Below are 288,358 nucleotides of genomic sequence, written 5' to 3' on the forward strand. Positions count from 1 at the left end.
GGCTGTGGGAGGCTCCCCAAGTGCGCTTTTGGCCAGTGGGAAATGTGGGCAGCGCGGGAGGGCGAGATTCTCTCCCCATCCCTTACCCAGGAGGTCATGTGTCAGGCAGGCAGGTGGAGTAACTTATGAAGGCAAGTTCTGGAGACAGCATCTGATGAAAGCTTTTTCAAAAGCATGTATATTGTTAAGAAAAGATTAGCTTCATAGGGGTCCGTGCAGTTAGACTGGAGAAAAATCCACACAAACACTAAGCACACATACACTCTCACTTTTAAGAATAATGATCAATTTAAAAGGTTAGGAACAAAAGATTTTACACTCAGAATTGAAAAAGAAAGTGATGAATCTAGAATACAGTTTTTTTCAACTCACTGTGATTTACAGAACATGGGAACTAGGGTAAAAAGGCAAGTGTAATGCACAATTGTCACCAGGACTTGACTGTCATCCACCCAGCAGTTCAAGCATTTTTGAGCTGGAAAGGGAACACAGGCGTTCTTTCATCCATCACCCTAATTTTCATATGACGTTTGATGAAGTATCTCTTAAATTTGGTCAAACTGACTTTTATAAAAGGGTATTTGTAATTCAACAGAATTAAATTTTAGTGGAATGAATGCTGAGTCATTTATCAGGGGGAAAGGTAGATTGGGTAATAAATGACTTACTATGACAAAAAATCTGGTGATTGTTAACATGAATTGTAAAACCAAACAATATAGGATTTTTTAAAAAGTAAGCATCGTGTTGTGAATGTCTTCTCCAAGTGGTCATCACTGATAATTTCCTGCAGGAATTCATTCAGGGACCTGTACAGAACTTGAAGAACTCTCAGAAAAGTGCTAAGAAAATGATTAGAAGAAGGAAAAGATGACTTTTAAAGCAAGTTAAAAGAACTGAAGTTGTTACAGGTTTTAGAAAAATATGTTAAGTAACTTCAGTACCTTCAAATATTTCTCACTTTTAAACACACTCCCTATTGACCTTAAAACAATTGTTTTGTTATATATTAATATTTTAATTAAAAAATTAATGAAAGTTTTACTGTTTTTTTAAAATAATCACTACCCGAGGACATGTTTACATAGATTTTAGAGAAAGAGGAAAGGGGAGAAGGAGAAACAAATCAATATGAAAGAGAAACATCAGTTGGTTGCCTCCCACAATCTAGGCATGTGCCCTGACTGGGAATTGAACCTCCAACCCTTAGGTACACAGAAGGTTGCTCCAACCAGCTGAGCCATACAGCCAGGGCTATACTTTTTATTTTTATTTTTAAAAAATCTATTCAAGCCTGCTACTAATTTTTATAAAGAATTCAGAAACTTGTAGAGTCCTTGTTCATAGGACACTGTTTCCAGTGTTAAGCTATAATTCAAAAGAAAGCCAGCACTGAATATGTGGTTTCACATTAAATGCAACATTTTAATCATAAATGACTTAACCAACCAAGAATATATCTTCCTCCTACTTTTGAAGATTCTTGTACATAAATGAATTCAATACTAAGGGCAATCACCTCTTGTCTTCCTTCTTTACTGGACCTACCATAATGAAGCAGCTTTTAAAGAGTTTCTGTAGGAAGAAGACTAACAAGAAATCATCACTACAGCTAGTTAGAAATAGGTTAGTTTCTCCTTCTTATGTTATGGTTTAACTTGGAGGAATGTCAAATTTTCCTTGCATCCCTAAGACAAAAATATTTTTAAAATGTGACCCAAAGGGGAATATGAATTTGCTTAATGTTCTCTTAGCCAAAGGAATTTGGTATTCTGAAATTGAGGAAGAAAGAGGCTACGAAATGGAAGAATTATCTACAAACTCTCTCTGACTGCACTTTGGGGATATTTGGGGTTTTTTTTTGCATCTTTACCTGCCAATTTTGGGGTATCCCATTTGGGTCCAAGAACATCCCCTCAGAAATTAGACCTGAAAATCATCCAACCGTATTAGTATGTGAGTTAAATTATGTTGGATTTTTGGACTCTAAAGAGGATTTATAAAAATATTCATTATTGATGCCATGCTCTGATATTAAGTATTGATATTTACAAATTAAAGCTATAAATTTAAGAAGAATTAAAAACACAAAAGGATTTTATATTGATTTTTTTATTGAGTCTTTCAGCATTGGAGTTGCTTTTGTTCAAGTTAGAGCCCTTCTCATTGAGAGCAACAGAAATCCAGTTCAAATTAGCTTAAACAGAAAAGGATTTATTGGCTCACATGAGGGAAAAATCTAGAAACAGGTTTAATTTCAGTAATGGCTGGATATAGATACTCAAAAGGTATCAGTGCATTGTTTATCTTTCTATAGTTTTGCTTTTGTCTGTATTGGCTTCATTCTCAGCCAGGGTCTCTCCTTGGAAGATCTAGGCCTACACGGTCCTTGGAGTTCAAAATTTAGGGAACCCCCCCAAAACAAAACCCCCTCTTTCCTTCCCTCCCAAAGTCCTAGAGAAACCTCTAGCTCATTTTGGGTCACGTACCATCCTGAAGCCAGTCCACCTGGGTCATGCCCTCTGTGGTCTGAGTGATCCAGTGATGCTACAGGAGCTAGAACCTGAAAAATCATGGGCCTCTGGGCTCTGACATTTCTAGAAACACTAACTACCTCAACATCTGTAGTTCAGTAGTGATAACATGAGGTGTTTACCAATTATTTCTAGGGTAGGATTATTATAAGCCATAACTTCTTGATTAGAATACAATTGCTGAACATCAGGACTTATCCATCAAACTGGAGGTGTATATGCAATCCAAGGATGTAGGTGTTGGAAGCAGCAGAAAGTGGCCTCTATAGTTGGTTCCAAAAAAGTCCTCAGGAAATGGCATAGTTTTTCCCCCTGAGGTGGCTATTTTGTTTTGCCCACCCAGCACTCATGTCTCTGTTTTATGGTACCAGCATCCTGATTGCTTATGAGAATTTCTTCTTCCTCACTGCAGGGCAATTTTAGCAGCCAGTACAACTAGATGCCTTCTTCCATCCTAATGAAAGGGATTTGTAGGTGACCCAAGCTAAGCCAGTAAAACTCACTATCCTTATACATTGTAGATTAATACACGAATAGGAAAATAATAGCTCAGTTCTATTGCTGGTGGCATCCTTTTAAGAATGCCAAGTCACTCCTGCTACCTCTACAGCTTTACCTGGTTCCTCTTTTCCTAAATGTGGCTTTCCAGCCCTTCTGTGTGTTACTTATGTATTTCCAAGGGATCTATTTTTTGTGTACATTAGAAACAGTTTCTGCACTTGCAGCCAAGGAGCTCTAATTGATATAGAAATGAAGGCCAGAAGTAGGATGCTCCCTGTCACAGAGACTAATGTGCAAAATAATCTAGGTGAGGGAGGATGGAGGACGGAAAAGATGCATCTGTCCAGGGCTGAGAAGTCCAACATCATTATGATACGATAGGAGAAAATCTTGTTAATCTCTAGCCTGCAGTTACTTTGGGACTCAGACCCTATGAGTCTTTCAGAGACTTAGGAAAATAACTGTGAAGGTGTTAACCTTTTTAAAGTACATTTTATGGATTATGCTATTACAGTTGCCCCATTTTTTTCTGCCCTTTATTCCCCTCGACCTTGCAACCCCCCTCCCAGCAGCACTCCCCTCCTTAGTTCATGTCCATGGGTCATACATATAAGTTCTTTGGCTTCTACATTTCCTATACTATTCTTAACCTTCCCCTGTGTATTTTGTACCTACCATTTATGCTATTCATTTCCTGTACCTTTTCCCCCATTCTCCCTCCTTCCCTTCCCCATTGATAACTCTCCATGTGATCTCCATTTCTGTGATGCTGTTCCTGTTCTAGTTGTTTGCTTAGTTTGTTTTTGTTTTTGATTTTTAGGTTCAGTTGTTGGTAATTCTGAGTATATTGTCATTTTACTGTTCATATTTTTGATCATCTTCTTTTTCTTGGATAAATGCCTTTATTATTTCATATAATAAGGGCTGGGTGATTATGAATTCCTTTAATTTGACCTTCTCTGGGAAGCACTTTATCTGCCCTTCCATTCTAAATGATAGCTTTGCTGGACAGAGTCATCTTGGTTGTAGGTCCTTCCTTTCATGACTTTGAATACTTCTTTCTGGCCTCTTCTTGCCTGTAAGGTGTCTTTTGAGAAATTAGCTGATGGTCATATGGGAACTCCTTTGTAAGTAACTGTCTCCTTTTCTCTTGCTGCTTTTAAGATTCTCTCTTTATCTTTAATCTTGGGAAGTGTAATTATGATGTGCCTTGGTGTGTGCTCCATTGGGTCTGACTTTATGGGACTGTCTGAGCTTCCTGGACTTTCTGGAAGTCTATTTCCTTTGCCACATTGGGGAAGTTCTCCTGTATTATTTGATCAAATAAGTTTTCCATTTCTTGGTCTTCTTCTTCTCCTTCTGGCACCCCTATGATTCAGATTTTGGAATGTTTGAACATTCCAAAACAAACATCCAACTTTAAACTTTAAAGTTGTCCCAGAGGTTTCTCAGTCTCTCCTCATTTTTTTGAATTTCTGTCTCTTCATTTTCTCTGGGTGACTGTTTATTTCTTCCTTCTTTTCCAAATTGTTGATTTGAGTCTTTGTTTCCCTCCTTTCACTGTTGGTTTTCTATATATTTTTCTTTATTTCACTTTGCATAGCCTTCACTTCTTCCTCTATTTTGCTTCTGTACTCAATGATTTTTGTGAGCATCCTGATTACCAATGTTTTGAACTCTGCATCTGATGGGCTGACTATATTCTCATTGCTTAGTTCTTTATGGGGGTTTTGATCTGTTCTTTCATTTGGGCAATATTTCTTTGTGTTGGTGCAGCTGTTATGTTGTAAGGGGTGAAGCCTTAGGTATTTGCCAGGGTGGGAAATACATCGCCACATAGCTGCGTTGTGGTGCTGTATGTGAGGGAGGGGTCAGAGAGGGAACAGTTCTGCTTCCTGGGCTCTCTGCTGGCTTTCAGTGACTTCCCCTGCTACCCACAGGAAAATGTGGCCTTTCTGGTGCTGATTCCTGGGTGGTTAGTTTTGTATACATTCTAGGAACCTGTGGGTCTCCCCAATAAACTCTCCTGTGAGGCTGGGAGTTTCTCCCACTACTACAACCTCCACAGGTTTTTATAGCCAGAGGTTTTGAGGCTTTATTTCCCTTTGCTGGAACCCTGGGCTGCCTGGTCTGTCTTGCTCCCTGGTTGTTCTTCCTGGTTTATCTGTGCACAAATGTGGAACTGCCTGGTACCCCACCCGGCCTGCCCCATTCTCTAGCCACCAGTCACCAGCCATGGCCTTGCCATGCAGCCTCTCTCCACTCTGGATGCCCCTCCTACCAGTCTGGATGGATGTTTCTTCTTTAACTCCTTGATTGTTAGACTTCCATACAGTTCAATTTTCTGGCAGTTCTCATTGTTTTTTATTAAAATTTGTTGTCCTTCTTTTGGTTGTAAGAGGAAGCAAAGCATATCTGCCTACATCTCCATTTTGGCCAGAAGTTCTGAAGGTGTTAACATTTTTTTGCCTACATCTTGCAATCTTTAGTAATAGCCTATAAGACATTGATACAATTAAACAGAAACTCATTTTGATAACAGTGATTTTTTTAATGGCTTTTCTTGGGATACTGATTGGAACCTACAAATAGGATGGCTTAAAGCATGATTCTCCAGAGCCTTGGAAAGTTGGAAAAGCTGACTTTTCTGCCTAGTGATAAAGTTAATGTGATCAGAGGTAGGAAGGTAGGAACCACAGAAAGAAATAAGGTTGCCTTAAGGTGAAGGTGAATCCCTAGAACCCTTGCATGGAGCTCTTATTATCGGGCATCTGATTGTCAAAGCAGATAATGACACTCACTGCAGAGATGCAATTGGACTATAGTTTGGAGACAAAAGTCAGACTGGGAAAGACACTTTCCACCCCATGTCCCTGTTTATAATTGCTCTAGACAGAGGCTAAGGAGATGGGCAGAACACTGAATTTGCTTCCAAGAAAGCAGAATCCTCAGATAGATGTTTAGATTCTGGAGTTGACCAGAAGCCTCAAAGAGATTAAAGGTCTTCTCACATAGACTCAACACTGGCAAAAACGTCCTGTGATCAATGGTCAAAGGTTAACACCCTGGTATACAGATCAGGATACTCACTTTTTCAGGGAACAGTCATGGCTATTTCTTTTTAGCAGGGTATACTATGGACAATGGTGGTGGGATAATCTGGATTTTTTCTACCCTTTTCCAAGTAGAGGGCTTTCACTGTAGTAAAGTAAAGTAACTATTTACTTGTTCTCTCTCCATTGTTGACATTGGTTAATTTGGTAATATAGTCATGGGTTGCGGGGCCATCTAAACCTGACCAAGAAAAATGCACATCTTGGATTTGATGCTGAATATAGTAATCTGATGAGGTTTTTGGCTGTGCTTTCCTGGGAAAAGACTGCATTTGGAAGCTGGACAGCAAAGGTGTAGACTTCGGTGAACATTGGTAACTTTTCGATATCCCCACCTCTCGGGTCTGTTTCCTCTTTTTTAACCTAACGGAGCCCTAACTGTTTGAAGAAATACCAGCTCACTCTGCCAGTCTGTGGGGTCTGGATGCAGCTCCACTCCTGGCTCTAAGGATGGAGCATGTGATCCAAGCTTCTTTGGTCAGCACTCTGGATATGCCTCCCATGGGAACCGCTTCAAAGTCAGCCCCCTGGTCAAGCAACTTCCTCATGACTTTGGGAACTACTTAATTCTACTCTGTCTTTGAACTAAAACGATTGGGCCAGGCTGACTTCATTTTCAGATTGATTAGATAATACCCAGTTTCTGATTGTCACCCGGTGTCCTACGTTCAGATATTTTCTGGCCATCAGCTTTGGGGCTGTCAGACCTGCCCTCCCCTAGCTAGGACAGTGGGTATGCACCCAAGCCAGGACAACTGGACTCTCTCTCTTTGGACTTGATTCTTGGGTGGCGTGCTGCAGAGGCAGGAGAGACAGATGTGATCCCTGCACTAAGCTGTGGTGCCTTTACCAGACTGTCGAGCAGTATCTGCTGCATGGACCCTGGCCGGACTGTCTTTGTCCAAGCCTGGTTCTCTAGCCTTCCTATCAGTTCTGTGGCCACTGTCATTCCAATATGTTCCTTTGCTGCTAAATTCATCCAGAGTTGGTTTCTGTGGTTTATAACCACAAGACCACCAGGTCATTTGCCCTGGGTTTTTCCAGGTAACTGCTCATTCCCTTTACATATGCCCTTGATTTAAATCTTAGTTATATTTCATTTACATAGCACTACTGGATGAAAGGGTGAGAACATAAAATTTGGGGTGGGTGACCCTGTCTGCAATCCTAGAGAGAGCATTTGAGAACTGCCTGACTTTGTGAACGGTACATTATTTTAGGGTGGTGGTAGCTATTTATGAGGGAGGGCAGGGACTTGTTTTGTTCACAGCTTTGTCCCCAAAGTCTAGCTTAGTGTCTGGAATATATCAGTGTGTTCAGTATATATACATTGGTGTTATTCTCTCTTTGTCTTGTCACAGTGGGTTCATTCATTCATTTAATAAATGTCTATCATTCCCATTAGAATGTATGGTGAGCAGTACAAATATACCACTTACTCTCAGTGGTACTGACTTTGATTGCTGCTGTTCAGCTCAGGTGTGGTAGCTTGATTAAAATGCTTTAATTGTTGAGATTTGATACTTAAAATGTAATAATATAGCAATAATATAGGCTTTTTCTTCTGGAGAAGAGGAAAAATTATTACGCTGAGTGGAAGAAATAAACCTTATAAACCAGAGTAGAAGGTATTTCTAATGGAGCAATGTATCAGTTACAGGCCATTTTTTTCTAACAGCTCCTTCAATTCAGTAGCACAGTTTTGGAGGATTGTTTTGGTGTCTTTGCACTAATTCTTGAGTCTATGACTCAGATCTCTGGGCTGATAAGGAAGAGGCAATATTGTAGATTTGGATGCAATCATGTTCTAAAGCAAAAATTGAGAAATTTTACTTTCTAAGCATATGTTTCCCCTAACATTAAAATTTAAACATTTACATGAAATTTTACTTAAATAAATAAAATTTTAATAAATATTAAATCTACCAAATCAGTAATTAAACAATTAATAATCAAATAAAATTCAACAATAAGTATGTTAAAGAATATAATACATAATACTGATTGCATATTTAAAATATATTATATTCATTAAAATGAATAGCTCAGGAAACTCAGAAATTCTAGAAGAGCTAGACTTAAGTTCACTGTGCTAATTTTTTCATTGTTGCGTGACAAATTACCACCAACTTCTCAGTTTAAAACAGTGTAAATGGATTCCTTCATGGAAGGAATTCCTTCATAGAACTGTTTCTGTAGGAAGGAAATGTGGGTGTGGAGAGTCTGAGGTGGCAGAAATTCAGCGTGGATGGTGTTTAGAGAACCAGGGGGGCCCCCTGACTGGTGTAGCTCAGTGGATTGAGTGCAGGCTGTGAACCAAAGGGTCGCTGGTTCCATTCCAAGTCAGGGCACAGGCCTGCACTGTGGGCCAGGTCCCCAGTGGGGGCCGTATGAGAGGCAACCACACACTGATGTTTCTCTTCCTCTCTTTCTCCTTCCCTTCCCCTCCCTCTAAAAATAGAGAACGAGGGGGTATGGAGGTGGGGAGGAGTGGCACGTTACCTTGTGGACAAGGCGACAACAGCTGTGGAGGTGTGCTGAAGAGCTCAGAGCTTATTTGAAGAGTATTAGAAAGTCGTGTTGGTGTTTTAATCAGGAAAGAATCAGATTTACTTTGGAGTGGAGACTACGCCAAAATCCCATCTTCCGTAACTGGATAAATGCTGGTGACTTTGGGAAAGTTAGGAAATACAAAGAGGAGGAGCAGGGTTTTTTGGGGGAGAGGGCAGAATGGTCATAGACTCAGGTTTGACTATATTTTATTTGAAGTATCTGACATTCATACAAATGGAGATGTCCAGTGAACAGTTGCGGTACTGGCTGAAGTTTGGGGGAGAGATCTAGGTTAGAGATGTGGACATGCAGGTGGATGAAGGGCTCTTAACTGTTTTTGTGGGTGGGATAATGGTCAGAAGGTCATGCTTTGATAATCTAAAAGAATATTAAAATACTTCTCCTCAAAAAAAAATACACACACACACAAAGAATACTGGATGAAAATGCTAGGGTCAACATATTCCCAGATGACTCAACATGAATTCCAGGTTAAGAACCCCAACTATCAAAGAAGCTATGGAAATAGATAGTGTTGCTTAAGGAAAGTTCACTGGGAGAACAGAAACTTAGGGCTGAGTACCTTGAGATAGAAGAGGAGCCTGTAGCAGAGAAAATTGGCAGGTGAAAAGTTCATAAAGACAGGGAGGAAAATATTTGAAGATGGCTAGAGTAGGGACCAAGTTGGTTGAAAACTAAGAGATTCAGAAAGAATAGGTAGCCTTTGCAACATTCTTAACAAAAAGTGGGTGCTGTAATGACCTAGCAGGGAGCTTCTGCAAACTACAGATCTCTAGGTCCCTGTTACCACACTTCTGAACCAGAATCTGATAAAGTACCACTAGTCCATTGAATATTGGAGATTGTTAGCAAGCTTGGCTGGAGCAGTTTCAGGAAGTGTTAAGAAGACCAGTATGTAATTATTTGGGAGATGTGATTATATAGGAGCTGGGAGTAAGTTCAAATGAGCTGTTAGTTTAATGATGCAAGAGAAGATGGAACCATCAGTGGGGTGGTTTCTAAGGAGACAGAAAGAGGTAGGACATAAGAAAAAGTGGGGGATCCCTTTTCTATTTTAATAGATGCAAAGATAGATGAAACAATAGGGTGTAGATTTTATTTTGGCAGGCATCTGTTTCCTCTGCAAAGTAGAAGAGACCATTTGCTGAGAATTTGGAATGTATTCTCTTCATTAATAAAAGTATTATTTGGAAATTAGTATCCATATCTTTATATAAAAAATTAACTTTTACATTTTCATTGATATGACCCATGAAGACTTTTATTTGCATGGCAATGGGCTATATATAACACAAATGTATGAATGAATGAAATGCAGCAAATGATTATCATTCCAGGATATTTGTATATGGCCTTGAATTCAGTAGGATGGAGATACTGAGGAAGGCATTCTTTGTCAAGATTCTCTGGGAGATATCAATTCACACATCTATTCAGTCGATATTTATTAAGCACCTACTATATTCCAGCTATTGCTTTAGATGCAGATGATAAAGCTGGGTATAAGACCAGTTTTCTGTCCTCATAGAGCTTACCTGGGGATGGAAGCAAAACAAAAAAGCAACAAACAAATGATAAAATTTCAAAGCAAAACAGCAAAAAATAATAAAATCCCCCCCCCCAATAGGGTCAGGGAATGGGCATGATTGTGTGGGTTTCAGATGGGGCGGGTTGTGCAGGAAGGACTCCCTGGAAGTGACATTTGAGACTTGAATGAAGAGAAGCTGGCAATCACAGTAAGGTCCGGAAGGGAGCTTTGGAAGAGGAGACGTAGCAAGTGAGAGGAGAGAACACACATGTGTGTATGAGAAAGGGCCACAGGCCATATTGTGGGGAAGGAGGGGGAGAAGTGGGGAGAGTGACAGGTGAGAGCATTCTGGGGGCCCAGAAAACAGTGGCATCTTGAGCACATGAATGTTAAAGTACTTCTGACTGCTCTGTGAAGAAGAGACTTAAAAGGGCAGAGCACTACTCTACTTTATTGTCATAAGGCAAGACTTTCTTGCATCTCGTAAATCCTCAAAAGGCCGCCTATCTGTTGTGAACTCTTCTCAGATTTTCCGGCAGCTATTATCTTAGCTTAAAGGCAGGTTCATCAGTCAATTTGTTGTTGGGTGGACTAGGGTGCCAGACCCGGCAGCCAGGGGGACCCTTCTCACAGGCCAAGGGAGGAAGGCCTCCTTTGGTGAGTGCAGGTAGTGCTCCCAGGTCCTTGCCTCCCTAGTGCTTGTCCTTTCATAGGTGCTGAGTCGCTCCTATGTTTCCTGCTTCCTGGTAGCCCCTCATCCTGCCTCTTCCCAGGGGTGCAATTTTCTGGTCCCCGCAGGATTCGAAATGAGCATATTTTCATCAGCGTTCCACTAGCAGCTGGCACTTGGAGATCCAGGTCCAAAACCCACCCTCTGGCCTTCGCCCCGGAAAGGGGGCGGGTGGGAGCGCCAACCTTATCTCCCAGGCTCCGCCTCCAGAGAGCCGAGAGCCAGTTCCAGAGCCGCGGCGCTGTGCTCCGGCCGGAGCGGGAGACAGGGCTCAGGACTGAGGGCAGCGAACCTGCTTCAGCCCAGTTTTTGTCCGGGTTGGGGCTGGTCACCGCCTGGGACACCCTGTACCCCTGGTGGAGAAGGCAGCTGGCTGCGACTGCAACCCCGACACTGGACGCAGTGCCAGGTAAGGTGACACCTATTTCTCCCCTCTCTCGGCCAGAATGACAAATAGGGGGCTTCAGGGCTGACCCTTCTGGGGCTACAATTTGGCATTTGAGGGTGCAGTTTTCTCCCCGCGCTGCCATGCTTGGTGACCCGGGAGGTAGATTCCGCGTCCAGGGTTTGTCTTGCAAAGTTACTTGGGTGTTAATGAATCTAGAGGTTCGCTAGGCACTGATTTCTGCTCAGAGTGTTTGGCCTGTGAGAAAGAATAACATTCAGGGATTTGCTTCCCTAAGCTCATCTTCTATCTCTTCGGAGGAGGCTGTGGCATCCTCAGGTGGTGCGCCCAGGAGCGGCAAGCAGGTCGAGTAGGGCGGGGGACTGTGAGAGGTGAACCAGAGGTTCTTTAAGCTTGCTGCACAGTAGGCTCACTAGGGAGCTTTAAAAAACATTGAGTGCTTGAGCAGCATCCCAGACCAATGAAATCACAATCCCTGGCAGTGGGACTTTGGACATCTACATTTAAAAAACTGTTCTCAGGTGATTGATTCTCAGGTGCGGTAGTTTGGAAACCAGTGAGAACAGGGGTTTTCAGAGTGCTCTCTGGCCTGCATCACCTGGGAAGTTTTAGAAATGCACAATCGAGGGTGGGGCTGAAACTCTGGGACTAGGGCCTAGCTCTCTGTTTTGCTGAGCCCTCCAGGTGATGCTAGAGCTTGCTCACTTTGAGAACTTGGGTTGGATCTGGGAGAAGGTAGGGGTGAACACCTGCAAATGCCTCTCTGCAGAGGGGCCAGGAAACAGACCATGTTTGGAAAATCTAATGTATACCGTGGACTTTGGAGGATTCTGTGAAGGACAGAGGCTTAAACATCATCTTCAGTAATTTTTACGTTGTAGAATTGACATATTTGCTTTAGGAAAAATTAGGAGTTTTCTTTTTTTCAGTGTTGAGCAAAGCCAAAGAAGAAATATGCACACAAGTGTCTTCTAGCTGTAACAGGAACCTTTGGCCCCTGATGACATGATCCCTGATCATCTCTGTCATCAGTGCACATTACAGGACTCGTATGCAGTATTTTTTTTTAAAGCAATTGGAGGTTTAAGGGATTCGTGCCAATTCTCTCGAGTGAAAGGGAATTCAGCATTACATGTCTCTGGAATGTCCAAAGTGGCTCTTTTTTTTTTTTCTTATGATAGAGATCTGAGATTTCAAACTTTTGGCAAAAAGAAAATCCAGCTCTTTTTAAGTCATTAGTACAGAAATAAAATGACTTTGCAAATAAGCTTAAGTAGATTAGAGAATCTAGCAGTGGACAGAATAAAGCTGGAACAGGCGTGACTCCAGTTCCAGCACATGTGTGCTGCAGTGAATACCGTGCTGACTGTGAGAAGACTTTCTGTAGGGAATGTTTATTTTCCAGGCTGCAGTTCGTGCCAATTTATGACTGAGGTATATAAACTTGTTAAGGGACAGGTACTAAGCTTGTGTTTAGAAAACTGGGGGAAATGCAGATGGTGATTGGAAACAGGAGCCTTGGTCTCAAGCTTCATGTTCAACACCTGTTCTTTGCTTCTTCATTTTTCCAGATGGTGGCTAAATTTTCCAAGCCTTGCTTTTCTCATCTGTTAAATGGGGACTATCGTAGTACAGTGCATACTTCATAATTCTAATATTGTTGCCTGAGGTAAATGAAATAATGCTTTTACAGTGTCTAGCATAGTAAGTTAAATATTTGTAAACATACCACACATACTGAAAATAAAACAGAAGTCTAATTCCCACACTCCTGGAAATGAAAAACACAGTAATATGGATAATATGGTCAAATTTTACATTTATTTGCATGCCAACCTCACCCTTAGAATTTAAAGTTTTTGCTTCTTACCTAAATTTGAATATATGGTTATCCTCAATTTGTCTTCATAACTTTATTGAATGTTGTATATGGAACCTTCTCAAATAGAAATTTTAAAGAAGCTTAGTTTCAAATTAACAACCTGATTTTTATCTACTCACTGTCCATGGCGAAGGACTTCACCATGTTGTGGAGTTTATAATCTATTAACATTCACATTTAAATAGTCTTAAACTCTAGCTCTCCTTGTCATTCCCTATAAAAGAAATTTGTATGGTAAGAGAGCATCTAAAAGAGGCATGCTGTGGCCTCCAAGAGAAGCAGTTGAGAAGTACTATCTGGAGTTTCTTAGGTTCTTTAGATAGAAAATAAAATGAAACCTTAACCAGTTATATCAAGATTTTCACATGACAATATAAGACACAGCAAAATGGTGACACACAGCAAGGACAGGCCTAAATTGGCAAAGATGTAGGGGAGGTCATTTAAGAGTCCTTTTCCTCCGTAACTGCAGTAATTTCAAAATGCTTCAGATCACATATACAAAAAGCAATTTCTTTCACATTATCTGATTGGAACTGGTCCAGATGATCCTCTTAGGACCAAATGGTTCTACTGAAAAAAAATATTTATGATATTAATTCCAAAAAGGATGTCAAGTGATTTCGTATTTTGAAATTAGTTTTGAGTTTCCTTTAATTTCAGTGATGTATTAAATATCACATTTTTAACCAATGCCTTTTTATGATTCATCTTGTGTCATCTTTTAAATTTACTGGGGAGATGTTGGCTAATAAAATTATATAGGTGTCAAAATTCTACAATATAATCTATAACATTCTATAATCTATCATTGTGTATTAAATTGTGTGTTTTTGAGCCAAAGTCAAATCCCCTTGTCACCATATATTTGACCCCCTTTACCCTTTACTCCCACTCCCAACCCCCTTCTCTCTGGTAACCACTATATTGCTGTCTGTGTCTGTGAGCTTTTGTTCGTTTGTCCTGTTTCTTTGTTCATTTCAGTTTTATATTCCATCTATGAGTGAAATATATGGTTTTTGACTTTTTTCATTTGACATATTTTGCTTAGCATGATATCCTCAAGATCCATCCATGTTGCCCCAAATGCCAGTATTTCATCTTTATCATGAGTAATATTCTAATATTATTCATGATTGAGTAATATTCCACCGTGTGTATGTACCACATCTTGATTCAACCATCTATTAAAGGATGCCAGTCTTTTTGTTTTAAGATGATTTATTTATTTTAAACAGAGGGGAAGGGGAGGAGAAAGAGGCAGAGAAACATTAATGTGTGGCTGCCTCCCATGTTCCCCTACTGGGGAACTTGCCCAGGAACGCAGGTTGTGTACCCTGATTGGGAATGAACCTGAGACACTTTGGTACTCAGGCGGCACTCAGTCCATTGAGCCACACCATCCTGGGCTGTTTCCATTTCTTGACCACCATGAATAATCCTGCAGTACACATAGGTGTGTATATATCTTTGCAAAAAAATGTTTTCAGATTTTTTTGGTAGATATCCAGAAGAAGGGTTGCTGGGTCATATGGTAACTCTATTAAGTTTTTGAGGAACTGTCAGACTGTTTTCCACAGTGGCCGCACCAGTCTGCATTCCCACCAGCAGTGCATGAGGGTTCCTTTTACTGTACAACCTCTCTGATTGCTTGTTATTACTTGTCTTGTTGATAATAGCCATTCTGACAGGTGTGAGGTAGTATCTTGTTGTAGTTTTGATTTGCATTTCAAATACAAGAAGTTATACCTGACTGTTACCAATCTTGTGTAACTTTTAGAACACTAAACATAGGCCATGTTCCAGCATATAAGCATCTCCATGACTCCTACATTCAGGAAATCATGTCTTTACTAGGATACTTTTAAAATTACAACAATGTTATTAAATTGAATAGAATTAGTATTTAATGTTATTAAGTTAAGTGTAATTAGTTTAATGTTAGCAGAGTTTTTGTTTGGCTCCCTGTGTATGAGATGAGTATCAGTGGGATGAAAGGAAAGATCAGAGGCACATGTCTTCATGGGAGAAATGAAGGCATGTGGAAGCAAATTCAAACTCTCAGCACTCAAATTAGTGTTCTGGATAATCTAACTGCAGAGCTCAGAGAGTCTCTGATGTCGCAATGCAGTGACAGGATGTGGCCAATTAGGAACAATCAATACTGTAATGCTTCACAGTAATTTTATAATTCTCTGCTTACAGGCATAAAGCCTGGAGCAGAGACGGTCATAAAGCAGTTTGATTAATTGCACTTGATTTACATAACCTGGCTCACTTAACAGGTTCTGATGAGCATTACCTGGCACTCATTTAGGTTCATTTTGATGGCCCTATTTACTTCAAAGTGGATTGTTTTACTATTAAGTCCAATTTTGAAAGTCTTATGAGTAAACACATCACAGAAAATGGATACATGTTTTTATTTTGTATTTATTATGTTTAGATTATACTGCTGAGAATGCAATAATAATTCTTTAGCTTGATTCATTATCATTCTTGTGAAAACAAAGTTGAAATGTTTATTTCTGGCAGGTAGTCCAGTCTCACTCAAAGAGAATTAGCCATGGAGGCCAAGTTCCTCGACTTTCTCCAGTTCATGATTAAAAGGATGCACACTCTTCAGCCAGACTGCCTAGCCTTGACCCTAACTCTGTGCCTTGGTAGTTGAAGTAGGACAAGTTACATAACCTTTTTTTGCTTCTGTTTCCTAATTAGTAAAAATGGGGTCACGGTGCTACTGCAACAGGATCGTTGTAGGGAGAGAATGTGTGTTTGTGTGTGTATATACATATAGTCCAGTACAAATAACGCCCCTTTTTTATTACATAAAAATATTTTATGATAAAATCATAAACATATAATTCTGTAACATAACGATATCACACTTATGTACGCCATATGACATTTTAGGTGAAATGTTCAAGTTGTTGTCTATCTCATGCCAGACATTTGCATACCCTACCCACACTCAGTGGCGTTACTTCTGCCTGACCCTGTATATACAAATAGTGCTGGCTCATAGTAAACATAAGAGTTCACTATTATTGCCCTGGCCAGTGGGGTTCAATTGGTTGGAGCATCATTCCGTGTACAGCAAGGTTGTGGGTTCGATTTCTGGTCAGGCCACACACCTACGTGGCAGATTTAATCCTCAGTTGGGGCACATATGGGGGCAACCAGTCAGTGTTTCTCTCTAAAATCAATAAGCATGCTCTCAGCTGAGGGTTAAAAGAGAGAGAATTTGCTATTATTTTACCTTGGACATTAATGAATGGTTTAAGCTGAAGCTTTCTTTTCTTTTTTTTTTAAAAGATTTTATTTATTTATCTGTAGAGGGGAAGGAAAGGAGAGAGGGAAAGAAACATCAATGTATGGTTGCCTCTCGTGCGTCCCCTGCTGGGAACTGGCCTGTAGGGAACCCGCCTGCAACCAAGGCATGTGCCCTGACTGGGAATTGAACCACGATTGTCTGGTTTGCAGGCCCGTGCTCAATCCACTGAGCTACACCAGCCAGGGCTGAAGCTTTCTTTTCTATTTTCACCTCTGAAAACTGGATCCTAAAAAATAAGTAGTAATTTACGTTATGTTTATTTGATGCTTTTCTCTTTTAGCTAGTCAGGGAATTTGTTTTAGAATATGCGAAGTACTTCAAGTTTCTCAGAAAATAATATAACATTTGGAACATTTAAAATTTTTTTATGTATTTATTTTTAGAAAGAGGGGAAGGGAAGGAGAGAGGGGGAGAAATAGCAGTGTACGGTTGCCTCTTGTGCATCCCCTGCTGGAAGCTGGCCTGCACCCCAGGCATGTGCCCTGACTGGGAAGTGAACTGGTGACCCCTTTGGTTCATAGGCTGACACTCAGTCCACTGAACCACACCAGCCAGGGCCATTTGGAACATTTAAAAAAATTCTCAGATACCATTGCTGCTGGCCAGACACCTCATGTTAAGAATCACTGATTTATGCCACTGGTCTCCAAACCTGACTGCACATTGGAATCACTTGAGAAAGTTTTTTAGAATGTGGACACCCAAGCCAATTAAAAAATTAATCAGTTTGGCTCATTTATTGTGAAAATGCATAAAGTAATTATGCCCTTTATATAAAGAGGTTTATTAACTGTATCCATAGGATTTCCATGTACTCATAGACTTTTTAGAACAGTAAGCGAAATTACGATTTGTCTAATAAAAGTGAGGAGACAGGCTGGGAGACATCATATCTTGACTAAGGGCTCATGAATAGCCAGTGGTAGCCTTGGAGAACAACTCAGCTCTCCTGTCTTCTACTCTGCATTTTTCATTCAACTGCTTTGTCTTTTGAAGAACCAGTGTGGCAGACGCACATGATCCAGGAGATGGAGCTTTTGGTATACTGTAGGTTTTCTTGCCCCATTTCACCCAATTTAATTTCAGGGTTATTTATTCAAAAGATTTCCTAAATAAAAACCAATGAGAATACCATGTCAACAATGACAAAAAAAATAATCCATAGGTATCAGTTGTGAGAAGGAGAGTCTTTTCCAGTAGGTTTGTCTTCTCTAAGCATTTAATTTAGGTTTTTTTCCTCTTTGTTGTTTTTTTGACATTTTGGTTTTCACTAGTGGAAACCTCTAGAAGGTACCTTTGAAAATTTCAGGAAATGTTGACAGTTTTCTCAAGTCCAAGTTTGGTGACCTTCTGGGAATCCTGCCAGTTGCTTGTGCTCGATGCAGTGTTTAGTTTTTGTTTTGACTCGTCTTGTTTTGATTTAGGTCAATTTAGTCATGATTACAGTGTTATGTTTCCCCTTAACTATTTGTTTTTACAGTGATCGGTGTTAAAAAAAAGATTAAGGAGCAAGAAAATTTCCTTTTTTAAAATTTAAAGTAAAAAGACATTCCAGTGAAGTTAAAACTTTATAGAAAGTTCTACTAAAATATTTTTTGGAAATGGTTTGTACATTTTTTATTATGTAACAGTAGTTAATAAAAACAAACATTCAGAAAATATGTATTATATTTCCATGGTAGCTTTCAAATCCATAGTAGATTCAATGATTGAAACAACTTATTGAAATATATGCTTTAAATAGTTCTAAAGCTTTGGTATATGAATTTTGCTACTTTTTTAGGAAGAGAGAGTTTGATTCTACCTCATGGGGTTTGTCTTGGCATGCGTTTCTGGAAATACCCTGAATAGATGTAATATTAAAGATAAGACAAGGAGGAACATTCTTTGTAAGACTTCGGCCATTCATTAAATAGCAATTAAGTGCCTACCAGATGCCTGACTATCCTAGGATGATTCAGAGAAGTTGCTAAGTTCAGTTTATTAATAGCTAATTGGAAAAAAAATGAATGGAAAAACTCCCTTTAATTTACTATATAAAAAGATAACATTTTATAAATATCTTTAAGTGAAAAATGTACAGGGCAAAATAATTCTCATTGAATTTAGAAAAATCTACAAGCATGGCATGATGTATCACTTAGTTTCTTCTCAAACTATTTTTGATTCTCTCTTGACATAATTCCATGTGTCAGTCTGTAGAAAGGGTTGAACGTGGCTTGAAGGTATATCTTGGCAAGATGTGGAGAGGTTATTCCAGAGAGAGGCACAGTGGAGAAGGTAAACATCCAAGGTCCTGAGAATGTAGTCAGTTTCGTTACTGCCCTGTAAACCCCTCTTCTGCAGTCTGACTTTTCATCATTTTATAGTGCCTTTACTTTTTTCACCATGACCAAATTACTAGTTACCTAGAACCCCTGGACTAAGGTTTGAAATGAGAGTGAAATAAAAGCTGCGAGAAGCAGGGATGGCATGGTAACTGGCTTAACTAGAATGGTATAGGCAGAGTCCCTGCTGGGGTCCCCTTGGAATGAGGAGAGGACAGGGATGACAAGAGCCAGTGGGATTCAGAGCTCTTGATGGCAAGTGGAGGCACCAGGAGCCTCATGTAAATTTCTGTGCATTTAGTGAAAGCAGACTTTCAAGTGTTTAGTGTGAGAAGGTAGGTACCTACAGTTCAAGTTATATGTGATTTCTATACCACCATTTAAATAATAGTAATAATATTTATATGTCAAGTGCTAAATAAATATATTGCTCTCATTATTTCCAAGAAGCTTCTGGACCAGGAACTGGGAAACCTGGTATCCCATCCCAGCCTGCCACAACTTACCAAAAAGTTGGTAGCTTTGCAAAGCATGCGGTAAGGAGAGCTGTGCAGGTGTACTTATAAAGTCTTCTTTTGTCTTGCTGTTTGCATATTTTTCTTTTTCTTGGTTAAAAGCACCCTTTCAAAGCCATCATGGAACATGTAAAGAATTGCAGTTTGGGGAATCTGTATATAGAGTTAGTTGTGGAGTGGCATCCTTGGGGAAATTAGTGTATTGAGAAATAGAAAATGCATCCCTAAAATTTCTATTAACATACTTCTTGAATGTGCACAAAAGATGGATGTTACTGTGAATGAGGAGTAATGAAATAACAGATCTTTTTATTTCCAGAAAATGTTAATGATGCCTAAATGAACTTTTCTTTGGCCTCCATGTAGGAATTATATAAATAACGTCCATCGGTCTTTTGAACACTTGAAAAAACATTTTTCTGATTCTGAATTATGGGTTTGGTGAGGGAAATCGTGTTTATATGAGCAATCAAATTATATTTTTGAGCTCAGAATTACATGTTTCTCAAAATGTTAACAGTTGTGTTTGGGTGGGAGAATGCTAGGTATTTTTCCCCCACTTTTGTTTATTTTTTAATATACATGTGTTCCTTTTATAATACAAAATTAATGCATAACTGCATACTTTGTAGGTAGAAACATTTGAAATTATAATTTTGAATTTTCATACAAATGAGAGATAATGATGTTACAGTGTGATTAATTTGTGTTCCTGTAATTCATAAAGTACATATTTTGTGAGATGTACTTTCAAAATCAGATACACTAAGTACAGATAGTAAAATCTGGTTAAAATGACACAGGAAACTTTTTAAAGCAGAAAAATTACTTTATTACTCCTTGAATGCTAAAAGAATATTATGTACTCTACTACATTGAGACCATAAAAGGCAATAGCTAAATTCATGGGTGTCGTGCAGCTGTGGCCCTGACCCTCACCACCTGTGTGACCTTGTGCCTGGTATTAAACCTCGTAAAGCTTAATTTGTTCATCCATTAATTGAGGATCATAGGACCTGTTTGGTAGAATGATCAGGAAAGTTAAATGAGATAATGCAAATAAACGCTTGAGTTTAGAGCTTGGCAGATAAAAAGTACTAGAATAGAATATTGTATCGTAAATAACAATATTCTCCCTATTTCTAGGCTTTTACACATTTGCGATTTGACCATCTATCTTTTGAAAAGCATGTTACTTCTTTGGATGAGAATATTGTCCGTACAACCTGAGTCATGGAGAAGAGGCAGTTCCAGGTTTCTGCCGTTATCCACATTGTGCTGGGGAGAGGAGGTTGCAGTGCAGGGGAGGAGTTTCCTGAAGCTGGCAAGGCAGTGGTAGCAATAACAGTGGCTTTGGAGAGCAACTCCTTGTGACTCTTGGTGTTGATTCTTGAGTCCGAGGGGCTGTTATCCTTTGCCACATGGCACAGTCCCAGAAGGTCACTGTGGTTGTTGAGTAGGATTGACAATATCCTTAATTCTTTTTTTAAAAAAAATATTTATTTATTTATTTATCTTTAGAGGAGAAGGAGAGAGGGAGAGAAACATCAATGTATGGTTGCCTCTAGTGTGTCCCCTGCTGGGAACTGGCCTTTAGGGAACTGGCTTGCAACCCAGGCATGTACCCTGACTGGGAATTGAACCGCGATCCTCTGGTTCGCAGGCCTGGACAATATCCTTAATTCTTGCTTGTAGATGCAGTTGGCTTATCATAGACTCCAGGGTTTGGCAATTGTAGAGATCTTTTTGGTGAGGGCCATAGAAGCTAATATCAGGGCTTCGTGAAAATCAGAAGACAGCTTTTCTCAGGGCAGATGCCTCCCCGGGTTTCAGTATCCCTTTGCCTGTTTTGCTGCTGCAGCCCAGACTAGTGTGTATCTGTATAGGGTATGCATTAATTCATTCAGCAAATATTTTCAGCTCTTTCTGTGGTTAAAATAGATCCTAGGGATGCAGCAATAAGAAGACATGATCCCTGTCTTCAAGGACTAACTATCTCTTAGCAAATTTGTCCATGGATGCTCTGTGTGTCAGGGTGAGTTGTCATGCCCCAAAGCTCCTAACCCTATTCCATTGCTGTTTAAAGTAGAATGCCTTCAGGAGGTTGTTGTGGTTCTTGCTATGTTAATTGTCGCTTACCCCCTGGTCTGAAGGTTTATTATTAGGGCCGTGCCTAGATCTATGTTCTACTCAGAACTGTGATGATTTCAATGCATATAATATACATCAGTAAGTTTCTACAAAGTGTTTAGGTTAAGCATGTCTTTTATGAAGCACACAACAAAACAAAACACCATGATGAACTGAACTGCCTGAGGCTTGACAGAAGGAAGTTATGGAGTCTTTGGGAAAATAAAAATCAAATATTTTTAGACTACAGATGTTAGAACCCTGGAAAAAAGTGTGAATAGTTTTGATTTCCTGCTCATTCTGCAGGGCCCAGCAGAAATAACACCTGCTTGAGTGTGGTTGGTAGGGTAATAATATCGGTGTAATAATTTATCATTTTAATTTGAACATTTCACCTAAAATGCCATATGGTGAGCTTGAATGTAATGTTGTTATGTTACAGAATTACATGCTTATGATTTTGTAATAAAAGGTCATTGTTTGTGCCAGACCCCATAAATGAGTTAATTAAATGAATGTTTGGAGAGTTACCAATGATAGAGTCACTTGTGCATATGTATTTTCATGACTGTGCCTCTAAATATGTTTAACTTTTAGGTGGATAGTATAATTTCAGATTGGACATTATTTGGGCAGACTTATTAAACTATTAAATGCTAAATGTGAGTAATGCAATGAGTTTGTGCATTTTACATGTTTCTACATCATCTTGGATGTGGCTGTCAAATTAAATTCTAAATTTCTAATACACCACGTGTTTGAGTTTTGGGCCTAAAGCAGCCTACAGAAGTCTAGAAAAGCAATTATAATTTCACATTTTCAAACTCGATTTGAATATCAATGACTTAAATTTTAAACAAGTGTCTGCATGTTTATTCCCTCCTTCAGTTCTTCCCCAAACATGAGCATTTATCATAATGTTAGCAGGAGGTGCTTTTTTTTTCTTTCTTTTATTGCTTTAGGATTGCCAATCCTTAGACAAGGCCAGTCTATTTTATCCAAAGCTGTAGTTTCAAGGAATCCACTTACATGGAGCTGCGATCTTTTCAAACTGCACTGAAGAGGCAATGCAGCCTCGTGTCTTTGGAGTGCAAGTTTGCCGCTCTTACCCTACACTGTCGAGAATTTCAGATTTCGGCCTTTAGTCCTTCATGATATTTCTTCTCCTGGCATTTCTGTTTTCTCAATGCCATCTATTGATAGGTTCTAAGGTAAAAAGGGAAAGGAAGAAGGCCTATTTTATTGTCTGCAAATGTTGCAAGAATAGGTTTCCATTTCTGTAACCATTATTCTCATTAGGAAGTTGGAAAGTTTTAAATAGAAAAATACAGGGATTTTGATATATCAGGGGGGTAAGTGGCACACAGAAACTCCTGAGGAAGCCATTAATGTGAAAGCCATCTCTTTCACCACAAGGATATATTGGCAATTGGGAAAACATGAAATATGTGCTATATGGAAAAAAAACCCAAAACAAAAATGAGAAGTGATGAGCCAGCGTGTTTAATTTCACTGGCTATCAGGGTGCCTAGTAGATTGAAGTTCCATCATTTCAGGTTGCTTATGATATAGTTAGGAGATGGACTGTTTCAAATGTATTTTTAGGAAGCAAAACAAGACTGTAGTTGTGCTTCAAATGGTCTAATACAGGAGGTAGGCACGATGAAAGGGGCAGCCTGTTTTTGTCATGATTTGTTTCATAGAGGAGGTAGGGCCTGAGCCTGCTTCTTGAAGTGTGGTTCAGTGTGACCAAGTGGTTTAGTTTAGATGTACACTCTGTTCAACATAAATCATAGGACTGGAAATTATGACAAAGAATAGTTTGCAATACAAGTGTTGTTTATACCAACAACACTTGATGCTGAACCTCTCTCTCTCTAGCATAGCTAATAAGCAAATTATCCAATGCCAGATGCATCTAATGATGGGTCACTCAGTTTTAGGGAATCCCCATTTATTAAAAACTTTTTCCTTGAATTAAACTGAAAACTTGCTCCCGGGAGCTTCTAGGCATTGATCCTATTTCTGTGCTCTGGGAGTGACAGGAAGGAGTTAATTTCTTACAGCGATCTCGCCAGTATTTGAAGACCAGTGAAAATCATACTCTAAAACTGCTTCTCTTTTGCAATGGTTTGGAGTTACATCTCCAGTCTGGTCAGCCTTTCATGGTCCCATTAGATTTTGATTTTCTCTGACTATTGGTCACTGAAGAGAAAGGGAACAGCCCTGTTCTTTTTCTTGCTTGTAGCCTAAGACCAAATGAATTGCTGACAGCCAGTTCCCACTAATGACTTCGGTTTACCATTAACTAAGCCCTTTCAGTCTGCTCAGACCTCCTAGGATGTTCTAGTGTTTCGTTTGAATTTTGCCTTTTTGCAGTTGGTCCACTATTTATCCAGTTAAGATCTTTCAAATGCAAAGTCTTTCATTTAGTTAGAAATCTTTCTTAGCTTAGCTTTGTCTGGAAATCGATTTGCAGGTCTTCATTGCTTTCACTCAAATTACAAATAACTAATTAAATGGGTAGGGTAAATGGCAGAATTCTTAAACATATCACTAGAAACTCCCCACCAGGTTGGCATGAGGTGTTACCACTGGGGAGTCATTTAATTAGTTTTATATTAAGCTTACATTTATCTGTTTTCATCTTTAAAATATCATGAGCATGATATTCTAATGTCAGCCTACTTCTTCCATTGAAAAATACGGTCAGTTTGATGTGATTTATTCTTGGCATTTCACAAGTGTTTTAGGTGGGTTTCTTCTTTGAAGCAGCATATAGGTGGCCTTCACAAAAAACTCAAATCTGTTCTTTTTGGATTCTAAGCAGCAAACTTAATCCTTTAAATGTTGTTATGGTTGATAATATATTTGGATTCCTTTTTTTACGTTTTACTTGGGTTTCTGTTTGTATCATGCCTTCTTGTTCTTTGTTACAACTATTACTATTAGTTTTTTTGGTTGAAATTAAGTGTGCTTCATTTCCTTCTCCTACCAGTTATCCCTGGAAATTATAGTAAACAGTTGAGTTCTTTAATGTTGAAATGATAGAAATGTTCATAAATGAATGTTTTTTTGCTTGGGTCCATATTTTCCTATAGAACTTTGAATACTTTGATGCACTGTTTTGTAGGTATTTTCCCTATCCATATTTTCCTATAGAACTTTGAATACTTTGATGCACTGTTTCTTTTTAGGTATTTTCCCTATCCTCCTCCCATCTCCCACAGAAACTCTTGGGATTTTTTTTCATCCTTTGAATTATGATTTCTGGCCAATATGTGTAAAAAGGAGGTCTTTTCCCCCCACATGCACTCAGTTGACACTTATAAGACCTTTTCAATCTGAAGATTCAAATCTTTCCTTAGCCCCTATAAGCTTTTCATTACTTCTTCATATGTCTCTATTTTTTCCTTCTAAAATATTTTTAAATATTTTTTGAAAATTTGTATCCTTTTGCATTATAATCTGGTACAGTTATTCAACTTGATTTTCCATGTAGCTACTTTTCTCTTCAACTATTCTCACATATATCTCTGAATATATTAATTACGTTTAACTTAGTTGTCTTTTCATTGTTATTAACTCTGTTTCTGTGGGTGTTTGTTATGTTTTTTGAGTTTGTGATCTTCCATGATGCTGGTTTTCTTTGAATACTTGAATTTCATGTTAACTATTACATGGTTTTTTTTTCTGTTTACTGGAGCTGGCTCCTAACGATTGTGCAGTTGGACAATGTACCAGTTAGTGTCTTATCTTCTGGATATGGCTTCTTCCTGTTCCTCTTCAGTTTTGCTAGTGGGGAACCTACCCAAAACCTGCTTCTCCAAACCAGTCTAAGAGCTAACACTCAGGGCTTCCCATTAATACAAATGGAAGAGCTGCACAGTGTCCAAGAAGGCACTGTTCTTTCTCATTCACACAAATCGCTTCCTGTTCAACCTAAGAGGCATCTTCCTCTGTTAGGGTACTTTTCTTTTTCTTGTTTTGAGAATCCTTTTTCTTCTATCTCTGAGTAATATTGTTCCCCTGACCTTCCCAGCAATGTAGGCCTTGAAGTTGAGAAGGGACTGTGCTCAGTGTTAATCTGACAATGTTCTAAAGCAACTATAATCATAGGAAGGAATGAAAGGGATCTTGGCACCAGCTTTATTACTTCTGTTATGAAGTGAACGTTTTTGGACCAAGTCGTATGCAGACAGTCATAGATGACCCTTTGGGCTGTTGGGTACTGTGGCTTTAAGGGGTTTCTTCATAATTTTCTGGACACAAATGGATGATGTAGAGAAATAAGAGCATCTTCTTTTGGATGAAGTCTGACATGTTGTAATTCTGAGAGTGCACTTGGCACTTCCTAGAGAAATGTCAGTTTTCCAGCAGGAATGAAGTGCATCCAGTGCAGCTGTTTCTGGTTTAGACCCTTGGATTTGAAGAGCTGTGTAAGAGAATGTAACCATCAAACTTGGGAGAGAGCAGTGAGGCAGGATACTCGGGAGTGAGCAGTGAGGCACCTCATGAGTTTCTACATTGCAGATGTTAGACTATCTTAAGTTTGTGTATCGTGATCCCCTGTAGGGTTCCTTTCTGAAGGATTTTAACAATCATTTAATAACAATGTAGCCTCCTATAATTCAGTCTTTTTAATATGTTAGTCTCACAGAGCAGTGATTTAAAAATATCTTCTTAAGCATCACACACTGCTCTCATTTGCCAAGGTGTGAACTAAAATATATACAAACCAAAATGTTTTCTAGTTCTTTTGGGTTGGTTTTTCCTTGGAAAGTTTCATTTACTCAGTTTGAATTGCCAGTTTCCAACATGCAAGGCATAGTTTTATTCAAGTGTAAGAATAAAACACTTTCCAATGCCCAACTGTGCGTTCTTCTCCACCAGTCTTGGTGACTTAAAAATATCTGCACAAGTTCTCTCTTGCTGTCCCAGTTGACAGATAATCAAAACTTGACTGTGGTATTGATTTGCTAACTTTTTATGTGTGTTTTGGGGAGAACAATATAAATAGTTTGAAAAACCCCTCCATTTTACATTCAGAATTATACTACAAGCATTCAGTTGAATTTGTGTAGCGCTTGGCATTTGTTTAGAAGAGGAACAGTTTCAAGCAATCATTTTTTTTTATCAGATAGCTTAGTGATAAAAAAAGAGACACTATCATGAAAAGAGAATGATCAGAATATATTGTACATGTCTTTGGAACTCATTGAATGCAATAGCAATGTTAATGGTATGATAATTTTGATTACACCATTTTAATTTATACAAAATTCATAATGCCTTAGATCTAGTAGATCCAGTTTGGAAAATAGAAAGCAATGGCCTTTTTTGTGTGTCTGTTTTAAGAGGCTACTTATTAGCCTTATATTTAATAAAATAAATAATGAGATAGGTTATTTATGAGACTGGAACTGTAGCCAATTTGAAATGGAAGAGATCCTCCAACTCACTCATCTCCTCACCCACTGGTTTTATAGGGGGGATACTGAAGTCCAGCCAGGCTCGCCTTCTTGCCCAGATTTCTACATTGTCTTAGTAGTGGTCTTGCTGGGTCAGGGACAGAGATGGTCCAGTTGCCGGTCCAAACCTCTTGTCCCCACACCTAGCTGAGTAAGGCCAGGAAGGAACTGAATATTGTGACTCATCACTTTTAAACAAGTTACTATTCCTGAGCTGAATATAATGCTTTCTTAATTAACAAATGCAGGATATTCGTTTTTCCATACCAGAGCTTCCTCTTGGATGGTGGAAAGTTGCACGCTAGTTTATTTTTGAGGATGGTCTTTTTATTTTCCATTCTTTTCGACAGTTAGTCATGTTTCATTTGGTTCCCTTGAATGCCAGGATGGTAGGTTGCATTAGATCACAGTGACTCTTGTTTTCCTCAGGAAACCTCTCTGGCATACCTCGTATGTGGCAGTGGACATGCGGGAGGCAACAGAACATTGTACCACGTGGAGCAGTTTGTTTTCCTTGGATACGTAGCTAGCATTTTCCTGGTAGGAACAAAAGCAACTGTCAATGCTCTGAAGGGTAGGAAGGGAAAACCATGGCAGCGCGTTTCATGGAAGGGTAGAAAACATTGAAACTGGTTAAAACTCTTACATTTAGGTAAGCATTTGCAAACATTTAACAGAAGTGTAGAAAAGTAAGAGTTAAGGTGAATTCATTTGAAACTAAATTGTTAATGTCACACTTTTCTCATAAACAAGTATATAGAATGTGCATATTTCATATTTGTATTTTCTTAGTTGAAGATAAAAAGGAGAACATTGGAAATTGGAAATATTAAGTCTATGTCAAGGAGTTATATGATAGGTATTTTGCAGTTTTGAAATATGCATTTTTTTCCTTAAACATCAAAGCATTCAGTAAGCAAGATAAAAATTATCCATGACAGTGTTTTATAAGTTAACAGGAATACGAAGTAAAAAAAAATAGTACCATTTATCTTGGTCAAGGATGCCATTTTAAATTAATATGAGTTGTATATATTTCTAAGTAATAAAATGAAGCTCCATAGAACTGAGGAAAAGCTTCTGAAGTTAAAAATTTTGTATTTTAGGAGAAATAAAAGGTGAAATCAGTACTTACAAGATGCCATAAGTGCGAGTCACTCCATAATATTTCAAATAGATTTATTATTAAGAAAACATTATATTAGATGAAGAGTTCTTTGAGTGGCGCCACAGAGGCAGACCATGTTTTCCTGAATCTGACATGGCGGTCGTAGAACATTGGATAAGAAGAGCCAGCATGAAAATTGTTTCTGTACATCTGACGAAATTGGGGCTCTCATAGAACAATGGCTTTCAACTGTATTTTACGGAATCCATAGGAAGGTAGTTCACACTGTGACACCTCTGTATTTATTTGATAGATGTATATCAAATACTGTCTCATGGTCAATATTTACCTTTTCCACATTCTGTTCTGACATCTCCCCTTCCATTCCATTCTATTGAAAAACACTGGTCATGACCCACTAAACTGATTTTACAATCAACTTATGGGTCATGGTTTGTGGTTTAAATGACATGGATGAATTTGTATTGTTAGCTTTGTTTGCCAAAAATATTTCAGGTACACAATGGATTTATGTCTCCTGATCCTGCTATGGTTCTGGCCAATAAGTTTAGTGGAAATTGGCATATGTTTTTGGACTGGAGTATTTAGTTTTTATTGGAGACCTTCCAAAGCTCTTGACCTCTGCCACGGGGAGTGGCCGTGCTCCTCAGAATGGGCCCTGAATAGAGGAATGTGGAGCAGAGCCCCTAAGCAGCCCATAGAAGACATAGAGTATGAATAAAAAAAAATAAAACTGTTTTTATAAGGCACTACAATTTTTTAATTTGCTACTTAGCATACCATAATTTCTCCTGATTGGTAGAGGGTAGTTCATTTATGTATTCTGCTGGTAGTGGGGAGAGAGTCTTGTTCTGGAGTATTAACTTTGCCTGAAAACATCTATAAGTTTAAAAATAAGTTTATTATTTCTGGTGATAAAACAATATGTGTTCTTTGTAGAAAATTTTGGAAAATATGAGAAAGCATAATGAAAAAATTATATATTTGTAACACTACTATTTGGCAGTTACAATTTTTGACATTGCTATGAAAAATATATTTTACTCAATTACTTTATAGTTTTGTGTCTTGCTTTATATCTTACTATTTTTTAATGTCATTAAATATCCCTGGAACATATGAATTTCATGCCTCTCTGGTATTTTATTATATAGAGGAACCAGCATTTATTTAGCTATTCTTGGAATATTAGACATTTGTGTTGTTCAATACAAAGAGTTTTAATGGTCTAAAATCATAGCCCTTGGCACTCAACAGCGAATAGTAAACCAGGGAGGATCCACATGCATTCACTGTGCTTAGCATCAGCTGACTCTCCCCATGGCCCGTTCCTGGCACAGGGAGAGCCCACATATTCTGCTGCCAAGTAAACAATTTCATATGGGCAGATACCTCATGGAAAGTTTATACTCAATTTTCTAACAACTAAGAAGCTTTTTTATTTCCTCTTCCCCATGGCCCCAGCAAACAGATTTGGATTTTCTTCTGAGTTCTTTCTTTCAGGAAAGGTCATTGCCATCTACTAGATGCCTAAGCCAGAGGGCCAGGGTCATTCTCATCTCTGTCCTTCACACAGACATAATCAGTCATACTTGGCTTGTTTTAACTCCTGAATCTCTCTCAACTCTATTTCCACTCCCCCATTGTCCCTCAGGCCCACACTGCGTCTTATTGTCTTTCGTGCACATTCTTCCCTTGCTGTCATAGTGAGCTTTCTAAGCCAAGGGCCAGAATGCCATTCCCTGTTTACAGTCCCTCTAAAATCCTAGGGTGAGCTTTAAAGATTAAGTCCATTCCTCTTCACTCGATTTAAAAGACCCTTTATGATTTGTTTCCTGAGTACCCTCTTAGTCGTTGTCATTTTTTCCCCTGAATGCCTGCTGAATTGTGTTCAAGTCCTAACTTGTTAAAGCCCTATAAGGAGATAATTAGGGTTAAATGAGAGCATAGGGAGGGTGGGGCTCTGATACCATTGAATGATAGGGTTAGAGTTTTTTTTTTAAATACATTTTATTGATTATGCTATTACAGTTGTCCCACTTTTTTCTCCCCTTTATTCCCTTCTGCCCTGTACCCGCCTCCCACCAGCATTCCCCCACCTTAGATCATGTCCATGGTTTGGACATGTAAGTTCTTTGGCTTCTCCATTTCCCATACTATTTGTAACCTCCCTATGTATTTTGTATCTCCCATTTATGCTTCTTATTCCCTGTAATTTTTACCCCATTCTCCCCTTAACCCCTCCCCACTGATAACTCTCCCTGTGATCTCCATTTCTGTGATTCTGTTCCTGTTATAGTTGTTTGCTTAGTTTTTTTAGTTCAGTTGTTGGTAATTCTGAGTTTGTTGTCATTTTACTGTTCATAGTTTTGATCATCTTCTTTTTCTTAAACAAATCTTTTTAATATTTTATATAATATAAGCTGGGTGATGATGAATTCCTTTAACTTGACTTTCTCTGGGAAACATGTTATCTGCCCTTCCATTCTAAATGATAGCTTTGCTGGACAGAGTCATCTTAGATGTATGTCCTTCCTTTCATGATCTTGAATACTTCTTTCTAGCCTCTTCTTGCCTGTAAGGTTTCTTTTGAGAAATTAGCTGATAGTCATATGGGAACTCCCTTATAAGTAACTGTCTCCTTTTCTCTTGCTGCTTTTAAGATTCTCTCCTTATCTTTAATCTTGGGAAATGTAATTATGATGTGCCTTGGTGTGTGCTCCATTGGGTCTGACTTTATGGGACTCTCTGAGCTTCCTGGACTTCCTGAAAGTCTATTTCCTTTGCCACATCGGGGAAGTTCTCCTTCATTACTTGTTCAAATAAGTTTTACATTTTTAAATGATTTTATTTATTTATATTTTTTAAAGTTTTTCGAATAAGTTTTTTACATTTTTTAAAAGATTTTATTTATTTATTTTTAGAGGGGAAGGGAAGGAGACAGAGGGAGAAATAGCAGTGTATGGTTGCCTCTTGTGCATCCCCTGCTGGGAACTGGCCTGCAACCCAGGCATGTGCCCTGACTGGGAAGTGAACTGGTAACCCTTTGGTTCATAGGCTGATGCTCAATCCACTGAGCTACACAAGCCGGGGCTAAGTTTTCCATTTCTTGGTCTCCTCCTTGTCCTTCTGGCACCCTACGATTCGGATGTTGGAATGTTTAAAGTTGTCCCAGAGGTTCCTCAGTCTCTCCTCATTTTTTTGAATTCCTGTTTCTTCATTCTGTTTTGGGTGAATGTTTATTTCTTCCTTCTGTTCCAAATAGTTGATTTGAGTCCTGGTTTCACTCCCTTCACTGTTGTTTCCATGTACATTTTCCTGTATTTCACTTTGCATAGCCTTTACTTCTTCCTCTATTTTGTGTCTGTACACAATGATTTCTGTGAGCATCCTGATTACTAGTGTTTTGAACTCTGCATCTGATAGGTTGGCTATCTCTTTATTGCTTATATCTACTTTTGGAGCTTTGATCTGTTCTTTTATTTGGGCCATATATTTTTTTTGTCTCAGTGCACCTGTTACATTATAACAGGCAGAGCCTTAGGTGTTTTCCATGGCAAGGCAACCCACATAGCTGTGTTGTGGTGCTGTATGTGGGGGAGGGGTCTGAGAGGGAACAGTGCTGCTTGCTCAGCTCTCGGCCAGCTTTCAGTCACTGCCTCTGCTTACCTACAAGCAAATTGGGCCCATCTGGTGCTGATTCCTAGGTGGGTGGACTTGTGTATGTTCTAGGAACGTGTGGGTCTCTCCAGTGAACTCTCCTGTGAGGCTGGGAGTTTCTCCCACTAGTGCAACCTCCACAGGTTTTTATAGCCAGAGGTTTTGAGGCTTTATTTTCTTTTTCTGGAACTGTGGGTTGTATGGTCTGTCTTGCTCCCCAGTTGTTCCTCCTGGTTTATCCTCATGCAAATATGAGACCGCCCACTCAGCTAGCTGCCTTCTTACCCTCCTGGTCCTCCAGCTGCTGCCTTGCTATGAGTCCTCTTCACCCCAGCTGCCCATCTCTGCCCCTCCCACTGGTCTGCATGAATGTTTCTTATTTAACTTTTTGGTTGTTGGACTTCTATATAATTTGTTTTTTTGGCAGTTGTGCTTATTTTTGTTTTTAAATTGTTGTCCTTCTTTTAGTTGTGCATCGAGGCAAAATATATCTTCCTCTGCCTCTATCTTGGCCTAAAGTCAAATTAGAGGTTCTTATGAGACATCAGGGTACTCTCCCTGTCACCCCAACACACACACACACACACACACACACACACACACACACACACGGCCTAGTGAGGAAACAGCCAACAATAGGGTGGCCCACCTACAGAAAGGTTTCACCAGAAATGTACCATGCTGGCACCCTAATCTTGGAGTTCTCAGCTCCCAGGAGTGTGAGAAAATGTCTGTTGTTTAAGCTCCTCAATCAATCTATGGTATTTTGTTATAGTAGCTCAACCTGAGTAAGATGCTACCCATCACTCCCCACAGATACTTCATTCCAGAAATCTTTACTTCAGAAATGCTGTTTCACTGAGGACACCTTGCTCTTTAATGTCTCCAGGCAAAATCAGGTACTATCTTCCTGTCCTCAGGTTACCTACAAATCCCTGGTTTTCCTTCAAGTCACAGCTGAAAATTTACCTCCTCTTGACTTGCATATTCATTTCTCTGAGTTCAACTTACACCTTGCACACACCTCCATTAAATATTCTTTTGTGGTCACTGTGGATTTCACAGCTTTCTACTGAACCCCACATTTCTTAAGGCCATGAAGTAGTTTTTTCATCTTGTAGCCCCACTGCTTAGCACAGTGACTGAAAAATAATAGGTGGTCATAAATATTTTTGAACAAATAGACAAATAATAGTGGTTAAGTACTTATTTATGTATTAACTTTTATCTGTGGAAAATCTTTTTCTACTCTCTTACAATCCAAAAAAGCCAAGCTTCATGTATTCTTATCAAAACCAGCTGTAAAGACAGGATTTGAAATTCATTAATTCTGAAGTATAAATAACTGATAACTGTTTATGTCTTCCAAGGGCATTTCAATTTTAACAGTGATACAATTCTTAATCTAAAGAAAGAAAGGGTTCTTGGTGGAATTTCAGGCTTAACCAGCATATGGGATTGGTTTTAATTGAGGGTAGAGGAAGGGTTAAGGAGTTTTCTTTGCTCAAAATTTGTGCCCTGTAGGCTCTGCCTAAACATGAGGGCAGGTCTGTCACCTGCTGGCTCACAGAGTGAACTGGTATGTCCAATTACACAGCAAATTCATTTTCGTTTCTCTTGTACAGCACAGATTATAGGAACTTCACATCTGGTAAACGTTTGCATGTAAAATCTGCATCTGCCAAAAACTGTGGTTTCCTGGTACATCCCAGTAACTCCGAGTCAATGTCACACCACCAGCATTGCAGAGCTTTGGTGATTCGGAACTGCATTCCACTTTTAATTACTGAGAAAGCTGCTTTCTAGCTCCTTTGATAACCTCCTGTGTCACCATTATAGCCTTGGAACCACACTCTAGTGATTCAAAGCCCATTTACCTGTTTGTGAGCTCCTCCTATGGAAATCCTCCGACAGGGATGAGACTCTTGGAATTCAAAAGAAAAATATCCACACCAGTGTTCCCCAGTTTTTCCTCAATGACCCCTTTCTATGTCTGATGGTTCATCAAAAGTTTCATTCTCACACTCACTTAAAATCCTGCCTAATTTGGTTTTGTTACCTTATTCTGCTCTTGATGGAGGTGAGGAACATCTGATTTTTATATAAACTGCAATAGTACTAAAGAAACCCAGCAGTAAATTCTCCCATAACAGCTAAGCAAACCAAAGAACACTATCACAAATAAATTCAAGTTGGATTAAGTTAGAAAAATAGTTTTTTCTGAATACAGTGTGACTTAAGACCCACCTGTTAGTTAGACTAGAAGTCTGAGATTTGGATATGTTGTTTCTATTTTCAATATTTCCAATGAATTCTGTCCTGAAATTTAGGTCACATTAATATAATTGAGGAACTAGTTTATGTTATATGGTTTTAATTTGGAAGCAGTTAAAACATTTCATGATAGTTATCTTTTTCTTTGAGGGTTATGGAGAGGGACAATATTTATCTCCTGAAACGTGGAATCATTTAGAAGAGTGACATTTGGTAAAAAGTTACCTTTTAGTTTCTAGAAAGGAATGATGTGGTCTTCTTATTGTAGCTGAGGAGATCAAAGCGATTTATCTTGGTATACAATTGATTGTAAAAGCTAACTGATTGGGAATTTAGCTATGCTCAACAGTTGCAGTATTTTCCTAGTAGTGAATAAATTAGCCACTAGTTACATTTCTGATGTTGGGTTTAAAAAGTAAAATGTGAGTCCTGGCCAGTGTGGTTCACTTGGTTGGAGTGTCCATCCTGTAAACCAAAAGGTTGCAGATTCCATTCCGGGTCCTGACACTTACCTAGGTTGCAGGTTCTGTCCCCAGAAGGGGCACTTACAGGAGGCAACTGATCTATATTTCTTTCTCTCTCTCTCTTACCCTCCCTTCCCCTCTCTCTAAAATCAATAAGCATGTCCTCAGATGAGGATTAAAAGAAATAAAAAACACACAAGATAAAAAGTAAAGTCTGATACATATGGATTCTTTAAACAGTTCTGTTTAGTATTTGTGGATTCTTAGGAAGAGTATTTGAAAATAAGGTGCAAAAAGGAGACCACAAAAGAACCGGAAAAATACTGATTGTAACCTCTATAAGTATACACACCTTAAGGAGATAATATGCTGTGTTAAATGATTAGTTTTTTAAAAATTAAAGGTTATGAATATCTTTTAAAATTTCAAAATTCTACTTGTGGTTTATGTCAGTGACATATCCTTGTGATTTGAAGTTTTTTTTTTAAGTGATCTTTTTGTGCCAAAGTCCTCACCAGACTTTTAAATGATGTATATTATTTTATTTTTATCGAGTACCTGAAAATGCCACCTCATGGGCCAGGGACAAGTTGAAAACTCACCAAAGTGGCAAAATTTAGGCAGCTAACTGCCAGGTGACTGCTGTTGGAGAAGTTTTCAGTTGCTGTCATTCAAGCAAGTACCATTCATTTCCTGTGCACTTGAGCAGAGAACTTGGCAATTTAAAGCTTTTAAGTTTCTTTACTGATAAACCAGTAGCAATCACTAAAAGGGAAATTCTGCAAAGTGTTTCACAAATTTGGAGTCATTGCCTCATTCACTATTAGGTGTTCTGAATCAATGGCAATCAGTTCATCTCATGCAGTGACTTTCAACATTTCATCTCATGGCACACATAAACTAGTTACTAAAATTCTGTGACACACCAAAATATACAGTTTTTTTGCTGATCTGACAAAAGGATAGCTATAATTTTGATTTACTCACACAGACGGCTATTGTTGTATTGGTTGTTGTCATTTTTTTATGTGACAATCTATGGGAAAAGAGGTCAGTACCTTTTACTAAATAGTCAGGTATTGCATGTTTTAAAAATTCTTGTGGCACCCTGGTTGAAAATTGCCAATCTAGTGGTTAGGTAGTTTCTGAGTAGCTCGGGTCTCAAAATGATTTAATGAAATGGCTATTTAGTACAGAGAAAAATGTTTGTTTTAAAGGAAGCCTTATTGTGACTTGCATGACGTTAAAGGAAAATGGAATATTTTAAGGGTTCTGTGGGGAGAAAATTTAAATTGTGGCTTTGAAAGAGTCAGTGATGTTTAAACTAAGTTAGTGGTTAGAGTGATCATTTTTAGAATTTTGAGAAAAGGGAAATCTCTGATTTTTTTCCCTGGAGGGTTAGGACTTTGTCTTTTTTCCCTATTTATTGACTTAAGTATTTGTTTAATGTTGAAATTTATATTACATGGTATCTTACATAAGAGTCTTGCTCTTCTTCACTATTGTCAATTTTGAAAGAGGAAAAATGGCTGGTGTGATTTGGTTCACTAGTTGTGATAATTAAGCAGTACTTTTCATTAAATATATTTGAATAATAAAGTTTCATAGAATGATATACTATACTGTTTATAATAATTCAGCATGGCTATCCAAATGAAATCTGCATTATTTTCATCAAATCATTTATGAGTATGTATTTTTTTTTCCAATAGGGGACTTGATAAAATATAGCAATGTCAGGAAAACAACAGCCTATAGGGTTATAACTATTTTATCTTTTGATTCAGTCATATCTGCTGATTTTAAGACATATTCTTTTTTTGGAGGAGGGAATATTAATATGATTTTTCTTTGTCTACTATGTTCCAAAGAGATTGAGACCAGTTTGGTGGCAGTCACTTATTGAAATAAGGCATGTGGACATCAGAATGGAAAGTATTAAAATAATATTTTTGTTTTAATTTTGTCTAATGCAAAGTATAGCCTGGAACATACTTTTGCTAATGAAGGTTGTAAATCTACATGACATGCAAATAATGGAATTCTTTTATAAATAGTGACTTGACCTTTTCACTTAACATCTGCACTTATGGTGTATCTAATTTGTTTATGTCAAGAACTTGGAAGGTCTGAGAGTTTTACCTTACTTGCAACCTGACAAGCTGACAGTGTTAGGCTAGCAGATAGGAAAACCCTGGGTCAGAAACAAAGGACTAGAGTCACAGTGAAGCAGACAGCATTGGCTTCAGGTTGTAGTGGTTCCTCTTATCCGCCAAAGCCCAGGAGGCTGATGTGGAGGGTGCTAGCAAACATGTCCAGTGTTTTTACTGGAGGACGAAATCTGTATTATACTAGTCAGGAAACAAATCTGCCATTGTCCCAAGAGGGAGGCACTATCTACTGTCTATATCCCAAGGCTGTTTGGGAGATCTAATGTCCTTGGAAATAGTCTGGAACAAAAGCTATCCAGGAGGCAAAGAAATGTGATACAAAATTGTCTTCCTGCACTTTACAGTTGAAAAGCCAATTAAAAATGGAAAAATTTTAATATATATTGCATAGTGGCTAATGTAGTTTTTTTAGGTAGAAACATTTTTGGTGATTGTCAAGAGGAACCACAGTGCATTTTGTTATTCTGGCAATAGTGAATGATATCACGTTCTTGAGCATCTTTGATTTAATTCCTGAGCATCTTTGATTTAAAGGTAGTGTCCCACGACTGCATCATGCCGGTGTGGTTTTTCACTAATTAAAATTTTTTATATGCTTTTTGGTATTAGGGTTATTACTTTACATGTGAAAAACAATTGTAATAACTGTACTTATCATCAGAAACCATTTACTGGTGGCCTCCAGAAAATTTTAATACACTTTGCGTATATAAATATATACATACATACATATGTGTATATATGTATATATACATGTGTATATATATATATATAGAGAGAGAGAGAGAGAGAGAATGACATAAACCTAGTACCCAAATTATTAGAAGAATTTCATATATTTTTTTATTTTTAAAATGTAATGATGTCATTTGAAGAAGCAAATAAATTGGTATTTCTGTGAGGCATGTTATAGAATGAAAAATATTACTCATGGCATCCAAATAAAGCATGAGTAGAAATATGAAATAAGAAAGTAACCTTTCTTTATACTGCCTTCATGGAGGGCATTTTTACCCTTCAGTGGAAAGGAAAAGATAAATTTAAGACAATAAGTGCCTTGGTCCGATAACTCAGTTGGTTAGAGCATTGTCCTGACATGGCAAGGTTGCGGGTTTGATCTGGGTCAAGGCACATACAAGAATCAACCAATGAATGCATACATAAGTAGAAACACAAATCAGTCTCTCTCTCTCTTCCTCTCTCTCCCTCCCCCCCGCCTCCCCTTTACTCTGCTCCCTCTCTTTCCCCTTCCTTCTCGTCCTCTCCCATCCTCTCTCTCTCCCTAAAACCAATTTTAAAAAGATAGTAAGTGATTAAACAAAGGATATAGAAAAAATATTACTAATCTTCCCTCTACTGATATCACCATCACTATCAGCCTTTCTTCCAATAAACACAAATGATATATAGACTGATTTTCTTGGAAAGTAGTATTGGTAGGACTATGGTTTATCCCACAAGACACTTACCCAATCATAGCTTGACCAGGGACTGCAAAGGTTTTTTTTTTTTCTGAACAGCCCAAGGTTATCTCTTTAAGCCTCAATATATACTTTCTCAGAAGCATTTATTAAACAAATATATGAACCACTTACATGAGATCTCTTATCTCTTTGGTATAAAAGAAAAAAGATAAAGAGTGGAAAAAGTGATGGACATAGATTCAGTCCACACTTGCCATTGCCAAAATCATGTATTTAGGCTTAGTTTTTTTTGAGTTTCGGGGTTCTGATCCAGAGCCACTTTGAAACTCTCCCAGCACCTCCCCGGGAGTCCCTTCTTTCTGAAAACTGTGAGCTTAAACTGGATGAAACTATATCCAATTGATAATCACATGCAAATCCTCTAGGCTGAAAGCCACAGGATCTTTCTGTACATGATTTTTTTTCTGAACCTTAAACATAACCAGATGAATTTTCTTTTAAGATTATCCTACTCGAGTGAATTAAATGAATGATTTGTCTTCTAATGGAAAACCTGCACTTTATCACAGAGATAGATTATAGGCCTTAAACTTTATTCCCTAGGGAAGCAGTACCCTTTTTGTATTATATTCTTTCAGTCTATTAAAACTTAAGACTGTATAACAATTTTATTATAGGCATGAGATTTTAGAGTTTTGCAGATGGATTGAGGCACATGACAGGTTAACCAACACCATGTGAAGGAATGAAGCATAATAAAAATCCTCACAAGCAACAATATTATAATGTTTTACAACTAATTGTCTGTGAAACCAGACTAAAATAAAAGGAAAGCACTTTCAATTTTAAAAGGATTCTGTTGCTCATAATCAAAGAATAAATACCAAATATAAGCCATGTAATTGAGTGTGGTAGGTTTTTTTACTTGCTTTTAGGTTTGTTTTGAATGACCTGATGTATTTCAAGAACACTTCATTATGAAATAGAAGCAAAATCCCAGAAATACAGATAGTGAAAGAACAGAGTTTATGTCAAGTCTGAAACAGGCTAACCAACAAATTCAAGTCTATTTACTATATTAAATAAACTTATGCTTTTTACTTTATTGCCTTATTTTTGAGCCAAGGACTATGAACATGGTTGTCGATTATTACTATGAAATCTAAGACAAAGTTCTAATGCAGTTTCATTCATTGAGGCCTTTTAATTACCAATGCTTGAGACAACCTACGTTGATTAAACTGATGATTTTCAACGGAGTTGGTACAGTTTCCTGACTGTGCCTAGAAACATTGTTTTGTTTTCATAAGTGGAAGAATATACAACTGGCATCCAGTGGGTAGAGGCCAGAGGTGCTATAGGCATTCTGAATTCACAGGAAGACCCCATGATAAGTATGTATCTGGCCCCAAGTGGCTATAGTTGAGAAAACTGGAAGTAAATACACTACTTCCAGTTGAGAAACTGGAAGTAGTGCATTTAAAACATAAAGGAGAACTATAGAATATCAATTAATAAGAGGTGGATTTTGTCCTCAAGGGCACTATTGAATTGTGTAGTAGAAAGCAGGGTTCATATGGCCTCAGAGGGACTTTGCTAAAATTTCTGGCTCTGCTTTTATAACTAACTTCCTTTAACTCTCTTAGAGCCTCACTGTGCTCTGGGAAAAATAGAACTAATAGTATAGTTGCTACTTCAAGGGCTTGTAGGACTAAATGAAATAATGTATGTGATTGCTTAATTCATTGCGTGGTTCACATAGGATTTCAATAAAAGTTAGGTATCATTCAGAGTACTATAAGGAAGAACCTGGTAGCAATTAGAACTGTCTCAAGATTGATGTTTTTTTAGGAGGTAGTTAAGTTTCCTATTCTTCAATAAGTTGAAGCAGAGTATTGAACAACATCTTTTCAATTCTGTGTTTATTTAAATGGCATACCATTTTTCTTAGTTATACAAAATCATTCCTAAATAAAACATACAATGGCTGATGGCTTTTCTTGAGTCTTTAGTAGCTACAAAATTTTAGGTGAAGTTGACATCAAGTAAGCATGGATAGCACCAGTACATTCAGTAATATTAAGACATCTGTACTAACACATCGACTCTAACTTTTTTGCATGCGTATTCCCTAAGTTCTCTCTGCTAAGCAGTGTTAGTTATTTGCTTGGATTCCCTGGGGCTGTTTCCTGTGTCTGTATATATGTTATCAAACTCAGGGGTGTTCTGTTCAAGAAGAGTAGTGGTTGTCTTTAGGTAGTTTGATTTTTTTTTTTGCATCAAGTAAAGCAGACAGAGTATTCACATACAAAGCTCTGTCTCCTGGAAGGGAGGCTTAGCTATTGCTTATATACACTATTTGGTTAATTACATGTTGATCTCTTCTTTGCATTTAGCTCAATATATTCAGTTGGGTTCTGATCAAGCTCATCTGGTTACAGCTATGTCTGCAAAATACTTGCTACATTTTAACATTTAGCAAGAAAAGTGGAACCTAATCAATAGAACAAACCAGCAAGCAAAATATAACCAGAGACATTGAAATAAAGTACAAACTGACAATAACCAGAGGGGAGGAAGAGGGGAATAACGGGAAAGAAGGAGAAGGATCTTCAAGTAAAATGTATAAAGGACCCATGGACAAAGCCAAAGGGGGTTAGAACTGAGGGTGGGAGGTGGGGGTAAGTGGGGTGGGGGAAAGTGGTGGTGGGAGAGTGGTTCAAGACAACTCTATTTGAACGACGCTGAAAAAAATTAGCATTTGGTAGTACTTGCCCAGACCTTGAGACACTTGTCCTATCCAGCACATCCGTGTGTGCCTGTTGCCTAATACAGGTCATGACTGGCTAGCTATTTATTTCTCCATCTAACAGGTGCTTTTTGAATACTCTCCATGTGCCAGGTGCCATGCACTGTGATGTTCATGTATTATATCATTTGGCAGGTAGGCAGTAAATGTTTATAAATGTTTTGTTGCAATTTTTGCTAATTAAATTTTTGTAAATTTGTTTTGGAGCCCACAGTTGAGCCAGACTTCTGTTTTAACCTGGTTTTGCATGAACAGAGATAAAGTTGTTTGGCTTCAAATGAGCCCGTAGCGGGACCTCCACCAAGTGGAGGTCCACTCTTCATTGAATGGTCCCATTGTCCAGAAAGAGGACACCATGCTGTGAAATTCATATTGTGTTCATACATAGAAACCTTATTTTAATTAAAGCTAACATTATACTTTCATCACATTTGAAAGGATTATTCTTCAACACTACTTCTTTTTATTTTGAAACGTACTAGTATTTTATAATTAGCACTCTTCACCTTAAAATATGTAAGAAATATGGGCTGGCCCTATTTTTATAAGAACTCTCACAATTAAAGAGTATGTATACTACTGAATATGGTATGTTTGCTTAATATAGGAAATACTTGTAATTTGCTTTAGAATATGTAATTACTACTCACCTTCTAAATATACAAATTTTCTCATATAGTTAATTTTCAGAAAGAAATGACTGTAATTTATTTTTGAAATTTGAAAGATGTTCAGGCAAAAGTTCTCATAATTTTTTTTTTATTGTTTAAAAACGTAAACAGGTGTGGGAAAACCTAGCTTAGCCCTCACATGTTAAGAAGTTCTGGCTTGAGTCGTAAGACACATGCCAAGAAAACACAGCTCCCTGCAGGTGCTTAGGGGTGGGAATTGAATGGGAGTCTTCTGTAGTCAGAGACAGTGCATAGTGCTGACCTAGCACTGGCCTTGGACAGTCACGGAGCCTCACATCTGTGTGAGGTTGACTGTAATCAGGAGGCTCTGCTGATGATTCCAATGGGAATTATTTGGAGAATGGAGAACAGTAGAAAAAGAGAGGATGGGATTTAGAACTTTGAATCATCCTAGTGTGCATTAAGCTTTAAAAGACATCTTTTGCCAAAAAGGAAATTCATGTCTGTGTAAGCAGGGAAAGGATATCTTTTGTTGTTTTTATGTTTGGTTGTGCCACCTTTTGGCTCTACTTGGGTCAATATTTCAAAGCTAAAATATGATATTTCTAAAAATAAACTCTTCTCCAAAAATAATAATGTTGGTCTTCTGTGGAGTTGGATGGTATCTGGGCTGGCTTGGTTGGCTGGCTGGAACTAGGCCACTAGTGTGGCAATAGGTCTCCTGTGCCAGTTGAATTTATAGCATTCCACAGCCGTGTTCTGTCCTCTGTGATCATTCCACTTATGTGTGACTCCAAAAGAAGTCATCTCAGAAAGTGCTGATGGATTAGCGTAAATCTATCACCACTGTGGAAACTTTTAAGTATCTTACCAGTGGTGAGTGTGCCATCAAAATATTTAACAGATTGCCTGTGGCAGGTAAAGCATATTGGGGCTTAGAGAAATAGTGGCTTTAAATCCTGCCCACCAGGAACTCAGCGGGTCAGGCAACGGGGAGGGAGGTATACACATACACGAATGTGTTTTATCTTTCAGGAAAGGGATAAATGCCTGCTTAAAATTTGAAGATAATGTAATGTGGATATTCAGGAAAGGGTGATTCTTTTCAACTATAGCAATCAGTTGTTTTCATATTTCTGCAAATTCTGGTGTTAAAAATTTAAAAAGGGAAGAAAAATATTATTCGTTGATTTTTATGATGGGAAGAGGACTTATAAAGTACTTTAATGCCATTTCATTTAGCAACCCTTTAAGGTAGATCGGGTAGACTTATTCTTGATTGTAGAGAGAAGGAATGTAAGATTCAGAGAGATTAAGAAACTTGTTTTAAGTCCCACAGTAAGTGGTAGATTATAATTTAAATCTGTTTTAACTGAAAGCTTATACTATCTCAACTATGCCATGGATTTTAGAATTATGTGTAGGAAAATACAGAAGTATCTGGCCGGGGAAAATCTCCAAAAATTTTTTCATTTTGATTTGTAGGTAATTGCACTGCCGGGTGAGGGTGGTGGATGCTTCTGTAGGTACAGGGTCTGGAATGGGGTGCGGGGAGCAAAGAGAGTACAGGTATAGTGTCGGTGGAAGCACTAGTTTTTGAAAACTAGAAATCTAGAACTACATAAGTGAGCATAAAGGAGGAGCTGTGGGCCACCCAAACTCTCAGAGTACCTACCACAGGCTTGCACAAGGGTTTATGCCCAGTGCTTTATGGGTAAAAAACCTCTGTTTGAGAATTGAAAGGTGGTGGGAAACAAGGCCGACATTCAGCAATGGATGTCTGCATATGTATTCAGCTGTCCCCCGTTTATTGCATTTCTGATAAAGGAAAGCCCTATGAAATACACTGGGAAGGAGAGAATATTCGGATAATATCCCTGTCCTCAGACACCAAAACTCACATTTTGGTGGGGAATGATGGACTTGTGTACAGGCAATTGTGATATCAGAGGTCCTCTGGGGTTTTGATATGAGACGGAGTCATAATTCTCTCTGAGTGAGGAAGTACCATGGAATTACCACAAGGCTCATGGTGTTCAGCAGGAGTGGACAGTGACAGTTCTTAAATGGTAGGCGGGGATCATGTCACAAAAAGGCTTGTTTGAAAGTGACCTAGAGCTGTGTCCAGGCAATAGGACATCACTAAAGGATTTACATTTAAAAATTTTAATTAGAGAATATTTTAAACAATAGAAAAGCAATGCAGACACCAATAAATACACCACCTATAGTTATTTCCTTCAGATGGTTCTTTTAAAAAGTAATCAAGTTGCAGGTAAACAACTAAATGTCTACCCCATGCCTTCGTTTATCTCTTCAGACCCAGAAAATGTCACACTGAAGGCTACTATGCATTATTCCAATGTATACATCTGTACTTTTACCAAATATATATGTACTTCCAAACAGCATATGTTATTTTGTAAATTTTAAAACTAGATGGCATCATACTGTTTATTTCTTCCTGGAACATACTGTCTTCACTAACATGTTAGTCACACAGTTGTAGAATATTCATTTGTACTGTTTTGAAATAGCTAGGGTTTATATTTTTGATGGGCGGTTAGGTTGTTTCCCTTTTTCTTCTTGTTACACATAATGCTGCAGTGAAATTTGTGTCCTTGATGTCTCCCGTGTACATAGGTGTATTTTTCGGAGTGAGCTCCTTGAAATAGAATAATGAGATTATAGCATATGCTTTTTCTCATCCTTACTGCACATTGTAAATTGTTCTTCAAAGTGGCTACGCCAGTGTATTCTCTTTAGGAGCATGAATTTCTATTTTCCTATATCCTCTTTAACTTTTTTTGTTATCTTATTTTTATGGCTATGTTTTAATTTACTCTTGTTTTAGTATGTATTTTAGTATGTATTTTACATATTTAGTATGTATTGTCAATATCCTCATATTTTCATATTGGATATTTGGGATTCCCACTATTTGATGTTTTTTGTTTGTGTTTTTCTTTTTTCCTTCATTTTCTTTCTTTTGTTTATAATTTCTTGTTCATAATCTTTACCTGTTGTCCTATAGGATTATTTATATTTTTCTTATTGAATATAGATAGGGTTTCTTCACATATCCAATGTACCAATTTTGGTTAGAAATGTCCATGGCAAATATTTTATTCCAGGTTAGGTTTGTCTCTTTTTTAAAAAACTTATTTAAAAATAGAAGGGAAAGGAAGAAGAAAGAGAGGGAGAGGAACACTGATGGGAGCAAGAAACATTGATTGGTGGCCTCTCTTAGGTGTTGGGACCTGAGACCAAACCATAACCCAGGCATGTACCCTACTGGGCGATGCCCAACCCATTGAGCCACACCCATTAGAGCAAGTTTGTCTTTTAACTTGATTATGTCTTTTGTCAGAAAAATACAAATATCTTTCTTCCCCAATCTTAAAAAGATTTTCTGTATATTCTTCTCAGAGTTTTAATGTTCTGCTTTACACATTTAGGATTTTAATTCATTTTTGGCATAGTGTGTGAATAAGGGTACAACTTTATCTATATATTCCTTCCCATATAGTAAGCATTTACCACAACACATGCATTCAATAGTTCATCTGTGCAAGTCATTTATAATTCTACTTCTCTCTTACAACCAGTTCCTGTATGTAGGTGGTTTTGTTTCTAGGATTTTTATTTAGACTTACTGTTCTAGTCTAAACTTTGTCAATACTAAATCTTTATCATTATTAAAGTTTTAAAATAAAATTTGATATTTGGTAGTACAAATCTACTTCTAATTTTTCTTCCTCAAAGTTGTCTTGGATGCTTTTTGGCCTGTTTTTCTTTCACTTGAAATTTTTCATCAGTGTGTCAAGTCCCACGCCCGTACTCCAACACAACACCTGGGTTCTGATGAGAACTGCATTGAATGTATGGATTCCCTGAGGAAAAATCTTTGGCCTTTATGATACTGAGTTTTGTTATATAAGCCCATTTGTTTTTCCATGTACTTACATTTTTTTCCTTCAATTATAATTTGGTCTCATTTACCCTATGCACACCATTATTTTTTTATGGCCACCATGAAGAATATCTTTAAAAATACATTAAAAGTATTCTTGCTTCTAGAATAAGGAATGTTATTTGATGTTTAAAAGCTTCATTTTGCATGCAACAACTTTGCTGAATGTTATTTTTATGTAGATTTTAAAATTTAGGTAATTGTTCCTAACAATGATTTTTAAAATTCGTTTCTCAATCTTATACCTTATTCTTGTTGTCTTATTTTTCTTAGAGTGTCTATTATAGTGCTAAATAGAAATGGTGATTGCAGGCAGTTTTGTATTACCCTGGATTTATTCCTAGAGAATCCTAACATTTCACCATTACTTACTATGTTTTCTAAAGGTTTTGGGGTTTAATATTTTTTAAAACCTCCTCTTTTTATTTTGAAATAATGAATGGCTGTTGCATATTTCAAAATAATGAGTGTTTAAATTATCAAATGTTCCTTCTACATCTGTATCAGTACTACAGGTGGGCACGAGGTGGTAAAGTCAGAGCCCATGATAGTAGCAGTGAATAAAGCACAAATAGAATCTTGAGGATTTTGCTATTAGTTGTGAGAGAAGATAGAGAAAAAATAGCTTTCGGAAGATTCCAATTTAGGATACCTGGGTAAATGGTGGACTCACTACTGGAATAGGGAATAGAAAAAGAGTAACAATTTTTAGGGGTAGATTTCAAGCTCACTAAGATCTGTTGCAACTGAGATATGTTGGCTATTTAAAAGTTTATGTTCAGCTGACTTTTGGATACAATTATTTAAAAATTAATTCTTGAATGAAAGAGTAAAGTGTGTCCTGGAGTTTTAAAAAATTGTGATTTGGCAGTATCAAAGCAACGTAGAGCAAAGAGAGTTTGCAGAATAAGGAAAGTAGAGACTCTGGCTCTTTCCCAGGAACTTGTACCAATGCAGGACAGTAGGAGGGACTCTCACTGGAGTCTGGAAATAAATTGCTCACAGGGAGAGTGGTGTCAAGGAAGCCCTGGAGAAAATGTTTCAACTGAGAAAAAAGCCATCTACATGAACCAAATGCAGGGAAGCTAAGATACAGGGCCAGAAAGAGTTGACTTCATTTGGCACTTGGAAAATCTCGGCTGCCTTTCACAGGGGCAGCTGCAGTAGGGTGCTGAAGGCAGACACCGGATCTCAGAGAGATGGAGCGTTAGCAGGAGGTGAGGAAATGCAGAAGGCAAGTGAAGACCTCTCTCTCTCATGCAGCTTGACCATGAAGGGAAGGAGAGAATGGAACACGCAAGTAAAAGAGTCAAGGGAAGAATGATCCTTTCAGAAATCATTGTAAGTTTCCCAGTTTTGGAATTACAGGAGTAAAGCCTGGGAGGTTAAACTTCAGTTAAATGCGATTGTGAGGTAGTTCCTGGATGTGGTGAAAAGCTGATCAAAGTTTTATGGCTGGAGAGTTTTAATTGAGTCATTGTTCAGGGATATTATTTGCTTGCCCTTTGGTGCTTCTTACTTGTGTCTACAGGCATGGGGTTACACAAAAGAATTTCATATAAAGCCAATTCAAAGTCTGGTGCCAATCCCTGTGTAACAAGGAGGTCCTTAAACAAGGGTAAAACCTTTAATAAATGTAACACAGCACAAAACATTTTTAAAATCATTACTATAAAACATAAACATTTTTGTGCCTTATTGCTGCCTAACAACCATATGCCAGGGATCAATGAATCTCTAAGATGGAAAAAATACATAAATTGAAACAAAATAGCCTGGCCTGTTCAGGAAAGGATGTTGAATCTATTTTGGTTATCATGATTCAGTAACAGCTATTAAACCCACAGGCTCTGTTAGTCTGTAACAGAGGAAGTCCTTGTCCCTGTTCTTGCTCCAACATTAGAATCAGAGGACAACCATATTCTAGATTTTATTTATCCTGGCACAGCTTAGTTCGTTGGATTTGTTTCCAATTTAAATGATATCTTTGCCAGGTGAAGTTGGTAATGATTACAGAAATGTAAAAATATGTCTATAATCCAGTAATACGCTATCTGTGTATTTAGCTATTATATAAAAATTACACTTGTGATGGAATGGGCAAATTTTTCAAGTTGCCAAATTTAATTTTATAGTTGAAATTAACCAAAATTGCCAACTTAAGTTGGGTTGCAACAAACCAGTTCAGGGTTTCCATGGAAACATGATTTCATCCCATCTATGAAAACCCATTTTGTTTTTTTCTCCTTTATCAGGGAACTTGAATCTCTGCAATGTTTTTCCTGTGATCCTTGCTCCAAGAAAAAGAACACAGGTTTCAAATTAGAAAAATGTCCACATTCGACCCATTAAAGTTTAACTCCATGGGACATGGTCATTTAGGCAGATAAACAATGGCTGTAATCTAAAACCATTCCTATTTAGGTATAACTATGCATTTTTGTCATTTTTAGCTTTGTATCTTTAAATACTTTGGCAACATCCAGTAACAATTATTTCAAGTTATGTTAAAATTAGTTCATACTTCTATTATTCTTATTATCTGGTGTCTAGCTGATTTAGAAATATTCAGTGAAAGAGTTGTAAGTTTCTTCTTCATTTTTATTTTTTCCCCATGCCTATCCAAAGCCTGACACAAGTTGGTTCTCAGTAAATAGTTATTGAGTCAGTGGTACAACAAATATTTTAGTGCCTTCTGTGGGCTTAGCATCATTAAAGACCCAGCAGAATGCAAAATACACAGATGAGATGCTTTCTCCTTTGTTGTTAGGGATCTGGGGAAGGTAAAGAATGAAATGTAAATAATTGCTACTAACTATTTTACCTCACATAAACCAGAGCTTTACTATCTCGTTTAATCTCTGGAACACTCCTGGAAATGCTATGGTATTACTCTGATTTTTCAGATGAAGAAACTATGGCTAGGCAAGGTTTGAGAGCTTGCCCAGGCTAATGATTGGTGGACCAGGGTTTGATGACCAGACCTACATTGGCAAGTACACTTACTAGTTGGGGAGACATTTCTTCTATACGTAAAGCAGTTGGTAAAATAGTAAATGTTATTGGTTGTGATGAGTTCAGAAAAGGAAAGGTTATGTGAATGGGAGTAATCATGTATAATGTAAATGTGCCATTTACTAAGTGATGAACTCTGTAAAGTATATTCTAATCAGTGCTACATATTTGCATTTTTATCCACTGGAATATAACATCTTGCCTCTTAGAATAGTTTCTTAAATGTCTACTATTTGTTTTTTTTTAAAAAGCAGGCTATACTGTGATGTAATCATTTTGGGCAAAAACCCAAAATACATGTGAATTGCTTTTGCTAATTATCATAGATTTGCAGAATGTCAGATTGGTCAACCTCTCTCTTTTTATAGAAAAGAAAAACAATTCTCAGAGAGTAGTCCCAGCTGATTTTTTTTTCTTTTTTGCATAAATTCATATGATATCAGAATTAGGCTAAATACATTCTTCCAACACTCTGCCTATTGTTCTTTAAGCCCCATAATGTTTTCACTCATATATTTGTAGCAGATAGGTATACATCATTAAGTTATAATTTCAGAAAGACAATTGTGATCATTATTTTACTTAAAGAAGTCTTTATCAATGTGTCACTACTCTAATAAACCTAGACTCTCTCCTGTAAACCTAGACTACCTTAGAGTAGGAGTAGTTATTGTACTTGTAGCAAAATTATGCTATAAAATTATGACTTACTAAGTGGTTTATATTCACTATAGGAATATTATTTTGGGAGGGGCTCTGTTTCCGATAAATAATTAACATTAAATAATGTATCAGTGGGTATGTCTTGAGCAATCATAGAGTCATGATAATTCAAAATAGAAAAATAATGATCCAAAACTTTAAAAATAAACCTAAATACATAGCACATATCAATTATATGAGGCCCTAAGTTACCATGAAACATTTGCAAGAAACCCTCTGGTGTATCATAGATATGGTTTGCATATAAGAAATGTCAATGAATTGCTTATCACTAATTTTATTGGTCCTTTTAGAATTAAGAATTATTTAGGAGTGAATTAGTCAGGTTCGACCAAGTCTCTTAAACCAGTTAGGAAAGTTGAATTGCTGCCATCTTTTTCTCCAGTGTTCACTTGACAATTTCACAATTTTTGAAACTTATCAAACTTGGTTAGAAAAATATCAGAGAAATAACTACTTATACAACACCATGCTTAGAACTGCTTTTATTGGCGTGACCATTCATTAAGTTTTAATCTAAGTGGACAAATTGAGGTATTTTATTAATTACATGGCTTTGAGAGCAGACTGATGGCTCTGGGAGGAGGTTTGGGGTGGAGAAATCAAGCAAAAATGATAAAGAACTCATGGACAGGGACAAGTGTGGTGATTGGGGGGGTGGGCCTGGGGTGGGAAAGGGTATAAAGGGAATAAATAAGAATGGGAAATACAATAAAAAATAAACTATTAAAAATGTAAATTAGAGAGGGTGTTTGGGGGACTGAGTGAAAATGTGAAGTGATTAAGAAGTACAAATTGGTAGTTACAAAATAGTCATGGGTATGTAAAGTATGGCATAGGGAATATAGTCAATAATATTGTAATAACTGTATATGGTGCATTACAAACCTTGTAATGCACCATATACAGTTATTACAAACCTCGTTCCGCACTTTATTTATATATAAGGGGGTACTTAAAATATGGGCAGGACCACTTCGTAAAGTATAGGATTGTCTAACCATTATGCTGTACAGTTGACACTAATACAAAACAATATTGAATGTAAAGTGTAATCAAAAAAATTTTGAGTAAATTAATGAAATGAACCCTTGAAATCAGTTTAGTTTAATTTGAAACTAGAAACTGCAAGAGGGAGCAACTTAATGGAGAAAAATATGTAGTTTTTAGAGAATGGCCTAGTGAGTAACATTTGTTAAGAAAAGGTTGAGGAGAGTTGCACTAATTATTATATATACCACACATACATTTAAGCTACAGTTAGTTAATTAGTCTAGAATAGAAACACTGTAAACCAAATGGAATTTTTTAATGGAGATAGATAATTTAATACAGTGCTTTCTTCCTTGAAATGGCTGTTTATATTACTATCACACATGCTCTTTGAATGCATTGCTGCTATTAGCTATACCTAAGAATTTCATTTCTGACATAATTATTAGTAAATCTTGGTCATTAAGAAGGGTTAAAGTAAGAAAAACACAAGCAAAACAAACTGGTTTACTATTTATCTTAGAAAAATAGAATAGAAAATTTGTGTTCTGTATACAAATTCTTTGTTGATCATATGTGTTAAAAATATTTTTAACCACTGTGTGGCTTGTTCTTTTATTATTTTATGCCTTTTTTCTTTGAATACTTAAGAAGCTAGAGCAAACACAACCATCATGCTAAGTGGTGAATAGCATCTAATGTCCAGTCCATGTTCAGTTTTCTCTGATTGTCTAAAAAATATCTATGTACAGTTTATTATTTAAATCATGTTCTCAACAGAGTCCACAACTGTGTTTAGTTGGTATGTCACTTAAGTCCCCTTTTGTTTTCATGTCATTTAATTATTGTACAAGTTTTCATCTTCTAGATTTTGCTAATTTTATCCTCTTGGTGTCATTTAATATATCCCCCATTTTTATAATTGGGTAGATATGGAGACTTGTAAAGATTCGTGTTTTACTTTTTATTGGCCCAAAAGAATTTGCAGATGGGAATGAAGTCCTTCCAATTGTGTCATGTCAGGAGGAATGTCTCATTCTACTTTAATGATGTTAAAGTAGCTGAGTGGGTTCAAGGGCAGTCAAGTCTAGTGCATCTGTCCTGAGAATATTTGCAGCATTCATAAGCCTTACCTAAATTCATTATTTTATTAGTGATTGAACAATATCATTTTCTAATTCTATTATTCTCCTGGCATATAGTAACTGTTTTATTATCCTGGAATATCACCCACATAGGGTAAGTAGGGTGAATGCTTGATTCTCTTTTGTGTCCTCTAGTGATCTCTGAAGGTGACCCATGATGTATTTTTATTGTATTTATAAAATTATGAACTCATAGATTTAGTACATTGTTATATTTAAATCCATCAGAGTTAATATTTTTAATGATCAGGTTATTTTCTCTTTAGCCAATAGGAGCCCCTCAATTTAGCTCTTGGGTCCTTCTGGTCTAATCCCAGTAATTTTTAGGACTTTCCTTGCTTTCAGAATGATTAGATTTCTCTGTCTCATATATCATGTGCCCTAGATCTGTAATCTGCTCTTTCCCCCCAAACCCTGGTTCCTTTTAATGGGAAATGATATTTAGAAACCACAGTTGGGGTGCAAGAGTTGTCAATGATTTCATTCATATCACTTGAGTATAAATTGCTCATTTCCTCCTATTTGCTGTTTTGTCTATGGTACTTGGTTTTTTGTGTGTGTAGTTTCCTGTATTGCTATTTAAGTTTGCACATAATTATATTTTATTTTCTAAGTAGGCAAACAAGGTGCGTTTAAGGCTGGAGCTCACATCTCATGATTTGTTATCTGCATTCTTTCTATGTACCATGGATGAATTGGAAGATTCGTTCGTTGGAGAACAATGTGAGCTGAGTTAGAGGTTAAAATTTTAATAGCTTTCCTTTGGCGAATTTACTTTCCTGACACATTATTATCAAAATTAGAGATGAAAAAGAAGTAGGCTAATATATATTAATCTAAGAGGAATTTAGGGATGAAAAAGAGGCTACATTATAAGTGCAGCTTAAAACTACCAACAGAATCCCATGACCTGATTTCTGTGTATTTGCTGGCACAAATAGTAGACACTGCACTCCATGTACCTTGGCTATCTTTTATTGGTCTCATTTTGAGTGATTGAACAGATATGTGTATTCTTTGGTTGCTTGACTATTTAGAAGCTGCTTTGGCCAGATGGGATTTTAAATCACTAAACTGCAGACAACCAAGTTACTGCAGTTCACTTTGACTTGCATGGCTTCAACGGATGCAGGGTGATGTACTCCACAAAGGACTCAGAAAAGCAGTCATCCAACTCTGCAGTATGACAGCTAACTCTGCAATGTGTAAAATAACAGCTTCTTTGAGTCTGACAGCCTATTGTAAAATGGTGATTTACAATGACCTCTCTGCCTACCACGCCAGATTTTTGTTTGGAGGAATACGGTAATAAATATCAATTGTTTAGTTAACCATCAGTTGTTATACACAATCAAGGTGACATTATTTACATATTTTGGGGGGACATGATTTGACCTATGAAATTCTAAAAGCTATAAATATAGGTGTATTGTTTTAATGATATCTAAACTAACCAAATTCTACATAGTACATATGTACATGAATTAATTCTTAATTCTTTTACCAGTTTGCCAGGGTTTGCCCTTCTCAATTCTATCTGTCCAACTGATGCTTCCTTCTACTAGTACAACTATCTTGATATCAGAAATATGGAACACAGTAAATGTGTGTGAGTGAGCATGTGTGCGTAAAAGGGTGGTGACAAGAACTTTCGTTTTCCCACCTTTTCCTGTTTCACAATTTATTTCAAAGAGACAGACTATAAATAAGCACGAGTGTTATTGTGTCATGAGGAGACTATTTTTAGTCTTCGATTACATTTGAGGATTTCATAGCCAAGCAAACAATTAAACTTTGAGATGACATCTTTTCTTGAAAGTCCCTCATTTTAAACACTTTTGTTACATTTGTGGTGCCTCCTTGTGGAATTCCCTTGCCTTTCTTGTGGACCCACTGGGAGGTACATTTTCCACTGTTCTCACAAGTACTTATTTTGATTTTTATAATGTATCAGAGATTGGGGTAGTAGGGTGTGATAAACATGTAAGGAAATGGAAGAGATATGAAAATAAAAGGAATATAATTGATCAATTTATTTTTCTTCTGCTTTTATTGAGAATCAAATTCTTAAATTTTATATAGCTCTTTGATTTTGAAAGTGAAATGATCTACTTAATGTGAAAACCTGACCATGCTGCACACATGCTTACAACCCTCCTTTGGATTTCATTTGCATTTAGGGAAAAATTCCTAAAGTCCTTGCTATACTTTAGGCCCTTCCACTCTTCCTCTCACTCCCACACTTGTTCTTTCCTGACCGTAGTTCTGATCCTAGAACAGATCGAACTTACTGCATCTCCACAAGACAAATTTTGTCCTCAGCTCCTGGCCAAGATAGCTTTTTCATGGCTTTTTCAAGGATCAGCTCAAATAGAACCTTGTCAGAGTCCTTCTCTAACCTCCAAATCTAAACCAGTCCTTTCTTTCCCCTGGCAAGACTGACCCGCCTCTTTGGTCTACAGTCTCCCCCTGCACCATTTTGACTTCTATGGTGCATAAGCCTGCCTTCCCCTAGTGCCACCCCACCGTGGGTTTAACTGACTACAAGGGAGGAGGAAAGGCTTTTTCTCTATCCAGTTATATTGTTAGATTTTCATGCACTGGGGCCTATCCATTGATAATTCTAGTTTTCTAAACGCTCAGTATAAGAATCCCCAACCTCCACCACCTCAGCCAACAGTGGGGATGATTTGTGCTCCAGACAGACCATCTAATGTTACAGCACTATATAGATTCACTTAAAAGAAACTATTAACCTTGTGTTTTGTACTAAGCTAAATTTACTTATTCTGCTAATGTTTTTGTAGTTTCAGAAGCTTTTCTTTGCAGATAGACAGTCATCTTTTATGTCTTTCTATTTTTACTTTTCATTTTGTATATAGCACTGACCAGGACTCCCTCTACATTTTTTTTAAGTGGTGTGAAAGTATATTTTAACTTACTGATTTGGTGGGGAATGCATTTAGTCTCTTATCATTCAATATGTTAGCTGTAGATTTTTTATAGATGGTGTTTGTTAGGTTGAAGAGGTTCCCTTCTACTTCTTAGTTCAGAGTTTTATCATCAACGGGTGTTAAATTTTGTTAAATGCCTTTGCTGTATAAATTGAGATGTTCATGGGATTTTTAAAAAGTCTCTTAGTATAGTAAGTTATTATATATCAATGGAGTTTTGAATGTTAAACCAATCTTGTGTTTCTGGAATAAACCTCACTTTACACACACACACACACACACACACACACACATTTCTAGATTTGATTTGCTATTCTTTTGTTATAGATGTTTACATCCATATTCATGAAATATAATCAACTATAGCTTTATCTTAATGATTTTTTAAAGTTTTCTATTAGGGTTATGTTGGCCTCCTATTAAAAGTTGGGGAGAGTTCACTCTCCACTTTTATATACTGTATTTTTTGGAATATAAGATGCACTTCCCTCCCAAAATGGGAGTGCTTCTTATAGTTCGAATGTAGCTTACCTGGCTCACTGTGGGCAGGGGGCGGGGGGGGGGGAGGGGAGGGGTGGTTAATTTCTTTTCATGAAAGAATTTTTAGTGTTATTTTTTTCCCTTAAATGTTTGGTCAAAATTATTAGGGAACCAATCTGGACCTGAAGTTTCTTTGTGAGAAAATTTTTGATAAAAATTTAACTTATTTTTAAATAATTTCAATTTAGAGCTGTTAAAATAAGTAGAGTGTTCTAAGAATTAGTCCATTTCATCTGCCAACTTTTTATCCTGTTAATATCTGTAGGGTTTGTAGTGACAGTTCCCTGCTTCAGTATTGACTCAGGTAACTTATGTTTTTAAGTCTTATTTGTTCACTATTCTTGCAAATATTTAGCACTATATTCATTTGTTGAAAGAATTAACTTTATTTCTTAATTTTCTATTTCACTGATCATTTTCTTTATTTTACTTGTTGTGTTTAATTTGTTGTACTTTGTCTAGCTTTGTACTTTGTTTAAGCTTCTTATGATAGAAGCTTAAATATTGATTTTTAATTTTTCTTTTTTCAATAAATGTTTTTTATTTTCTTAATTTTAAAAATATATTTTATTGATTATACTATTACAGTTGTCCTATTTTCTCCCCTTTCTTCCCCTATGCTCTGCACACTCCCTCGTACCCACATTCCCCCCTTTAGTTCATGTCCATAGGTCATACATATAAGTTCTTTGGCTTCTATATTTCCCATACTGTTCTTAGCCTCCCCCTGTCTATTTTGTACCTACCATCTATGTTACTTATTCTCTGTACCTTTTCCCCCTCTCTCCCCCTCCCCCTCTAATAACCCTTCATGTGATCTCCATTTCTGTGATTCTGTTCCTGTTCTAGTTGTTTGCTTTGTTCATTTTTGTTTTTGTTTTAGGTTCAGTTGTTAATAACCGTGAGATTCTTGTCATTTTACTGTTCATATTTTTTATTATCTTTATCTTAGATGAAGTCCCTTCAACATTTCATATAATAAGGGCTGGGTGATGATGAATTCCTTTAACTTGACCTTCTCTGGGAAGCACTTTATTTGCCCTTCCATTCTAAATGAAAGCTTTTCTGGATAGAGTAATGTTGGATGTAGGTCCTTGCTTTTCATGACTTTGATTACTTCTTTCCAGCCCCTTCTTGCCTGTAAGGTTTCTTTTGAGAAATAAGTTGACAGTCTTATTGGAACTCCTTTGCACGTAACTTGTCTCCTTCTTCCTTGCTGCTTTTAAGATTCTTTCCTTATCTTTAATCTTGGGTAATGTAATTATCATGTATCTTGGTGTGTTCCTCTTTTGGTTCAAATTTTTTGAGATTCTGAGCTTTCTGGACATCCTGAGAGTCTATTTCCTTTGCCATATTGGGGAAGTTCTCCTTCATTACTTGGTCAAATAAGTTTTCAATTTTTTGGTCTTTATCTTCTCTTTCCGGCACCCCTATTATTTGGATATTGGAACATTTAAAGATGTCCTGGAGGTTCCTAAGTTCTCCTCATTTTTTTTGAATTCTTATTTCTTAGTTCCATTCTTGTTGAATGTTTCTTTCTTCCTCCTGCTCCAGAACTTTGATTTGAGTCTTGGTTTCCTTCTCTTCACTGTTGGTTCCCTGTAGATTTTTCTTTATTTCACATAATGCAACTTTCATTGCTACCTGGGTCTTTTTTATGCTATTGAAGTGCCTATCGAGTTCTTGGAGCATCCTGATTACCAGTGTTTTGAACTGTGTACTTGATATACCTGATAAGTTGGTTATCTCTTCATCACTTAGTTGTATTTTTTCTGGAGCTTTGAACTGTTCTTTCGTTTGGGCCTTTTTTTTTTTTTGTCATGGTGCAACTGTTGTGTAGTAAGGGGCAGAGTCTTAGGTGTTCACCAGGGTGGGGCAATCCACATTACTGCATTGAGATGCTGTATGTGGGGCAGGAGTCCAAGAGGGAACAATGCCGGTTGCTCTGTTCTCTGCCACTTCCCCTGCTACCCACAATCAAATGGGGCCCTTCTGGTGTTGATTCCTGGGTGGGTGGGTTTGTGTACATTCTAGGACCCTGTGGGTCTCTCCAACAAACTCTCCTGTGAGGCTGCGAGTTTCTCCCGCTGCCACCTCAACCCCCACAGGTGTTCTCAGTCAGAGGTTTGAGGCTTTATTTCTCCATGATGGAACCTTGGATTGTGTGGTCTGCCTCGCTCCCCCGTTGTTCCTCCCTGTTTATCTGCATGTGAATGTGGAATCACCCAGTCCACCAGCTGCTGCCTTACTGAGAGTCCTCTCTGCCCAGCTGCTTGTCTCTGCCCCTCCTAACAGTCTGGATAAATATTTCTACTTTAACTCCTTGGTTGTCAGACTTCCATACAGTTCAATTTTTTGTCAGTTCTGGTTGGTTTTTGTTTTTAGATTTGTTGTTGTTCTACTAATGTCTTTAAGGTAAATCCTCTCTCTAAGCAGTTCTTAGCTGCATCATAAAATTTGACTTAAAAAATTACTGGTCAGTTTGAAATATTTTTTAATATCTCCTCTGATTTTTTAATTAGAGTTGACATACAATATTATATTATTTTCAGGTGTATAACATGGTGATTCAAGACTTATATACTTTACAATGTGATCAACATGATAAGTTTAGTAACAACCCGTCACTGTACAAAGTTATTGTAATATTGTGGGCTATGTTCCCTGTGCTGTATGTTAGTTCTCCATTACTTATGTATTTTATAAGTAGAAGTTTGTACCTCTTATTCCCCTTCACATTTTCCATGTATCCTCCCCACTACCCAAAACATCAGTTTGTATTCTGTATCCACGAGTCTGTCTATTTTGTTTATTTTATTTTACTATATTTCCTGTATAAATGAAATACTATAGTATTTGTGTTTCTCCATTTGATCTATTTCACTTAATACTCTTTAGGTCCATCCATACATCACAAATGGCAAGATTTTATTTTTTATTATTGCTGAGTAATATTCCATTCGGTATATATCCCAGATTGTCTCTATTCACTCAGCTGTTGATGGACACTTGGGTTGCTTTTATATCTTGGCTACTGTAAATAATGCTGCAGTGAACATTGGGCTGCATATATTTCTTTGAATTACTATTTTCATTTTCTCTGGATATATACCCAGAAGTGGAATTGCAAGGCCATATGGTAGTTTTATTTTTTTATATTTTGAGGAACTTCCATCCATGCCAGTACTTGTCATTTGTTAATAATAGCCATTCTAACAAGTGTGAGGCAATATCTCATTGTGGTTGTGATTTGCATTTTCCTGATGACTAGTGATTGTTGAACATCTTTTCATATGTCTGTTGGCCATCTGTATATTTTCTTTGAAGAAATGCCTATGAAAGTCTTCTGCCCATGTTTTTTAATTAGAATGTTTGGGTTTTTTTGATGTTGAGATGTATGAATTCTTTATATATTTTAGATATTACGCCCCATTGGATATATTATTTGCAAATATCTTCTCTCAGTAGGTTGTTCTTTTGTTTTATTCATGGTTTCTTTTGCTGTACAAAACCTTTTTAGTTTGACATAATTCCATTTGTTTATTTTTGCTTTCTTTGCTATTTCCTAGAGGAACATATCCAGAAAAATACTACTAAGATCAGTGTCAAAGAGTTTATTGCCTATGTTTTTTTCCCCTAGGAGTTTTATGATTTTAGATTCTATATTTAAATCTCTAATCTATTTTGAGTTTATTTTTTGCATATGGTGTAAGAATGTCATCCAGATTAATTTTTTTGCATAAATCTGTTCAGTTTTCCTAACACCATTTATTGGAGAATCTGTCATTTCTTACATTGTATATGCTTGCCCCATTATCAAAATTAATTGACCATATGTATGGGTTTATTTGTGGACTCTCTTTTTTGTTCCATGGTCTATGTCTGTTTTTGTGCCACTACCATACTGGTTTAATTATTAAAGACTCCACCAAAAAACTTCTAGAACTAGTAAATGAGTTTAGTAAAGTGTAGATTACAAAATTAATATAGAATAGTTGATACAGAAATCTGTTGCATTTCTATATACTATTAAACTATCAGAAAGCAAAATTGTGGGGGCTCCATCCACAGCCCCCCCCCCAGTCACCATGGATGAGAATGAGTCTACCAAGACATGATCTGCTTGGGGAGGAAAGGTGGCCAATCTCTCAAATGAGAAGGGCACAGAGCCTTTTCCTCAATGGGCTTTTACTGGGTTCATTTTGCACAGGAGTACAGGTAAAGCTCATTAATCATTGTTAGGCAGTAAGGATCAAATAATAGATAATATACAAATAGCTACGAGAGCTTATTCTGAGTCAGGGTCTATTAGCTAAAGGGCTACAAAACTCTGGGGGAAATAAACTCATTTCCTGCTTGGACCCTTATTATTTAATTGAGGACATTCTTAGTAAAGCAGGTTTCACAGAATTTTATGTATTTTCCCTTAGGTCTGATTACCCCAGGGAACCTGCCCTTTTAAGCACAGGGCCATACCTCTATCATTGTTTCAGGCATAAGTCTGGCAGGGGCAGTAAGGCAGCCAAGAGATTAGGAGACTTCCTACAGGCAGAAAGGGGACTCAGGCTGTGTCGGAGCTGAGGGGCAAGGGTCCTTCACCCCCCTTTGCTATATCCCCCACAAGTCCTTCCCTGGGGCTCCCCCACAATTGTGCCTGTCTTAGGTTATCCCTGTGAGGAATCTTACCTGTGATTGGCTAACTGACCATTCACTGGGGGCCCAGCAGGGTGAAGTAAAAGGAGCAGAGGCAGCGCCCCTACCAGGGAGATGAGCTTTGTCTCCTTAGTGGCTTATGGTCCGAAGGTCTCTCACTTAGCCTTAGCCATGCGGAGGTTGCAGCTTCTGAAACCAGGCAGAACAGTTCCCAATACAAAATTAAGAAAATTCTATTTAAAATTGCATCAAAAAGAATAAAATACCCAGGAAATGAAAGACCTGTACTCTGAAAACTGTAAGACATTGATGAAAGAAACTGAAAATAACACAAATGAATAGAAGGATTTACCATTTTCATGGATTAGAAGGATTAATATAGTTACAGAACAGACCCAGGGTGGTGGTGAACAATATACTGTTACTGAATGGACCACCCCCCTTGTGCTCTGGGATTCCCCCCAGTACTAGATTCACCTTGCCCACTGCCAGGAAAAGACATCTTTCAATGCCAGAGATTGGTGAAAAGAAAATAAATTATTCAAAAAGTTACATAGATTGAGTAATGACTTAGTGCCTTTATTAAAATACTAAAGTCCTTTAGAGTACCCACAAATACACAGTCCTTCCTTCTCCCTCTGCCCAGTCTGGGTTACCATGTCTCAGGAAAAGAAGTAGAAATTTGTGGCTCAGGCAGCCCCTTGCTTCTGGTACAATCAGCTGTGTTCCCGCCACAATCGCCAGTTAATCTAAAACCATGTGGCACCTTCCCATGGCCCACCAGCAAGAGTCCTTTCACCCCTTTTGTCTCATCAAGGTTTCTCCTGCTTCCTAAGCCACATGGCAAAAGGGAGCACCCCAAAGCCGTGTGGTCCCCACTTACTCTAAAGTTGTGTGGGCCTCAGCTTTCCTTCTATTCTCTCACGCAGGCACTGTAACCAGGGGTAGTTGCCTCCCAGTTCCATCCTGATTTGAACTCACTCCCATCTCCCTGGCTGAAAGCATGGCCACAGCTATTTAACATATCCATGAAACCAGTTAAAAGTTTTAGATATGTTAAATGACCAGGCTGGAAGTTAGCCACAAAACTGTTGCTATGCAAAACAGCTCTCAATGGCCCTGCTCCATGTGTCCCATTTCTCAGTTCAGGCTTGTGGGGATGAGGACATCCTATATTTTAATATTTTTTGGACACTGTGAGTTCTAGACCCCATTACAAATCCCCATTTGGGCCCCTCCTTGGCTACACCCTGTTACAGTATCATTAAAGTGTCCATAGTACCCAAAGCAATCTACAGATTCAGTGCAATCCCTGTCAAAATACCAATGACATTTTGTACAGAATACAAGAAATTATCCTAAAATTGATAACGGAGCCACAAGAGACCCCAAATAGCTAAAACAATATTGAGAAAGAAGAACACAGCTGGAGGTATACACTCCCTGATTTCAAATTACACTACAAAACTTTAGTAATCTTTTTTTCTTTTTAACTTATGGATTTTAGAAGTATATTGATAAATTTTCAAGTATTTTAGGACATTGTTCCTTTTCTTTTTAATTTAATATCATTTTGGTCAAAGAACATAAACCGTGTAATCTCAGTTGTTTGGAATTCGAGGCTGCTTTTTCTCCAGCATAGAATCTATTTTGGTGACTATTTTATATGTATTACAAAAGAATGTATATTCTGCTGTTGTTAGGTGCAGTGTTCTTTGTATGTGAACTAGGTGGGAAGTAGCTGTTTTTCAAAATATTTGTACTATTACTGATTTTTTATGTCTAATTCAATAGTTGCTGAAAAGGTGTTGAAATCTCACATTATGACTTGAATTTGTCTTTTCCTTTTTTAGCTTAAATTTTTTTCTTCATAATTCAGAAGCCTTATTATAATATATTTACATATTTAAGATTTTTATGTCTTCCTGATATGTTGCCAATTTTGTTACTATGAAGTTTCTATCTAAAATTCTTATTATTGTTCCTCTGTAATGTGTCTTTTTTCTTTGACTACTTTAAAGATTTTTCTCTTTTATTCTTACTTTCAACTAAATATGACATACCTAAGTGTGACTTACTTTATATCTCATTGGACTTTGTTGAACTTTTTGATCTGATTGTTTGTAATCTTTGCCAATTTGGAAAAATTTTGGCCATTGTATTTTCAAATATCTCTTCATTCACTTTCTGCTTTCCATCTCAAAAGCTAATTACTTGACCGCTAAATCAAGATTACTTGATATTTTCCCATATACTTCAGACGCTTGCTCCTTTTATTACCATCCTCTCCCTTGCTCTGGGTTTCATTTGTAATAATTTCCATTATTGACTTAATCTTTGAGTTTACTGATTTTCTCCTTACATGTAGTTGGTTAAGCTCATTGCCTAAATTTTTTTCGATATATATATTTTTTATTGTAAGCTTTTCAGTTTGTATCTTTTTTTAGTTTCCATTTCTTTCTAAAATTTTTCATATTCTTGCACATTGTTGTCTATCTTCTTTATTAGATCTTTTAACAAATTTATTATAGCTCTTTTATAAACCTTGTTTGATATGTCCGACATTTAGATCATCTCTGGATCTACTTATACTGAGTATTTTCTCCTGATCAGTAATCAGATTTTGTTGCTGCTTCTTATATTTTGTGATACCCTTGGGAGATTTCTTTCAGTTTTTCAGTATGGCTTTCAGGTTTGTTTTTTTTTAAGATTTAAAAAAATCTTATTTATCTTTAGAGGGGAAGGGAAGGAGAGAGGGAGAGAAATATGAAGGTATGGTTGCCTCTCATGAGTCCTCTGCTGGCAACTGGCCCGCAACCCAGGCACATGCCCTGACTGGGAATTGAACCGTGGTTGTTTGATTCGCAGGCCAAGCTCAATCCACTGAGCTACACCAGCCAGGGTGGCTTTCAGCTTTTTGTGTTTCTAAATACTGTTTTTCTCTTGTTCTGCTCTTCATGATCTCTCTCTCGACTGTGGTAAAGGACTAGAGTGCCTCGGAGGGACTTCTCTCAGTTCTGTTGCTTCTCTCTCAGCCTTCCAGAATTCAAGGATTTGTATTTGAGATAGACCCTGGGTATCTGCATAGTGTGTGTATGGGGAGGCCATGAGGGGATCTCTCTAGGCTGTTTAAATTGTTCTCATCTTTCTTTGTATTACTTGTCTCCTCTGTGAATTCAAAATTCATGGGGAAGAATTACTGGGTGGGACATACTTGTTCTGTGGCTGGGGCCCCTCAGGATTCTAATTTGTCTCCCCAGCTTTGATTTGTTACCTTAATGCTTTGGCAAATTCCTCTTCCTGAGGAGGCTTCTCTTTCTGCTAGGGATAACAGCAGCTCTGAATATCTTCTACCTTAAAAAGGATTAGTAACTACTAGAATTTGGCTTATTTATGTTTCTTTAAATCCTGTCTTGTTTCTGGGTTTAAAAACACTATCGTTTTATAATTAATCTGGCATGTTATTATTGTTGGGAGTGAAAGTCGTGCAACTTTCAACATTGTAACCAGAAGTGAAGTCCTTGGACTTACTTAAAAGATGTATTAAAGTTATTAACACAGTGTTTATAAATCAAATGAAATATGTCTTAAAGTTTATAATTATATTCCAATAAAAAATTAAACTCTATCACTCAGCTTTATCATATAAATATTTTTTACCAGATATCCTTTGAGTGTTTTAAAAGTGCAAATCTACATTTAAAAGAAGAATGTTTGCTACCATTGAGATAATAATAAAAATGTGATAATGCTTTAGAGAAGATAGTGAAAGGAATTCTAGTAAGTATTTTGGACAGAGCTCAAAGTTTTACAGAAGTTTATAATTTTTCAAGATAATTATGAATTAAAAGACTTTTCATGGTATTCTTCAGCTCCTACTCATTGTTTTCTTGCATAATATATTTATAATGTGGCTATTTGAGATACACAAATTAATTTTAGTAACAATTAACTGTACTGAAACGATATGGAAATTTTAAAATTAAACTTATAATAGATAGGCATTTGTCTATATTTTTCTAATATATTTGACTCTCCTTTTTCATGTCTTTTTCAGGAATCCTAAAACCAAAGTATTAGAAGGAAAACAGAAACATGGCTCACCATGTTACATTCCGTTGGATAGTTTTGGTCCTGCTTCTTCAGAATTCTGTATCAGCTGAGGATGGGGAAATAAGATCAAGTAAGAACTGTCAGCATTGCCCCTTTTTGTTATCAACCCATTGATTGTAGAAAACAAGTATGGAGAGCTTATTAAGCATCCATTCTTAGTGTCTTTGATGATGTAATTTCCTAAAATGAATGAATTGCTTTGTTACTCATTAACTGAGAAGAAAAGCTTTTCTCTGAGGTAATTTTGAGACAATTTAATGGAAATTGTTTATTCCATTAACCCATCAGGCTTTGGAATAAATAGTCTGGTACCGAGGTCAGCCATTTAGGAGCTTCCTGATAAGAAGACAGAGAAAAAGTATCTACCTCCTGGGGTGATTATCAGGACCATCCCAGGAGGTAATCTAATAGAGGTAATGAGATACGCAGGCAATGTGAGTGAGGTAATGCATGTAAATGGGTTAGCACAGTGACATCTCAGTAAATGGTGACTATTCTGACTGCCTGTAGGAAGACTTTCATTAGAGAAGGAAGGATAAATTAATGTAGTTCTGCTACCCAGGCCACCAGTTACAAATATAATACTTCTTTTTAAGAGTTTGTTTATTTTCATATTTTAAAACTTACAAGGGCCCTACTACAAATTAATTTTAGTTTCTATAACAGTTAAATCAGGTGGTTTGACACATTGATTTAACTTGACTTAACATTTATTAAAACAGTATCTGCATAACTCTTTTATAGTTTAATCCCCCCAATATGAAAAGGTAGACTCTTTTCTCTGTGTTTTGAGTGGGAAAAGAGATTCACAAAATTTAAGAGGCATACCTAGTATCATACAGCTTGTTAGAGCTATAACTAATATTTAAACTATGCTTTTGATCTTTAGTCCATTCCTTTTCTATGACATCAGTGATTCATTTCCCTAAGGAGCAGGTCTCTTGGAGTGGTACTTGGTCTGGTGTTTATTAACAGCAATATTTGCTTTTGTACCCATGGTCTTGACTAAACTTACAGGTATGAAATATGTGCTCCATGGCTCTGGAAAGGGGTAGGAAGGGCCAAAAATAAGCCCGTAATAGGTAACCACAGAATCAAGTATCAAACAAACACTAGCAGGTCCGGACAATAGCAAGTCTCACAGTATTTAGGAAGAGCAACATTGAAGAGCTCTGCAAACACAACCTTCTTATTCTTTCAAAAACTCCAAAAAAAAAACCAACCATAACCCCAGACCAGTGTCCAAAAATAACAGAAGAACTGCATTCCCTTGGGTTAGAAAAGTTGCTTTTGGGCCAAATTCCATTCTGGTGTCCCTGCCCTGAACTTTGGCAGTGGTCACCATGGCAGAGGTTGTTGGAGTAGCGCCCTTCTGCACTGCACTAGCACCTGCCACAGAGCACCATAACAGTAACATCTTAATCACGCTTACATTTTTGAGATAAATCCAATCTGTGTTTTGACAGAGATTTTTTTCTTCTAGTAACAGATTGACTGTTGTACATGTTCACCTGACAATAGGTGACATGTTCACCTGAACATGTACATGTACATGTACACCTGACAACATGTACATGTTCACCAACAATATTTTTGTTGGTTACCGTGATGGGTACTTTGAGGTAACCGTAAAATTGAAGACTCTTCATGTGAGCCTTGTCATTATCATCTCAGATATGTAAGTAGGCAAAGATAAGAAGCTGGATAAAAAGAAAAGGATAGAGAGAAGAGTGAGGAAGTGGAAGACAGGGAAAGAGAGAGACTGATTAATGATTTACTCCGAAGGAGGTACGAATATTCTAATACTGCTTGCCCTAAATAATTTTTTTCTAATACCATTCCTTGCAATTATGATCTTATTTAAATTATATACAGAATATAAATCACCCTTATTATAACTTTAAATTGGGCATTTAATCACAACTTAAGGGAGACCACTTAATATGGGTAAAACACAGGACTTAAAATTTTCTACATATTACCTTGGCTCATCTCATTTTCTTCCAACTCATCAAATTCAGGGGTATGTGATCCTTATCAGATGGGTGACGAATAGTATTTTTGGTGTTTTGAGTTCCTTTCTCTGCACTCTGTTGGCCATTTCAACTATTGGAGTTATCCAAACAAATTAGTTTGTCTTTTTGGCTGTGTTTGTCTCTCATCGCTGGACCTTTGCACTGTTCCCTCTGATTAAAATGTCCCTCTCTTCACCTGGCCAAAGCTGTCCTTTCAGATTTCAGGTTGCCTGTTGGCTTTCTCACACAACTATGCTTGACTTTCCACAGGTAGGTTACTAATGCCTCCTAAATGTTTTCATAATGGTTAGTACTTCCCCTAACCAGCCAGTTATCTGTCTTACTAGACTATGACCTTTTTGAGTTATCTTATGTATCTTTGAGGCCAGTATCTAGCATGATATCAGACATAGAGTAGATATTCAATACACACACACACACACACACACACACACACACATACACACACGGAAAAAAGAAAAAGAAAGAAAGAAGTAGAGTTAGGGACATGTTGTGTGCTGTGGAAAAGAGCGTGAAGTTTTTTTATTTTTCTTTGTATAAGTGCTTAGAACTTGTCTAGGTATAATTTGCACTAGAGTTAGTCTTTTACCCAATAGAACTACAAGATGTGCTGATCACACCGTTTCCTGATATCTTGAAACAAGAATCTTTATGGATAAACAAATACCTTTATGCCCTTGAATTCACATAGCACAAGCTAATGTTTGACCGCATTATTCACTGAAGATGAGAGTTCAGACATTTAAAAACTTGCTTTGCATGTAGTGCAAGAGTGATGGCTTTGGTGATCTTGGTTCATTTCACTTTTATCAACTATATTAAAGAATATGAATTTTTAGTGGCAGCTTGAATCCTGAAGTTGGCAGAATGTTTATTTTCATTTCTTTCTCCCTGTTAATTGGCTTATATGTATTTGTACATATTTCAGATAGTATCAAATAAAACATATTTCATTGATAGCTTAAAACAGTGGTATTAATATATAGCTGAAAATCATGCATTTTTATATTTATTTTTATTTATTCCATGGGGAAATAGAATAAAATGCTGCTTTATGGTAAGTAATACTTGTACCTACCAAGAAATGTCTAGCTTTTATGTTCAACATAAATATTTTATTCTCTACTTTTTAAGCTGAATCATTAATTTTAAAAATAAGATAATTAACAAACTCAATTAACAAGCAAAACAGAGACAGACTCATAGATGGAGAGCAGATGACAGCTGAGGGGTAGGGGAGGTCGGAGATGGAGGGACTGAGCAAAATGGAAACAGGATTCATGAACATGGACAACAGTGTGGTAGTTGTCAGGGTGGGGGGTATAAGGAGACTAAATGATAATGGAAAAATACAATAAAGATTAAATAAAAATAAGATAATTAAAAATATCAACAAAAATAATAGCCCTCATTTACAAAGAATTTTCATGAGCTAAACAATGTATCTTACTTAATAAAGCTCCTATAAATAATTACATGATCTTTTAAAAAAATTCACCTTTATTGGGGTATAATTGACATGTAAATTATATGATATTTAAAGTATACATTGTAGTGATTTGGTATACTAAGGTACTGTGAAAGAATTTGGTCCATCTGGTTAATTAGAAAATCATGCATTTAAAACTTTCTACTTTTTGCTTTTTATGTAACATGTTTTCTGATGATATTTTCTTTCACTTAGGTTGTCGAACTGCTCCAACAGATTTAGTTTTCATCTTAGATGGTTCATACAGTGTTGGCCCAGAAAACTTCGAAATAGTAAAAAAGTGGCTTGTCAATATCACAAAAAACTTTGACATAGGACCAAAGTTTATTCAGGTGGGAGTGGTGCAGTACAGCGACTATCCTGTACTGGAGATTCCACTTGGAAGCCATGATTCCGGAGAGAAGCTGATGGCAGCGATGGACTCCATACACTACTTAGGAGGAAACACACGGACTGGCAAGGCTATCCAGTTTGCACTCGATTACCTTTTTGCCAAGTCCTCACGATTTCTCACTAAGATAGCAGTAGTACTTACGGATGGTAAATCCCAAGACGAAGTCAAAGATGCAGCAGAGGCTGCAAGAGAGAATAAAATAATATTATTTGCCATCGGCGTTGGTTCAGAAACAGAAGATGCAGAACTCCGAGCTATTGCCAACAAGCCTTCATCTACTTATGTGTTTTATGTGGAAGACTACATTGTGATATCCAGAATAAGGGAGGTGATGAAGCAGAAACTGTGTGAAGGTAAGCCTTAGTATAATTTGTATACAATAATTATACTTTCTTACATTTTAGCATAACCTGTTGTTTCACACTGGTATAGAGAGTTATATTTAATGTCAGATAACTTAGCATGTTAGAATTGAAGTGAACATAGGTTTTGTGTTATATTTATTCTGGATATGTTTTGTTTCTAGAAACAATTACTTATAAAATTTATAGTTGGAAAATACAATATTTTGTTATACTAATTGTTTTAGTTTTCAGGTACAACATGCCTACTGTGAGATGGTAGAAAATGAAGATATATAAAGAATAAAAACATATGCAAATAATATATGATATAATTTCTATTGATGAGTTTTTCACCTTTTTTATTTCAGTCCTTTTTTTTCAGTTCAGATTGTCTGAGAGTTTATTCATGTGTATAAGTAAGGATAATGTTATACATATAATTTAATACTCAATTTTATATTATTATATAACATATTATGTGTATAATTTTCAAACTATTAACATGCTTACATTCAGGTTACTTGGAGGGGAGAGTAATTTGCGAATCTTTTATTTTTAGCATCACGAGCATTTAAGGTATCACATACCTAGAAAAATAATATTCATATAAAATAGAAAAACTTTCTTTCCAGTTTACCATCAGAAACTCCAAAAGGTGATTTTGGTTTACATTTGATAGAAAAATTTATAAATGATTGTGGCTTAGAAAAAGTTAATTCCTCTATTTTTAAAAGTACTTGTTTAGGAGATATGGTAAACATATTTTGAAGTTTTTAAGATTATTTGTTTAAGAAATTAAGCATTTTCTTTAACCAAACTTTTAAAAAGGTCCTATAACAAGTATAAATAGTCATCACAGTTGTTCTTTTTATGAGTCTCTAACTGTAAAACCACGTTGACTTTTGTTATCTTGAACAGGCAAGAGAGATTTAGATTTTTGATGTTTTGTCAATAAAATCTTTGGTTTTGAGGATACATGCAAGATGTTTTCCCAGTAAATAAAATATCCAGCCATGTTTTATAAAAAAATAGAGACATTTATTGAAGAAGATACAAGATACAAGAAATATTGTATATAGGACAGTGATGCCATAGCCTACTTTACAGAGGCACCTTGGGACCTCACACAGTTCTCCCAATTGCCATCTGCTGCCCCCTTCCATTTTCCTGAATTTCATTGACAATCTGAAATCTCTTCCATTTCAAATGTGATTTTAGTTTGGGAAAAAGCCAGAAGTTGCTGGGCACCAAATCTGGGCTGTAGGGGGGCTGAGTTACCTGGGTGATTTGATATTTTGTTAAAAATCTGTGCATGAGACATGATGCATGAGCAGATGTGTTGTGGTGAAGCTGCAGTCACCAGTTGCCTGTAGCTCTGGACTTCTGAATCATCTGAATAGTTTCTGCAGAGGAACATTCAAGTTGCACACAAAGTTTGATGGAGATTCGTCGCTCTACTCACTCAGTCATTTTGAATGTATAGCCACACAGCACGCACACACACTCAAAGGCATCTACCACCCCCACTGACTAGTACAGTGAAGTCGTCATTGTTAGTGCACACATGTTCCAGTTATTATTCTTGGCTGCCAGGCTACATAGATGTAGCTCAAACTGTTCTCATTATATTAATAATGGCTGGACTTTTTCTGGACAGATTTGTATATTTCATTATTAAAATAGACTTTTCATGATGAGATTTCACTTAACATCCATTTTTATCCTAAAGTATAAATTTGATTAAATATGTCTGTTCAGTATTTGCTTCATAGATTTTTTTTCTGTAGACAGATGTTATGGGAAATTCATTCTATTTAAAAAATTCTAACTACACGTAAAGAGTAGCTGTGCTTAAAGGCAGTGTAAGTTTTTATAGCTAAATATACAATCTGTAAAAAAAAAGTACCAAATTTGAAATCCTACCAAATTGTTCTTCATCATATTAAAAAAGAATGCAATGTCTTTGTCTATTTAGTTTACATATATATATTTACAATAGCCATCTTTTAACATGTAGTTTTTGAAACCATACTTATGGAATATATAGACATTTTGTACTTGACTTTTTATACCATATTGGGTTGATTAATTGACTAATGTATTGCTATATTGCAGCAACCTCAAGCCATGTAATTTATGTTTGAATCATTTGATAATTTCAGTTTTTAAATCCTTACCTGAGGACATTTTTTCATTGCTTTCACAGAGAGAGGAAGGGAGAGAGTAATGGGGAGAGAGAAACACCAATGTGAGATAGAAGTATGGATTGCTTGCCTTCCATAAGCACCTGGACTAGGGACCAAACCCTCAACTTTTCGGTTATGGGATGATTCTCACACTGGCCAGGGCAGTAATTTTATTTTATTTTTTAAAGATTTTATTTAATTAGAAGGAAAGGGAGAGGAGAAGGGAGGGAGTAAGAGAGGGAGAGAAACATCATTGTGTGAGAGAAACATTGATTGGTTGCCTCTTGTATGCCCCCCAACTGGGGACTTGGCCCATGACCCAGACATGTGCCCTGACTGAGAATCAAACTGGTGACCCTTTGGTTTGCAGGCTGGCGCTCACCCACTGAGCCATTGAGCCACACCACCCAGGGCAACAGTTTCATTTTTTTGACAAATAGTTAACTTCTATGTTGAGGTTCTCAGCATATAAAATTACCATTTTGTAATGCTGTTTCCTTTTGTGCTCTGGCATGGTTGATCCAGAGCAAACAAAATATTATTTACATCCTTGTTCCCATGTGGATTATTTCATCTTCACTGACCTACCATTTCCGTGGAGGGGTACTCTGCATAATGTTATTTCAGGTCCACTTTTTGTTGATGAGCAATGGTTTCTTCATCTAAGAGTATTTTTTCTTCTTTTGTTTACTATTATTTTTTATTTAAAAAAATTTTAAATTACAGTATTCAATATTATTTTAATAATATTGAATTACAGTATTCAATATTATTTTAATAATATTGAATTACGGTATTCAATAATGTATTCAATATTATTTTTTATTAGTTTCAGGTATACAACATAGTGGTTACATAATCATATACTTTACCAAGTGATTTCTCCCAATATTGCCTATGCAGTATTTTACATCCCATGACTGTTTTGTAACTATCAATTTGTATTTCTTAATCCTTTTACCTTTGTCACCTTGTCCCCTAACCCCCTCCCTTCTGGAAACCATCAGTCTGTTCTCTGTATGAGTGTTTTTCAGTTTTGTTTGTTCATTAATTTTGTTCTTTAGATTCCACATATAAGTGAAATCATACTGTGTTTGTCTTTGTCTGACTGACTTATTTCACTGAACATAATATACTCTGGTTCCATCTATGATGTCACAAATGGTAATACTTCATTCTTGTTTATGGCTGAGTAGTAGTTAATTGTATGTATGTACCATGACTTTTTTATCCATTTGTCTATTGGTGGACAGTTGTTTTTTTTCCATTCTTGGTTATTGTAAATAATGCTATAATGAGCACAGAAGTGCATATATTCTTTCCCATTAGTGTTTTGGGTTTCTTCTGACACACATCCACAAATAGAATTGATGAGTCATAAGGGCAGTTCCATTTTTAATGTTTTTGAGGAAGCTTCATACTGTTTTCCATGATGGCTGTACCAATAAGCATTCCCACCAACAGTGCTCAAGGGTTCTCTCCTCTCCACATTCTCTAAGGAACCAACACTTGTACTTTGTTTACTTACTGATGACAGCTATTCTGACAGGCATGAGGTGGTATCTTACTGTGGTTTTCATTTGCATTTCTCTGACAATTAGTGACATTGAGCATCTTGTTTGCTATTTTGTTATTTTGGTAAAAAACACAGTGTGAGGTATACCCTCCTAAAGTACTTTAAGTGCACAGGACAGTACTGCTAATTATATGCCCAGTGTTGTACGGTAGATAGCTAGGGCTTTTTCGTGTTGCGTGACTGCAGCTCTATGCACATTGAACAGCAAGCCCTCCCCCGTTTCTTTCTCCCCACAACTGACAACCACCAGTTTATTTTCTGTTTCTATGAGTTTGACCACTTTAGTTAGTTCTTAAAGGTGGAATTATGCAGCATTTGTCCTTTTGTGATTAGTCATTGGGATTTTGACAGGGATCGCACTGAATCTGTATATCACTTTGTGTGTTACGGACATTTTTAAAATAGGAAGTTTCCTAATCCATGAACATGATATGTCTTTTCATTTTTAATTTTCTTTCAGCAGTGTTTTGTTGTTTTAAAAATGTAAGTCCTTTGCTTATTTGGTTAAGTTTATTTCATAGTATTTTATTGTTTTTTATGCTCTGGCTGGTATTTCTAATACTATGTTGAATAAAAGTGTTAGAAATGTATCTTCTTATCTTGTTCCTGACCTTAGAGGATGAACTTTCAATTTCTCACCATTGAGTGACTTGTATGTTTGCTAGCTGTGGCTTTTCATATATGGCTTTTATTATGTTGAGGTAAATTATTTCTATACTTATTTTGGTGTTTTTTTAATCACAAAAGGATGTTGGATTTTAACAAATGCATTGTCTGCATCTGTTGAGACAATTATGTGACTTTCATACCTTGTCTGTTATGATGGTGAATCATATACATTGATTTAAATAGGTCGAATCATCTGCATCCCAAGGAAAAATTCCACTTGGTCATGGTGTAGGATACTTTTTGATCCTTTTGATATGCTTTTGAATTCAATTGGATAATATTTTGTGGAGGATTTTTACACCTGTATTCGTTAGGAATATTGGCCTGTAGTTTTCTTTTCTTATAGTGTCTTTTTTTGGCTTTGATATCTGGGTGATGCTGGCCTCATAAAAATAGTTTGGAACTATTTCCTTTCAGTTTTTGGAAGAGTTTGAGAAGGACTGGCATAATTCTTCTTTAAATGTTTAGTAGAATTTACCAGTGCAGACATCTGGTTCTGGACTCTCCTTTGCTGGGAGGTTTCAGATGACTGATTCAGTCTTTTTACTAGTTACAGGTAGGTTCAGATCTTTTATTTCCTCATGAGTCACTGTTAGTAGGTTGTATATTTTAGGAAATTACCCATTTATTTTAGGTTATCAAATATGTTGCTATATAATTATTACAGTTTCTTATGACCCTTTATATTTCTTTGGTATCAGTTTCAATATCTCCTCTTTCACTCCTGTTTTTTTTTTTTAATTTGAATCTTCTCTTTTTTTTTCAGTTAATCTAGCTAAAGGATTTTTCAGTTTTGTTGATCTCTTAAAAAAACAGCTCTTAGTTTTGTTGAATTTTTTATTGTTTTAGTATTATCTATTTTATTTATTTCCATTCTAATCTTATTTTCATCCTTCTGCTAACTTTTAGCTTAGTTTATTCTTTTTATAGTTCCTTGACATGAAAAGTTAGGTTTATTTGAGAACTTTATTTTTTGATATAGATTTTTATTGCCATAAATTTCTTTGTACTCCTACTTTTACTGCATCTCATAAGTTTTGATATGTTGTGTTTTAGTTTTTGTTTTTTTCAAGATACCTTCTAATTTCTCTTTTGATTTATTTATTTATTTTAGTGTAGACATTTAATTAATTAATTTATTTAAATATATTTTATTGATTACGCCATTATAGTTCTATTCCCCCCTTCATTCCCCTCCACCCTGCACACCCCTCCCCCACCATTCCCCCTTTAGTTTATGACCACGTGTCTCAAGTTCTTTAGATTCTGTATTTCCCATACGATTCTTGCCCTCCCCGCATCTATTTTCTACCTACCATCTATGCTACTTATTTTCTGTACCTTCTCCTTCCTTCTCCTTCTCCCACTCCCCTGTTGCGAACCCTCCATGTGATCTTCATTTCTATGGTTCTGCTCCTGATCTAGCTGTCCTCTTAGTTTGCTTTTGTTTTAGGTGTGGTTCTTAATAACTGTGAGTTTGCTGTCCTTTCACTGTTCATGTTTCTTTAACTTCTTTTTCTTAGATAAGTCCCTTTAACATTTCATATAATAAGGGTTTGGTGATGATGAACTCCTCGAATTTGGTCTTATCTGAGAAGCACTTTATCTGCCCTTCCATTCTAAATGAAAGCTTTGCTGGATAGATCAATCTTGGATGTAGGTCTTTGGATTTCATGACTTGGAACACTTCTTTCCAGCCCCTTCTTGCCTGTAAGGTCTCTTTTGAGAAATCCGCTGACAGTCTGATGGGAACTCCTTTGTAGCTGACTGTCCCCTTATCTCTTGCTGCTTCTAGAATTCTCTCCTTCATTTTAATCTTGGCTAATGTAATTATGATGTGCCTTGGTGTGTTCCTTCTTGGGTCCAACTTCTTTGGGACTCTCTGAGCTTTCTGGATTTCCTGGAAGTCTATTTTCTTTGCCAGATTGGGGAAGTTCTCCTTTATTATAAGGTTTCCACTCATCACTGTTCCTTTTCCCTTCTGGTAACCCTATAATTCGGATGTTGGAGCATTTAAGGATGTCCTGGAGGTTCCTAAGCCTCTCCTCATTTTTTTGAATTCTTGTTTCTTCGTTCTTTTCTGTTTGGTCATTTTTTTCTTCCTTCTGGTCCAGTCCCTTGATTTGAGTCCCAGTTTCCTTTCCATTATTATTGGTTTCCTGTGCATTTCCCTTCATTTCAATTAGTTTCACCTTCATATGTTCCTCTAATTTGTGACTAAAATCAACCAGTTCTGTGAGCATCCTGATCACCAGTGTTTTGAACTGTGCATCTGAAAGTTTGGCTATTTCTTCATTGCTTAGATTTATCGGCCCTGAGTTGTTCTTGAGCCATGTTTTGATCTGTTCCTGTCTGTTACATATGAGGAGCAGAGCCTTAGTTGTTCACCAGGGTGGGGCCACCCATGTCACTGGTTTGTGACGCTGTGTGTGGGGGCGGGGGCAGAGAGGTATAATGGCGGTTCCCTCTGCTGCTTCCTGCCACTGGGTCCTGTGCAGTCCATCTCACTGCTTGCTCTCCCCGGTTTATTTGCCCAGTAATGTGTGACCTCGATCAGCCCTCAGTGGGTCCACTGCCTTGCACCCTCTGTGGGTCCACCTGCTTCTCCACACCTGGGACTCGCCCACAGCTGCCGTTGCACCTGGGTCGGTCTGGTGGATCTTTCCTGCCCTACTCCACTCTGCTGCTGGCTCTGCCCCTTTTACCGGTTTGGCTGAAGGGTTCGTTGTTGTCAGACTTCCATATAGTTCAATTTTCTGTGGTTTGGCTGCATTTTTGTTGCTAAAACTTTGTTGTTTTTAAACTTGGTTGTGTGAGAAGGCACAGGGTTTCCACCTACGCCTCCATCTTGGCGGAAGTCCCTCTTTTGATTTATTTTTTGACTCAGTGATTATTCAAGAAAGTGGTTTAGTTTCTTTTTTTCCCCACATATTTTTGAATTTTCTAACTTTCCTTCTACCAATAATTTCTAGTTTCATTCTATTGTGGCTGGAAAATAGACATAGTATAATTTCAATGTTCTTGAATGTGTTGAGATTTGTTTTTTGACCTAACATGTCTTTTTCCTGGAGAATGTTTTGCTTGTGCTTGAGAATATGCATTGTGCAGCTGTGTGATAGAATGTTCTGCATACATCTGTTAGATTCATTTAATCTATAGTGTTGTTCAAATCCTTTGTTTCCTCTTTGATCTTCTATCTGAATGTACTATCTATTATTAAAAGTGAAGTATTGAAATCCCTTACTATTATTGTGTTACTGTATATTTCTCCCTTCAGTTCTGTCAGTGTTCACATTATATATTTGACTGCTGTCATGTCAGGTGTATATATTTATATATATAGTTGTTATGTTTTGCTGCTGAGTTGACCTTGTTATCATTATAATGTCCTTCATCTCTTTGGACAGTTTTTGAATTAAAGCCTATTTTATCTGACCAAGTATTACTACTACTTTTGTCCCCTTTTGGTTATCATTTTCATGGAGTATCTTTTTTCATCACTTTACTTTTAGCTTGTGTGTGTCCCTAATTATAAAATACCTGTCTTATAAATAATATATAGTTGAATTTTGTGTTTTTTTAAAATCCATTTAGCCCCTCTATGTCTTCTTATTAGGGAATTTAATGCATTTACATCTGGACAATTACTGACAGGGAAGGACTTAATATTGTCATTTTGTTCATTGTTTTCTGTCATACAGACTTTTTGTTCTTCTTTCCTCTCTTGTGGTCTTCCTTTGTGTTTCACTGTTTTTTCTAGTGACATTTTTTGATTTGTTTCTCATTTTCATTTGTCTGTCTTACATAGCTATTTTCTTTGTGGTTGCCATGGGTTTTACATTAAACATTATATTGTTATAAAAAATGATTTTAAGAGGACTTCCGCCAAGATGGAGGTTTAGGTGGATGTGCCGTGCCTCCTCACACAACCAAGTTTAGGGACAACTAAATATTAGCATCAGAAAACACAACCAGAACACGGAAAACTGAACCTTTCAGAAGTCCGCTAACAACAAATTCTTCAGCCCGACCGGTAAGGGGCGAAACCGGCGTCGGGTGAGGAGCTGCAAGGGAGGGCTCGGTCGGACCCGGGCGCGGAATCCAGACGTGCGAATCCAGACGCACGGGTTCCAAACCCAGGATTGGACCTAGTGAGCGACCGAACAACCCACCGGGTGAGCGACTGCAGAGGAGACAGTGGGGAGGCGGTGCAGCGAGTTGACTGCGGTTGCCTAATTGCGCACGAGCGAGGGAGTGGGCGGTTGGACCGGCCGCCGCGGCGATACAGGGCGCCACCATTTCCCTGCTCTGACCACGCCCCCACATACAGCGTCACAACCCAGCGACCTGGGAGTCCAAGGCGCAGTTTCTCACATTTAAAGGGCCAGAACAGACCAAAAATGTCGCAGGGAGACCTCAAAGCCCCAGAGATAAATCTAAGCGACGAAGAAATAGCAAAACTCTCAGACGCACAGTTTAAAACACTGGTCATCAGCTTCCTCACAGATCTGGTTGATTATAGCCACAAATTAGAGAAACATATGAAGGCTAAATTAAGGGAAATGAATGGAATTCCACAGGAAACCCATAGAGATGAAAAGGAAACTGGGACTCAAATCAATGGAGTGGACCAGAAGAAAGCAAATAATGGCCAAACAGAAAAGAGTCAAGGAGCAAGAATTCAAAGAAATGAGGAGAGTCTTAGGAACCTCCAGGACATCTTTAAACGCTCTAATATCCGAATTATAGGGGTACCAGAAGGGGGAAAGACACAACCACCAGTGGAAAAACTATTTGAACAAATAATAAAAGAAAATTTCCCCAATCTGGCAAAGGAAATAGACTTCCAAGAAATCCAAGAAGCCCAGAGAGTACCAAAAAAGTTGGACTCAAGAAGAAACACAGCAAGGCATATCATAATTACATTAGCCAAAATTAAAATGAAGGAGAGAATCCTAGAAGCAGCAAGAGTTAAGGGGACAATCACCTACAAAGGAGTCCCCATCAGACTGTCAGCAGATTTCTCAAAAGAGACCTTACAGGCAAGAAGGGGCTGGAAAGAAATATTCCAAATCATGAAATCTAAAGACCTACAACCAAGATTGCTCTATCCAGCAAAACTTTCATTTAGAATGGAAGGACAGATAAGGTGCTTCTCAGATAAGACCAAATTCAAGGAGTTCATTATCACCAAGCCCTTATTATATGAAATGTTAAAGGGACTTATCTAAGAAAAAGAAGTTAAAGAAACATGAACAGTGAAAGAACAACAAACTCACAGTTATCAACAACCACACCTAAAACAAAAGCAAACTAAAAGGACAGCTAGATCAGGAGTGGAAACATAGAAATGAAGATCTCAAGGAGGGTTAGCAACAGGGGAGTGGGAAGAGGAGAAGGGAGGAGAAGGTACAGAAAATAAGTAGCATAGACAGTAGATAGAAAATAGATGGGGGTGGGCAAGAATAGCATGGGAAATATAGAACCTAAAGGACTTGAGACACATGGACATAAACTAAAGGGGGGTAATGGTGGGGTTGGGGGGGCAGGGTGGAGGGGAATGAAGGGGGGAATAGAACAACTGTAACAGCATAATCAATTTAAAAAAATAAATTAATTTAAAAAAAATGATTTTAAGCTGATAATATTTTAACTTCAGTCACATACAAATACTCTATATTTTTGCATTTCCCTTCTCCCTTACACTTTATTATTGACGTCATAAGTTACATCATCTCATATTGTATATCCATTAACATATTTTTACATACTTTATTTTTATACTTTTATCTATTAACTTTTATATCAAAATTGAAAATTATATATGCATCCCCATTATAGTATTTTAATGTTTCAAATTTGTCTATACAAGGTCTGTCCAGAAAAAGTCCAGCCATTGTTAATATAACAAGAACTGTTTGTGTGACTTCAATGTAATCTAGTAGCCAAGGACAGTGGACTGGAATGTCCATGCATGAACAGTGATGTTTTTCTCCCTTTCTTTCTCCCTCCCTTCCCCTCTCTCTAAAAATAAATAAGTAAAATCTTAAAAAATATTATATATACTTTGTACTACTCTTTGCTTGGAGATTGCAGGATGATTTGATTATCTAATTCAAGCCCTATAATACTTTGTAATAATGGCCTGGTATAGTACCCTACCTTTGTATTTTTTAATAATATTTTTAATTTTATTTTTTCCATTACCATTCAGTCCTCCTATACCCCACCCCCCGTAATCACCACACTGTTGTCCATGTCTATGAGTCCTTTTACCTGTTTGCTCAAGCCCTCCACCCCCTAGTTTTCCCCACCCTACCTGTCATCCTGTTCTCCATTTATGATTCCGTTCCCATTTTCCTTGTTAGTTCCATTTGTCCATTAGATTTCACATATGCGTGAAGTCATATGGTATTTGCCATGCTCAGACTGGCTTATTTTACTCAGCATAATACCCTCTAGGTCCATCCATACTGTCCCAAAGGGTGAAACTTTTTCTTTTTTTATGACTGAATAGTATTACACTGTGTAAATGTCCCATTTATTCATTCATCTGTTGATGGACTCTTGAGCTGCATCCATAACTTGGCAATTGTAAATAATGCTGCAGTGAACACAGTGGTGCTTATGTTCCTTCAAATTAGTGTTTTTGTCTCTTTCAGACATATTCAGTGGGTCAAAAGGCAGATCTATTGTTAATTTTTTTGAGGTATCTCTATAGTGCTTTCCACAGTGGCTGTACCAGGCTGCATTCTCACCAATAGTGCAGAAGATTCCACTTTCTCCATATCTTGCCAGCATTTGTTTGTTGATTTATTGGTGATAGCCATCCTGACAGGTGTGAGATGGTATCTCATTGTGGTGATGATTAGTGATGTTGGGCATCTCATTATATATCTAATTGGCCATCTGTATGTTGTCTTTGGAGGAGTGTCTATTCAGGTCCTTTGCCCATATTCTGATTGGGCTGTCTGTTTTTTTGGTGTTGAATTTTATAAGTTCTTTATAAATTTTGGATACTAACCCTTTATCAGATGTATTGGTGAATATGTTCTCCTTTTCTGCAGTTGTCTTTTCATTTTGTTGATGTTTCCCTTTGCTGTGCAAAAACTTTTTAGTTTGATGTACTCCCATTTGTTTATTTTTTCTCTTGTTTCTCTTGCATGGGGAGATATACCCAATAAAATATTGCTATGAGCTATATTCAAGATTTTTCTGCATATGTTTTCTTCTATAATTTTTATGGTTTGGGGTCTAATATTTTAAGTCTTTGTTCCATTTTAATCTTGTTGTTGAATGTGGTGTAAGAAGGTGGTCCAGTTTCATTTTTCTGCACTTATCTGACCAATTTTCCCCATAACCATTTATTAAATAAACTACCTTTAGCCAATTGTATAAGCTGGGTTCCTCTGTCAAAATTAATGGATTATAAAGATGTGGATTTATTTCTGGGCTCTCTATTCTGTTCCATTGATCTATGTCTGTTTTTATGCTAGTACCATGCTGTTTTGATCACTATGGCTTTATAGTATAGTTTAATATTAAATAGTATCATTCCTCCAACTTTGTTTTTCTTTCTCAAGATTGCTGTTGCTATGTGGTACCTTTGGAACCTATGTGGTTCCAAAAAAAATTTGAAATAGTTCTAGTTCTGTGAAATACATAATTGGAATCTTGATAGGAATTGCATTGAATCTATAATTGCATTAATCTATTGCTTTGTGTCGAATAGACATTTTAATGATATTAATTCTTCCTACCTGTGAACGTGGCATGTGCTTCTATTTCCTTATATCTTTAATTTCTCTCTTCAATGTCTTTTATTTAGGGGAATAACTTTGTATTAGACCTATAGATTAAAATAATTTGAACCTAATCTGTATTAAAGGCAAGTTACACTTTCAGAGCTTGTAGTATATCCAAAAATATGAATTTTCCATTCATCTAATTAGATAGCTTAGACCTATGTTTCAAGAAAATTAACATAATATGTTTATATTTTATGTGAAAAGTGATGTTTGGGTAGTCATTGGAAATAGTGGAATGACTATGGTGGGATTCAGAACATACACAAAATAAATGATTAGTGTTTATGATCAGATTTAGATATAGCTGTATAAATTAGTTAATTCTAGGAAAGGAATAAACAAGAAAACATTCAGAATAATTTGCAATAGGAATGTTTAAAGCTTGTGTTAATGACCAATTCTCCCCATCTTTTTCTTACCCTAAGATTTTTTTGTATAATATTTGTCACCTAATTACATATTTTATTTTCATAATAGCCCCATGTTTTGTAAATGGCAACAAGCATGCTAAAAGGAGTAAAAATTGATGCAACCACTTTGAAAATGTTTTTTTGGCATTATCTGCTAGGGTAAAGCATGCACGTACCCTATGAAACAGCAATTCAACTCCTAAATATTTAACCACAACAACAGACAAAACCAACCAATTACTGGTTATAGAAATCATAACAGTGGTCTCTAGTGGTGGTGCTTATCATCTGTAAAGGAAATTGAGGTAGGTTGCTAAGGTGTTAGACATACTTTATCTTTTGTGGTGCAAGTAATATGTGTGTATACACATGTGCCAATCGAGCTGTCTACTTGAGATTAAGATATTTTACTGGATGTAGAATGTACCTTAATTAAAAGTTTTTAAAATTTCAGTAAGCATGATGTCTGTTAAAGTAAAGCACTATCTTCTCATAGTTTTATTAATAAACCTGAGGTCATTGATTGATTATATAGTTATCCAGCCCTCTCTCTGGAGTCAGGCCCAGATCTGGGTTTGATTCCTGACTTGTCCACCTTTGTTTCTTAAGGTGTGATATTGGGCTAAGTGACTGACTCCAACCTTAGTGATAACCACACTTTCTGAAGGTTAATGTCAGTGTTCTGGAGAAGTAGTGGAACCTGTTAAGATGCCTGGATGCCTGGTTAAAAAAATAGAGTGCATATGTTAAAATGATATATAATTCTAATATCTGACAAAAGCTCAGTGTATTTAAATTAAAAATGAAAAAGAAAAGGAGTAGAGAATAAGGCATAAGAACTGGACACATACTATATTCTGTATACATGTAAAAGCAAAACATATTATCAGTTCTCCATCTATAGCATTCAGAGGAAAGAATAACTTTAAAAATTTATTATATAAAATAAAGGCTTTTAAAGTGAAAAATGGCAAAATCAAATGATTTATTTTTATCATTGTGTAAGCCTTTAAAACTATATTCTTAATTATTTTTCAAAGCCATGTATAATCAACAAAAGAAAAAAGCAAGCAAAATATAACCAGAGACATTGAAATTAAGAACAATCTGACAACAACCAGAGGGGAGATAGAAGGGGATAATGTAGGGGGAAGGGTTTTCAGGAACTACTGTAAAAGACACATGAACAAAACCAAGGGGGAGGGTGGAAGCAAGGGAGGGAGGTAGGTTTGGGTGGGGTTGGGGTGGAAAGGTGGGGGGAAAATGCAGACAACTGTAATTGAATAATAATAAAATAACTTAAAAATGGAAAAAAGGCCACATATAGATTTCCATTTTTCAATATTTTTTTTCTTATTGTCTAAAGCATATTCCATGATCACAGAGGGTACTTGTGCAAAATATTTTGACTGTTCTGGTTTGTGCACAAGTGGTTGGAGTCTACTGTTCCCACTGACTTATCACTGAAAGCAATCTTATAAGAATCTGTGATTATGTTCCACTGTCTGTAAGCCATACATCTGGCAGACATCTTCCCCAGATAAAGTGCTGTTGACTCTAACCTAAATTTCAAGACAGTTGAAACTTGCTCCCTGGTAAAGGGTGATGAGATTATTCAACCTGTAATAAGAAAAGAAATTATGTTAAGTTGAGGCTGCCTTCTTTGTTATTTAACTAATTTTTGGTATGAGGATCTCTACTTGGATAATTTATTTGTGTTTTGCTATTGTTATTCTATCTCCAATATGATACAATAAAATCTATGTTATCACAATCTTAGTGCTTAATTGAAACAATGGTAACGGTGATGAACTTGTGCATGATGTTAAAGTACATGATATAATGGATGTTAGGAAGGCAAATGTATGAAATTGCCACCGATCACCATTGAGGGGTGTGTATCGGTGTCACATAACTCATGTTGGCCTTACATTAAAACCAAGTTCAGTCAGCAAAGTTTCAAGAAATTGGCTGGTACACATCTGAGCCCCACTGTAGGCACCAGAGATGACTCTCTTTTATTGGACATCAGGTCTAGATTGGTAAAATTACTTGGTCTTTCACCACAGATCTTCTTCATAGAACTCCCAGTTCTCAACACAATTGTAACTTTAGGAATGGGGTGACAGACAGACAACCTGGCAGCATAAAATGGATTGAATATGCTTATAAACTAGATGAGATGTGTTCTGGAATAATGCATTTATCAGTGGCCCTGTGATTCTTATAACTAGAAAGGGGTAGCTGGACACATTTTATTGCTGTGGTTAGACTCAAGATATATATATAGTTTTTGTGTTCCTGTTCATGAGACAATTTTAAATAAGGTATTTTTATGATCTTGATAAGACTAACTTATGAGTATACTACTAAACCCTGAGATTTAATAGAGAAGCATATATTATTGGACCCCAGCATTTAAGGTAAATGGAGTAATCTGTGCTCATCTCAGAAAGCATTTCTATTCCAAATATTCCCTGACCATGAAATTATAACTTTATAGGCTGTGTAGGAAACCATTTGTGAACTTTGGTCTCACCTTGTTTATCTAGGTTATTCTACCTGCCTGTTGTAGGTGTTACAGCAAGTTACCAACTTAGCATTTGGTTTTTCTCGTAGTTAAAATGATAACTTTCAAAGTTTAATTTTAATTTTTATTTCTATTCCCCTTTCTGGATGTGGTTGTATAGTTATAAGTTTATTTCTTTTCTTCTACACAATGGTAATATTAGTTATTTACCTGTTTTCTTTTCCTTCAAGTTTGTATAAAAATTGTTGCTTGGTAATCAAAGTAATAGAGATCTGATCAGATCACTGGGCTGTAGCAGGAGGTCACCCGAAACAATAGTACACAGTCTAGGACAGGACTGGCTGAGAAGCTGAATGCTTCAGAGTGCATGGAATTGTGGTCCAGAATACTTAAAATAAAAAAAGGGCAGAGATTGGCTCTTGGGCCCTCCAGGATGCTGGATGATCCTGCTGCAGCTTCCTATGTTTCCCAATGGATGGATTTTGGGTAGAAAGAACTCTGGGCACAGCCTAGGATCAGCTGGCCTGGCAGAGGGTAGCAGGGATATTTTTCTTTGGGTGTTCCAGAGGGGTTGGGCTCTGAGGCAGAAGCCTGCTATACTTCCAGAATTGTGTAGCTTTGCATCTTACGTTGTTTTACTTTGTAAACTAATCCTATAGAAATAAGATAACTAAAAACTAACCGGAATGCTAGGAGAGCTCTGGTATTCAAGATTTTCACCTTAATCAATAGGCTTAAGTGATTAAAGCTGCAGGTGACTAATGCATGTGGAAAGCTGTTATTCTAAAATTTCGAGGCTTTTGAATAGACTTCTTTCCTCCATCACTAAACCTTTGCCTCCAGAATTTTGCTCACGGGATGGCATTGGGCAGCAGGACCTCACTTGCTGTCCAGTAACAAAAGTAGCCTTTTAATAGGAACCTTTTTTTTTAACTGTCTTCTATCTCTGGGCATATGCAAACATACAAACTGTATTTGAGCATTTTAACCACATTTTTCTTTTCATTTCCCATGTGTGAGGATATTTAATTTTTCTCCTTGTAGGTAAGCAAATTGGGAAGAAGGTTATTCCAACAAGAATATATAATTATTTAGATACATTTTTCCTAAAGAGATGTGCCTAGGTATACATGTGAAAACATGGCTATATTGTTACTATTGATTTACATTCCTGATTTCATAAACTGTCACACTGCTTTCTATAAAGTTTGAGGAATTAGAATAAAGTATAAAGGATTTTATTAGAGAAAAGGAAAGACACAGTACATGCTTTATCCCTTGCACTTGCGTGCGATTTTTGAATGACAGAGCCTTTCACATACGTTATCATATTTGATAAACAAACCCTATGAAGATGATTATTCTCACTTCACAGATAAGCATCCAAAGGCTCTTGAGAGGTTATGAGACAGAGGCTTAGGTCTAAACCTAAAGTTCTTGTCTAGGTGTGAACTCCTCGCCCAGCATCTTATAACTTCTTTGTAAAACAAATCAGAGGAGCAGTTGAAATCTGATTATTCCTGTGTAATGTTTAACACATTTTCTTTTCGGTTGAATTTCTTTCTTTTGCAGTTTTAAATCAAATCCATTTGAAATGAGGCTTCATAGATTGTTCTATATAACACCTCCCCCAAATACTGCCTCATAATGACAGGAAAGACTTAACTTTTTATTCATTGATTTATTAGTTAAACTGTGTAATGGAGTGTTATCGGGAATAATTATTTATTCTGTTTTCATGTGGAGGGATTAGCTAGACTATTTTGATCTTTCTCCCCACTGTCTTTCACTCCTTATCCCTGAATGAGAAAAAAAGTTTTCAGGTTAGTGAGTCTGATAAAAGTAGCTGATAGACCACGTGTGATTTTTAGCAGGGCCTGCTGCTGAGATGGGTGGAAATAAATCAGCCCTGCATCACTGGGAAGGTGTGGTTAAGAATGGTGTACCTAATGGAGCTCACTGGATCACACATCTAATGAATACTTCTGTTTGCCTGATTTCCCTATCCTCTCATAGTTAGCCTCAGCTTACTAGAGGGAGAAGGATGTGATTAATTGAGTTGGGTCCCTTCAAAACTCAACATCTTAAGACCTGAAGAGAAAAATATCTTTCTCTTCCCAGAAATATATCCAGTTTTATTTATATCAAACCTTCATTATATTTCAAATATTCTATGGTGCAAGTTAGGACTGTACATTTTTGGCTAATAAATTCATGTCATTATTTTTTATTGCATTATAAATATATATTTTCCTTCCTCAATGTTATATAAGAGAGTGATTATCTTAAGGTATGTTTAGTGGAGTTTGTTCTTGTTTTCTTTTGTTAGCTGCTTTATAAAATATAAGCATTCATGCTCAATGTGTATGTTATACGAGGGCCTTGGAAAAATCTGAAAATATCACAAGATTTCTACAGTATAACAGCTTAATAGCATTTCAAGCATATAAAAATTTCCATATAATTTGAAACACTAGTTTCCCAGAGAAGTAAAAGGCATATCATATTTTAATAATTTATATAGATTACTATATAATGCAAATTTTTTAATTTTCTTAAGGAAATAGTCTTTACTTATAAATATGATTACTTAGTATATAATATAATTAATAATAGATGAGAAAATAGGTCAATTTTTAGAACTTCCATGAACAGAAAAGACCCACAAGTAATGTTTTTCCCAGAGTGACAGAACCAATGATATTTAAACTGTAGAATTATAAATTACAGATCTGGAAAGAATATTAAGAACAACACATTTTTTTTACCCCTCAAATGCTGGGAATGCAAGAAAGGAATCTTAGGGTTGATCTAGATACAAGAAATTTAGAAGTTATCCAAAGTCATGTGACTAATTAATAGAAAATCCTGGATGAGAATAATGAATCCTGCCCCAGTGTTCTCCCACCCTCCAATGCCCAGCTGTTAGATCACCTCATATTCAAAATACACAGCAACTTACAAACTTTAGTGTAGTGTTTAAGACAATCCATTACCAGTGTTCCTCTTACATTTCTGTTTTATGTTTATTCCCTTTTAGGGGGAGAAAAGACAATTGAGACTTCATTCTCCAATGCTAAAAAATCCCCATGTTTTCTCAGAAAATACATTTCCATAATATATGTGTGCATATACAGATTTTATAATTCTTACATTCTCCAAGATCCCTCCCTTGATATTCTTTTCTTGTTGAAGTAATAAATGGTCAATCAATTTTTGTTGCTTTTGCTTTATAGAATCTGTCTGTCCTACACGAATTCCAGTGGCAGCTCGAGATGAAAAGGGGTTTGATATTCTTTTAGGCTTGGGTGTAAAGAAAAAGGTTAAGAAAAGAATCCAGCTTTTACCAACAAAGATAAAAGGATATGAAGTAACATCAAAAGTTGACTTATCCGAATTCACAAGGTAAATGTTATGTGTCAATGCAATTGTTTTTGGTGTATCAGTAGGTATGCTGAGAATTCTTTAAGCCTTATTCATGTTCTTCTTTTCCTAGCAATGTTTTCCCAGAAGGTCTTCCTCCATCATATGTATTTGTCTCTACTCAAAGATTTAAGGTCAAGAAAATGTGGGATTTGTGGAGAATTTTAACCATTGATGGAAGGCCACAGATAGCAGTTACCTTAAATGGTGTGGATAAAACTTTACTATTTACCACAACCAGTGTGATTAATGGCTCACAAGTGGTCACCTTTGCTGACCCTCGAGTTAAGGTAAAGATGTCTGGGTATGATTATGGTATTTACGAAGAAACACTGTTGGGTTTATGTGTATTGGGAGAAGAGAGCTATCATTTTACATTACTGAAAAGATGTCAACTTCATAGTTTAATGTTGCTGTAACAAAGGAAGAGAAATCATTTCTTAACCCATAGGCAATTTAGGGGTGGGGGGAACTAACGTTTTTTGAATGTCTACTACTAGTTGCCAGGCACATTTAATTTTAATAACCACTCAAGGAAGAATCTGTTGTTCCCATTTTGCAGACAAAGAAACCAAAGTTCAGAGTTATTAAGTTTCTGCTCAAAGTAATAGAGCTAGTAGGTGGTGACTAGAGAAATTAAATTTTGGTCTGGTCATTTTCAAAGTTTATATTGGTCTGTTTTAGATTGCTATATCTTCTAAGATACTGAAATAAAGACATTTGTTAAAATATTAAGTATGGGCGGATAATGGATACATGAGCTTCTGATATTAATTGGAAGTATACCATGTTAGCAGAGTTTGGAGGGAAAAGTGGATTCTCATACAAAATATCTGGAAGTACTTATAAGTGAAATTGTTTTTGGACTGACCCTCAAGGATTTCGATGTAGCAAGAAAAGGACACATTAAGTCAGTGGTTCAGTACTGAGTAGTCATGTGTAGTACAGTTCAGGGTTTTTATTTAGAGAATGGAAATTTGTATCCCCTGTGTGTGGAGTGTAGGATACATAAAAGAAGAGGCTAGCAAGGTATGAGCTCAAATTGTTGGGAGCTTGAAAGCCATACAAAGGACTGTGGACTTCATTTGGTAGATGACAAGATTCCCTTTAAAGGTCTTGACCATAGATGTGCATTAGTCAAAGCAGTGCTCTCCTCTCTTTTTCTTTTTTCTTTCATGAACAATACTTTCAACTCTGTCTTGGAATTGTATTAGGTCCTGGGAATACAGAAATTAAGATGGGCCATATTCTCTGACAAAACTCTAGTGAGATAGCTTAGTGGAAGCAGGAAGGACAGCATGGAGAGAGGAGGGTTAGAGATAGAGATATGTTTGAAAATTATTCAAATAAAGCAAGATACTCATGGACCTAAATTATGGCAGTGAGAGTGGACATAATGTGAATTTCAATCATGTTTAGGAGATATTTTTGATTGAAAATCACATCTGGTTGTTATTGCCACTGAGGGAAAAATGAGAGGTAAATAAACTTGTTTTGGTTTAGAATCTGAATATACTATGATATAAGGGAAATAGGGATAAGAAGAAAGTTTGAGGGATAGTTCAATTTTGTAACATATTCTGTCAGACTACTTGTGAGACATCCTGGCAAAAATTATTCTAGCCAGTATTAGAATTATAGGCATCATATGCTGATGTCAATATGGAAATTTTTCCATGGAAGTAGTAATTGACCCACAGGAATGGATGAGATAGTCAAAAGAGCAGAATAGAAAATGTCAAGGACAGCCCTGTGGGGAATGCCTCATTAAAAGGGGAGGTTGAGGAAGAGGCGTCCTCAAAGAGAAATAGTGTGAGCAAATGGAGAAGAAATGTAGATAATCAAGATGGTTTGAATCATGAAAGTTGAGAGAGAATATCAAAGAGGAGGGACTAGTTATAGAGTCCGAAGTTGCCATGAAATAAAAAGGATAAGGAATGAAAAACCACTTGGATTAAAAGATAAGAAACTCACTTGTGACCTTGAGGGAATTGTTCGACACAACTATTTTGGGATTTGTAATAGAAAATCTAGAGTTTAATAAAAAAAAAAATGGTGTGTGGCATTTGAAGCTCAGCTTGGGTCAGAGTGAATTTGATTACAATACAGCTGATTTATGTAGTATAGATTTATGGTTTGCAGCAAAGGAATAAAAATTAAGAAATAAAGGTAGGTTAGGAATTTTATTTATGGCTCTTTTATACTTTCTACAGACATTGTTTGATGAAGGCTGGCATCAAATTCGTCTCTTAGTAACAGAAGAAGATATAACTCTGTATATCGATGATCAACAAATTGAAATCAAACCCTTACATCCAGTTTTAGGGATCTTTATCAGTGGGCAGACCCAAATTGGAAAATACTCTGGGAAAGAGGAAACTGTTCAGGTGATTAATAATGATTTTCTTTTTCTTGAATTATATAACATGGAGCCTTTGCTGCCCTTTCTGTATTTAACTTAATTGTGAATTCCTTTAAGATACTTAATTAAAATGTGGTCAGGTCATTAGTGAAATTGTGCGTTTGTGTGTAAGTATAAAAATGTAAAATTAGATTTAGTGTATTTTATAATAATAATACTTAGCAAGATGCTCCCCTTGGTTCAGGGTAGAATTTTATATTCTGATGAAATGATTTCATATCTCCCAGGAGAGGCATAGATTAAATAATGAATTCGAAAAAGGAAATGTGATTAGAGCTTTAAGTGGTGTTACAAACATTTCTTTGCAGCTATGAAGATAAAATTAGATTAATGCATGTCAGGGTTCTTCATTAACAAAACCGACTTTTTCAATATCTCTTTAAAGTGTAGTATGTACGTGTAGGTTGACAAGTGTGTGTGTAAGAGCCATTTCTTGTAAAGTTCTTTATTGGAAAGACATGTCTTTCCTACTCTGTTTTTATTAAGGGAAGACTCACATTTAAGTGTGTGATTGCACACATGGTCTCTATATGTTAATGTTACATATCCTGTTACAGTAAGTGTTTAAATAGTAACAGATGCTGGGCCTGCTACAGCGTTCTGTGCCAGTAACTAAATATCTGGAACTAAAGATGGTTCCTGAGCCACCTATTCTGAGTATCCTGGGAAGTTTCCCTATACCAGCTTTTCATATCATATATTAAAAAGCTTCACTGGGTTCCCAAAGGAAACCAGAAGTTTGTTTACGGTGCTAGGGAAGTTTTCCTTAGGAGTTATGTTGCATTAGATCTTTAATACTATAGGCGAGGTATTCAAGTTTTATATTTAAGTTTTAACTAAATTCTGTGATTTAAACTTGCCATAGTTGCTAAATATAGGTGCTGTTTTTGTGTATCTGAGTTATTCTTATAAAACAATTGGGCTGTGTCCTAATTCTGACTTCACTGGGTTTCTGTTCCCAGTTTGATGTCCAAAAGTTGCGGATCTACTGTGACCCAGAGCAGAACAACCGGGAGACAGCATGTGAGATTCCTGGATTTGTAAGTAGGATGAATTATTTTTGCCAACTGGTGCTTCAGTACTGTCAAATAAATAAATAAAATGTTGATAATATGTGTTGCTTAATTTGATATATAGTTAGCTTTTTTCAATTTTCAAAGGAAATAAAGATTCATTGGTTAAAACATATTTTGCAGTTCTTAGTTGAAATAAAATTTTAATGTTTCACCTTGCAAATATGAGTGAAAGATCACAAGAAATTGTTTTTCCCACATCATCTCTGGTTGTGATTGGTTCAGTATCACTTGAAACAGGACTGGGCTTGATCTAGAAAAACAGGATTTTTTTTTTTGGTCTAAATATCTAGTGTGTAAAATACATTTAATGTACAATTAAATTATACATTTAATGTATAATTAAATTATACATTTAATGTATAATTAAATTATACATTTAATTAAATGTATAATTATTATATTACACAGCACAGTTCTGGAGTAGGAAATTACTCATTTTCCTGGTCACCAGCATGTTTTCTCAAACTATAATGAACACATAGTTTTCTTTTTGTTGTTTTTACGTAAGTAAGATTTTCTTATAGCTCTAGGATGTGAGCAATATATCTGTTTATTTAGCTATTTTCATTACTGTGTTAAGAGGGAAAAGATTATAAACTAAAATGTCATAGAATCTGGTTATATACATGAATGTATATAGTCAGTTTCTTCTCTTTTAGGCAAAATAAGGTATGTAGTATTGTCGCTAATTCAGATAAAGTGTAATGTTGTAAAAGTGTTTGATGCTGTGGATTCCCAGTGGTATTTGAGCTTTATGTGTGTGTTTTTTTTTAGTTTGTATAGTCATGCTCTCATAATCTTTTTCTTTATTAATCTGAATAATTTATGAATCCACATGTTCTGAAATCTTGAGGACATAGAGCAACATAATAAATGGATCTATAATAAACTCAAAGATGGACTTAAAAATGATTCATTACGGGTATTCTAGATAGGTAATTGTTTAAGCAGTAAAACTTTTAGATACCGGTAATTGAGAATATAAATCTCTACTAATAGTATTAATGGTACGGCATTTTGAGAGTCCATTGTACATAATTTATTTACTGAGATCTCTGCATCAATGATATAACCATTACCATTTCCCTTTTCATATAGCAAAGGCATAGCTTTATTTCATGGCAGGTTTTGAGTTCTCATGTTCAGTGTTTTGTGTTTTTATGTCTCCTTCCTTATTCTCAGCTGTGACTTTGTGAATCTTGTTCGCCTTTTGTACCTTCATTTCTACCTTTTCATTTTCTGGTGTAATTTATCATTGTTTAGAAAGATTATTAACCTATCTCAAATTGTGTGTTTTTCACTAAGAAAGAGATTGTTTCAGGAGAAGTTGTCCTAGAGTGCATAAAATTTAATTCTTGCCATTGAAAATTTAATTCAAGCCATTCTATGGCTTGGTTAGATATGTTTCGGCTTTTCTCTCTGGTTCTTAACTGATTTCCAGGAAATTCAAGACAGCATATAAATCCCACCTTGAGGTAGTTTTGTTTCTGCATGGCCATTATATTAAGGAGCTTTGGCATTTTAATTTTCTTCTTCTACTCATCATTATTGTTAATTTTCTTTCTTTATCCTATTATAAATGAACTAATAACATGTATAAATAAGTAATTTTTTAGGATAGTTGAAATAAAATATTTTAGCTCTTGCTCATTTTGATATTGCAGGCATCTCTAACCTAGACAATGAAATATCTGAAAATTGGGAAGATAATTTAGAAATTTAATTAAAAACACATTTTTTAAACACATTTGTTGTTGTTTTTCTTTCAGAATGGTGAGGTAGGCCTGGTTACTATTGTTCTCCTTAAGGTAATATTTGCACTGTGGGACTGGTAAGCTCCCTTTCATCAACTGTAAGTATTTTAGACAAATTACACCCATTTCTATGGAGTTTGAGTGTACTTTGTGTTCATAGCTTTTTGTGATTAGGAATTTGCTATTAGATTAGGCTAAATAAAATTGGAAAGTAAATATAAGTTATCTTCATCATTTCACATAGATACTTATTCATATACACATATGTGTGTCCATATATATACACATATACATATGTACCTTTCCATGTTTGTTTATTTCAGTTTTTGTCTTTGTAGTGCCTCAATGGTCCCAGTGATGTAGGTTCAACTCCAGCTCCCTGTATTTGTCCTCCGGGAAAACCGGGACTACAAGGCCCCAAAGTGAGTAATATCTAACATGCTAATTTTTGTTAAAACACGTAAACGAGCTGAGCAAATGTGCAGAATTCCCAATCACCACTGACCCTGTTGTGAAATTTTCACCTAATGTTTTAGGATAGTTCATGACTTGAGTGTTACTGATTTTTTTAAAAGTGTATTCTAATCTGTATTTGCCTCTGAACCTAAAACTGACACCCCTAACCCACTGTAGAGTGCCGAGGGAGCATTAGTAGTTAGTTTGCTTGCTGGTCTGTTTGCTTCCCCGCTGCCCCCTCCCCCGCCTCGCCCCTGCCCAACGGTGCTGTTAGATCCCAAGAATGATTCTTACAACCTGGTACAAAATGAAGAAAGAGCACTTGTTAAGATATGTTTTAAGTTCTTAAATTTCTAAATTCTTAATTTGTCAAAAAGATTTTTAGATAGAAAAACCAAGTAAAAAATTTAAAATAGATTTGAATGCTGTGTTAGATGTCTGATTCTAAAAATAGAGGCATATATATCTCACTTAATCATGTAATAATTATTTTGGGGAAGTGGGATTGCAGCCGTGAAGTGCATGCTGTTTTATAACCAGCCATTTTTTATATAACAAAATACTTTAAATATGTTTCTGTTATTAAATATGAATGTTTTTAAGCAAGTTGGTACTTACTATGGCATCTCGGACACCACCTAAGACACTGAGAAGCTAAGCTGTCTGTTCTCTGCAGATAAATCTTGTTCATTTAAAATCATTTTAAAAATCACCTAATAAAAATAACATTTAACTTCAAAGAAAGTATGACTTCCTAGCCAAAGAGAGTGTTTTGTGTATTAATCATCTATTACTTGAGGTGACCATAAAATTTTTCTTAAATATGAATTTTCTTACTGTTTCAATCACCATGACTGAAAAATTTTAGCCTCTGGACTATGGGGCTAAGAAAATTTAGTTCTTCCTATCTTTCATACATGTTTCTCCCATCCATTTTAATATGATAATTCATCACATCCTTTAAGCCCAGCTGTTAAAATCAAGAAAGAAATGAAATTTAAGAAATAAAAGTTTACATCCAATATTTCATTCAAAGTAAATCTATTTGGCTTGGAATTTGACTTCAGTACATCATAATTAATTTACTATTGTAAACTATTTTTAGATTGCATTTAGGAAAGTTAATTCAAGAGTTCCGTAGTTAAACTAACTGCATGTTGTTTTGGGTGCCTCAGTGTAAATGAGAAATACCTATAAGATGCTCTGGAGAGTATACCTTGGAAGATAGCTTGGTGTGACCTACCAGCAGACTTCTTTTTTCAAAATATATTTATATAGTATATAACAATGGAATGTTATACATACAAATGATTTGATGTGCAAGAGATACAATGTGGAAATCAGAGTCCCATGTTGCCTAACTTCTCAAAACCCAGAGTGCATTCCTTACTCTCTGTGGGATTCCAGTCACTCCCAGAGGTTCTAACAGGCTACCCATTTTTGAGGAGGTATCAGATGCTTTTGATTTTTTCTTTTTAGTCATTAGTGATTCATTAGTGGTTCATTAGTTGTCTTCTAACGTCACCAATTATTGTTCACATATGTTTCTACAGCGAGATTTTAGCACACCCTTGGTCTTATCTGACTTTCAATATTTCCGTTTCATGTGTTGCTCATTTTCATTCTTCTTTCTTAGTCACAATGTAACCCCATTGCCACCTACTACTTTAAGCGAAATTGCAGTTTTCCACCAGTCTTCAAGTTGGCATGCCTTCCTGATCTGCTTTCCATTTTCTTCAGAAAATCTGGCAGGAGGAGAGGAACACACACACACTCTCCATCGTCTTAAGGCTGTTTCTCCTGGAAGTGGTTCCTTACCCACATCAGGGACCTGTATGTGAAAAATAGAATCCCTAGCAACACTTTGAGTTTCATGCACTTCCTTTAGAGAATTTCTGTCTTAGAAAATTGATAGAGTTTTATTTAGATCAACAGAACCAGAACTAAGGAGTTGAAGCAATTTTACTGTAGATCCATCTGAGACATATTGGCCATTTTTGTTTGATGCTCTCTGGAAAGTTTTGTAGATGTTCATCAGAGTTACCTGTGAAAAACAGACCTAGTCTTTTTATTAGAAATGGAGTTCTAGGAGAAATTCTGGTGTTGATAGGCGAGTAAGTACTTAGACAAAGTCATCTGTTAAATGTTCTCTAAATTTCCAAAAAATATGACAACCCCATTAAAAAACCAGGTCAAATTAACTATGATACTACACACTTATCATGGCATTATAACTCTTCAATAAGCAAAAAAAAAAATATATATATATATATATGTATGTCACTGAATATAAGCTACCCTTATCTTACTTATTTTGTATTCTTAGTGTCAAACATAGGAAGTGATTAAATTAATGAATCTATTGGAATAATTTTTATATGCAAGTAATTCACAGAGAAGGAAAATACAAACTAAATTCTCTTTTGGACTTCTAGTGTCTAACCTAGTGTTAAGTAATATTTTTTAACATAATGAATTATGAAATCATTGAAAAAATAAGATTCACCCCTGCTCCTTACTAACTTACATGGAATGTCTTTGTTCTATGTGAATGGTCTGGGTAATATTCAATTTACAAACAACCCACTTTTAAAAGACCTTGCCATGAAAATGGCAGCTTCTTCCCCCCACTTCAGTAGCCACAGGAACATTTGTGGGGACAAACTCCCCACAGTTGATCTAACCTTAAATGTTAGATCTATTAGTTCAGAAGTGAAAATAAAACATTTTATTCTTCTTTAGAAAGGAGCAATTCTTAAGAAGTTCTTTATTTGAAATGCCCCTTTCTCTACTGCTATATATTTACCCTAATAATGCTCCGCACAGAGACTCATTTGGACCATCAAAGTATCCTGTCTAAAATACAAAAAGTCTTTGGAAAATTTCAGTGGCTATAGACATGTACATTTTTATATTAATTTTCCCAGACTAAGTAGACTCCCCCTTGCCTAAGAGAGTGCACATTTGAGTTTTAAGGGAGAGAAGAGGTTGTTTTGGAGAACGGAATAAGTCTTTGGTCAGATACTCCTGTGGAGGCCAAAACTATAATGAAGGCACAAAGATTTTGGAAAAAAGGGCTTGATAACATGGGATTTGGTCTTATGGGGAGAGTCCCAAAGACATTTGTTTTACATGAATAACTTAAAATATTAGCATGCTTTTGCAAACATGGCTATTTTTCACTTTAATTATTCGTATTTACACCACTTGAGAGGCTATACTCAGAGATGTTTGAGCTAGTCCATGACATCCCCACTCCTGTCAACAACTCAAAAATCCTGTGGCACCAATTCAGTTCAACATAAGTATTGCTTTTAAGCTGAAAACATTTTTTTTAAAATTCAAGATGTACAAAATGTTTCAACGAAGTTAGAAGTAGATTGGGAATTCAGTCACAACTGTGCAATAATAAGTCATATGTCTAATTTAATGTATTTAGAAATTTTTTCCATGTTCAGTGTGCCAGCAGTCCCCAGGCCTGTTTCTGATCATGTATGCATTTCAAAGCATGCAGGATAGTAGAGTTTAAAACATGGACTCTGGAGCTGAACTGGCTTATTTCGAATTCTACCGCCACCACTGCTGTGTGGCCTGGAGCAAGTTACCTAAACTCAGGCCATGTAAAATGGCAATAATAAAATTACCTGCTTTATGTAATTAATATGAGGATTAAGTAATTTAATGTATGTAAAGTTTTTAAAGCAGTTCCTAGTTGTAGGAGACCGTTCTGTGTGCCTTGGGCCCAGCTCCCACTTGGAGATGCACAGGACCCACACCCACGGATAGGTTCTCCTGTGGGCAATCAGGCCTGCACTGTGCCTAGTCTGCTTTGAGTCTTGCTTTTTGCTAAAACTCCCTCACCCTGAATTGCAGCAAACATTTACTGCAAAGTAACTTCTTAAAATTCATGCTAAAACTCCCCAGTATGGAGTGTAACTGGTTCAACCACTTTTCCCTTTTCGTTTGCTAATATCCTTTTTCTGTGGTGTGATATTAGCCACATTGGCTCCTTTGTTTTCTGTAAAAGGTAATCACCTAAAGCGAGCCTGTGCATAGTAAATGAGACCATCATGTAATGTGAGGAGAGACCCAATAAAGGCCAGCCACTGCAAAGGCCTTGGCTTTTGCTCCCCTTGAGAGAAAGCCACGCCTGTCCTTTTCCTCCACCGAACTCAGTAGTCTGTGTGAATATCTCATTTTATCCATAATGACTCGGACACTGAGGGCCAGTGTCTGCATCAGGTAGCAGACAAGAATCAATCAATAAAGGTTGGGTGTCAGTTTTTATGATGGTAAAAACTAAATTTTTACTCAAATTGGCCTTCTTTCCAAATTTAATTGGGGTTTTATTTTATTTTTCCAATTTTATGGAAGCAACACCAAACCTACCTGAGTTTTTTTTCAAATAAATCAGTAGAACAGTAGTCAAAATAACCAGTAAAATCTATCAGCAATAATAAAACCTGTGAAACAGATTACTTTTCCCTGATGGGGCTGCTGACCAGTGAAGTGTATGGTCGTTATAAACTCACACTGGATTTATTTTGTGGGTGATTTTTTTCCCCTTGCAAACTTGGTTTTGATTAATTTAAAATGTTATTCTTAAGTGTGTCTTGTGTTTCTATGCACCATAAAAATAAATTTCATTTCTTCATGTGCCAAAGTTTTATTTCATCTTCATCATAGTAGAGGTTACACCCTCTCAGATACTTTTGATATCCTAGCTTTTGCAGATAATTAATTTTGCAAGCGAAAGGATCGTTAACAGGGAATTTGATTTGATTCGAAATAAGTCAGTAAATAGTTATTGAATTTCTACTTGATTCACAGAATTATTAAAAAAAAGCCACACACACACACACACACACACACACACACACACACAACATAGAAAATATGGACCATGTTTTCAAGGAGTCTAAATCCAAACGATAAATACAGACTTATCAAGGAAGGACTTTGAGGAAACTTTAGTTATGAATGAGTAATCAGTGATATAGGCACTACTGTGGCATTCAGTCAGTCACATCAGGGAAAAGTGGACTAATGAGGCCGGTGCAGTGTTCGAAAATTTTGCGATATTGACTTGTACATGGAAAAGGAAGAAAATCCTATTCCCAGGAGAAAAGAACAATGGAATTTGTTGAAAGGCAGTGAGTCCAATCTGAAAATAAATAAAGAAGGATGACAGGAGAGCTAGAGATTAATGTGGATCCTCTGAAAACAAGAAGACAAAAATTCTAATACTTCAGAGAGCCAGAATGTTGCTCCCTCATGTCCAGCTAACACCGGAAGTCCTTGGATTAGAATGACAAATTATACTCTTTTAGCAAGACATTAAATGTTTCAGCATTACAATTCTCCCTAGATTTACAACCAGCCATTCTTTGTCCCTTTTAAAAATGACATTTTCCCTTTTCTCAGCCTTTCTTTATGCTAAGCTTGCTCCTGTGTGAAAAGCCCACTCTTTCTTCATGGTCTCCATGGAGATCACATAGTTCTTTCCATTTTTCCCATTGAATTTCAGGAACAAATCTCTGGCCAGTAGCCTGTAGTAGTATTTCAGACCAGCAAATTTGGCTCAGTGGAAGTACCCTTAGCTAATATATAATCACTGGTATTCTGTGTGCATGATCTTTTGAGGAAAATAGTGACAAATTATTGAGTTGAAAATCAGTTGCCTCTAGGCAGGGATTTATTGATACTGATGGCCAAGACTTTGTGTTTTTTGGCAAGATGCCCCATGTGGACCTCATGGACTCAGTAATAGATGACATAGTATTAAATTATGAAACACTTTCACCTCACAGAAAATGTTGCCTTCATTGTTTTTTATAAAGGGTTGTGACCATCTGTGTGGTCAGTACTGACGGTTGTGCCACAGTCTAGAGTTCCATCAGTGTGCCTGGGCTGACTGTTCTTTGAAGATCTCTGGTTTGTGAGGGCAAAGGTCATTTCTTCGGTGTTGCATGTGCTAAAAGACTGTCAGAGTTGGGCAGAATTATTTGGCTGGGGCCTCATTCTCATAAAAGTATTCATGTTATAGAATCTTAGCATGTTCGAATGAGATTATAAATATAGGCAAAGAGACACCTCAGACTGGATTGAAAGAAATGACTGTTCTGCAGCTTTAAACTTGAGTCCCACATGTAAGATCACATAGCTTGTGGACTGTTTTTTTAAATAAATAATTTTGAATTGAATTGCTTCATAGGCCATTGATATCCACAGTATAACATTTAGAACAGAATTAAATTTGTAGTCTTATGAGTGAAATATTGCTATCATTTAAAATGTGTTTGCTGTGGCACCTCACCATTTTTTAGAATTCTAAAGATGTACCCTGTTATAACTATTAACACTATATCAGTGAGATTTACTTTACCTGTTATACCCATTCTCATACAAATAAATCATTGTACGTTTGACAGGCCAAAAACACCTTTATTTGTTAAGGTGGGCCTTTAAAATTTGGCATCATTTTTCTAACTTGCGTTTTAGGACTTCTGTTTGTTTGTTTGTAATATACAAAAATCTGCAAATAATAGAATTGACTTTGGACCCTGATGGGTTCTGACTGTGCCAATATGGTTGGTTTGTATTTAGAAGTTTCGTTCCTCCCTAGGGTGACCCTGGACAGCCTGGGAACCCTGGCTACCCTGGACAGCCTGGTCAAGATGGTAAGCCTGTGAGTACTGAAAGCTTAGTCATCTCCAGTACTGGGATTATAGTGCCAAACTTAAAGTTTCACTGGGAGAAATTAAACAGGTAATGAAGACTCTCTTTAAGGCTGTTACCATAGGGGAGGAGATTGCGGTCCACTTAGCTGAAACAAAAGGAAGGTGGGTTCTTTTTTGAGAATGGGGTGGCTAGTGGAAAAGTGCTGGAAAACTTTATAGGGGAGGCTGATCATTGACATGGAGCAAATTAAGTTATTCTGAGCTTGCTAAAGTTTTCTTCTGAGAGTAAGCCATCTGTGTTGCCAGGTGGCACCCATGGAAGTTGGGGTTCTACCCTCCCGCAGAGACTGGGAGGTCTGGGCACTTCCCTTTTTTGAAGACTGCATTTCAAAAGGATGATTCCCAGGTCCTTGAGAAAGACTTTTATTGCTAGTTGCAAAGCTGGTGAGGTTCTTCAAAAGATTTACAACTCAGAGGGGGGAAAGAGAATTTACCATGACAAAGTTTGTAAAGTAAATGTTCTCAGAGAAGGGAGATCAGAGCTTAGTCAGGAAGAAGCCCGTCTAAAGTTTAGTCAAACTGAGGGGAGCATTAAGGCTGGTTTGGTCTATGGAATTAGCATTCTAGTCAGTTTTTAGGTATTTTACTTCAAAACTGTGAATATCTTTGCTATGTTTAAAAAATTGTCCACTTAATTCTTAGTATCAACAAATAGCTGTTTAGAAAATCTTTTTATATTTTCTCTTCACATGTATGGAAATGTTCAAGTGTTGACCTAAATGAAGAGATAAATTGTGTCATGCTCGAGATTGTAAGAAACATGTGTTTATTTGGGGATAGCAGAGGAATTGCAATTCGGGGCACATAGACCATACTAAGCTACAGGTGACTCTATCTAGGGTTTGGTGTAGGCTGGATTTGGGGAAAGGGAATGTAAAGAGGAGAGAGTTCGGTTTGAGTCTGTTAAAATCATGAGCTAACAAGCTAGCTTTGAAAATACCCCAAGTAGACAAAACAAGTTCAGGTACACAAGCAAAACTCAATCTAGCCTATTTTTGTTCTTGCCTCTGGGAATCATAAGCAAAAGCTCCCAAGGTTGATACTAGGCAACCCCTGACCAATTCCCTATCATTTAAGAAAGTGCTGACATCCTCAATTTTCTGTAAATCAGGGAAATTGGTTTCTGAATCCTTTAAATTTTGTTTTTCTGAGGGCACATGAGTGAGATTTTCTACTTTATATTCTCCAGTTTCATTTTAGAGTGAAATTCTTTTATATAAATTAAAACTCTCCTTAAATGTTATATTATTTTCCTAAGAATGCATGCACTGGTGTGCACTTATATCTGCCTAAAAAATAATATTCTCTAAGGTTCAAGAGAACCTAAGGGGCATTTGTTAATTAAACATAAAGCAGCTCTACTTTAAAGCATTTCTGGCAAATTTTACAGGTAAGTTCCTATCTGAATGTTTATAGCAGTATATAAACATTAGGAATTAGCTTTGAATGTTAAACAATTGTCACCAAAAAAACCTCCTAAGAGACTTTCTTTATCATTCAACATTAACCATTGCCATGAAGGATGGGAAGGTTTGTATTTTGAGTCATTCATGTTTGAGCAGTTAAAGAACACAGGTGTAATGGTAAACCATCCTCCCTTGGGAAGGAAGAGGAGCTTGCTACGCCCTGAGAGAGGTGCTGACAAATTTAATATAAAAAGTAAAGCCAAGTTTTAAAGAGTAGTGATATTTCGGGTCTGTTCATACCAATGTTGGGTCAGTCTCCAGAGGGAGATTGTCAAAGCAGGGGGCCAACTGGTGCTGCAGCAAGCTAAGGAACTGGTGATTGGGGCTGAGGAGCGGGGTGGTCAGGGCAGTGAGGCTCAACTAACCCAGCAGAGTTCATTCTAAATATAATGGCGATCTATCTGGGGATTTTAAGAAGGAAAGTGATTTGATCTGCCTTACTTTTCAGAAAGAGAAATACACAGGGTTGGGAAAAAGTAGGTTTCTAGCTTGTGTGGAAAATAATACAATAATTAATAAATAAAAATACAAGAATAAACTCTGTGTTCTGTGTACTCACAATGAAGTGGCCTGCCCAGGAGGGGAGCTAACCGTTGAATCAATAGGATGAATGTAATGGCTAATAGCCTGCCCAGGAGGGGGCTCGCAGCTGAGTCAACAGGATCAGGGAGAGCAAGTTAACTAAGTAATGGGAGGAGTAAGAACAAAGAAACTCATATTAACTCTTATCAAATGTTCTGCTTTCTTGCTTTCGCAGCAGAAGCAATGGTCCGAGTGGCAGACCGCCCCTCACCCTAGATAGACAATTGTTCCCCACTGATCGGGGCCCAGAATTGGGAGAATGACTCCTCTGGGTCTGCGCGCGTGAAATAAAGTTCCACTCCGTACACCCGAAAGCGGCTGCGTTGTTTTCTGTAACAACAACTGTAAACCTACTTTGACCTGCCCTGTAAATATTGTGTGGAGAGTATATATGGGTCAAGAGTGGAAGTAGGAGACCATGTAGGAGGTTATTTCAGGGTTTTGAGAATTAAGAGTGGCTTGGAGTAGGGCAATATGATGGCAAGGGAAAGAGGTGCTCATAATCTGGATTATTTTTAATGTGAAATTGATCACAATTTCTGTTAAATTAGATATGAAGCATGAAAAAAAGGGGTCAAGAGAGACTTAGAGGAGCTTAGCTCAAGCATCTGGATGAATCGTGGTACCATTTATTGATCTGGACAGTACTGGGGGAGATGTCAGTTTTGTGGAGGAAATCAAGAATTTGTTTTTGTACCTGCTGAAGGTTGTCTCCTAGAAAACCACAGATAGGAATGTTGAATTCAGGGATATGTTTGAGAATGAAAATACACAGTTAGGACTGTTTAGCATGTAGACATATCTAAAGCCACCAAAGTGGATGAGATTATTTAGAGAACAAGTACAAATAACTGGAGAAGAGAAGGTGACAGTGGGCAGAGCTTAGGGCTCTCTTACAGAGGATAAAGAGAGGACACAACCAAGGAAATTAGGAAAGAATGATCAGTGAAGTTAGAGGAATACCCAGAGAGTGTGGTATCCCAGGAGACAATTGAAGAAAGCATTTCAAGAAGGGAGTGATCAGTTGTGTCATTGTTGTTAACAAGTTCAGAAAAATGAGATCTAGGCCTAGACCAATGGATTTGCTGTGTAAATGTAATTGAGGACTTGATAAATGGGATTTCAGGGACGGGCAGGACAAAAGCTGGATTGAAATGGGTTTGAGAGAGAGTTGACAATGAGGCAATAAAATGGTGACAGTGAATATAGATGCTTATTTGGAGGGACATAATGAGGAGCAGGGAAATGGAGTAATAGCATGGGGGAGGATGTGGGAAAAAAGAATTTTAAAAAGATGGGAGATGTTATTGCATTTTCTATGATGAAGAAAATGAAGAAGAAGGGGGAAATTTATGATTTGGAATATTTGAGATATTTTCAGAAAGAAAATCCTTTTTAGTTGGGAAAGCATTGGTTCCAGCTGCAAGAAGAGAGTTTGTCCTGACTAAGAATGGGGGTAGTTAAACGTTTATGGGCTAGAGTGCCATGCCAAAAAGTAGAGAAATTGTCAGGTGATATATTTCAGGATATAGGGTGATACATTTATTGTCAGACTGCTTCAATTTTGAATTGAATGAAATGAACCTCTCCCCTTTGCCTTTTACTTAACTCCAGTAATCTCCCAACGCTAGCCTTGTAGTTTCTCTAATAACCCATCCCTTGCTCACTAATTTAAAGGGTCATGTAAATTTGTTACATTCCCTAACTGCAACTCCTAATCCCATCAAAGATAAGCCTGAGGTCCTACATGATTTCTGACCTAATCACTAACTGAGATGCGTTTTATAAATATGAGTCTTCCTTTGCCTGAGACCCCTTCCCAGGGACATATTCTTTCTATTCCTGACAGCTTCATGCTGTCCTGAGTCCATGCTGAAGTGTCACCTGCTGGCACCTCACAGTGACACAGAGCTTCCTTGACAGTGCTACTAAGTTATTTAGGCTTTTGTTTTTCAGTGGCTTAAAGTCCTGGGCAATATTTGGAAGTGAGTGTCAAACAGCCTTTCCACAGACCATGAGTGCTCGTTTGCTTCATGCTTTTCCTTTCTTAATAACTTGCCATGAATGAAGTACTAGAAATTTGTTTTAATTAGCCTGATACAACTAATCACAGATATTACTCTGACTGTCAATGAAGCTACAATAGACTTATTGTCTTATCTCCTTTAGTACATATATATGTATATATACATTTGTGTTTGTATATATGATTTTATATATTGATATAGCTATGTAGACATGTAGACAATTTGACATGAGATGTCAGAAAATATTAGATGTTAGATGGTATTAAATGATATCTGATGTTAAAGAACAAACCAACTGTGGTAGCTAGAAAACCTTTCATGGCAAAAGAGACTTTGCACACATGATTAAGGACCCTGAGGTGCAGGGATTATTCTGGTTTAGCTGAATAGCCCAGTACAATCGCAAGAGTCCTTATAAAAGGGAAGCAGGAATATCAGAATCAGAGAAGGAGAAGTGATGATTGAAGCAGTGATCAAAGCGAGGCAGCCTCCAAAAGTTGGAAGAGGGAAGGAACAGATTCTCCCCTAGACACTCTAAAAGGAACACATCCCCCCTGACACTCTGGGTTTAGCTCCCTAAGACCCACTTTTGGGCTCATATCTGCAGAACTGTAAGTTACGTTTCTATGCTTGGGGTAATTGGCTACAGCAGCAATAGAAAACTGATACACTAAACCAAACCCGATTAACCCAGAGATATGACTTTTTTCCTTAACTATCTTCCTGTCCCCCCCTGTTTCTTTCTCTCTGCAGGAGATAGGAGATTGGGTGGCCAGGCAGGAAGAGAAAGGGAGCCTGGGAGCCAGAACAGCTGAGGGTCATTAGTGTGTGTCCAGGGCCAGTGCACAGCGGGAGTGGGAAGGTGTGGGTGGAGCCTCTGGCTGGCAATTGAAGCCATCTGGACCAAGGAAACTTGGATGGAACAATTCGAAGGGAATTCTGCTTTGTTTGGAGTTAGTTCTGTGCAACCCCCCTCAATAAGCAATTTGAGTCTCTTTCTCATTATAACCAGGCCAAGTCAACCAGAGCTTTAAATAGTAAATTATTCCACTCTGGAGAAATACTAATTTTCATAAGGAAAATGCCTTCAGCCAAAATTAAAAAACTACTTAAAAGTCCTTCTATTCCTTTCTTGTTTCTCTATCAGTTCAATAACTTCTATCAACACAGTGGCTGAATGTATTACTATTTTATTCTCTTATCATTATTAAAAGAGAGGCAGGGAAGTATTTCTATGTCCTGGTAGGTAATCAGAGTAGAACGGTTAAAGACCTTGTACTGATATGACATTGATTTTAGAAGAAGGCCATGGGTGGAAACATGTACTAGGACTATTTATGATTTTGTAGAAGTTTATATTTTTATAGTGCTCATTTCTGTTTTCCATCATTATGAATTCTTTTCATAAAGTGACGCACTTTACTGAAACCAAAGCCTTAGCTGGTTGGCAGAGAGATCTGCAGCTATTTTGCCCTCTGCTTTCCTTTAACCAAACTATAGAAATGATCCTCGAAAGTCTTTCCACTTTGCTTTTATTTTTTTATTTTTATTTTACTTATTATTTTTTAAATTAAATTTTATTTAGTTACTTTTCAAGTACATTATTTTTATCTATTTCTCCCATCCCACCCCACCCCCCCGCCCGGTCTCCCTCCTCCCTCCCATTCCCCCCCCCCCCCCCCCCAGTCCTCATCCCTGTGTCTTTCATACTTGTTCCTCAAAATCCCTCCCCCTTTTTCCCCTTAAATTCCCTTCCCTCTCCCCTCTGGTCGCTGCCCACTTGTTCTCTATTTCAGTGTCTTTGTTTTTTTTATTCTGTTTGCTTGTTTGTTTTATTCTTTAGCTTCCTGTCAAAGGTGAGATCATATGGTATTTGTCCTTCAATGCCTGGCCTATTTCACTCAGCATAATGCTTTCCTCCACTTTGCTTTTAAAAGTTGCTCTGCTCCTAAGGCCCCCTGTTTCTTAATCTGGAACATGATGCTAGATGAGGCCCAGGTTCTCTCCAGTAATGATTTTCTGAGATTCCATGAAGGCCATCATATTTGCTAAGCATGGTAGGCTAGATTAAGCTACAAAATTCTGGAGATGATTGTTCATATCATTGACCTTAAGAAGCAATAGACAGAATACTGCTACCAATAGACTTAAAAATGGGTCCCACTCGGTGATGCAGCCATACTCCACCATGTCCCCACCTTCCTCAGTGGGCCCCTCAGTGGTCTACAGTTGCTGGAAACTGGCCAGCTTACTACAGAGGGTTAAACCTTACAGGAGTGCAGTTAGCACAGATGGAGAATTTCAGAGTTACATGTCTTTATTAACCCATGAATAAAGAGAGGGTAGGGGCAGGCTAGTAGGAGATGAACTTATTAATGTAGGAGGGAGAGAGGAGAGGAGATGAAGTACAGTTCTTTAAGCCATTGTGATGGCTTTGGCTGTCAGTTGGTGTGCACTCAGGTGCCATGGTAGGGTCTTGAGTAAAGGAATGAAGTGATATAACTTTTTAAAAAAGAATTACTATGACTGTTGGGTTGAGAATAGATTTTAGCATGATGGAAATAAAGGCAGCGAGAGGAGTCAGGAGGCTCAAGACATCCCAGGAGCGAGATGAGGGGGGCCAGCTAGCCTCAGGATAGCAGAAATGAGGTGAAGAGGACTGCTACCTGTATTCTGGGGATAATCTGAAGTTAGAGCTGACAGGATTTGCTGATGTATTGCATGTAAATTTGAGAAGCCAAAGGAAGGATGGCATTGGGCAAGAGAAATCTGGAGTTTAGTTTGGGATAAATTAACTTTTTTGTTTATTGCGTGTTTTCATATTGTGTGTACATGGATATGGATATATATATATGTGTGTGTGTGTATATATGTGTGTATATATATGTGTGTGTGTATATATGTATATGTATATATAAGAAAAATTTTCTTAATTTTTCTTGACATTATTATAGATGATCCCATTTCCCTTCCTTTGCCCACTTCTTTGCAGACCCCACCCTTCACTGGCCTTACCATGCTGTTGTCTGTGTCTATGAGTTATACATGTATGTTCTTTGGCTAATCCTTTCCTCTTCTTTCATCTAATCTCTCCCACTTCTCCCTTCTGACAGCTGTCAGTCTGTTCCATGTGTCTATGCCTCTGTTTCTATTTTGTTTGTCAGTCTATTGAATATGTTCACTTTTAAAAATTATTTTATTGTTGTTCAATTACAGTTGTTTGCATTTCCCCCACTCTCTTCCCCACCCCAGCCAAACCCACCTTCCTCCCTTGCTTCCACCTGCCCCCTTGGTTTTGTCTTTGTGTCCTTTATAGTAGTTCTTGAGAACCCTTCCCCCCATTATTCCCTCCCACTTCCCCTCTGGTTACTGTCAGATTGTTCTTAATTTCAATGTTTCTGATTATATTTTGCTTGCTTTTTTCTTTTGTTGATTATGTTCCAGTTAAAGGTGAGATCATATGGTATTTGTCCCTCACCACCTGGCTTATTTCACTTAGCATAATGCTCCCCAGTTCCACCCGTGTTGTCCCAAAGGGTAGGAGCTCCTTCTTTCTCTCTGCTGCATAGTATACCATTGTGTAAAAGTACCATAGTTTTTTGATCCACTCGTTACTGATGGGCACTTAGGTTGCTTTCAGCACTTGACTATTGGAAGTTGTGCTGCTATGAACATTGGGGTGCACAGGTGCTTTTGGATTGGTGTTTCAGGGTTCTTAGGATATAATCCCAGCAGTGAAATTGCTGGGTCAAAAGGCAGTTCCATTTTTAGTTTTCTGAGCAAATTCCATACTTTCCACAGTGTCTGCACCAGTCTGCATTCATACCAACAGTGCACTAGGGTTCCCTGTTCTCCACATCCTCTCCAACACTTGTTTGTTGATTTGTTTATGATGGCCATTCTGATGGGTGTGAAGTGGTATCTCATTGTGGTTTTAATTTGCATCTCTCTGATAGCTAGTGTTGCTGAGCATCTTTTCATATGTCTCTGGGCCCTCCTTCTTGGAGAAGTGCCTGTTCAAGACTTTTGCGCACTTATTAATTGGGTAGTTTTCTTCCTGGAGTGGAGTCAAGTGAGTTTTTTATATATTTTGGAGATCAAATCCTCACCTGAGGTACCATTGGCAAATATATTTTTCCATATAGTAGGTTCTTTTTTATTCTAATACTGTTTTCTTTAGCCATGCAGAAGCTTTTTAATTTCATGAGGTCCCATTTGTTTATTCTTTTCTTTATGTCCTTTGCTCTAGGGGACATATCAGTGAAGATGTTGCTACATGGAATGTCTGAGATTTTCCTGCTGATGTTTTCCTCTAGGACTCATGGTGTCACGACTCATATTTAAGTCTTTTATTTATTTTTGTGTATGTTGTAAGTTGGTGCTTGAGTTTATTTTTTGGCACGTATTCTTTGGCACAGCACAATAGCTGTCCAGATCTCTCACACCATTTGTTGAAGAGGCTATTTTTACTCCATTTTATGCTTCTTTCCCCTTTGTCAAATATTAATTGTCCATAGACTTGGATTTATTTCTGGGCTCTCAGTTCTGTTCCATTCATTTATGTGTCTGTTCTTATGCCAGTACCAGGCTGTTTTACAGTGGCCTTGTAATACAGTTTGATATCAGGTATTTATGCTCCCTCCTACTTTGTTCTTCTTTCTCAAAATTGCTGCAGCTATTCGGAGTCATTTCTGGTTCCATATAAATTTCTGAAATATTTGTTCTATGTCTGTGAAATATGCCATTGGTACTTTAATATATATTGCATTGAATCCGTAAATTGCTTTGGGTAGTATGGATGTTTTGATAATGTTAATTCTTCCAATCCATGAACAAGGTATATGTTTCCATTTGCTTTTGTCTTCCTTGATTTCTTTCTTCAGTGTTGTGTAGTTTCTTCATACAGGTCTTTTATGTCCTTGGTTAGGTTTATTCCTAGGTACTTTATTTTTCTTGTGGCTATATAAAATGGAATTTTTTTTCTGATTTCTGTTTCTGATATTTCATTGTTGGCGTACAAAAATGCCTTTGATTTCTGAATATTGATGTCGTATCCCTCTGTTTTGACAAATTTCCTTATTAGGTCCAGTTGTTTTTGGTGTAGTCTATAGGATTTTTTATTTATACTATCATGTCATCTGCAAACAATGACAGTTTTGCTTCCTCCTTTCCAATTGGATGTTTTTTATTTTTTGTCTGATTTCTGTGGCTAGGACTTGCAATACTATGTTGAATAGGAGTGGTGAAAGTGGGCATTCTTGTCTTGTTCCTGATCTTGGTGAGAAAGCTCTAAGTTTTTGCCCTATTAATATGATGTTGTTTGTAGGTCTCTCATATATGGTTTTTATTATGTTGAAGAATGCTCCTTCTATTTCCCACTTTGCTGAGTGTTTTTATCATAAATGGGTGCTGTACCTTACCAAATGCTTTTTCCACATCTATTAATATAATCATGTGATTTTTTTCTTTCATTTTGTTTATGTGATGTATTACATATATTGATTTGTGAATATTGTACCATCCTTGCATTCCTGGGATGAATACCACTTGGTCATGGTGCATGATCTTTTTAATACATTGTTGGATGCAGTTTGCCAATGTTTTGTTGAGGATTTTAGAGTCTATATTTATTAGCGATATTAGCCTGAAGTTTTCTTTCTTTGTTATGTCTTTATCTGGTTTTGGGATTAGGATGATGCTGGCTTCGTAAAAAGATTTTGGGAGTCTTCCATCTTCTTGAATTTTTTGGGAATAATCTGTGAAAGATAGGAGCTAGCTCATCCTTAAATGCTTTGTAAAACTCTCCTGTGAAACCATTTGGTCCAGGGCTTTTGTGTATTGGGAGCTTTTTTAATTACTGCTTCAATTTTGTCAGCTGTTATTGGTCTGTTCAGGCTTTCTGTTTCTTCATTGAGTTTTGGAAGATTGTATTTTTCTAGAAATGTGTCCATTTCCCCTAGGTTTTCAAATTTCTTCGGCATACAGTTCTTCATAGTAATTTCTTACAATCCCTTCTATTTCTGTGGTATCAGTTGTAATCTCTCCATTTTCATTTCTGATGTGTTTATTTGGGTACTCACTCTTTTTCTTGATGAGCCTACTTAAAGGCTTGTCTATTTTGTTTATCTTTTCAAAGAACCAGCTCCTGGATTTATTGATCTTTAGAATTGTGCTTTTAGTCTCTATGTCATTTAATTCTGCTCTGATCTTGGTTATTTCTTTCCTTCTACTTTCTCTGGCCTGTTTCTATTGTTGTTCCTCAAGTTCTTGTAGGTGTATGGTTAGGTTGTTTGAAATGTTTCCATCTTTTTTAGGTAGGCCTGTATCACTATGAACTTCCTTCTCAGGACTGCCTTTGCTGTGTCCCATAAGTTTTGGGTTATTGTATGTTCATTTTCATTTGTTTCCAGAAACTTTTTGATTTCTTCCTTGATCTCATTTTTAACCCATTCATTGTTTAATAGCATGCTATTCAATCTCCATGAGTTTGATGTTTTTTGTTTTGTTTTGTTTTTTTTCATTGAGGTTGGTTTCCAATTTCAGTCCCTTGTGGTCAGAGAAAATGCTTGGTATGATTTCAATTTTCTTGAATTTGTCGAGGCCTGTTTTGTGTCCTATCATGTGGTCTATCTTTGAAAATGTCCCATGTGCATTTGAAAAGTATATGTATTTTGCCTTTTGGGATGAAAGGCTCTATAAATAACAGTTAAGTCCATTTGATGTAGGTCACTGTTCAATGCCAGAATATCTTTGTTGATACTTTGTTTGGAAGATCTACCCATTTTTGACAGTGGGGTGTTGAAATCCCCTACTATAATTGTGTTGCTGTCAATATCTTCCTTGAAGTCCTCCAAGATTTTCTTCATGTATTTGGGTGCTCCTATGCTAGGTGTATATTTATTTACAATGTTTATGTCTTCTTGGTGGATTTTTCTCGTGAGTACTATGAAGTGACCTTCTGGGTCTCTTTTTTTTTATGGCTTTTCTTTTTTGAAGTCTATTTGTCTGATATGCGTATTGCTACCCTGGTTTTTTTTTTCTTGTCTATTTGCTTGGAATATTTGTTTCCAGCCCTTCACTTGCAGTCTGTGTAGGTCTTTTGTCCTGAGGTGGGTCTCTTGTAGGCAGCATATGTGTGGGTCATGCTTTCTTCTCCATTGGGCTACTCTATGTTTTTTGATTGGAGCATTTAATCCATTTACATTTAAGGCTATTATTGATAGGTCCTTATTCATTGCCATTTTTCATACCTGTGTTCCTCTCTCTCACTGTTTTTCTTCCTGTTCTTAAAGTGACCCTTTAGCATCTCTTGCAGAGCTGGTTTGGAGGTGTATTCTTTGAAGCTTCTTTTGTCTGGGAATCTCCTTATTTGGTCTTCCAATTTAATCGAGAGCCTTGATGGATAAAGTAGTCTTGGTTGCAGGCCTCTGGTTTTCATTACTTGGAATATTCCTTGCCATTCCCTTCTGGCTTGGAGCATTTTCATTGAGAAGTCAGCTGCTAGCCTTATTGGGGCTCCCTTGTGTGTTACTTCCTGTTTCTCTCTTGCTACCTTTAAGATTCTCTCTTGTCTTCGAATTTTGCCATTTTAATTATGGTGTGTCTTGAAGGGGGCCTCTTTGGGTTCCTCTTAATTGGGACTCTATGTGTTTCCTGGATTTATATGACTTTTTTTTCCTTATCAAATTAGGGAAGTTTTCCATCTTTCCTTTTTCCAAACAGGTTTTCTATCCCTTGCTCTTCTTCTTCTCCTTCTGATATCTCTATTATACAGGTATTATTACATTTCATGTTGTCCTGCATTTTCCTTAACCCCACTTTGTTTTTTCTGAGTCTCTTTTCTTTTTTTGCTCTTTCTGGTTGTTTTTTCTACCTATCCTCCAGCTTGCTGATCTTGTTCTCTGCTTCATCTAGCCTGCTTTTGATTCCTTCAGAAGTTGTATTCTTCATTTCCTCTTGGCCCTTGTTGATAGATTCTATTTCCTTTTTCATGTTGATATAGTTTGCAGTGAGTTCATTGTAGTTTCCATGTAGTTTTTGGTAATTCTCTGTGACCTCACTGAGCTTCCTGATAACCATTGCTTTGAACTCAGTATCTTATAGCTGACTTACCTCTCTTTTCATTTAGCATTCTTTCTGAGGCTTCCTCCTTTCCTTTCATTTGGGAATTGTTTCTTTGTCTCCCCATTGTTTGTGAGACTCTTCTTGTTAGCCTCAGCTTCTTAAATTGATCTCTTTTGACTGCCTGGGTTTATGGTGTGAACTTCTATGGTAGAAGACCTGTGAGATTCAGTTGCATAATCTCCTTGATCTCCTGAGCTTGTTGGTCTCGGGCTGTCATTTATGTTGGCTCTCTGTAAGTCTTTGGGTTTTTATTGTTGTGGGGTCTTTCTTTGGTGGGTTCTTCCACCCAGCTGGTTAACTGAGGATCACTCAATCCACCATGTCTTGTATTCTGTTGTGCAGGTGTGGACAGGTTGTGTTGAAGCTGGTTCTTCTGTCTGTACGAGGTTTTGAGGATTCTCTCTTGCTGTCATTCAGTTGTTTGTTCTGGGTAATTTCTCCACCATTTAGTTGTATTTCAAGATCTGTCCTGGTTGGAGGTTAGTGTGGCTTCCACTCTCTCCTTCACCTTCTTCCCTTGTTATCTGTTGGTGGTTTTTTTGTTTGTGGATTTCCTCTTCCTGTAGGTATACTTGTGTTCACAGCTCCTACCTACTCTTTTTTGTGATTTAAGATCTACAGTCCTGGACTTCTGGTCAAGATAGCAGGATAAGCAGGCATGGCTCAGCTCTTGACCTAACCATATCAAAATTACAGCTACTCAGACTCACTCCCTCTGAGCTCTAGCATTGGGTAGCAGCTTGAAAGGCACCAGTGGTATACAGGGAGAAACTGAAGTGGATATATTCAATTTTTATGTTAGATGTTCAAGTAGAAATTTTCACTGAGTAGTTGAATATAGAAATCTAACAGACGAGGTCAGTTCCCATGGGTGATAGCATTTTCCATATCAGTTAATAAGAGCTTCTTATACATGGAGAGAACTCATCCTTTTCTCTACCTATCTATCTATGTATTGTAAATCCTTTATGTATTTATTTGGTTATTTGGTTTATAATATTGTTTTTAGTTTTTAGAAATGTAAAAATTTCCCATAATTAAATATTTTTCTTGTAGTTTCTTCTAGTGTTTTTGTTTTTTGAGTGTGAGATACTCAATATTCATTTTCTTTTTTAAGAATTTTACATCCTTGGTTTCATTTTTGGAATTTATTTTGGTGTTTTGGGTGACATGAAAATCCCAAAAAAATTGGCAGACTTGGAGAATGGCTATATGAACATAGCAAAGTTCAACTGGAGTAAACATATGGCTTTTATTTGTCTGGAAGAAGTCATTTAAATTTGACCTTGGTGAAAAGGGATCAACATATGTGATGGGAATGCCTGAAGGAATGATGCAATTTTTTGGCATCATTAGGAAACATATAATGTCTATATTAAGAAAGATGACAGTCCTGCTTTTGGATTCAGTTTAGGAATCCCAAAAGCAGGGATACTGCACAGTAGGGATGTGCAGGATCTGGACTTCATTCAGAAGAGAGTAACGGCGAGAGATTAGAAGTCAGCCTGCAGGGAGGATTTACTGTACTTCAGGTTCAATCTAAACAAGAGGTACTGTTTTAAAATACAAAGAATGATGGTAGAGAATAAGAGGAGAGGAGGTGGGGAAAACCAGAACTGATGCTTGTAGAGTACACTTGATAGGGGTTGAATAATCAGTAGTAGAACAATAGGACCCAGGAGACAAGCTTTTTATATTTTTCTTTTTTTCAGACTTGCAACTAAATAAGTGCCAATTGTGGATTCTACAGTTTAAGAGCTGTGGGAAGTTTAGGGCTGAGAGCCATGAAGATTAAAGACCTGGGAGATGGAATACATTAGGATAAAAGCCAAAGAAATAGCTATTATTTGGCATAGAAAGAGAATTACCAGAGGAAGCTTAATTATGAAGTGTATAAAAGACATCCTTCTAGAGAGAACGGTTTCTATCTGAACTCTCACTTCACCTCAATTTCCTTAGCAAAAGGGTTTATTGTCTCACCACTTCCCACTCTTGTAACACACACATAGACACCCATCCCCCTTATGAGAGTCTCACTGAATAAACTAAAATATGGACCGTTTGCCTTGAATGAGCTTTCTGCACTTGGGCAGTTTGTCTTCTTTTCTGTAATAAAATATTGTGTACCTCTTCCATAAAGGTTTCCTAGACAATGCTTAGTTACTAGCTAAATCATTTTTTCCAACACTCCCCTCATATAAATCTCCTACATGAATCTTTTTGGATTCATCTGATGTATCTCTTAAATAGATTACTTACATTTTATATATTATATACAATAATGATGTGTGTATAAAATTATGTTTGTGCTAATGTCATTTGTATATTTAATTAAGTTATTTAAGAAATTGTTTACATATTTAGCATTTGTGATTTTAAAGGTAGATTCATGCTCATATTGTATCTTCTTTTGAATATGATTATTTTTTAGAGCCTTCAGTATTAGTGACCAGTTAGACTCAGTAAACACAGGGGTGGTTGGGCAAAAATAGGTAGACAGTTGTGAATATGTAAAACAGAATTTTTATTGCATTATTTATTCATATTACAACTGTCAACCTGCTTTTGCCCACACTTATTTCTATATATGTTTTCTTATTTATTCATTATTTCATCAATCTGGTCTTATACATGATATTTATCATGTATTTACTGTGTTCCTGCCACTGTTTAGGCTAAGGAAATATATCAATGAACAAAATAGATAGAAATTATGGCTGTATTAAAGGTCACATTCTATTGGGGAGAGATAGGTAGTGAATCCACAGTAATAATTTTAAAATAAGTAAATAATATCAGATGATGGTAAGTATTACTGAAAAATATCACAGAACAGCAGGAGAGGACATGGGGTTAACTATTGGTCACCTCCCTTTGAATGTAAAGCATAATTACTAGAGATTTAGGTTCAGAGTAAAATAAGCCAGGCTGTAAAAGACAAATACCATATGATCTCACCTATAAGTGGAACCTAATCAACAAAACAAGCAAGCAAAATATAACCAGAGACATTGAAATTAAGAACAAACTGACAGTAACCAGAGGGGAGTTGAGTGGGGATAATGGGGGAAAACGCAGGAAGGTTCATCAAGGAACATGTATAAAGGACATACAGACAAAAACTAAAGGGGGTTAGGATTGAGGGTGTGAGGTGGGGATGGTGGGGGTTGGGGGAGTGGTGGAGGGAAACGGAGACAACTGTACTTAAACAACAATAAAAAATTATCAATGAATACTAAAATCAAGAGGAAAAACATTGATGGAAAAATTTACAATATAAGAATCTAGCCATGACCCATCATTCAAGAGGATTTTGAAATTAAATGTATTGGGGTGACATTGGTCAATAAAATTACTTAGTTTCAAGTGTAAAAAAATGATGCCACATACAAGAAAAAAAAGTGGTGCATTCTCATTTTGAAACAACTGGTGCATTCTCATTACTATAACTTTTAAGTGTAAACTCACTTGGAAAATGAGGTGATTTACCTAAACTTAATTAAATTCTTTGAATCTAAGAACTGGAGTCTATCTGCAGAGATTATTTGCCAAAGGTATACAGTGGTTTTTTTTTTTTATATGCTTAGCTCAAGGCTGATTATTAATGAAAAGCAGATGATGTTACTTTGTATTTATCACCCATCCACCCTTATCTAAGGGAGGAAGGATTAGATTTAGATTAAATTTCATTTATAGTAAATGTAGTTTGCTTTCATTTGAAGTGGCAATTCTGTTTTTTTCCCCACAGAAGTATATAGTTTCTTATTGTCAAATATAAATCATAGATCTTAGCCCATACAAATATTATTTAAAAATTTGTACTACTTCGTATTTTGCAATCAATGAAACTATATTTTCCTCCAGAGTCCCTCCCTCAGTCAATGATATTGTCAGCCACCCTTCTGCCCAAGCCAGAATCCTGAGCATCATTCACGACTCCAAATTCCTCACGTCCTATAACTTATCCTCAGATTAGACTAAATACAATTAGCTTGGACTCAGATTCTACCTACCATTATCTCTTCCCTGTAGGAACGTCCATATGGTCTACATGCTTTTTCTTGCCCCATTTAATCTATCCTCCAGCTTTTTAAAGCTCAAGTCTGATTGTGTGACCCCGTAGTTTAGTGGCTTGCATGAAGTTCAGAGTCCTTCATAAAACTCACAAGCTGTACATGTAACTTCCAGTCTATCATTCCAGCGTTGCATGTGGCACTCACACATGCATCTCTTCTTTCATCTCCAGGGCTATGGCTCATCCTCTCATGCTGCATGGCACATTGAAGGCCTTCCTCTTATGAAGGCTGCACCCCCAAATCCCAGAATTATCTTCTAGAGGGCAAGTCCCTTGTAGTACAGGCTTCTCCCACTAGGTGGGTGTTCTAGGAACCCATCTGTATCTGTGCCAGCTGGTGTTGTGAGAGGCTGTGTGCTACAGGCTTCAGTGAATGTTTTTTGATGACTCAGTGCATTTGTCCATTTCATAATGGGTGATTTATGAATGCACCTGTCCACACCGTGCTGAGTGTCCAGCAGTTTTTGATAAAAAATAGCAAGACTCCCATGTCCCACCCTCCCTATTCACTCACTCTCACCCCCAAATACTTTTTTTCCTTGAATGGAGAAAGTCCTCAAAGGGAATTGTTTTGCCCATGTGGAAGAGGTGAAATAAAAAAATGGAAGAAGCACTAAAAGGCATCAAAATCCACAAGTTCCAAAACTGTTTCCAGCAATGGAAAAATGTCTTGTTAGGTGTATTGCATTAAATAGAGAGTACTTTGAAGGTGACTGAAGTTTAAACAGGTAAGAAGAAATACACACTTTTTATGAATAAGTTCCATTTTGGGGGTTCCCCCTTGTGTGTATTGTGCTTTCGTCAGTGTTCCTTTGTGCTTATGTCTTCAGAAAGCTTCCCTCCCCTGTCTATTATTCTTTACCTCCCACAGCATCACAGTTCTTTATTAGAACTTAGGTGTGATTTTATACATTAATGTGCTCTGTTAGTCAACTAATCTGAACAGTCAGTTCAATCATTTAAAGTACTTGGGTTAGATGGCAAACTAGTTTCTGTATTAGTTATATATATTGAAAAAGATTCATGAATATTCTTGAAATTTCATTGTATAGTGCTATAAAGTCTGCCAAATGACTAGAAGAATCCATAGTGAATATTAAAAAATATACACTTGATTTTGGTTACCTAGTTACCCTGGCTGTGTACCTAAGAATATCTGTTGGAATTTTGGAAAACTTGGAAGAAAATTATATCATAGAATAAATTTTAAATCACATTCATACATTAAAAAAAATAAGAGTGGTATCTCAAATAATTTCTTTGGACTTTATTCTTATTTTTAAGTTCAGAGTATTTAAAAGAGACCACTACTCTGTTCTTCTCACTACTTAAAAAATCTATATATTTGTACTGGCAGACTACTTTATAGTTTGATTACGATGGGGGTCCGAAGACATTGTGACCCTTGCACATTTGATGATTTTATTACCAATTTCCACTTTAAAACTATATATCTTTCCTGGAGCATTGTAGCTATGAATCATGGAAGAAAAGTAAATTGACTCTGTATTCTTCAACCCTACAATCTGGCAGTGAGAATATTTTTTTCCTATAAAATGACTCATTTACAAAGAAAATTTTTTGAACATAGGAAAATGTTAAATACTGTCAGAAGTTTTGCAGATGGGGGAAGTGTGGATATTTGGACCTGCTAATAATTGCAATATGGTAAAATTAGTGTTGACAAGTATTAAACAGTCAAAGATCATGAGAAGGTTGTAATTGTGCCAAGAAACCCACAGAAACTTATATATTTAGAAGAGTAAAAACTCAGTACTCTATAAGAAAACCTTATCATTTTTCTTCTTTTAGTGAGCCCAGCTATGAGTCAACCAACATTTTATTTCTTGCTTCTCTTGGAAATTTTTCTGTTGTAATATTCCTCCCTGTTAACCTTTATTTTCCTTGTTTTATGTCCAAAATTTATTTTTCTGATTTCACCCAATTTGTTCTGGTAATTTGCCCTGGGGTTTCCCACCTTGGATATGGTTTTTGTCTTTTATTTTATTATAAATCATGCTTCCTCTAGCTTCTAAAATAATCTTTAAATTACTTTGTACAACTAAGTTTTCAATACCTCATCTCACTGTAAGTTAAGTAAAAAGCAATAATAGCTTGGTTCTAGTATTGTGGGAAGCATTGATTATTCCTGTATTGCAGTTCTTCAAAATCAAAACCAACAGAGCCATTATAAAGTACACGGAAGCCTTGGCCCTGGATGGGTAGCTCAGTTGGTTGAAGTGTTGTCCTGATACACCAAGGTTGTGGGTTCGATTCCCAGTCAGGGCACATACAGGAATCAACCAATAAATGCATGAATACATGAAACAACAAATCTTTCTCTCTTTGAAACCCATAAAAAAATAATACACCAAAACCTTGTTCACATGTTCAGGATTAGATATATATGAATATTGAAAAATGGTTCAATAGTGATGATGATGACTGAAGCTATCATTCTTCATGCATTAAATGTAGCTGTTAAGGCTACAGACTAACATTCTGCAGAAATGTTCTAATAGTTTTGTGCAATAGTCACTGGTCTGAAGAAAAGAAAGAAACTTACGTTTATTGAGATCCTAACATCTGCCAGGCATTTTCACCTATGACACCATTTGTTTCTTTTTTGAAGTAAAGTGTGTCTTATCGTGGTTAAAAAAAAAAAAGGATATCTAGGCAAAGTGACCTAGCTAATATTCCATAGAAAGAGAGGAGCAAAAATTCATCTGAAGGTTTTTTTCAATTTCCAAATTCATTGTGTTGTATCAGGATTTGGGGATTCTGAGTAGTTCTTTGAGCACTCAGAATCCTAACCAACAAAACAGTAGTCTGGTTCAATGGATTTCTTTGACTCCGATTACTCATTCTAGGATCTGATCTGACATGAAGCGTTTTCTGATTGAGGGTGCGCCCACTGACTCTGTCAGCTGCCTATCTATGCAACTCAGGGCAAGCTACTTAACCTCTGTGCTCCAGTGCCCTCATTTTAAAATGGGGGTAAGATAGAACCTATGCTAAAGGGTGGTTGTGAAGGTTAAATGACTTAATTAGTCTGGAACATGAGAAGTATATAAATCATTGCCATTATTATTTTTCCAATTATAAGATCCTATTTATCGTGTATCGTGTTGGATTCTCCAGAGAGTGTATGCAAGGTTTTGAGGAACTGAAAGGACATTTTAGATGGTAGCATTTGTAAGTAATCCAGCTCTGTTTGGGCATGTGAAATTCAGCTCCTGGCGTATCTGATTCCAAAGTGGTGGGGGAAGCAGATTTGGTGATAACTAAAGTGGTACAGATATAAAGCTGAGCAAATCCTGTGCAGATTGACTTTTTTCTTTTTTCTGACTGATCTCGAAGATGTGAATCACATGGTATTACTAAATGTTTCAGTTTGCTAATGGAAAGAGCATAAACATAACAAGGTTCCTTGGGCAAAGAGATATTTCGCTCTTATGTGCCATGTGGATGACTTGAAGGTAATTTCTTCCAGTGTGTGATTAACAGAAAATGTGCCAAGTGCTGTGTTCAATGCTGGAGGTACCAAAATGAAATCAACTTGGTTCCTCATCTCAAGGGGGCGCGTAATCCAGTGACACCCAGACAGTGCCAGCCCAGAGAGCACATGGCCGTTTTGAAAATTAATGATGGTTTTGTATGGATCAAGGAAAGGTCGGTTATGAAACTCATTTACTGGTGGAGTAAAATGTTTAAGGACTGGGCAAAGAAACTCAAGAGGAAAATTTGAGTTGGAGAAATCCTGAATAAAGTGTAATGATACAGTCTGTGAATACTGAATGGGGTATAAAAGAAACGACAGTGGTTGGTAATGGAAGTTATGTACTCTTCATCATTCTGGGAGTAATGGAGAGTGTTTTGCAAAATAAGAAATGCAAGTTCTTTGGCTTCTACATTTCCTATATTATTCTTAACCTCCCCCTGTCTATTTTCTACCTACCATTTATGCTACTTATTCTCTACCTTTTCCCCTCTCCCACTCCCCTGTTGCTAACCCTCCACGTGATCTTCATTTCTGTGATTCTATTCCTGTTCTAGTTGTTTGTTTACTTTGCTTTTGTTTTTGTTTTAGGTGTGGTTGTTAATATCTGTGAGTTTGCTGTCACTTTACTGTTCAGGTTGAGGGGAATAAAGGGGGACAAAGGGGACAACTGTAATAGCATAATCAATAAATATATTTATAAAAAATAAATTCAAGTGCATGTGAAATTAGAAAAACTATAATCTGTGACTGATCTTTTTGAGATGGCCACTATACCGTTACTGTTGTTATTATTGGAGTTAGCAAAGAGTAGTAAAAGAGATAGTTGAAAATGGGACTGGAGAAGCATGGAATTATGATGTCTCTAAAACTACAGCTAAATGGGTACTGACGAATGATTGGGTAAGTACAAAGAGCACTGAGTAGCCACGTGGAAATGAAGCTTTTGGATTCAAGAATATGCTTTTGGATTTAAGTGACAATGTAATTGAAACATTAATGAGATCTGTGTTAATACTATTGACAAACAGAAAGCTATATCCAAACAGATCTGAGAAAGATGGAATCTGAATAAGAAAGGTAAATGTGTTTGTTTGCAGGTTTCAGGTGGTCCAAGTCAACCTAACACTGACCCTGAGAGACCTAGATAAATGTCAGGGCCTTCAAGTGTGTTTTTGAGTTCAGTTGTCATGTGCTGAGTGATGAATAAATAGTTTCCTCCTGTCTGAAAAAGGGATGTGTGAGAAGCAGTGGAGATGAAAGTGAGCATGGCCTCCACAGACAGCTCATCCTTGGGAGCTGGAGGGACACGTCACAGCCATGTGCTTGGGGTTAGCATCAATAGCTTTCTAAAATGAGCAATCCAGAGGCTGTTATAGACTTACTCTGAAGGATAACATTCATCAGGGTTTCATTTATTCTAGGGATTAACTTGGATGGTCATTAATCAGGTAGTTTAAAAATGTATTGCATTTGTTAAGCCTGCAGTTTTAGGTGTTTTTCTCCTGAATATGTTGAATATGTTCTAATGTGCAGTACATTTCTTTAGGAGCTGTGAACATTGGCTTTATATTTTGATCCCAGAACCATCCTTTTACTTGAAACATTTCTGGATGTTTTTATTAATCTAGAGATATTTAAGACATTTTTTTCCTAAAGGCTGAAGGGTATGAATTTCTTATTAAGCATTTAATACTTTGTTAGTTTGGTTTCTTAAACTAAGTGAAGCCTGTGGGCAAGAAACTTGAGACAGGAGTGAATCCTAAAATTCAGGGCTGCTTTTTGTGAGTGTGATGTCCTACTAACTGTTTCTTGTTTACTTTTCTTTAGGGATATCAGGGAATCCCTGGGTCACCCGGAATTCCAGGATCCCCAGGAATACAAGTATGTGATCTGTTTATGCACATTTTAAAACAGCATTTCTAGTGAACCAAAAAACCCATAAATAACAGAATTTTGTTTTGTGGCTAATTTAGGGAGCACGAGGACTACCAGGTTACAAAGGAGAACCAGGGAGAGATGGTGAAAAGGTAAACACACACATACACACACACACACACACACACACAGAAATGTGTCCAGTTGTTTCAGTCACTCAAAGGCAAGGATTTTACCTATGATGACTCCCATTCAATAGTGTTCACCTTGGTGAATTCCAAGATTTGTGGGCTCAGAAATCTGTCAGTGGCCATTGTCTAATAAAGGTGTTATTTTTTTTAGATTACTTGATGACAACTATCAAATGGCATTGGTACTGGCATTATCTATGTGCCATATTCTCTCCCGTGGTTAAGCTCTGGGAGCTGGTGGGGGAGTGACCTTCTTAGAAGGGAGAAAATTTTATGAGAGGCATGTGTCCCCTGTTAGCCACAGATAGCCCGATATCCCTGTGACCATAATAGATTCTTATCAACAGATGGCCTGTTGGCTTAGCTTTACTGAACTTCTCCCCAGAGCTCCAGTGGATACAGATAACATTTCAAATGTTGACTTTCTGATTTTTTTTACAACTTTGAAATTTGCCAACTTCCTATTGAAGTACATGTTCTTTAAATATGTTTAATAAGTTAGTTCTTCCTCATGGATTCAGTCAAGGCCTATTGGCCCTGGAAGCTGGTCCACATCTAGGGTGCCCATTTTTATTTGCTCAGATCCTCGTATTGATTTGTTAGCTTAATTCCTAAAGCACAATTTTATTTCTAAGTTTTTTCTTTGTTCCTGGTAAGAACCTGCACTAATTTTCTAACTACAACCCTCACAAAATTATTCTCTTTTAAAAATAATTTGTATAGCACCTACATGTGAGAAATACTGATGTAGACTATACGCATTTTATGTTTAAAAATATTAAAGCCATTAGTGACATAGGAGGGAGAAGTAGTTAGAATTGGCATAGCAGAGTTGCCACTTTTTCTATGGCTTTCTCAAAAATAGAAAGTAGTCTATGCGTGTAGCATTCTGAAGGCACCACAGCCTAAACAGTGGTATGTGGGGGAAAGTAGAGGGAGAAGCATAAAACAGCTACAGGTTCTAGACTGAGCCCTGAATTCGGCCTACTTAAACACCCAGTCAGTAGCCAAAGGATGACCCATCCCAAACCAACTAGACAGCTGCCTTTAGAGCCCCACTTCTCTTTCTTACCACAGTAGAGGCTTGCCTTTACTCACTCTGCACTTTCTCGCTTCCCTTTATCTCTTTAACCCAAGTCAGTAGGATTTCTATCCCAACCTTCCTCTGCATATTGAGATCACTAATGTGATACCATCTTCAAAGTCTAGTAGTCCCTGTTTTCCAGTAATCTCTGCTATCTTATTTGATGTCTCAGCAGAATTGGACACAATTGACTATTTCCTCCTTCTTGGAATGATTTCTTCTCTTGGTTCTGAGATATTACATGTTCCTGTATTTTCTCTCGCCTTAATTGGCTACTTTTTCAGTTTAGGTATTATCTACTTCCTCTTTCCATTCTCTAAATGTGGGCGTGTTCAGTCCTGTGCCCTTCCTTGTAAGAGTCTATTATTTTAATATTATTAAATGTAACTTATAAGAATATCAGTTATGTAGAAAATATATAAACATATTGGTGATGAGTATAGTAGTGACTAACATGTTAATATAGCTGATGTTATAATTAATATAATAAATAATTAAAATATTAAATAAATAAATGTACATATACACACTATTTATAAAATATTTTGCTTTATTGGAATCTGAAGACTCTATGGAATTGTTGTTATACCAGGGATTTTCTGAAAAAATGTTTTCTACTATTTATGAAAATAAATAGAATGTTACCATGTTTTTCTTCTTTTCTACATCCTTTCCTCAGATGCTTTTTTCCAAAGCAGCACTAGCTGTGACCTCCCTAAACATTCTCAAAAGTCAGGGTTGAGTGTCCCTCCACCGCATATGGTGCTGCCCTATGTGGACTCAGGATTTCAGTACTTCTCTGGATATTTTTGCAAAGTCTGGATGGTTTCCTAATCTTTGGACCTCTTTAATTTTAAGGATTTGTAATGGATTCAGCATCTCAGTTTATTATGAAGAATGGATGATTCCATGTCCTGCCTCATTTATTGGGCGCTATGCCTCTTTTTGTCCTGTTTCAGTTTCCTCTACTGGCATCATTGGGAAACTTACAACTTTTACTGAATTTTTATAGAGTGCTTGATACTTTCTTGGTTCTAAACTTGACTTCTCACCTTCACTTTGGGTATACTCTGTTCTATAGTAAATAGTAAGCTATAGTAGGAGCTTTGGCATCTACTTTTTTCCTCGGCCTGCGTAGTCCAGTGGTGATCCCCAAATCCCAGGGAAATGCCCATCCTTGTGTTAGAAAGAGAGGGAGCATTTTGGAGAATTCCCAATAAGTCACTATTGTCTGAGCCTAAGTAAGACTTAGCATTTGTTTTTTACTTAAAGGAGAAATGAACAACCAAAATGTGTAAGGCTTGTGATGTATTGGGCGCTTGGAGACTTTTACTGCTATGTGTGCATTTTTGTTTTATTTTTAGACACATTTTGCATTGGTATTATACATATTGTTATCATTTGAAATCCTTACAAAAGGCATATGTGGTTAGTTGAATAAGTCATGCTATGTCTATTTTTACTTGTTAAGTGAGCCATTCCTCTTTCACAGTTTGGAAAACTGAAGAGTGAAAAACTTAAATCATTTGTCTGAAGTTACTCAAACATCAGGGAGTTGATATCAGATGTCTTGATCTCAACGTGGCTTTCTTTTCTCCATATTTTCCTGCTTTGTCCAGAATAGTTTGTAGCAGTGAGATTTGTTCTACTTTGGCATTGTTGCCTGCATTGTGAGAAAAAGTCCTGAATGCCTACCAAGTACATAGTAGGAGGAGGAGGGGGCTGGATGAATGAGTTTAGGTTGCAGTGATTGTGCCATGAACAAAATTAATGGTCTGTATCTCTCTTAAGGTAGGTGTGATAGTTCCCTCTAGATGACAGGTCACCAAACTTTAAATTGCAGATTCTTTGCAGTAAAAGACTTTTGGACATGTGGTCTCATATATGCATAATTATATGCCTATGCTACTGTACAAAGCATATATTCTTTGAAAACATACATATATTGAAAAACTTTAAAAGAATGTTTTAAAAATATTAGTTTTCATATTCTTTTATTGCTGATTTAAGAAATCTGGACCTGATTCTAAAACTATGATTCTAAATCAACTTATGAGATGGATAACCTTCAAAGGTATGTGCACCAGTCAAAAAAGTTTTGCAGGCAAGCTACACAAATGGAACTATCTTCTTGTAAATCTTGGTTTCTCTTTGATTCTAATCTCTTATAAACATGGATGCAACCAATAATGGCTCCTCAAAATACTTGTTTTTTGTAAAATTGTTATTCTATTACAGTTCCAATTTTCCCCCCTTTGCACTCCTTCGCCTAGCCTACCCCTTACTCCCACCATCAATCCCCACACCATTGTCCAAGGGTCATTCATACATGTTTGAATGTATGAATTCAATGTCAGTCTGTTCCTTGTTTCCATGCCTCCGGTTCTATTTTGCTCATTAGTTTATTTTGTTCATTACATTCCTCTTGTGGGAACATATATTTGTCTTTCACCAATTGGCTTATTTTGCTTAGTATAATATTCTCCAGTTCTATACATGCTGTTGCAAAAGGTAGGAGTTCCTTTTTACTTTCTGCTGCATAGTATTCCATTGCGTAAATGGATCACAGCTTTTTGATCCACTCTCTGATAGGCACTTAGGCTGTTTCTGGCACTTGGCTATTGTAAAGAGTGTTCTTATGAGCATAGAGATGCACAAGTTCTTTTGAATTGGTGTTTCAGGATTCTTAGGGTATATTGTCAGCAGTGGAATCTCTGGGTCAAAAGGCAGTCACATTTTTAGTTTTTTAAAGGAAATCCCATCTTGTTTTCCATAGTAGATGCACCAGTCTGCATTTCCACCAACAGTGCACAAGGGTTCCCTTTTCTCCACATCCTTGGCAGCACTTGTTGTTCGTTGATTTATTAATGATGGCCATTCTGACTGGTGTGAAGTGGTATGTCATTGTGGTTTTTAATTTGCATCTCTTGGATGGCTAGCAATGTTGAGTGTCTTTTCATATGCCTATGGGCCCTCTGTATGTCGTCCTTGGAGAAGTGTCTGTTCAGAACCTTTGCCCATTTTTTAATTGGATTGTTTGTCTTCCTGGTGTTGAGTTGTATGAGTTCTTTATATGTTTTGGAGATTAAACCCTTGTCCAGTGTATCATTGGCAAATATATTCTCCCATACAGTCAGTTCCCTTTACATTTTGATGATGGTTTATTTAGCTGAGCAGATGCTTTTTAATTTGATATTGTCCCATTTGTTTATTTTTTCCTTTATTTCCCTTGCCCTAAGAGATATATCAGCAAAAATATTGCTATATGTAATATCTGAGATTTTTCTGCCTATGTTCTTCTCTAGGACTTTATGGTATCATGACTTCTATTTAAGTCTTTTATCCACTTTGAGTTTATTCTGGTGTATGGTGAATTGGTGGTCTAGTTTCATTTTTTATTTTTTATATGTACCAGTCCCGTTCTCCCAACACCATTTATTGAAGATACCATTTTTACTCCATTGTATGCTCATGCCTCTTTTGTCAAATATTAATTGACCATAGAGACGTGGGTTTATTTCTGGGCTCTCTATTCTGTTCCATTGATCTGTATGTCTGTTCTTATGCCAGTACCAGGCTGTTTTGATTATTGTGGCCTTGTAGTATAGTTTTATATTGGGATTGTGAGCCTTCCTACTTTATTCTCCTTTATCAAGATTGCTGAGGCTATTTGAGGTCTTTTTGGTTCCATAAGAATTTTTGAAATATTTGTTCTAAATCAGTAACATATACCATTGGTATTTTAATAGGAATTGCATTGAATCTATAGTTGCTTTAGGTAGTATGAACATGTTATATGCCTTTGTTTGTTTGTATCTTCCTCAATTACTTTCTTCAGTATTCTATAGTTTCCCGACTACAGGTCTTTTACCTTCTTGGTTAAATTTATTCCTTTATCTTTCTTGTTGAATGGGAATTTTTCCTAATTTCTCTTTCTGAGAATTCATTGTTGTTATACAAGAATTCCATCGATTTATGAATATTGACTTGTATCCTGCTACTTTGCCAAGGTCACTTATTTGGTTGAGTAGTTTTTTAGTGGAGACTATAGGCTTTTCTATGCACACTACCATGTCATTTGCACAGTTTCACTTCTTTCCAATTTGGGGTGGCTTTCATTTCTTTTTCTTGTTTGATCTCTGTGACTAGAACTTCCAGTACTATGTTGAATAAGAGTTATGAAAACAGACATACTTGTCTTGTTCCTGGTCATGTGGAAAAGCTTTTAGTTTTTGCCCATTGAGTATGATGTTGGTTGTAGGTTTCTTGTATATGAACTTATTATGTTGAAGTATGCTTTTGCTGAGTGTTTTTGTCATAAATGGGTAATGGATTTTATCAAATGCTTTTCAGCATCTGTTAATATGATCATGTGGTTTTTGTCTTTAAGTTTGTTTATGTGGTATATTACATTTATTGATTTGCAAATATTGCACCATCCTTGCATCCCTGAAATAAATCCCACTTGATCATGCTGTATGATTTTTTTAATGTATTGCTGGATCCAGATTGCTGATATTTTGCTGAAGATTTTAGTATGTGTGTTCATCAGAGATATTGGCCTATAATTTTTTTTCTTGTGTCTTTACCTGGTTGTGGATTTAGGATAATACTGGCCTCATAAAAAGAGTTTGAGAGTCTTCTCTTTTCTTGAATTTTCCAGAATAGTTTGAGAAGGATAGGAGTTAGTTCTTCTTTGAATGTTTCATAAGATTAGCCTGTGAAGCCATCCAGTCCAGGGCTTTTGTGTGTGTCAAGGTTTTTGATTACTGCTTCGATTTCACTGACATATCTGCACCTTCCCTTGCTATGTTTCCACCTAACAGTAGATTGGTCTCTCATGTGCTGAGCTTGCTTATTTACCACTGCTTCAGCCAACCTCTTCTTATGTGCCCCCCCACCTGACTCCTCTCCAGTTATCTGATCAGATCTCTATCAGACTGCTGTGAACCTACCTCTGTAGTAGGCAAGATGCCCTGGATGTTGAATATCAATAAGTCACAGAGGCTTCTGGATGAGAAGAAGGGTCAAACAAACACATTAACTTTATCCTCTATCTTAAACTCTTATTAAAGCAGTAATCAAGGGAATCATAACAATTTTTAATAATTAAACCTGAGGTTGACAGGGGAACTCAAGAGTTAAAGATTTTAGTTAGTAATAGTTGATAGGATTAAGGGATTAATACACCTGAAAAAGATATTGTTCCAGGAACTGAAATACAGGACCTATGTGACTTCAGGAGGCCCACAAGCAATTCAGCCTTTATGCTGTAGAGGATCTGCAGGGGATGGAGATGGTGTCTGAACCATTGTGTTCCAGGGAGGGAATGTCTGAGATGCAGATAAACAATTGTTAATCCGAGGGTATAAAAATACTAGAAAAAATGATACCAGACTGAAACTTTTATCTGATTAACCTTTTCCCAAACTCGTTACCTACCCTTTTCTTTTCCTTATAAAAAGATTGGCTGAAGTAAGTAGTTAAGATGGATTTTAAGGTACATAACCCACCATTTTCTCAGCTTGCTGGCATCTGAGTAAAACACCCATAAAGATTCAATCCTTTTTTCTGCGTATTACTCCTGGTACTGACAGGCAGCAAGAACACTGACTTTTCCAGATTTATTATGACAGAGAGAGTAAAAGAAGAAATAACAAACAGATCCACATTTTTGGAAGCTGAAAAGATCCAAGGAAGCCAAATCCTAAAACTAGAAGTCACATGATTCATATGAGAGAGATGAGACTTCCTTTATATATACATATGTGTGTGTGTGTACACACACACACAGCCACATTCATACACACATGCTCACAGGCATCCCAAAGACTCAGGAAAGCGTAATACCAAATATTTCTAAAATTGGTGGTAAACTTCAAGTAGAACCCAAAATGGGATGGTTGGGTGTCCCTTTAATAACAATGAAGTCCCACTATTTTTTCCTCAACTCTGTATAGCCAAGTAAATTCCCTTCTTCCACCCTGGCAGAAATATAAAATTTAATACATGAAAAAGTTAAAACTGAGGGTCTTTAGACTGGGAAGAAAAAGTAGAATTATACTAAAACAATCTGATTTAGAGATCATTTAACCATGCTGGCTTCCCCTACCCAGCTTCCAGACTGCTGTCAGCCAGTCGTGTTTGCCAAAGCTGTAGAAGATCCAACTGTGAGGAATCCGCTGATGTACAGTGCTGTCCAATGAAATGACCCAAACAGATCATATTGTAATGAGGCTCAGTCCATGAACAGTATGCACAGAGAGCTTACCTTCAGCTTCCATATTAGCTGACAACCAGGAACCACAAAATATCTTAAGAAAGCTCAAGATTGACAAAAAATCTTAGAAGAAACTGACATGAGACATGGAGAAGAAGACTGGCAAAATTTGTGTCATTTGTGTTCTCAGAAAGACGGAAGCCCTGATAGGCTCTTGCTTCAGCTGTGTTCCTTAATGTTGAGCGATGGGTCATCAGGGCAAACCTGTACATGACCCTCTTTGTAGACCACATTCCAGATCCTTGAGATTGGCAGTCTCTGGGAAATGACCCCAGTCCCATTCCCAGGGTCTGCAAACTTCTTCCTGTTGGTCCTACCAAAGGCCTTCTAACACAATTCTTTCTATCCATGTACTTAGAGGCAGCTGAGGGAAGGTTGTTGATATGAAGTGTGGATGGAGCTTGAGTGAGTGGTTAGAGTTGCTGATGAGACTGCCCTAAGCCCCCAAATGCTTTCCTTCTCTGAATATAAATAAAACCTTGATAAATGAACATCTCATAGAAATAGGGTTTTAATATAGGTATGCACTTAACTGTTCACAGATATATTTTCAATAGGTTTTGAAAAGGGTAAGGTTGAAAAATATATGATGAATTTTTTAGGCTGAAATGTGTGTTCTTTAATTAATTTCAGTTTTATTTTCAGGGTGACCGTGGACTTCCTGGTTTTCCTGGGCTTCATGGAATGCCAGGATTAAAGGTTAAAGAAATTGGTCTTTTTATATTCAGCAATGCCATATAGTATTTCAAATTCTAAACTTTATATTGCAAATGTGTTATAAATAAATGCTAAATATAAAGTATGTTAAAGTAAATGATAAGTTTAAGATTGATATCATAGCTCACATAAAGCTTCATCAATTTCTTTAAAATTTCCAGTCATAAAATTAAAGTATTTAAAAATTGATGAGTAAGTTTCATTATATAGAAATTCTCTTAACTATAAGTCTTATACTATAGACCATGTAATAGTACCAACTGTCATTTTTTTTGTTTGTTTTTCTTTATAAAGCCTGGAAAATAGGACTTTTGTAAACAAAGTTTAAATTATTTTATTTCTATTTTATTTTGATGTTGGCGTATTAAACTCTTGTTTATAAGTGATATTTTGTCTTCTAGGGTGAAATGGGTCCCAAAGGAGACAAAGGATCCCCTGGATTTTATGGCAAAAAGGGAAGTCTGGATCGCAGAATGAAGTATTTGTATTGAACATTCGGTGTAATAGAAATAGAAAACTTCAAGTTTAGTCCCAGCCCATCATTATAGTAATTTGTTTTATTCACATTTCTCAAGAGTTTATTTTTTTTATTTATTTTTTTAAAGATTTTATTTATTAATCTTTAGAGGGGAAGGGAAGGAGAGAGGGAGAGAAACATCAATGTATGGTTGCCTTTCATGCGTCCCCTGCTGGGAACTGGCCTGCAGGGAACCTGCCTGCAACCCTGGCATGTGCCCCGACCGGGAATCGAACCGCGTTTGTCTGGTTCACAGGCCCGTGCTCAATCCACTGAGCTACACCAGCCAGGGCCTTCTCAAGGGTTTATTAAAAAATGAAAAGATAACTGATGATTCTTATACATGGTAATCTATAAGAATATGTTCTGTTGTTGATCATTTTGAACTTTTAAAATAATTAAAGTGAGTGATAGCTGCTTAATGGTGTCTGTTGAGAATGTTATGGGCCTTCCTATTTCTTCATAGTGAAGGAAGGTTATATTCTCTGTATATTTACAGTACTCATTGCCTTTTAAATTTTCCCAGTGTGCGGCTTTCCTATTTTATTTTGTATATATTTTTATTGTTGTTCAAGTACAGTTGTCTCCATTTTTCCTTCACCACTCCCCCCACCCCAATCATCTCCACCTCCCACCCTTGACCCTTAGATGCTTGTAATAATTCTGTATCCATCAATATTTTCAATGCCTTATATTTTGTCCATTGTCCTGGTAAAATAATACTCTGTCAACAAGATGCAAAGCCAACACAAGCTGTAGTTCCATGAATTCTGTCATTACATAATGAGGTTAACCTACTTTCCTACCTAAGTTTGAGTTGGAAGTTTAAAAGGTAATTGAAAGGATTGTTTAAGTTTTTTTATTTTTATTTTTTAAATGCAGGGTGCAAAAGGTGAAAAGGGGAGTGCTGGTTTTCCTGGCCATCCTGGACGTGCTGTGAGTTCAATAGAAAATGTTCTTGCATATTTTGCCTTAAATAAAAATTATCTTATAGTATCTTTCTTTAAAAATATTGCAAAATATATTAAAATAATTATATTTATTTTTCAGGGAGAACCAGGACGCCATGGAAAGGATGGATTAATGGGTATTCCTGGTTATAAGGTATTTATAAAAAGAACAAAAAAGGTTTCTGAATTTATTAATATTAGAAAAACGTACCACTACCAGACTTCCTTCCATATGGTGTAAAATTAATGGGCTAAAACTTGTTGTACTGTAATTTAAAAGATACTAAATATCTTTTGAATCTATTGTCAATCCTTATTGTCCTAGAAACAAATTCCTAGCATATTAAAAGGTTGACTTCTTTGAAAAGCCATTCAGATGAGTTTGTTTAGTTGGTTAGCAGCAGAAGTTCTTAGCTCTGCCTTTTGAAGTTTCAGTACGATTGAGTGGGTTTTAGTATATTTACCAAGTTATGCATTCATCACTAGAATCAAATTTTAAAAGAAACCTTATACTTATTAGCAGTCAATCCCTATTTCTACCCAAGCCATTATTCCTTCATTTCCAGCTTATGCAAGCTCTAATCTACTTTCTGCCTCTCTGGATTTGCCCACTCTGAACATTTCACATAAAAGGAATCATACTATATATGGTCTTTCATGCCTAATCTCTTTTATTTACCATGATGTTTTCCAGGTTCATGTGTATCTTGGCCCGTATTAGTACTTTGTTCCTTTTTATTGGTGATAATGTTTCATTGTATGACTATGTCCCATTATATTTATTCATTCATCAGTTGATAGACATTGGGCCTATTTATATTATTTGGTTATTATACATAGTGCTGTTAGGACTATTTTTGTATGAGGTTTTGTGAGGATATATGTTTTCATTTCTATTGGGTATATTCCTAGGAGTAGAATCACTGGAACATATAACTATATTTAACATTTTGAGGTCAATTTACTCTTGGTATTTGCTTTCCTGATAGATTCATGCCACCTTTCATATTTAACTTTGGTTATGGCTCTCATTTTCTAAGTGTGAATCTCCCAAAAGCAATTAAGTTTATTCTTTCTCATTTGTTTATAATTTTTTATTGGAATAATTTGTGATTTAAAAAATGCTTATTTTTTAAACTTTATTTTCTTAGAGCAGTTCCCAATACATCCCTCTTCCCCACTATCAACTTCTCACACCTGAGTGGTACATTTGGTACTATTGATGAACCTACTCTGACAAATAATTATTACTCAGAGTCCACAGTTTACAGTAGAGTTCACTTTTGATATCCTACAGTATCATATATAATACTTTCACTACCATGAAAATTTTCTGTGCTCTGCCTGTTCATCCTTCCCTCTTTTCAACTTCTGGTGACCACTGACTGGTCTTTTTCTGTCTCCACAGTTGTGCCCTTCCAGAATGGCAGTAGTTGGGAGTTGTATAGATTGTAGCCTTTCAGATTGGCTTCTTTCACTTAGTAACAGTCATTTAACTGCCCTCCATGTCTTTCCATTGCTTGCTAACTCATTTCTTGTTACCACTGAGTCACATTAATTTGTCTGAATATTCTACAGTTGATTTTTTTGGGAATCTTTGAATATTGAATCATACCTAATTTTTCTCTGACCTTTTTAAAACCTATTATCTTTAACCCCCCAATTTCTATTTTGAAAAATTTCCTACAGATAGTTGAATTATATAAATATATGAATATTCATTTCTATTATACATTTTAACCACTGAGGAGTAAATTGTAGACACACTGCATTACTCTCCTAAATACTTAACCCTTTATCTTCTAAGAATTTTTTAAATTCCATTATGATACCAAAAGATCTAATATCAATACAATAATATTTTCTAATATTGACACCATATTCAATTTTTTCCAATTGTCCCCAAAATGTTCTAAATAGCTATTTTCTTTATACCTTGTATACACCTAAGACTTGTATATTTTATTTAGCAATTTTTAGTTGGGGTTTTCCAGAGAAACAAGCCAACAGGTTGTGTGATGTGTATGTGTATTTTGCATATGTATACATGTATATAGATAGATAGAGAAAAAGACAGAGAAACAGAGAGGGGGTTGATTGTTTCATTTTAAGGAATTGGCCCACACAGCTATGGAGGCTTGTAAGTCTAAAATACGCAGGGCACGCTGGCAGGCAGGAGTTGCCAAGAGTTGGTATTATAGATCCAGTCCAAAGGCAATCTGAAGATAGAATTCTTTTTCCCTCAGGGATGTCTCAGTCATTTTCTTCTTTAAGTCCTTCAACCTTTGAATAAGCCTCACCCACATTATGAAGGGTAATCTGAGCTATACTAGTAAGCTTTTACTGAAAGCTTACTGATTTGAACATTAATCATGACCTTTAAAAACTCCTTCAGAGCACTGTCTAGATTGGTGTTTAACCAAATATCTGGGCACTCTTGCGTGGTCACATAAAATTAACACATAACCTTATTTTTTAACACATAAAATGAACTATCACAGATGGCATGACTCTTTACTCTTTTCATCTAAAGGTGACCCTTTTCCCCGTTTTGGTTTTTCCTGACACTAACATGGCATTTTCCAGTAGAAGCTCATGCAATTTATATTATCAGTTAGTAGTATTGTATCAATAGTAAAGAAGTTTTCTGATTGTGTCTTTATGATTACATTAAGGATAAATATTTTGGCAAGAATACAACATAGGCAATGTTTTTTTATGCTTTCCATTACATTCCTTTAGGAGACACATAATATCTCTCTATTATTGGTAATACTAAATTCGATCATGTGGTTAAGAAAGTGGAACTAGCTCTCTGTGTGTAGGCATATGTGTGTGTTTGTGTTGCTTGTTCCATGGTATATCTCTAATTCATTCAGGTCCCATTTACATGTCTCTAAAAAGTACGATAATTTCCTTTATAAAAGAATAGCATATATTTGGTTAGTTTTTCCAAGTATGTAATATAATCAATGCTATTGTAATAGTATCATTTTATAGCTTTACTGAAGTAAAATTTATGTATAAATAAAATTCACTCATTTTGTGCAACTACTACCAAATTCAAGTTTTAGAATTTTTGTAATCCTGAAGAGTTCTCTTAGTCTCCCTGGCGGTTAATTACTAACCCTGCCCTTTGACACTAGGCAACTGTTGCTCTGCCTTCAGTCCCTATACCACTCTTACAATTTCAATTAAACATAATTGTGCTGTGTTTAGTTATATGGATACAGGATAATTATTATTTTCATTCATTAGTTGATGAACATTTGACTTGGTTCTTATATTTGACACTTATGAATAATGTTGATATGAATATTCTTATGGACATCTGAGTTGGATATGTTTTAATTTCTCTTGGGTAGATACTTAGAATTGCTGGGTTGTATAATGAGTGTATTTTTTAACTTCCTAAAAAACTATCTATTTTCCAAAGTGGTTGCATATTTCGTTTCCATCAGCAATGCGTAGAAATTTCCATTTTGCCAAACCCTGCTAATAGTATTACCACCCTTTTTATATTTTAGCCATTTCAGTTAGTAGGTAATGGTATCTCATTGTGGTTTTAGTGTGCACTTTCCTGATGACTGATGGTGTTGACATCCTTTTATGGCCTTGGCCGTTTAGGTCTATGATCCATTTCAAATTAATATTTATGTATGTGTGGTATGAGGCAAAAGTCAAGATTCATTTTTTTAATATGGAGATCCAGTCATTCCAACACCATTTATTGAAAAACTATCATTTCCCATTAAATTATGTGACCACTCTTGCCAAATATAAATTGATCAGTATCTGTATGGAACTGTATTTGGACTGTTGGTTTTATTTTAATAATCTATACCTCTGTTCTTCCTCAACTTGAAATCAGATAGTTTAAATATTCTAAATTTATTTTCCTGTTTTTAAGTTGCAATGGATATTCTAGATCTATATCAATCTTATATAAGCTTTAGTGTCAGCTTGAATTTTTACCAAAAAAGCCTACTGATGTTTGTTAAATAAACTTTTTAGTTAGGAATAATTTTAGATTTACAGAAAAGTATAAATTTTAGGTTTGTAGTACAGAGAGTTCCCTTATATGCTTGACCCAGTGGTTCCTCATGTTAATCTCTTATGTTACTATGGTACATATATCAAAACAAAGAAATCAATGTTGCGATATGTCTGTAAACTGAATACTTTATTTGGGTTTCATTATTTTTTTTACTACTATCCTTTGTCTTTTCTAGGATCTAAGCCAGGATATGCCACAGTGCATTATTTGTCCTAACTCTTTGGTCTTTTGATTCGTGTAATTTATTATTCTTTTCTTGTTTTTCATGACTTTGAAAATTTGAAGAATATTAGGCAGGTATTTTGCAGTGCTACTTAATTTGGATTTGTCTGATGTTTTCCTCATGATTAGACAGGGATTATGGTCTTTTTGTGGGGCAAGGGAAGCTAACACAGAGGTGACTTGCCCCTCTCAGAATATCAGAGGGTTATACTACCCACATGAGTAATTTATTGGTTTTATTAACTTTGATCACTTGGTTGTGGTAGTATCTGTTAGGTTTCTCCATCATAAAGTTACTACTTTTTTCTTACCACATTATATTTGGAATCAAGTTACTAAATCCAGCCCCTACTCAAGATGGGGGAAGGAGTGGATTAAGCTCCAACTCTTAGAGAAGAGGCTATCTTTACATTTTTCATTTATTTGGGGGAGTCGAAGTGGAAATGATTTTGTCTGCCAGTCTTAGAACATGATATGCTTGTTCTACTTATGTAGGTTTTCTTATTTAACTCAGCGATGTTTTGTGGCTTGAAGTACACAGATCTTGTATGCCTTTTGTAAAATTCATATGCAAGAATTTTTTTTATTTCTTTATACTCTTTTGAATAGATTTTTTAAAACTTGTTTTTTGCTAATATATGAAAATACATGATTAGTCTTTATGTAGATTATGTCATATACTGTATAATATTGCTGAACTCATTTATTGGTTTCTACAATTTTCTTTATAAATTTCATAGAATTTCCTGCAAAGATGATAATATTGTCTGCAAATAAGGACAGTTTTCTACTTCTATACTAATTTATGTGACTTTATTTATTTTAACACAGTGATGAGGCCCCCCAGTGCAATGTTGAATTAAAGTGGTGAGAGCGTATATCCTTGCTGTCTTTGTGATCTTATGTAGAAAGCCTTCAGTTTTTCACTAGGAAGTGTTGGTTGTTGGTTTTATGTAGAAAAACTACATCAGGATGAGGAAATTCTTTTTTACTCCTATTCTTTTTAAAAGTTTTCTTCTTTTTAATTATGATAAGGTATTGAGTTTTGTCAAAAATTTTTTCTGTGCTTGAGTTATATGATTTTCCTCCCTTATTTCCTTAAAATGATTTATAACATTAGTTGATTTTTTTTTTATGTTACACTAACCTTGCATTATTGGGATCAGCCCAACTGGTCATCTTAAATCATTGTTCATTGTCATGAGGGTTATTAGTGATATCTTTGTTTAGCTTTGGTATTCAGGTAATAATGCTAACTTCTATTTTCTAAAAGCATTTATGTAGAATTAGTATCATTTCTCTTTTATTAGTTTGGTAGAATTCACCAGGGAAGCCATGTGAAAGTGGGCTTTGTAGGTGTGAGGAAGATTTTAATTACTAGTTAATTTTATTTACTAAACATTGGAATGTTTAGATTTTTTCTCCTTGAGTCAGTTTTGGTCATTTGTGCCTTTTAAGAAATTTGTCTGTTGCCTTAAACTTTCAAATTTGTTGGCATATTCTGTTTATAATATTGCCTTATTCTTGTCCTTAGTTTAGGATTTATAATAATGATTTATATTTCACTCTTAATATTATACATTGTAATAATGATTTTTTGGTAGTTAAATTGAAATCAAGCACCAGGGGATTTTCCCCCATTTTGCCCTGCCATCCGGGTTCTGATGATGAGTAGTTCTTTGCTGAGGAGTTCTTGTATAACTTTCTCTTGCACAAAAATTGTTCTGCTTAAGTACTCTAGTTCTCAGAGGGTGAATAATACTAAAAATTATTTTCTTAGGAAATTAGTCCATCTAGATTTTTCAAGTGACTTATATAATATCATGCAAATTCCTTTTATGATTTTAAAACACTCTATTTATTTTAGTTATTATTTTTCCTTTGTCATTTGCTTACTTTGAATATTTGTGTTTTTACTTTTTTCCATTGATTGTATGAGTTTCTGGATTAACTATTATATTGGTTTTTATTCTAATATACAACATTGTAATGTAATTATTGACTTTATTAATTTTTCTGTTTTTTAAAAACTTTTATGTATACTAGTTCCTTTCTTCTTTTTTCCCCTACATTTTTCTAGTCTGTATAATTACAAAGTAAATATATTTTTATTATCTTATTGTTATTTTGCTCTAGGTAATTTATGAATATTTTCTGCTTATGACTTCAATTTCATTCACCTGATTTTAATGTACAATGTTTTCATTAACATTACTTTTTAGAAATCCTGCAACTTTGGTTTTATTTCTATTTTTAAAGAGTTGTTTAAAAGTTTAATTTTTTTTGGATTGAAAGTCTTTTAATTATGATTCTATTGTCAATTTCAGGTTTCATTATACTATGTCAGAGAATATTATTTGTATAATTTCTTCCTTATGATGTTTGTTGAAAAAACTTTTTCTTTGACTTATTATATGTTCAATTTTCAGGAATGTTCCCTGTGCATATGAGAAGGTAAATCTATCTTGAGAATTATAGAATACCTTGTCCAGATCTTCATATATGTACTTACTTTTGGTTTCTTTGCCCTGTCTGGGCAGAGTGGTCTGTTAGTGTCCTTTCAGTGCATTTCCATCTGTTCCTCCTCCACCTTCTGGCTCATAAAGGTGGTTTTTATGTTATTTGTTGCATAGATATTCATAAGTGTTCCATCTTCATTTTTGATTGTGGCTTTAGCATTATATAATGTCATTTTGTCTCTTTTATTAATTTATTAGCTTGAATTCTACATTCAAGCTATGATCTTATACCAGGATCATATTCCTCCTTTCTGATTGTTTCTATTTGCTTGCAAAGCCTTTGCCCACCCTTCGGCTGTGTTAGCTTCAGCTTTTGGAATCACTTTGTTTTAGTTGTTTCTCATATCAAGCATACAGTTTGTCTTAGCTTTTTAAAGCATCTTATTTTTCTTTTAGGAGGTTAATTGAATCTTTACATTCATAGGCTGACAGATTTGGTCTTTGTTACTTATGTTATAGATTTGGTCTTTGTTACTTATGTTATAGTTTTTCATATTTACTATATTTATTATGTTATATTTACTATGCTTCTTTCTCTGTGTGATCTATTGTTTTCTCTCTTTTACTTTTATTTTTTTTGGAATTTAAGAAAATTTATATATATATATATTTTTTTTTGTAGTTGTCTTTTCCCCTCCAGTTTTATTGAGGTAACTGACATAGAGCATTGTGTAAATTTAAGCCATATAGCATCATGATTTGACTTACATATATTAGGAAATGATTACCACAATAAATTTAGTTGACATCCCAATTGAATGATACAGAGAAGATTAGAATGGTCCCTGCTCAAGAATGATATGCAAATGCATGAAGCATTCCCATTTTTTTAAAAAGAAAAAAGAAAAGAAAAAAATTTCCTTGTGATGAGAACTCTTAGGATTTATTGCTTTAACAACTTTCAAATATACCATATATCAATGCTAACTACTAATAGTCTTTATACTAATTCCTTAGTAATCTATAAAGACACTTAAGAATTTCTTTAGCCCCCCTTCACCTTACTTAGACATTTAATCTTTGTTTTGTTGACTTTAAATGATATTCTGTTATCTATGTTGCAGTTAATGAATTTATTCTATTTTCTCCTTTCCATTTTTATTTAATCATGTAACTTCTACCTTTTTAAATCATACAATATTTACAAATTTTTTCTACTCCTTCCTCACCTTTCTTTCAGATCCCTAATTAAATATATTTAGTGTTTATCACCAGCCCCTTGACCTGTAATCCATAGTCATAATTTGAGTCTGAAGAAACTTCTCCAGTATATTCCTTAGAAAGGGTTTGTAGATATAGTATTCTCTGAATTCTTATATTTTATTTTTTATTTTATTTATTTATTTAGTTTTCGATTTTACTTATTTATCTTTAGAGAGGAAGGGAAGGAGAGAAGGAGAGAAACATTGATGTGTGGTTGCCTCTCATGAGTCCCCTGCCAGGAACTGGCGCATAACCCAGGCATGTGTCCTGCCTGGGAATCGAACCGAGATCGTGTGGTTTGCAGGCCTGTGCTCAATCTACTGAGCTATACCAGCCAGGGCTCTTGAATTCTTATATTTTAACATATTCTATATTTATGTTTCTTGAATGATAGGGTGTTATAAAATCCCTATCTCACTGTTTTTCCTTCAGTTTCTTTGAAATCTTGCTCACTGCTGTCATTATGTTACTGATGTCAAGCTGATTGTCTTTCTCCTGTAAGTGGCTTTGTCGTTTGTATGGAAGCCCACAGAGTTAAAAAAAAAAACTTTGTTTAAGGTCTGATAGCATAATTTATGTATCAGCATTAAAAATTTCAATTATCCCCAAATTCTTTCAATAAGTAGGTTCAGGGCTCTTTTAATTCTGGAATGTTCTCTTGCATCTAGTTTCAAATAGAACTCTTTTTTATATCATTTTGGTTTATAGGTATGTTGAGACTTTGACTGTCTTCTATCTCTGTCACTTTCTGAGCCTTTCTCTCTTTTTAGAAATTTCACTTATATCAGCTGTGTTTAGTTGCCTTCTCAGTGCTTTTTTAAATTTAAAATTAAATATATTTCCCTTTGGTTTCTGGTAATTTAATCATAATATCCAAGTTTATTTTGTTTTTTCAACTTATTTTGAATTAAGTTAATGTATATATCTATATCTGAAAATGCTTGTATAATGTCAACCTATATGACAGCTTTTTGTTGCAGTTTTCTTCTGCTTTTTGTGAGGAAAATTTACTAAAATGTTTTCATTCTCCTTTTCTATTTTTTCTTTTAGTAGTTTTGTTTGGGTATTGTCTGCCAATTCCTTTGCAGTTTGAAATGTCACAAAAATTTAGACTTGCGATAGTAGGCAGGGTGTAAGAGTTTGAGTGGTTGCTAGGCTTTTTAGAGTCTCTCCTTTTTTATGTATAGTGAAGTTAAAAGTTTCTTTAAACAATGAAATTATTTACTGGGAAGAGTTTAGTATATCTTCTATTGTGGATGTGGAGAAATGAGAAGTATACTGTGTTCATTTAAGATTCTCGTGGCACGTCCTAGCGTGGGCGTCTGGCCAGCAGTTAGATTCAGATAAGGAGCTCCGTGTCTGTCATTTGGAGTGGGGAGTGAGTGGGGGACTGCGCAGAGCTGGAAGGATTGTCTTAGGTTGTGTAAGGGACATCGGTTTCACTGGAAGAAAATGCAGATGCAGGTAAGTACATTGGTTTGGTGGCAGGATGTTTGACTTGTTTTCTCAAAAGAAGCGGGAGTGGTCACGTGTTGTGAGAGGAGAACAAAAAGGCAATTTTTGTCGATGGGATAACTTTTTATACTCAAATGTCTGCATGGAAAATAGGGCAGAGAGGAGGTCAAGGACATATAGAAGCTGCACTGAAGTCTGGATGAAGCTGAAAGTCACAATCTGTGTGACTGTCTGTTGTACTATTATGTTTCCCTCCTGTGTCCCGAGAAGCCCAACCATGGGTATTTCAGTTCAATTTACTCAATGTTGGGGTTTGCATAAGCAAGGGAAGCAGATAACAGTGAGGTAAAGGGTGCAGTTTCGTTAGAGGGCAGTTGACGTACTGAAACATGGCAATTAAGCTGGACATGAAAAGAAGTGAGCGCGAGAGAGGACAGATTACAATAAAGGGCATAATTTATTAGACACTGACTACATCCTGGCTCTTTCCCAGCACTTTTTATCCATTTTCTCATTACTATCATGAATCATTATGAATTGTAAGTGAAAAATTTTACTGTTTTACAGAAGAGGAAACTAAAGATTGGAGAGATGAGATCTTGTCTAAGATTTTGTAGCCACGATTTATCAATGAAAATTTCATTCACCAAATTGAAAACCCACTATACTCAAATAATCTTTTCCAAATATAGGCAATGATGCCTGACTACATTATCAGCTTTACTGTTTTTATGCATTTTAGCTAGATTGAAATATTGACCTAGTTTTTATAAATACTCATTTTGCCTAAATTATATTGCCAAACCACAGCAGCACAAATATAAAAAGCATTTGGAAGCTAAAACAAATAATAAAAGTAAAAGATTGTTAAAACCCTGATTTTGTTGGCAGTTGAGTAGCTGACTTTTAGGAATCTTCTCCTAAGTACTTAGAGCTATCTATGCAAGGCACTTTCACAAAGGTTCTTATTTTTTATTAAAAAAAACATATACAATTAGGAGTATTAATGTCATTTGGACATTAAGATCCGATTAAGAGAGCTTGAAGAGTGCACCCAGAAGCACAGTCAGTCACACGGCTGAGCTAGAATCCAGGCCTCATTTGTGTGACCCTGTCCATAGACCAAGTCTTTCAAACTTCCCGTCTGTTTGTTTCTTCAGCCAGAAGCAGCTTCTCAGCCCTGTATCTTTGGTATAATCTCTGGAATGCTGGAGATTTGTTTACATGTGAAGAATAAACTATGCAGTAATATCAAAGTCAAAATGAAGTGTTTAATAATGAAGAATTTTCTTCAAAATTGAGTTGTATTATAATCTCTAACCTGATATTGAGGGGTTGCTATGATCACAAACTAAATTACTCCCCTTATTTTTGTGAGTTAAGGACCAAAGACCACAGCATGAAAGGAGATACACATGCAATACAAGTTTCATATGTCTGGTTTTGGTTAATTTCCCTTCTTAAAAATAATTGGTTTCTAATAGAATAATCATCTTTAAAATTAGCTATAGAAATTGGGTTGAGGAAAAATGTTTAGTATGACTTTTCCTTAATTATTTTTTAATCAGTTAAGGAGTGCATAAGATAGCAAATGATATCAATAAGTCAGAGGTAGAGGCATGCTCTGTGATGTTTCTGACCAGCCAAACTGATTGGCTCTTCAGGTTATCAAAGCAACCAAGTGACCGGGTTCCGTTCTGGTTACAGTACTGAATTTTACAGGTTGGCTGTGTATTGCATTTGAGTAAGTTATGGAAAATGCCAAAAGGAAATCATCCTTTCATCTCCCAGGGAGACATTAAAAGAATGATGAGCCCTGGCAGGGTGGCTTAGTTGGTTGGAGTGTTCCCTTCACCAAAGGGTTGTGGGATGAATTCTTGCTCTGGGAGGGCACAGCGGATGGCTGATCAATGTTCTTCTCTCTCGTTGATTTTCCTCTCTTATCTCCATCTCTCTCAAATCAATAAAAACATGTCCTTGGGTGAGATTTAAAAAAAAAACAAATTAAAAATAATGAAGGGAACACTGAGAACACTCCTAATAAAGATTATTGGCTCTCATCTTGCGATTACTAACCTGCATAATTCTTCCAACAACAAATGCTGTAGCTCTGTCCACAAATGTTGTTTTCCATTCTACTTATTTGTTTGAAATTAAACATTTAAGAATAAATAGTCCATTCTCCCTTCCTTGATATGCTTCTATGTTTGTAAAGAAGTGGTGATAATAGCCTTAGATTTAGTCTTACATTCTGTTTAGCATATTCTAAATATCATAGGTGATTAAAAAAACCTACATAAGATGTTTTCTGCCTTTAAAGAATGTGCAAGTTAGGAAACACCTATATAAAAAAAACACCTGCTGAACAATCCAACAATTGTAAAACTCAGTGCCAAGTATAAAGCTGTACAGTGCCATTGGAGTTCACAGATAGAAGGACTGGTAAGAGCAGAAAGAGTGTGTAAGTCTCTATTTAAGTCTGAGCAAGAGCAATTGTTCTCAAAGTGTGGCCCCAAGGCCAGTAGTAGTAAGACCTGCTGGAAACCTGTTGGAAACGCAAATTATGCAGACCAATGGGATCAGAAACTCTGGGATCTGCACACTAACCGACCCCCCAGGTGGTTCTGATGAGAGTGAAGTTTGAGAATCACAGCTAAAGATCACAAAGAATATATTGTATGTCATTCTGATTATCTGTCCTAAAGAGAAGTAGGAAGAATAAGGATAGACGAAATCCTCAATGAAAATCCTGTGGGATTTCATTACTGATGAATTTTTCTGATGGTTACTTTAAAAAACAAACAAACAAACAAATAACCTCCTGCTAATTAGAATAAAATAATAACCTTTGGTTAATGGTCAGATAAGTAAAAGAGACTTTTTACCAACCAATTTAGTCTTGTAATACCAAATTCATTTTTCAACTCTTTAACAACTGCCCTCCTCCCTTGATTTTATATAAAAAAGAGCTAAACTACAGATTTGCTTCATAAGTCACATATGACAGTGCCTGGAGGTAGGGGAAGTTAGGTGGCCTAGTGCCTCACAGCACTAACATGGTTCACGCACTGGAATCAGTCGGAGATCTGTTACAACAGACTTTGGGTCTCCATTGTCCAGCGCTGCTTATTCGGGAGGTCTGCAGCAGGGCCTGCAGTTTTGCAGTTTGAAGAATTTCCCACATGAAGTGGAGCTGATCTGGCTGCTGTGGGGGCCACAGTTGAGAATCACCGACTGGAAAGAATCCTCCTAATTATCAATGTGTGCTGAGCTGATGTCTAGTTGTTACTTTATTTCCCTGATGATACAGGACCTGACATGTCTGTTTCTCTAGTTGTTCAGGCTTTTTAAGCTGTAGTTTTAAACTAAGTGCATTTAACATGTATCTTTGTTTCTCTTTGAAGTTTTTATAGGATTTTCTATAGAACCATTCAGTCAGCAGGACTCCCCTCTCCCAATTTGGTTAATTTACAGGAAAACATACTTTTGCTCCCTCTGTTCTCAATTGTCAACTAGTGTTTGTAAATAAAATTGGAACAGATGAACTATTTAGCTTTGGTTGGTATTTCAGTGGGCTAATGAAATGCAAGAATTCATAAAAACAGGATAATCTTTGTTTATATAATGTAATATAGTTGAATTTTTTCCTAAGTGTTGATTATATTAGCCAAGTTTTGTTGGTTCTTCCCTCTGTGGTTCATTTCTTATAATTTTGGGAAACTCATTAGAACGTGAAACCTTTGAAAACAGTGTTGGCATATCTTAGTATATGTAATTCGAGACCCTTCCCCTTTCAACCTATTTCATTTCAGGTGTTTGAGGTATTTACACAAAAAATTGCTTTTGTTTTACTTTCTTTCTTGCTCTTATGTAGGATGAAATGGTCTTCCTGGTATGAAAAAAAAGTGTTTACTTGTTATGTAATACTTCACTGAACAGAGACAAAAATTATGGCTTTTAATAACTGTTAGGTTTCAAAGAGCCTAGATTTGGGAAACACTTAAAATGTGAGTGGATATAAAATAAAATGGTTAAATAATTTGAGTGTAGAAGTTTAAAGGTATAGAACTAAAAATTATTATACATTTTGACAGATGCCTAAAAATACACATTTCTGATGTTCATTTTAAATAGGTAATACAAAAGTGCCAAATAATTTTAAATAAATAATCTACAAACAACTCCATTGTTTATTTTGTGATAACTTCATTGTTAATGAAAACACTTTATTCTGGATTTAAAATGCATCTGTTCAGAGAGCAAGGTCAAATTAGATTTAATAGGATGGTAAATTTTAAAGTCAAAACAAAAATAAATATTAAATGGATTGATGTAAACTTTGTTCACATTTACTCTGACTACAAGAATGATGTCCTATTCTCATGAGTATATACTACCACAATTATTTTATAACTTAACTACCATCGTGTATACATTTGCTATTTACAATATATAGTTACTTTATGAATTTCAGAATGTTATTTGATGGCAGCAGAAGTTACTATCAGTAATCTAGAAGTAGTTTTTATTTTCATTTGTGTCTAATATGCTTTAATATATAAGTACTATACACTGTTATTTTATAAGCATGTCTGAAAATGGAATCGTTTATTTCTTTTTCTTGTTAAAAGGGAGAGGCGGGCCCCCCAGGTACTCCGGGGCAGGATGGACCTCGGGGAGAGCCTGTGAGTACCTTCTCAACTCGCTTCTCAAGCTACAGCTCTTTGCCTGTTGCGAAGTCCATTGACTATTCAGATTCTCCTCCCAGGTGCCCTCCTATTCTTCTTTAGTCACTTCCAGATTTGGAAGTTGTAGAAGCTTTTTGTGGAACGCTTTAAAATGTTGAAATATTTAATCTTATTTCACAAACTAGAGAGAGTTTTGCTGGCAGGAAATTTATGTGCAGAGTAAATCACAAGCAGTCATGTCCACGTGAACCAGGGTTAGCACAGCAGTGCGATCTGTTGGTGAGCTTTTCCGCCAGTGTCACTTTGCCACTGCTCACTGCTTTGTAGTATGTTCTGTGGGATTGCATGTTGAGAAGAATCAAAGTAAAGAAACATACGATTAAAAAGTATTGAATCTGAATCCTAGATACATGTATTTGTAGCAAGCGTGCCACACGACTCAACTTCAGGTGAATTTTGGAAATATATTTGTTTCCTACTTATTCCTACAACTCATGGTCAGCTTGGCCAACATTTAGAGACCAGTAGATTTCATTTTATTTGTCAAAATAATGCATTTTTAGGAAATTTGTGCAATTAATTTTGGGGGGGAGCTAGGTCAAGAAATTATATAATAGCCAGTATCTATTGCAGTTTATCAGAAAGTGTTCAGTTAAGTGCTTTGAATCCAAATATTGTACATCAGAGGGAGAGAAGGATCACCAAAGCTTCTAAATGGGGTGGAGGGATTAACCTACTCTTAGAATCACTCAATCAAATATCCACTGAATTCTCATTTTGTGCAAGTTCTCTCCTCAGCTACCACCTTCAAGGGCTTATAATCTAGTTTGGATGATAGCAAAAAATCACGCAAATAACTACTGACTGAGGTGGACTATACTAAATGCCCAGTAAGGATTTAAAATGGAGTCAGAAAGCCAAGGTGTGAAGGTTGTCTCTGACACATTCCAGATGTGGGAGCTTGGATAACTCACTTCATATCTCTAAACACCTTTCTCCTCTTTAAAAAAGTAGACATACCTCTAGTGCCTACTTCATAGGGATATTGTGAGGCTTACATAGGAAATGAGAAAATATTTGTAAACCCATTGTACAAATGCTGAAGGAGGATAGGAAGGGATTCTTGTATCATGGGATCATTGAGACATTTTTACTAAGGATTTGGAGCTAGACTTGGTGGAGAAAGGGTGACTGGGAATGAAAGGAAAAGGAAAGGGAGAACTAATGAGTGAAGACACACAGCTAGGTTGGTTAAGGGTGTGCCCAGGAAATAAAGAAATGATCTTAATGAGGTCCTGTGAAGGGTCCTTGTTGGGTGGTAGGAAGTAAAGTTAGGAAGGTGATTAGGATCATAAGATGGAGATCCTAGAATATGAACTTAGGAAGCAAACATTATTCACTTGCTTTGAAAGTTGTGTAAGAAAAAATGTAATAACATGATGAAAAGTAGTACGTTACAGGCAGTTATGAGCTGCTGGTATATTTAGAATGAATCAAAAAAAGAAGAGGCTGGAATCAGGACACTAATTAGCTGCCTATTTTGACAGACCAGGCATGGGCAAATATGGCCTTTGTTAGGGTTTTAATGGAATGGGAGAATTCAGTAGGGATAGTGTGAGTTTAGTATGTCCGACCAGCAATTATGATTAAAGAATAATTCTAGGGCTTGGTAACTGGTTATGAGATTGGCTATATTTATATTTTTTGTTTCAGAAAAATATAAAGAGTGTCTGTGTTCATGCTTGAGTGAGTGAAGACAGGGGACTTTGGGAGGGGAAGACAGAGAGGTGAGAGAAGGTGACAGAAAAAGAGGGGAATGAGGGGCGCTGGGCATCAGAGGCCAATTATAGTTTGAGTTGATTGTGTCCTAAATGTTTGTGTCATTTGTTTGTAAGCATAGTGACTGATTTTTCTGCAGAAGCAGGTGACAGGACAGCTGACCAGCACGTCTAGGTCAACCATAATGCAATGAGAGCTGTGTATATTTGCTTTGAAATTAGCACTACTGTGATGCCATTAAAAAAAAAACAAATGGGAAAGAAGGACACCAACTGGTGTTTTCTCCTGCCCTGCCTGTTCCTGTTTTATTCAAGACTGACCCCATCTAGAGCTTTTGCACTAGCATACATTTTTACATGAGGCAGCATAGCCCTTCAGAGTTCAACCCAACATTTAGTGTATTCCTGAAATGTGTACAGCATTGGCTAGCGAAGAGAGAAATACGGACTGCCCCTTGGAAGCTCACAACCTCATAGTGGAGATAGACAATGGAAGAATTAAAAAAAAACACCAACAACCTAAACCTAAGAAAAAAAAAGACAAGCAAGGAATTGAGGCAGAGAAAAATGTCAGTGAGCTAGTGGAGGTTATTTAGATGTACTCTCTCCTTCTATACCAACCAGATAGAGAAGCGGGAGTTACCAAGTGAGACTGTTCAGTTCCTCTCCCACCAGATCGGGGCAGGCAAGTGAGGATCCCTCTCTCTGTTCTCCCACTTCTCTCTCTTTCCTGCTAAGTGGTGGGGGGCAGTCAGGTTTCCTGTACCAGGACACGCGATCTGTTAGGAAAACAATGGCTAGATTAAGCCTTTAAAATTGACCCACATCATCTGGATATAATTCTTCTGATCTTTATTTTTTCTAATTAAGAGCAATTAACATTACAAACTATTCTGTTATTTGGTGATTGATGAAAATTTGGTTGGTAGAAATATCATCCGGTGAAGATTGAGCTTTAGCATTTGTGGAGAAGCTTTGAAAACGGGGAAAAGGAGGAAGTTTATATATTTGGTGACACTAAGACATGAAGACTTCTGTTGCCTGTGCCTGCTGGTTTTAAGAATTTATAATGAGTGATTTGGCCCCACTAAAAAGGACATGCTCTTATATTATCTGTCCTATAATGTAGGAGCCAAGAAAATTAATGGAGCTTAAATTGGAAGGACAGAAGCTCTTAGAAAAAAATGCTTTAAAGCTAATTAAACACAGCTTATAGCAGCTGGACGATGACTCATTCGTATAAGTAGATTGATAAATATGAACTAACTCCTGGAATTTAACTTGAGGACAAGGGCTGTATTTCACTGGAAAATGATTGTGCCACAGAAAAAGACAGATACTATATGATTGCACTTATATGTGGAAGCTAATGAACAAAATAAACCGACAAACACAATAGAAACAGAGTCATGGACACATAGAACAGACTGAGTTGTCAGAGGGGAGGGGGAGGTTGGATAAAGCAAGTGAAGGGATTAGCCAAAGAACATATGCTTATAACTCATAGATGCAGACAACGCTTTGGGTTGACCAGAGGGAAGAGAGGTGGAGGTTGGGTGGAAGCAGTCATACGGGGGAGGGGGGGAATGGGGACATCTGTTAATAGTGTCAATAATCAATGAATGAAAATGTACAATTACATTCACATGTCTATACTTTATATTTTAAAAGCTAGTATTATCAATCCTAATAGTAACTCAGTCCTCAAGGTAACTTACTTTCTAAATGGCAAATTATAGTCACTCAACTTCAATTCAGGTGACTGTAAACCCAATTCTAAAACCTGCTGGATTTATTATAATTGGTTTCAACTATGCGTCACGGTGCTTAGGAATTATAGTATCTCAGTCATTTATTTAGTAAGCATTTACTGTCTGCTTTATGCCAGACATCATACTAGCTGAGGAGAACATGAGGTGAGTGTCATGGCCCTGCCCTCAAGCAGTGCAATGAGCCAGTGGACCACAACATCATATAAATGCATGGGAACGGGGGCCTTGCAAATTTGTACAAGATGTGTATAATGCTAAATGAGTTTGGGGATGCCACTGAAAGGGATGCATTTGTTTTCGCCCTTTAAGTAACAGCATTATTGAGATAAAAATCACATGCTATACAATTCACATATTTAAAATGTATAGGGATGCTTTCTTGGCCAAATTCTCGAATATAAATGGGAGATGGCTGGTTCTTTGGGCTTCAAGGCAGGAGTCTGTTGCATGTTCGCAAACACAGAAGGAAAAGAAGTCATGATACTTTGGGAACAGCTGACACTAGTTTGGGCTGCTCAGGGTACGGGGAGTGGGTGGGATAAAAATACAAGATGAGGTTGTAGGGGTAGGCAGACTCCACTGCAAGAGAGGCCTCATATGTCTGTGCTATTAGGACTTAAATCTGAGAGCAGTGGGAGTCATTTAACGGTTTTAAGTTGAGAAGTAAGTTGATCAGATTTAGAAAGTTTTAGGAAGATCGCTGACAGCAGAATAGAGAATATATGGGAGGTGAGCCAAGGTGGTGGACAGAACCTGGTAGCTGAGCTCTGTCACCACCAGTTCCAACTAAGGCAAGAACATTCAGAGTTGGGATGAGGATGAGCAGTTTCAACTATTTGAAATGAACTAACAGGTACCAGTAGAGCTCAAGGATCAGCTGCATGTGGGTAAGATGAAAAAGGATGACTCTCAAATTCTTACCACATGCATAGAGGTGCAGGATGACCAAGCAATAGTTTGAAAAAGAGCAAGAAGAACCAGTTTTGTCTAGGGGAGGTGATTCTAATATATTTTTAAATGAACCATATCTAGTTGACATTTACAGGATGGGGCATTTCAACAGGAAGACTAAACTTTGGGTAATTAGAATAGACATGTAAAAATGGGGACTAATACAATTCCAGTAAGAAATAGTGGGTCAGATCAAGGAAAATTTAGAAGAATTTCTGTGAATACTAGGTATAGTAGATTGAAAAATGCTTTTCTTCCCCAGAAAGATATCAGACCCTAATACTCAAAATCTATAAATGTTGTCTTACTTGAATAATAGGTCTTTGCAGATGTGATTAAAGCTTTTGTGATGGTAAATTACCCTGGATTACCTGGTGGGTGGGTCTGATCCAATCCGTTGAAAGGCATTAAGAGCAGAACTGACATTTCTCAGAGGAACTAATGGCTGAGATTGGGGTGATGTGGCCACAAGTCAAGGAGTGCTAGCAGCTCTCAGAAGAGGGGAGAGGCAAGGAATGGGTCTTCCCCTAGAGCATCTAGTGGAGCACAGCCCTTTCTAGACCTTGACCTTGGATTTCTGGCCTCCAGAACTGTGAGAGAACAAAATTATGTTGTTTAAAGCTAATAAGTGTGTGGTAATTTTTGTATAGCAGCCAAAGGAAACTACACTGGTCTGTTTGGCTACTCTAATCCTTAGTGATCGTTTATATAATGAACCCATGTAAGAAGGCATGTGAATACATACTGATACATCAAACTCTTCGTAGCATATGTATTGATCAAACGCATTTGGAGTTAAGCAAATAGGTAAACGGGTTTAAATGACAATTTGGTTAAAAGCAAAGTTCCTCAGTGACCAGTATTTTCTGTATCATCAATTTAGTTAAACTTTCATGTATCTTTAAAAAAATTCATCCACCTTTCATTTTTCTACATTTTTACATGCTATTTACTGGCTTTGAGCCCTACTGTCTTCCATGTACTATTCATTATATTGCACAGTTGGAACAATTGAAATGTCTGATGCATTATGTATAAGCTATATAAAGCAGAGTTTAAAAATATAATACTATTCGAATATGTATGGGTAAGAAAGAATGTGCATGGAAAACGTAGTTTAATCATGTTTCAGTTACTTTGCTTATTTTTTCTCCCAGGTTGGTTTTTTTATGTTCGTTGTGTTCTATTTTTGCTTGTCTTCTATTTTCCCCTATGAGCATGTTTTTGTAATACATTATACAGAAATTAAGGCCTGGATTTTGAGTGTTTTACTCTATTTCTTTCTTCTATAAAAGATGTTTAGTCAGATTATATTTTCATTTTTGTGCCAGAGGATGAAGAATAGATTGTTTCAAAGAATCCTCAATTGTTCAAAATGTGTTTTCCTAACTTCTTACAAAATCACTCTGATTTTATCCTGGGTGGTTGGGGGGTTAGGGCAGTATCGGGCAGCAGCATGCTAAATTTACCAGGAGTTGAAAAATGATGACTGGGAATATTAATTTTTGATCTAGCTTGATTAATTTTGGATCAAATTACTATATTGATCATTTTTGTGCATTGGCCACTCCTTGCTGACCTAGTGGCCTGCAGTAGCACTCCACCACTTCTTTGTCATAGCTATTCCTGTCCTGCCCCTCAGTCCTGATGACTTCTTGTGTCTAGCATAGCATTTTCCTCAGGCAGTCTGGGCTGCTTGCTTGCTAATGCACAGGAAGCCTTATGGCGAAGCTCGTGGTGAAGATTTGTAGGTGGAACTAAGGTTCACTGCTTGAGCTGAGGTCCCTGGAGCTCCATGATTGAGAATGAGAAACATCACGGCATTTTCTGGATCGATGGAGGTGAGCGGGTATTTCTTAGTGAAGGATGTCTTAAGTCTTTTTATTCTGGAAATATTTGCTTTATCATTTTCTTTTCCTGGAATAAACACACGGGGATCATTGTACTATATTTGAGGACATTGACTCATAGACGCTTTTGTTGTTCCCTTTCCTCATGCCTTTCGAATTCTTGCTAAACCGCATGTTATGCTTGTCTTTATGGTGTAATAGTAACTGCTGAGCCTTTTCAAGTCATCATTTACTTAAGAGACAAGTGGGTCTTTTGTTTAGTCACCTTTTCTGTGGTGTGATTACTTCACATGGCATTTTTTATACTTAGCTACTGAAGAAATGCATTAAATTCTTGGGAAAAGTTAATGTTGAACTGCTCTGCTGGTTTCCCATGTGGAATAATCAATCCACTTTATTGTATGAGTAAAGTGGGGGTGTCTTTATTTGCCCACTTGACTATATTTCTGATTTAGACTGAGAAGAAAGGTAAGAAGGAAAAAACCCCACTAGTTCTGTCCTTGTTATTAATTTGATTTGCAATTGTGCTGCAAGCCTTTTAAGGTCTTTCATGCTGATTTGTATCACTTTTTCCGATCCTTTACAGGCACAGTGAGTGGCACATCCTTGGTGTGTGTTGAGTGGAACAACCTTAACCTGGTCTCTGCTAAGAATTTCACTTGGCACCTGTAGGGTGAAGGCAACCCACATTTAACAACTTAGGAAATTCTTTTCCTTATTGTAATAATTTTCTGTTAATTCCAGGTCAGATTTTAAAACTTAGTTGAGAATAATACTTTGAATGAATTATGAAATAGGCTTTATCTAAATTAAGTAATGTAAATGACCAGTTATCTGTAGAAGTGACTAAATTTATGACTAACATCATCACTTTTTTGCTTTCACAAAATATGGCATTTGGTATTGTAATGATTGTAAAAATATTTTTCTTTGGCCAATTATTTGTATAAATTAGTTAATAAAGTCTTACCAGGTATAATCATAGATATGCTTGATTCTTTCCTATTATAAATGATTTCACTGACATAGTATAAAACTAGACACCCATCATAAAACTTTATAAAGCGACAGTGTGGATTTTAAGTTTTGAAGCTCCATGCCTAAGGTATTGATCATTTTTTGCTGGTGTTGTTTTAAAGAAATCTTTTGTAACATGATCATTGTAAGATCATTTGTAAGCATTAAAATATACCTATTTGAGTCTTCCTCTTCTTTGTTCATTTCTTTATCATTTCAGAGAGGCTTTATAGAACCCTGAAATGACAAGAGGAATAAATGCAACTGAATATAAGAAATGATGCATGATTAAGTCTCAGAATGGGTAGTATATCCTCTGGGTAAATATGGTCTGTAGTCATATGGGGACCAGGGGCATTTTTGCTTTAAAAACCTTTGATATCTGAGAGATTCTCATATGATGTTCTTGAATCATCCAAATACATTCTCCATTTTCAAAGCATGAAAAATACATAATTAACAAAATAGCATAGCTCAAGACAAGACATGTTTATTTGTTAAGTATATTTTACTGATTATTCTATTACAGTTGTCCCAATTTCCTCCCCATTGCCCCCTTCACTGGTCCTCCCCTTCCCTCCAGTAACCCCACTCCCCCCTTACTTCATGTCCACGGGTCATGCATATATGTTCTTTGGCTTCTCCATTTCCTATACTTCTCTTAATATCCTCCTGTCTATTGTACCTACTATTTATGCTTCTTAATCCCTGTACCTTTTCCCCCATTCTTCCCCTTTCCACTGATAACCCTGTATGTGATCACCGTATCTATGATTCTGTTCCTGTTCTAGTTGTTCGCGTAGTTAGTTTTTGTTTTTTAGATTTAGTTGTTGATAGTTGTGAGTTTGTTGTCACTTTAATATTCATGGTTTTGATTTTATCCTTTTTCTTAAATGAGTCCCTTTAACATTTCATATAATTAACATTTCATATAATTTCACATAATAAGGGCTTGGTGATAATGAACTCTAGCTTTGCCTTGTCTGGGAAGCACTTTATCTGCCTTTCAATTATAAGTGAGAGCTTTGCTAGATACAGTAATCTTGGTTGTAGGTCCTTGCTTTTCATCACTTTGAAATTTCTTGCCAGTCCCTTGCCTACGAAGTTTCTTTTGAGAAATCAGCTAATAATCTTATGGGAACTTTTTTGTAGGTAACTCTCTGCTTTTCCGTTGCTGCTTTTAAGATTCTCTATCTTTGACCTTTGGCATTTTAATTATTTTGTGTCTTGGCATTGTACTCTTTGGTTCCAACTTTGGGGCTCACTGTGCTTGTATGTCTATTTCCTTCATCAAATTAGGAAAGTTTTCTTTCATTATTTTTTCAAATAAATTTTCAACTTCTTGCTCTTCTGCTTCTCTTTCTGGCATCCTTATGATTCAGATGCTGGCACTTTTGGAGATGTCCCAGAGTCTTCTTATTCTCTCATTGTTTTTTTGAACTCTTGTTTCTTTGTTCTGCTTGAGTGTTTATTTTTTTCTTATGTTCCAAATCATTGATATGAACCCTGCTTCCTTCCCTTTACTGTTGATTCTCTGTAGATTTTTCTTTATTTCACTTAGTTTAGCCTTTATTTCTTCCCTTATGCTTTTGCCATATTCAGTGAGTTCTCTGAGCATCCTCACCACCAGTGTTTTGAACTCAGCATCTTATAGGTTGGCTATCTCCATTCCACTTAGTTCTTTTCCTGGAATTTTGTTATGTTATTTCATTCAGGCCGTATTTCTTTGTCTCCTAATTTGGTGGCCTCCCTGTTTCTGTGTGTTAGGTACAGCTGCTTTGACTCCTTGCCTTAGAAAAGACACCTATAAATTCTCTGGGATGGAGCCTTAGGTATTCTCCAGGGTGGGGCAAACTGCCTCACTACTTTGTGGCTCTGTATGTGGGGGAGAGTTTAGGAAGGAGACAATGCCGGGAAGGCTTGCTTGTCACTCACCCTGTTTACAGTGATTTTGCACCCCCTTCCCATTATAGCCAGAAGTTATGAGGCTTTGTTTTCCCAGTGCTTCAACCCTTGGCTATGCAGTCTGGCCTGGGGCTAGGGTTGCTTGCTCCCAAGGTATCCTGTTTGTTCCCCCACATGTGCGTGTGATACCCCACACCGCCCATTCTACTGGCCACTGTGCCGCACCACACCACATCCTCTCTGTCCTGGCTCCCTGGCTCTGCCCCTCCTACCCCTCTGGATGAGCATGGCCTCTTTAAATCTGTGGTTGTCGGGCTTCCATATGGTTTGATTTTCTTGCAGTTCTGGGTGTTTTTTGTTTTGAGGTTAGTTGTGATCCTTTTTATTGTTGTGTAAGGAGATGACGTGTTTCTACCTGTGCCTCCATCTTGACCGGAAGTCAAGGCATTTTTATTTTAATACTGGTTTTATGATCCATATAAACTATCTGAGCAGATGTAATGAGAATGTTTTACATTCATTAACTTTCATTGAGTGTGGTAACAACTATATTTTTTATGTGACCCATGGTGCATGCTTTGGTAACTAGATCATTTCATTTAAGGATCTCTTTCCTTAAGAAAAATAAATAAATATATTTAAAATGCTCCAGTGTGGTTACCACTTTGAACACCACGCAGATGTATGATGCCTTTGAGAATTAATACTAGAAAATTATTTATGTTTTGGATGTGTCTAAGGGATATTGAAACAGAGGGCAAATGTCTGAGAAAGAATACTCAAAATATTTTAGTTTATATCAATATTTATTTTTTTCTGGTAATGAGGTAAGCACCTAATTAGGTAATTGATTGTCAATGGTTCTAGCTATGAAAGTGGTTTACAAAAATAATTTTTATATTGTTTGAAACAGAGATGCCTAGTTACATCATTGTTAAATGCTCCATTTTAATTTGTTTCTTTAAAAGATTGTGGCTTTGAAATGCTTTTGGAAGAATGCATGTTTTGGAGGTTGTATAAAAAAACAAGGTATGCTATTACCTGAAGATGATATCAATCATGAGAGTAGTATTTATAAGTAGATTCCAGAAGTCATTTACTACTCTAATGGTTCATAGTGAATTTAATCTGATGGAAAATATCAACACAGGATATTAGAATGTAAATTTTTTTAATGTTATTAAAACATAGGGACCAGGCTTTTTCTTTTTTTAAAAATTTATTTATCTTTAGAGGGGAAGGGAAGGAGAGAGAGGGAGAGAAACATCAATGTGTGGTTGCCTCTCATGTGTCCCCTGCCAGGAACTGGCCCATAACCCAGGCATGTGTCCTGCCTGAGAATCGAACCTTGGTTCCAATCCACGAGCTACACCAGCGCTATTTTCTTTTTTTTTAATGTTATCTTTAGAGAGAGAGGGGCAAGTAGGTTGCCTTGATCCCCATGACACGCGCAACCCTTCAGGGCTAGGCTTTTTCAATAAAAGTTTCTTTCTTGAAAATAAAGTATAAAGAGTAATTTGATAAGCTAGTATTAATGTTCAATCAAGGCAAAGGAGTTCTATGATGACTTATTGGTTCTAAAAATTCAGTAATTTTTTTTGTTATAAGGGGAAAGAAGGGGAAGGGTCAAGTCAAGCATGTGTAAAGAACCCATGGACAAAGACAATGGCAGGGGGGCATGGAGGTAGGGGGTGGGTAGGGCAGGAGAGAGTAATGGGGAAAAATGGGGATAACTGTAATTGAACAACAATAAAAAATTTATAAACAATTTTCTTCTGTCTACATAAAAAAGTTACTTAATTGATACATTAGGTGAAACAGAATTTCTGACCAATATATTTTAAAAATGGAATGAATAAGCATACAGAATAGAAAACCTCCAAGAGAGATCCTTGGAGTTGTTGCAGGTTGTTACTAAGATGTATAGTCAGGTGCTAATGTTTGTTGAGCAATCACAGAATGTACAACATTTTACTCGGTGGTTTCAGATGGAACATTTGCTCTTCAGTTAGGGAAATAGAAAATTCACTCAAGAAACATACTCTATAAAGGTGTGTATAAAAGTCTTGTGGCAGGTTAAGACATTAAAGAAAAATGAAATTAATCGTAAAAGGCAAAGTGTTACAAATTTTAATCAAGGGGTCAAAGTTGATAGCAATCAAATTGAGACATTAATTGAGAACAGTCAATGTTATACCACACAAGAGACAGCCAACATACTCAAAATATCCAAATCAATAAAGTTATCGGTGGAAATAAATAATGTGTCTTTTATTTTACAGAAAAAAACTAAATGAACTTTTTGCCCACCCCAATATATAATAGTTTTTAAGCAGAGAGACATAAAATGAGTTATATAAAAATTAATTGGAAGATAATAAATCAAATGAAAAATTGCTTGATGAGTCTTAGGTTAATATCCAAAATACAGATAATTTTTAAGAATCTTGGTTATTTTTTCACAAAGAACACCTTCTCCAATTATGATCCACATATTACCTTAATCAGAATCACCAGAGGCGCTGGGTAAAATCCAGTTTTCTGGGCCCAGCCTGTCTTAATGAATCATAAATTGTATTTTTAATTGCTGCCCTGTGTGAGTTTGATAACTAATGATATAGAGGCTATGAAACAGGTTGATCAAAATAGAGGAATATGAAATTAGTAGGAAGGTGGTACTTGCAGAAGAGAATAATTAATTTTAATGACACTGGTAAAGGAAAATGGGATTATGGACTTACTATCCTTTTAGGCTATATGTGCTTTAATGGCTCTTCTGCCTAAATAAACTTCAATATTGCCATGAACAATAATGTAAAATTCTACTTCCAAGTGGACTCAGTTACCTTGTGTATTTAAAATAATCTTAAATTATTTTTCTGAGGATTTTGAAATGTAAAAACTGTATGGGCCAATTTTTTATTTGTTGTGTATATTTTAATTATATTTTATTTTTTAATATTTATGCATTGTTTATATTACTTATACATTTTTTATTATTTAAATTCTCTCGAAAAGACAAAAGATATAGAAGTTATGTTATAAATTTAGAAGTCTGTTTTACCAAAATCCTGGTCTCATCTCCCAGAGATAATAGCTCTTGTTCATTTAGTGAGATTCTCTTTTAAAGTTTTTCTTTTTATATTTAAATATATAAACAAAGAATAGACATATTTTAAAAATAAATTATGCCCATTGAAACTTTAAATTTCCCATATTATGGATCTTTTACCATATCAGTTTATAAGACAGAATGTAGAATCTATTTATAGCGCAAATATCGTTCATTTAACCTCTCCTATTGATGTTATATATATATATATTCTCAAATACTTAATAAAATGTTTTTCAGAAAAGATGTATTACTGTAAATGAAACTACTACTTCAAAACCACCTGTGCTTTGTTTCTCATTTTAAGTAGAAATGTCTAGTGTTTCACCAAGTCTGATGTTTGTAATTAGTTTCTGATTGACTCAGATTCAGTTTTGCCAAGTTCTACTACTGGGTTATTAAAAGTTTCTTTTTTCAGATTTTTTATTTATTTATTTATATTTTTAGAGAAAGAGGAAGGGAGGGAGAAAGGGAGAGAAAGAAGAAGGGAGGGAGAAAGGGAGAGAAACATCAATGTGTGGTTGCCTTTTGTGTGCCCCCTCCTGGTGACCTAGCCCACAACACAGGCATGTGCCCTGACTAGGAATTGAACCAGTGACTCTGGTTCACAAGTCAGCACTCTCTTGAGTCACAAATCTCTTGAACCACACCAACCAGGGCTGGGTTATTAAAAGTTTTACAAAATACATTTTCAGTACCTTTTGAAATGTTTTGTATTGTTCCTCCTCTATTAATATAGTGACTTACATGGACATAATACAATAATATGGGTATACTTTTTCTTGTTGAACACTCATTGCATCCTGAAATAAGCCCCACTTAAATCATGCTCAACTTTTGTTCTAATGCACTTTATATGTGATTTCCTAACATAATAGTAAAGGCACTTGCATTTGTAGTAACAAATTATATCAGTTTGTAGATTTCTTTTTTAGGTATTCTTGACTGTTTTTGTTATTAGTGTTATGATGGCCTCAAAATTTGAATTTAGATAATCTCCATCTTTTTAATGCCCTGAGGAAGTTTAACATAGAAACTATCTGGTCCTTGGATAATAGATACTATTTCTGAGGTAGACAAAATAATGATTTCCCCATGCCTGAGAAAGATATCTGTACCCTAATCTCCAGAACCTACAAAAATGTTAATTTTCATGGTGAAAGAATTTTACAGATGTGATTGAGATTAATGGCCTTGAGATTATTATCGCAAATTATCTCAGTGGGCCCAATCTAATGAAAAATAATTAAAAGAGAAAGAAGATGGATGAGGAATGGGTAAAAATATTTAACTGGAGAAGGACCTGACTGGCCATTGCTGAGATGGGAGATAAAGGAAGGGGTCTATGAGTCAAGAAATGTGGTTTCATCTAGAAATTGGGAATACAGCTCAGTTTAAAGCCAGCAAGAACATGGAGATCTTGGTCCTACAATCGCAGTGAGTTCCAGTTTTCCGGGAACCTGAATGAGCAGGAAATAGATTCTTACCTAGGAACTCCAGAGAGGAATTTGGCCTTGCCGCCTCCTTGAATTTAGTACAGTGAGACCCATGCTGGACTTCTGACCTACAGAGCTGTAAAAGAGCAAAAATTCTATTGCTTTAAGTCACTGAAGGTGTGGTAATTTGTCATAGGACAATAGAAAACTAATATGATTTAATTTTTTTCTTTAGTGAATGTTTATTCCTCTATCATCTCATTATTTTCAGTAGAAAAATAGGAATATACATTTTATAAATACAACAAAATTTACAGTATGCTGAGTTACAGAAATACAGCAATTTAAATGTAACATATACATATTACTGTATTTTTTGGACCATAAGATGAACCTAGGTTTTAGAGGAGGAAAATAGGGAAAAAAATTTGAAGCAAAAAATGTAGTAAAATATTTAATAATATAAATAACACAATATTTCACCAATGTAAATGCGAATAGAACTCAGCAACATTAACAACCATTATTCCAAATTTGGTGGAGGGAGAAAAAAAGTGCATCTTATAGTCTGAAAAATATGGTATTTCAAAATTAGGTTATAAAATAAAAGACACATAGAAGGTTATAGAAATAATTTTCAAATAGTTATTGACATTTTACCATATGAATATATTAAGGTTAATAATGTATTAGTTTGTTTTCATCAAACTACCTTCACTTTTGATCTGATGTTTTAAAATATTTTTATTTGATGATTTATATATTACTTTTTAATTTATAATTTCCAGATTTCTCTGGAAAATAGTATACAGCTTCTACTCAGTCACTGAGTCAGCTACACAGGCCTTTGGAAAATAAAATCCATGCTCAATTTTCTCCTTAATGGGAAATTTACCACAATTTGTTGAGTTATACAGTGACATTCCACGTACCTGAAAAAGTATGATCTGTATTTTTTAGGGTTCAGAGGGTCAGATCTTGTTTCAGAACAACTCTGATAATGCTTTGGAACCTCTCTTTGAAATGAAATTGTTTTTCAGTTTATACATGTCTATATTTTTATGTTCCTTTTGACCCACTAGTGTGTTTCACATGCGTGATTTCAGTTGCCATTGTGAAGGGGGAGGTCATTTTTCTAGATTTGGGGGTTTGGGGCTGTTCCGCGAATTTCCCTTGACGTGGCAGTGCAAGCTGTCTCCAGGCCTTTCATTCCTGTCCTCCTCTACCCTCTGGGTTTTCCAGTGCGCAGTTTTAATTTGGTAGATACTTGCCATTTTAAATCTTGTCTTGAAAAATCATTGAAAATCATGTAGAATATCTTCTGGGCTTTAAAAAAATGTATAAATGCCTTAATGTTAGGTAGAGAAATGCCAGGAACGTGAAGCAACTTGACAAAGGGCTCCCAAGTGGCTTTTCCTTCCTGTGACATCCTTGTGTCTTTATGTAACTGATGCCAAACGTGTGACACTTTATGCTGTGAGGAGCCCAAACATATTTACCTAAAAATCTTCTGTGGAAATTACTTATCTTTGGGTAATTTCAGTCCAGTCTCATGTGGGTCCTGGTTTGTAGTCGAGGGAGAATAAATGTATCCAATGTTACTTAAGTTACTGGTTTTTGATTTAAAGATGAGAGGGAGTAGTAAAACTGGTTATTTCCTTATTAAAAGTTCTTTGGGAGTACTTGTGTATTGGTTTCTTTAAGGTCTGGCATCTAGGGATGTGATTCACTTTTTGGAGTTATCATACCACACAGTAATCATTTGTACATATTCATAATGAGCTGTCAGTGTGGCATTAAAGAAAAAAAGTGGATTAAAAATATTGTGGAGTTCACCTGCAAATATATTTGAAACTTTTGGTCATATTTTTTTCTGAAAAAATAACGATGAAATATATTTAAAATGTTTAAAAAGCAAAAATAATTGAATTATTATTATTATTTTTTTAATCTAAGCCAAACATGAAAAAGCAAAGGCAATGAATGGGCAATGCCAGCGTGATGGCACCCCCTAGTGGGAAGTCTTAGATTGCCAGAGTCACTTTGATACAAAGGAAACTTTTGGAAATGTAGAAAAAGTCAAGGTAGAAAGATAAAACAAACAAACAAAAACACTAAGGGGAGAAACAGAAAAAAGTTGAGACTTAAGAGAAGTGACTCATCTATTGTAACTTTCAAAAGTCAGGGAAGAGCTGTGAAAAGGCAGTCGTGAAAGTCCAGTCATTGTAGTGCCGGCACTGCACTAAGTGCTTGAAAGTTAATTGATAGAATATATCTACTTAGCAAAGTAGGTTCTGTTATTTTCCCCAGGTCTAGAATCCTGCGATTTCATAGTGTAAGTATCTGGCCTGGAGTCAGTTTGCCACTTCATACTGGACTGGCTGACTCCAGGGTCTAAACTTACTGTTTCATACTATTTCTATGTTCTTTATTAATGATAATCATTGTGATCTTTGTAAACTAATAATACGTTCAACACAAATTCTTCTTTCATTGAGTCTTTGGGAATAAACAAATAACTTCTTTATATAAAAAAGCAAAATAACTTTATATAAAAAAGCAAACATGATATGCTTCCAATATTTTGAAATCTGTTTAACATTAAGTATCTCTACCACTACATAGAAAGGTTGAAAATTTAGATTTAAGCAGCATTAGTGGGTTAGATATGTTTTTAGTACTTTGAAAAAAATTGTATTACTCAAAAGTGGGTTTGATTCAAGATGCTCTAATTTTAGGAGTAAGATAAGATATATTCATTATGTATGGGAAAAGATAAAGCCATAGTTTGTCTTTTCTAACTAATTACCATGGATGTATTTACTTCATTATAAAGTGGTCTTTAAGAACTAGGGACCAAACACTTTATTCTAAATTATATATGTCTATGTTTTATGGCTTTTTTGTTATACAGCTATAGTTTAATGGTTAGAGAGAAATTTCTCAAGCATTTTTTTTGTATGCCAACATTTTTCACCACAACATTATGCAGGAATTTCCAGTTGATTCTCTGCTCTTCCTCAAACCCAAACTGAAATCACAGAAATGGAAGAAATGTGTCCCTTTGCTCTTACCAACTGAAGTACTTTTTTCTGTCTTTACTTACACATTTCTCAGTTTCTTGAACCCCAAACCACACAAGCTGAAAGTGAAATATAAAAGAGTTAGCTTGGAAAAATATTTGCTCTATGAAGTAATTGTTACTAAATACTACTGGGTCAACAAACTTATAACTTTCAAATGGTTTTGAATGATATTTTGCTAAAGTAAAATTAGCAAAGTTTAGTCAATCTCAATAAATGTAGTGAGCACCCAGGAAAATATTATCTAGGGGGATTTTATTAACTAATATAGCTCTGAGTGATTCCAGTTCTTCTGGTTAACCTCTCTCTCAACAGTTGTAGTCTATGCATGCTCACGGTATTATATTAATTTGGCCCAGAATTGCATTTATAAATTAGTTTTACATTTTGTTTTTCACGTTTTGTAGTTTTATGTATTTTTGGCTTGTTATTTATAAAATGAGTATTTAATAATTCTTAGTATAGGTGGATATAGATGATATGGTATTTTTTTCAAATCTATGAAATGTATTTTAATGTGTACCAATTTAAGAAGAAAGACAACAGGAAAAAGAACCCTTTTATTGTTTTCTAATCAGGAATCCCCCCTAAATACTCTCAGTATCTGATATGTTGAAATAAGGTAAGATTTGCAGCTATATGCTAATATAGACCAAGCTCAGTATTAGAATTACTCAGACAGAAGGGTGTCAGATTGGATCCAGGGAGTGAATGTGAGGCTTTCAGGGGTTTCTGGGAGGTGGGAGCCAGGTTGCTGCTCAGAAATCCTGGGTCTAACTCCCTTTTTCCTGAGTGCAGGTGTAGCCATGCTGACTCTGGGACTGGCTTTAGAAAGGGGAGTAGAGTCGGGATAGCTGTAACTATTTCCCACTAATATCATAGATTGTGAAGGGCGTAGACACTTGAAGAGTGATGAAACCCTAAGTAATAAAGGACTCCGTAACTGTATCATGGGCAAGTGCCCATTAGAGATTCTTGGGGCCAAGGGACACTGCGTTGACACAGCTGTATCAGGTTTGGCATAGATCAGTGTGTGGCCACCTTGATAAGATTCTATAAGGAGATTTTATTTGAATCCAGAACTTGATTCAAACTGATAATGAATTTGTGTGTGTAATGTATTTGAGTGGGACTTGGTTACGGGTGGTTTCATACTGACCAATGGTCTATTGAAATGGGGCCTTTATTCTGAACAATACTGATCTTAATTGATTGCTTTGAGAGTATACATTTTCTGCCTGTAAGGGCACAGTTTGTGTTATTCTACTTTTTAATACTCAAGACTCAGTTTATTTTGCTTTAAGTTTTAAAGTGCTTATAGGGTGTCCTGTGTTCATGTTTTATAGTTACTTTAATATTGTTTTATATTTTTATCTAGTTAGTATAGTTATAAAGGCTTGCGTTTTCAACTAGACTGCACACTCCTGTTCATAGTCATTGCTTACATGCAACTTCTGTTCGCTGTCAATGGCACGGAGCCCTGGCAACTGAATTGAGCCAAACAGAATTAAACTGAATTACAATTTATGATTCAAATGGATTTTAAAACTAGAACTATGTGCTCCTGTCTTGTAATGTAATTGTGGCTAGCACCCTGAACAGTATTGTATTAATAAAGTCAAGATGTGAAAATCAAAACAATGGCAGACTCTCCTTGTAATAGAAGATGTTTGATCTCACTGATAGCAGCATCTCTACCTCTTGCCTGCATTTACCGACGAGAGCAGGGCTATTCTGTGCAGGCCCTGGTGATGCAGAGGGCTTTTGAGGAAATGCTGCTGGAGCCTAGTTTCCTTGTGTTTCAGATTCCTTCTGCCAGGGCGTGAACGTGGGCACACGCACACACACACACACACATGTTAATTATTTCATCTGAAGTATCATCAGGAAAGGAGCTAGGGAAGTTTAATAAGAAATGAAAACTAATTAGCATAATTAGAACCATCACATTTTGGGTGATAAATAATCATTTTGGTAAATGCACTTAATAGATGACTAGAATTGCTTTCTCAATAAGTGTATTATGAAGTCGTTCTTAAATTTATTGAATTAATATTAGTTTCCTCCAAATCTTGCAAGAGGACTTGTACATTTGGGTTGAGCCACATGGAAAACCCCTCTGTTTTTCTTTCTGTCTCTCCACACACAGTGGTCTAATTATTCGTTATGATTTTATCAGCAAGGGCTCATAGGAGAAAGATTCCATATTTTACCCAAGGAGTTAGGTTCCTGGGTGTTTCAAGGCTCAGTCTTGAGGACATTTTTTAGTTTCTTCCATTTTTAATTGTAGGTGTGATACTGTGATATGAAAGTTTGGGAACTGTTGTATTGAATCTGCACTCTTTGATTTTACAGTTTTTATTTGCATTATTCTTGATAAGTAGCATAGAAATGTATCTAAATGAAATGTCCTTATTTTATCCCCTGTGCTGGTCTGAAAGAAGACCCAAGGTCAATATCCTCATGACTTCTCTTTTTTGAAAGCATTTATGTAATACTTTAAGTATCAGTACATGTTCATATAATGTGGGCTCTCATAAGTTTCCTATTTTCCAAATTGCATTACTATAAGTGGCAGTGTTACACTGTAAATGGTTGTGTTTGAAATTATGCATTATTTACACATTAAAAACCTAATTATGATCCATTTTCCAGTAAAAATAAACTTTTTTCTTTCTAGGGAATCCCAGGATTTCCCGGAAACCAAGGATTAATGGGACAAAAGGTGATTATTAACAAAAGTTGAGCGATTCAGGCCTGGATCTGCTTATTAAAAGGGCAGAGTGGTGATGTGTCTTCACGTAGGGTACTTTTTCACAGCACTCATGGTGACACTTACTTGTTCAAATATGACATAATTTCAGAAGTTAGTATTTTGACTTTACAAATTGGTTTTTGTTGTTTTATCCAGGTAATATTAATTTGGATTTCTATACATGCCTCTATTTCACTTGGTTATGTTTCTATCTGGTGCTCTCAGACTTCCCCTTGGAGTCATTTTATTGTTTCCCCAACTAGTTATTTTGAAGTTCCTTTAGTTCAGATATCTTGGTGATGAACTTTTAGTTTTTATTTTCTTATAAATATCTTTATTTTACTCTTCTTTTTGAGAGATAATTTTGTAGATCATGCATGTGAAGATTGATGATTATTTTCTCTTAACACATTGAAGAATGTCTTATCTCCTGGCTTCTGTTGTTAAACTATGAGAAATCTGCTTTGATTCTAAATACCATTCTTTTGCAAGTAGTCTGTTCCTTCCCTTGGGATTCTTTTAAGGTATTCTGTTTGTTTTTAGTGTTCTTGAAACTCACTGTGACGTTTCTAGAGTTCTTTTTACTCACCCTGGTGAGCATTCACTTTGCTCCCTGGCTGTGTGGAATTACTTCTGTTAACTAGAAAACTTCAGACAATACCTCCAATTACTGCTATTTCATTTTCTGTGTTGCTTCTTTTTGGAATTCTAGTTAGATATATTTTATTTCTTCTGATTTTGTCCTCTGTATCTCCAAGTAGCTTTTTATTTTCATATTCTTTATTCTGTCTTACATTCTGGTTAAATTTTGGGGGATATATTTTCCAGTGTATGCATTTTTCCTTTACTGTGTCTAATTTGCTGTTTAAACCATCCACTGATTTTTTAAAAAAAGTTTAAACAATCATAGTATTTATTTCTAGTTCTAATTCTTAATAACATCTTTTTATTCTTAATAGTATCTTATTCTGATTTTAGTCCTAATAGTCTTTCTGCTTTATTTTTTAATTTTTAAAAGCTTCATATATAGTTCTAAACTCAGTTTCTGACAATTCCAATATCTGCTGACTCTTCCTCTGTGGCTCCTGCCTCCTCTTTTTGTTGTTGTTGTTGTTGATTGTGAGCTCATTGCTTCATCTGGTTGGTGGGAGTCCTTTCAGTTTAATGGGAGTGTGGAGAGCTGGTCCTGCTGGGAAGTCTGACCTCTTTCCATGTCTGGTCCTGCAGTGAGTTTCCCAAGCTGAGCTGAGCGTCTCTCCCAGACAACCCCAACCCTCTGACTCCTCCGACGAGATTTCTGCACAGTTCCAAATCCTCAGAATTAAAGCCTCAACCCAGAGCATATTTTATTAAAATGAGGGATCTCTGAAGTCCTTACCTACTTCTTACAAAACCAGCACTCTCTCACAGGGGGTACTCTTTCTAGGGTGTTGTTCTGGATTCAGAGAATCCCTTGGAGCACCTCGTGAGCCACGGTCCCAGAAGTTGACATTTACGTGCTATTCTTCTGTATCCTATTTTTCATTAGTTTGTTTTTACTATCATAGCTCTTAAACTCCGATCAATAAAATTTTCTGTTGTTGCACCTTGCCAGCTTGAATGGCAGATGTCACACCTGGTTTCCTAATGAAAATATTTGACTTAATAATTCCACAGACCCCAGGCCAAATCTTTAAGCTGTTAGCTTTCTCAGTTTCCAGCCTTGTTTTGCTTTCTCACAGCAGAGGAAGGGCTGACAAACAAATCGGGCTGATTGGTATTGAACTGTCATTCTATAGTGGTTCGGTAGGAAATTTCTGGAAAGGGATGGATAGTTTCCAATTTTTACTTTGATCTGTGTTTGATTTTTAGGGAGAAATTGGGCCTCCAGGACCAGTAGGCAAAAAAGGAGCTCCAGGGATACCTGTATGTACATGTCATTGTCATCAGTGTTTGAAATGTTGTCACTATGCACCAGGAGTTCTTCTCCTGGGGTCCACCAATTCCGTCTCTTGGTATGAAAAAAAGAATGTTCATGTCCATGTGTCTAGAAGACTCAAGAGTTCTTCATGTTCTCAAAAAGTTGAGCACCCAAATAAAGATCAGAGACCTTACTATAGATAAACCGGAAAACAAATATCTCTAATATTTCATATATTGTGCTATTACTAGCATATTTTATATTTTATAACTGCAATAACATCCTAAATGGACAGCAAAGCATAGTGGTGATGACATTGTATTTTTAATATGGCCATATTGAGGTTATACTTTCTGATGATAATTATTGAATTCTTATTTTGCTCATCACATTTCCTTTGCCATGTTTAAAAGAAAGTAGATATTCTTAGTATATATGACAGTATTTAAAATAAATGAAGAGCTAAATCAGGTCCTTGTGCTAGAGTAATTACCATTGCCTTAATTTGAATGATATGACTAGTTAAAAATGTAGCCATTTTGTAACGAAGAGAGATTATTATATTCAAAGAATTCATTAGATTGTTCAGGAAAATAGCAATTGTAAGTAATGTTGATAAAGGTAGCATCTATAAAGAAACCTAATTCTTAGCCCTCATGACAAAAGGAAGCAAGAATATAGGGGGAAAAAAAACTTTTCTTTACGCCTGTTTTTTACTAGCCCTTCGTTAATTTGTGCTATTGTAGGTTCTTTGAGCAAAAACATTTTAAGGGCTCTGCTGGCCTTCTTGCTATCTTGCATAGGCTGTGCATTTGTTTACTTTATTATCCTTTATTTGAATGTGTGTGAGGACATTTTCCAAGTATTGTATTGTATTTTAGAGGACCAATTGTTATGAGAATGTGTAACTTGGAAATGAATTGAATACTTTAAAATAATTTTCTCTATATTTCTCTTAAATTCCCCCTTTAAAATGTAGGGTTTGACGGGAAGTGCTGGCTCACCAGGTCAGCCTGGAAATCCAGGACCTAAGGTAAATACAAAAAAATCAGTGAGATTGAGAACTTTGTGCATAATAACCAACTGTGTATTTCAGTAAAAGTTTAACTACAATGATTTTATTTTAAATGTGGCTTTTAATTCTGTGAACTATCACTTATAAGAATAAAAATCCTAGGCCAAAACTTTGCGTATAAAACAGACTAAAAATTATATTAGGTCTGGTTTAAGCAGGGTGGGTCTGGAGTCCCTCACCACTCAGCTCCCTCCTGCCTTCTGGCCTCTCAGAAGCCCTCTCAGAGAAATACGTCGAGTTCTATAGAGTCCCTTGCCAAACCCAAGGATCTGTTCAAGAGCATAAATAGTCGTGATTGAATACTATCACTTGTACCATTTTCCCAGCCCTCTTCTTGGTATTTTTACTTAGTGGAATGTATAGGGAATATTTATTTATGAAATGTCTTATGGTAAGAATTATTAGGCATTTCTTCCGTAAGGACTGTGGGTAAGATAGAATATTATCTTAACTTGCAGAATTTAAAACAGTAAGGCAGTCTTGACAAATATATTTAGGATGTCAGATCAGATGGTACAAGTATCATCAGATGGTACAGATCAGTGTGACCATTTTCTAGGTGTATAAAACCATGTGCTGCCAACTTTTTTTTTTTTGCTGTTATTTTTTTAGAGGATGAAACTAAAAATGTTCTGGCTAAACCGAGGAAGCTATTCTCAGCCATTTAATGAGTATATTAAATCCCCAAAAGGAAGTGATAGAGTTGCAGTTTTGGAAGCATTCAACCTTTAATTAGACATTATGCCAGGAGAATAGACCTGGCATACTAAATGATTAGCTGGCCTAATCCAGTCTTAGTTTCTGAACATTAAAGAAGAGACAGGATAAAATGTCATGGGAGCCTAGTAAGGAGGGAAAAGTAGCTGCCCCTTTCCCCATTGGTGGAACCTTGTGGATCCTGGAGCCTTGTGGGTCCTAGCTACAGGAGCTATGCAGAGCTGGTATAAAACCTTGGAGGGACTGGGCTTGCCACATAGAGGTTCTTCATAAGTTTTCAAGGTCAATTTTTTTAAAAGATGTAGAATTCTATACCCCTTAAATATCTGAGGTACATGGATTCTCCCATGGTATTCCGGATGCTCTGAATTCTGAGAATACAGCCTAACATTTCATCAGCTTTTTAAAATTAGCCACTCCATATTGTTGGCTCTCACTGAGCTGGAGGTCAATTAAATCTGCTGGATTTTCCAATAAAAAGACTTCAGAACAATGTGTTTGTGGCACTTGAAGATTCCGTTGATTTGGCTAAGGAGCCAAGTGACTATTTCCAGTATCGTGGTTTGTTATTTTTACACGAATTGCTACAAAGTTTGGTATCTCTCATCTTGAACTTATGCAGTTATTTTGTTAAAAATAGATTCAGAATGTTAAAATGATAACTATTAATATAATCTTTTCAAAGAAACATTTTAACTTCTTTGCATGGAGTGTACTAGTTAGCGCAAGGGTTGGAAACTTTGTGAAGGGCCAGTCTTTGAGGGCCATGTAGTCTCTGCTGCAACCACTCAGCTCTGCTGTTTCAATGCAAACACAGCCGTGGACAAATATCAACTGTGTGGGATGTCGCTGTGTGCCCCTTAAATGCCATTTACAAAAACATGTGTTGGGGGCTAGGTTTAACCCATGGGCCCAGTGTGTTGACCTCTGTATCAGCTTATCTCTCTGACAGTGGGGCAAAAAGCTGTATCACAAGGTCAGGGATGAGGCTGAAACTCTATGGTAGACCTTTGGAACACTTCTAATTTGGATTAGAAGACCTCTTTTTAAAAGAGGTATTGAAAAAGTCTACTTTACCATACCACTATGTCCCAGTTTTTAAAAACATTGCTTAACTATATTAGGTTATATTAACAGAATCAAGTCTTGTAAGTTTTGGCAAGCCCCCTCAGTTCTGTGATTTTCAGCCGAATCACTTGTAGAATTAGACATGTTAAGAAGCCATTGCTCTATGGTTCAACAATGCTGTTATGTGCTCAATGCTTTAATTAAATCTACATATTAGGTTCACATGTTTGTCAACATGAGCAGCCTAGAAAACTTTTCAAAAGCTGAAAACAAGGGTGGTTCCCTTAGAGGTGAACCCAGGCTGGCTCTGGGAGATCACTCACTGTCCCTTCTAGGTGTCTCTTTGGGGCCTTGGCCAGACGTTGACTGTGCTGTGATTTCAGGAGCAAACCAGAACTACCCCTGATGGTTTCTCCTGGTTAGCCAGCAGGCATGTCCTCTCTTTTATTTGCAATCCTCTTTTCCTATCCTACATTCTTTGCTGTGAGCTAGGTCTTGCTCTCCCAGTCTGTTAGAAAGGACTGTGCTGGAATCTTGAAAAAGAGCACACATTAAACTTTTTCTGATTCATACTTCTTTAAAGAAGCCACTATACATTTGAAGCTGTTTTGTTCCTTCAGCTGCATTCTGAAGGTGAGCCATAGTGAGAAAGTGAAACAGGGCAAAGATAAAGACTTAACCCAAGGGAGGGCTTCAGTCGGTGCAATGTGGAGACCTCAATAAGTAGCTCTGGTCCCTAAAGGTTGAATCTCTCCCCTTATACTTGGACCTGCCAGTATAACAATCCAGTAACAGCACTTACCATATACTTTCAGAGAGCTTTATTAATGTGCAAACTCATTTCCTTGCATGAGAGAGTTTTTGTTAATGGTTTTTAATGCATAGAGTCTATGTTTCAAACAATTGGAAAGTTGAAAATATAAAAATTATGTTTAAGGCATTTCTGTGTCTATATCACATAAGTCATTACTGAATTTAAAAAATTCAAATGGTTTTGATGCATTGACAGGGCAATAAAGGTGAACCTGGACTTCAAGGGATGCCTGGGGCTTCTGGGCTCAAGGTAATTGTGATCTGATGCATTTGGAAATATTTCCAAAGAATTATAATTGACACTTGTATGCCTTCAGGAATGTTATCTGAAATCAGGAGTGCCTTTGTCACAAAGCTAAGGTACATGAAAGGAAATGGCCAATGTGGGCCAATTTCATATCTATTTTTTGGATATTTTCTCATAGTTTGGGTAGTAGAGACATGAAATATGCTTTGATTTGATTTTCCTAGAAGTGGTAAAAGGTGTGTGTTAATATGGACATTCTCTCTGGTCTAGAGAATAACGCTCCCTCCCACGGCTGGGAACAAGCGTGTGTGGCTCCCGTTCGTGGTGCTGTTCCTTTGTTTATTTTCAGAGTGGCTGCCTTTGCCAGTTTCCTCCATACCAAATGGTTTATGTTTATTTCTATGAGATTTGCATGTTTTAGAAATCTAGAGAATTATTGAGCAGCTTAGGAGAGGGCATGGTGAGCGAAGAGAACCAAACTTAGTTTCTACAAAACAGTAGTCTTTAGTTAGTGTGATAGAGTTTCGGACTGATGGTCAAACACAAAACAGAACAAAACCAAAAAACAACCATGACCATTCAGGATTAGGTCCCATCTGTTACATTTTTAACTAGAAGATTGTGGATACAGCATCACTAAATGCTTTCTGAGAACCTCCTTATTTAAGAGTTTAAAAAAATAGCCCCTATGGATGATAGAAAGTAGACAATTAAGGTAACTTAAGGATAATTTTTGTACTAAAACAACTCAAGAATTTACTTCTAAGAAAATAATATTCCATATGTATAAGGAAAAAATATAATTGTGTACACAATTTAACTAAAAGATGTTCACCCCGATATGGTTTATAAAAATAAAATTGTAAAAACCAGTATTTAACACTATTGGAATTTTATTCAATAAAATATGCTAAATCAATAGAGTTGAATACTATCCTATGATTAAAAATTATGTTTTTTTAAAAAACTATAGTGGCATGTAAAGAACTTCATAATATCAATATGTGTTGACGTAAAAGGTGAAAGTTATGCATGCATTAGCACATGATAGTAACTAAGTTGTATATGTATGGTTGTGATAGGTAGAGAGAAAATATATAACAAAATAAAAATACTGGGTAATGAGACTTTTAATAATTTTTATTTTTTCTGTTTACTTACCAGTTTGTAACAATAGAGTGTTTTTTTAAAGTAGCAGTTTGAGAAAAAGCAGTTTCAAGGAGAAAGAAAAAGTGGTTAGTAAATGAAAAACAGATACCTATGTTTATTATTTTTACTATTTCATTATTTACTTAGTTGAACTTATAAAATATAATAAAAGTACCAAATATTTATAAAATTTTAAAATACAGTATGCTACCGGAACTTCTCAACTAGAGGAAAATATGTAAGAGATCTTATTAGGACTCCAGTAAACTTTTCATTCTTTATTATTCCCTGTAGTAATAACTCTAAATGTCAATCAAATTTTTAGCCATCAATTTAAAATATGAGATGTATGTAGAAATAAAAACAGTGGTACGTCTTTATAAGCACTAGGTCTGTGATCTTTATGTAAATTCTGCCTTACCTAGGGAGAACAAGGAGCAGTGGGCCCCCAGGGAGAACCAGGATACCTGGGTTTACCTGGAATTCAAGGAAAAAAGGTATGCATTGTTCAGGAGGCGCAATTCACTTCTAATCAACTACTTATATGTAAGTTTTCCTTTGGTGAAAACAGGATAGTAAGACTGGTTATACTTTTCATGAGATCAGCCATCATCTTCGTATCCCTCGCTGTCCGAGTTTTCTTCCGTTTCATTTTCCCGTCTCTCGCGTATTGTCTACTTGGCCCCTAAATGAGTATGCCCAGCGTGATCCTTGTCCTTTCTGTTCTGATGTGCGGTAGACAGTGCTCGCTGACACAGGAATTATCTTCATAGCAGCAATTAAGTGTTAGACCCTTAGTGAATGTAAGTAAATCTACCATGAATATATATTTAGATTTAAGGATCTCCTTGTTCAGAAATTTGGCATATAAAAGAAAATCTGTATTTTATTTGCTATAAACACAAAACTCTATGTTTAGATAACATGATGATGTAAAAAAATAAATTTGGAAAGTGGGTCCAAGTTCAACTTTGGGCAAGTGCTTACCTTTCCCAATTTGCAAGTTCATTAAATGTACAAACAAGAACATTGAATTAGTTGGTCTCAAATATCTCTTCTAGGTGAAAAATTCTAGGAAACTTATTATTATGAAATGTAATTTTCCCCCAAAACTTCACTTTTGAAGCAAAAGTTATCTAAAATATCATTTCAACATTATGTTTTATTTTGTTTCCTATAAATGTGTGGCTACTATGATGTGGAAATTTTCAGTTTTATTTCTTAAAATAACATTTGTCAAAATAAGTCCTTTCTTACTTTTTTGCTTAACCTCAGACGGTGATCAATATAAAATATTTTCTTTTTTTTTTGTAAATTAAAAGCAGTAAATTTTTCTTTTGAGTGTGAGAGCAAAAGAAGATGTTCATTTAGAACATTATTTTGACAGTGTTATTTTATTCTCTTCCCAAGTATTGTATTAGAGTCAGTTCCATATATAAGGTACTTGTGGAATTTGCATAAGATCATAAAATTTTCTTTGCTGAAGGAAAATGCTTTTATTTGAAACAATACAGAATATACTAGATTATGATACATGTATTTTTGCAGGGGGACAAAGGAAGTCAAGGTGAAAAAGGCATTCAGGTATATTATTGGCTTTTTCCCCCCTACTTGGCAATAAAATCAGTGCTTTATTCTTCTTAATTCTTATACTGCTTTTCCAGTTCCTTCACCTTTAACCATCAGTGCCTCATTGTGTTAAATCCCTGCTTTCTATTTTTGCTACTAAACTTTTCAACCATATCGACTCTAACGTTAAAATTCTTCACCTGCCATGGCTAGTGTGATTCAGTTGGTTGAGCATTGTCCTGAAAACTGGAAGATCATTAGTTTGATTCCCAGGGCACATGCATGGCTTGTGAGTGTGGTCCCTGGGTGGGGTCCATATAGAAGGCAACCATTGATATTCTTATCTCACATTGATGTTTCTCTCCTTCTATTTCTCCCTCCCTTCCCCTTCCTCTAAAAAAATCTTTTAAAAAAGGATCTTTCACCATTTCACTGTTATAGAAAACTTAGAAACCAAGTGATTCAACAAAATAAAGATAGGGATTTTATTATATACTTTTAATTTATATATTTATTGATATACTTATAGTATATATGTAAAGCCATTCCAAAGTAATTTGAAATGGCTTATGGCACAAATAATTTGATAAGCAATCATTGACATCAAGTATACAAATATATTTAATAAATAGGAGAATTAAACAGGAAATTATACCAGACTGAGGAAATCTATGGTAATTTAGAAGGACCGTTTGTTTTGGGTGTCTTAGCAACAAAGGCAAGGAGAACAACCATACTACTACTATGGAAGACAAAGACATTTTCACCTCAATTTAAGTGGCTGTTAAATGGGTTTTTCCCCCCTAACTGGACAACTGACCCATGGGTAGGATGTCCCTAGTAGACTTAATGATTTACTTCTTTAGAATAAGTTATATCTGCTGGCCTTTCAATTTGTTAAGTTTTAGAAACGGGAGACTTTTCTAACCATGAATTACAAATCCAATGTCTAGACAGAACTTTTACAATGTTTCTAAGATTATAAAACTCAGTTACTGTGGCTGAATTTTATGTAGAATAAGCTTAATGTAAAAAGAAAAATACTTTGTAAAATTTTATAGATAGAATTTTGAGAGCTCTAGAATTTTTGGAGGAATAAAAGGAAATTTTAAATCAATATAATTGATAGAGTCAAAATCTACTAAGGTAAACGGTCTAACAGTTGTTTTTCATAAAAAGCTGTTTTTATGAAGATATTCAAGTATTATCAAGCTTCCTCTAAGTTGGTTTTGAAATTAGAAGTGAGATAAAATTTAAGTAACTTTCTGTGAACTCTAGACCCATGTATTCTGATTTCCTTCCTGGTATTCCTTTTGGATATATCACGTGCACCTCAACGGGTTCATATCAGAACTTGTCATCTTTTCCCATGAACTGTCTCTTAACCATAATTCTTTCTAATAGTAATTGGTACCATGAGGCAGTCATGCAGAGGAAAAAAATCTTAGAAGTCATCTTAAAACTCAGTCTCTTCTAATTTCTTCACATTTGGTTTTAGCTCTAAATGTCTCCTGAACGTGGCTGTTCTCTCTTTCCTGTCCCCACTATCTAGTCACATATCAGTGCTCCTGGATGACTGTGATATTTTCCTAACTGGTCTATCTGGGTCCAGTCTACTCCCTTTCTCCCACCCCCACACACTCTTCCCAGCATGCAATAACTTAAATTGCCTATCTGCTTAAAAATTGGGCAGACACAAAAAAATCGTGCCCCATACAATTTAAGATAAAGTCTGATCCATAAAGTTCCTCTGGGTTCTACTGAACCTTCTTCAGTCTTACCTCTTGCCACTCTGTTCACTATTATCCACTCTTGCTTTAGCCAAGAGGAATACTTGCCTTTATCCTGTATGTCTCTCTGGTACTCACTCCTGTCTTTCCTTCTGTGGGCTACTTCTTACTTGTTGAGAAAGGGCTGTACTCAAGGTTGAGTCATTTTCTCTACCCTCTCTGTCAGATGTCCCTATGTCCCTTCCTGTCAGATGCTTAATTATGCTTTGTACATTTGTCAGATAGTATTTTCATTATTCTGTTTTAAGACATTTTCATCCTTGATTTACTTGCATCTTTCCCACCACTTAGCAAGCAATTTGAAGGCAATAATGATACTGGGTTGGCCAAAAAGTCTGTACGTTTTTTTTCCATAAAATAAAAGACACATTTTTTATTTTCACCAACAGCTTTATTGATTTGGATAGTATATAAGCTACCTCCTGCACAGTATAATGTTGATTGTTCTCAATTAATGTCTCAATTTGATCACTATCAACTTCAACTGGTCTACCCAACTGTGCAGCATAGTCCAGCAAGAAATCTCCTGCACAAATCTTTATAGTCCACTTTTGACATGTTCAGTCAGTCACAGCACCTTCTCCATACACTGAAAATTTTTTTTGCATTTTAGTTGTTTTTACCTTTTTTGAAATAATAAAGCATAATATGATGAAAATGTTACATATTTCTTCCATTTTCAATATTAAAATGGATATATAAAAATTTAATAATTTTGATAAATTTTTAAAAATGTATGCTGATGTGACAGCTGTCACAATAAAATCTAACAAATTGTTTCAAAGGAAGTTAAAGACAACTAAATGCTACTAGAGCTATCTTACAGAAAAAAAACAAATGAACTTTTTGGCCAACCCAATATCTTTGTTTTAGTGTCTCCAAGGTCCAGCAAATAGGTGCTTCTCAATAAGTACTGGGAGTTCACTTATGTAAGAAAATGAACAAATCACTGCAAAAGTGATTTAGTATTTTAGTCACTTGATCTTTGATTATATTATCAAGGCATATGTTTTTCTAGAAACTGCTAATTATCTTGTTCATCATAGGAATGAAGTAGTGCTTCAGGTTCTAGTACAATGTCTTTTATATGGTAGATATCCAGAAATATTTATTGAGTGGATAGATGTGTTTATATATTTATTAATCTTTCTCTCTTGTTTGTTTTTAAATATCTTCACTTGAAATATTTTTGTAGTATATTTTTAATTTTTAAAAATTCCTTTAAAGAGGATTTATTGTCCTCAAATGTGTATAATCAAACACCAAACATAATTATGTCATTTAAATTAATAAAATGTCCACAGCCATTTGATTTTTAAATTACTTTCATGCCATTAATGTGGACTTAGCAGAACATTCTCAACTATCTAAAATTATTTACATGTTCTCCCAAAGTTTATTCCTTGCCTCTATCTATTTTAACTATAAGGTTAGGTTAATTTATCTCTCACTTTTTTTTGCTTTGAGGGACTAACTACCCCATATCTTACTTCATTTTACTATTTGCAGTACTGCTTTGGGGACATTTCTTCTAAATTATAATGCACAGTTTGTGGTATATATGCGATTACATCATATGTGTGGAAACTAATAATATTTAAAATTTTTTAAAGGGTCAAAGGGGGGAAAATGGAAGATCCGGAATTCCAGGGCAACAGGTATCTTTTTTTCTTTGATGGAAAATGTAATGAGAGATAATATAAGTAGACAATGCTGAGGGAGAGGTACTTGCAAATAAAAATAGGAGGATCAATTTACTGCACATTCTAATCACACAGGGATAAAATGCTAGGTGATGGTGGTATAATGTTTTGCTTTAGTTGTTTTTTGTTTATTTTCTAATCCCATTTCTATTGGTGTCTGTGAATTTTGCTTTTCAAGGCATTTTTTCTGGCCACATAAATGGCTGAAGGTGATCAATGCCACCCATTTTAGGAGTGTTTGTGGGTCAAAGACAACCATCTAGTGACAGCACCTCCATACCCACTGTTTAATCTTGATATTCTTCTTGCAACATGAACAGTCAAGGCCATGTGTAGTGGAGGAATATATTTGTTTTCTTGTAGTTTGCTCACAGAAATAAATCACTATGCCAGAGACTTATTAAAATTCTATCTTGAGGCACTGTGCTATGAAACATATATAGTAAGATTATTTTTATTCTTTCCTGACTAAAAGCTCCTCATTGAGCTGTGTTTCAGTAAGATAACCATCTGGCACATAAGTTCAGTCAGAGCCAAACTGGACCAAATAGAGTATGTATCCTGGTGCACTGCCTCCAGTTCAGCTCAGTTCCAACTTGGTTCAAGTTTACAGGACAAGCTGTGCCTATGAGTCCTCCCCCAGGGCAGGCCTCTTTTGCATGTGGGTAGGAAAAAGATTCAGTAACTACACCAGTTCTGGAGACATGTAGATGAAACTACAGTGATGTCTCCAAGGATGAGGGTCTCAGCATCCCTTACTTGGAGAAATCTGCAAGTCCACGGGAAGTATGCTTAAAAGCATAGGGCTGCAGGGTTGTCTGTAACATGGGATGGAAGGTGCGTGCAAGATGTCAAGAAGCATTGAGAATTCAGAAGCTAACAATAAGCACCAAGGTATCTAAAAGGAGAACTAGATTTGAGTTTCCCTGAAAAATGTTGCTTAGTGTTCTTTCACTTGACTCACATCCAGCTGATAACATTACCAACTCTCCCTGTTTCCCTCTCTGGCAACACACACTGACCTCTCAGTTTCCCTAAGTTAACCACACAATATCTGTACACAGTTCTTCCCAGAGGAGGACCTTCACTGCTTCTTCATTCAACCTCCCTAGTCCAAGCCTTTCACCAGAAATTGTTACTTGCAATAATTCTCTCAAAAGAAGGGATATTTCCTTTGGAATTTGAGCCCATCTTACTGGCTTACAGATGACACTCTCTCCAAGGGCCCCTTAACTTGTTTTGTTCTTACTTCTTAAGGAAAATTGCAAGTCTACCCCCTAATGTGGGGTTTGAATTTTCCAGAAAGCTTCTGCTGTAGATCTATTGAAAGCTGAATTTCCCATCTCCAGGGACTGAGCTGACTGGAGGACCCCCAGTTGTTGCTTCTCAGCAGCTGGGTGGTCTACCCAAACTCTTTCAGTGAACAAAGTCTTAATTACCTGTCACCCCACTAAGTGCTGGAACTGTGTGATTTTTTTGGCCTTCATGTTGTGAATGGATTTTAAGTGAATGTTTCTCTTCTGAAATCATTTTAGTGGATTCTCAGATGACAGCCATCTGTTGTCACTTTCAGCTCTAATTCGGTTCTAGTCCTGAGCATTTAACTATTTTATCTTTCCACTTACACCACCTCCATTTGTAGGATTACATCAGGTAGGGAATGCTGTGCATTTCTCCAGAATCCTCAATATTTACAGAGAGAGTTTTTCTAAGATTTTTATATGAAAACTAAATTAGTGTTTTTATGCTCACACTTTAAGAAGCTACATTTTTTTGTGCCATATACTGATTTTAATTTTTTCCTTGTGTCTAATTTGAATATCTATATTTAAGGAACCAAGAAATAAATCAAAGTAAATTTTCAAGTTTAAAATTCATTCTGCAGGATGTTATATACTAAATTTTATATTGAGTTGGAGAACACCAATTTTTTTTAAATTTTAAAATTGAATAATGAAATCCTACCTATGTCTGTGAAAAACATACCCTTTTTTAAAACTGATATCGGGTGATTTTAGAGCCTGAGTGTGATGAATTTAAAAATGAAAATTTTAATGCCTTTCCTGAAAGTTCTTATTATCTATATTATGTCATTGGAATAAATTTGTAAAAAAGATAAGTAGAAAATAATTTAATATAGCCATCACATGTATCCTTAGCTAGTGATTGTAATGAGTGAGTTTCATGTATGGGTTCCCCATTGTTTGAATCACCAAGAAAAAATTAGGCATTTTATTCCCTATTAATCACTTTTAGTAGTTTCTTTTAATTAACTCATCTTTTTATTAGTAATATGCAATCAAATTTAACTCTAATCCCATGAGTGGGAAAATACAATGCTCCTTTTAACCACCAATATATCTTATCTAAACTTTAATTTCCATGAAAATAGTAATATATTTTCTATTAAATGTCAGCATAAAATTTATTACTATTATTATTTTACATGTAAATAGAATTCAGATGAAATCCCACTCTAATCTACATATTTGGCCTGCAGCACATAAAAATATTCATATCTGAGAATGACACAGTTATGTAAATTAGTATTTTTATATATCCAGTTAGCATATTGCCTAGTCATTAGTCTCCTTTCAAAAGGCAAAAAAGATCTCTTATATGTGTAATTCTGCCACTAATTATATCACTGTTGTTTAAAGTAAAAATTAAATTGACTGTGCGGTAAGTGGCGCATGCCATATGACTAGTACTGTAGCTTGTACATTTGTTATAGCTTTTTTCCTGTTAATTTTCAAAGGGAATTCAAGGTCCTCATGGTGCAAAAGGAGAGGTATGTTTCTTTATGTACTATGTTCCCTTTCTTCGGTTCTTTTTGCCTTTCACCACTGTATGAATCTAGAGATTGATATCACAAGCAGAGAATGTCTTTTATGCTCTTCAGTAGTTCCTAAATAGTGACTTGCAGGATATGTAAATTCATTAAGTTACATATGAAATGTTATGCATTTGTCAATACTGTTGGTTCTTTTAGATTAAGAGCTAATTTTTTCCTGCATACTTTTCAATGAACAATATTGTGTGTTTTTGTATATGCCTGTCTCACAAGAATTAAAACTCCTTGGGAACAGGACTGTGTCACATTCCTTGTTATATCTCTGGCACTATGCATATTGCCTACCTAATGTACTGAAGAAAGTGGATATTTGTAGGGTTCAATGGATGACTGACTGACAGTTTAACAAGATACAAAATTTCACTCCTGATTGATAACAGTATTGCCCAGCTGTTTTCTACATAATACATATATATTGTATATTTATATCCATAACGTTGAGGATTTTAAAGGTGCAGTTCTACCTTCTGAAATATTTAAATAGAACTCTTGAGGACTTCTTTTGCTTTCAGAAAGGTGAAAAGGGAGAACCTGGTGTCAGAGGTGCCATTGGACCAAAGGGAGAATCTGGGATGGATGGCTTGATGGGGCCGATGGGGCCCCAGGGACAACCTGGGGAAACAGGTCCTCAGGGACCCCCAGGATTGGATGGGAAGCCTGTATGTATTCTACTTTCTTTCATAGTTTACATTGCTTTCTACTTGGTATATACATGTTATAACCCTTAATAATCTAATGCAGGGAAGAGAATTTTCAGAACAGTTTATTCGACAAGTTTGTACTGACGTATTAAGAGGTAAGTCTGCAGAGAGTTTTTCGAATTGTAAAACTAGAACAAAATTTTTGGTAGAAATTATAAAAGATATAAGTAAGACAAAGAAAAAAATAAAGAACATTTATAAATCCTTGTTTGTTTCTCTAGATTAATATTTTTATAATTAAGATAAAATATATGTACTCTTTTATAATATTTTAATAAAGCAATTTATCATGTCATCATTAATAAATTTCCTGACATAATTGTGATCATTTAATTCATAAACATAGATGTTTATAATTCACCAAATTTTTCTTCAGGGCACTTTTTACCTTTTTTCCCCAGTTGTAAGCAGTTAATACAATGAAATTGCACAAAGCAGTGACTGTTTACTTAATTAAATTCCTAGAAGTGAATTATTGTCCAAAAGATATATATCTATAAATTTTCTAAAAATTATTAGAGATATTGTTAATTTTCATTCATATTTAAACATCGGGGCGGGGGGGGTCCTTTATTTTTTAAGCCCAGCTACCAGTCTTACTTCAGAGTGGAAGAATTCGAAATTGTGACCGTTGCCAGTCCCAACATGGATCCCCTGGAACTCCTGGGCTGCCCGGTCCCGTAGGCCCAGAAGGCCCCCGTGGAGTCCCTGGTTTGCCGGGAAGAGATGGTGCTCCTGGACTAATGGGCGCCCCTGGACACCCAGGTGCCAGAGGATTGAAAGGTACCTAATTTGAGTGCGTAAGCAAATGACTAAGAAAGGTAGTTTTTTGGTTCCCATGCCCTAAATTTATTTCATAGAAAAGAATTTATCTTTGTTTTCATGATGACAATTTTTTTTTTGTAAATCCCTTAGTCTTTAAATAATTTATTAACTGAGTTAGAAAACACTATTTTCTTAAATCAACATTTTCAAGTAGAGACAGATGGGTCAAAATTAATGAAGCAGGTGAAGTTCAAATGAGAAAATGCTGAAAATGGACTTAGTTGAAAAATAGAAATTTTAATGCCATTTCCTATATTTTGAATTTGGTAATTTGTTATGAAAATTATTCAGGTTTTTTCTATTATAGGAAAAATTATGTTTTACAACCAAATTTCCTAACAAATTACAACTTACTTCTTTTTGCCTTTGAATATTTTTGTGAAATGTTGGTTGATAGTTCTTCTCCTTTAATTTTACATGAATGATATGGATGTTTTATTAAAGTAATAAAAGAACATGTATGATTAACAGAAAAGGCTAAAAATCCCCAAACCATTTTTATTTCTTATTATTTAATCTCTACTAATTATTTCTGGGCCACTGATAATTTTAGAAAGTTTGCTTCAAAAATTGTTTCCCATTTCTAATGATAAATAGGTGACAGGCTATTTTAAAAAGATGTATTTTTTCCTTTTTTATATGTGTATTAACAGCTTTGAAGGAAAACAGTGTAGGAGGCAGTGATTTTCTAGGAAAAACTAGCTTATTCTCGTCTTTGACACTGCAGGCTTACCAGGAGTAAATGGGGCAAAGGGGAGCCAAGGGTTTGGGTACCCTGGAGAGCAAGGTCCTCCTGGCCCACCAGGTAAGATCTGGTGTATGTTCATAAGCTTTGCTGCATAAGTTGCTTTAAGAAAATCATCATAAATCTATGTCAAATAATTTGAAACCAAGAATCTTAAGTCATCCTCCGCTTGCTGTGTTATATAATTTGCCATACCTCAGTTTCCTCATTTGTAAAATTGTGATGCATGTCACCTGCATCATGGTATTATTGGACGACTGAATAAGCTGATGCATATGGTGCTTGCAGGATGGTATGTGACGATCCCATTTATGTTTTTCATAGATGTGTGCTATTATTGTCTTAGGTGATGCTATCACTTCATGCAACTTTGGGTCGATCAAATAATTTAATACTGTATATGTGAAACACTTAGAACAATAACTATGATTGTAGTTCAGTATCAAATCAATGTTTGTTAGTGGTACTAATAGCAGGAAGTGGTAGTGGTAGGAAGTGCCCTCAACACTTTGCTCCATCCCCAGATTTGAATGTTTTGCTTTTGTTATTTTCAGTCATTGACTTTAAAAGGCCCGTATCCTCAATTAATTCTTCTTTCTTTGAGAATACTAATTGAACTAATTAAGCTATGGTTCACAAATTAGTACTAAAACACTTATGGATATTGATCCCTATTATACTATATATGATAACGACAGTGTGTAGACCTTTTTATTGCAAAGACAGCACAAAGTGACTTCAGTAGAGTTTTAGCATATGTGTGTGTGTATATATATATATATATATATATAAAATACAACACACATATACTTTATGTATATATATATATATATATATATAAAATACATATATTGTCTGGCAGAAGTAATGGGTGCTTGAGTATGGTTGGTAGGATACGTCAATGTCTTGCATGAGATGAACACCAATTTGAACATTTCATCTAAAATGTCATATTGTGTGCTTTAGTGTGATGTTGTTATGGTACAGAATTACTTGCTTATGGTTTTGTAATAAAAGATTTTGTATTAAAAAGGCATTATTTATACCAGAGCCATTATTTGTGCCATATATATATATATGTTTTAATAATATTGGAAGAAAATATGCTAAAAGAAAGAAATAAGTTTGGACAAACACAAATGGAAATATTAGAATGTTAGCTGGATATCTTAATTGGCACAATTGCTATATTAATATAGCTTAACTTAGTTTTACAAAAGTTAGTAATTGCTTTGGTGTGGTCCTTTTCAAAGTGGAAGGTACATGGAATTAGCAAAATAGTACTTCTTTTTACATTAGTGTGAATATGTGCAATTTTCGAGATACTTTTTCAGTTTAAATATCTTACAGAATCAGCTCTGTCACTGTCAAAAACCAAACCCTCTGTTCATATGCTACTGATGTCCCATCTTAGGTCCAGAGGGCCCTCCTGGAATAAGCAAAGAAGGTCCTCCAGGAGACCCAGGTCTCCCTGGCAAAGACGGAGATCATGGAAACCCTGGCGTCCAAGGGCAACCAGGTCCCCCTGGCATCTGTGATCCATCACTGTGTTTTAGTGTCATTGTCGGAAGAGATCCATTTAGAAAAGGACCAAACTATTAGTGTCTAATGCTTCATTCAGCAGCCTAGGCATGGTGCTTTTCTTTTGTGGTCTTTTGCATCTCAGGAAGATAACAAACGGTAATCCCTTGAAAAGAAGCTAAAGTACCTCGGTGTTTTTATTGTTATTTTTTCCTTAAGGAAAAAGATATAAAAGGTCACATATACTGATCTTGAAGGGTCCTCAGTAAATTGGAGCCTTTAGATTAGTGGCATTAACTAAATCTCAAGGGTTTCTTGTAAACCCATTTGTTTTAATCCAAGTTGAATATAAAAAACCACCATTGCCTCTTAGCTGGTCCATTTCAGCCACTGTGAAATACTTCACATGCAGCATCCATGCAGCAGAATATTCCAGTTCAAGTTCATGTCTGTGTGAATTCTATGTTTCATATCTCACAACTCATACTTCTTCATTAGACAACACATGTGTCCGGTCATTGGACATGAGATCAGGGCTGATACTGGTCAGACCTGTTACTGACTTTATCGTCATTGTAGTCATTCACTCCAGTGTCTGTGCTTACTGGGAAGGGTGGGGGGGCGACAATGGACTCCTGGTTGTGCAATGTCTTCAATATCACATGTGAATAAGATGAATGTGTCTCTGGTTTCATTTGCAAATAACCAGGTTTGATTAATGACTAAGCTAGGAAGTACCAATTATATAAGGGAATGTTCAAAATTATGTAACATTAAAAACATTTTTTTTAAAGTGCCATTATACCTGGTCAATATATTCAAGGCAAACAGAAGCTCAGAAATACTACAAAAACTTTCCTCTTCATACTTGCTAGGTAATTGGAATGTTTGTTGTATGCCTTCATTTTCCATTTCACTTATTATATGTGTATGTTCATATATGTTAACTTTCATTGTAGCAAAGCTAATGGGAATAAATGCTGTAGTTGAAAGGAAACCCCACAGTTCTGTAGTATGTCTTGGTGTTTTTAGTAGACTTTAAAATATTATGAATAGTCTTTGGGTACTGTACTTAATGCTTTTGTAAGAACATAATTTGAAATATTTAATCCTTATTATGCTCTAATTTTTGTTACATGCTTATTATTCAAAGCACAATAAAGTTTTTATAGACCTGATTTTGTCTTTTTTATACATAATTTTAACTGATTATTGAGTATATTGTTCACATCACATGGTTATTTATTTGGTGTATAAAAAATTATTAAATTATGTACCCTATTAAATAATGGGTTCATTTGAAATAAGAACTTAGAAATTCAGTTGATGTGCTATTCACCTCAGTAGGCCCGGACCAGTGTGGCTCAGTTGGTTGGACATTGTACTGCAAAGCAAAACATCATTCCTAGTCAGGGCACATGCCTGGGTTGTGGGTTTGGTCCCTGGTTGGGTTGTGGTGTGTAGGACAGGCAACCAATTAATGTTTCTCTCTCACATCGATGTTTCTCTCCCTTTCTTTCTCCTTCTTTTCCCCTCCCTCTAAAAGTAAATGAAATCTTAAAAAAAAAAAGAAAGACAATATTTGCTTCTTGGCCCCAAAATGGCTGTTGATCAGTATGTACCTTTATTGACATGTAATTCTATCACTTTGATTAGGACCTTGCAAGAAAATGAAACCCATGACATTTGGTAGCTAAATTAGCATCAGGCACGCTTCAATGTTCTCTCTCCAACAAAGTTGCAGGTATCTGCTTAGGCCTAACAAGCCTATTACCCCTGCTCATTATGGCATTTGATGTGACTACCTGGTAAAAGAGCAGAATAGGTGGTTGCTATCATTTATTAATTCATTCAACCAGCACTGATCCCAGAGCACTAAGTGCCAGTTACCGTGGTAGGGATACAATAGCAATATCGTACAGTCTGGCCTGAAGAAATTCATGCCTAACGAGTTACAGGTAAGTGAACAGGTGAGTCCTGTACATGCCTTCTGAAAAAAGAGAAGGTGCAATAGAAATGTAAGGATAATCCTATGGACTGATTCGTGCTCCTCCCAATTTGTATGCTCAATCCATAACCTTCATGAGACCATGTTTGGCAAGGTCCTAATCTGATAGAATTGGTGACCTTAGAAGAGGAAGAGGTTCTCTCTCTCCTTCTCTTTGTACATATGAATGTTTACACATACACCACAAACATGCCTGTATACGTGATAGGCCATGTGAGCACAGAAGGCAGAGCTTCAGATGGAGCTGGACATCATTCTCTGATTCTCCAGTAGAGGGCAGCAAAAATATATATAATATTTTTAATTTTATTATCATATATACCTTATTGTATCTATCATATCCAGGGCTTCCCAACCTGTGGCCCATGGGCTGCATGCAGCCCAGGGTGGTTCTGAATGTGGCCCAGCACAAAATCGTACATTTACTTAAGTCATTATGAGATATTTTTGTGATTACGTGTGGCAATGTATTTAACGTGTGGCCCAAGACAGCTCCTCTTCTTTCAGTGTGGACCAGAGACGTCAAAAGGTTGGACACCCTGATTATAAACTATCACTGTATATATATTTAGTCTGAACATGTTTTTTTTCAAAGTATGATTAGACTTATAACCTAAAAATGTAATTATTCCAAAGAAGAAAATATCATTTTCATAAGGTGAAACCACAGTTAGTGAAGCCATTTATATTTTAATGTCTTGACTTTCTGCTTTAACTTTATATGGTGCAGTTTATCTTATTAAAGTGCTCTGTCTAGGAGCTTTGATTAATTCTTTGGATTGAAAACTTTACTGCCAAAGCAGAGGTTCGACGCTCACTCCTGGTATTCCTCAGTTACAGTCTGGTCTGTTGGCTAGTGTATGAGCTGTGTTGTGCTTGGGGAAGGCAGAGATTTGTTCTCATCATTACCTAGATTACAACACATAGTCAATCCACATGTCCTATAATCTGGTATAGCACGTTGTATAAAATGTTCACACAAGAAATAAGCAGCTATGTAGCTATGGCATGGGGAGCCTAAGCTTTGAGAGTCTAGAGCATGATGGGGTGCACAGAGGGAAATTCAAATTAAGAGTATGTTCCATTTTAACTGTTGCGGTATCTCCATTCTGCTTCCCATAGTGGCTATACCAGTCTGCATTGCAACCGACATTGCACTGGGGTTCCCCCTTCTTCACATTCTCCCCAGCACTTGCTTGTTGATTTGTTGATGATAGCCATTGTGACAGGTGTAAGATTGTATCTCACTGTGGTTTTCATTTGCATTTCTCTGATAATTAGTGATGCTGAGCATCATCTTTTCATATGTCTATTGGCCATCTGTATGTCCTCCTTGGAAAAGTGTCTATTTGGGTCCTTTGCCCATTTTTTAATTGGGTTGTTTGCATTTTTTGGTGCTAAGTTTTACAAATTCTTTATAAATGTTGAATATTAATCCCGTATCAGATGTACTGGCGAATATATTTTCCCATTTAGTGGATTGTCTTTTTATTTTGTTGATGGTCTCCTTTGCTGTGCAAAAACTTTTTAGTTTGATGTAGTCCTGTTTGTTTCATTTTTTTTTTTGTTTCCCTTGACCAGGGAGATAGATCAGAAAAAATATTTCTACTAGCAATGTCTGAGATTTTACTGCCTGTTTTCTAAGAATTTTATGGTTTTGGGTCTAACATTTAGATCTTTAATCCACTGTGAATTTATTCTTGTGTGTGGTATAAGAAGGTGGTCTAGTTTCATTTTTCTGCAATTATCTGTCCAATTTTCCCAACACAATTTATTGAATAAACTATCTTTAGGCCATTGCATATACTTGCTTCCTCTGTCAAATTTTGACCATAGAGGTGTGGATTTACTTCTGGGTTTTTTATTCAGTTCCATTGATGTATGTGTCTGTTTTTATGTCAGTACAATGCTCTTTTGATTACTATGGCCTTGTAGTATAGTGCCACTTCTGGGAATTTATCCAGAGAAACTTGAAACATCATAATTCAAAAGAACATAAGCACAATTATGTGCACCGCAGTATTATTTACAACCACCAAGATATGGAAGCACCCCAAATGTCTATCAGTAGAGGAATGGATAAAATAACTATGGGAAATTTACATGATGGAATACTACTTTGCCATAAAAAAGAATAAAATTTTACCCCTTGCTACAGTGTTACTGAACAAGTGTGGTCCTGCTGCCAACCACTCTCTCCAGGCAAAATTCCAGGGGCAGAGGTTTGATGATAAAGGAAAGGAATCTTTATTCAAAATCTGCACAACTTTGGAATAACAGCAGACACTTAATCCTATCAAGGCTAAAATCTGTCACTTTTTTAGTTTAATCACCTAAGCCCATCAATTAAGGCTAAACTCTTTAACTTCTGAGTTTCCCTATCATTTTCCCTTGTTAGTTTTTACTTATCTCATTTCTGTAAGACCGTTTACAAAGTAAAACAGCAAAAGCTACAAAAGCTACACAATTTTGGAAGAATGGCAGGCTTCTGCCTCACAGCCTGTCCCCTCTAGAACACCCAAAGAAGAATAACCCACTGCCAGGCCAGCTCGATCCTAGGCTGCACCTGGAGTTTCCTCTCTGATCCAGAAGCCATCCAGAATATTGTCCTTTGAGAAATGCAGGCAGCTGCAGCAGGCGGGATCATCCAGGCATCCTGGAGGGAGAGAGCCAGAGAACCAGTCTCTGCCTTTCTTTTATTTCAAGTTTTCTGGCCCTTAATTCCACGCAGCCCACAGCATTCAGCTTCTCAGTCAGTCCTGTCCCAGGCTGTTTACCATTCATTGCCTGGGACAATCTCCTCCTATGCCCCTCCTACTCTTCCCCAGTAATCCAATCAGATCTCTAAGTATTAACAACACTGGATGGATCTGGAGAATTTTATGCTAAGTGAAATTAGCCAGCCAGAGAAAGACAAATACCATAGGATTTCTCTGATATATGGAATCTAATGAACAAACTGAACCAACAAGCAAAATAGAGACAAGCTCATAGATAGAGAGCAGGCCTGCAGCCGTGGGAGAGGTGGGGGCTGCGGGGGTGCTAAGAGGGTGGAGGGATCAAGCCAAAAGGAAAAAGACTCATAGACATGGACTGGATTGCAGGGGGTGGTATAAGGGGTATAAATGGTAATGGAAAAAATACAACAAAAAGGAGTCTGTGGTTTTAAGGGGAAAAGACCAGAAATAAACCCATACTTTAGTTAAATTGAGTTGCAAAGGTTTCTCTGGAATGTTTTCACAAAACTTTATCTTAAAAGCTCCATAGAAAAATTTATTTTTTCCCTAAATGACATATTTGAAATAAGGATCGCATTAGTGTTTTTGCTTACTGAATATTTCTATGTTCTGCCTTCCCCAAAGTAGGTTTTTACAGAAGAATTTTGAATAGATATATTTCAGAAGTCCCTCATTTATACCTTAGAAGAAAATGACAACTACATATCGGTAAAAATGTTGCTGCGTGGAATATTTGCAATTTTCTTGCCAATGTTCTCCTCTGGGACTTTAATGGTGTCACGGCTTATATTTAAGTCTTTTATCCACCTTGAATTTATTTTGGTGTATGGTATAAGTTGGTGCTCAAGTTTCATTTTTTTGCACGTAGCTGTCCAGTTCTCCCAACACCATTTGTTGAAGAGGCTATCTTTACTCCATTTTATGTTACTGCCCCCTTTGTCAAATATTAATTGACTATAGAGAGTTGGGTTGATTTCTGGGCTCTCTGTTCTGTTCCATTGGTCTATGTGCCTGTTTTTATGCCAGTACCAGGCTGTTTTGATTACAGTGGCCTTGTAATACAGTTTGATATCAGGTATTGTGATCCCTCCTACTTTGTTCTTCTTTCTCAAAAGAGCAGCTGCTATTTGGGCTCATTTATGATTCCATATAAATTTTTGAAGTGTTGTTCTATGTCTGTGAAATATGCCATTGGTACTTTAATAGGTATTGCATTGAATCTGTATATTGCTTTGGGTAGTATGGACATTTTGATGATGTTCATTCTTCCAATCCGTGAACAAGGTATATATTTCCATTTGTTTGTGTCTTCCCTGATTTCTTTCTTCAGTGCTGTGTAGTTTTCTGCAGCAGAGAGAAAGAAGGAGCTACTACCCTTTGCAACGACATGGATGGAACTGGAAAGCATTATGCTGAGTGAAATAGGCCAGGCATTGAAGGACAAATACCATATGATCTCACCTTTGACAGGAAGCTAAACAACAAAACAAACAAGCAAACAGAATAAAAACAAAGACACTGAAATAGAGAACAAGTGGGCAGCGACCAGAGGGAAGAGGGAAGGGAATTTAAGGGGAAAAATGGGGAGGGATTTTAAGGAACAAGTATGAAAGACACAAAGATGAGGACTGGGGGGGGGCGGAAATGGGAGGGAGGTGGGGAGACGGAGCAGGGGTGGGGCTGGGATGGGAGAAATAGACAAAAAAAAAACCTGTACTTGAAAAATAACTAAATAAAAATTTAAAAAAAAAGAAAATGACAACTACAAATAACTGAAGTACCATCCTAAATTCATGGAGAACTGAGAAACAATGAGTGTGTTTTCTCACTGTGGCTCCAGTTCAGCCACTTGGAAAGGGCCTGTAGCTCTCATAGAGTGAAATTCAAAATGAACTTTTGAAATAAATAGTTTTGTTGTTTTTTTTTAAAAGGAAGCAGTCTGTAGCATGAGTGACCTTGGATGAATCAGATAACTTCCCTGATCTTTTTAAAATTTTCTAAAAGGGTTTAAGTTGCTGTGTTTTTCAACTCTAACTGTACATGAGAGTCACGTAAGGACCTTTCTGACAATCTCAGTGAGGAAAGCGACCTCACAGTGGGAGATGATTATGACTTCCTAACTTGCAGGCCACAGTCCCCGGCCTGTGAAAGGTTTGTCCCTGCCTGAAGCAAGCTCTGCCCACTGTTGTCCTGCATTTACGATAACATACTTTTGAAATGCTAGCTAGAAGTCCAGACTCTTCAGAGGCATAATCACCCTCAGAGAAGCACATAATCTTGTTAACTCCAATGGTGGAGATTTCCCCATCTGGCTTTCTCCCACCTTCATGTAATCTTTCTTACATTCCCTCTCCATTCCAACTGTATAAAAGAAACCACAAAACTGTCATTTTCCTGAGCATTTGAGATCTTGCTCTATGGCATGTTGTTAGTCTGGCTCAAATTAATTTTAATAAAAATTCTCTACAGGTTTGGATGTTAGGATGACACTTGGATGTGGGAAAGCTAGTCAAGTGCCATTGCAGTAGTGCTGAGGGTGAAGAAGAAAGAGGATGAAATCACAGAAGGGATAGGACAAAACAAAGACCATCCATTTATTAGTTCTATGAAAATCATGGATGACCAGAATGTGTCCTCAGCATCCTAGATGGTGAGGAAGGTGAGGTTTACTGTGATTCTGTGAGATAAGGCAGGAACCAAAAGCTGTACCTGGTTGTTACACACTTTTAAAAACTAAAGAGTTCAATTGAACAAAAATTGATTCTGATGCAGCAAGGCCAAATTGAAAGGGTTAGGAACACTTCACCATCGAAGCTGGGGAAAGACTTTTACAGAGAAGAGGTGGAAACAAAACAAGGAAATTATTTGACTGGCTACAGCTTATAGGGTTGCCTTATTTGGGGACTCTAGTTGGTGTAACTGTGGAGACAGGAATTTGGTGAAAAGTAAAGGGGTTGTTTATTTAAAGGTTATGTGGTTTTGGAATGGTGGTACGTTTCTGCCTCAGGACTCCTCTCTCTTTACCCAAAGGTAAACAGCCCTGCCACCCTTTGCCAGTTTAAGAATGTCCCTGGAATCCCTTTTCCCACTCCTAAAACTATTGTCCTTTATGAAAACAAAGATAACCGCAGCAGGATTATCCAGGTGGCTTGGCAGGCTCCTGGCTGCAGTTCAGCTAGGACTGCCACTTTCTGCGTGGAGGGGTGCAGGGCCGGGCCTCTCACATGGTCTCCTGGGAGAACGTCCAGGAACTCTGGCTCAGCGCTGACCAGGCCAGCCAGGGGAAAGAGCCAACGGACATTGACCTTACCCGTGTGCTCCATTTGAGAGTCCTCTCCTAAATCCCACACCTGCCAGAAGCCAGTGGGTGTGTCCAGCCCTCCAACCAGTGAGGGCAAGTGTGGGTCCTGTTTGCCTTTGCTGGTCTTACAGGGCCATGTTCCTTAAGCGGGAAAAGCCTCCAGGCACGCACGCTCTGTGCAAGCTCCCTTCTGCTCAGTCTGGACTGCAGGGCTGCCTCAGGTTTCCCTCCGCTGGCGGCCCTCCCTTCGCAGGGAAGGCAAGCCGCTTCCAATCTTCAATTCTGCCTTTGGGTTTCCTCCCTGTCCCCTGCCTTCCCAGCGTTTTGGCCTGACCCCTCTGTTACACGAAAGCATTGAAGCCGTGTCGCCTCAGTGTCACAGGACAGCTACTTTAATGAATTTAACATTGCTTATCCCACAAGGCTCCCAGTGAAATTTCTTTCTCTGGTACTGCAATAAAAGAATATTTCCAGGTCCAGAGATTAAGAAATGTATTTGGTAACTAGTTCTAAATGACAAGTAAAGACGTGATAGAAAAAATCTACAGCATTAAATGTAATTTCAGGTATACCGTCAGAAATGTATTTCCTTTTCTCAAGACTCATTAAACTTTTGTATTAGAAAGAACTCATTAGACAAACTGAGTCCTGGAGGGTTGCTCAGCGCTTTAGGGGGACAGGGCTGTCTGGTCCTTCACCACTGAGGGGTGAAGGGAACGGGGCAGCTTTACTGGTAGGAAGTGACTCAGTGGAAAGAACACTTCCACTGAGATGTGTTACACATATGTGGTAACTTGGGAGAGGCTTAACTGTAGTCAGGAAATGGTCTTTAAATATAGAGAAAGAAACCAGTGAGAACTCAGAATGCTAGTGATTGGCGCTGGGGTGGCATTGCCATGGAGAATATATTTTTTACCGTAAGAATGGACTCATACATTCAAAGGATGAACTTTCTTATGCCCACTTAAATGGAAAAATCAAAATGTAATTAATATTCCCCCATGTTTCGATTCTGTAATTATGAGTCCAGGGAAACAAAGGATCTAGGTTGATTTTTTTTTTAAGGGTAATAGAGAAGGGTAAGAAGCAGAGTGTAATGTTAGAGAATTGCTTTTATAAACAGATCTTGTGAGTTAGCATTTTAGATACAAAATGTTAATGCCGATTAGCATTTTGTTTATGCAAATGAGTAATGGAGAAGAAAAAGCAGGTCTTTGGTTAAAGATGGTATTTGTTGAGGATAAAACGAAAGAATGTTAAGAACCATGTAGACATTTTCTGATAAAATTTCAGAAACATCTAAGATGTTTTATTTTTAATATACCTGCCTAGGATTGCTTTGATAACAATATATTAATTCCACTTAAGAAAACTTACTTTTCTTTATTAGCCTCTTTAAATTTAAGTGTCAGCAGCTATTCTGACTTTCATTTAACTAATAAGCACTTCTCTATACCTTGTTAAGAAATCAGAACTGAAGATCTTTTTAAGCCTTCATAGGACTAAGTGGCATCCAGGTAGGAAAAGGGGGAAGACGAAAGCCGGCTCTGATTAGTTTCATGCCACATCACACCATGATTTTGTAGTTCATTCTCAGACAAACTAGTTCCAGTTTTAGTGGCATTAGCTCACGTATAAACTGATTACTGTTTTAAATACCACCCACAGAATAAAAGATAAATGCTGTTGTCTGTCCCCATGAAATGTTAATGGCCCCATGTAGGTTTTAGAGTCCTAGGAGTCAAAAAGAGGTAGCAGGGACCTGCTAAATTCTTGATGTCTGTCAGTGGGTATAGTTACAATGGGAAGACAGAAAAGAAACAATAATAGCGGCTACTACTCACTCATTGGCTTGGAAAGCATTCCTCCTTTCATATGACAGCTTATCTAGGACTAGGTAGCATCATTTTCAGTTTATAAATGAAAACACTGAGCTTCATATATCTAAACAGTAATAATCTAAAACTGAAACCCAGATCTGTCTGGCCCCAAACTCATGTTTTCAGTCTTAATATAACTAAAATGTACTATCTATATAGTCCACGTTACAATACAGTGTTTAATTGGCCACTGGAAGCCATCTAGTATTTCTACGTCTGTGTTCATCAGGAAGAATTTTTCACTGCCTTACGATTTATGAAGTTCAGTAGGAAGACATTGCATTATGTATTTTCTGTCCTTTGGAATGCAGTTTGCGGGTTTCATTCAGAGTGGATATCCCAGGTCAGTTTTTGGACCTCTGCGAAACATTCTACTAACATCCTATATGCATTCACCTGTGATGGTATTTTTGTGTTTAACCCTGTTTTGTGATTGTCTTTTGTCAAACACATGCAGTGTTCGAAATGTGTTTTCATATATACCTCTTGCCAAGCCTTGATTGAAAATCTTATTAGTATAATAATCATATGTAGGAGGGTAAGGGTAATGCCCATAAGCCTAGGATGTTGGCAAGTTGAGTAAAACTCTTAGTAGAGTACCTGGGACACAGAAAGTATTCAGTGACTATTAGTTATCATTTCACAACTTCCTGATAGTTGGTTTTTCTATTAAACTTTACCAATGATGAGAAAAAAACAAAAACAGGGAAATCAGGCAGGTTTTCATCAGGTTTAGATAGAACTGCCAATGTTTGTTTCCTAGCTATGTGGACTTTAGTTGTGATAAGCACTGATATTCTCATCTCTGAAAAGAGAATGGCAATGATGTTTTGGACAGTCGCTTTTAAATGTAATGATTAATTTTATAATGCAGCTCAAGTGCCCATCAGATAGGAGGCACCCATTGGAGGCAAGCTGTTTTGATTATCAGTGGAGCTAGAGGTCTCAGGCTAGCAGCCATCATCTTGTCACTGGTGGCTAATTGCTAAAGTATGGGAACAAGTTTGACCCATACAGACAATGATCAGATCTCATCTCAGACTTCGATCCTAACTCTTTCTCTAATCTGCCATATTGATGAGCTTCTTCATCAGAGTATCCTGTTATCCCTTAACTGGATGAATAAAGCAGAATTCGCTATGTTCACCCTTGCCACTTTTATGCCATCATCACCACTGGTAGCATCATTGTTGCCTCAGATCAGCTAGGGAACTGCCGTCTTGCACCAATTAAATAGGCTGCCTGCAGCCTAGATTGTGACTTCAGTGCTCACGATGGACTGTGCTGGTAGAGAGTATTGCACAGTTCCTTTGCTTCCTTTGCTTCCTGATGCATGGGATAGGTGAATACAAAATATGTGAAAACATCCATTTGACTTTTGTGGAATCACCAAGATTGTGTGGAATCAAACCTGGTTGTTGTTGAGAATTGCAACTTGTGAAATTTTAGTACTTTTGGGGGCACGCTCATTAAATAGCCCCTTGAAGTTCAGTGAGAGTATTTAGTTTGTTTTGTGATTCTTGCACAACTGATTTTTATTGCTTAAGTAAACCTTGCTGTATTTATATAACAAATGATGTATTTAAACATTTTTTTCCATTTTAAAATTTATGAAAAACAGAAAGCACTGTGATGTCTGTGTTAGCATTTCCAAATCACATATTATTCTATAGTAAATAGGAAAATAAGGTTTTAAATTATTTTAAACATTCAAGCTAATTTAATGCCTTAAAAACAATACTAGTCAGTTTGTGGGAAATTGGGGGAACAATAATACAAAAAAATATGTTTCTATGGAAAATCATAATTCACAATTCTATTTTTTCTGACATTCTACTAATTTAATATTGATTTCTAAGGACATGACCACATTTTCTAATTGTCATTGGAATAATCTGATTTTGTGGTGCCAAATTATGCATTCTACAAGACTGTTGATGAAATTATAAGAGCTTGTTGAATATTAGAGATTCTGGTCTTTTGGCATGGAAATTAAAAAGAAGTATTTAACCACTAACTTTTTATGCCTAGTATTATCTAATTTCCACATTGGAAATTGGCAAGAAAACATTCTTTCCCAAATATATATTTACAAAAAAATCTGTCTAGATGCCTTCGAAATGAAATTTGTACATAATGTTACTCAGGGGAGAGAAAATTCTTAGGTTAAAAATAATGGCAATGGTTTTATACTTCTGATTACATAAAAGATACTTCAAAAAAATAAATATCCAAATAAATCAGATAACTATTTCTCCTCTCTTCTCATTTCATAATTTCCAAATAGTCTAATATTTGTCTGCACTGTATTTTCTATTTCCTGACTTTCTTTTATCTCTCCTTTTCTTTTTGCTTATATAAAGCCAAAATATAAACTAAAGCTTTATTTTGTTTACTGTATATACTTAATAATTACAATTTGCTATCTTAAAAAAGCCCAGCTTTGTTGAAGCATAATAAAATATATCAATTTTTAAGTGTATATTTGGATGGATTTTAAGAAATGTATGCACCCATGAAATAACCATCCCAGTTAAGATACAGACTATTTCCATGACCCCCCACAAGTTTTCTTCAGAAAAATCATCTCCCTTTGCTCAGATAATTGATTCTTCTTCCAGCTCCAGAGAATTCCTGATCTGATTTCTGTCCCTATAGATGAAAATTTTTTTTTTCTGGAGTCCCATATAAATGGAGTTATATATTATTTCATCTTTTGTTTCCAGCTTCTTTCATTTAGAATAATGGTTCTGAGATTCATCCATGCTGTTGTGTTTACCAAGGATTTATTACTTTTCTGTTGCTGAATAGAGTACTTTCGTGTGGATCTAGTTCAACTTGATTGTTCATTTACCTGTTAATGCAAAGTTGGGTTGTTTTCGATGTGGAACCATTCTGAAACGCTTCTATGAACACTGATTTACAAGTCTGTGTGGATATATGCTTTAATTTCTCCTGGGCATTAGGAGTAGAGTTACTAGATTGTGCTGTAATTGTATTCTTACCTTACAAGTCCTTTGCTATATTAAAATATTTCACATCTGTGGCTTGCATTTACATTTTCTTATAGTTCTTTAAAAAAATTTAATATTTTGAAGAAATACCATTTTATCTATTTTTCTATTATAGTTTGTATATTCTGTGCTTGACTGAAGAAATCTTTATCCTCAAATCACAAAGATGTTTTCTTTGTTTCCTGCTAGAATAACACTGCAGTGGTGGAAAACTGCTGTCTCTGCACTGTAGCCATGACCTACACATGGCTACTGAGCATTTTCAATGTGTCTAGTGCATCTAGGGAACTAAATTTTTAATTTAAATTTAAATAGCCATATGTGTCTCCTAGTGACTATATTGGACAACGTAGGTCTAGAAGTATTTATATTTCTAGCTTTTGTGCTCAGGCAGGTCTGTGATCAATTTTTTAAACTTCAGTTTTCAATTTCAGTTTACATTCAAAATTTTGTATTAGTTTCAGGTATACAGCATAGTGGCTACACAATCATATACTTTACAAAGTGTTTCCCTGTTTATTTCCAGTGACAAATTTTGAGTTAAGTTTTGTGTAAAGTGGGCGTAAGGGTTAAGATAAATTTTCTCCTCAAAGCACTGTTGAAAATATAATTTCCCCCATTGAATCACTTCTGTCAAAAAATAATTCATCATAAATATATGGTAAGCTTTTTTTGTTGTTTTATTTGATTTTTTTTTTTTTGGTTTCCACTTTATTTTTTTTTTTAATTTTATTGATTATGCCATTACATTTGTTCTATTCCCCCCTCCACCCTGCATGCCCCTCCCCCACCATTCCCCCCTTTAGTTCATGAACACGTGTCTCAAGTTCTTTAGATTCTGTATTTCCCCTACTATTCTTACCCTCCCCTTATCTATTTTCTATCTACTGTCTATGCTACTTATTTTCTGTACCTTCTCCCCCTTCTCCTTCTCCCACTCCCCTGTTGCTAATCCTCCACATGATCTTCATTTCTATGATTCACTCCTGATCCATTTGTCCTCTGAATTTGCTTTTGTTTTAGGTGTGGTTGTTAATAACTGTGAGTTTGCTCACAGTGAGTTCAACTTTTTTATCTTTTTTTTCTTAGGTAAATCCCTTTAACATTTCATATAATAAGGGCTTGGTGATGATGAACTCCTTGAATTTGGTCTTATCTGAGAAGCACTTTATCTGTACTTCCATTCTAAATGAAAATTTTGCTGGATAGAGCAATCTTGGATGTAGGTCTTTGGTTTTCATGACTTGGAATACCTCTTTCCAGCCCCTTCTTGCCTGTAAGGTCTCTTTTGAGAAATCAGCTGACAGCCTGATGGGAACTCCTTTGTAGGTGACTGTCCCCTTATCTCTTGCTGCTTCTAGGATTCTCTCCTTCATTTTAATCTTGGCTAATGTAATAATGATGTGCCTTGGTGTGTTTCTTCTTGGGTCCAACTTGTTTGGGACTCTCTGAGCTTCCTGGATTTCCTGGAAGTCTATTTCCTTTGCCAGATTGGGGAAATTCTCCTTTATTATCTGTTCAAATAAGATTTCCACTGATGGCTGTTCCTTTCCCCCTTCTGGTACCCCTATAATTCGAATGTTGGAACGTTTAAAGATGTCCTGGAGGTTCCTAAGCCTCTCCTCATTTTTTTGAATTCTTGTTTCTTCATTCTTTTCTGTTTGGCCAATATTTGCTTTCTTCTGGTCCACTCCATTGATTTGAGTCCCAGACTCCTTTCCATTACTATTGGTACCCTTTGCATTACCATTCATTTCAATTAGTTTAGCTTTCATATGTTTCTCTAATTTGTGACTAAAATCAACCAGTTCTGTGAGCATCCTGATCACCAATGTTTTGAACTGTGCATCTGAAAGTTTAGCTATTTCCTCATCACTTAGATTTATTGGCTCAGGGGCTCTGAGTTTTTCTTGAGCCATTTTTGGTCTATTTGCGCCGGTAAGTAAGGGGGGCAAAGCCTTAGTTGTTCACCAGGTCGCTGGTTTGTGACGCTGTGTGTGGGGGCGGGGTCAGAGAGGGAGCAATGGTGGTCCTCTCCGTTAGCCCAGTCCGTACCATTTCACCACTGCCCCAGCCTGTTCATCCAAGCAGAATTGTGGGAGCCTGCTGCCCCGCGCCCTGCGGTCTCAATACTGGCCTCTTCACTGGTTTATCTGCACGCAAATGCGTGACCTACCGCAGACACAGCCAGCCGCTCCTCTTCCCTGTGTGCGCCTCTTCCCTGTGTGCGCCAGTAGTGAGCCCGCGATCCGATCCGCGCCGTCAGCTGCTTGCGCGCCACCAGGTCAGGGATCTTTTTGGTCAACCGGTTTCGCTGCTGGCTTACCCGTTTAGCCGAGCATTTCGTCCTTTATTTATTTATTTTTTCGGACTCCGTATTGTCGATTTTCTGTGTGGTCTGGTTGTAATTATCGTTGTTAAAAATAGTTGTTCTTAGATTTGGTTGTGCACGGAAGTGAGGTGGGTCCACCTACACCTCCATCTTGGCGGAAGTCCAATATATGGTAAGTTTTTGTTCTATTGATATATATATGTATATATATATGTATATATATATATACATATATATTCTAATGCCAATATTATACCTTCTTGATTCCTTTAACTTTAGAGTGAGACTTGAAATCAGGTAGTCTGAATCTTCCAATTTTTTTTCCAAAATTGTTTTGGCTATTTTAATTCCTTTGCATTTCTATAAAATTTTAGAAACAACTTATCAATTTCTATGAAAAAAAAGCCTGCTGGAATTTTGATTGGTATTGTAATGAACTTATTGGGCTGCTTTGGGGAAAATTGACATTTATAATATTTAATCTTTTCATTCCTCAGCATGGCATATTTTTCTCTATTTATCTCTTTTGTTTTTCCCAGAAATGTTTTGTAGTTTCCATAGGTTTTGTACACATTATTTTGTGAAATTTATTCTTTTTTTTTTTTGAGGAATGTCCAGCATTTAACTTTATTTTTTTAATCTTTTTAAATTTATTTTATTTTTTAAATTTTTTTAAATTAATTTATTTTTTTAAATTGATTATGCTGTTACAGTTGTTCTATTCCCCCCTTCATTCCCCTCCACCCTAGCCCCCATCCCCACCATTACCCCCCTTTAGTTTATGTCCATGTGTCTCAAGTCCTTTAGGTTCTATATTTCCCATGCTATTCTTGCCCCCCCATCTATTTTCTATCTACTGTCTATGCTACTTATTTTCTATACCTTCTCCCCCCATCTCCTCCTCCCACTCCCCTGTTGCTAACCCTCCTTGAGATCTTCATTTCTATATTTCCACTCCTGATCTAGCTGTTCTTTTAGTTTGCTTTCGTTTTAGGTGTGGTTGTTAATAACTGTGAGCTTGTTGTTCTTTCACTGTTCATGTTTCTTTAACTTCTTTTTCTTAGATAAGTCCCTTTAACATTTCATATAATAAGGGCTTGGTGATGATGAACTCCTTGAATTTGACCTTATCTGAGAATCGCTTTATCTGTCCTTCCATTCTAAATGAAAGTTTTGCTGGATAGAGTAATCTTGGATGTAAGTCTTTGGATTTCATGACTTGGAATACCTCTTTCCAGTGCCTTCTTGCCTGTAAGGTCTCTTTTGAGAAATCTGCTGACAATCTGATGGGGACTCCTTTGTAGGTGACTGTCCCCTTAGCTCTTGCTGCTTCTAGGAAGCTCAGAGAGTCCCAAAGAAGTTGGACCCAAGAAGAAACACACCAAGGCACATCATCATTACATTAGCCAAGATTAAAATGAAGGAGAGAATCCTAGAAGCAGCTAAACCTGCCAGTTTATTTCTAAGCATTGTTTTAGCTGCATTCTCAAATTTTGACATTCTGTTTTAAACTAAGGTCAAAATATTTTCTAATTCCTCTTATGATTCATTTTTGATAGATGTATTATTTAAAACTATTATTTAATTTTTATACATTTGGATATTTTCCAGATTTCTTACTTGCTGACTTCTTGTGGGGGCGACTTTCCTTGAAAGTCCCCCCATGTGCCACGGATGAGAGTAAACATGACTGAGACTTGATGTGATCTGCTTGGGTAGGAGAGGTGGTCAGGTTCCCAGAGGAAAAAGGCCTTGAGCCCCTTCCTCCAAGGGCTTTTGTTGGGTTGTAATACACAGGAATACAGGGAAGAAAGGATCAAACAGTAGATAACATTTCAAAGAAATCTGAGGGCTTAGTCTGAGTCAGTGTCTGTCAGGAACAGGGTTTTAGGGTTTCCTGCTTGAACCCTTGACAAATGAATGAAAGCACTCTTAGCAAAGCAGATTCTCAGGTTTATCAGGAAGTCTTTGTGATGCCAGATTTTTCCTCAGGACACTGCTCTAGCAAGGTAAGGAGCTGCACCCCTCCCCATCAGGTATTCAGGCTTAAGGAGATTAGAGCCAATAAGCAATTCTCCCAGAGGACATGGGGACTCGGGCTTTGTCAAAGCTGGGGGTGAGAGTCTATTGCACCCTCTTTGTTGCAGCCTCCCTGAGTCCTTCCATAATGGCCTCCCAAGTGGTTGTGTCTGGCCTAGGTTGCCCATCCTCTGAGAAGCCTTAGCTGTCAAGGACTTCTGACCATGCTTTGGGGACAGGAAAGAAACTGAGGCAGCATTTGCTACCAGAGAAAGGCCTTGTCTCCTGAGTCTCGAATTCCAGAGGCCACTGACTCATCCTTAGCCAAAGGGGGTAGAGTTACAATTCCTAGAACCAGGCAGAGTGGTCCACAACAACTTCTAATTTAACTTCCTTGTCAGAAAACAAACTCTATCAATTTTTTAAAAATTATTGAATTTATTGCAAGGACACAGATTAATAAAATTATATAGGTTTCAACTGTATAATTTGATAATACATCATCTGTATATTGTATTGTGTGTTCATCACCCTAAGCCTTCTTTCATCACCATTTGTCCCCTTCTCTGCCTCCTTTCCCTCAGGTAATCACCATACTGTTGTCTATGGTTTTTTTGTTGTTGTTGTTTTCTACCTTCTCTGCCTCCTTTCCCTCAGGTAATCACCATACTGTTGTCTATGGTTTTTTTGTTGTTGTTTTTGCCTAATCCCTTCACCTTTTTCACCCAGCCCCCAAAACCCTTTCCCTCTGACAGCTATCAGTCTGTTCTTATCTGTGAGATACAAAGAATCTTTTGTTTCTCTTTTGTTTGTCAGCATATTCTATTTATTAGAGTCCATATATAAGTGAAATTATATGGTACTTGTCTTTCTCTGACTGACTTGTTTCACTTAGCACAACGCTCTCCAAGTTCATCCGTGCTTTCACAAAAGGTAAGAGTTGTTTCTTCTTCTTCTTCTTCTTCTTCTTCTTCTTCCTCTTCCTCTTCCTCTTCCTCTTCCTCTCCCTCTCCTTCTCCTTTTACAGATGAGTAGTATTTTATTGTGTAAATGTACCACAGCATTTTGTCCATTTATCTACTGATAAATACCTGGGCTACTCCCCATTCTTGGCTATCGTAAATAATGCTGCAATAAACGTAGGGGTGTTTATATTCTTTACAATTAGTGTTTTGTGTTCCTTTAGACATGTTCCCAGAAGTGTGTGATCCTTGGGTCATAAGAGTTCCATTTTAATTTTTTTGAGGAAACTGAATTGAATGAGATTAATTTAAGGAGCAGCATATGGTCTATTCTGTAAATAATACAAATTTACACTTGAAAAGAATGTATTCTGCCATTAAATGAAGTGTTCTATAACTTAAGCCATATTGGTTTATTCACATATTTTTATCCTTCATAATTTTTTATCTATATATTTTTTCAATTTCTGAATTAGGAGAATAGAATTCCCTAACTGTAATTGTGGATTTGTCTTTCCTTTTAGTTCTGATAATTGTGTTTCATGTATTTTGAAACTCTTATAGGGTATACACACATTTAAGGATGTTGTCTTCTTTTGAAAATAATTTGCATGATAATGCAGTTATATCTCATTTTATTGTGCTTCAGTTTATTCTGCTTCATGGGTGTTGTGTTTTCTATAAACTGAAGGCAAGACCCTCCACCAGCAAAATTACTAGTATTCACTTTATTGTGATACTTATTTTATTGTAGTGGTCTGGAACCACACCTGCAATATCTCAGGAGTATGTCTGAACTTTTCCATCCTATGACTTTTGTCTTAGCTGCAATTTTATATCAAAAGTGTAAGGATTTCTTATAGGCATTGTTGAATATTGCTATTTATCCAGCCTGTTAATTTCTGTTTTTAATTGGAGTTTTTAGATCAGTGGTAAGAAAACTTTTTTTACGTAACAAGGTAGATCGTATGTATTTTGATCTTTGAAGGCCACACAGTCTGTCCCTGCATCCACTCCATTTTATCATTGTAGTGTGGAAGTGTACATATACAATGCATAAACCAATGTGGATGGTTGTGTTTTAATAAAGCTTCATTTACAAGACCAGGTAGCAGGCCACATTTGGCCCAAAGGCCATAGTTTGCAGACACCTTTGTTTGGTCCATTTAAATTTAAATAAGTATTAATCTGGTTGGGTGTATACCTACCATCTTTCTGTTTTCAGTATGCTCCATTTATTCTTTATTATTTTTTTTATTTTTGTTTTCTAAGGAATTTAGTATGTTTTACTATTCTATTTCCGTTATTGAGTTACTAGGTATATGTACGCATTTTATTTTTGTAGTTGTATCCCTGGCGTTTACAACTTGCACTTGTCTGAATTTCTCTTTTGTTAAACCACAGAAAAGCCTAGTTTCTATATCATGTTTACTTAATAAAGAATGTATTTGTTCTGTATATATGCTGCCTTTTCAAAAATATGAATGATATTCTTTAATTAATTGACTAAGAAAAAGGGCAAACAAAGTAATTTCATAGATATTTGATTTTAGAAATATTAGAAAGTAGGTGTTAGGAAAAAATACAACCAGCATCAAGGTACAGTTTGAAAGTATATTATTGAATATGTAGCAAACACAGTTGATCTCAAATAAAGACTTATACATAACAAAGCTGCACTGGAAAAGCAATGAAATATTACTTAAATGACTAACAGAATATATTAATAAGACCTAGTGAAATACAAGGCTGTTGTATTCCTAAATCAAAGAAACATAGAAAAATCTCAGAAATTCTACAAGGATCATGAAAACTTTCCCTATATGTATGAAAATGTAGAATCTGATCCCAAACTCAATGAAATGCCTTAGTGGTCATGTTTGTAAGATGACCACTGTGGAAAGATTCAGTTGACTCTTGGTGTCTGACTTTTTGAACAATGTGAAGGAAAGCTCTTAGAATTCTTCTGAAGTAATTGCTGGATTTCTTGTATAAGCAGGGACAGCCCTGCACCAAATTAGCCAGACTTAACAGCTGAATTTTCAAATGTCCTCCTTCCTTTGAATCGGCATGTTGTTCCACCCCAGCTTCTGGTTTAGCCTCCCCAAATCATAGTGTCGCCAAATTTTCATAGACTCTGTGCCTATCCCAGCAAAGCTCATGCCCTCCTGTTAAGAAGAGGTGGTTTTAAGATGAATGAAAACAAATATAGTGCCACATGCATTGCAGGCTATAAACCTACAAAATTCATTATCTCAACATGATGGTACATAATTAAAACATTTCAAAGAAAGGCAGAATTGTGAAGGGACACTGGAATATTTAGATATAGTCATCTTCTTTCACAGTTTCTCCAAGGCCCACTACTGAGACAACTGTAGAACAGCTGGTGATGGTGGTTTTCCTATAGCTATTTTGAGAAAAACAGAGGGGAAAAAAAGGAAGAGAAAGAGTAATTGTGAAGAAAAAGTGGAGAGAGCAATATCTGTATAAAAGTACTTTCAAAAGCAACTGAAGTACCATCCTATTTGGGGACTTTGGTAAAGAACACAGGAGTTGGCTGAACTTTGAAATGAGGACAGTGGGTGTCTTTTAAGTTGCTGTAAGCATCACAACACTGTATTGCAATCAGTGTGTGGCCAGAGTGGTGAAATGCACTTGGATGTGGCCGCGCCTGGAAAAAATGACTTTAGTCCATTGTGGAAGCCCACAGCTCCCTCAGTGTTTATGGCCACCCAACACATCATGTGTTGAAAACTCAGTCTTATGAGCTTTAGAATACAACTGCTTTATTTTAAATTCAAAATTAAATGTGTATGTCTATAGTTTCTGGAAAATAAATGAAAGGAGTAAGTTATAAAACACATATTTCTTTTTAAAAAGATTTATTTTATTTTTAGACAAAATAGAAGGGAGAGAGAAAGAGAGGGAGAGGAACATCAGTGTGTGGTTGCCTCTTGCATGCCCCCTACTGGGGACCTGGCCTGCAACCCAGGCACATGTGCCTTGCCTGGGAATCAAACTTGCAACCTTCTGGTTCTCAGACCAGTGCTCAATCCACTGAGTTACACCATCCAGGGCAAAAAGCCTTCTATTTCTTGATAACAGCCTGTCAAAGGATGGTTTGTTTGAGGAAAGTGTTATTGGTATCTTTAGAGAAGTCTCACTTTCTGAAGAAAGCTCACAACCCTGTGAACTACGTATCTCAAGTTTAATTTTAGGGAATAATGTTGAGGCACATAATTGTTGACTTTCCAAATATCAAGTGTTTAGCTAAAAATAGAAAATATAGTAGAACTTGCTTTTGATTCCCAATGTAATATATTTTATTTTCAACTCTGTTGCCTCACTCTGCCCACGTCAAATACCCTTAAAATATCCTGCTTAAATCTACGTGGACATTGGAGTCTAAGGTAATATCAATAAATTATTTAATAGCTTTTGAACAGCTGCAGCACATATTACAGACGCTAGATTTCAATAGTAAGAATTTAATACATTTCATTTTATAAGTTAGTATGCAAATTGAGTTCTTGAAATATCATGTTTCCTAATTTTGGAACTTATTATACAGTCCTTAATATTAGGACTAATGCATATTTGATTATTTTTTATTAATATATTTTTGACAGTGTAGCACATTTGTATAGACTTTGAAGGTATCTTCTCTGAGGATTACACATTTATTTTTTACATGGATTTTAAAGATATGAGAACCTTGCACATCTTCTGTAGCTCTGCATTCTAAGAAGTGGTCTAAATATTAATGATATTGAAAGAAGATCATATTTCGAACAGACTTTACTTCAGCTTCTGTGTTAACAGAACATGCATTTCCTGTTCTTCTAAAATGCACATAATTCCTCAAGTTTTTTTAAACAAAAAATCTTAAATAATATGAATAGAGCTTGAAGGCTTAGAATAAAAGATTAAAAGCTAATTATTTCTTTTCTAACATCTGTTGGACCTTTATACAAACCTATCAACTGAAACAAGATATCTTTGAGACAACTTGGAAATTTGAATACTGCCTGGTATATGATACTGTAAACTGTACTATTAGTTCTGTAGATACTGTTAACTAGATTTGATAATGGAATTGTGTCTATGATTCAAAAATATTCTTTAAAAGATACAGACTAAAGTGTTTATAGAAAAAATTAAAAAAGAATTATAACAATATTCCTAAGTGTTCATTTTAGATAATAGGTATGTAAGGAAAAGTCTGTTTTTAATTTTAAATAACATTTTATTGTACTTTTTCCATGATCATTTATCTCCCCTATATTCTCTTCCAACTCTGCCTGCCTAATCCCCACCCCAGAGCTGCCAGCCTGCTCCCTATGAGTCTGTCTCTATTACATTTGTTAGTTCAGTTTCTTCATTAGATTTTATGTATGAGTGAAATCATAGGATACTTGTTTTTTTCTGACTGGCCTGTTTCACTGAGCATAGTATTTTCCAGACCAATCCATGCTGTTGTAAAGGGTAAAATTTTCTTCTTTTTCACAGCCAAGAAATATTCCATTGTGTAAATGTACCACAAAGGTTTTATTCACTCATCTAATGATGGGCACTTAGATTGCTTCCGCCACTTGGCTATTATAAATAACATTGCTATGAACATAGGAGTTCATTAGTTCTGTTGAATTGGTGTTTCAAGATTCTTAGGGTATGTTCCCAGTAGTGGAGTTCCTGGGTCAAAAGGTAGATTCATTTTTTTATTTTTTGAGGACATTCCATACTGTTTTCCACAGTGGCTGCACCGATTTGCATTCCTACCAACACTCCACTAGGGTTCCCTTTTCTCTACAATCTTTCCAACACTTGTTTGTTGATTTATTGATGATAGCCATTCTAACAGGTGTGAGGAGATATCTCATTGTGGTTTTAATTTGCATTTCTCTTATGATTACATATGTCGAGCATCATCTATTCATATGTCCATTGTCCATCTGTGTTTCATTTTTGGATAAGACCTTTGCCCATTTTTTAATTGAATTGTTTGCTTTTTTGGTGCTGAGTTTTGTGAGTTCTTTATTAATGTTGGATATTAACCAGTTATGAGATACATTAGTGAATATGGTCTCCCAGTCAGTAGGTTGTCTTTTCATTTTGTTGATGGTCTCCTTGGCTGTGCAAAAATCTTTTAGTTTGATGTATTTCCACTTGTTTCTTTCTTTTGTTTCCCTTGCCTATGGAGATTTAGCAGAAAAAATATTGCTATGAAAAATGTGATTTTACTGCCTATGTATACTATTCTGTCTAATTTTGTGTGTTTAAAAATTTTCATAATAAAGATTTTATTTTTAAAAAAGATGTAAATGAAGGTGATGTAAAAAGTGTTCCAAAACCAAATAGGCAGATCAGGGGAAGCCTCACTAATAAAGTAAGGTTAGAGCAAAGTATTGAAGGAGAGAGCTATGTTGATCTCTGGAGATTTCTGGGGTTTTGCCCACTTTTGTAATGTGTTGCCTGCCTTTTTCTTATTGGCTTGGAGAGATTCTCTACATAATTTAGGTATGAATTCTTTTTTGGTTATGTTTCTACATGCATTATCTCTTCTTCCCACCCATCACTGTTGACTCTGTGACACTGCTACTGTTTTACCCATTGCTTATTCCTTTCCAGCTATTGAACTTCTTGTTTCTTGAATTTGACAGGCTCACTCCCACCTCAGGGCTCTGTACTAGCTCCTGCTTCTGCCTGGGATGTTTCCCCCCAGAGATCCACATAGATCTTTACTTGACTCTAAGCCCAGCAGCATGTCCAACACACTACCATGCTTCTCAGGCACCCATGTCTCCTGAGGAAGACACCCATAGCAGCAGCTATGGGTCTTTGAAGCACATTGCCAAGAGTAACACCACCAAGAAAACCCTGACTGGAACCCAGGTAAGTATGAATATCATTGACAAGACTCAATAGAACTTAGGTTCCAGAAATCATCTCATGAAGTAAGAATCATTAAGGCTTAGAGTCATCCCAACATAGCAAAATTACTTGAAGTGAAAGAGACCGAGGAAAGGTGTTTGAGTACCTTGTGACTCATGGCAATAGGAAAGAAGAAGAGGTGCTGGCCAAATTCCACCATATAGTCTGCTGTGCAGTACTGTCATAGGAAGTTTATTATTGATAGACACTCAAAGGCAGAAAACCTGCTCTTGGATGCTGACATGGATGTCAAGATTGCAGATTTTGTCTTCAGCAAGAAATTCACCTTTGGCAGGAAGTTGAACACCTTTTATAGCAGGTTTTTCATGCTTCCCCAGAACTCTTCCAAGGCCACAGGTAGGATATGCCCCTATTTTAGGTAGGTAGCTATGTGAACCTTGGTAGTCATCCTATACACATTGCTCAGAAGGTGCCTACTGTTTGATGGACAGAATTTCAAGAAGGTGCAGAAGTCAGTATGGGACATAAAATACCATATTCTATTTTACATGTCCATGGAGTAGAAAACATGCCAAAGAAGTTTCTCATCCTCAATTTCAGCAAGAGAGAAATTTTAGAGAAAATCATGAAAGATCCATGGATGAATGTGAGTCATGAAAATGGGGAACCAAAGCCTAACACAGAGCCACTCTTGACTACAAGCACCCCGAGGAGAGCTAGCTGGTGGGGTCCATGGGTTACACATAGGAAGGTATCCAGTACCTGCAGATGAGCCAGAAATACAAGGAGATGATGGCCACTATTCTACTCCTGGGCTATGAGAAATCTGAGCTGGGGACTACGCTGTCACCCTGAAGCCCTAGCCTTCAGCTGATCTGGCCAACACTACTCTCCCATCCTCTGCTCACCTCAGGCGGCAGAGTTTCAGTCAGCCTGTCATTCTCACCTGTACTTCCTACTTTAAGAATATTTTCTGTACTAGCACAAAAAAGGGGGTCTGTGGAATACCAGGAGTCAGGGGATGCCAAAAGAAGTGCCAGTTTGACTGCCAGCACCCTGTCCAGCCTGGAGGAGAAAACCACCTCCTCTTCTCAGGAACAGTACCCTCTCCACCAACAAAAAGTAAGAATTTTGTGCTTTAGGAGAGGGCTGGAGGGCCTTGGCTAGGCCTCCTGCCAGAATGGTAAAAGCAGCCTAACTGTGCTGGGTCTGAGGTATCTGAAATCTCTGCTCCCCCCAAAGTCACCCAGGCCCAGCCCACCTCTCCTAGAAATCTAGGTCAGCCGCTGTAGCCTTGGGAGGCTTCTAGGCTGTGGAATATCGCAGAGAGTAACTGTAAGGAGCTGCATTCCCCAGAATTCACTGAGCCCTCCTCATCCTCCCACAACATCAGCAGTGGTAATAGAACGCCCGACTGAACTAACTTCTACATGGATATGTCCAAAGGAAACTGTCAATGCCAGGCTGCTGGAACAAGTATACCAACAGCATGAGTTTCCCTTAGTGTGACTCAGCCTCTTCCTCTGCCAACTGCCAGGGCTGGCAGGGGCCACAGGGAGCTCCTTCAACAAGTTCAACTTCAAGGTTGAATGCAAAAATCTGTGTTTTAGGTTTGCTAGAAGAACTCTGGATAAACCTGAAAACAAAGATGGAGTAAAGACACTCCAACCTCACATGGTAGGCAGTGGAGACAGTGATGAGAGAGTGGGGAAGAGAGAGAGGAAGAGGAGAGAGAGGGAGAGGGAGAGATGGAGGAGGAGGAGGAGAATGAGAAGAAGAAGAAGAAGAAGGAGGAGGAGGAGGAGGAGGAGGAGGAGGAGGAGGAGGAGGAGGAGGAGGAGGAGGAGGAAGAAGAAGAAGAAGAAGAAGAAGAAGAAGAAGAAGAAGAAGAAGAAGAAGAAGAAGAAGAAGAAGAAGAAGAAGACGACAATGACAGGAGAGGACAGAAAAAATTTCTAGAGGTAGCTATACTTACATACTCACTGCACTTTACATGGAATATAAAGATCATAAGCTCATGGAGCCCAAGGTGATCATGTGGGAGACTGACCAGCAGCCAGAAGCAGACAACCACAGTACAAGCTGAACCAGGAATACATTCACTGTGCATGTACTGAGAGCAGGGCTAACAGAACCTCATACAGTGGAAGACATTGGTGAGCAAACTCCCAGCAATGTCTCTTAAGCTGGTTTAATGTAAGTGGGTATTGGCAGGCATCTCCATGTCCTTCAAAAGCATTGCCTCCAAACAAAATAACAGAGAACTTAAGCTTTGTAAGGCTGCCAGGAGCCACCTGGCCTGAGAGATGAGTGTGTGGCTGGTCCTAGGTCCCCTCTGGCCACTAGGCCCCTACCTGGGTGAAATCACAGAGACTAAACCATATATTTCCCTGAGGGTATTTCCTCTACTTCCCTTCTTCCTCTTTTCTTCTGTGTTTCTCCAGCAGAGAAAATGGTTCTTTATGACAAAAGGATTCATCTAGTCATTGTCAGAGGAAAGGCTCTCCTATATTCTCCAAAGAAGAGCACAGGGATAAGAAACATCTTGATAACATCACAGCATCTTGGCTTCATCATTCACCACTTGCCTGCACAGCTGCCTTCTTCACTGAAGAACCTTTGGCTTGAAGGTACGAGATGAGGGTTGTATCAGTCTCTGAAGACAAATTCTGAATTTACATTTTAGTTCAAATGTCCAACCACCACATGCAAGGATTTTGAATAGCCATCTGTGTGTCTAAAGATTTGCTCTGCTTATGACAAAATCATCCATTTTTCCCCCTGTTAAAAGCCCTTTTGGACCTTGTATTAGAAATCACAGAAACACTTTATTTCTATATCTAATTAGAGGAGCCAATAAACAGCAAGGAGTCAGGAGTATGAAATGTTCCATCTTCCATTTCATTCTAGAAAGCTTTTGTGCTCAGGTCAAGCCCTTTGTGTTCCTGAATGAATGTGTAACCCCATTTACCACTTTTAATAATAGATGTTTGAGGGTACAGTGTTATAGAGGAGGGGACTGTTCCTAAGAAATGTAGTGATACATAGCTACTTCAGCAGGATAAATTCTGTCTTTGTTTCTAGCTACATTCCCTTCTGCCTTGAAAGTTAAGGGCCCCCAAATGCAATGAGATGGCATGTGTGATAACTCCCTTCACTAGAAAAGAATTGGTCCAGCTTTCACAGCAGTAAGCTATTTCTTTCTCTTTTAAAAAGTGGAGCACAGAGCCACTTGGAAATGTGGAATCATTTCTGCATCTAAAGTCATCTAGGATGATAGCACTTTGTTCTCAGGATGCTTTGCTTTTTGAATGTGTTTCTAACATCAGCCTTCCTATCAGAGCCATGAGTTTTCTGTTGCTTATCTGCCAAGATTTCCCAGATGAGTTTTTGACCCTTGGTAAACTTTACCAAGGGAAACTCTTGCTGTTGGTAAAGTTTTTGACTTTTTGGGTAATGTCCCTGTTCTCATAAAATATACAAGCTTAACAAACTAATTTAAAAAATACATTTAATTAATACAAAAATTATCATTTTTAAGTGAAAGTATGACTTTTAATATTTCTAAGAATTTGGATATGAGTACAAAAGCTTTAAAGGAGGAAAGTTTTCTTTTTTTCCACATATTTCTTTTATTATCATTCAAGTACAGTTGTCTCCATTTTCTCCCTTAATCTCTGTCCCATGGCAACTCCTGAACTATATAACCTTCTCATAAATAACATCTTTTTGCACCATGATTCTTTCTATATTATGATATACTCACTAATATACATTTTTTTGTTGTTAAATGTTTCACTAACCAGCAATCGAAATGATGCTGCCTAAGTGGAAGCTTATTTTGCACTGAGAGGGCCAAGCCTTGGAGTCAGTGTTCTCAGCAGGGAGCTCGCTAAAGTACCTGTGGTGCAAAAGGGCCTGTGCTGGACAGAGAGACAGCACAGAGGCCGAAAGTCACAGTTGCAGTCGGCAGCATCAGGTCAACATGTAGCCATGATATTTAGAGATGCTCATTCTTATGTATGAAATTTAGTTGCAAAAATCTTCAGGCTTAATATCATAGATCATGTGGGTTCCCATTTTTATTATTCTTCTCAGTGGGGGAGTCTAAAGACATTCAAATGGGTTTTCTGCCCAAAGCATTTGTTGGAAAAGACATAATTTTGTCTTGGCTTTCCTAGTACTTAAGACTACATTGTATTACATGTATATGCTCCTTCTGCCTTAGGCTCAAAAGTTATCGTACTGTCACTAATGCATGATAGAATGAAATGAAAAAAACAACTAGGAATCATGAAGCTTGACCTCTGGTCTTAGTTTTCCAATTTTGTGACTATAGACAAATCAGTTATAGTGTAGGCCTGATATTGTGAAGGTTAAAATAAACAAAACTTTACATGAAGGGCTTAGTACTGTAACTAAGTAGTTGCTTAATAAATGCAGTCAGTCTTAATGTTGACTATACTTCAAATTATTCTTGCAGTCCTGTGTGGCCATTTCACTAAGTTCTGCCCAGTAGGATGCAGTCGGAAATGGTGTGGGCTATTCATAGGTTATGCTTATAAAGAAAGAAAACCTGGTCTCTCTTGTCTCTATCCTCTACTCTACTTCTTAGAGTGTGGACATGCTAGCATGTCCTCTGAGACATGCAGATAAGGACAATATGCTAGGGATGGTAGACCAACAGGTAACTTGGTGAAGCAGATTCTCCATACCAAACCTGGATCATTTGTGTCCAGACTGTTATCAGACAGAGAAATAAATTCCTAGCTTAGTTTGGAAATCTATTACATACTACAGATGGATATTCTACCTAATAAACATAAACTAACTACCAGAATATTTGGTTTGTCAACATACAAATAATAGTAATCATTCTTTTATGTGAATGATACTACTTCTTTACATGAAGTACAATAATAGATGTGCATATTTTAAATGTAAGTCTTTTAATTTAGTTTGCATGTGACACTAAATACATTTTCTGTGTCCACTGTTATAATCATAGTTTGTTATTCATATATTATTAAACCACACACACATCATATATTATACATATATACATCAAAATGTAAAATAGCTTATATATTTTTATTTCTCTATTTGATATAATACAATCAAATTTAAGATAAAGGGTGTAATAAATTTACATTGTTATAAATTATAAACATTACTTGAGATATTACTTTATTATAGGAAACTGTTTGACAACTTCATTAGAAGTAGAGATTTGTTTTAGCCAAGTTTATATTGTACCACTTCCAATGGTGTTATTCCTTTTTGACCACATAATATAGGCTTGACATCTTATCAGTTTCCCAGAATATAGTTCACAAATTCAGATATTCTTGATTTAAAATAAAATCAGATCCTTGAGAGAGTACACTGTGGTGCCATCACAAGAGAGAGGCAGAGAGAAATGAGAGAACAGAGATGAGAGGCAGAAATCAAATGAGAACAGTTGATCATGAGCCAGAGAATGCAGGTGGCCCTAAGAAGCTGAGAATGACCATGGATGAGAGCCAGCCAGGAAATGGGACCTCAGTCCAACAAATGTATGGAAGTAAATCCTGCCAACAACCCAATTGAACCTGAAAGGAAAATTTTGATTTTGGCCTGGTGAGATCCATCAGAATTCTAACCTAATTAACTGTGATATAAATGAGCTTTGTTATAGGGGTAATTTGTTATATCAGCAAAGGAAGACTGATACCAATACCCAGAACGTCTTGTGGTTCACCAGTCATAGTGGGCTTAAGGGGAGTTGAGGTCGGGTGATAAATTGGAATCTTGGCTCAAGACCATGTCACAGTGGGCCTATCAGAAGTGAAAACACAGGCTTCTGTTATTCATCCTATTTCCTAACTATATTACTGGATTAGAGATACTATCAAATTTCTAAAATGGCATGAAGACTCTTATGAAAGAAGAGTCAAATGGTAGAAACTGGAACACTAAACTAGTTCCCTACCAAAGCATAAGCTGTAGAAATAATGTATCTGTAGAAAATCATGGAGGTTAGTTTCACTATCAAAAAATGAAGCTTCAGGTGTGGTTATTCTTATTGCAGGTGCATTTGCCTCACCTGTTGCCCTTGGGCTTTGGAGAATAAGGTATATGAATGTAAGTTTAATCAAGCGGTGTCTACTGAAGATGTAATTTTTTTTTTACCAGAGCAAATCTATACGGTGTCTGGTACTTGACATGAAGCTATTGATCTGTAAAGTACATCACCCTCCCTCTTGTTTCAACAACTGGATCTGAAGTAGTTGGTTCTTACCCAGCAGAGTTAGCAGTGCTCCTTCAGGGTCAATAGGAATAGTACCTGTTAGCATGACTCCCAGACAGCAGCAGTGTTATCATCTGGTTTCCTAGTTCTAATTTCAGGAGAACACTTAAACTGGAGAGGCCAAGGGTGATGAATGAGCCCATAATAAGGACCTCCCTGACTGAAATATATTCCATGATTACATTTAATATTGTGCAGCGCCTGAATTGATGACATCTACATGGCTCATACGATGTGGTGTCTGGCACATCTCCAGATCAGTTTGTGTAAAAAAACTTTTCCAGGTTTGATATATGACATTAGGCTGGCAGGGTGGCATTTGAGCTTTGAGAAAGTTTGATAGGACTTCAATCATGTTTTTTACCTGTGATTATTTCCTATTTTAGGAGAATGTGGAAACTCATACCAAAATCTGTTAAAGGGTAATGTTGCTGATCTCTGCAATATTCTGACTGCAATAACTTCATTCTATATGGTAAGATAAGTAACTTAAAACTTACTTAGGTAAATAAGTGTTAGTTTATTTTCTTATGTCTATATCTACTCTCACAATCAGTCTGAAGTAACTATTAATATTTGCTAGTATGGTTTTATAGCTCAGCATGGATGCTCCTTCACAAAAGCTGACCAGGCTACCATCACTGCTAGGTGTTGAGGTTTCTAGCAGCACCCAATCCTGAGATCACTGCCCCTTCTTCTTCCTCATCCCTCCCACTTCTGCCCTGTCCTGTCAAAATGCAGTTGCATGTGGTGAAGAGCTGGCAGCCAACCGATACAATGGAGACTTTTTTGCTCTTTCACCCCACACCTGAAGATATATTTGTTGATTTTAGAGACAGAGGAGAGGTAGAGGTAGAGAGAGATAGAGAGAGAGATACATCGATGTGAGAGAGAAACATTGATTGGTTGCTTCCCATACATGACCTGACCAGGGATCCAACCCACAACCTTTTGGTGTATGAAACAATACTCTGAATAAGTGAGCACTCAGCCAGGGCTGGGCATGTTCTACCATTGACAGGGAAGCACTTTGTTGTCCTCGTGGGAATATATACTTGGATTTTGTATGCCCTTCCTGACCACCATACTTCTGAAAGTCTCTTCCTATCAGCCCATCCATGCAGGTCTTAGATTCAGAATGTGAGGTGATAGCTCCTTTGGAAGAAGTGATGCTCCTTTGGAAGAAGTGATCTGATAGCAGGTGCCACAGTGCATGGTCCAGATCCCCCTTCAAGACTAAGGCACTCATTTTGAAGTTGCTCAGAGTGGTGATGATAACCCTCAGCTGATTCTGCCTGCAGGAATTGCTCCAGAGCAGCCAAAGGAAACCTCCTCCCCAGAGACAGCTCCTCTCCATTGACTGATCAATTCTAGGGGTCCACACTTTTTGTCTAAATCCGGGACAACTCTAAATGTCTGGATCTCTCTAAGGGATTGACTGAGGCCGCTGTTATAATTTCATTACAGTCCAATTTCTCCCGCCACCTGATGTTACTTCCTTCAGTCTCTTATAGGTGTCATTCCTGTGAGTATTTCTCAATAAACATCATGCACAGAAATCTCTGCCTCAGAGGCTGTTTCCCCAGTAACCTGACCTAAGGCATCCGGTTTGTACAGTGTTTGGGGGAAGTAGTGTTGGAATCTCTAGCACCTAGTCCCAGGCACTTGGGATTTTAATATCTGTGTTTATTAATTTTATTCTGAAAGTGTATGCAAGGTGTTCTGGATTAAAGACAGATTTTCTGTTTATTACCTTACAATTAATAAATGTGTAATTTCCCCCTCACCTTAGTCCTTACCCCTGAGGTGATGTGATGAAGGCCAGATGGAAAAATCTCCTACATAAGTAGCTGGACACTCCATTGATGAGAAAAAGAGAAAAATGAATTCTCTTCTTATATACAGAAAAAAGAGACAGCTGCCTTCTCTTCCCCCTCCTGAAAGGAGAGGGAAGAACCTTTGCTCTGCGGAGAAGGAATGGATAGGATCCTGGGTTCTCACTAATGTTTTGTAATATATGTCTCTCCAGGGACACAGCTTCATGGGTCTCTCTGGCTTTTTACGACCTGCAGATGTCTCCAAGGTCCTGGGCCTCATTTTCTCTTGAAATATAAACATACTTTTAGAGTTAGGTGAATTGCTCTGGAATTCTTTCACCATCTTACCCCAGGAAGCCAAGTTTTCAGCAAAATGTATTCAGAAAGCCCAAATGGCGCAGAAACATGAAAATATTTTCACTATGTCCCTTAGCATCACAGTTACTGATTAGAAGCATTGGTGTTTTCATTAAGGAAGATTTGTGATGTGGTTAGACTGTAGTTTCAGACTGCCTTTTTGAGAATCTTGGAGATTCCCAACTAACTAGAGTATGTTCTTTTGCATTTGCAGCTGAGATTCCTAATACTGATACCACTTATATAATATTATAAGACATTCAAGTGAAGATATACATATATATCATTTAAAGAAACATTTAGTGAAATTATAAAAATATGTCTAGGGATGATACATAACAAATTCAAGATTACCTGATCTTTTCCTCAGAGGTTGGGGAAAGGAAGACCTTTGATTGGTAAAGAGTACAAAGGCACCATGATATTGGTCATGTTTTATATACTATAAGCACAGGATACAGGGATAGTTACTGTTTTATTACATATGTGCATATCTCTGTGTGTGTGTATATATATATATGATATTACATAATATATGCAAAAATACCTACAGAAAATCTTTTAATACAAAATTTAAGCAGCTACACAAAGAGCTTCCCAAATATGTGGTTTAAAGAGAAACATTAATTTCTGTCTCACAGAGGAATCCTTAGAGAAAAGATCTAGGTTGTTGGGTTTCTCTGCTCCACGCTGTCATCCAGGGATCCAGGTCACTTTCTTCCTTTTCCTTCCATCTTCCTTCAGAGCGCTGTCTTCATCTGCATGGTAAAAATGGGTCACAGGTGTGTGTGTGCCAGCTCAGAGGAAGGGGAAGATCACAAATGTCCATGGTTAAGACAAGATTGAGACGAGATGCTCACATCATCTTTACTCACATGGCAGTAGACAGACAAGGCTGCCTGGAGGCTAGGCAGTGTTTTTCAGCTACAACTTGCTGTTGTGCAAGAAAAAAAAAACAAACATATTTTGATTAAAACTATCAGTATTTCTAAAGGACTTTATAAAAACTGGTATAAAGAACAATTTAATAAGATATAAATAAAGCAAGCTGGGGTACATTTACACAGTGGAATACTACTTGGCTATAAAAAAGGAAAATTTGCCCTCTGCAGCAGCAGAGCTGGACCCGGAGGCTATTATGCTAAGTGAAATAAGCCAGTCAGAGAAAGACAAGTACTGTGTGATTTCACTTACATGTGGAATTCTAATGAACAAAATGAAATGATGAACAAAATAGAGATTGGTAGATACAGAGAACAGACTGACAGCTGTCAGAGGTGGGGTGGTAGGGGATCTGTGTAAAATGTGAGAGGGTTAAGCAAAAAAAAACAACAACAACTCATAGATACCAGTAGGATGATTATCAGAGGTACAAGGGATGGGCAGAGGTAGAAGAGAAGAAAGAGGAGATAAATGGCGATGGAAGGAGACTTGACTTGTGGTGGTAAACACACAATACAGTAGACAGATGACATATTATGAAATTGCACACTTGAAACCTATATAATTTTGTTAACCAATGTAACCCCAAAGAATTTAATTAAAGAGACAGATACCTATGTCCAATTTTCTTCACTGTTCACAAAGCTACAAATATTATTGGTTACCATTTAATCTTACTTCAGAAGTAAAATTCGGCCCTGGCTGATGTAGCTCAGTGGATTGAGTGCAGGCCTGCGAACCAGAGGATCCTGGTTCAATTCCCAATCAGGGCACATGCCTAGGTTGCAGGCCAGTTCCCAGCAGGGGATGCACTAGAGACAACCATACATTGATGTTTCTCTCCCTCTCTCCTTCTCCTCTAAAGATAAATAAATAAAATCTATAAAAAAAAAGAAGTAAAATTGTGCATCTTAGAGTCAGAATAATTCCAGAGAATATGCCTCATCTGGCTTTTAGGGTCTTCAAGCATTTTATGTGAGAAAAAAACCTATTTAAGACTGAGGAGGAAAATAATTAAAAACTTTTATAACTCTTGCCATTACTACTGATTTTTCGTATGAGGAGACTCAGTTGTCTGCTGCACAAGTCTCTCTCTGATCTATTTGGCTTGGTTTTTAAATTCATCTTCAAATTGCCTTCTCATAACAAAGAATGAAGAGAAGGAAAAGCTATATCCTCCAATATATGATTGAAATTGTGAAGATCTTCCTCAAATTAGGAAAAGGTTGCCTTGGCAACAGTGAGTTTGTTATTCTCTCCAACTAATTAATCCTGATTCCCTTCCAAGCTTAAGTAAAAGCAATGGTTTGCTGAAGCAGAGTTCCAGCCATTTCACAAGTTAGTTTGTGCATTCAACACAGAATTTTCTCTTTCAATATTTTGGGTTTTCTCTCTGAATATTAAAACAGATTTTTAATTAAATAATTTTTACATAGAGAATGTGGCTATTTCCACATACTCTTTTCAGCTATAAAAGAACTAGAAAAAAAGGAGATCAAAGTAATAAAGACAATTTCCTCCCCCTCTATTTCCATTCTAGTAAGTTTTCAATAGGTCAGGATTGAAGTTGGACTTAATACAGATCAGTAGATAGCAAGGATTTAGGTTTGATATAAAACACTCCATATTTTTTTGTTACCAATGATTCCCCCACACCCTCTTCATCTCTACCCAGCCCCTTCCCCCTGCAATCACCATACTGTTTGTGTCCATGAGTCTTCTCTCTTATTTTTCCCTTTTTGCTCAATCCCTCTACCACCCCCACAATCCCTTCCAGATCTGTCATCCTGCTATCTATCTATGAGGCTGTTTCTATTTTCCTTTTTAGTTCAGATTGTTCATTAGATTCCACATATGAGTGAAATCATATGGTATTTGTCTTTCTCTGACTGGCTTATTTCAATTAGTATAATGTTCTCCAGGTCCATCCATAATGTTGCAAAGGGTAAAATTTTCTTCTTTTTTAATGTCTGAGTAGTATTGCTTTATAAAACACTCCATGCTAAGAAATCTTCCCATAATCACTACAGCTTTTCTCTTCTTTGATATTGTGATAACATCTTGTTTCTCCTTTTTAAGGGTAGATGTAAAATATTGAAGGATTGATTTTTAAAAAATTATCTGTTGTTTAGGTTCCACTTATAGGTGAAGTCAATGGTCTTTCCCTTTTACCGGCTTGTTTCACTTAGCATAATGCTTTCCAGTTCTATCCATACTGTCACAAAGGGTAGGAGTTCCTTCTTTCTTTCTGCTGCATAGAATTCCATTGTGTAAATGTACCATAGTTTTTTGATCCATTCATTTACTGATGGGCACTCAGGTTACTTCTAGCACTTGGCTATTGTAAATCGTGCTGCTATGAACATCAGGGTGCATAGGTTCTTTTGAATTGGTGTTTCAGAATCCTTAGGGTTTAATCCCAGTAGTGGTATTACTGAGTCAAAAGGCAGTTCTGTTTTTAGTTTTCTGAGGAAATTCCATACTGTTTCCCACAATGGGTACACCAGTCTGCATTCCCACCAACATAATCAACAAAACAAATAAGCAAGCTGTATACAACTAAAGACAGTGAAATAACGAACAATCTGACAGTAAACAGAGAGGAGAGGGAGAGAGAGAAAGGAGGGGGTTATCAAGAAAAATGTATGAAGGACACATGGACAAATTTGAGGGTGGAAGGCAGGGATGGGTGGGGTGGTGGTATGGTGGGGTGAAATGGACACAATTGTACTTGAACAACAATTTAAAAAATCATCTGTTGTTGATAGTGCCTTCAAAGTTGTTATATGTGGTATGTAAGGCTCATAGTTGAGAGAGTAGGTAGACTTTTCTTAGATCCCTAAACTGTGGTACGTGTTTCATGTGGTTGATGTTGTGAAACTTCTTTGTGGCATTATTCTAGATACTGGTGTGAAAACAATAAACAATGTTTTTTTTCTTGAAACATTGGGACATTTTGTTTTAGTAAATCCATCTGTGGAGTATAATTGTAATGTTACCCCATACACTCCTAACAAGCTCTTGAATCAGATTTTATGACAATAATTTTATTTTTAAAAAATATATTTTATTGATTATGCTATTCAATTGTCCTGTTTTTTCCTTCCCTTTATTCCCCTTTGCCCTGCAACCCCCTCTCACCAGCATTCACTCTCCTTAGTTCATGTCCATTGATCATACATATAAGTTATTTGGCTTTTACATACCTTATACTATTTTTAACCTCCCCCTGTCTATTTTGTACCTACTATTTATGCTTCTTATTCCCTGTACTGTTTTCCCCATTCTCCTCTTTCCCCCTGCCTGCTGATAACCCTTCATAGGATGCCATTTATGTGATTCTGTTCCTGTTGTAGTTCTTTGTTTAGTTTGTTTTTGTTTTTTTAAGTTCAGTTGTTGATAGTTGTGCATTTGCTGTCTTTTTACTATTCATAGTTTTGATCTTTTTCTTAGGTTAGTCCCATTAACATTTAATGTAATAAGAGCTTGGTGATGATGAACTCCTTTAACTTGACCTTATCTGAGAAGCGCTTTACTGTCCTTCCATTCTGAATGAAAGCTTTGCGGGATAGAGCAATCTTGGATGTAGGTCCTTGCCTTTCACGACTTTGAATACTTCTTTCCAGGCCCTTCTTGCCTGTAAGGTTTCTTTTGAGAAATCAGCTGACAGTCTTATGGGAACTGCTCTGTAGGTAATGGTCTCCTTTTTTTTTTGCTGCTTTTAAGATTCTTTCTTTATCTTTAATCTTGGGTGATGTAATGATGTGGTGCCTTGGTGTGTGATTCCTTTGGTCCAACTTCTTTGGGACTCTCCGAGCTTTTGGTATGTCCTGGACAATGATGAGTTATGTCTTTTCATTCAATTGTTCTATAAAAAGCATTCTTACATATTTACAATGTTGTGATGTTATCAGTGATCGTGAGTTTATTCCTAAAATGCATAAGTATAATTTGCACAGATTTAATATAGTTGAATATGATATAGTCCAACTCTATTGTCTCTAAATAATAAAGCTAAAATTAAAAAGGGACTTGGAGGAAAATCACTTATCCAGTTAGCTGTAGGTGATATTTCATAGAACAGAAATACCTCACATTCATCACTCCCTCCCTCAACCCCCAAACACATTTTTTTGTACCTATCAGTGGTAGAAATTGTTGATTAGTATTTTTTCTTTTGAATCCAGCTATGGTTCATAGCTCATTCTTAACAAAATGTTCTAGTAAGGTCCTGTTATTTCAAATTGATACTTGAATTGAACTATTTGCCAGTCCTAGTCTAATTCTTTGTCTCTTTAACCCCAGTCCAGTATCTTTGTATTTACTACACCGTAATTTTTACTGTTGCATAAATGATTGGTACTTTATTTCAGCACAGACTATGAATTTTTTTATAAATTGAACTACTTTTGCTGTATCCATAGTAGCCATTCACACTTTTCCACAGCACAATGAATTTATTAAGAAAAAATTTAATTTTTTCTTAAGTAGCAGTCTTAAAGCTCACAATTCTCCCTCATAATTTTTATATTTGAATAACATATTTGAGTTATTTTGCTCTTCTTGCTTTATTTTAACAATGGACAGCTTAAACGCATGGACATTCTAAAACCTTTGTTTGCAGGTAAAATGTATTTGCATAAACATGAGGTATTGATGTCTAAAATACATACACATTTATACACTGTAGAAAAATGTTCCCAAATTGAATAAACCTTTAATATCTCCTACTTTCAAAATAATTGCATAATTTTATTATTTTTCAGGATATGCTAACAGACACACTAACAAATGACAGTTAAGGTAATGGCTACTGAAGCCAAGACATGCGACAAACAAAACTGCATCCTCCCAGGACAGGATACAGGGCCAAATTCAACCATAGACACACACATGAGACTCTCTGTAAGGCATTCTTTCAGCAATGAAAAGCATGATTTAGACTTTGGTGGTTATGCCTGTGCACAGCCTGAGGAGTGAAAAAAAAAAGGGGGTTGAAACCATTCAGAGTTCCACCATTGTTCTCTGGTATGTTTTTGGGAGATTTTGTAAATTGAATTAAACCTCAAGAACAAAGACCACACAGGAAAACAATCCTGCATCTTATTTCCACTTTACAAGTCAGTTTCTCCATCTCTTGTGATAACATATTCACATTTAACATGAGGAAAGTGGCTATTCAAATTTCCATGTGCTCATCACCCGCCAAGGAATGCCATGCTAATCACATTCCTGTCTCCAGTCAGGGTGGCTGCTGCTTCCTGGTGCTGTGAATTAATACTGACATTTTCAGTAGCATTTTATGCCTAACTATGAGCCAAAAATACTGCTTCTTTGAGAAAGAAAACTGATATTAATTGAAGTCTTCATTAGATTGTTGATGATTTTTGTGTGTTAGTAGTTGTGTTGATGGATGATGTGAAATTAATAATGTCATAATTATTCAAGTGTATATCTTTGTGTCAGGCCAAAATGTAGATTTCCAAATGTTTTTTTTTCTGAGTTTTTCTTGCCTCCAAATACCTCTTTCTTTTAATTTTGTTTATTTATGGTATTCAGTGTAACTGGGTTTCCAACCACTAAAAGGCCTGCCTGTGCATGGTGCCTTCCATGCTGTACCTTCGTGCCCCTCATTCTTGGAGGAAAAGGTAGTGGAGCTGAAGAGATAAGGGGTTTTCTCACTTTTGTATTGAGGGAGGTTAGGAATATATTGCATTTAATCTAATTATTTTATAAATAGAGGAATAGACTTTTCAAAATCATATTTTATCCCTAGTTTTTTATTTTTTAAAAGAAGATACCTCTTCACTTTTTGAATTTTTCTCTCAAAATTATAAGTAATTTCAAACATCCATCCTCTACTTCTGGCTTAAACTCCTATCACTGATTACTTTCTTTAACCACAGTCCCAGGATTGATTAAACATCCTGTATCCGTGAATTGCATTGTCCCCAGTGAAAATTGTTGACAAAAAACATCATTGTCCATAAGTTTAGCTCAACTCTTCCCTTAATATAAAGTCCTGTGGTCAGATGAGTAAAATTTTATGAAATAATTATCTTATATCTGAGTTATGTTCTAAAACTTTATGTAGATAAATTGTATCCAGTTTTTTTTGTCTGAATCTGTAGGATATTCTTTGAAATTTACTCACTATGCCATTGCCATTGACAAAAATACGGTTCATTGAATTATCCCCTTAGCAATAGGAGTATGCCATTTCACCCTTTTTTACCCCACTCTCTCTCTTTTCTAACCATTAAATCCTTGGGAGACAGGTTCTGAATGGCTCAGTTTAGGTCAGGATACTAGCTATGGACTAATTAATAGTGTGCCAGAGTACCTGATTGATCTCTTAGCCCAAATATGGCTCCTGAGCACCCACATTCTCAGAGCAGTGTGAATTGACCATTCCTTCTCGTAACACTATTTGTGTATCGTTATATAGTAAATTGCTACAAATGCTTGGCTTGACATAACATACATTCGTATTGTACTGTTTCTGCGGATCAAGATTCTGGGCAGGGCTTTACTAGGTCCTTTGCCAGGGTTTCTCCAGAGGCTGCAGTCAAGATATCAGCCAGGGCTGGGGTCTCCCAAGGCTTAAATGGGGAAGGAACTGCTTCCAAGTGGAGAAACTGCCAGAATTCAGTTGCTTAAGGACTGCTGGATTGAAGGTCTCAGTCCAATCTAGCTGTCAGCTACATGTTGCTGTGGGAATCTGTCCAATATGGCATTATGCTTCATCAAAGTGTACAAGCCAAAAAGGCAAGATTCAGAATCTTCTAGCAAGATGGAGTTATAATCCTATCTAACTTAATCATGGAAATGATATTCCAGCACATTTGGGACATTTTATTGGTTAGAAACAAGTCCTAGTTTCTGTCTGCACTTGAATGAGAGGATCATACAAGGACGTGTGTACCAGCAGGCAGGCAGCACTAAGGGGTCATCACTACCTGAAGCCCCATTAGTGCTATTAGTCAACCGTAAGGGCAGTTTCATTCATTAAGTACCATGTAACATAAGGCGTTATGTTAGATGGTTGGGGATTAAAAAAAAAAGACAAGGTTCCTGCCATTGCTCTAATAAAATTTGTAATCTACAGTCCTTTGAAACAATATAGAAATAATAGTTCAGACCTTATATTCCTCTGCTTAAAACTTTTAAGTAATTCACATTGCTGTGAGATTAAACCAGTTTCTTACGATGACTCAGCAGGGCCTTTCCTACTTTAACATTTTTATCTTGTTTGCCCCACTTCTTCACTGTGCTTTACTAATCTTAGCAGCTGACAAATCTTAGGACAAGTGTATGTTTGAAAACATTTTTTTTAAAAGTTTAAAGATTATGTTATTAAATTGCCACCATTAAAACCTCAATCATCCAAAGAATGTCTAGCTTTAAACAGTATGACTTCATATTGTGACCACTAAGATAAACTCACTGTCAAAACATACTCTTCCATAATGAACTGCACTGGGTGGCTTTATAGGACTATTTAGCTGTACACTGGTTGATTGTTAAAAGCAGTCTTCCAAGGACAAATGTTTTGATCTAAAGAAGTAACACAACTGGACCTCACAGTCCATGGAACACTCTAGAAGACTGAGAAGGGTCCTTAGAGGTCATGTATACCAATCTCATTTACTTACTGTTTAGTGCTTTTTTTTTTCATTGTATCATGTCTTCTTATGGAACAACCACAGAAGAAATCCTCTCCATTCTAAGAGAAGCTTCTCCTCGGTAATAGTTTTCAGTTCATCTTACAGCCACTTAATTTTGTAGCTGATCAGGATCCTTTTGTTTTCTCTCTCTCTTTGTCAAAACACACATGTGGAGTCATAGCCACAACTCAGACTTGCATATTCTCATTCCAAAGCCCATTTCATCTTTTCCCCTAAATCCTTCCGTCTTTGCTTTAGAGTTCATCCAAGCCATAAGATATTACTGCATTTAAAGCCTCCTTTTGTCTTTCTAGTCTAGAGTCCATCAAATTACTATCATGATCTGTTCTTAAGGTTCTGGAAGACTTGGTGTGACATATTAGTTTCTCTTACACATTTTCTTCATTTCTTCTTTGTTACTCTAATGTGAAGAATCTGATTTAAAAATTATGAATGAATGAGTAGAGGAAAATTCCCTCCTTGCCTTTCTCTCTCTCTATCTCCTGTTCCCACTTCCTTTGGGAATTTTCTTGGAGTTCTTTCTCTACCATGTATAATATATGTGATATTTTTGTCACAATTGTGTTCTGGGTAGAATGCATAAACTTTGAACCCAACCCCCCTCATTTTCTGTCAGAAAATCTATGAAGTTATGAAACTATCCATATACTTGTGGTTCTCCTGCCTTTTCCATATAATTGTTTATGTCACTTGGGACTGTTTGATAGATGTTGCCTGGTATAGAAAAGAAAAAAGGGAAGGGAAAGGGAAGGACAGGGAAGAATGACTTCATAATTAGCCCGAGGATATTGGCTTTCTGAGTGTGAATTACATAGGGAGCAGTGTTTTCAGTCAAGTGAAAACTGACTTGGAAATGGATTTTAGGTCTCTACGGGACTTTGATATTTTACTTACGCTATTTAAAGATGATCACTCTCTGGGTGAGCCAAGCTGAGGCCAAAAACCAAGGCTCCCCTGGCTGTCCTGAACACACTGAGATTTACTTCTCTGGGGTGGCCTAAGTGAGTACTGATCAATTCCAACAAGCCATCCTGTTTTCATTTAGAGATTAGCATGTTATGATATAACACCTAAAGAAAACTGGAGGAATTAATAATGATATATTTTGAGAACCATCTTACCATAAAATAAATTGAAAACATGGGGCCTCTTGTATGATTAGATATGCAGAGAATTGAATGAGATTACCTGAAGGAATAATTTGGAAACCTAGGCCAGGGTGTTACAGAATGAAAGTATCTCAGTTTCACATAGATTTATGAGAAACCACCGGAGGAGTTACATTTAGGATTAACAATCTCTGTTGTATAGATTTCCATTTTTACTGTTGGGATTCATATACATTAATCTCTTCTCATTTTAACATGATTCATTCACTTTATTGATTAATTCAGTACATATTTATTGTGTGCTAAATACATACCAGGTGCTTAGGATAGAACAATTTGTAAGTGTGGCATCCTGTTGCAAGAAATTTATAGACCATTGAGACTATGAGTCTCTGAGAAAGCTTGTTTCCCCTCTTTACCCCTCCCCCTTCCTATGGGAGAAATACAGGAAAATAATGATGAAACAATATTTAATGCTGTTTTGCAAGTAAAAGATATATCTGGAGTATAGTTCATGAATTGATCATATTTAATTTTCTTAAAATCTTCCAGTTCTATACTTACTTTTTTGAGCCAGATTTTTCCCATTTGCCCCTCAAGAGGCACTCCCAGAATCAAATGGCTTCCTTGATTTCTGGCTTCTTCAAGCTCGATTTTACCAATAGGAAGCCCAGCATGTCAGAAGGAGGCAGGAGAATCAGGCCAGGGTGTTGACCCCTTATACCTTTGGTGATCATCTGGAAAGGATGCTGTTTTTCCATCAAGCCTTTGCTCTTCTCCAGGCAAATTTCTCTCTAAGGCTTTTTGATTGTGGGTTCCATTACCTGTTCTCTTTTGAGCTTCTGCACGGTAAAGCTCTGTCATTTCTAACCCAAAGTGCTGTAGTGTTCTTGTGATTCCCCTACACTCTGCCTGTGCTTTTGAAAATAGTTCCTTTGTGAATAAACACTCTTAGATTGTCCTATTCTGAATGTTGGCATTCTGATTGTTACAGTGTTCATTCCATTGTCTTGTTGTGTCATGATTATATCTGTTTCCTGCTTCGTTCTAAAAAGACCATATAAAAATTTATGTGGTATATATTTTATTGTTTTTGAATATAAAATTATAATTTTAAAACTCTGAATCTAACATAATATTGCAAACATAAAAATAATATTTCTTTCTAAACCAATAAGTATTTTCTCACCTAATTTCATATATGGTGCAATGATTATTGGTATAAACAATAAAAATTACAGAGCTCACATAAAATAATGAGATGGATAAAACTGTGCCCTAAAGAGAAATAATTTACTCTTTGGAATTTTTTGGTATTTCTTGTTCTTGATTTATTGCTTTTACATCTTTCAAAAGAGAAATGAAACAACAGTACTTTTGTTTCTAATTTTAATATTACTATGGTCTTCCCTGACTTTTAATGGAGCATGTATAGTTTTAGTCTGACAAATCTGGCAAGATTTCTTAAAAGAAACAGAAGTAACACTGACCAACAGGTGCTTTGTTATTCTCACAGGCCCAATGAAATGACTGAGTTAAAAGGTCAAATAAAGTTTAGCAAACTTGCTTTAGTCTAAAGAACATTTCGGTTAAGATGGTGCAACACATGTTTCTGAAAAAGAAGTATAAGTCATAGTAGATTAAATGACTTTTTAATTCTTATGTGTTACAAATGCTTAATAAATTGATTTTTACTGGATAAAATATTTTTATAGTTTCAAAATCAGATTAAGGTTTATAGTCAACAGAATTAGAATATGTTCTGGTTTTCTCAAGATATGACCTTTCAATTTTATAAAATTTACAATAACCTGACTAAGATTTCTCCAGGCCCCAAAGGTATAGAACATCAAAGTTATATAAGCAGGGGTTCTTTGGCCTCTGGTCCTTGGGTAGCCTACAGGGGTTCACAAAGTCTGAAATATTATATGAAAAATATTTATTTTTGTTACATAGTATTTTCCTGGGACAACTTCATAAGAATTCAAAAGAGGTTAAGAGCTGCTAGTTTAATTTTTATCGAGCATGGTAGATTTTACTAATGTTGAAAAATAAAGGAATATTATACATAGGGCCCATTTTTAAAAGGGATAAGCATGTGCGTAGTTTTGATCAATAAAATGTGGGCGAGCGTCATATGTGCTGTATCTGAGCAGGAGCTATAAAACAATTTCTGGTTTCAGCACTTTCCCATTTATTTCTGCCACCAAACTAGAAAAATCTTGGCTGGAGGGTACTCTATCGGCCTAGGGCCTCTGACAGAGCAAAAATTACTCTAAGCTGATGAATAATACATTGGTCAGTATCCACGTTCTCTCTAGAGCAGACTAAATCAATTCCCCTGTGCCTGGGTTAAACAATTAATCAGCTAAATTTCCATTTACTACTTCCCATGCTATTCTACAGTGCCTGGTATGTCATTATCTACAATTATCTCAACATAAGGGTTTCCTACTTTCCAAAATTTTTGTGAGACCTTTTTTGTAAAAGTCAGTTCAAGCACTTTCCTTCTGGCCTAGGAGTAACAAGAAGCATATGTGCCTTCCCTGCTGAAGCAACAATAAGAAAAATACAGACACAATATGTGAAAAGGTTTTTAAGATACCGGATATCAGGAAACATAAAACAGTGGTCTCTGAGAGACAGAAAGCAAGTAAAGTGAGTCCTATTTGATAACAGTCCCTCAACTGATTTATTAAACTACTAATATTTGAAGTTATAAATTAGTTTAACCCATTAAATAGTAAATTTAAACCCCAAACATTTTTTCTTTAATATTGAATGCATTTTCATTGCTTGACTAGCCTCACCAAGAAAAACTAGGAAGTGATGTAAGCATATGTTGATCTACTACTAACGTAGCTGGAGTCGTGATACTACAGCCAAGCAATCTGGTTAGATGAGCTGCAGAAAAATTTACATTCAGGTGACAATGAAATAGCTTCTGAGTGTGAGTGGCCTTTGAGGACTCTAACTTGAAAGTCCTTTACCTAGAAGGAGTTCCACAGGAGTTGGCTTGCAAACTCTAGCTTGGTTTTTTTTTTTTTTTGCTGCTATAAGCATAATGTGGAAACTCACATTTCATCCTAATATTCAATTATTACATTTCTGCTATAAAAAGTATAAAGATAGTGAAACTCCTGCACTGCAATTAAAGATTTTATGATTCTTGGAGTCTATTAAGAAATGATATTCATAGTTTTCTGCAAATAAACATTTAAGGGAATTTTTAAAAATAATCAACATTGCATTTTATTGATTGAGCCTCTATGGCACTAAAAGCATTGTCTCTTATTCATTTTCAAAACACTCTGAACTCATTCTATCCCCCAGTCCTCACACTCCTATCCTACACCTTGAGATGAAGAAATTGAGTTTCAGAAAAGTTCAGCAACTCACCCAGAACCTCACAGCTGTGAAGTGACCACTGGGCTTTGAAGCTGGGAGGAAGGTCCTGACTCAGGGTTACCACTGTGTATCTAGGCTAAATCCAAGGCTGACCTTCTTTGTAGTCAAGAGATGCAATTATGAACAAATGGTTTCTTTGTTTTGAAACAGCTCTCTTTCTCTTTCCTTCCCTTTCTAGGAGAATTATTTGTTGGTATTTTTTAATTAGAAAATCACAAAAGTAGAAATACTTATTTTGAGTATGTAAAGTTGCTCTTCAACATGGAAATTAAGTGCATGCAGGTTTGGAAAAGCAGGATGCAAAATTATTTAAAAGTTTTTGAGATTTATTTTGGGATAGGAAGATTTGTATAATGTGGGAGAGAAATTTGTACAAAGCAAGAGAGAATTAGAGAAAAAACCCACTAGATTCTATTCCCAGATTTGCCTTTCTCTTTCTTTAAGGCTTGGAGCAAGGTGATTAATTTAGATGTGCCTTTGTTTATGCATTTTTAAAATGTGGATTTTGGAAATTCCTCCCAATTAGAAAATTGTTATAAAATAATCTAAGAGCTTCGCAAAAAATAAAATATAACCATCAACAATGTCAAATGTTACACAGCTTTCGAGCAATTACCATGATGCAGTGATATGTGAGAAAAACAACATGAGAAGTTCATAATTTTCACTTTGAATTCAAATCTTCCTTACCCATAAATAAGTTTTTCTTAAAGCTAATCATTTCTATATATTGCAATATATGAAAATGCTATGAAAGATAAATTCAGTTTTAAAAGTTTTGCTTTTTGTTAAGAATATACACATATATGGACTTCATAGACAACAGACATTATTTAGAAACTTTGGACATACACAGAATTTATCTGTATGCATTTGAGGGCATTTATATTTACTCTTTTCTAAAGGATACAAAGAGAGGTGTCCACATATCTACATTTGTTGACCAGCCTAAAATCCAGCTGGGTGCTGGGAATGGGTGAGAATTCATTTCTCTGTCTTCTCTGGTACTGACTCAAGATCTTTAGCATTTCATTTAGAGTCAAAGAAACCATTATTTATTAATGAATTTCTGGAGGTTACTACTGCATAAATAAATGTACAGCTGCTAGAAATGTTATAATCAATATTTTGACATCTCGATTGCAATAAATCATCAGGTAAATAAAAATCGATAGATAAACTTACAATAAGACACTACAAATACACTTTATAGTTTAACCATGAACATATTTTGACTATTAAAGTCATTTTTTGATATTCATAATTCGAGCATTTCAACTTAAAGCTATATATTTCAAATAACTCTGAGGTGACTAAATTAGTCTGGTTAATTAACGGCAGCAATGTTCCATACTCAGTAACTTACAATAAAGTTAACTCCGTGCAGATGTGGCCATATCGTAGGATCAGGCAGCTCTTTTGTTGGCTTCCTTCAGTCAGTAACTCAGGGGCTCAAGCCTCTTCCATTGGGTAGCTCCCACATCTGAGAAGGAGGAGAGGAAGTATATGAAATACATCACTGGTGGTCTTAGTGCCAGATATGAAAGTGTAGTCCTTCCCTTCCTTCCACATCCCACTGACAGAAAACTGCAGATGGTCTCAGCCTAATGCGAAGGATGGCTGGAAAATGTCACTTTGGTGACTCTCCAGGAAGAGGAAATGGGAGCAAAGAGTATCTATTTAGTCTCCAACTGCAGGGATACAATTTTAATATTTTAAACTATTTCAATATTTTAAACTAATATTTTTTATCTTCTAAATTTGTGTTCCCTGCCATCAAATTTGTTCTTCCCCAGAAACAGAGAAAAACAAATACCAATGTCTGAGAAAATATGAACAAACTTTGAGGGATATCTGGAATAAATAAGAGAAAGAAGTAATGCATCTTTGCAGGGACCCAGTGGATGGAAGAAAGAGGAAGAAATACCGAAGTGGGGAGTTTCTCACCATGTTCTGAACAGAAAACTTGAAACTACTCCTGATAAGATACTTAGAAATGCTAGAGTATTTTTCTGATGGATAGAGCAGCTCGAAAGAAAGTTAGGAAAACACATAGGTGCCAGAAACAAAGACGGAGATGACAGCTGGTACTTTGGTGGTCCATATGCAATGCTCTGTGTGCTCTGGGCATGGGTGCTGGTGTGTTGGTCTTCATATTTCAGGGGCTTATGTTTCAGATCTGTGTGGGAATATAAGATTAGGTTCATGTAAATTATGGAGCTGAAACTAAAACCAAGTCTCTTGGAAGGCTAGAAGAAATTTACCCCCTGGGGAAGGAAAATAATAAAGAAGTTTGTCTACCTTAGTCTGGACTCTAAGGGATCTAATTTTTTTTTAAATTAAAACTTCCTTTTGAATGTCAGGATACATTCTACTGATTGCATCACTTATTTTTATTAGTTTTCTTATTCCAGAAGGTGAGAAGTACTAAGGAAGGAGAGGGGGAACAGGAAAGTCTAAGGTGAATACTAGTAAGGTGTGTGGTTCTGTTCAGATTCCATTCCATCTTGTACTAGCTGGGTGATTTGGGCAAGTTACTCAACTTCCCCTCTGTAAATGGGATAATAATAATAATCCTACTTCACAGAATTGCTTTGGGAATTAATTAATATATGCAAAGCACTTAGAATAGTACCTGGCATAATGTAAATGTTAGCTACAAATATTAACACATTATTTGCTTTATAATCATTCATGTAAGATATTAAGATAATATACTTAACCTTCATTTTGTTTACATAATGTATCACATTAATTGATTTGTGGATATTATTCCAAACTTGCATCCCAGCAATAAATCCCACTTGATCATGGTGTATGCTTTTTAAAATGTATTGCTGGATTTGGTTTGCTAATTTTTTGAGGAGTTTTGCATCTGTGCTCAACATAGAAGATAATATATTGAAAATATTTTAAAGTTTACTAATAACACAAAATATTTTTTGCTCTTCAAAATAATTTTACCTTTTTATTTTTTTAATTTTTATTTATTTATCTTTTAGAGGGGAAGGGAAGGAGAGAGGGAGAGAAATATCAATGTATGGTTGCTTTTCTGCATCCCCTGCTGGGAACTGGCCCCTGCTGGGAACTGGTCTGCAACCCAGGCATGTGCCCTGACTGGGAATTGAACCGTGATCTTTTGGTTCGCAGGCCTGCGCTCAATCCACTGAGCTACACCAGCCAGGGCATACTTTTACCATTTTATTCTACATCTTTGGTTTTCAATATTTTGCTCATGAAGAATGTATTCTTACTTAAATATCTTAAGACACAACATACCTGTAGGACAAAGATCTAAACCCACATAGCTTTATTCTTCTCATGCAGTAAAAATAATAGCCTCCTAGCACATGCTGTTAGATCATCATTATTTTGCTTTTTATGTGGCTTATTATCAGTTCATACTAAAAACAGAGCATTAAGCTTTCCTATTTCTTATTCTCAGATTTGCATTATTAAGACTATTTATTTCGAAGATCTTTCCAGGAATAACTTGGAAAGTGGCCATTTCATTAGATTTATTGTCATGAATTTATCAGATATTCATTCATGAGATCACAGATAAGCTGGATGATTTGGTTTCTTCTTCATGGCCCGTGATTTCCAGTGCCAGATGCTGTAGGACATTTTTGTATTGTTACTTTGCATTTTGAAACTTTGTGCCTCTTTGCTGGCTGAGCGGCAGCAGCAGGAGAGTTCCTGGGCACTATTTGCACACTGAGATAGTGAACAAGTTTGTAATCGTACGTGGGAGTGACTGCAAACTTCATGACTATATCCCACCAAACCAGACTAAAGGAATCCCCAACTGCAAATTTCTCAGCCAGAGCGCCAAAATGCCCACGACCACTTCCACACTGCCTAGTGTACGAAGATGCAGGATGGAGGTCTGTGTGGAAAGAAACAGGGTCTTAACTGGTCACAGTTAAATGATCAAAACCATACCACCATGTCAAACATCGCTGGAATTCATTCAAGGGCCTTGAAACAGGCCCTGGTGCATGAAAGAACCTGAAGTTCAAGCTTCGCTAGAGTTAGAGTGAATGCATTTTGGGGTAGAAGACTATACCTGATAGAATTTGATAATTTCAGGTGTAAAATCCAGATGAACTTGAATTGCTCTAGCATGTAATTTTCTGAATATCAAGGTCAGGACAGCTTCATTTGCTTTTCACAGTGCCAGGAATGATACTAATCCTAGTAGATACTTAGCAGTTAGTTACCTGTTTATTAGTTTAGCTTATCCTACTCTTGATTTTTTTAAAGGGCTTATTTTAATAATGCCAATCAGTTGTACATTTTGTTATTAATTAGCATATCCTGTTATAACAATAAAAGGAGAACTTTTGTGATTTGAACTGCCAGAGTAGACTTTTTTAAAAAAAGATTTTATTTACTTTTTTTTATAGGGAAGGGAAAGAGAAAGAGAGGAAGGAGAGAAACATCAATGTGTGGTTGCCTGTCATGCACCCCCTACTGGGGACCTGGCCAGCAACCCAGGCATGTGCCTCTATTGGGAATCAAACAAGCAACCCTTTGGTTCACAGGCTGGCCCTCAATCCACTGAGCCACACCAGCCAGGGCCATGGTGGACTTTTAAAAGTTTTGATTCCCATCTGTGCACTGAAATAAGTACTAAGCATTGGGAGATCTTTATGATTTTCTGCTGAATCAATTTTCTAATACTGAGCCGTGAATAGCAGCTGTATATTTCTATGTTTACCTGTCAGATTAAACAATTGAGTGGTATTGTTAGGATGTTTTACAGAAGAATTAAAAAACTATATTTAAGACTTTTCTTTTTTTTACTGCTGTTGTCCTATGAACCTTGATTTTGCAAAGTTTATCTTTTTAAAAATAGCATTTATATTTATTCTCCAAAACGTATTGGGGGTTATAGTTTATTAAAAGTTTCAAATTTTTAAGTCATAAAAGATATAATAAAACTTACAAACACTATGTTATAGATTAATTTCATCTGTCTAGGTCTAATATTATTTTTAATTCCTCTTTTTCTTTTGCAGAAGATATCTGCTGTTGAGCAGATGTTGGTATGTCATTGTCCTCTATTATTTAGTAATTGCTTGTTCTGAAAGAAGTTAAATCTTTTATGGAAAAACTAGGCTGCCTTGGTGTTTTTTAAATGAATGCTTCAGGTCTCTGAAGTGATAAGTTCAGTCCACATATTTTGAGCAGTCAAGCAACCACACTAAATGACTACAGATATGTTATATGGCAGAAATCTATTATTACCTCAAATCTAAAGAAATGTTTGGAAATGAGAGGTACCTGATATTATATAACTTCATCAGGGGTCCTGTTTATGAAAATAATTGGGATACCTGGTGCTTCTCTGATGAATCAAAATTCTTAAATGGTGTTCCGATAAAATAGTGAAAGGACAACTGTCAAATATAGTGAGAAAATAGTTCTTGTTTCTTTCTGGAATAAATCATAGGCCAGTGTTAAGAGAATGCAAGAGAATCTTCTGGGACTTAGGAGGGGGTCATTATTCCTTTAGGCTAGGATGTCAACATGTTCAGACAACATCTCATATGCATGGAACTTTTTGTTTTTAATCCTCGCCCAAAGATATGCTTATTAATCTCAGAGAGAAAGGAAGGAAGGGAAAAAGAAAGAGAAACATCGATTGGTTGCCACCCATATGCACCCTGACCAGCAGTGGAAATAGAAACCTAGATATGTATCCCAACAGGAAATCATCCCCCCCGACCTTTGGTGTATGGGGGTGACTCTCTAACCAACTGAGCCACCTGGCTAGGACTTTATGAAACCCTTTTAAACCTACCCAATTATAAAGGGATTTCAGAAATTTTTGTTCACTATGTGAGCAAATACTAACTTAATGATTATGCTCCTGGGAATCTATTTGAATTCATTCACTCATCACTCACTGAACAAATTCCGAAGAACTTTTATAATCCCTTTTTTCCCCTCTCCTTCCCCTTTCTTTCTTTAGTAAGAATTTTATGGTCTTGTTTGATCAACTGTTCAATCTTAAAAGGTCAAAGTTGATCACATTCAGTTTAATACATCGTCTGAACTGTGTATAGGAATTACTTTTGTAGAGCAGGCCTCCTCAACATATTTACCTTCAGCCCATACATGCCAAGGAACGTGTTACTGCTGATGACATGGCAGTGAATAGTTAAAACAGAAGAGCTGGCTATTTGAGTAGACATTTATTTTTCATATCATCAAAAGTCAGATGCTTTGTTTTCTCATGGGAAATTGCTTTAAAAACATCTTTCCTCTGGGAATGACTTTGGAGTTCACACACCAAGGTTAATACAGAATGTCTTGGACAGTATTGGAGTTATTTTTAACACATGACAGAAGTCATGCTGTGGGAATTCTAAAATACAAAAGAGTAATTCTCTCTGCAATCATATCTTAAATAATAAAAATAGCTAATGTTCATTGCTTACATCCAATCTTTCTTTTTATAATAAATCTAAAAATTCAATTCTATCTTGGGAAATATAAATTCATCATCAACATTTACTGAAATAAATAAAATTTGATGCAAGAAGTGTTTGATCAAATTAGATGGAATTAGATCTTGGAGTAGAAAAAAATGGGTTCAACATCCTCCTTTCTCTTCTTTTCTTGCTACCCAGCTTCCAAATCTGTAAGAGTGGGAAGAAAGGATTTAAACATTTAAAAGGTGATCTACAAATGCCAAAAGAGCAACAAAATCCAATATCCACTCTTTAAAAATGTTGAAAATTTGTTGCTTTTTTTTCTGGTTTAGAATGAAAGATATTTATGGTAGGCAGTTTTGAAAATAGAGCAAAATACAAGGAAGAAAGAAAAAACATCCCATCTAGATCACCAGCCAAAGAAAACTACTTTTCACATATTAATGTACAACTTTGTAGTTATTTCTATATGCAGGCATATGAAAATATTGGCTTTTACATACATTTGTGTGTGCATGCATCTGTAAATGTTGGTGTCTAAAAACTTTGTTTTATATTCTTTAAAAAATTTTAAATATATTTTAGTGATTATGCCATTACAGTTGTTCTATTTCCCCCCTCCATTCCCCTCCACCCTGCACACCCCCTCCCTCACCATCCCCCCCTTTATTTATGTCCACGTGTCTCAAGTTCTTTAGATTCCATATTTCCCATACTATTCTTGTCCTCCCCCCATCTATTTTCTACCTATAATCTATGCTACTTATTTTCTGTACCTTCTCCCCCTTCTCCTCCTCCCATTCCCCTGTTGCTAACCCTCCATGTGATCTTCATTTCTATGGTTCTGCTTCTGATCTAGCTGTCCTCTTAGTTTGCTTTTGTTTTAGGTGTGGTTGTTAATAACTGTGACTTTGCTGTCCTTTCACTGTTCATATTTTTAAACTCCTTTTTCTTAGATAAGTCCCTTTAACATTTCATATAATAAGGGCTTAGTGATGATGAACTCCTTGAACTTGACCTTATCTGAGAAGCACTTTACCTGTCCTTCCATTCTAAATGAAAGCTTTACAGAATAGAGCAATGTTGGATGTAGGTCTTTGGATTTCCTGACTTGGAATACCTCTTTCCAGCCCCTTCCTGCTTATAAAGTCTCTTTTGAGAAATCTGCTGATAGTCTGATAGGAACTCCTTTGTAGGTGACTGTCCCCTTATCTCTTGCTGCTTCTAGGATTCTCTCCTTCATTTTAATCTTAGCTAATGTAATTATGATGTGCCTTGGTGTGTTCCTTCTTGGGTCCAACTTGTTTGGGACTCTCTGAGCTTCCTGGATTTCCTGGAAGTCTATTTCCTTTGCTAGATTGGGGAAGTTCTCTTTTATTATTTATTCAAATAAGTTTTCCACTTGCTCTTTCTCTTCCCCTTCTGGTACCCCTATAATTCAGATGTTGGAGCATTTAAAGATGTCCTGGAGATTCCTAAGACTCTCCTCATTTTTTTGAATTCTTGTTTCTTCATATTTTTCTGTTTAGTCATTTTTTTCTTCCTTCTGGTCCACTCACTTGATCTGAGTCCATTTCCTTTCCCATTACTATTGTTTTCCTGTGCACTTCCCTTCATTTCAATTAGTTTAGCCTTTCTTTGTTCCTCTAATTTGTGACTAAAATCAACCAGTTCTGTGAGCATCCTGATCACCAGTGTTTTGAACTGTGCATCTGATAGGTTGGCTATTTCTTGGTCACTTAGAGTTATTGGCTCTGGGGCTTTGAGTTCTTCTTGAGCCATGTTTTGGTCTGTCCGTGCCTGTTACATATGAGGGGCAGAGCCCTAGGTTTTCACCAGGGTAGGGCTACCCAGGTCGCTGGGTTGTGATGCTGTATGTGGGGGCAGGGTCAAAAAGGGGCAGTAGCGGTCCCCTTTGCTGCTCCCCATCACTGAAGCCTGCGCGGTCTGTCTCACTGCTCACTCCTTTGCCTGGTTTATCTGTGTGCAAATGTGTGATCTGCCGCTTTGCACCTTCACTGGGTCCGCCCGTTGCTACCCCAAGCCTGGGATCTGCCAATGGCTGCCTGCGTGCCTGGGTTGGTCCAGGAGGTCTTTCCTGCCTGACCCCGCTCCTCTGCTGGCTCTACCTCTCTTATTGGTCTGGCTGAATGGTTCATTGTTGTCAGACTTCCATATAGTTGAATTTTCTGTGTTTTGGCTGCATTTTTGTTACTAAAACTTTGTTGTTTTAAACTTGATTGTGTGAGGAGGCACAGTGTTTCCACCTATGCCTCCATCTTGGCTGGAAGTTCTATATTCTTTTTAATATTATTATTTCATGTAATTCCAGGATCAGGCATCCTGGTCTATTTCATTCACTGAGGTACCCCAGTGCTTGGCACACTATAACTTAGCAATAATTATTTGTTGAACTTACTAGTACAGTATGACTTTCTTTCACACATAAGTAAATATTCTCTGAAAGCATGGTATTTAGTGGCTGCGTAAGAGTCCATTGTGCAGTACCTTGTAGGTGACAAACCTACTATTACTGTGCATTAAGATTATTTCAGCCTTTTTCAGCATAAAATTACCAAAATATCTCTTGGGCACAATTCCTTTTTTGTACAATTTTGATTACTTGAAATAAATTAAAAAGCTAAAATTGTTTGAAATTCCTTATTCTAAAAAGATCTCCATAACAGGTAAGTTAATTTATACCTTTCCTTCTTGGAAATAGTATTCTTTATTTCCTTGATGGACCTGTTCTCTGGCACTCTAGCCCAGACAATGTTGGAGGGATGGGTCCCCTCTATGAAACCATTTTCCAGGATGGAGCGAATGGCTCAGAGGTGGACCCATAACTTCACTCAGGCCATTGAGGTGAGAAATATTTACTTTTTCAGAACTATTGAGGAATTTATTCTCTTGACTTTTTGATGGAGAGGAGGAAGGCTACCACTATGGGAACTGCTGGCAATCTTGGGCTATGTGGGGAGTCAACTTTAGGGTACAGTGGACACTGTAGAAAGCAGAAAGGAGAGACAGAAAGAACCTGGATTGTTATACATTTGGACCAGGCCTCACTTGAAGCTTGACCTAACTTTGAACTTAACAGAATGCATAGCCAAAAAACTCCCTTCTTCCCAGTGTGAGGTAAGTTTTCTATTAGCAGAAATACAAATACCTTGATGCAATGAATATCTCTCACAGTGTGTAAAGGGATTGTTTTCCCAAACCTACTCAACATTGATTATGATTATAAACTGGCTGATCTCATAGTAAGTACATTATATCTCATTTTTGTTTCTTCAGTTGTTGTGAAGCAAAATTTTGCATAGGATCATCAACACATTTTTTTTTCTTCTTTTATGGTTCTAGCTCCTCCTGGGGCATTTCAACTGCAGGGGTTCCATGGGACATATTAGTATGCCTTTGTTTGTTTTTTATATGACCCTTATTTTGGATCTGCACAAAAGTTGCAAAGACATTGCAAAGATTTCCTCTCTGCCTTTCAATTTTCTTTCCCTGACATCGACATGACATCCCACATAGCCATGGTGCATTTGTCAGAACTAGGAAAGAAACATCCGTGCATTACTATTAAACTAAACTATAGGCTCTGTTTGGGTTTCAGCAGTTTTCCATGAATGTCCTTTTTTTGTTCCAGGATTTGATCAGTTATATTTAGAAGAGTTTTCCTCTTTTGCGAATTCCTGTCTAAAATATTCTGATTATTACAACTCATTTTCACTTGCCTCAATTGCTCATAACTTACAAAAATGCTAACTTATTCTTAAGTTAAGAATAAGAAAATTTGACAAATAACTCCATATGGTAATACTTCCATTATTTTTTGTTTTAACTGTCTGTTACACTGCTCAGCAATTATCCAAATGATTCAGAGAAGGTTGACTCAGTAAGTGGGCTAATTCTGTGTTGTGGGTACAAGATGGATAAGATCATTTATGAAGTCTCCCCCAAAGTTGCATTCACTTGGGAATGAGAGGGACTGAAGTTCAAATACTGGAACGTGTACCAGCTGTATGATCCTGGGTAAGTTACCTAAAACTTGTTTTCTGTTTTTTTTTGTTTGGAAACCATTACTATATTAGGGAGGTGTATATGTGTCAAGAAAAGATTGCATGTTTTTGACGTTGTGGCTCTTCGATCAGCTCAGGCTTCTGTGGTTAGGCCGTGTTCCAAAAACATAATTAGAATAATACAGTTTTCTCATTAGCATTTATTTAAGAAGTAGCCATAATGGAGTATAAAATATATTTTGGATGCTACTTGTTGCTTATCTGGATAATGCTATTTACATTCTATTCTTAAATTTTTAATATATAAAACTGAATTTAAATTATTTATTTATATCCTTCAAGATTCCAAAAGAGGTTTGATGCTGGTTCCTGCTGCTATGATCTTCCTCACATGTACCCCTTACACACACATACACACACATGTATGTGTATATATTGGAGTTTATGATTTCTAGTAGAAAGTTGGCTTGGGAGTTACTGGTTATGGATAGAGTTGAGAGTTGTATCTAATGGCTTCAGATAAGCTGAAAATGTTATTTCTACAGTGCATCTTTAATACATTTTTTGTTTTCATGAATCCTGTTAGGTAACCATCAGAGTTTGAGATAGCTTAAGATATTGAGAGGATGTTGGTCCGAAGACTTCCTTTGTCTCATATGTAGCATAAGCTAATGCTAGATAAATTTTCTAATTACTCCAGGTACTATCACTCCATACTATAGTTCATAGTATTTGACCCCAGTAGAGCATTCCCTCTCTGCTTTACCTTTCAGTGCTTCTTACTATGTTCACAGAGAACCAAAGCTGCACTGCTGCAGTCCTAAGTATCCCAGAAAATAGATGACTCACAGGACCAATCTTGTATATGCTGTCATCTTACCGAGTCCCTTCCTCCCTCTAACTGATACGTAGTGGGATCTACTGGCTCTCAGGCCCTGTGCAAGGCTGACAATATCAGGTGGGAAAAATAGTAATATTTTCTGCCCTCATGTAGCTTACAGATCATAGGGGGAAGTTTCCATTAATCACAGAAGCTCATGAAACACTGACCATAGGCTATGAAGGAACAGTTTTAGCTTCTCTAAGAGTAAAAGCTCTTTCAAAATTTGACTTTCTGGAAGGTAGGGTGTGGGCAGGGATGGAAGATAGTTAAAAAGAAAAGTAGAGTGGGATGAGGAGGTAGGCATGCTGGGGTGCCTCGTCACTCTTTTTCTAGATCGTGATCAGGGTAGGCCTCTGTGAGGACTACCTGAGGACATGACGGCCTTCCTGAGGAAGCTGGCATCTGCCAGAGACCAGAGTATGAGTGTTAGAATGTCTGAAGTTTAAATATGTGAGAATGAATACACAATTTTTATACATAAATTCAGTTTTTCTGGTCCCCCTTCTCCCCACATAAAACCTACAATAATACTAACATGGTAAAAGCAAGAATGTATAAAATAAGTTGAGATAAAACACAGGTGCTCACAGGCACCTTTTGCACAGGTGCCTCACAGGCACAGTGCAATGCTCTGGCGGCTTGGGTCCGAGGTGCTGAGTGTAGTTCCGGGGAAGGAGCTTGGAGGAGCTGCTCTAGCTGCTTGGGCTACACGCTTCCCTTGTAACAGTTCAGCTCCTTGCATAAAGAATGCTCAGCACTATTTTTGCCTTTCACCTCTTATTTTGTTTTATGTAAAAATGAAAATCCTCACAGATTTCTTTTTGTTAGTGAAAACAGGTACTAATGTAGGTCTTTCATGAAAGCAAAGTGGCAATATTCAAACTTACAAAAACGAAGATACTTGTATAACATGTGTTGGTCCTCAGCACAACTTGTTCTTAATAGAATTTGTCATTTCTTTTATTCTTTTTTTAATCCTCACCCGAGGATATGTTTTATTGACTTTAGAGACAGAGAATTGGTGGGGAGTGGGGAGAGAGATAGAGAAAAAAAGAGGGAGAGAAACATCACATTGATATGAAAGAAAAATATCGATCCATTACCTTCCATATGGGCCCAACCTGGGGATCTAACCTGTAACCTAGGTATGTGTTTAGACTGGGGATCAAACTTGAAAACGTGGTATTCGGGATGACGCTCCAACCGAGTTACCTGGTCACGGTGAACTTATCATTGCTACAATGTGTACTCAAACACATTCCCCTTCTTAAATGTCTAATTTCATTCGATGATTCTGTTGTTCGATCAGTCCCCAAGCCTACTCATTCCCTTTCACCTTCTACATCCAACCTGTCATCAAATCGTGTTGATTCTAATTCCCATACCCTTACCTCTGCATGTAAAAATTACATAATTAATACATAATTGTTATTAAACATTATACAATGCAGAAATATAATGAATAAAGAGATAAATTTCCTCTTCAAACTCCCTGTCCATAAAACCCAGACTCCACAAGGAAACTCTGTCCACATGGCAAAGAGCTTCCCATCAGCTAGTCTTTGGGTCTAGGGCTTTCCACACCCACAGCATGATCTGCTCTGGGTAAGATGGCCTCAGAGAAGTAGACTGCATAAGCATAGAAGGTGGGCTCCATGGGGCTTCATGTCTGGGAGGACCAGAGCATGATGTAGGAGAGTGATCTTGGGCTTCAAGTGGCCATGTTGCATTGACCACGAGAGGGAGGGAGGGTGGTCCTAGCCTGATGGAGAGGAGGTGCGGCTAGAAGAGGGCCACATGGGGCCTTCTCAAGGTCAAGGTCCAGGGCAGGAGCTGCTTTCCTAAGGGTAGTACTAGTTTCTAATTTACTACCAGATTTCATTTGAATTAATTTACATATTGAGTAGGAATGAGACTATAAATTATTTAAATTTTTTTCCATCAAATATTTGAGTTGTTACTATAAACTGGATCCCATGCATGTACTGAAAAAACCCCTGGTGAATGAGATCCAGTTCCTGTGTTCAGGAGTTCTCACTGATACAGAACATCTTCTGATTGCACGTAGGCCGTTGGCAATGTGGCTGTGCAGGCAGCATGTGACAGAGTACTATGGGTCATTTAGATTTAGGGATTGCCATACATCTGTAGTATTCCAAATGGGCATCCTTTATCAGAATAAAATGTAAAAATTATTTTGGAGCTTAAAGTAAGCCTATAATCTATTGTTATTACATAAATTTGATCTTTAAGTGAGACTGAAATTCATGGTCAAAGTCCATTATTTAGAGTGCACTGCCCTCTGGTGGTTAAAATGTAGGGTTTTTTTGTTGTTGTTTTGTTTTGTTTTTTTTTTAAGTTTATCCAAGGCTCCCTAGAGAGGAAAGGGAGTCTTTGCTGGGAGTCTTTTCATGGGTTTTTGCTGATGAGCTTTTTGACATTCTGAATTTTATCACTGACATTTATTTTCCCATTTATTTTTTTGAAAAAAATTCCCATTGTTTTTGAAGTTATGTTAAAAGAACAGCAAATAACCATATTCTGAGAATTCCAGCACCAATTCCAATGAGATTTGGGGAGAAAAAGCTGATTTAATTTTTTTTATTTATCAGAAAAAGTAAATATGAAAGAATGATCCATAAGCAAGCATGTTCTACCTAAAAAAAGTGAAACCGCTCAATAAAACATGAGTACACAGGTATTATTAAACAGAAATTATTATAAAAAATGAAAATTTAAAAAGAGGTGATGCAACTCTTAAAATAAAAAAGATAAATGACATATAACCAAAAAAATTAGAGACAGTAATAGTAATTTTTTTGTACTATAATGTAGCATTTTAAGGCTACTGGTCTATTTATCAAATGATATTAGAATAACTAGTTGATTATAAAAGCAAGTTTAAATCTATACCTCACAGCTTAGATTAAAATAGAGGCATGGATACATGAAACAGACTGACATCTCAGAGAGGAGGCAGGTGGGGGGACTGGAAGAGATTAGCCAAAGAACATAGATGCATGTATGCAGAGCCATGGACATAGACAATAATGTGGTGAAGGCCAGGGGGTGGGGGGCGGGGACTTGGTGGAGGGAGGTAAAGGAGGTAAAATAGGAAACATCTGTAATAGTATCAACAATAAAAACATTTACTAACAAAAACTAAAATAATAAAATATTGTTGCTGGCAAAAAAGAAAACTTTGTGTATGGAAATTCAAATGAAAAAAAATGGAGCTAGGAAAAGTGCAGAGATTTAATCATGTGATCTTAGGGTGTTGATAACCTTAGGTATGACACCAAAGAAACCAACAGGAAAATTTTTATAGGTTTGGTTAATATGTATATGATAAATAACAGAGTAGATGGCATCACAAAACAAACATAAAAATAGAAAAAAATGACAATCAATGATAGAAAAAGGTATTATATAACATGCTATACAAGGTCTGTTCAGAAGGTATCCAGCTATGTAATGTGAAAAATAGAGACATTTATTGAAGTAGACACAAGATACAAGAACCATTGTACATGAGACGATGACAGCTCAGTCTCCTTCAAAGTAGGCAACTCGGGACCTCACACAGTTCTTCTAGCATCTTTTCCACTTTTTATTTATTTATCTTTAGAAGGGAAGGGAAGGAGACAGGGAGAGAAATATCAATGTATGGTTGTCTCTTGTGAGTCCCCTGCTGGGAACTGGCCCCTGCTAGGAACTGGCCCGCAACTCAGGCATATGCCCTGACTGGGAATCGAACCGTGATCTTTTGGTTCACAGGCCCACACTCAATCCACTGAGCTATACCAGCCAGGACAACTTCCACTGTTCACAACACATTGTAAAATCCTTTGTTGGAATCTCCATCAGTTGCTCTGTTGTATTTTCCTGAAACTCATCATTGGTTTGAAATCTCTTCCCTTTCAAAGGTGATTTTAGATCTAGGAAAAGCCAGAAGTCACTAGGCACCGATACTGGGCTGTAGGGGGAGGGGGCCAAGTCACCTGTGTGATTTGATGTTTTGCAAAAAAAAAAAAAAAACAACTCTGAATAAAATATGATGCATGAGTGGGTGCATTGTTGTGATGAAGCCGCTAATCACTAGTTGCCCATAGCTACAAACTTGTGAATCATCTGAACAGTTTCTGCAGAGGAAACGTTTAAGTTTAACACCAGATTTGATGCAGATGTGTTGCTCTACTCAATCAGTCATTTTGAATGTGACAGGCGCACAGTACACATGCTTACTCTGTGGTGTCTACCGCTCCCACTGAGTAGTACAGTGAAGTTGTCATTGTTCATGCATGTGCATTCTAGTCCACTCTCCTTGGCCGCCAGTTTACATTGATGTTGCAAAAACCATTCTTGTTTTATTAACAGTGGCTCAACTTTTTCCAGACAGACCTTGTATAAAGAACTTACACACTCATAAAAAGTAGAAGAAGGACACAGCCAATTCATAAAGAATTATTAAAGGTAAATGAACAAAGTAATTTTTCTATTTTGTAATTAAGAAATGCAAGTGAAAATAACAATGCTAGATTATTTGTCTTAGCAGATTGACTAGGGAGGAAAAATTGACAAAGTTCTGAGGCGAGTTTGGGTAATAAATCACCTATACTGGTGATGAAGCATAATATACTTTTTTGAAGATAGTTAAGTCATTATGTATTACAAAGTAAAATATAAATATACTTTAAATGGAGTAACTTCATTTAAAGTAATTTTCTAGGAAGACAGTCACAAAACTACGCAAAAATGTATACTTCAGTGAATTTACAAAAGTGGTCAAGATCTTTACTTTTTTTAAAATGTTTTTTGTGCATTAATCTGAATTCCCCTGTATCAACTAATATTTATTGAGTACCTACTCACAAAAAAACAAGTATTGTGATAAATGCTGGGAATTCAATGAATAACACAGACTCAGCTCAGCCCCTGACTTTGGAGAGTTTTGTTTTTTCAATTCTAAATATGAGCATAAAGCAATATAATGAATTAAACATTGGCAAATAGTTTTAAAGGATTAACTACAGCTTTAAGTTGTTTGTAGAATATTGATACCTATGTTAAACTTAATACACATAAAAAGTCTCTGCAAACTATGATCAATAGACTTCTATAGGATTTTGTGTTATAATTACATATTTTATGTAATGCCTACATCTCTCCTAAATCATAGGATCTCTTAAGACAATAACCATTATCACTGTTTTGCCCAGGGTTTCTGTACAGAAATTATTTAGTAGATATATGCCTTGGGGGTGAGATAAAAACTGAAAAAAGCACTTTGATTTAAAAACAAATGACTGTTTTAATTATTATTTATTTTTACCTTTTTTATTATTGACACTATTACAGACGTCCCCCATTTTTACCCCTTTCCTTCCCCTCCACCCAACTCCCCCACCCCAGGCTTTACTATGTTGTCTGTGTCCATGGACTATGCATGTATGAATATGTGAGGGGGATCTCGCCCCAAAACAGATTTATTTTTGGAGGGTGGGATCCTTGTGGTTCAGGGTTCCCCACTAGGTGAGCGTTCTAGGAACTCACCTCTATGAGTATACCAGCTGGCGTTGTTGAGAGAGGCTGCATTTGGCTTCAGTGATTTTTTTCAGTGAAGACTTTTGATACATTTGCTCATTTCATGATGGATGATTTACAAGGGTACCTGCCCACATGGCATTGAATGTTCAGCAGTTTTTGACTAAAAATGGCATTACCCTGTGCCCCACCTTCCCTATTTACCTAATCTCACCCTGAGTAACTATTTTTGTTTGTTTGTTTGTTTGTTTTTCCAGATGAAAAAAGTCCTCGAAGGGACATTTTGCTGATGTGGAAGAGATGGAACAATAAATGGCAGAAGCATTAAAAGGTATCAAAATTGATGAGTTTAAAAACTCTTTTGAGCAGTGGAAAAAACTTTTCAATAGGTGAATTGCATCAAATGGAGAGTACTTTGAAGGTGACTGATATTTAAACATGTATGAATAAATATACAATTTTTTAATAAATAAATTCCAGGTATTTGAGGGGGATGCCCCCTCATATGTTCTTTGGCTAATCTCTTCTAGTTCCTCCCACCCCTCTTCCCTCTGAGCTCTGTTACTCTGCTCCATGTCTCCATGCCTCTGGTTTTATTTTGTTTGTCAGTTTATCTTGTTCATTAGATTCCACACAGGAGTGAGATCATATGGTATTTGTCTTTCTTTTATTGCTTATTTCACTTAGCATAATAATCTCCAGGTCCATCAATGCTGTCACAGAGTAAGAGTTCCTTTCTTTTTAGAGCTGTGAAGTATTCCATTGTGTAAAAGTACCATATCTTTTTTTTATACATTATTGAATCCAGAGAGAGAGAGATAGAGGAAGGGAGAGAGAGAGAGAGAAACATCGATGTGAGAGAAATATCCATTGGTTGCCTTGGATGCCTCCCATACATGTCTCACCCCAGGACCAAACCTGCAACCTTGACCTGGAATTGAACCTGTGACCTTTCAATTCAGGGGAGGATGCTCCAAACAACTGAGCTACACCAGTGAGGCTATACCACATCTTTTTTATCCACTCATCTACTGATGGACACATGGCTGTTTCCAGATCTTGGTTATTGTAAATAATGCTGCTATGAACATTGGGGTGCATATATTCTTTCTTATTGGCATTCTGAGAGTAAAAAAAAAAAAGACGGTTAGAAAGAAAACTGGCTAGAAAATGTGTCCTTCTTTTGAACTTGTAATCTTAGCCTAACAAATCTAACTAGCAATGCAGTTTACACATTAAAAGCTAATTTTAATCATAATATGGATTGATGGAGGCATAGATAGATGGGTAGCGATGTGATGTGCTAATTGTAGAATCTAAGTGGTGGCAATGTGGGTATTCACTGCAAAATTCTTTTAATATATTTGTGTGTTTGAAGTTTGCAAATTTTTATAATAAAATGTTTGGAAGAAAAACTTAAAAAATAAAAAATAAAAAAGTAATCTTGAAAAGTACTAATTCCAATTTTACTTATTAACTTAGCTCCAGATAAGTACCTATCATCCACTAGAAATCCTTTACCCAGGATTTTGTTGTCATGTAATTCTTTCTCTTAAAAAATTAAGAAACCTTAACTTTGTGGCTAAGGTTACAATTTATGGTCTGGGATGGCCTATGTTATTCATTCCCTAGGTTCTATTGATTATCTTGCACGGGGATGACATTTTCAGTTGACTTTTTATTCTGAGAACATATTGAGGTGGGAAGATCTTAGTCTTGGCTAGCATAGCACTCAGGGAATAGTTTTTGTTAAGTAATTGCTATTGAACATTTTGTTTCTATTCAATTTTCTCTGCATGATGCTGGCTGAAAATTTTACAGTCTAAGGAGAACAATGGTATGATGCCCCATGGGATGGGCATTTGGCCTCTGGCCTTTATCCTTTCATTAACAATCAACAGGCCTCTGCATTTTGAGGCAGTGGAGAAGTACTTTTAAACTCTTTTTAGAAGTTAAAGTGTAACCTAACAAGAATCTCTCAGTGAGGGGCAGGGTAGCACCACCTGCACAATTCCTATGGAATATGATTATAATACACCTCTCTGGCAGCAGAGGAGGATTGCTAGTTAACCATTTCAGGCCAAAATTAATGTAGAATTTATACACATATTTGTGTATCGGTGCACAGATATGTACAAATGAGCAATCATTTATTTGAAGAAGTATATAGCTATAGCCAGTCCGCCTGTGTTTCTGCATTCCAAACATGTGCTTCCTATTTTGAGACCTAGTGAACCAACCATGTTCCTCTGGGAATCAGTAAGCAAAATGGTCAAAAAGCTTCACAGCATGTATGTTGATTGATTGTACTACAGTAAATCCTCTTAGTTTTTCGCTGTTATTTATTTCTGGTGAAAATAGTCTGTGAAAGAAAGATGCCTTCTCCAGGAGTTCTGCTGTATATCTCTCTGCACTTAGCACCAAGTTAATTTGACTATCACAGGAGGAGTCTTGCTGCTTTATTGGGGAGGAATTCTTTCTACTCAAGTTAAAGGGTCATTATTAGAAACTAGGAGTTGCTTTGATCTTGCACCTTAATAAATCTATCTTCTATTGATGATAGAAAAATTGAACCCTTTTGAGAGACAATTTTCATAATATTTGCAAACATTACACACACACACACACACAAACACTATGACCCGCCAATTTCTGTTTTTAGAATTCTGACCTATGAGAATATGAACATGTGTGAGTAATTAGAGGTCTGATCAAGAATTTTCATTACTGTCTTTTTTTGATAGCAAAAAAGGGAGAAAACTTAATATAAGTGCCTATCACAAGAGGAATGAATAAATATATTTTGTTACATTATAACATAGACTATCATACAAATCTTAAAATGAGAATTAAAAAGATATACATGAACCGAGTGGGAAAGATGTACATATTGATATGTTTTAAAATGAAAAAGGGGGTTTAAAATAATATGTATCTACTAAAAATACTAGTTCTAATGAACAAGCTTAGCAAAACTGCAGGATACAAATTTAATGTACAAAAATAAATTGCATTTCTAGACAGTATCAATGAGTGATCTGAACATGAATTTAAGAAAACAATTCTATTACAATGGAATCAAAAAGAATAAAATTACTTGAGACCAAATGTACCCAAAGAAGTTCAAGACTGGTACATTAAAACCTATCAAATATAGTTGAAAAGTTGAAATCTAAATAAATGGAGAACAGTCCATATTCGTGAGTTGGAAGGGTTAACATTGTTAAAATAGCATTATTCCTCACATTGGTCTATAGATTCAATACAATACTTATCAAATTACCAGGTGGTTTTTTTTTGTAGAAATTGGCAAGTTGATCATAAAATTCATATAGAAAAATAAGATACCCAGAAGAGCCAAAAATATTAAAAAGGGGAATCAAATTGGAGAACTCACATTTTTTTACTTTAAAACTTACTACTGTAGTGATCAAGACACTGTGGTACCAGAAGAAAGATAGACATAGAGATCAATAGAACATACTTGAAAGAAGCCCTTATGCTGGTAGTCAATTGATTTTCAACAAGGTACCAAAATGATTTAACATGGAACAATACTCCTTTATACAAACGGTGCTGTACCCTATTATCACATCAAATGCAAAATTTAACTCAAAAGGGATTAATGAGCAGAGAGTACAAGAGCTAAAACAGAAACTCTTAGAATAAAACATAGGAGCAGATCTTCAAAACCTTGAATTAGTTAATGATGTCTCGGATATGAAACCAAAAATATAAGCCATTAAATAAAAACAATAGGTTGGACTTCATCAAAATTGAAAACTTTTGTTTCAAACAACACCATGTACAAATTGATAAAATGACCCACAGACTGAGAAGGAATATTTGCAAATGATGTCTCTAATAAGGACTTTGTATCCAGAATATATAGGGAATTCTTTAAAAAAGATGTTCAAATTATTTATTTTTTAATTTATTACCAGGCATTGTGCTAAGCACTTTATTTTTTTAAATATTTTTTTCAAAGATTTTACTTATTTATTTTTAGCAAGAGGGAAAGAAGGGAGAAAGAGTGGAAGAGAAGCATCAATGTGTGGTTGCCTCTTGCATGCCCCCAACTGGGGACCCGGTCTGCAACCCAGGCTTGTACCCTGCCTGGGAATTGAACCACTGACCTTTCAGTTTGCAGGCCAGCTCTCAACCCACTAAGCCACAGCAGCCAGGACTATTTTTTCAATTACAGTTGACATGAAATGTTATATTAGATTCAGGTGTATAACATAGTAGTTAGATATTTATATAACTTATGAAATAATCACCCCAATAAATCTAGCACTCATCTGACACCATACATAGTTACTGCAATATTATTGACTATATTTTCTATGCTGTACTTTACATCCCTGTGACTATTTTTATAAGTCGAAATTTGCAATCTTAATCCTTTCCTCTTTTTATCCATTCTCCTAACTGCCCTCCCATCTGGCAACCATCAAAATATTGTGTGTATATATGAGTTTGTTTCTATTTTGTCTGTTCATTCATATTGTTTTTTAGGTCCACATATAAGTATAACCATGTGGTATGTGTCTTTATCTCTCTGACTTATTTCATTTAGCATAATATGCTTTAGATCCATTCATGCTGCTGCAAATGGCAAGATTTCACTCTTTTTCACAGCTGACAAATATTTTGTTGTATATATGTACCATCTCTTTATTCACTTATCACTGGACACTTAGGTTGCTTACATATCTTAGCTATTGTAAATAAGTCTGCAGTGAACATAAGGATACATAAGTCTATTTAAATTAGAGTTTTATACCCAAATATATACCCAAAAGTGGAATTATGGGGTCCTTCTTTGTCTCTTGTTATGTCTCTCTGTCTCCCTTATGTCTCTTGGTTTAAAGCCTATTTTGTCTGATATAAATATTGCTACCCCAGTTTTTTGTTTCAATTTGCATGAAATATATTTTTCCATCCATTTACTTTCAATCTGTGGGTGTCCTTGATCTGAAGTGAGTCTCATGTACATAGCATATGTAATAGATCTTGTTTTATCTCTCAGCTATTCTATGTATTTTGATTGAAGCATTTACTACATTTACATTTATAGTAATTATTAACAGGTATGTAATTGTTGCTTTATTGTTCTCGTTTTCCTTCTTCTTCTCAAAAAAGTCTCCTGAACATTTCTTGTAATATTGGTTTTGTGGTGATGAACTCTTTTAGCTTTTTCTTGTCTTGGAAGCTTTTTATTTGTCTTTTGATTCTACATGATGGTCTTTGGGTAGAGTAATCTTGTTTGTAGGTTCTTGCTTTTTATCACTCTGAATATTTCCTGCCAATCCTTTCTGGCCTGTGAAGTTTTTGTTGAGAATTCAGCTGACAGCCTTATAGGAACTCCCTTGCAGGTAAGTCACTGCTTTTCTCTTGCTGCTTTTAAGATTCTTTATTTTTAAGCTTTGGTGTTTTAATTATGATGTGTCTTGGTGTGGGCCTCTTTACTTTGTTTGGACTCTGTGCTTTCTGGACTTGTATGTCTATTTCCTTCTCTAGATTTGGGAAGTTTTCAGTCATGACTTTTTCAAATAGAGTCTCAATCCCTTGCTCTTTCTCTTCTCTGTATTTCCATAATGCAAATACTGATTTGCTTGGTGAAATTTCACAGGTCCCTTAAACTATTCTCATTTTCAAAAAAATTCTTTTTGTTGTTCTGATTGGGGGTTTTCTGCTACTTTGTCTTCCAAAGTTCTGATTTGATCTTCTATTTCATCTAATCTGTTGATGCTGTCTAGTGCATTCTCATATCAATTATTGTATTCTTCATTTATGACTGGTTCTTTATGTTTTCTATTTCCTTTTTATTCATTTGGGACATGTTTCTTTGTCTTCCCATTTCAGCTGCCTCTCTGTGTTTGTTTCTGTTTGTTAGGTAGGCTTGCTATATATCCCAGTATTGGTAGAGTGATGTTATGTATTAAGTATCCTATGGGGTCCAGTGGTGCAGTCTTCCTGGTTAACTGAGCCAAGTGTTCCCGGTGTGTCCCCTTGTATTGATTGTGGCTTTCTGTTGTAGTTGAGCCTTCATTGCTGTTGGCACATTAATGGGGAGGTTGACCTTTGGCCGATTAGCTGTGAGGACTGGCCATTACTGTAGTGCAGAGACTGACACAACAGAACAGGATATGGTTTAGTAGTGAGGCTCTCTGTTTCTGATATTTGCCCATTTAGTGTGTCATTTGTGGAGGAGGTTGGGTGGTGCTCTGGTGTGATCTTGAGCTGGCCACCAGGTGGGTTGGTTCTGGGAACTCTTGAGAGGAACTGTGGTATAGGCCAACATCAGCAACTGCCTTTTCTCTGCCTGGGGCCATGTGGTATGAACTACAAAGTGGTCTGCAGATGGTTGCTGTTTGTGCTGGGCTCGAAGGTATGTGAGAGAGGCTAAGCTGAGAATTAAGGCTGGCTGCCACTAGTGTCAGGCTTGGGACAGCTTAGCCAGAGGTATGGGGCATGCTGAGGCCAGATGCTCCTTGTTTGGGGTTTGTGAACTATTGTAAGATTTTAGGAAAGTCAGCAGCATGAGCCAAGGCCAATCATTTGTAGGAAAAATCCTGGTCTTGGGGAAATGGCTTGGGGAACCCCAAAAGTTGGGTCAGGTGGGATCTCAGGGGATCACCAGGATTTCAGGGACGGCACTGTTAGGTAGGTTGATGTAGACTCAGATAATGTGCCCACTTGTGCCTGCAGGAGGAGGGCTCAGCAAGGAAACAATTACTTCTTTTAGCAGTTTACTCTGTGAGGGAGCCTCTCCTTGAGCCCTTGCCCTGAAACCATACAATCCAGTTCTTCCCCATATATCTCTGGTGCTTTTCTAGCTACTATTCCAGTACTAGAGCTCAGAATGAGTGAGTCTGAGTAACTCCAAGCACGGGCCCTTTCAGAGGAATACCTAGGTCTCCAGAAGTTCTGTGTCTCACTCAACTACAATACTGCTGGTTTTCATAGCCAGAAGTTATGGGGATTTCCCATCATGGCACTGGAACTCTGGGCTGGGAGTTCTAGTGTGAGGTGGGACTCATGGCTCCTCAGAGGGACCTCTGCAGCAGAGCTACACTCTCTACCAATGTGAAAGTGGGAGTAGTCCATTCTACATCTTTGCCCCTTCTACCAGTTTCAATGTGGCATCTTCTTTATGTTCTTGGTTATAGGAGTTCTGTTCAACTAGACTTTAGGCAGTTCTCAGTGATGGTTGTTCTTTGTTCAGTTGTAATTTTGATGTAGTTGTGGGAGAAGGTGAACATAGCATTTGCCTACTCCACCATCTTGACCAGAAGTAAAGAAATTTATTTAAGAAAATAAATAACCCAATTAAAACTTGTCCAAGGATTTGAATAGACATATTCCAAAGATGATGTAAGAATCATTAATCTGTGTGTGAGTGGATACACAGCATCATTACTCACTAAGGAAAGGTACATCAAAATCACTGTGAATTACCATTTCATTAATCACTAGAATGACTATAATAAAAAAGACAGGTAATAGCAAGTATTTATGAGAATATGGAGAAATCAGAACACTCATATTTTGCTGGTGGGAATGTAAAACTGTGCAGCCACTTCAGAAAAAAGGTAGCTTATCAAAACGTAAAATACAGAGTTATCATAAGATCCAGAAATTCTACTATGGATCTACTCCAGAGAAATGAAAACATATGTCCACAAGAAAACTTGTACATGAATGTTTATAGTCACATTATTTGTAACAGCCAAAAAGTGGAAACAACTCAAATGTTCAACAGTTGAATGGTTAAGCAAAATATGTTAAATCTGTACAATGGAAAACTGTTGGACAATAAAAGGAATGAGATACTGATACATGTAACCCTGTAGGTAAACTTTCAAAACATTATTATAAGTGAAGGAAGTCAGACTCAGAGGCCACATATTTATGATTTCATCCACATGCAGTGTTTGGAATGGACAAATCTATATAGAGACAGAATATAAAGTTGTAGTTATCTAGCCATAGAGTGGGGAGAGGAAGAGGTGATATTAATGGGCATGAAGTTTCCTTTTCAGGAGTCAAATATGTTCTAAAATTAGAATGTTGTGATTGTTGAATAAAACTGTAAAGTCACCCAAAACCAATGTTTTTTATTTTTAAATTTATTTTTATTTTTATTGTTGTTTAATTACAGCTATCCCTAATTTCCCCTCATTTTTCTCCCCCACTCTACCCACCCCCACCTCCCACATTCATTCCTCCCCATTGTCTCTGTCCATGGGTCCTTTATACATGTTCCTTGGCCTGACCCTTCCCCTTCTTTCCCCTATTAGCCCCCTCAACCCTCCCCTCTGGTCACTGTCAGTTTGTTCTTTATTTCCATGTCTCTGGTTACATTTTGCTTCCTTGTTTGTTTTTTTCCACTTTAGGTTCCACTTACAGGTGAGATCATATGGTATTTGTCCTTCACTGCCTGGCTTATTTCACTTAATGTTCTCCAGTTCCATCCATGCTGTTGCATAGGATACGACTTCCTTCTTTCTTTCTACTGTGTTGTATTCCATTGTGTAATGTACCACAGTTTTTTGATCCACTCATTTACCGATGGGTAGTTAGACTGTTTCCAGCACTTGGCTATTGTAAATTGTGCTGCTATGAACATTGGGTGCACAGGTTCTTTTGAATTGGTGTTTCAGGATTCTTAGGGTATAATCCCAGTAGTGGAATTGCTGGGTCAAAATGCAGTTCCATTTTTAGTTTTTTTGAGAAAACTCCATACTGTTTTCCACAGTGGCTGCAGCAGTCTGCCAACAGTGCACTAGGGTTCCCTTTTCTTGACTGCCTCACTAGTACTTGTTTGTTAATTGTTTATGATGGCTATTCTGACCAGTGTGAAGTGGTATCTCATTGTGGGTTTTTTTAAGATTTTTTTTATTCATTTACCTTTAGAGGGGAAGGGAAGGAGAGAAGGAGAGAAATATCAATGTATGGTTGCCTCTCGTGAGTCCTCTGCTGGGAACTGGCCCGCAACCCAGGCATGTGCCGTGACTGGGAATCGAACTGTGATCATGTGGTTCACAGGCCCGAGTTCAATCCACTGAGCTACACCAGCCAGGGCTCATTGTGGTTTTAATTGTCATCTCTCTGATGGCTAAAAAACCAACGGTTTTAAAAATAGATAAATGTTATGATATGCAAATTATCTCTCAATAAAGTTGTTAAAATGTTATATATGGTAGGATTCTATTTTTGTTTAAATGTACACACACATTTGTGTTTAAATATCCATACCTATTTTGATTAAATATAGCTATATGTATTTAAATAAGCTTAAAAATATGGGGCAACACATTTTAAGTACATTGTTAATTAGTTTCCTCTGGGGAGGGAGGCAGAGAGATTGGGGAGAAGTGTTCAAACCCTACTTTATTCAGTTTTCATTCACTTAAAAAGACTGTAACACAAAAATTGATTTAGTGCTTTTTTAAAATAAAAAGAGAATTCATTATAAATAAAAAATGATGGATCATTGTAATGCATTGTGTTTTCAGCTCTCATTAGTGATATAATCTGTTCATTTTTTTGTCAGTTAAATGACAGACTAGGTGCTGGAGATGAGTAATATCATCTACAGTTTTAAAGACCTACATCTAGTTGATAAAACTGTATAAACAAAGACAAATTTATGACCCAGACTCTGTTTCTCTCTTAAAATATCACCATTTATAACCATTTATGTAATTTAGTAGCACGTGTAAAAGTAGTATCATCTTTTCTGCATCTCACTGTTTAAAATATCTGTTGTTTATAATATTTAAGTATAATAAACCTTAAGCCTGTTTTCTCTTTAACATAGATTAACAACTACAGTGGGTCTTGGATGCATGGTGGTTGTACCAAACACAACCCCAGAGTACTGAATTTACTTCTTTACTATAAATGTTTCTATTTGTTTTTTTAATTAATTAATTTAATTATTGTTCAAGTACAGTTTTCTGTCTTGAACAGTCCAGTCCACCCCCAACCAGTCTACCCCCCAACATCTCCCACCACCACCATTTTTGTATAACATGATTTATTTATCTGTATAATAGTTACTTATCTGGATATTTATCTGACTAAGCAACCAATAGTTGGTTGTCAATAACAACAGCAAGAGTTCCAAGTAATGGAAATGGGTGAGATTCATTTAATAAGTTTAATTTGTAGCAAGTACACCGAAGAGTATTTAGGCACAGTTCACAAATATTTTTCAGTAGCTTATTTGGAAAATAATTAAATTAGACCTTGTAATTTGAATTGGGTTCACATCAGGCGGATGAATTGCATATAAAGCATATGTCATCCTCTCTCTGGTAAGTGGTTTTCTATGTAACAACAGCTGTTTGTTACATTTGAAAAGTAATGGTATTTTACAATATTAAAAATATTTGATATAAACAAAAATATATAGTCTTCTGGAATTAAAATAAAGCAAGAGAGTCAAGATGTTTTTCATATGCTTTTTAATATTTTAAAATGTATTTTCATTAGCATAGGCATTTTTTATGCATACACTCATGTTATGTTTATCAAGTTATTGCTAGGTTTCAGGCACTCTAATTAGGTGATGTGGTGGGGAACTGAGTAGGACATAGTCTCTCCTTCAAATACTCATGGTCCAAGTAAAAAATAATCTGAATAAATAAGTAATTATAGTAGAAAGTGAAATTAAGAAGCACCTACAAAGGTAACAGCTGAGCAATAATAAAAAAAGTCATGAACACAAACTGTGTTCACCTGTGGTCCAAAAAAGAAAAAGCACTAAATCAGTTTTTTTTTTTAAAGATTTTATTCATTTATCTTTAGAGGGGAAGGGAAGGAGAGAGGGAGAGAAACATCAATGTATGGTTGCCTCTTGTGTGTCCCCCGCTGGGAACTGGCCTGCAACCCAGGCATGTGCCCTGACTGGGAATGGAACCTTGACTGTCTGGTTCGCAGGCCCGCGCTCAATCCACTGAGCTACACCAGCCAGGGCAATAAATCAGTTTTTAGTAACTAGTTAATAAAAATTTATTTTTATTGCAGCATGAATCTTGAAATAATTGATGAAAAACTATAAAATAACAAATTACTTCAAGTTGGACCTTAAAATGCTAACACATTTTAAAAGAAGATATATCATTAAAAATTTACAAAAATTTAAATTCTATTTTAAAAATCCAATGCTATTGTCTCATATGGAAAAGCAATGTTAATGCTTTCTATTTTCTCTTTTATTTTCCCAGATTTTAAAACATTCATCTTAAAGTAAATGAGCATTGAAGTTGACTTTGAAGAAGAATTTAGACAGAACTGGACATTTTTTACAGGTAGCTCATGAAAACGCCCTAAGTTATACAATTACCTGTATTTGATTGATTTCCCAAACCCCTTTTGCTTTCACCCCAAATAGAGGGGATATAAACACCTGGCCAGCAGGATCCTTGGTCCATGCCTCCCTGGATACTCTTTACCATTTGAGTTATAATTATTTGTACACACATGTTAGCTCCTAGTCCATATTATAAGCTTCTTGATGTCAGGGACTCTGCCTATTTATAATTGCATCAGCCACCGAGTCCAGAGCAGTTGCTTGTACAAACAGGTGCTCAGCACTAATGGTGTGCATAAATGATCTGCTACCACTCCAGGAAACAAACTACTGAAATTTACATTCCTGTCACTGACAAACCTTGACTTAGAGAATGTTTCTCTTAAGTTCTTGGGAAAAGTTAATCGGAATCTAAACCTACCATGTCACTTCCTTTATACAGTCCAGTACAACTATTCTTCTGGGTCCATAAAAGTGTCTGGGACATTTGCCAGAATGTATTACTTTAAAACTTAGTTTCAGTGCTTTAGAAATTGTTTTTCCTTTTAATACTTTCCCAATAATTAGGATTTCCTGCCATCAAGTATCACCAACAAATATAGTTCCTTAAAAAGACGTGTTCCTAGAGATCCAGACTCTAGATTTGAAGATAACTTAAAATAATCAACTAAAACTAAATAACACTAAAATACACATAATTAAAGACATTTGAAGAGACAATGAAGTATTTTGGGATTTATTCACTTTGCATATTTCATCAAGTCTGAGATGTGTGTGATTTTAACTGACACCATCCTTTTATGTACCATTAAGAAGGAAAAGACATTGCCAATTACACAATAATATTATGCTTTCTTATCTTTTAGGATGTCCCCCATCTAGTTAATTGTCACATTATTACCTCTCATATTTATCTTTTTTGAGTATCTAACATATAATATAGTGACTACAGTTGTTAGGAGCATATTATGTGATTAAATTTGCTGAGTATAGGACTTATGGGTTCTCACCAATTTTTAAAAAAATTTTATAATTATGAAGAAGTTTTCTTGCAATTATTAGACACAGATATTTATAATATATTACACTGCTCTGATCCCATGCCTTTGTGGGTATATGGTAACTTTTTATTCAATGCTGAATCACATAACAATCTTTTTGAGGGCATTTTGTGGCAATTAAACTCAACCACGAGTACTCAAAATTCTCAAAATTATTAAAAGTAAAATAAATAGTTACTACCAAGCTACAAAATAAATAGTTGCTACCAAGTTTGTACATGCTTCACCTTAAGTTACACTGAGAATGCTACCAGAATAACCTCAACTTTAAGATGATTGACGCTGATTTCAGAGATCATTTGTCATTTTACTGCAAAAGGATTTGAACCAAGGATCAATGAAATACAGTATCTTGAACTTTTCCTGTGTTAATTAGATTTGAATTTTCAGTCAATTATCAAAAGAATTTCTCTGAGCTTGGAGTTCCTTTTCCCTCAGCACTGTTTATTTTTACAGTCCTTTTGAGATCCTTTATTTCCAACCTAATCAAAAAAGGTGTTTAATTTTCTTACTCAGTACTGCTGCTGACTAGAAAAAATTTACAATACAGCCTCTGGCCTTCCAATTTTGTTTTCAGTTCATGAGAATACAGAAGAGATAAAGAGACAAGCTCATGGAGCACTGAGCTTAAAAGTTCTATGACTAGATTCTTTCCAATCACAGGAAGTTATTTCCAACTTTGTTCTTTAAAAGAGTAAAACATGGACCCCAGCCCCCAAATCATCCCCTAGTTGTGATTACATGTTACCTTTCATGTCTTAGCAGCATTCTAAAATGAACTTGACCTCTGGGACTTTTCTTCCTTGGCCAGCTGGAGAACATGGTCATCATCATTCTCATTTGGCTGAAGGTTTATTAGAATTTGAAAATAATTCCCACAGGAGATTCCACTTTCTTTAATCATGAATCAAGTGATTCCAGTATAACTACAACATAAAGATTGGAGAAAGGTTACATACTACTGAAAGCTCTTTCTGGGAAAGACATTTAAAACACAACTGAATATCCCAAGCTGAATACCCTAAAGTGAAAAAACTATTTTATTCTATTCTCTTGAAGTACGTGTGCTTGCTCTTAGAGTTTGAAAGCAATTACCATTAATTCAGTTCTTCAAGCCAGAAGCCAGAAATATTCAAAGACTTTCCCCATCAAAGCCCTTATTCTGTCTTTGATTATTTGCTTGTCTCTCTTTGTTATGGACTGAATAGGGACTCAAAATTCATAAGTTAATATTCTAACCCCCAATGTGATGGTATTTGAAAGTGGGGATTTTGAGAGGAGGTTGAGTTATGAGAATGAAGCCTTTACGAATGGGGTAAGTGATCTTACAAAAGAATTCAGAGAGCTGTCTCTTCCCCTCTGCCATCTGAAACCCAGAGGACGGCCCTCACCAGAACCTGACTATGCTGGCACCCTGCTCCTGGACATCTACCCTCCATAACTGTAAGGAATAAATTTCTGTTGTTTGTAAGCCATGCAGTCTATCTAATTTTGTTATAGCAGCTTGAATGGACTAAGACACCTGCTCTAGACTTTGGGTCTTCATACAGTAGAGACTATGATTATTCTGTTTATCTTTGCAACCCTAGTTCCTGGTGCACGGCATATGTGTCGAATTACAAATGCAAATGAGAATCAACTTACCTTGTGTCTTATGAGATTGTACCCACTTATTAGTGGTTAAGGACTGAGATTGGAGCAAAGCTGAGATTTCAATCTCCTTGATTTTTTTTAGATTTTATTTGTGCTTATTTTGTACCTTAATAGGGCAAACCCATGAAGATGTCTAGTAAGTGCTTAAGCTACTCATAAATATGGAGAATTTTAAAACTAAAAGGCAACTTAGAAGTCATCTCAGACTCAATACCAACCTAAAGAAGGTTGCAATAAATGCAATACCTCTAGTGCATTTATTATTTGAAATTTTAACACTGAGAAAGAGTGAGGCAGTTGGTGAGGCACTAGAGCTGAGTTGTGTTTCCTTTGTGTCCCCCAGGTGGTGGGAAAGAGTCAAGTGTTGCTAACAGAACATCTTTATAAATAAATTTTTAAAATGTTGGACAGAACTTGCTTTTTTGATAAAAAGCTAACAAAAATATTTGGCTCAAACTTTGTCTGGCAAAGTTAATATATTATGGATATTTTGACATGAAATTCAAAGACTATTTAAGTCCAGGTTTCTTTGGAGGATAAAAAGCACTTTTGAGGATATTGAAAGATATAATAGATGAAGTGGGAGGAAAAAGTTATGGAAAGTTAAGTCTTTCATTTGTTACTTTTGACAAGCTAAACCCAAGAAATAAGAGGCAAGGTAGTATTCTAATAAAGCATGCTGCATTGCATATAATTGAGTTAATCTGTTCTCATCTCTAGCACATCCAGCTGCCAAGAATTTCAATAATCACAGTGCACAGGAGGATTAGGGAAGCTCTATACTTTTAAATTGGTTAACGAAGAAAAGTGTTATCAGATATGTTTTCTCATATGGGAAAAAACTTACTTTGGTTTGGATATGGTATCCATTTGCTTTTTATTTTAAAATAAATCTTCTAGGAAGACTTCTTGTAATCCTCTAGACTTTTTGTTTTTTTCTTTACTGGCATCATTTATTCACTGAAAATGTCCTTATTAGAAAAAAATTATATTTTGGAGCAGAAGGACGAAAGGATATTCTAAAATGTATGAAATCCTTTGTGTCAGATGTGTTAAGTACTTAGACTTTAGTAACCCTGGTGGATAGGTGTTAATATTTCCATTATAGAGATGAAGAGTGTGAAGCTCACAGATAGTACTATCTTGCCTAAAGTCAATTGGAAACCAGGATGCCATGTGAAACAGCTTGCATTCAATTGCAGGTCTATCTCAACTTCAAGTTGACTTTCTTGCTATTGTCTTTTTGTTGTGTCTCACTCAGCTCCACAACAAAAAAATTGTGTTCTAACTTAGATTTTGGTTTGGTACGTGGAAAATTGTATCCATAGGATAAAATAACATAAAGTAAGTTTTTCTTACTATTAAAAATCACATTTTTCATCACAGTATTAAATTAGAAATGACACTGATCACATGAAAATCATCCTTACTGTTTGCTGCAGACCTGCAATCTAGTTTAACTGTGTCCAAAACTAAATAAAAAATAATTAACATAAGGAACAACAATATACTATTTTTTAAGATTTTATTTATTTTTAGAGAGGGAAAAGGAGAGAAAAAGAGAAACGTCACTGTGTGGTTACTTTTCCAGTGCCTGCTAAAGGGACCTGGCCAGCAACCTAGTCATGTGCCCTGACTAGGTATCAAACTGGTGACCCTTTGGTTCACAGGCTGGCATTCAATCCACAGAAGCACACCAGCCAGGGCCAATAATATACTATTATTAAAGTATGTTTTGAAGGTTAAAGGTTAAATCCAGAGAAACAATATACTGACAAATGTGAGCAACTGGTCCCCAAAGGAATACCATTTGGATTTTATGTGCTTGTGCTCTATCATTATCCTATTTTGGAAAAAGAAGAAGGAGGAGGAGAAGAAGGAGAAGGAGGAGAAAAGAAGAAGAAGAAGGAGAGGATGAGGAAGAGGAAGAAGAAGAGGATGAGGAAGAGGAAGAAGAAGAAGAAGAAGAAGAAGAAGAAGAAGAAGAAGAAGAAGAAGAAGAAGAAGAAGAAGAAGAAGAAGAAGAAGAAGTAATCTACTTTATTTCTCCCTCACCTCTTATTTCTGAAATCCACTGAAACAGTTGCTCCACCAGTAAAGCTTTCCCTGGGTCTTTGGCATATCATCCAGTTTCATAGCTAGAGGACATATGATGTAGTTTGTGTATTCATTTCATTATTATATAGCTAGCTATCATTTGTTCAGGGTGGAATTTGTTCTTTGAGAGCAGCACATGATTAAAATAACATTGTAAATAAATCTGAAGAAAGTTAATCAATAAAAAAAGTCATCAGAAAATTGAAGATAAGGCCTATATTCTTAATGATAAATTGAAAACCACCTTTCTGATATTGGGAAGCTATTAATAATATGTTAATCCATAAAATATACAGTTTTATTCAAAATAAATACTTAGATTAAACACTTATGGAAGCTATCCATTCTAATTGCTATTTTATTTATTTATTTTTAAAAGTATTTTTTATTGTTGTTCAAGTACAGTTGTCTTGATTGCTGTCTATTTTTTAATTCATGTTTAAAAAACTTACTTATGTCCAATATAGAAACTACTTAAGCAATTTCTACATCTCAGATAATATTCTAATTTTAAGAGAATGTCTTCTAAACTAAAGTGGCATATTTCCAGCCTGAATTTCTTTGGGTCAACATTCTTATCTAAATTGTAGGAAAACCCATCTTTAGGCTAAAAAAAGAAATCAACCATAATAATGGTTTATACTTAAATAATACTGTACGAGTTTATATATGAACATATGATAAATATACACTTTCTCAAGGCAATTGTTAACATATGTTCCCTTAATTTTTTATTTAGCAAAATAAGTCAGAAAATGCCTCGGCCTGCGAGGCAGTCAACGGGGTCCGCCGATATACCTGTAACGGATGAAGGGGGATGGGACAGGAGGCGCGAAAAATGGCAGCAAGACAAAGGATTCTGATCAAGCTGCAAATTTTATTTCAAAATGGAGGGAGTTATATAGAGGAGGGCAGTGGAGGAAGTGCAGTGGATAGGGGGCTTCAAGGCGTGCTCTAGCCTGCGATTGGCCGGGGGGTGCATGGCGGGCGCGTGATCAAGGCACTGATTGGTGTGCCACCCGCATGTCCAGGAGGGGGAGTTCTATGGCTCCTAACCGCAGCATCCTGTTATTCAGGCGCAACCTTCGGGTCTGATTGTATCAGCCTGTTTCAGGCTTATCCCAGCCCCCAACAAGAAAATACCATTACATGAAATAATTCAATTAAAGATAGCTCTTCATCATTTTTAGTCATTGACCAATGCAGTATAAACCTTTATAAACTCATATCTTTAGAACCATAATCAATTTTAGAAAACAGTTTTAAAATCCCTCCAGTAATACAAAACTTTAGGGCTAATGCTTAAAGTTATCTTCTAGGTTCCATATAAAATTACTTTTTTGGTTAGTTTGGTTTACTAAACACTGCCACCAAGAAAGGTAGTTTTTATCACCTATATATAATAACAAAAAACTTTAAAAATGCCTTGTGGTTTATTAGAGATGCTATGTTTTATCCTTAAATGTTTGAGAATTGGCTTATATTTAATAGAACAAAGCTACAACTGTATCTCCTTATAGAACTAGCTTAAGAAGATTGTTTCTAATTCTCTAATTCTATGTGGCACCTAAAACTCTAAAAGTAAAAATAGTTTGGGAAATTTGCCAGGTCACTAGCTGTAAGGAAAACAAAATCTCTGGTTTGGGCATAATCTCATCTTTTTAAGCAGTAGTGTGGGTTTTAGAAGGGGTTAATAGTGACCACATCCTCAGCTCCAAATTTGGAACCAATTGAGAGACAGGCACAGGAGTCCGAAAGAAGGAGGGTAAAGTGTTAGCTTTGGAGGAGATTAAACTGGATAGGAGGATGTGGTACAGGTATGTGGACACACTGGACACTCTCACCCTGACTTCTGAATTAAATGCACTTGCCCACTCTGTTGCTCGCACCTGTGTGCCACTGCATTTCCCCCTGACAGTACAGTGTATTTTGCTGTGGGGGTGGGAAGGGCTGTTGTAACTGGAAGACATGTTGCTTTAATAGAGAGAGAGCCCGAAATGTTGAGCAAGCATCACAAACACCTTTTCCCAAATTTTCTACTCCAAAAAGATGAGTTAGAGAGTGAGGAAAGAATATACTGAATATACAGTAAAAACTTCTTCCCCACTAAGGTAAAGGGAAGAGTGGAGAACACGTACTCCCTCCACTCTTAATTTACACACGAGACTGCCACTTTGGTCTTCTCACACTAGGAGGAAAACAGGCAAAAAAAAAAAAAAAGTGTATTAACTGATCCTGAATTTGCAACCAAATGAATGGCTGGAAACTCTGTCAGGGTGTAGGGTGGGGTGAGACAATGGGGGTGATCAGGGGTTCTTACTCTACAGCCAACCATATCGAGTAGTACAAGTTAACACAGAACTATTGCATCATGCACTGATTTCCTCAGGAATAACGAATTCAGGCTTAGATCACCCACCAGAAGAAAAACCTAACCAGCAGAGAGGCTTGCTGAAGGTGAGGGAAACAGGAAGTCAATAATGGAGGAGGAAATATCAGTGATAGTTTAGAATAAGTTGCTGAAATTGAGAACTGTAGTCTCTGTATTTATGGAAAATGTTTTCCCTTTCCTTTCCTTTCTCTTTCTATTGCAGATTGGGTATGTTTACCATTCGTCTGAAGGTTGCTGGATACTGAAAAAGCACAGGCAAGGAACTTGTGGGAATGGATATTTCCTGGAACTTCAGGACTCTGGGAACAGGTGCTGGGTATGTTACAGAACAACAGAGGTCCGAGGGAGGGGGCAATACAATATTTGGCCCACCTAGGGATGCCCAAAACTGCTATACAACAGGGTCCCCTCCCCCAAAAAACAAAACACTAATATCTACTGGGCTCTTCTGTCTGCCGCCAATTGGAAAGACATCTCTCAATGCCAGAGATTTGTGAAAAGGAAACAAAATGTTTATTTAATGCTATTCAGGCCTAACGCCTCCACTAACATAGCAAAGTCCTTTAGGGTATACACCTAGACCCACACGGCTCTCCCTTCTCCCACTGTCCCAACTCCGGGTACCGTAAATCAGGAAAAGAGCACACGTCTGTGTTTCAGGCTGCTGGCACCGTCAGCTGTGTCACCATGCAGGATCTCTAGTTAATCCAAAGTACTGTGGTACCCTCTCATGGTCCACTGGCAAGAGTTCTTTGTACCCAGTTCCAGTCAAAGTCTCTCTTACTTTTGAGGCCACGCGGCCAAAGGGGGCACCCCAAAGCCGCATGGGCCTCTTCTACCAGCTGCAGGGGTTTGCACTCCACCAAAACCATGTGGCTTTCTTCTTCACCTGGCTGCAGGGATCTCCATTCTGGCAAAGCTGCGTGGTTTTCCCTTTCACCTGGGCAGTTATTGCCTCATGTCCTGTGTTATACCCAGCTAGGAAAATTACAGCTAGGGCATTACCCAACCCTAAATCTGCAGTTCCTGGAACAGGGTAATGAACAAACATCAGGGAACAATTGGGTTTAAAATTCTAGCCAAATAAGGTAACTAACCCGGCCTGCCAGAAAGTGCCCGCCAGCAGCAGCACCCACCAATCAGGGACCCTCGCCGTTTTTAAATAAGCCAATAGCTAACCGCCACCTCTGCTTCTGTATGCCTTTGCTTGCTTGCTAGAAAATATAAATACCCAGTAGTCTGTAAGCCAGGCGCGACTTCCATTTTGTAGCTCTGAGTAGCTGCATGACTCCGGTCACAGTTGGGGAAGTTCACCCCTGCGCAGGAAAATCTTTGGCCATTAAAATTTTTATCAATTCGGTTCCGGACTCCGAGAGTGTGTATTTACCCGCCGATCGTCTACAACATCCTGGAGCCCATCTTTTCCAAGCTCTCACACAAGCCTTCTCACTCAGGAGTACAGCCCACTAGTTCCATCTTGAGTCCCTGGCTACTTCCTTCTCCCTCGCTCCCAACTTGGCCACTGCTATTTAACATATCTATGAAACCAGTTAAAGGTTATAGGTATGTTAAATAATCATTCCAGAGGTTAGCTGCAAAACTATTGCTATGCAAAACAGCTCTCAATGGCCCTGGCTCTATTCATTCCTTCCCCCCGGTGGGGGGGGGGTGAGGACATCCTATATGTCTCCCCAATATTCCTATACACGTTGAATTCTGGACACCATTCCAAATCCTTTTTGGGGGCCCCCCCGGCTGCACCCTGTATCAGGTACAGAGAACATTCTCTTGGTTGATGGTCCTTACTCTGTGAAAACCAAAAGAAAAAGAGCCTATATAAAATATTCTAATAAATATAAGCTGCCTATTTGCCTAAGTACAGAAATTAATACAAGACAGAGCAGAATACAAAAAGAGGTTCTGCATGTTGAAATAATTAATGGGGCACAGAGAATTGTGGGCCTTGATGAATTTTTTATTTTGTTAATCCTTGGTTATAGCAAACTAACAAATAAAACTAGAAACAAATGGGTGTTTGATATTTTCAGGAAATAGCAATAGACTTTGTTTTATAAAGTTCTGTTGTGTATATAAAAATTCCTAAACATTATTAAAAAGGCACATTATAATTTTCAGAATAATCTTTATATACAACAACAAGGAAAATGATTGATTATAGAGGTGTTTGTGTGAAAATAAACTTTCTTCTTAATCAGAATGCTCCCTTAATTGGGGGACTGTTTTTTATCATCCTTCTCTTTTGAGGTGTCATTAAATATTGATTTCTAAGATCCAAATGAATAAATGCCCCACCAAAAGAAAGGAAAGATAAATTGAGTGCAAATGCCTATGATGGCATTTATAAAATGTACCGTCCTGATGAGTTCAGATATTTTAATCTGGTGTTTTGCCTCTAAACAAATCCAGTTCAATTGTATATGTATAATTTTCCTTCCTACAGACTATATTTTTAAATAAACATTTTTTTACTTTTTCTCTCAGCATGTATAGTCACTTGCGTCATTTTTCTTTATTTTTTACTTTTCCTTTCCACTCTTTTTCTTTCTTAAGGAAAATAATTATTCACTTGGGACAATCAAAGAAAACCCAGACAGGAAAGAAAAATTCCATGAAGCCTAACCAAACATGGAAATTGGAAACCAGAGTGGCCTCTATTCAGAAAAAGATAGAAAACCCTTCCCTGTTGAAGGTTTCAGGACAGAAGTAGCTTTGTGAAGAATTTCGGAATAGATGGCGGGAAGACTACTCAGCTAGGCTGGCAGTCGTGGTCACACCCATTCCCAGGCCATGACTCACTCAGACCCACTCCAGAGGGAGTGCGGCCCTAGCTCCCCCTCTAGAGTCTCTCATCACCCACAGGAAGTCAGAAGCAGTATGGATCTAATTCGGTTTTTCTTTTTCTTTTAAATATGATCTCCCAAATACTACATGTATATATTGCAAAAATACTGAACAGAAACAAAATATGATAGCAAATATTGTAAGTGATTTTAATTCTTTTGTTTTGAAAAAGTATTTTTAATTTTTAATAAAAATTTTAATAATATTAATTGCTTTAAAAACCAGAAAAATGCATTGTTAAAAATTAAATGCAATTCAAGCATACCACTACAGCTTTCCTGTTGCCTGGGAAATCTCAGGGTTTGTGCTACTTTCTGAACACTGTCTTGTGAGTGTGAAATTTGAAGAACTAAAATAGGCTTCCATTCTCAGTTATTTGCAAAGAAATTTTTTGACATTTCCAAATCTGCTTCTTTATTTTGTTTAGTTTGCAATGTTTATTGGAATATATTCTAGAATTGGCATCGCTTCAACTTCTTACAACCTAGTTTTGTAAGGGAGCACATTGACCCATAAGTGATAGTCACAGCTTTTGAAGAATAAGAAGTTAATTGAAAGGACAAGCTTACTTTTATAATATGGATTTTAAAATAAAGCTGTTTTATTGATATCTTAAATAACTTGTCACTTGCCTGAATTTCATGAACTGAAGTAAAGCACACGCATTTTTGTATTGCACAATGCAAATACCGTGGGCAGTTATTTAAGTGGTGGTCTTCATTTAGTTAAAAACACATGATCAGCCTTGACTTGTTGGCTTCAAGAATATACAATGCCAGGTTAGCAGAAAATAAGTTCTGTTAAAGAGGACAGACATAATGATCAGGGAAAGATTAACTCCAGAATAAACTTCATTACAGAGGCCCAGCAGGGAGATAGGTCAGGGCACCTGTAAAATGTACACATGTATTCAAATAACTAATGTGATTATCTGGATTATGATTATTCTTATCATAATCTTGGGGCATATGTCATTTAGATTCAGAAAAAAAAGTAGACTCACCAAAATGACTTTTTTTATTCTTAGGAGGCAAATTTTTATAAATTTGAAGTTTTCAGAAGGAAGTCCTAACAAAGGCTTCTCTGGCTTTGGGCTCAGAACAGTGTCCCTTTATCCTATGCTTGCCCGGTCTTCACCTGCACCTGTGGGAGCCCCATTCACAATCTCATGTTGGTGTCTGGGCAAGTCTCTTTCATGCAGAGGAGGTATATCTGTCACAGACACCCAGAGTAAGTAACTTTATCAGTTTGGGTGTTTCCTGGGATGTAGGCCTTTCGTTGCTAAATCTGCGCAGTCCCTGGAAACTCAGGGCATTTGGTCTTTCTACTCTGTTTTCAGTAGATTAGACATGTTCTCACTCACACAGAATGGGCATAGAAACATTTCAGCCACTGTGCATCAATGAAGCAGCCCTAGTGTCCAGATGGAAGGCAGATATTTTTCTTTTTCTCTCAGTCCATGGTCTCTCAGTACCAGAAGGAAGCAAGTCAGAAATCTTCAATTTCTTGAGACATCTCTTTGATCAAGAGGTAATTAGGTCATTCACTGCTCACAGGGAAAATGCAAAAAAAAAAAGTCATCCCAATCATATCTCAATAATATTTGTACTGCAGCCCAGATCAAAGACAATTATGTTTCAAGAAAACTTAGCTGCTGTGCTGGAATCAGGTGGGTAATTACCCAGAGGCATACGCTTATTTTAGGCATTTCTCTTTGGTGAAGTTTAGAAGAGAAAATTGTTGGATTAATATAGGCATAGGGAATGTAATCCACCAGCCTGGGGCAACAGAGCCAATTTGTCTTTTGGACATCTTTTTGCAGAGGGATTTGATAACCAGACATTTTTTGGAATTAGCCTTACATTTGTGAATCTTTGGAGCATTGTATTTAGTTGTTTCAGGAAAAGAGCTTGTGTATTCTCTGTGTCAAAGCTCTTTCTTCAGCAGAAATATTGAGCCAGTTGTCGTGGACTTTCTGATGAATAATAACTTGGTATCTTACAGTGTTTCCTTCTATCCTGACATTTCCAGTTCATGTACTGAATGTTGGGTTAGCCTGCACTACTTCCACAACTGTCAACTTTGGCTTGTTTCCCTCCAGCTTGTCATTTTCCTCAGGAAACTTCCATTGTAGTTGACTGATGGAGCTCTGTAGGGTCTCTACTTCCAGTTGGGGGGTTTTCCTTGAATATTCATTGGAATTTTGGCCAGTGTCAGGGAAGAGGAGTGATGGTTCATTGTCTTTATTTGTTTTTTTCTATTGTCAGCTCACTTTTGAGTTTGGACTGGAAGATTGTCTCTATTAACTTCAACTTTTGTTAATATATTTCCCAGAGAGAAGGGAGAACAGAAGGGGACAGGAACAAGAAAGGGACAGGCAGGGAAGAGAGAGGGAGAGGTATCTGGGGAGAAGGGGAAAAAGAAAAGAATGAAGGCAGAAAGTGAGGGGGGGATGAAGGTAGAAAAGGTAGAAAAAAAGAAGGAAGGGAGAAAGAACTGTGTCACTAACATTTTGGTTACTTCAAAGAATGTGGAAAGCCCCTAATGGAAGTGGACAGGACTTGGTAATTTTGGTGAAGAAATGGATATGTCTAGGTTGCTATTTGGATTTCATGGACTGACTGTCTATTAATGAATTCCTATAGATCTATTTTGTGGCCTGGTGGCTTAGAATAAAAATTTTGTCATTTTTTCTCAGGTAAGATCAGGTAGCTGGTGAACCCAATTAAAATACCAATTAAAGACCATGTTTGCTATTGAGCCATCCAGTTATGAAAATTATAAAACACAATATAAACTGAAAAACAGTTTTATAATCTAATTAAAATCAGTCAAATGCCAACTATGTTTCAGGTACTGTGTTAATTATAGTTGGAGAAAGATATAAATATGAGTAAGATGTATTAATCGTAGGTAGACATGTTAAACAAAACCACTGAATTATTATGTAATATTATTCTGGAAAGGTCTTTAGATAGATGGGTATGAAAAAAAAGGATTAAGTCAAGGGACATGTATAAAGGACACATGGACACAAACAATGGTGGGGAGGACTGAATGTGGTGTGGGGGGCAGGACAGGGGAGAGTAATGGGGGAAAAATGGGGATAACTGTAATTGAACAACAATAAATTTTTTAAATTAAAAAAATGTATATCTTATTGGCATCTTGCTTGAAAAATGATACTTTCTTTTCCCCCCAAAGTTTAATTTAATTTGGCCTGTAATTGTATGCTTTAAGTTATACATTTTTTACCATTGGCAAATTTTATTCAATTATTTTTTAAGCATCAAACTTGTTTATATTATTCATGATTATTATTAAGGTTCATGATCTTTAAGAATAAAATTTTAAAATATTAAAAAGTAAACCACAGCATTTAAAGTATGTAAAGCATCCTAAAAGTAAAAATCCAGTTTTTATTTTCTATCAATCTAACTATTTTAATAAGGGTTTTAAAAATAATATTGTGTTAACTTATATTTCAGCTCTTTCTACAGAACATATGTGGAAGCCTACAAAAAATTATGTTATAAAACCTGTAAAGATGTGAATCACAGCAGAGAGGATAAAAATAAAGCATTACATATCACTTGAAATGATTATTTTATTTTAATAAATTTACATGTACTTTTTTTTCTCTTTATCTCCTATCAAATACAACTCCATAGTGTTGCTATAGATCTAAAACCTGATGACTTCACACCTAGCCTCTAATTAATTATTATATAGCGTAATTAACAAAGAAAGTAATAACTTCTTTGGCTTTTTTCCTTTAAAGTGAAAAGTAAAACCCTTCCATAGCATGTGAAATCCTTGGATGAAATGTAGTTTGAAGTAAAATGTTTCTCTGTTTACTTAATTTGACACTATTCAAACTTAGAATAGGACCACTAACTTCTGCTTATTAAAGAAAGGATATATGGAATGAAGAATGTCTCTTCTCAGAGATACAGTTCTTCTTTATGCTTAGACCCAGGCTTACAGAGAGCAAGGCCTTTTCATAAGACACACTTGATTTAGACCTACAGTTACCTCTGTTATGTGATATTTGCCAATGGAATGATTGAATCATCTCTCATAGAAGATTTCTGCCTAAAACGTCTTTCTTTTTCTAATCTAAACAGATTAAAGAATCTGTGAAACTGAAATTAATGACAATTCCTAATGCGCTTTGTCCGAATTCTTGGCTTCTGATGGTTGTGCTTTTGTTTCCTGGTCAACGGTAAAACTCTGAGACACAGTCCTTTTGGGTGCAGATCAGGCGTGATTAATGTGCTTGGTGAGAGTCATTTAAAGAACATATAAATCAAGTCATTTTGTTAAAAAATGTAAATCCATCATTTACAAGAGTCAAGATGTGGTTGCCTTCGCAACTTACCTGTTGAAATGATACAGCCCAATTACCCAATATTTCTGAGTTCTGCTCCCTACTTGTTAAGGAAGCAAAGTTGAATCTTGCCTGGCTCAGTGAAACTTAGAGAAATTAGGAGGGTTAGTTGTGGCTATTGTATGGCAGTTTGGATTCTGAACTGGAGGATAACAAATAGATATGAACTGGTCTGTATTTGGCATTGAATAGTCCTTAACTTTAGAAGGGCAACCTTATTTTGGCCAGACTATTGAGAAGTACAAAGGAGAAAAACCCTACAAAGTTCCTAATAAAATTCAACAAATTAACAACACAGTACTAAGTAGTAACTTTGAATATAACAATGAAATGTATGTGTCAAATGAAATGTCAGCATTACATCCTTCATTTGGAATGAACCCTCACATGCTGGATGAGGTTATTATCCACAAGGAAGCAGAATAAGCTGGTTCTAGGACAGTCAAAAAGAAAATGCTGACCAATCAAATTAACTCAAGGAGAGGCAACTGCTATCATCTAAGAGAACCTTCAAGATAGGTCACGGCTACCTCACACACGAAAGCATGGAGTGGCCCTAATATGGTTATGCTTAGAAAAGTATTGGTTGGAAATAGATCAAAATGCAAAAAGATGGTTACCTAGTATAATAAGGATGTGAATGGCTTACACATTTTCACAGTATCTTTCATTTTTTTAAATTTTGTAAGAAATTATCCAAGATACGGTTCAAGCAGAGGTCTATGTTGCACTGTGTCCATTGGTGGGAAGGGGAGGTCTGGTTGTCCCATCATGGTCCAGGTCCTTGAAATTAGATGATAAAGGGAAGAGTTACTACTTCATCTTCTCTCATTCTTTACAGATATTTTCTTCCTTTAGCCAAATCTAAATATTTCCTTTGCTCCTTCATTCCCTTTTAGTTCTTTTCTTCCTATGTGGGGCTTATGTACCATTATCATCAAATTATTATTTATTTTTTTAAGAATCATAATCATTTATGTCCCTTGTCTTGAGGACCAAATAGTTACTTTAAAATATATCAAAATTTTTCACAGGACCTCTTCCTAAATCTGTGTCCTTATGATCAGTCACATGACATCTAGGAAAAATGTAGAGGGATGGTTCTTTCTTTGTGTTTAAAATTTATTGAAAAGCAGTGTGTTTTTATGGCACTTGGTTTGATACCATTTGTTAGTTGATGAGATTCTATGAACTGGAACAAAGTCAGGTTTCCTGTGCTGCACGTCAAGAGCCTTGAGCAGCAGTGAGCCATTGGCACAGACTGTTTACAGAGGATGAGCAATGCAGTTTCAGCTGGGCTTCTGCATCTTCTGCAATCTTGTTCTATTTCTTAAATTCTCAGGTTTTAGTGTCCTCTATTCTACATCTTGGAGCCTTCCTCCCTCCTCTTCTAGCATATGCTCTTCTTGACTCATTTTATTTCACAGCATCACATCTATTTGCTCATGGATTTCCTTAAGGATCTCCATTTTCTGTGGCTCACTTTTGCATTCATTTTTTTTTAATATAAATTTTATTTAGTTACTTTTCAAGTACTTTTTTTTTTAATCTATTTCTCCCATCCCACCCCCCCCGCCCGGTCTCCCCCTCCCTCCCATTCCCCCCCCAAGTCCTCATCTCTGTGTCTTTCATACTTGTTCCTCAAAATCCCTCCCCCTTTTTCCCCTTAAGTTCCCTTCCCTCTCCCCCTCTGGTCGCTGCCCACTTGTTCTCTATTTCAGCGTCTTTGTTTTTCTTCTGTTTGCTTGTTTGTTTTATTGTTTAGCTTCCTGTCAAAGGTGAGATCATATGGTATTTGTCCTTCAATGCCTGGCCTATTTCACTCAGCATAATGCTTTCCAGTTCCATCCATGTTGTTGCAAAAGGTAGTAGCTCCTTCTTTCTCTCTGCTGCATAGAATTCCATGGTGTATATGTACCACAATTTTTTGATCCATTCATTTACTGATGGGCACCTAGGTTGCTTCCAACTCTTGGCTATTGTAAATTGTGCTGCTATGAACATTGTGGTGCATAGGTTCTTTGAAATTGATGTTTTAGGATTCTTGGGGTATAATCCTAGCAGTGGAATTGCTGGGTCAAAAGGCAGGTCGATTTTTATTTTTCTGAGAAAATTCCATACTGTTTTCCATAATGTTTGTACCAGTCTGCAATCCCACCAACAGTGAACTAAGGTCCCCTTTTCCCCACACCCTCTCCAACATTTGTTGTTTGTTGCTTTGTCTATTATAGCCATCCTGACTGGTGTAAAGTGGTATCTCATTGTGGTTTTAATTTGCATCTCTCTGATAGCTAACGATATTGAGCATCTCTTCATGTGTCTCTGGATATTCTGTATGTCCTCTTTGGAGAAGTGTCTGTTCAAGTCCTTTTCCCATTTTTTAATTGGGTTCGATGTCTTCCTAGAGTGGAGTCGTGTAAGTTCTTTGTATATTTTGGAGATTAAACCTTTGTCTGAGGTATCATTGGCAAATATGTTTTCCCATACAGTTGGTTGTCTTGCTAATTTAATACTGTTTTCTTTAGCCCTGCAGAAGCTTTTTATTTTGATGAGATCCCATTTGTTTATTCTTTCCTTTATATTCCTTGCTCTAGGGGACATATCGGTAAAAATGTTGCTGCGTGGAATATCTGAGATTTTCTTGCCAATGTTCTCCTCTAGGACTTTAATGGTGTCATGGCTTATATTTAAGTCTTTTATCCACCTTGAATTTATTTTGGTGTATGGTGTAAGTTGGTGCTCAAGTTTCATTTTTTTGCACGTAGCTGTCCAGTTCTCCCAACACCATTTGCTGAAGAGGCTATCTTTACTCCATTTTATGTTACTGCCCCCTTTGTCGAATATTAATTGACTGTAGAGAGTTGGGTTGATTTCTGGGCTCTCTGTTCTTCTGTTCCATTGGTCTATGTGCCTGTTTTTATGCCAGTACCAGGCTGTTTTGATTACAGTGGCTTTGTAATACAGTTTGATATCAGGTATTGTGATCCCTCCTACTTTGTTCTTCTTTCTCAAAAGAGCAGCTGCTATTTGGGCTCGTTTATGATTCCATATAAATTTTTGAAGTGTTTGTTCTATGTCTGTGAAATATGCCATTGGTACTTTAATAGGTATTGCATTGAATCTGTATATTGCTTTGGGTAGTATGGACATTTTGATGATGTTCATTCTTCCAATCCATGAACACAGTATATGTTTCCATTTGTTTGTGTCTTCCCTGATTTCTTTCTTCAGTGCTGTGTAGTTTTCTGCATACAGGTCTTTTACCTCTTTGGTTAGGTTTATTCCCAGATATTTTATTTTTCTTTTTGCTATATCGAATGGGATTTTTTCCTTGATTTCTGCTTCTGCTGATTCATTGTTTGTATATAAAAATGCCTTTGATTTCTGGATATTAACTTTGTATCCTGCTGTTTTGCCAAATTCATTAATTAGTTTGAGCAGTTTTTGGGTAGAGTCTATAGGATTTTCCATGTACACTATCATGTCATCTGCAAACAGTGACAGTTTTGTTTCCTCCTTTCCTATTTGGATGCCTTTTATTTCCTTTTCCTGCCTGATTGCTGTGGCCAAAACTTCTAATACTATATTGAATAGAAGTGGTGAAAGTGGACATCCTTGTCTTGTTCCTGATCTTAGTGGAAAAGCTTTTAGTTTTTGTCCATTGAGTATGATATTGGCTGTAGGTCTCTCATAAATGGCCTTTATTATATTGAGGAATGTTCCCTCTATTCCCATTTTGCTGAGTGTTTTTATCATAAATGGGTGTTGTACCTTATCAAAAGCTTTTTCTGCGTCTATTGATATGATCATGTGGTTTTTGTCTTTGCTTTTGTTTATGTGATGAATTACATTTACTGTTTTGCGAATGTTGAACCATCCTTGCATCCCTGGGATGAATCCCACTTGGTCATGGTGTATAATCTTTTGGATATATTGTTGGATGCGATTTGCCAATATTTTGTTGAGGATTTTAGTGTCTATGTTCATCAGCGATATTGGCCTGAAGTTTTCTTTCTTTGTTGTATCTCTGTCTGGTTTTGGAATTAGGATGATGCTGGCTTCATAAAAGGAGTTAGGGAGTTTTCCATCCTTTTGGATTTTTTGGAATAGTCTGTGAAGAATGGGGGTTAGCTCTTCCTTAAATGCTTTGTAGAATTCTCCTGTGAATCCATCTGGTCCAGGGCTTTTGTGTGATGGGAGTTTTTTGATTACTGCTTCAATTTCTTTTGCTGTTATTGGTCTATTCAGCTGTTCTACTTTTTCATTGAGTTTTGGGAGATTATATTTTTCTAGAAATGTGTCCATTTCCCCTAGGTTCTCAAATTTCTTGGCATACAGTTCTTCATAGTAATTTCTTACAGTCCTCTCTATTTCTGTGGTATCAGTTGTAATCTCTCCTCTTTCATTTCTGATTGTGTTTATTTGTGTCCGTTCCCTTCTTTTCTTGATGAGCCTACTTAAAGGCTTGTCTATTTTGTTTATTTTTTCAAAGAACCAACTCCTGGATTCATTGATCTTTAGAATTGTACTTTTAGTCTCTATGTCATTTAGTTCTGCTCTGATCTTAGTTATTTCCTTCCTTCTACTTGCTTTGGGCTCTTTTTGTTGTTGTTCCTCGAGTTCTTGCAGGCGTAGAGTAAGTTCATTTGTTTGAAATGTTTCTGTTTTCTTAAGGTAGGCCTGTATTGCTATAAACTTCCCTCTCAGGACTGCCTTGGCTGTATCCCATAAGTTTTGGGTTGTTGTGAGATCATTTTCATTTGTTTCCAGAAACTTTTTGATTTCTTCCCTAATTTCATTCTTGACCCATTCATTGTTTAATAGCATACTGTTCAGTCTCCATGATTTTGGGTGTTTTGGGTTTTTTCCTTTGGGGTTGGTTTCCAGTTTCAGTCCCTTATGGTCAGAGAAAATGCTTGGTATGATTTCAATATTCTTGAATTTGTTGAGGCTTGTTTTGTGCCCTATCATGTGATCTATCTTTGAGAATGTTCCATGTGCATTTGAAAAGAATGTGTATTTAGCTTCTTTGGGGTGAAGAGCTCTGTATATATCAGTTAGGTCCATTTCATCAAGGGTGTTGTTTAATGCCACAATGTCTTTGTTGATATTTTGTTTGGAAGATTTGTCCATTTTTGATAGTGGGGTGTTAAAATCCCCCACTATAATTGTGTTGCTGTCTATATCTTTCTTGAATTCCTCTAAGATTTTCCTTATATATTTTGGTGCTCCTATGTTGGGTGCATATATATTTATGATGTTAATGTCTTCTTGGTGGATTCTTCCCTTGAGTATTATGAAGTGACCTTCTGGGTCACTCTTTATGGCTCTTTTTTTGAAGTCTATTTTGTCTGATATGAGAATTGCTACCCCAGCTTTTTTTCTTGTCCATTTGCTTGGAAAATTTGTTTCCATCCTTTCACTTTTAGTCTGTGATGGTCTTTTGTCCTGAGGTGGGTCTCTTGTAGGCAGCATATGTGTGGGTCATACTTTCTTATCCATGACGCTATTCTGTGTCTTTTGATTGGAGCATTTAATCCATTTACATTTAAGGTTATTATTGATAGGTACTTATTCATTGCCATTTTTGTACCTGTGTTCCTCTCTGTCTCCCTCTTTTCCTTCCTTTCCTTAAAGCAGACCTTTTAGTATTTCTTGTAGAGCTGGCTTGGTGGCAGCAAATTCTTTTAGACTTCTTTTGTCTTGGAAGCTCTTTATTTGGCCTTCTATCTTGATTGAGAGCCTTGCTGGGTAAAGTAGCCTTGGTTGTAGGCCTCTGTTTCTCATTACTTGGAATATTTCTTGCCAATCTCTTCTTGCTTGGAGTGTTTCCATTGAGAAGTCAGTGGCTAACCTTATTGTGACGCCCTTGTATGTTATTTCTTTTTTCTCCCTTGCTGCCTTTAAGATTCTCTCTTTGTCTTGGAAGTTTGCCATTTTAATGATGATGTGTCTTGAAGTGGGCCTCTTTGGGTTCCTCTTGAATGGGACTCTGTGATTCCTGGATTTGTGTGACTTTTTCTTTTGTCAAATTAGGGAAATTTTCTCTCATTACTCTTTCAAATATGTTTTCTATCCCTTGTTCTTCTTCTTCTCCTTCTGGTATTCCTATTATTCGGATATTATTACGTTTCATATTGTCTTGCATTTCTCTTAATCTCTCTTCATTCTTTCTGAGCCTCTTTTCCCTTTCCTGTTCTTTCTGTGAGATGCTTTCTACTTTGTCCTCCAATTCACTAATCCGATCTTCTGTTTCATCCACCCTATTTTTAATGCTTTCCACTGTGTTTTTTAATTCAGAAATTGTATTCTTCATTTCCTTTTGGCCCTTGCTAATAATTTCCATTTCCTTTTTCATGTTGATATAGTTCACAGTGAGATCATTGTAGCTTCCCTGTAGTTTCTGGTAGCTGATTGTGAGCTCTTTGAACTTCCTGATAACCAGTGCTTTGAATTCAGTATCTGATAGTTGACTTGCCTCTATTTCATCTAACATTCTTTCTGAGGATTCCTCCTTTCCTTTCATTTGGGGATTGTTTCTTTGTCTTCCCATTGTTTGTGAGACTCTTCTTGTTAGCCTCAGCTTCTTAGATTAATCTGTTTTGACTCCCTGGGTTTACGGTATGAACTTTTGTGGTGGAATGCCTGTGAATTTCAATGGTGCAGCCTCTTTTGGTTATCCTGTTGTTCTCTGCTTCCACCTACTCAAATATGCAGCAACTTGTGGCTTCTCTCCTACAACAATGTGCAATTTGTCTCTCTGACTCTACTATTGGGAGGCCTCTTCTATGGGTCCAGCTCTGGTCTTTTCATATTTTCAAGTTGATTGTGACTCTTTTGGGTAAAAGAAAGAAATGATAAGGAAAGAAATAAAAGGAAGAAAGAAAAAAATGGTAGGGGAATGGAAGAAAGAGCAATAAGTTTAGAAAGAAAAGAAAAAGAATTAAAACAGAAAATCCGGGAAAAGAGGACAAAAGTATGGAAACATGAAACAGTAATAAAGTTTAAAAGAAATAACAGATTACTTTAAAAAAGCAAAAAGATAAAGACAAGGAATGGAGAAGGAAGAAAGGTAAAAAAAAAAGAAAGAATAAAAATAAAATAAAGTTAAAAAAACAAAAAATGCACCAAAATAATCTCTCAAAAACAACCTCAGAAAAAGGAATGTCACTTGTTGGCTTCAAACTAGCCAAACTGGTTTTTCTGGTTGCAGTTGGCTGAGGGTAGATTGTTGTGATTTTTTCAGCCAGCCCCTCTCAGGATCCAGACAGTTGGCGCCTCTCCCCCAGCTCCCTACAATGGGGAACTAGGACTTTCTCGCAGTGCTCCCCTCCCAGGGGTTACTGCCATAGTCTGGTTTGCTGTGTTTGCAGGTACCTGCACCGGCCTAGTTGCCTGGTTCCCTCAGGATTGAGCACAGGCCTGCCCCCGTTCAGTTGGGAAGCCCCAGGCCCTCTGCCCAATCCTGGGTTTGCTGCCAAGCTGGGTGTGAAGCAGACCAGGCTGCCGTGTCTACTGGATTCAGAGCCCCAGGCTGCACCTCTGAGTTCTCCTGGGCTGACAACCACAGAGTCTTTGGTTGGGGCTCTTTGTCCTCTGCACCCTCTCTGTAAACTCTATCAAACAAGTCTCTCCTGGCCCCCCACCTTGCTTGGCCAGAAAGGGAGGGGGTTGAGGGTCTCAGCTCTTTTCCCCGGACCCCTCAGCGCCCCAGACTTCCAGATAGTCTGAGGGGGGTAGACTGGAAGCCAGGAGCCGATCTGAGGACTGGGCGCCGACCTAGAAACTCTGTGTGCTCGTCATGGCACGCTGCGTGGTGTGTATCCCTTCTGCTCCTGTGTTTGTCTGGGTCTCCTGGCTAACCTCTGGCAAAAAAAACAAACAAACCTAGGAATGTAGCAGCACCACGCCGGGTGCTGGACCCAGAACTGTGTGCAGGCTGAAATCTCCTCTGCTCCCCTCTGGTTGGGTCTCTTGGCCGGTCCGGGCCCAAAAATCCTAGGGAGGGAGCTTTCTGGGTGCTGAACGTTGGCCTAGGTGCCCTCAGGCACTTGCCCAGACACACTGCGTGTGGAGTGACTAGTTCCCCAACTTGCGCGCAGGCTGAAATTTCTTCCACACCTCTTTGCCTGGGCCACTCGGCCTGCCCGGCAGAAAAATCCCAGGGAGGGAGCCGTCCGGGCGCTGAATGCTGTCCCAGGCGCCTTTAGGCACTCTCCCAGACACAGTTCCCACTAGGCGCTGGACCTCCGAGTTATGCACAGACTGAAATCACCTCTGCTCCCCTCTGGTTGGGCCACTTGGCAGGTCCCCGGCCCAAAAATCCTAGGGAGGGAGCTTTCTGGGCACTGAATGTTGGCCTAGGTGCCCTTAGGCACCCACCCAGACACACTGCGTGTGGAGTGACTAGTTCCCCAACTTGCGCGCAGGCTGAAATTTCTTCCACACCTCTTTGCCTGGGCCACTCGGCCTGCCTGGCAGAAAAATCCCAGGGAGGGAGCCGTCTGGGCGCTGAAGGCTGTCCCAGGAGCCGTTGGGCTCTCGCCACAGGGCGCTGGTTCCCCTACCCTGCACCAGCTGTTTCTCCCTGCTCTGTCCCAGAGACTACTGTACCGCTGCTGTCTCCCTACCTTCTGGTTCCTCCGTGACCGATGAGGTTTCTGGTCTCTTATTTTCATATATGCTTGGCAACTGCTGGCTTGCTGGCCTCACCTCCTCCGATCGGATAGGTTTCTGTCTCTTTTGTACTAGGAACTGGTATCTGCTCCGTCCTAGTCCACCGCCATCTTGAAACTCTCCTGCATTCATTTTTTAAAGTTTTGGTCAATTTTAAGAGGAAAGTGTCATTTGCCAAATTATTTATCTATTTTCATTTCATCCCAAGATGACAGCTCATCATTCATCCTGGGTTGTCAACAGCCTCTATCTTCCACTCTTGCTACTACAGTTTTCATCTGTGAGACATTCTTCTTTTTCAGTTTTCTCGCACCAGTGGTCTGCTAGTTGGCTGAGTGTATTTCATCTCCATCAATTTTCCTTCTCATTAGACATGTCCTTAGGTTCTGAATCAGTAGCAAGCCCTGCCATCAATAAAGTGCAATATTCAGACTCTATGTTCATTCATTTTGTAAGCCAGAAGTTGGATGTCTAAAACTTGTATTTATTGATTTAATTTTCTTTGCTTACTGAACTCAGTATGTACTCAGTCCATTTCTTGTTCTCCATTTGGAAGTCTAACATGTTCTTCTCAAGCATAAGGAGTTTGTATTTGATTTTCTCTTCATTTAGTTGGGCTCATTAGAAAAACTATCTACTTTTGAAAATTTTACTGACTTTCTTATAAGAGTAGATGAGCAGAAATAATAAATAGTAATATAATAAAATAAAATATAATGCTGTTTCTATTATTACCTAGTTAGAATACATTTAACAGATCTTTAAAATATTCTACCTTTATAAAAACACCATTTATGTCATTAAAAATAATTCAGTTTTCAATTTGCACCTGTAATTAATATCAAATGTATTTAGTCACTGCCATGTGACCATTTAAGGTTTTTCTTTTACGTTAAATTCCCAACATTTGTTTATTACATAAAGTGTGAATGAGATTCTTTAGAAATAACTTTGGCATTAACCTATTATTTCTTTATACTCTACGTCAGTTGTTCTCGAACTTCAGTGTTTATCAGAATCATCTGGAGAGGCTTGTGCCACACAGACTGCCCCTCTCACCCCCCAGTTTCTGCTTTAGTAGGTGAGGGTGAGGCGGAAGAATTTGTGTTTTTAATGGACTCCCAGGTGCTCTCAGGTGATAGTGTAAAGATTTTGTAAAAAATTCATATTTTTATTTCACTTAACTTTAAGTTTTTATCGATGTTCTCCATTTTTACGCTATGAAGTCTGAAGTTTTATATGTAAAGCTGTGTATAAAACCTCATTACAACACACACACAAACACATGCAAAGACATGTTCCTGACCTTCCTTCCATACCCCAATTCCTTTTTTCAGAAGTTATTCTGAGGACCCATTACAAAAATCAGGTCAGGCTGATGTTGATTCATCAGGGCAGCCAACAGAAAGATCTACACTATGGAAGGTTCTAAGCCTTGGTAGATCTTTGTAGCTGTTGCTCTGAGCCTATAGGAGTATCTTTTTTTTTTTTTTTTCATTTCTAATTTTTTTTTATTTTTTTAAAAATTTTTTAATATTAAATTTTATTTAGTTACTTTTCAAGTACATTTTTTTAAATCTATTTCTCCCATCCCACCCCACCCCCCCGCCCGGTCTCCCTCCCCCCCCCCCTCCCCCCCCCCCCCAGTCCTCATCCCTGTGTCTTTCATACTTGTTCCTCAAAATCCCTCCCCCTTTTTCCCCTTAAGTTCCCTTCCCTCTCCCCTCTGGTCGCTGCCCACTTGTTCTCTATTTCAGCGTCTTTGTTTTTATTCTGTTTGCTTGTTTGTTTTATTCTTTAGCTTCCTGTCAAAGGTGAGATCATATGGTATTTGTCCTTCAATGCCTGGCCTATTTCACTCAGCATAATGCTTTCCAGTTCCATCCATGTTGTTGCAAAAGGGAGTATCTTTATTTGTAAGTATGCGATGGTGAGATCTTCCTTAATACTCAGTTCCTGGGTGTCTTCCTAGATTACTAGCAAGGAAGAAAACTTGATGTCTCTGATCTCATAAAGTTAAAATGACCAGTATCTTCAAACATGTCATTATCTTCTTTAGGCATGTTCATTCTAACGCCAACTTTTGTATTTATCCTCTGTTGGACTTTTTTAATCCCATAGTGGGAAATTATTCTCACTTCCTTATGCTACTGGTTCAATTTTCTGGTATCCTTCTGGTTTGTTTTATAGTTTCAAATGGGCTTCACACAGTATTCTTCAAGCTCAGCTGTGAGTATTCTTCAAGCTCATGCACGGTATTCTCCAAGCTCAGCTGTGGCCAGTGAGAATTACGGGAATTGAGAAAATGTGTCAGAATTTAAACACTATCCAAAGAGGGGGCCTCTAGGAGACTCACAGGTGAGCACCTTAATTCTCAGGTTTTGATTCCCAGCCACTCTTGCATCTAGCATTTTCTCCAATAAGTCCACAGTATGTGGCTTGAAAGAGAAAAACATCTTGTCTGGGCCCACCCTCTGGATTAGTATGAAGCCTGATTGTAAGACATGCATGTAGATGGTATCTCCCTGAAGAAGACTTGGATATCTGAGGTACTCTTTATACTGTTCTACAAGTTTGTTTTCATCTAGGACACCTTAAGGCAAGAGCTTAATTGTTCCATTTCTTCGGGACTTTAACTTGCTTGGTATACTTTACCAAGAATTAACACATCCAAGTGTCCTTAGGATGTGTTAATTCTTTAAATTCATGTATTTCTCCATGTTCTCCTGGTCCTCTTGGAAAAGTTCTTTTATCCTAGGTTTTTTCGAAAGACAAAGTTCTTTTTAATGTATCCAGTCTCAGATTAATATGACTTGCTTTACTTAAGTATCAGAATGAATCTTAAAAAAAAGAACTTGTAAAATTATTTTTATATAATTATTTTAAATGTTTTTTAAGCTCTGTGAGTCTTTTATTTTCCTATTATAAGCTGATTGGTTCTATTTGCAACTTTTCAAGCTTTTCCTGTTGAAAACCATAGCAGAAGAAGCCTGTTTCATAGATCATGTACCTCATGGTAATTATGAAAATAAGAGCCAGGTTATCAGCACAAGTTGAAAAAAGAAAGCATAGTTAATACGTTTGCATCAGAGGGGGCTACTAATAAATTACATAATTTTCTTTACTTCCAAAGTTCGAAATTAATTAGGAACTAAGATGTAGTGTCCAGCAAATGCCTATGAATATATCAGCTTACTGAAGATAAGGTATAATAGGCATTATGTCTAGGATCTGGAGCCACATGGACTTTTCTAATGTTTTCTTCTAAATTTACATTACTGTCCTTAACCAGAGTTGGATGACTGCAGTCCTATTCCCCACCCACTCCAGCTTTCGAGACAGAGTGTGCCTATATAAACTTGCAGCGTGATGGAGTAGGAAATGTGTGTTTCTTGAGAAAAAGATATTATGAAAGAAAAAAAGAGCCCAGAAGAAGAAAAGTAGACTATGCTTATTTCCTTCTTCTGAGGTCACATGTCAAGATAAGCCGATGGTGGTTTTCCCTCTGAACAGGGAGATTATTCCTATGGTCTCTAAATTTCCTGATACACACAGCTGTCCAAGAGGCAGTGATTATAGAAAATATATATCATAGAGGTCAGACATAAATTATAAAATAGGCCAAGTTTCTTAAGAGAAATAATGCTTTTAAAAATTTTTTTGTAGCTTCCCACAGCTTCAGTACCGTAAGATAGATGGGGATAATGCTCTGCAAAATACACACATATGATTAATGATCCATAAAAAGGACTGAGGTTTGTTTTCTAAAAGCAGAGGTGCTAAAATAAAGAGAAAAATGAAAACAGCTCCCCAAAGAAACAGGATTTGGTAACAGTACTTTCAGAAATCCACAAAGTAGATGGGGTCCTTTTCTGAATTCTCTAGAATCTGCTTGGATACAGTAAAACTAAGGATGTCAGACATGTAGAAGGATTAGGCAGCTTTGAAACCAATGTCCTCAACTAGTGTCCATTGAACTCAGAACAAATTTCATGGTTTTGAGGTTTCATCTGTAATCATTATCCATAAGTCATGGGGACAATGTCAGCTGACAATCCGTAATAGCTTAGGTTTATGTATTCTGCTGGCACAGCATTAGGCAGAATAAAGATATCCATAAGGCGTGCTCACTTTGAGGGCATTTTAGCCTTCAGGTTCAGCCAGATGGACCACAGAGATCTGCCAAGACGAAGACGTTGACAAGCCTGGGAGTATTGCCATTGCCTCTGAGGACAAATTTCAAAGGAGGACTTTCTGTCTACCTATTTCCAATAAATCTAATGAGCATACATCTCTATTTAGTGCCCTTTGGGTATTCAGGCAATATGTTTGGTCACATCCAGCCATAATGAAGAAAGCTGAGTGCAATGCTTGCTTATTTTAAATTATATACTAATTTGATTTGAATTAAAATTAATAAAATTTCCACCCAGCATGGGCAGGTACCACGCCATGTGTGTGGGGCCTGAGCTGCCCTGCCCCCCCCCCATGTCCTGTCTGGGTGGCTTGCACTGGAGGCCAAGTGAGAAAAATAATTTTTAAGCTGGATCTTAAACACAGTTATTATTAAAAATTAAATTATATAAACTAAAAATGAAATAAACTATATTATAAACAAAGGTAAAAAATTAATGAAACTTCAAGCATTTGCAATTAATACAATTAAATGATTTCAAATTGTTCATTAATATTCATTGAAAACCAGTAGGTTCTGTGCATCATAAGAGATACACAAGATATAAAACTGAAGATGACATTGTCTTTTCTGCCCTTTGGGGATATAGGCTTGCAAGCAAATAATTAATATATGTATATGTGTAAAGTGTGGTATGTAATACTGTGAATTAGGAACCCTAAAGCACATTAGTTTCACATTACATTAGTTTCACATGTAATCAGCTCAAGAGAAATTAGCACAGGTTTCACAAAAATATAGAAAAAACAGTTTTTTATAATACACTTAAACATTCAAATAAGGTCTCTAATGCATCATGTAGGATAATTTATCAGATGATAAATTTTTGATAATGTTATTAAACATAGCTCATTGAATGGACAAAGATTGTTACTTGAAGATACTGTTTCAGAGAAGAAAATTCTGATAAGTAAAGGTTTTGTTTTGTTTTTAAGTTTTTGTTGTTGCCATTTTTAATGATGGAGGGAGATGGCAGAATGTGAAGGAAACTCACAAGAACTTTCCCCAGGACTTTAATGACATGGATTTTCAAGATCAGTTAAAAGTCAGATTTTGGGATGAAGCCCATAGGTTCTATGCTTTCATTCTTTATGTTTAAGCATTTCATAATTACATGATTAGATTATGCCAAAAATGTGAGGCATTTTCAGATAAATTTTCGGTGCTGTGGAGACTGAAAAGACACACAGTGAGAAGACAGAACGCTCAGGTTTCTCTGTCCCAGAGGACTGTCTTATAGGCCAAGTTGCACAAATGATTGCTATTCACTAGATGGCAGAATACTAAAAGAATACTCTGGCAGAGTACAGCTGGTTCATAAATGTGCTGGATAATTTGACTTAAGGGCCTTCAATAGTGCTGCAGAATTCAGTGATTTATTATTAAGTGGCATTAAATATAAATGAAATTGTGAAATAGCCCCTGCCACCCCTGAAGGGAGTTTCTAGAAATAAGCAATAATATCTTACATTTGTAAGAGTCTTTTTATCATCCTGGTTTCCTGTGGCAGGTCCCCAAATCTTTGCCTTTTTCTGTGTTTCCTAGGATGATTATTTCCATTATAATCTCCCTGGCTTCCTAATTTATAAACCTAGGACACATTATTGAAACTTTCTGTGCCTCCACCACCTTTAATGCGATATTAAATGTCGCGAACAAAGGTCTGTTGATTACTTCACCAGCCGGCCTTTCTTGATGGGGACTCCCTGCTCAACAATCCCTCCTAATGCACGCAAGGCCCTGCTTAAACTATGCCAGCCTCATTTCTTATATGGGTTGTTGTAATTGTCTCCTGCCTGTTCTTTCCGTTCATTTAAGAAATATTACAGGTATTATTTTTCATTTATCAAGTTATTTAAAAGTATTGTAGGGATTTCTTTTTACTTACCAGATGGGCAAAAAAAATTTAAAACAAGATTTGACGAAAACTCGCCATTGTCAGGAATGTGGGGTAACAAGTACCCTTCTACACTGACACTAGGCTATTGAACATCTCTTTCTACGACAGGGAACAGTGCAATATTCTTAATATTAAAACTATTTCCTTTGAACAATTACTCTGCTATTAATTTTGTGGCAGCATTATTTGTAAGAACGAAACCTATAATGAGCCTTAATATTAATCAGTATAGAAATGTTTTAGTTTGAAATATTTACATAATTACTGTATAGTTCTTAAGATTAAACGTGGATCAGAATGTGTTTATAAGGAGCTATCTTCAACGTATATCACTAACTGAATGAACAAGGTGCAGAGTAAAATGTGGAGGAGTATGAGTCATTTGTGTTAGAATATTTATTTCTTGTTTTTTTTTTTACACATCCATAAAAAACACAGGTAACTACAGGAGGCAGTGTTGCATAGTGGTTAGTATAGATCATGGAGCTGTCCATGACCTTGCTGGGTTCACTCTAACTCCACCACTTAGTAGCTCCACGACCTTGGACAAGTTGGTTAGTTTTATTTTTTTAGCCTCAAGTTCCTCTTTGTTAAGTAAAAATGATAATAGTAACTACCTTATAGGTTGGTTGTGAGGATTAAATGGAATAAAAAATGTAACTTACTTTGCACAGCATCTGGCATAAAGTAAGATCTCTATTCATGTTTACTATGAATTTATACATCAGTCAAATTTTTCTGGAAATGATATGTCAGGGACATTTCTGGAAGGTGAGTCTGGAGACTGAAGGCTGTCTTTGTTTTACAATATGCTGCATAAGTAATGTTAAAAAGGAAATATCTTCCAAAAACTTTTCAGTGGTTCTCCATTGCTTTAGGATAAATTTAAAATTCATTAGTATGTCATTAGAGACTTTTGATGATTATTATGTCCCTGTTTGCCTTTTGTGTCCTTTTCTTATCCTCTGTTGCAGGATTTATTCAACAATCTTTGAATCTGTTATGCTCATTCAGATATTCTTTTCTCTGACAAGATGGCCTTCTTTCCTTAAGAGTTCTGTGTGACATGCCATGCTCTCATGTCACCCCTCCAGGAAGCCCTCTTGTACCTTGGTGCCTCTTCTCCACTCTTTCTTGGCACCTGAGTATTCCACTGTTATAGAGCTTATCTACTTGGTGATTAAATATTTATCTCACTCATTTATTGTAAACACTTCAAGTCAGGAACTGTGACTTTTTTCATTTTTATATATTCTTTGTCACAGCGACCAATTATTTGCTTAATAAATATTAAATTAATGAATAAATGAACTGTGAATAAAACTTTATTCCCCCCACCTAGAAATTTCTTCCAAAACAGTCTCTCAGATACTGGAAAGAAAATTCCACAGTGGGACTTTCAAATTGGATTGGAAATTGGTTACACAGGTATAGGAAGGCTGTAATAGTAAAAGAGATACTGAGGTGTCTAAGTTTAATAACTTCAAGAAGTTAGAACAAAAACGGGGAAGAGATATGTTTTGGAACCTAGGAGTTGGATGGGGGGACTCAGTGGGTCTGATTCTTTGGAATTCTGAGGCAAGCTCTATACAATTGGTACTGGGGTTTTAAAGAGGGGTCAGGATCTGGTGGGTGTCAGTCAGACCCCTGAAGGCTATGTGGCCTGGTGGACACTCAGACTGCTGAGGCAGAGGTGACAGGTTGGTGCTTGGTTGGTCCTGGACTGAGTCAGTTACTTTAGCACATGGATTGGCTGGTTCTTATACTAACTGCCAAGGGCATGCTGCTGGCTACTGTGGGGACTTGAGAGGGCTTGTAGGACCTGGTGCTGGGAGTACGGAAGGAAGCTACAGGGGCAATATTGAGAGGAAGTGGAAAACAGGAAGGCAGTCCTTTTTCTCTTCCTCACATTTCCAAATAGCCTCCACTGTAGATCTTGCTTCATTTTGCCTTCACTGCAGTATTCCTTCATTGGCCAATCTTAACAGGAAGCCAGCTGACAAAGGATTCTGGGAAAAGTAGTTTGCACAGTTTCCGCTCCAACATCACAAAACAGCATACAGTAATTGAAACTGTTGCTGAAAGACAGTAATTGACTCCAAGCTGTGACAGATTAAAGATTTTCTACCCTTTCTGAAGTTGGATTTGATCCAACACATTCATCATTCCCATTTTACATGTTGCCCAGACGTCAGCTAGCTCACCCTATACTTCTTAGAGTTTTTGTTGTTTGGTTTTCAATTTTTATTTTA

At 36.6% G+C, this 288,358-nt stretch overlaps 1 protein-coding gene and 2 pseudogenes across 2 annotated transcripts; all 3 read left to right on the top strand.

Annotated features, from left to right (window-relative positions):
• Positions 1 to 11,222: 11,222 nt before the first annotated feature.
• On the top strand, positions 11,223 to 184,062 carry COL21A1 (collagen type XXI alpha 1 chain). Of its 2 annotated transcripts, XM_053668361.1 has the most exons (30): positions 11,223 to 11,389; positions 63,662 to 63,787; positions 67,438 to 67,989; positions 86,396 to 86,564; positions 86,656 to 86,872; positions 88,796 to 88,969; positions 89,967 to 90,044; positions 91,850 to 91,858; positions 92,173 to 92,256; positions 98,916 to 98,978; positions 120,634 to 120,687; positions 120,780 to 120,833; positions 128,882 to 128,935; positions 129,355 to 129,406; positions 130,351 to 130,406; positions 130,521 to 130,574; positions 144,508 to 144,561; positions 164,149 to 164,193; positions 166,075 to 166,128; positions 167,103 to 167,156; positions 169,993 to 170,046; positions 171,618 to 171,689; positions 172,741 to 172,776; positions 176,165 to 176,209; positions 179,013 to 179,045; positions 179,621 to 179,767; positions 179,850 to 179,904; positions 180,392 to 180,592; positions 181,362 to 181,439; positions 182,794 to 184,062. In XM_053668361.1, the coding sequence occupies exons 2-30, from the start codon at positions 63,700 to 63,702 to the stop codon at positions 182,979 to 182,981; spliced, it is 2,874 nt and encodes a 957-aa protein (XP_053524336.1). In that variant the 5' UTR covers positions 11,223 to 11,389; positions 63,662 to 63,699; the 3' UTR covers positions 182,982 to 184,062. The 2 variants fall into 2 exon arrangements, with proteins under 2 accessions (XP_053524336.1, XP_053524335.1); XM_053668360.1 differs by lacking the exons at positions 11,223 to 11,389; positions 63,662 to 63,787; positions 67,438 to 67,989; ... (4 more) ...; positions 91,850 to 91,858; positions 92,173 to 92,256 and having other exon boundaries at positions 98,937 to 98,970.
• LOC119055201 (uncharacterized) lies at positions 137,951 to 138,048 on the top strand (annotated as a pseudogene).
• A 13,942-nt stretch (positions 184,063 to 198,004) lies between the features above and the next one.
• On the top strand, positions 198,005 to 208,191 carry LOC119055199 (serine/threonine-protein kinase MARK2-like; annotated as a pseudogene).
• The last annotated feature ends 80,167 nt before the right edge of the window (positions 208,192 to 288,358 follow it).

The sequence above is a fragment of the Artibeus jamaicensis genome, unplaced genomic scaffold (genome assembly GCF_021234435.1).
Source record: "Artibeus jamaicensis isolate MK-2021 breed Jamaican fruit bat unplaced genomic scaffold, CSHL_Jam_final contig_484, whole genome shotgun sequence".
In the NCBI taxonomy this organism is placed as follows: domain Eukaryota; kingdom Metazoa; phylum Chordata; class Mammalia; order Chiroptera; family Phyllostomidae; genus Artibeus; species Artibeus jamaicensis.

Excerpts from the sequence above, each read along its gene's own strand:
- COL21A1 (XM_053668361.1), top strand. The coding sequence starts at position 63,700 with ATGGCTCACCATGTTACATTCCGTTGGATAGTTTTGGTCCTGCTTCTT. Across the intron at positions 98,979-120,633 it reads CTGGTCAAGATGGTAAGCCT|GGATATCAGGGAATCCCTGG; the intron begins GTGAGTACTGAA and ends ACTTTTCTTTAG. Across the intron at positions 181,440-182,793 it reads AGGTCCTCCTGGCCCACCAG|GTCCAGAGGGCCCTCCTGGA; the intron begins GTAAGATCTGGT and ends GTCCCATCTTAG.